Below are 227,560 nucleotides of genomic sequence, written 5' to 3' on the forward strand. Positions count from 1 at the left end.
CTGCCCACGCGCCCTGGAAGGCTGCGGCTGGCTTGGCGGGATCCGCCTGTTCTCTGGCCCAAGTGAACCAGCTTGTTCTTTCCAGGCCTGGAACCAGCCCAGGCCCCGGAAGCAGGCCGAGCCTGCCTCCCTTGGCTGAGGGGACCAATGGCCTTTCTCCCCTGGTTCCAGAGAACCCTCATGTCTGGAGGGGGTGCAGGGGCAGCCAGGGGGACAGCCGAGCAGATGGGAGTGGCCGGGAACCCTGAGGCCCAGCAGGAGAACTTCGTGTGTCTGAGTGAAGCCAGACCCCTGGGTGGGTGCCAGGGACAGCTGAGACCCTGAGGGCGGCATTGCCTGCCCTGAGTGGCCCAGACGGACTTCGGGTCTCTGGGGGCCTGGGGCTCTGCCTCTCCAGGGTGCAGGACAGGATGGGCAGGGTCAGGGGTCCCCCGCCCGCCTGCCTGGGCACCAGGCCTCCTGGAGGCAGGACAGCTGCCGAGGTCACTCCCACCCTGGCCCTGGCCGGTGGGAAAGGAGTGGCCGGCCTGACTCTGAGCAGGCCCATCTGGTCCTCCCTGGCTGTGAGTCCAAAGGAGCCCGTGCCTGCCCCAACCCGGAAGCTTCCAGGATGCTCTGCCAGCCAAGCCGGGCCTTGGCCAGGGCCAGGCAAGGCCCCACCCTCCCGCCCAGGCCGGGGTGGGAGCTGAGCCCAGGACCTGGACTCGCACAGGCCTGGCTGTGGCTGCGGCTGCGGCTGCCAGGAGCTCTGGGCCTCCTGCTCTGCGGCTGAGCCTTTCCTCACCTGCGGACGGGCTCACGGGACCCCAGCCCGGCAGGCCCACCCCCTCCCCAGGTACCGTGCTCAGGGCTCCAGGCTCCCCCACCAGAACTCGGGGCCGCTGGTTACAGGCCTGGCCTGGGGCATGGAGTAGAAATGGGGCCTCGGCCCACCCGACCTGGGCAGGGCTGAAGGGAGGGGTCTGGCCCCGCGCAGCCCAGCACAGAGCCTCACTGTCCCCTGCTGGGCGCCAGATTCCCGAAGGGGCACAAAGGCCGTCCGCCTCCCCTGGGGGATGGCAAGGCCGGTTTTGCAGAGTCTGGTGGGTGCCGGTGGCTGGGCAGTGGCTGGGCAGTGGCTGGGCAGTGGCTGGGAGGGCCTGCAGGGGCCTGTGGACACCGTGCCGCACAGCCCGGGACGCAGCACCTGGCCAGACCTGCCCTGCCCTGCCCTGCTCCACCTGCGGCACTGCTCCTGCGCTCAGCCTGTGTCCCCCATGCCCCCCGAGAACTTCTCTGCACTCACATGCACCCGCCAGGCAGGGCTGCTGCCCACTGAGGCCCCTGTGGGTTCTCCCAGTGGCCTTTACAGAATCCACACGAGGTTGGGACCACTGTGCCCACTGTCCGGTCGGGGGCCTGGGGCCACTCTGCCGACTAGGGCAGTGGGCACAGTCCCCGCAGGCAGGGAGGAGGGGCCAGGCAGGTGGCAGCAACACTTGGTTTCCCCACAGGAGCCGTCGGCCTTGGGGTGGGCCCCGTCCCCACACCAGCCGGTCCTGGAGGGGGATGGCAGTCTCCGCCCTGTGCCCCGCGTGGCTGCGTGGCCGCGGGCAGCCCCTGGCCTCCCCCGGCCAGCCCGCCCTTTTGCACTCGGGACACTGGAGCCAGAGGGGGCAGCCCTGGGGGACCCCTGGTGCTGGACAGAAAGACCTCTCCCCCTCAGGCCCCCCGAGTCCACGTCAACCCCTGAGCTGGGGGCTCCCCTGAGGCAGAGACAGGTAACAACTGGATAGGGGTGCCTGGAGCCTAGCCCCAGGTTGCAGGCAGTGTAGACGTGCAGATGGTGGTGGTGTGGACAGTGCCCAGCACTCAGCCATCTGCCCAGTGAAGGAACAATCCGGAAGAGAGCGGGGCTGACTGCCGGGCCATGGGCAGAGCAGGAGGGAGTGGGGACTGCAGGCTGTGCCTCCAGGGCTTGGGCCCCACTCGAGGTCTGTATCTGGTGTCAGGAGGGCGCGGGGCTGGGTGCTCATGGAACGTCCCACCATCACCGCCATCCTGGGCTGGGAGACGCCGCGGCCCCTCCCGCAGGCCCCGGCCGCCCTTGCTGCAGTGCCCCAGATTCTGCTTCCGGAAATACCCTCCCAATTAAGTCGGAAAGCCCAAAGAGCTGCTGGAGAGGAAAGGTGAGCGGTTACGCAACATCTCATTACCCGGTTCTGCGGCCTGGGACACTCTCCTCCCGCCCAGGCCCGCAGGTCCCGCTGCGCAGGTCGGGCGGGAGGCAGGAGGGCAGCGAGTTGCTGCCTGTGCCGGGAGCAGCCCGCACGCCCGGGGGCCTCGCCCGGGGGGAACAGCCCCTCGCAGGGCTGCCGGGGACTGAGCCCCACACGCGGGGGGCGGGTGCCCTGAGGAAGCCGCCTGTTGGGGGCTCAGTGCTCACTGGCTCCAGCTGCCAGTGCTGCCAGGCGTGAGGGTGGCTCCCAGGTGGGGAAGGGGTGGCAGCCCCCGGGAGGTGCCTGGGCCTTGGATGGCATCGAGGATGCGCAGGACACGGTGCGAGCCTTGGGGGTGGGAGCCCCCGCTGGGGCGACGCTGAGAACTGGCTGGGCACAGTGCGCCTGTCACACCTCCGGGCTGTGCAGACTCTGAGCCCCCTGTGCCCTGCACCCCGCAGTGTGTGTGAGACGGGAGGAGGGACAGAGGGAAGGGAGCATCTCTGTCCCGGCCTGGGGGCTCTCTGGGCCGCCCCTCATTCTACCCCTGCCCCCGCCTGGCACCACCCCTGCCTCCTGGGCAGCGCAGGGCGTGTGGTGTGGGGGGCCATCCCGGAAAGCCCTGGCAGAGGCTGGCCCCTTGCCCTGGGTCGGGCACTTCCGGGAAGGAGCCGTTAATGGCCCCTGGCTGGAGGGGTCAGGCTGGCCCGTCCTCTCCACCCAGTGGTCAGCGGGTCCCCTTGCCCGGCTGCCCTTGCCTTTGCTAAGCATTTGCTGAGAGGAAAACTCAGGGGGCTCACTGGTGTTTGTTTTCCCTTAGGATAACGTTCCCTGACATATTTAATGATAAAACTGATGCATTGATATTGTAGAAGATTTGTAAAATAGAAGGAAACCACAAAGTCACCCCAAATCCAGGAGTGGAGGGAACTGTGTCGAGCGTGTCAACCCATGCTAGCATCGCTGGGCACACTGACGTGCTCAGATGCCTGCGCCGGGTCCCGGGAACACGCAGTGAGGGCTACACGGGGCCTCTGTCACCCCCACGGAGCTGGTGCGCTGCCTGGGAAACAGGTCGGGTCTGTCACTGGCACTGCCCAACACGGATGGGACGGCCTGAGGGCCGGGGCAGGCGTCCAGCCTCGTGCTGGTACAGGGGGCCTGGCCCGGAGGGCGACTCCAGTAAGATCTGAGTATACAGAGGCGGCGGCAGGGGAAGATCTGAGACTGTCCCAGGCAGAGGGCAAAGCAAGTGCCAAGGCCCTGCGGCAGGGAGGGCTGGGGAGCGGGGAGCAGAGGCCACTGCGGCTGGGCTCACATGGGGTGGCCAAGCCAGACGGGGAGTCTGGGGCAGGTGGGGACTGGAGCGGGTCAGCAGGGGCCTGGCAAGGTGACCTCACTGTCACCAGCCCAGAGCCCAGCCCAGAGCAGGTGGGGGCACATGCAGCTGGGTGCAAACTTGGCTTTCTGTGTTCTGACTTCGAGCGGCGCCCGGCGCTCTGGTGGGCTGCCAAGTTCCAGCGAGTTTGTCTCCAGGGGAAACTGCCTGTTTGTTTAGGAAAATATGCTAATGGGCCTTTTGGTTCTGGAAGGAAAGTCCCAGGCCGCAGTCTGGAGCAGGAGCCGGAGCAGAGTCCGAGGGCCGGTGTGAGCCGAGGGGTCCCCGGGCAGGGCTGGCGGAGAGTGAATTTGATACCTGATAAGTTGGACCTAGTTTAATTCCTCTGGTGACTGGAGACGTCATTTCTATTTTAGACACTTGGTTTATTTTATTTAAATCATTTTACCCTGGTCTTTCCATTTTTCATTGGGATATTTGCCTTTTTATTAGCTTTGGAGCTCTTCCTCTGTTGCAAATATTTTTTTCCTGTTTGTCACTTGGCTTTTAATTTATTTCAGGTATTTTTGTAAATAAAAATGTTAAAATTATACACACCCAAATTTATCCATATTTTGTTTTGATGACGAGTGTTTGAATTTATGCTTAGAAAGTTTTCACCAAATTCAGAATCGGGACGATTCTCACATACATGTGCATTTTCATTTATAGCGTGATTTTCTTTTTATTTATTCTCAAATCCATCTGGATTCGATTTATATCACTACTTGGCTAGGGATAAAACTATTTTTTCTCCAAATAATTAACCAATTATCCCAGCGACACTGCGGCATATTCGGAGTTCTCACGCCATGTCACCATGAGCAGAGCTGAAAGGCGGGGGTTGGACCTTAATGTAGCTGTAATCAAATAAGGATGCATTCAAGAAACTTCAACTAGATGTACTTAAAAATGCCCATTATTTTGCAAAAAATCTAACTACTATGCACTTAATAATTTCAAAAAATGAAAACTATTTGTTAATTTTAAAGTTAACTAGCTTTTAATGACTTTGTTATGTCTGCTTTTTGTTGGAAAGGATTTGAATATCTGGTTGTAGCATGGAGGTCCGCAGTTTCAGTAGATCCTCTAGATGGGTGTCAGTCATCTGTGACCTTAAGGGTGTCTTGTTTTGGGTTAGGTAGGAGAATGTAGATTCACGGCAATAAGTGGTTGAAAAGCAAGAAAGCATTTTTCAGGCATGTTGCCAAAGGCGTGGGTGTTCTGCATTTTTCCTTATTTCAGTTGGATCTTTCTTATCATCAGACAATGACCTTAACATGTCATCTACTGAGAGCTCAATCAGTTCCATCTCTAGTTCTTTAGTACCTTGGTGATATCAACGAGGCGAGGCTGAAATGCTAATTTGAGTGTGATGTCATGATGCTCAAAGTCAGTGAACCTTTCATTGTATTCTCCAACTAATAGGTCTATAATAGCTGCATATTCTTCAGATGATTCACGTACGTCATTCTGCTCATCAGTGACGTTGGCTAACTGGGGAAAATGTTCACTGGACATTTCCTTTTGAAGAAAAAGTGTTTTGAAAAAAGACAGCTTTTTTCAAAATGCTTGGATTTTTTGCTGCGTATCATATATAGTTTTACCTTGCAAAGAAATGTTCAAGTTGTTTTGATTTGACAAGATATCACACAGAAATGCTACATTCGTATAGAAATCTTCTTTCAATAATTCACATAGCTGATTTTGTTCTTCATAAAATTTAACTGTCTATTCCCATAGAGATAAAATTTTGGCCAACACCTATCCCTGTGATAGCCAACATACTTTAGAATGACATGACAAATCCACACTGAGTACCTCATCCTTCAGCTTTAGCATGTTAGGAAACTGATGATACTGTGTTGCATTTGCACAAATATAGTTAACAATACTTACAACTTGTTGCAAAGTGTCACTTAAAATAGTAGCTTTAGCACAGAGATTTTGCTGATGCAAGATACAGTGAAAAGAAATGAGAGTACCTGGATCTGTTAATACTTTTTTCTGTGCAGTAAACCCTTGATGTTTTCCTGTCATGGAAGGTGCACCGTCTGTACGTACACTCACTAAATTTACCAATTCAGTCCAACTTCATGACATTTATTTTGAAAGTTGTTGAGGATATCTATTCTCTGTGTTCTATTCACAAGAGTGCCCAAAGCAAGTAACTCTTTGTAGCAAAGAAAATCTTCTGTTATGACCCAATGAAGTATAAACCCTATGCTGAGTCAGCAGTATCAGTTGATTCATCCAAAGCGATTGAATGATATCTTTTCCTTTTGAAGTGTTGCATTAGGTTGTTCTGTTAAGTTGAAGGCTAATTCATGCTGCTGATCAGTTATGGTTCTCCTTGAAAGAGGCAGTTGTTTGTATTTTGAAATGTTATCGGGATCTAAGCATCCTACAACTTCAACAATGCATTCTTTCACAATTTCTACATCACTGAATGGCTTCCCTGTTTCCCGGAGTATATGAGCTACTTTATAAGTTGCTTCAGTGGCATTATTTCCAGGTCTCATTGCTGCTTGAAAGAATTGTCTTTGCTTTTGCTTTTCATTTGTTAATTTCTGCTATACCACCTTTCGAGCCTCTCTCCCTAATTTAAAATATTTGTGGTCCTTATGAGTGTCATAAGGCTGATGAGCATTGAATTTCTTTAATGTTGATATTGCAGCATCACAAAGCAGGCAAGTCATCTTCTCTTTAGCAGAAACAAGATAATATTGCAATTTCCAATCCTCCTTAGGAAATCTATTTTCTTCCTTCAGCGTTCTCTTGGTCTTCTTTGACATGATGGGCTGTTCAGCAGACAGAATTTAAAAATACTATCAAGTATTCCAAATTCCACTTCAAACAGAAACACAGAGCACCACTGTCAAAAGCTGATACAAGACTGGCGTACTCAACCCCCAAAACTCTCGCCACCCAGCCTGGTGTGGTAGTGGCACCAGTCAGGTGGGGGAAGTTAGAACCAAATCAAGAGCGTAGCAGCCGTCAGATTAGCCCTCATGTTTTACTAATGTTCTAATTGTGCCCATCAATCTGGGAGGATTATTTCATTGAAACTTATTTTATTCTTTGGTATTTTAAATACATTCATTTTAAAAGTAAAAAAAAATGAAAAAATGTATTAATAAAAATAAAAGGATTTGTAAAATTTGGATTCAGTCAAAAGGCTGCACTTAAGGACCTAGAAGTCCACATGTGACCTTAAGGCTGCAGGTCCCCCACCCCTGGCTTAAAGGTGTGGGCAGAGCCCAAAGGACACCAGGACGACTGAGCCAGGAAGACCATGGCTGGTATGGACCCAGGGCCATCCTAGGCCTGAGGGAGTCAGGAGGTTCCCGGGATACAGGAAGCCCCAGGGTGATCTGTTTTTGTGGAGACCCCCACGTGGGCTGCAGCCCCGGGTTAAGAGGTGGGTTCCACCCGGAGCAGCCTGACCTCACTCTCCTCCCAGCCCCCACCTCTGCCACGTCCTCCTCTGCAAACCTCATGCAAAGGCAGGGAGCACGGGAGCCCACCGGCAAGGTGGGACCCCAGGACTTACCCGGCACACGATATGATGATGTTAAACTCTTTCACAGTAACAACTAAAACCAGAAACTGTGGGACAGTGTCTCCAAAATTCCAGGGCAGAACAATTTCAAACCAGAGCTTTTGACCCGGTTGGAGGATCAGCAGGCCAGCGTGTCCCGTAGGATAGACGCGTGTGCGACTTCTCTCCGGACGCCACGGAGCAGAGGAGGACGTGCGGCGGGGGACTGAGCACACCTGCCATTCAGAGGACGAGTTAGTGGGAGGACCCAGGACACCAGCTGATGCAGAGTCCTCCTTCCACGCTGGCCACTGCCCCTGCGACCACAACCAGAAAAGTCCAGATAAAGTGCAAAAATCGTGTCTTTAAAGGCTCCAGAGAGCTGTGGAAGCAACGAAGACAAAGCCAAGGAAGCCCGGAGAGGAACGGCACCGCTGAGCCGAGCCGGCGTCCCGGCGTTTCCCGGGGAGTCCCCGTGGGGCCACTGGCGGAGCACGGCTCTGGTCCGCACGAGGGGCCACCCCCGGGGAAGGAGAAGCCACGGAACTTTCGTGCCTGCGCAGAGCAAAGGCCAGACGGGACTCTCGAGGGGTCAGACGCACCCCTGGTTCTCCTGAGGGGCGTTTGCTGAGTCTGTGGCCTCAGGGGAGGCTGGGGCCAGGCTGAGGTTCTACGGCAGAGTGAAATCTGGGTGGCCCGGTCCCTCGGGGAGCCACGCCCGGTGTGGGTAGACGAGAGGGAGACTGAGTCTTGCCAAAACCCCAAGCTCCCCGCCCAGCTCCACTTGGCCGGGATGACGTGGTAGCCCCTCACCCTCTCCCCCTGGAAGAAAGGGACCCTCTCTGGGGGAGGACAAGGCCATCTGGATCTCTTCACTCACAATGTCGAGCGTACAATAAACAATTTTAGACATAGAGGCAAGAAAATACGACCCGTAATTAAGAGAAAAAATAGACACTAGAAGTGGACCCAACAGTGATCCAGATATTAGAGTTGGCAGACAAGGACTTTAAAATAACTATGATGGATGTATTATAGAAAATTGAGAAAAAGATGGAATGAGTTAATTAATAAGATGGAAAATTTCAGCAGATAACTGAAATCTTAAAAAAATAATTTGAATTAAGAGATCAAATGGATATTCTATAACTATAACAATCAATATCTGAAATTAACAATTCAATCGATGGCTTTAATAGCTGTTGGACACAGCAGATTGGTGAGTGAAAAGAGGTAAATAGAAAATACCCAAACTGAAGCACAGACAGTAAGGACGGAGAAAGACCAGACACACGGGTAAGAGACGTGTGGAATGAGCTCCAGAGTTCTAATGCACTTGTAATCGGAGTTCAGAAGGAGAGGAGAGAGCACATGGGGCAGAAGCAGGGTACCAAGAGATAACACCAGCACTCTGGGAGGCCAAGGTGGGAGGATCGCTCGAGGTCAGGAGTTCGAGACCAGCCTGAGCAAAAGCCGGACCCTGTCTCTACCAAAAATAGAAAAAATTGACCAGGCATGTTGGTGGCGCCTGTGGTCCCAGCTACTCGGGAGGCCAAGGCAGGAGGATCCTGAGCCCAGGAGTGTGAGGCTGCAGTGAGCTGTGATCACACCACTGCACTCCAACCTGGGCGACAGAGTGAGACTCTGTTTTTTTTTTAAAAAAAAAAAAAAAGTAATCCAAATCTTTTCCTTTCAGAAAAGAATTTTTTGAATGTAAATATTTATTCTGCGCCTTTGTGTTGGCTTTCCTCTTTGGGGACTCCTGCTAGCCAATATTAGATCTTCTTTTCCTGTCTTCAATGTTTGTCAGTTTCTCCCTAATACTTTAATCCCTTTCTTCATTTCCTTTTTATTTTATTTTTCCCTCCTTTTCTTGTTCTATTGTTCTTAAGGTGTTATCTGTGTGTTAATTCACTCTTATGCTCTGTCTAGTTCAATCTTCACAAAACACAGTCACACACGCATGCACACACGCATGCACACGCGCTGAGCCAGGCTGCACAGCTGAGGTGTTACTGCCCGGACCTCCCGCATGCCAGGCGCGGCTCACGTCTGCGCAGGCTTGCTGGATTTGCAGGGCAGCGGGACTGTGATGGCAGTTTGACCCCGCAGGAGGAGGCGCTAATGGACCCGCTCCTGGGGTCTGGGGCCAGAAACGCCTCATCCGCCCCGGGTTGGGGGAGGGGGAGAGCGATGCCCAGGTGGCCTCGTTACCCTTCGAGCCTCCCCTCGGATGTCAGTTCTCCTGACCCCCAGGCCAGGTCAAGTTGTCCTACTGGGTGTTCTCCTGGTGTCGCCTCCGCCATCTGGGCGCTTGTCACTGCTGTGATGCCACAGTCATGGCGGTGCCTTTGCCACTCTGGGCCCGGAGCCGCAGGGGAGCCGGTGTGTCTGTCGGGCTCTTGTCCTGCTCCCGGTCCCAGGGCAGCCCCCGGTTGCGGTTTCCGGAGTCTGAGCGGGGGCAGGGAGCAAAGCCCCAGAAATCGCCCTGACTCAAACCTGCAAACACCGAAGCCGGGGGAGAGTCTCGCGGCACGGTGGCCGCGGGCACGAGCTCTGTCTCAGGACCAAAGGCGTCCTCAGGCCGCTGTGAGCCCAGCAGGTAAACGCGCAGGTGGACGGGCCCGAAGGAGGCTCGGAAACCTGTGGGCAAGTCCGAGCGCGTGTCTGCTGGAACACGCCGGGCAGCCACCACGGCCCGGGCAGCGGGGCTCTTCCGTCCCGGCGGGGAGGCCTCGGCACGGGCGGATTCGCCAGACGGGCACCCCCGGGAATTGGGTCGTAGCTTCTGTGGCTCCTGAAAGCCTATTTTAAACCCTTCGTTATAGACATTTTGAAAAACATTTCACAGAAAGGAACCAGGATGTTGAGACGGGTTTTAGACATAAAATGGAAGCCTCCAGCTGGGGCCAAGGGTTGCGTTTCATCCAAATGATATTCTCCGTTTTGAGCCAGGCGAGGGGGCAGCTGGGCCTGAACTTTGCCGCAGCCTCGGGGAGCAGCTCGCGGCCCTGAGCGGCCGAGCCAGAGCCCCGGGCCAGGGACCCGGCAGAGGCGTGAGCTGCACCGCGTGGAGGGGAGCACAGGGCCACCAGCCAGTGTGACGCGGACACAGACGGCAGGGGCGCTGCCGCCCAGGCCTGTCTCCTGTGGAGACGCAGCAGGAGGGGCCCTGCCTGGGGGACACACCCTGTGGGGGGGGCACACCCCGTCTGGGGACACACCCTGTCTGGGGGGACACGCCCTGTGGGGGGGACACGCCCTGTGGGGGGGACACGCCCTGTGGGGGGGGACACACCCCGTCTGGGGACACGCCCTGTCTGGGGGGACACGCCCTGTGGGGGGGGACACGCCCTGTGGGGGGGACACGCCCTGTCTGGGGGGACACGCCCTGTCTGGGGGGACACGCCCTGTCTGGGGGGACACGCCCTGTGGGGGGGGACACGCCCTGTCTGGGGGGACACGCCCTGTGGGGGGACACGCCCTGTGGGGAGACACGCCCTGTGGGGGGACACGCCCTGTGGGGAGACACGCCCTGTGGGGGGGACACGCCCTGTGGGGGGACAGCCCTGTCTGGGGGGACACGCCCTGTGGGGGGGACACGCCCTGTCTGGGGGGACACGCCCTGTGGGGGGACACGCCCTGTGGGGGGGACACGCCCTGTGGGGGGACAGCCCTGTGGGGGGGACACGCCCTGTGGGGGGGGGCACACCCCGTCTGGGGACACACCCTGTCTGGGGGGACACGCCCTGTGGGGGGGACACGCCCTGTGGGGAGACACGCCCTGTGGGGGGGACACGCCCTGTGGGGGGGACACGCCCTGTGGGGGGACACGCCCTGTGGGGGGGACACGCCCTGTGGGGGGACACGCCCTGTGGGGGGACACGCCCTGTGGGGGGGACACGCCCTGTGGGGGGACAGCCCTGTCTGGGGGGACACGCCCTGTGGGGGGGACACGCCCTGTGGGGGGGACACGCCCTGTGGGGGGGACACGCCCTGTCTGGGGGGACACGCCCTGTGGGGGGGACACGCCCTGTGGGGGGACACGCCCTGTGGGGGGACACGCCCTGTGGGGGGGACACACCCTGTCTGGGGGGACACGCCCTGTCTGGGGGGACACGCCCTGTGGGGGGGACACGCCCTGTCTGGGGGGACACGCCCTGTGGGGGGACACGCCCTGTGGGGGGACACGCCCTGTGGGGGGACACGCCCTGTGGGGGGGACACGCCCTGTGGGGGGACACGCCCTGTGGGGGGACACGCCCTGTCTGGGGGGACACGCCCTGTGGGGGGGACACGCCCTGTGGGGGGACAGCCCTGTCTGGGGGGACACGCCCTGTGGGGGGACACGCCCTGTCTGGGGGGACACGCCCTGTGGGGGGGACACGCCCTGTGGGGGGACAGCCCTGTCTGGGGGGACACGCCCTGTGGGGGGACAGCCCTGTCTGGGGGGACACGCCCTGTGGGGGGACACGCCCTGTCTGGGGGGACACGCCCTGTGGGGGGACACGCCCTGTCTGGGGGGACACGCCCTGTGGGGGGGGACACGCCCTGTGGGGGGGACACGCCCTGTCTGGGGGGACACGCCCTGTCGGGGGGGGACACGCCCTGTCGGGGGGGGACACGCCCTGTCTGGGGGGACACGCCCTGTCTGGGGGGACACGCCCTGTGGGGGGGACATGCCCTGTCTGGGCGGTGACACGCCCTGTGGGGGGACACGCCCTGTGGGGGGACAGCCCTGTCTGGGGGGGACACGCCCTGTCTGGGGGGACACGCCCTGTCTGGGGGGACACACCCTGTGGGGGGGACACGCCCTGTCTGGGGGGACACGCCCTGTGGGGGGACACGCCCTGTCTGGGGGGACACGCCCTGTCTGGGAGGAGACACGCCCTGCCTGGGGGGACAGCCCTGCCTGGGGGGACAGCCCTGTCTGGGGGAGAAGCCCTGTCTGGGGGGACAGCCCTGTCTGGGGGGACACGCCCTGTCTGGGGGGACACGCCCTGTGGGGGGACACGCCCTGTCTGGGGGGACACGCCCTGTCTGGGAGGAGACACGCCCTGTCTGGGGGGACAGCCCTGCCTGGGGGGACAGCCCTGTCTGGGGGAGAAGCCCTGTCTGGGGGGACAGCCCTGTCTGGGGGGACAGCCCTGTCTGGGGGGACACGCCCTGTCTGGGGGGACACGCCCTGTCTGGGGGGACACGCCCTGTCTGGGGGGACACGCCCTGCCTGGGAGGTGACACGCCCTGCAGTGAACTTCCTGTTAGGCTGGTTGGTTTTCAGAGGACTTAGGGGCATGTAGAAACCGCAGCCCTGGGACACTGAGTGCCTGGAGGCAGGCTGGCTGTCACGCAGCTGCAGCGGCCACCCCCATGTGTGACCTCCGGCCTCTAGGACAGGGGACCTGCAGGCCAGGGCTCAGGGGGTCACTCACACTGACACTGTCACTTATACACAAACACACACACCCACACTCACACTCACACACAGCAGGCCCGGGTGGGGCCCCAGGAGGTCACGAGAGCTCCTTCGGTGACTGGCTTACGTCACTGAGCATGTTGTCTTCAAGGTTCACGCGTGTCGTGGCATGTGCCAGGTTCCCTTCCTTTGTGAAGCTGCGTCGTGTCCCAGGGTGAAGAGACCACGTTTCTGATCCCGTCATCTGCTGTGGACACTCGGGTTGCCCCCACCCCCGCTGTCGTGGGTGTGAGAGCGTGTGTGCTTGTGTGGGGACAGGCTGGGCACGTGGTCACGCTGGCTGTGGCCTGTGTCTCGCTCCCGGCTGCGGCAGGGCACACTCAGGCCGGCGAGCAGTCTCCCGGTGCCCGGTGTGGGCTTGTGCCATCGTAGCGTCCCCGGTCCCCAGTGTCTTCCAAAGGCCTGAAAACTGTGCGGGGGTTTGACCCTCAGCAGCCTAGCTGTAGCTCAGAAACTGCCAGGTACCCACACCCAAGTTCTAGAACATTCCCTGGGCATCTCCTGTGAGTGACGGGAGGCTGGCCAGGGGACAGCACCTGCAGCCTGGACACCATGGGGGCCCTGAGTGTGGGGGGCGTCACTTCCCTTGGGGCCTGCCCTCCCCCGCGCAGAGCCCTGGTCGGGGGCCAGGGTCCCGCAGGAAGCAGGGGCCACCCTGAGACCGTGGTGTGGGCAGAGCCCGGGCAGGGCCCAGTGTGCCCACAGGGGAAGAGTGGCCACGGGGCCGGGACAGTGACAGGTGCGGCACCGTCCTTGGGCTCCTGCGGCACAAACGGGAGGTGCCTGGCCCAGGGAGGTCGGTCGGCTTCGTCCCGAGTTTAAATTCTCTCGAGCGTTTCCCTGCGCGCCTGGGCTGTGGCGAGGACGCCCCGCTCACCCTCCAGCCACCCATCTCCAGCCCAGACGTGCCGCTCCCCGGGCACCACCCCGCTGGTCTCAGGACAGGGGTGAGAAGGCTCCTCCGGAACAATCTGAGACAGGAGGGACACGATACTGTTACTGCTGACACCTGTCACCAGTCATCATACGGCTCCTAGATGTCAGGGGTCCAAACCGGGAGCAGCTACTGTGACCCAGTTTCCTCTTCCACAAGCTGCCTGGGCTGCTCCTGGGTCAATCCTGGGCCTGGGTCCATTACGGGCTGGTCCCGGGTTCCTTGCAAACTGGGCCCGGGTCCCCCTGGTCACCATCATTGGAGAAATGGGAATCAAAGCTGCCGTGAGATCCCGCCCCACACCCGTCAGGATGGCCACTGTAAAACACAAAAGCAGAAAATCACAGTGTTGCTGGGGACGGGGGCGCTGTCGGTGAGAACGTAAAACAGCGCGGACGCCGTGGAAACCGTCTGAGCAGCAGCCCGCGGCACTGAGCCCGCAGGCGTCGCAGGCAGAAGTTCGGGCACGAGCCGTGTTCTCGGCAGCACGTGTCACACAGCCACGTGTCCGCCAGCACGCGAAGGGATTAAAGAGTGGTGTCTCTTCACCCTGGGACGTGACGCAGCCTCACAAAGGAAGGGAAACTGGCACATGCCACGACACGCGTGAACCCTGAAGACATCATGCTCAGTGAGGTAGGCCGGTCACGGGAGGACAGACACTGGGTGGCCCCACTCAGTGAGGTGCGCAGAGCAGTTGGCTCAGGGGGACAGAGGGCCGGGAGGGGCGGCTGGCGTTTCTCGGGGGCCGACGTCCCGGTTTGAGGACGGAAAGGGCCGTGCAGGGGGACGAGGAGACAGTTTCACAGCCCCGTGAGCGCCCGCCACACCCAGGACTGCGCACGTAAAAGCCACTAAGATGGTAAATTCCATGCTATGTGTATTTTACCACAATAACAAAAATTCTGAAAATGCAAATGTAGTTTATCAAAATGAGAAACACAAAACCCTGCTTCTTTCCCAGGGTTAAAGCTGAGCTTATACACAATGATACTCTGTTTTCCCTCATGATGTTCTATTTTAAACTTAACAAACTTCAGTACCTTTTGGGGGGGACCTTTGGTCATTATTTTGTTCCATCTGTAAACTTACCTAAATAAGTAATATTTTTGAAATATTTCTTGAAATATTTTAAACTGAAATGATAAAATTTTAAAACCCCATTTCTTTTTAAAGTGCTCTGTTTGTTTGACTGTCAAACCCTCCCAAGTACTTAAAATGCTAATTAAACTTACACATGTGCCGGTCTTTACAATCTCCTAAGTGCCTCAAACGACATACTACCTTGGAAAAATATCCACTGGTCTCTCCAGTCAAAATCAATTACCTAATGACCTTGTTTCAATTAGAATCCAGGTGGCTTGTTACTTGAGTTTAATTCTTAGAAGATTTGCAAAGTGATAAAATACCAAATACACATGAAATCTTTAACAAAACAGTAACACTTTATACTTTGTGTTTGTCTCTCTTAAAACATTTTTCTACTTAGTGATACATCTTCCCAAGGTGAGAACATTGACTCTGCCCCCTGGGACAGCAACGGGCTTCCGGAAGCTTCCAGGATGCTGCCTGAATTCTCATCTTGAGGCTGCACCAGTTGGGCTTGCCCAGGCCACCAAGCTCTGGTGACAGACACGTGGCCCGTCCGGGCGGGGGCTGCACTTGGTGCCTCTTGGCTTTGAAGGTACGGAAGCGTCTCCCACCGACCCCGCAGACGGCATTCTCAGGGTCCTTCCTGAGTCTGTGCGGACCCAGCTCAGAGCTGTTGGGGTGTCCCGTTGTGGTGCTGATCTCTCGGGGCTTTGCGGATCCTTTGCCCACAGCTTCGAGCTCACGCTCCTGCAGCGGGAGCCGGGCTCAGGGACAACGGCTGCTCGTGGGAGCGGAGGGCGCCGGCTTGGACAGGGTGGCAGCCGGGGAGGAGGCCCCGCAGTAAGGCCGTGCTTGGCAAGGCCCACGCTGCCCGGCGCTCAGAGGGACGGCGGGGACGCGGCCTGCCCCTGCAGATACGACAGGCCTCGCAGTGACAGAACCGGGCCTGAGGGCCAGCGTGCAGGGTGAGGGAGGAGGCCCTTCCTTGGGGCAGGCGGCCTCGGGGCCTCCCCAGGGCCTGGGAACCCGGTGCCTCCTGGGGTTGTGGACTGCGAGAGGGAAGCAGGAGTCTTGATCGTTTCTTTGTTTAAACCTCCCTCCCGGGACTCAAAGATTCGATGAGCGTAAGTTGCCGGGTGTAGGGGCGGCCGCGTTCTGACGGGATGGCAGCGTCGGCGCCCACGTCCAGCCCGAGTCGCTGGAGCCATCTAGGAAACGTCCAGGCCGGGGAACCGCAGGGAGGCAGAAAGGTCAGCGGTCACTCGGCTGGGGGTGGAGGTGACAGCCCTGAAAATGCTGCGCCCAGCTGAGACCTGGGACCTCAGGTGGGGGCCATGGGCGCCGTGTCCCGGCACGGCTGTGCCAGGGGACAGACAGCGTCCCAGCGACAGACTGTCCTCAGAGGTGTTCCCAGGGCGGGCCTGGACAGGACTGGACCCCACAGCTGAGCCGTCCCGGGGCCGGTGCGACGGGCGGTCTGCACGAGGCTCACGGTGCCCCCGCCAGCGCCCGCCCGCCCACGAGGAGCCTGGGGAGGGCTCACGGGCGGCGCCTGCCGCGGCCGCCCCCACCGAGCCGCGTCCCAGTTTCCTCCCCGGGAGCAGCTCTGCGGGCACGCAGCGTGTCGGGTGAGCAGTCATGGAAATTTCCCACGATATTTAGGCCAAGATGAGTCAATGGCAAAGGAAACCTTTTTTTAGACTCATCTCTTGCGATGATGCCTCGGAAAGGCTCGTTGCTAAGCCCTGCGCAGATGTGTCACAGCCTCCCCGAGCTTCCTTCCCGGTGCCCCCGGCGTGGCCCGGAGCGGCCGTTGGGTCCGTAAGTGTCGCGGCAAAGCAAAGGGCAGCGGCCGTGACCCGAGGCTTCTAGTTCTGCTGCCCAGAGGGCGCCGCGCCCCGGTCTCCCCAGTCTCGGGAGGAGCTTCCGGAAAGCAGCCTCTGTGACAGTGGACGTTCCCCTGGCTGTGCTGGGGCGGCTCCCGCAGCACCCTCGCCAGCCGTGAGGGGCCTTTCCTCGGTGTGGGGACGGCCACCCTCAGCCTCCGCCTCCTTTCGGGCCCAGCCCAGGGCAGGCCCAGGGGACAGATGTGCAGCCCCTGCCACACCCACGTGTCCCTCTGAGCTGAGCACGGGGAGTTGCTCGGGCCAAAGATGTCCGTGGTGCCCGAGGGACGTTCTGGAACAGCTGTGGGAGGCCTGGGGGTGGCTGTCCCCACCTGGGGGAGCTTCTGGGGAGGCGCTGCCCAGAGCCGGGGGCTGGCCCTGTCCAGGGTCTGGTCACTGCAGGACACGGGCTTGGGTCTGGCCGAGACGCGCGCCCCCCTGCCGGCCACTGCAGCCCTGCTCCTGGTGGGGCCTGCTGCAGGGCCCCCAGACCGGCACCCCCAGGCCTCGCCGGGAGCTGTCCTGCGGCACCCAGGTGTCAGGGCCCTTCATGCCGCCTCCCGGGCCCCCCAGACACGGGGCTATTCCAGCCCCTACTGAGCAGGTGGAGGGAGTCCTTCTGGAATATTCTTAGCCTTCCTTCTATGAACTCATTCTTCACAGAGATTCTCAGAATCTCAGATAACAAGATAAACGGTCTGATTTCCCGAGACTCAGCCTCCCACACGCCAGGGTTACCCGCGGCACCAGGCTGGTGGACTCGGCGGCGGAGCGGAGGCCCGAGGGGTCAGCAGGTGCACCCCGAGGGCTCCCAGGGATGCTCCTGCCCAACCTGCCCCTGTATCCTGCTGAAACCCCCTGGGGCCACTGAGGGCCCGTGGGCTCCTGGGAAGTGTGCATTGTCAGGGAGGGGTCCCAGGCTGGGAACGAGGACAGAGGACGGAGGCTGGGACAGCAGCGGGCGGCAGCCCCAGCTGTGCTCAGCGGCTGCTGGCCAGACCTGAGCTGGGAGGCCGGCCCCTCCCAACCCCCCGTGAGCTCACAGCTGGCAGATCAGGACAGGGCAGGGAGGGCCGGGTGCCCAGCTGTGACAGAGCCCACCTGCACCACCCCTGCACCCTTGCAGCTGGTTCCGGGGCTTTTCAGGGTCTTTCCTGAGACAGCCTGGCCTACGCTGCCCGTCACCCAGGCCCCAGGTGCAGGAAGGGCCTCTTTCCTAGGGCCCCTGTGCTGACCGGCAGGTCCCCAGGACGGCTGCGAAGTCAGCCTATGACTTTGTCCCCTTGGTTCCCCATGCGGAGCTCACAGCGAGATGGGAACGGCACTGAGGTGTTAGCCTGCACCGTGACCTTGAGCCCCTGCACCTGGCAGCGCTCGGGTCAACGCTTTGCTCTGCTTGTGGGGGGCACCAGAGGGGCTGGTCCCTTCCTGACTGCCGCTGGGGGCAGGTTTCAAGTTCGAGCATCTCTTCGAGTTCAGGGGCCCGTGAGTGGCGGAGGAACAGTCCTCGTGGACCGAGGAGCCGTCCAAGGGCAGCGTGTTCCGGTTGCCGTAATTAGCTGGCTCACATTCCCGTTTGGCACGGATATTAAAAGGCGGTCCCGGAGGAGGCCGCGGGAGGGCTGGGCAGAGGCGTGAAGGCTCCCTCGGAAACCCTGAGAAAGAGGGCGTTTAGCCGAACGCTGCAGCCAGGCTCGTGGCCCCTGGCTTTGGGCTGCTTTGGCTTCGGCTCCTTCTTGTCGGGGCAGGTGGCTCTGGGAGGTGCAGAGGCCTTTCTCTGTGTACCCAGGGAGGCCACTGGAGGTCACCTTGGCCACCGCAGGCCTGAAATGGCAACAAGAGGGGCCAGAAGCTTGTGACCCAAAGCCAAGGCCCAGCCTCGAGGGCTCCCTCTTCACTGAGGACGGAGCAAGCCTCGTCCCCTGGGGCCACACCCGCCCCACCAGCCTGCCTGGGGCACAGTCCCCTTCCCCGACACACCTGCCGGGGAAGCGCTCACCTCCCAGAGGCAGCCCAGGGTCCACATCCTGGACGGCGGCAGCCGCTGCCTCCTGGCTGACGCCCGGCCCCCTGGGACCCCGCAGGCTCAGCCCTGCTCGCTAGCCAGCCCTCCCGGCCCCCCGGACCGAGGGTGCTGGGGCCGCCCCAGTGCAGCACCTTGGCTGGAGCTTCGCACTTTGGTCCAGCTGAGATTGAAGTAAGGGAGGAAGCTGAGGGGCCCCGGGGGTCACAGCGCGGTGTGGGTGAGAGCCTGGAGCCAGGGACAGGCACTCAGGGGCAGCTCCTGCTGTGAACCTGAGTCCCCAGGCTCTGGCCCTGCTTTGGGGGCCCCGACCTGGCAGGGAGGAACGCAGGTGCAGGCGGAGGGGTGAGCACCGGCGTTCTGAGGGCAACAGAACAGGTGCTGGGACAGAGCGGGAGCCTTGCGGGGTCGACCAGAGAAGGCTTCCCTGGGCGCCAAGTGACAAGACGCCCGCCAGGTGCGGTCTGGGCAGCAGCGCCACAGGCAGAGGGAGCTGCAGGTGCAAAGGCCAGAGGCTGAATCAAGCTGGCTGTTCTCGGCACCCAAGGGAGCCTGGGCGTCGCGGCCGAGGGGCGAGGGGAGGCCGAGGGGAGGCCGAGGGGCCGGCAGGCGCAGACAGACGGCCCCGTCGGCCAGGCCAGAGGCGTCCACGTGAGCCAGCACAGGGGGTGGTGCCTGGGTCGGGTGAGCCAGGTCGGGTGAGCCAGGAACTCGGCCAACAGCCAGGGACAAGGCCATGGGGGTGGAGCAGGGTGGGCGCCCGCCACCCCCAGACTGAAGCCCGGGGCGCAGGAGTGGAGAGCACTGCACCGGAAGGAGACGGCACCGGTTCTAACGTCAGCGTGGCCTCCAGCGAGCTCAGTGGACAGGCTCTGTGAGAAGGGGAACCTGGGGGAGGGCTTGGCCTGGGGGACAGTGCACCCCTCACTGTGTCACTGCTGGGTGGGGCACGGAGCGTTTCCTGCTGCCCGGAGTCTGGCCGGGGTGGAACCTCAGCCGGGGGTCCCTAGGCAAGAACGGTCCACGGTGGCCACAGGACCCCCTCCTGCTGGGCGCAGCCTCCAGTCCACCCTCTGCCACGCGAGGCCGGCTCCTGCTCTCAGGGGAGGCCCCGGCCAGCGCCCAGGTGACCTGGCACCTGCGCTGGACCTTGAGCCCTTGCCCCTGCGGCCACACCCCAGCTTGGGGCCCTGAGTCTGGGTGAGGCCCTGTCCTCTGCCCTGTCCCTGCCCTGTCCCTGCCCCCACACAGCACCCGCCCTCTGTCCTGCACACCTGTGTCCGCCCTCAGGTCCTCCTGCCACCCAGGTAGGGCCCCAGCCTCGGGCCAGGCTGACACTCTGGACGTGGCTGACCCTGCCCTGCCCTGGGCCTGGCTCTCAGGGACAGTCTGCAGCTGCTAGGTGCCATCAGTGACGGATAGACCCGGGACGTCCTCGCTGCGGCCTGGAGCCAGCCCTATGATGTCCGGAATGTGCAGCCCCCACAGCCCCGGGGGTGTGGAGCCCAAGGGTCCCAGGCCCCTCCCTGGGCTCCAGAGGGTCCCGTGGAAAGGCGTCACCTTGCTGCCCCCACAGGCGCTGCTGGGTCCCCAAGGCCCGTGGCAGTGGGGGCTGGGGACAGAGGCTGCTCTCTCTATCCTGCAGGAGGCACTGACCGTGAGCCCGGGTGGGCTCCAGGGCTGCTGGGGGCTGTGGCCAGCGACGGAGAGCTCACCTGCCCCTCGGCCCACAGCCTGCTCTGCAGGGCTCCCCCACCCTCGGGGAGAAGCAGGCGTCTCGGCAGGACCCAGGTCTTCAGCGGAAACCGAGGGACGGACACGGAGCCCAGGCCAGGCTACTCCCTCCTCCTCAGACCCCCCCCCATAGTCTTCCCACCGCCCAAGTCCCAAATCCAAGTTCCCAGTCCCTGGTCGGGCACTCATCATGTAGGTATGCACCCATCCCTTCCCCCCACCCCCCACGTCTGTCCGACACCCAATTGGTGTTATTCCCAAATGTGCACTTAGGTGATGATCAGGGAACCAATTTGCTGGTGAGCACATGTGGTGCTTATTTTTCCATTCTTGGGATACTTCACTTAGTAGAATGGGTTCCAACTCTCTCCAGGAGAACACAAGAGATTCTATATCACCGTTATTTCTTATAGCTGAGTAGAACTCCATGGTATACATGTCCACATTTTATTAATCCACTCATGTATTGATGGGCACTTGGGTTGTTTCCACATCTTTGCAATTGTGAGTTGTGCTGCTATAAACATTCGGGTGCAGGTGTCTTTGTCATAGAATGACTTTTGTTCTTCTGGGTAGATGCCCAATAATGGGACTGCTGGATCAAATGGTAGGTCTACTTGAATCTGTTTAAGGCATCTCCATATTGCTTTCCACAGGGGTTGCACTAGTTTGCAGTCCCGCCAGCAGTGTATGAGTGTTCCTGTCTCTCTGCATCCATGCCAACATGCATTGTTTTGGGACTTTCTGATAAAGGCCATTCTCACTGGAGTTAAGTGACATCTCATTGTGGTTTTGATTTGCATTTCCCTGATGATTAGAGATGTTGAGCATTTTTTCATACGTTTCTTGGCCATTCTTCTGTCTTCTTTTGAAAAATTTCTATTTATGTCGTTTGCCCACTTTTTGATAGGGTTGTTTGATTTTTTCTTTCTGATTTTCCTGAGTTCTAAATAGATTCTAGTTCTCAGTCCTTTATCGGATGTGTAGCATGGGAAAATTTTTTTCCATTCTGTAGGTTGTCTGTTTGCTCTCCAGAGATTTATTTTTCTAATCTACCCAGCAGCGTGATATTTCCTTTCTCGTATTTCATAAACGTAGGACTATTTATGAGCTCTGTGGTGGGGGTGGGGTCAGGGGTGCGGGGTGTGGCGTGTGTGAGCGTGTGGGGTTGTGTGCACGTGTGTGCAGGGCCACAGCTCCGTGTGTGCTGAGGGCAGGACGTGTGGGGTCCACATGGGGCTGGTTTGTCCCCTCCCAGGACGGCAGCTGGGTGGAGCCCAGGGAGCCCGTCCCCGGGTGCCCAGGTCCGTGTCCAGCAGGGCTCCTCTGTCCTCCCGCCACCTCTGTCCCTGCCCCTGGACTCGAAAAGCCACAGTGCCCCGTGCTGCAGCTCCTGGGGGCGCCTCCTGGCCGAGCTCCACGTGGCACCACGGTGGAGGGGTCCCCGGCCACCCCACCCGCCGGTATTCTGAAGGGTGGGGCCCCAAGGTGCACGCGGGGGAAACAGCAGCTGCCCCAGAGCAGCCCAGACGGGCGTCTGACGGGCACAGACCCAGGCTCCTGGACAGGAGGCCGGGTGGGGTGGCCCAGGCCGCCCGCCTCCCTGGGCTGCAGCCTCCTCCCTGCGCTCGGCACGGCGGAGGCCCCGGCGCATTTCCCACCGGTTTCCGCCAGCCTCGCGGCGAGCTGGAGGTCCTGCCAGACTCCCACGGGAGACCGGGAGCCGGTTCCCACGCGCCGGGAGTCTGTGCTCCTCCCTGCCCGCCAGGGCACCTCGCGGGAAGTTGGGAGAGGACGTCTGTGACGGGGCCGCCAGCCAGGTATTTCACACGGAAACCTTTCTCTAAGTGGTTTTGGAGTTAACGAAAAACAGCATAATGCTTTCATTCTAGAAAATGGCTTTTTATAAACCGTTTTATTTTCCTTTGCTTCATTAGAGCCAGACTTAGGAGTCAAAAAAAAATGTAGGATCAACAAGCTATAATTTACCGTTATTACCCATCTTTAGGGAGCAATTTTCTTCTCTAAATATGAAAGCACCCTAACACGTACAGCAGAGAAGACAAACAAGGAAGCTCCCGGGGCTGACACCAGCAAAGCTCCTGTCCCCAATGACCTGGTCCTGGGCAAGAGACGGCAACACAGACCCACAGCCGACGGCACCGGGACGCCACGTGGGACGGTCGGCACGCTGCGGCGGCTGGCAGGCGGGCAGAGGAGCTGGGGAGGCCGGCCGAGCCCACTGCCTGCGTCTGCTGCTGGTGTTTGCAGACAGGGCGGCCCCCAGAGCCCTTGGAGCCGGGGAAGTGGGGAGCAGGGCTTGGAAGAACTGGCGAGCAGCAGGGGTCTCACCAAGCCCACTGTGCCCAGCTCCGCTAGTGGTCAGCCCGGGCTCCCCACCGTGAAGCCTCCCGGACTCTGGAGAGGCCGGTGCCCCTGTGGAGACAGGATCCCGCTCTGGCAGAGCCCCGCCCTCTGCCCTGGGGCTGGCCCTGGTGACAGAGTATCTCCCTCCTCCACCTGGGAAGTGGGGGCCTTCCGAGCCGGCTGCAGCCCCTGTGCAGACCACAGCTGGCGGTGGGGGCTCATCGCTCCCTGTTCCTGCTTGGCCAGAACGTGCTGGAGAAGCAGCAGTTTGCTCCCAGGGGACGGAAGCTCCCGCATATGCACCTGTGTGTACACACGCACAGTTTGTGTACACAATGCAAGCACGTGTGCCGTGCACACGTAAACATGCACATACAATACCTGTGCATGTGCTCATAACATGTTCACACGCATGCATGTACACAGGTGCACACAGAACACACGTGAGCTCACACACGCACACAGCTCTGTCCTGATCCTGCCACCTTCCCCTGTCTCGAAGGCGAGCTCAGGGTCTCCGCACTGCCCACGTGGTCCAGGGTGCGTGGCTGGGCAGGGGCCCTCCCCTCGCCCGGGCACCAGCTGCCCTGCTCCAGAAACCCCTCCAGTAACACCCCCTCTGGCCAGTTGCACCCACAAACTGGGCTGTGGGGCGAGACCAGCCGGGGACACGCCGGGTGGCACCTCTGGGGACTCAGTAGTAGGGCAAGACTGCGGGAGCCAGTCAGCCTGGCCACAGAGGGGGCCAGGAAGGGGGAGGGCCAGGTGGCCCCAAGCAGGCTGGGGGGGTGGCCCCCAGGGTGCCCAGGACGCCTAGGGGAGGACAAAGCCAGCCCCCCTCAGGCCTCAGCAAGGCGGCTCCCTGGGGTGAAGGTCGGGCCACATTCCTAGCCGAGGCAGGAATTCTGACATCAGATTTTCCATGCTAGCGTTTGGGGGAGGAGCCGGCCCAGAGCCCGGGGGAGTGGGGGAGCCACGGCGGGTGGGGCAGAGCGGCCAGGGCTGCTGGGCTCCGGGCTCCGCAAGCTCAGGGCTCCAGGCCGGGTGGCCAGGGCTCTGTGGCCCCACCTGGGCCCGGCGCCCTTGGCCGCCTGCAGCTGCCCCGGCAGGGGAGGCTTCTCGTCCCAGCACTGGCCCGGCTGAGTCACACGGGGGTGGGCTGGGGGTGGGCTGGGGGCTCTAAAAATAGCCGGTGCGCTGGGCTGGTGCTGGAGTTATTACTGGGCGGGGGAGGGGCTGGGGCGAGGCTGCCGGGCTGCCTACCCGCCCTGGGCCCTGCGGCGACCTGGCGACCTGGTGACCTCTGCTGTCCACCCAGGGCCCCTCCTCCTGCGCTTCCCGCGGAGCCCTGGAGCTGCCGCTGCCGTTCCTGGCTTCTGTTCCGGGAGGACCTGCCGTCCCAGCGGGAGGCGAGACCTTCCCTCCCCTCCCTGCCCCAGGGCAGTCATCTACATCTGCCTGTCCCTTCATGGACCTGAGACAGGACTCTGTGCCCACTGTGTCGCCCGGGGAACCCAGGGCAAAATGAACACGTGGCCACTCAAGAATGGCTGAGAATTCATGGCAAGTGTGGGGCGTGGTGAGCACCCTGCTCTGTGCCCAGCCACCCCCACGAAGCTGGCCCTGCGTCCTGTCCCCAGTGGTCATTTTGGCCACCTGGGAAGAGAACCACCCGCAGGAGTGTGAGGTATGTCAGGGGGCAGCCAGCCCCAGACAAGCCTAGAATCTGTCTCCAGGGGCAAAATCGCCACCGGCCGGTGCTGGGGGGTCTCTGCCATTCGCACTAACAGCAGGGGCCTGGGAAGGAGCAGCCCCCGCGCGGCACTCAGCCCACTTGCCAATGAACTTCTACGCACTCGGACAGGACCCTGACCCCGAGACGTGCCGGCCGCTACTCCGCCAGGAGGATCGCCCAGCACGGGCCATGTCGTCCCCCCCCCGCCCCCCGCCCACACCTGTCACCAAGAGGGAGACAGTCAAGCCCCGTCAGCTGCCCTGAGCCCAGCGCCAGCGTCCTCTGAAGGCGGAGACCCTGCCCCCAGCACAGAGGCACCGTTTGGGTGGTTTGTCCCAAAATAGCTTCCTGTTTTGCCTGATTAGAAAGTGACACATATTCCTTGCAAAAAATAGAACCATAGCAAAAAGTGACAGTAAGAGAGAGTTGCGACCCCCAAGCCCTCCCGTACAGTTCCCGAGGCCTCCGTCCACACCCGCTGTGCGATCACCACCCCGCGCTGCGTCTGTGTGCGGCTCCGTCTGGACAAACCTCGGCCGCACCAACGGCCACGCGTGCCAGTCGTGGCACGACCCCCCTGACCCAGACCTGTTGGTGGATGTGGCGCTGCCTCTGCTCCCTGCCGGGCTGCCAGGTGCCCGGGAATGACACGTCTTTGTCCACTTTGTAACTGTTCTTTTCTACACAACCCCCCGAGGAAGGCCTGGGATCAGAGAGCGTGTGCATTTGACATTTTGAAGCCCGCTGGGCTCTGGGTATAGGTGGCGTCTTGCTCTTAGGGGGCTCGTTGCCCGCCGTGGTGAAGCCAGAGGAAGTGGCTAAGCAGACCCGGCGGCTCAGCGCCCAGCTGCACCCTCCAACCCCTCGCTAGCCCCCTTCGGGCCCCCCTCCTTCCTGGTACAAGGGAGTCTTACGTGGGACTCCCCAGGCGCTAAGAGGACCCCGTGCGGTGCTGGGCGGTCAGGGTGGGCGCCCCGGGGCTGGCGCCGCTGTCGTCAGGGCGCGGTGCTGTCTCCCCACGGGGGAGCCGCCGTGGCCTCTCTGGACAGCCAACTTGACCCCTGGCCTCCAGCAGTCTCTGTCCCAGCCTGCCTGGCCTGGGGAGGGGCCCCAGGAGGTGCGACAGTGTTATCATGTTTGTCACACACTGTTCAGCACAGCCTGATGGTCCCTGCCCCGCGTGTCCGGAGCGAGGCTCCCACAGAGAAGCCACCGTCAACCCCTCGAGTCAGCTCCCGGGGACAGAGGTCAGGCCCGGTGGCCGGAGACCGCCTGGGGCCTCCATCCCTTGTCCCCAGACACCCTCTCCGGGCCCGGAGGGCCAGACTCGGGACCACCCAGCACAGCGGGGTCATCTCTGGTGTTGAAGATGTGACCACTCAGAGTACGGGGACACGCTGGTGTCCAGACAGGATGTGAGCTGGGACGTCCTGGGACGTTCTGGAAAGACAAGAGTGAGGTTCCAGGCAGCCTGTGTCCAGCCCCCACCCTCAGCCTTGGGGCTCAGCTTCCTCAGGAAGCCCCGAGGGAAACAGCAACGCCCTCCTGTCCCCGGCGGGCGGGCACGACAGTGATCCCTGTGACTTACTCAGTGCTAACACGGATATCCCCTGGGGTTGGGCTGTCAGAAAACTGCCATGAGTGGTAAACACGTCCTAAACACGCCGAGACTCCAGCTTCTGGGGGACGGGGCGGGGCGGGCGCGAGGCAGCGTTGTCTGTGAGCTCTCACCACGTGCGGTCCCAGAGCCCGGGAGCCACCGCCTGACGCGGGCGACTGTGGCAGTGGCCGAGGTGGGGCCTGTCGTCCTCCCAGTGCGGAGGGGGAGCGGCCGGCCGGCCTGCACCCCGCCGGGCCCTCCTTACGGCCCTCCCTCCATTCTCTTAGGTTTGAAAAGAAGAAATCACTTCCACACCTGTCTGTGTCCCACCTGCCTGCCTCGGGGGACTCCGCCAATGTCACGGAGGTCTGCACGCCCCATGGGCGCAGCACCCACATCCCGGAGCCGCGCACTCGTCTGTTACACAGTCAGCCCCTCCCCAGTAGGAGGCCCCTCTGCCGCGGGGACAGCTCTGCAGGGAGAGCGCCTGCCATCAAGACACGTCACTGAAAACTGCATTTCCAAGGGGCCGAGGGGAGGGATGAGAAGGTGACAGGACCACAAAGCCACTGAGCACTGACCAACGAGGCCCCGGCACCCCCAGGCCCAAGGATGCTCTGGGCGGGGCAGAGGGGCCTGAGGCGGAGCCTGCTCACCTGCACCAGGTGGTGAGCGCGGAGTCACTGAAGACAGGCCGTGGCCAGACGGTACCTGGAGTGTGTGGCTGGCAGGGAAGGAGGCCATCAGGGACCCTGCCCCAGGGGTGACACCCACAGCAGGCGCTCAGGAGAGGCCCCCAGCAAGCACCAAGCTCCCCACGGGGTTCCCCTGTGGAGTCACAGCTGCACAGATGGGGACACCTCAGAACCACGCCTTCTCTCTGGACACGTGATGTGGCGGCAAAGGACCCTCTCAGGGCGAGACCCCTGATCCGAGCCCCACTGGGCTGGCGTCGCTGGCCCCAGGTGAGGGTCCCTGCAGACCGGGGTGGGGCAAACAGAGGAGGGGGAGGCTGAGGATGCCGAGCCCACGCCAGCCTCACCCCACACTAGGGAGGTGGGGGAGGCCACCCCCCGCCCCCCCTGTGGGCTGAGGGCTCAGAGCTGGCCCGGCGGGCTGCCATACTCTCCCCTCCCTGGGCCTGGCACGCTTCGGGCTGGAGCCCTGGGGTCGGGGCCCCGACAGCCGCTCTACCCAGGGCTGGCATTCAGTGGGTGCTTGGTGTTCACAAAAGGGGACGCACACTCCATTGTCACCGGAGCTCTGTCTTTGTCAGGCGGCCCTTCGGGTCCCCACCCAATCTCTGGGCGTGAACCTGGGGCAGGACTGGTGGCTTGGCTGCTCCTGTTGAGGAGGGGCCGCCTCAGGGCATCCCCAGGGTCGGCCCCTTGGATCTGGCCAGAGGCCCCTGGGCAGGCTCCTCGGTGTGGCGCGCAGGGAGGCCAGAAGGGCACCCCGAGTCTCCTGGGGCCCTGACAAGGACTCTGGCCGAGGCTAGAGGTCGTGATGGGCGGCCGGCAGGAGGAAGGGCCGCACCAGCCTGATGTGGACTGGCTCTGAGCGGGACAGGGCAGGGCCCATCTTAAACACATGGCGGGGCCCAGGGCATGTGCCAGGCTCCGCCCCCTGATGAATTACTGACATTCGGCTCTCACACGGCCAGGACTGGTGCAAAAGGCAGGGGTCTCGCCGTGCCGGTCAGGCTGGTGGGGGCTGGGCCCCCCCCATCCCCCTGTCTAAGCAGCTGATTCCGGCTGCTTGGGGCCCGCTGGCAAGGCCCTCTGTTCCATCGCTCCAGGAAATGGAAATGTTCCTAAAACTTTCATTTTACAGCTGCTTTTACTTTATAACTTGTGCTTAAAATAGCTCCGAGGGGGCCTCTGGCTCACCTCTTCCGCGGTTAGAAGCAGTTGGCTCTCGGCAGCGTCAGAAGACAGCGGAAAACGCGGTCGGGAAGAAAAGCGCGGCTGAAAGCGTTCCTTCTTCTTACATAATTCTGGGATGCTTGGACTTTGAAAGCTAAGTAAATACTGGGTTTGCTCCACAAACCAGTTTTCTTTCACTTGGACTAAGAGGGCCGTGTCCCCGTTGTGTGACTGCGTCTCACAACCCTCTCTGCTGCTGCCTGAATTCAGGCCGGGGGTCGCACTCCCCCAATTCCCACACGTGCCGCCGGCAGGAACCGCCCTTTGTGAAATTAACGAAAGGCCGCAGGTGGGCCTGTGGCAGGGCCCGAGGTCTGCGCAGCTGTAGGCACAGTCGTTACAAAGCACACACACCCACGCTGGCCCCTGGCTGGCTCCGCTATGCTTGCTCGCTACTCAGGAGTCGCAGAGCGGATGGTCACGATCCTCTTAGCTGTCTTCACTGCTGCACAGACCACAGCACCCGTGAAACCCAGGCTGGTTTCTGAGACAGCTTCCCGGCCCTGCGTCCTGGTGGAACAGCCGACCCACCCAGACCAGCGGCCCACGCCCAGGAACTGACTCAACTGGTCTTGCGACCCGCAGCCAGGAGCCCACTCGGCAGAGAAGACGATTCTACGCCCCTACGGTCCAGCCCCAAACCCAGGCAGCAGACCCAACTGCCCCGCAGTTTGTCTACCAAACTATCTTCACAAACCCTCTCTCCCAGATTCCTGGGGAGATGGATTTGAGAACTTCGTCTCCTCACGTGGCGCCCGTGAGATTAACTCTTTCTCTGCTGCGATCCTGCTGTCTCCGCGTGTGGGCTTCCTCTTGAGCAGCGGACCATGAACCTGGCACAGCTGTGACAATATCTTCTCACGATGTGAACCCAAATAAAATCTTAAGCCTCCAGCTGACTGAGTCGACGCCCTGTTGGCCAAGGGGACCCCAGAAGGACCCTAAAGCTGAGCGTCTGGCCACGAGGGAGGTCAGACACGCCTCGTCATGACCCTCCCTCCTTGGAGACTCATCACCAGGCGAAGGCCGTGCACGGCAGAGCTGGACCCACACCTGCGGGTCATCGCGTCTCTTAGGAGATGGCGTGGGTCTGGGTGTGTGTCTGGTGACTTGTCTCTGATTAGCAGATCTCCTTATCTTGAACATTCCCAGCCTTTAGACAAAGCTTCGTTTCTTTAACAAATCACAAATCAAAGAATCCTTAAACCCATCTGTAACCTGTAAACCCCCACTTTGAGATGTTCCACCTTTTCCAGCCAAACCAATGTGCCCCTTCCATGTGTCGATGTGTGGCTTTATGTGGAATTCTTGCCTCCCTGAAATGTAGGAAACCAAACTGTAACCCCAAAACAGCGAGACCACTTGCTCAAGCCTTCTTGGGTGTGGCTCTCCAGGCCATGGTCCCATATATTCGGTTCAGAATAAATTTCTTTAAATCATTTTACAGAGGCCGGGTGAGGTGGCTCACACCTGCAATCCCAGCACTCTGGGAGGCCGAGGTGGGAGGATAGCTTGAGCTCAGGAGTTTGAGACCAACCTGAGCAAGAGTGAGACCCCCCATCTCTAAAAAAAAAAACCCTCAAAAAAACAACAACAAAAAATTATTTTATAGAGTTTGGGTTCTTTTCTGTTGACAATTAGAACACGTTATCTTAGTGGGATCATTTATTGACATGTTTAGTTGTTTATTCCTATTTTATTCGCTGCCGAGTGAGGCGTGAGCCTCCGTTCGTGCGGGTGCAACGCTCAGGGCTCCTGGCACACCGACAGGTGAGACCGGCACAGTCCGCCCTCCAGAGCTCAGAGGGCAACTGAGGGCTCAGGTGCCTATGGGGTTTTTACTTTTAAAATAATGGGAGCATGGTTTTGAAGTCTGCTGAAGATTTGAACAATGGACAAAGGGGATGAGTCTTTATAAAGCTGATTTATTAAATACAAAGTTGCAAGATAGAAATGATGCAGAGCTGTGAATCCTTGAAGCGCGATGTCCAGCGCTAGCCATGCTGCTTATCAGAGCAAGAGTTGGCACTTGTTTAGAACTTGGTCATCAAAAGAAAATAGTAGTTTTCTTGCTTTACCCTGACAATTAACTGAAACAATACTGGATGCTTTGACAACTTTAGAAAGCATTGCCAGCTCAGAGACAGATTTTCTTTGCCTACTTTTCCTGTCTTTGTTTTAGCTATTGCTTGGGCCGTTCGGTGACCTGGGAGCCCGTTTGTCCTTCTGGACGTGCCCCTCAGCAGGGTCACGCTACCCCGGCAGGTCTGCGGCAAGGAGCCGCGTCGACATGGCGAGTCCGTGCTTGTCCCACTCAGCGTGTGCCAACGCTTTCTGCCCACACCATTCTGTGTAAATAATTCAGTCCTGGCAACAGTCGGCTTCTGCCAAAGGAGAGGGATTAACGGCTTCACCAAACGAGCAGGGCTCCTGTGTTCCCACCTGAGGCTTTGGCCGAGAGGAATCGAAAATCACTATTTATTTCCTTCAAAGTCAAGTGGGATGACAAAACTGACTCCCTCCCGGGGGCATAGGAAGATGTCAAGGTCACGCAGGGCTCTGAGTGTGTGCCGTGGAGGAGGTCCAGGGTGCGGGGCAGAGCCTGGACCGGGCGCGCCTCCAACCTGCCGCAAACAGCCAGCGGCACCCCGGGCCTTATGGGGCCGGCCCTGTCCACAGCCCTGGGGGAGCAGAAAGGGACCCCGCTGTCACTGGCAGCCCTCCAAGAGCTACACCTCCTCCCTGTCAAGGGCTTTCGAAGGGTGTCAGTGTGCACCGTGACACAGAGCCCAGTCCCCCGCTTAGTGGGTCACTTCCGCAGAGGATTTTGTCTCATTTGGCAGATGCGAGCTGCTGCCAGCCTCTTAAGAATCCTAGGAACTGAAACAACTTCAGCTCAGAGATGGTCATCACAGCGTTCTTCTCACCGTGCAATACTGGAAACAACCTAAACGTATGACATCAGGGTGTCAGGCGCCTATTACACAGGCACTAAAAACATTTAGAAATAGTTTTTGAGTTTATCTGAAAGCACTTACATTGGGTTTCACAAAAACCAGTGACAACTGTGCGTACGACATGATCAGCGTGCGCACTGTGGCGCTGAGTACAAACGAGGCTTGGTGGGAGACAAGGCCATCAAAATGGTGACAGTGCTGGGTTTATCGGGAGGGAAATCGCGAGTGTGCACGCGGCCCCGTCCTGCGCTGACACTGCGCTACAGTCCTCAAACGCTCCGCGCGGGGCACGCGACTTTTACAAGGGAACATGCAGTAGGCTGGCACGATGTCACGTGACCCAAAAGACCCTACACGGCTTCTTGCCTCTCCCAACTGCTGGGATTTCAGCTTCTTGAGGTCAGGGTCTTCTGTCCTTTTCCATGTTTTCCCTGCTGTCTAGAACCGTGCACAGCACAGACAATGCCCTGAATAAATGTTTGTAGCGTGTGCTACAAACGAGTGCGTGTGCGTGGAGGTTAAGACTCCAGGGGCTGCTGGCACCGGCTGGCTTGGGGGCCCGGCTGGGCTCTGCTCCCGCCTGCGTGAGGCTGGTGAGCGTCTCGGTCCTGCAGCCTCAGGACGCTCACACATACCGCAGAGAGGCGGACCTCGTAAGAAATGAGAAACGTGAGTCCCTCACACACAACTGGTACCTGAAAAATAACTATTTCTAAGCAGATTAGGGAAGTAAGTATACAAATAATTCAGAAGGAAGGCCGGGCGAGGTGGCTCACGCCTGTCATCCTGGCACTCTGGGCGGCTGAGGCGGGAGGATCGCTCGAGGTCAGGAGTTCGAGACCAGCCTGAGCAAGAGTGAGACCCCCGTCTCTACTAAAAATAGAAAGAAATTATCTGGCCAACTAAAATATATATATATATAAAAAAAAATTTAGCCGGGCATGGTGGCGCATGCCTGTAGTCCCAGCTACTCGGGAGGCTGAGGCAGAAGGATCACTTGAGCCCAGGAGTTTGAGGTTGCTGTGAGCTGGGCTGATGCCACAGCACTCACTGTAGCCTGGGCAACAGAGCGAGACTCTGTCTCAAAAAAAAAGAAGGAAAAACCTCCCTTTTCCAGATGAGTTTGAGGTAAAGTCATCAGCTCCCCACTAACTTACTAACAGCCAAATACCTCTGGCTCACGTGAACAAGTCTGGCCCCACCCAGAGGACCCTGGGTTCCTGTCACCTGGCCAGGCTCTGTCTGCAGAAACCACCTTGAGTGAGTCCCTTCACTTCAGTGTTTCTATACACGACTGAATGAAGTTGACCCCCAGGCAAGAGTGCTGAGGACTGGTGACTGAACGATTGAAACGCTCTCTGCAGCTCCGCAGTGCCGTAGACGTGGACGCTGACGGACGACTTTTCAACGCTGGTGGACAGGTGTGGGGGGTCCTGCTTGGGACCCTCTGGGCCGTCCGATAACTCTCAGTTCATAAGGAAACTGGTTGCTGTCTTAAACTACTGATGTGATATTTAGTGACTAATGTGCTGTGCTTTTAACAAAGCTTACATCATATTGTTGTTTAACAAAAGAGTTGGGCTGAATTTCCCTCCTGGGAGCCCCAGAGCACTGGGCTGAGGACGGTTGGTTTCCGCCGAGGACAAGGCCCAGCTGCCTCCCGTCCCTCTCCTGCCCCTGCGGACTGGGTGGGCCCGGCCCCTCCCGAACCCGGGAAGCAGGGCTTCACGAAACTTACTGTGGTTTTGCAAAGGCAACGCAAAGACATGGGGCAACATTCAAAAGGGAAAAAAGGCACAAGGAAAAAGTGGTGTCCCCCACCCTGGACCTTATGAATGGACCCTTAACACAGAGCAGCAGACGGTCCACGTCTTTCTGGGGACCCGGCAGCCCCGGCTCCAGGGCTGTGGTGGCTGTAGGTGTCATCGATTCGCTTTATCGAGCATTTTTGCTTGGCCGCCTGCGTGAGGCCCAAGAGTCCCGCTCTCAGACGGCTGACTGTGTGGCGGGCCAGGAGGGGCGGGGACAGAGGGGCCTGGTTCCCAAGTGAGAAGGGAGGGGAGACAGCCCACAGTGCGATGGGGGTGCCCGTCCAGCCAGCAGGGAGCACAGCTGCCAAGGCCTGAGCTGGCCACACCTGGCGTGTTATTAAGCAGGTGTTTCGGAGTTTGCGCCGTGGGAGAAAGGGGGCCGCTGGGAACTTGTTTCCAGGCTGGGTGTGAGATGGCCCTTCTGGGTGCAGCGGTTGGTGTGCTCACAGGACATGAGGTGCAGGCCCATTGAGTTTGGCCAGGACAAAGTGGACAGAGGAGGGGCAGACCCAGGACCAAGTCCCAGGACGCCAGAGCTTCGGGCGGAGAGAAAGAGGAGCCAGCACAGGGCTCCAGGAGGGGTGGGGGCAGGGCAGAAACACCGTGGACGCCAGAGCAACCTCAACCACACTGGAAAGTCAGGTGAGGCCAGAACTCAGAGGCCAGTGAGGGCCCTGTGAGGACGGCACAGTCGGGCGTGGGCACGAGCAGCGAGATGTGAGCGCCTGGAGGACAGTGCCCCTGGCTCGCAGGGCCAAGGCTCTGGGCAACTTTCAGGAGAAGCTGTGTAGCGAGGGGAGCAGGGCGACGGGGCTTCCTAAGAGCAGAGGCAGCGGGCGTGCTGGTGAGCTGGCGGCATAGCTCCCAGGGGGTGGCCGAAGGCGGGAGGGGCACCTCGTTCCAAGTAGCAGGGAAGAGGAGGTGCAGGTGCTGGTGGGCCTGCGACTTGGTGTGGGAAGGCTGTCAGAGTCCCATGGAGTCACTTGTGTTAAAAACAGGGACACATGCGGCCAGGGAGGGCCATGAAGGGGGCTGCTCAGGCAGGAATGCGTGATAACAACATTATTACAAAGACTCTGCAAAAACTCTGACCTTACACAAAGGCCACCAAAACCTTGTACAAAAAAATACTTCTGCGAGAACATCTGCCAAGCAACTGCCTGTCCAGCCTCAGACTGCTGCCACCCTTTTTACTGATCCTTGTAGCCAAGGAGAATTGATTCAAAACAATTATGTAACCCTCTCGTTTTTCCTTGGAAAACCTTTGCCTTCCTTTGTCTCCCTTCATGTGCACACAATTTGCTACGGCACGTGCGTTCCCACTGTGATGTCTATTCCTGAGCTTCTCTGTTATGTAGGTTGACGGGGAAGATCCCAGCCTGTACATCCTTCCTCAGGATTTTAGTGTCCTCCGGGCTGTGTGGTTGCTGGTTCAGAGGGAGATAGAAGGGGTGAAACGACATCTCTGGGTGAAGAGGGCACACATGCAAGAGGCCAGGGGCCTGGTGCTCGGCGTGGGTGCCCCTGAGATCTGAGAGATGCTAGGGGTGCAGGAATGGGGTGTTTTCTAGTTTTCTGGTTTTTTCTAATTTAGGAGCAGCTCCGAGGATGCGAAGGGCTCAGCCCCGGGGCCAGCTAGTGGGTGCAGGGGCCAGGGAGAGGTGGGGGAGAGGGTGCACAGAGTGATTCTACCTTTGGGGAGAAGCAGAGGTGTGTGCACGCATGCCTGTGTGTGTGCAGGTGTGCGTGCGATGTGCATGTGACGGCAGATGAATGAACGGGAGTGGCAGGGCGTTGTCCTGCAGAAGTGAAATGGAGAGGAAGTCGTGGGAAGGTGAGGTGCCTGCATTAGGACACGGTGTGGCTGCTGGTGACAAGAAGCTTGACGCTATGGCCAGGGCCACGCACGTGGGTGCTGGAGGCTTCAGACTGGGCACAGGACTCGGGGGACAGGCCTGTGAGGGGTGTCTGGGAAACAGGAGGTGGCAGCCTCCCAGAAGGGCAGTGTCCAGGGGCAGGGCATCGCAGGTGAAGCGAGGAGGAGGAGAGGGCGCTGGGGAAGGACAGGGAGGCGGGGATGCCGCCTGCTTGGCCTGGGCGTGCTGGTTGTGAGGGCAGATGCCCGGTCCCAGGCCCTAGCCAGGCCCTGCCCTTGGTTTCCAACAAGGGCATCCGTGGCATGAAGAAGAGACTATGTGGCCGGCTGGGGCCACCCCAACGAACCGCAGACTGGCGCGTGAACGGCAGACGTTGTTCCTGCAGCTTGAGGCCAGGCGCCCGTCAGGTCCGGTCCCTGGCGAGGGCTCCCCCGAGCTCACCCAACCCCTTTCTCGTGCGCACGTGTCCGGGTGGGGGGGCTCCAGCTCCCCGGGGTCTGCCAGGGAGGGCGCATCCTGGCGGTCGGGACCCGCCGCAGCGCGATTCCCGCCAGCAGCCCCCGCCGGCCAGAGCACACGTGGGCTCTGAGCGAACCGGTTTCCGGGGAGCCCGGTTGAGCGCGGCTGGGAGCCGGCCGGCGAGTCTGTCCCGGCAGAACCGAACCAGCACTGGGCCGCGAGCGCGGCGCCCACCGGCTCGGGTGAGCGCGCGTGCGTGACACTCGCACCTGCGGGTTCAACGATCGTCACTGAATCAACCCCGTTCCTGCCCCTGTCCCCAGCGCAGCCCTAGACTCTGACGCGACCCGTCAGCGCGGGGCGTCGCAGGGGCCTGTCCGCGAGCGAGCGCGTCCGGAGCTGCAGAGCCCCGCGGCTGTCCGCAGGGAGCCGGGCCTGGCCGCCCCAGAGCCCGGGATCCCATCGGAACCACGGCGCAAAGAAGGACACGGCCCCTTTAAGAGGCGATGACAGCGCGGGCCGTGACGAAATAGGAGTGCGGAGGGCGGAGTCTGTGCGCAGCCGCGGCGCGGGGGGCGGGGCGGCCCGCCTGCCTGACTGACGGGAGCTCAGCCGAGGAGCAGCCCGGACCAGGCCGCCCCCGCAGGCCCGCCCCGTCCGCAGACCCCGCCCGGACCTCAGGCCCCGCCTCCTAGCGAGACTCTCCTCCGAGCAGGCCCCGCCCAGGCCCCTGGCTTCGCGCAAGCCCCGCTCCGCCCCCAGTCAGGCCTCTCCTCAGTTCTGGCCCCGCCTCCTCTCAGACCCCGCCCCGCACAAGCCACGCCCTTTCCTCAAGCCCCGCCCCCAGTCAGAACTTCTGTTCAGGCCGCATCCCGCTCAGGCCCGCGCCCCCGCCCCTGAGCAGACCCCGCCCCGCTTAGGCCCCGCCTCGGCCCACGGGCCCCGCCCTGCCCAGTCCCCGCCCCGCCCAAATCCCGCCCTGTCCCAGCTACGCGCAGGCCCCGCCCATCCTCAGACCCCGCCCTTCGCTCAGGCCCCCTGCCTCCTCGCGCAGGCCCCGCCCCGCGCTCCGGCCTCGCCCTGGCCCAGGCTCCGCGCAGGCCCCGCCCCGCCCCCGCAGGCCCCGCCCCTCGCGCAGGCCCCGCCCGGCCCGGCTCCGCGGGGCGGGACTCGCCCTCAGCCGGAGTCGGCGGCGGCTGCGGGAACTTTCCCGGCGGGGCTAATGGCTGCGCGCGGACGGCTCTGAGGCCCGGCGGCTGCGGCGGCGGCGGCGGCGGCGGCGAGCGAGCGCGGGGCCGCGGAGCCGCGAGCGAGCGAGCGCGAGGCCGGAGCCCCGGCCAGGCCCGGCACGACCGGCCGGCCCGCGATGCGCTCCGGGGCCGCCCCCCGGCGCAGCTGACGCCGCGGCCCCGCGAGACCCCGCTGGCCCCGGAGGAAGCGCCGCGCCGCCTGCCCAGCGCCCGCGCCGCCCGGCACGATGGCGGGGAAGGCGGCCGCCCAGGGCACCGCGGTCCTGCTGGTCACGGCCAACGTGGGCTCGCTCTTCGACGATGTAAGTGCGGCCGCTGCAGGTCGGCCTCACCCGGCCCGGCCGGCCCCAGCCCCGGCCCTCACCCGACCCCGGCCCGACCCCACAGTCCTCACACCCCAACCCGCGGACCCGGGCCGTGAACCCTGCCTGAGCCCGGGCCCTGGACCCCTGGGCCCCAGGTCCCCTGAGGGGTCCCCAACCTGTGGACCCGGGCCCTGAACCCTGCCTGAGCCTGGGCCTTGAACCCCTGGGCCCTGGATCCCCAGACCCTGATCCTTAACCCTGAGCCCGAAACCCCAGACTCTGAGCCCTGGATCCTGGACCATGAACCCCAAGACTCTAAATCCCCGGACCCTGACCTTCGAGCCTAGAACCCCAGATCCCTGCCCTGATCTCAAGCCTGGAACTTGAAGACTGGGCCCCTGAACCCCAGCCTCCAAATTCTGTCTGCTGAACCCTAACCCCAGAACCTTGCCTCTGAACCCTGTCTTCAAATCCTGACGGGAAAACTGCAGTCCTGAGTCCCAGTGCTGACCGTGTTCACAGTCTCTGGAACTCAGACCCCAGAAACCCAGTCTGTGGGCATCAAATCCCAAACCCAGTCCCACCTCTGATTCCCGAACCCTGATCCCCAGACCCCTGGCTCTGGCCCTGTCTTCAACCCTGGGCCTAAACCCTGGAACCCTTGTCTCGGAGCCTTGGCCTCAAACCTCTGTCTTGAGTCCCTGAACCCTGAATTCTAACTTCAGAACCCTGGCCTTCAAACTTGGTCCCTTGCCCCCTAAACCCAATCTAGCTCAACTCTAAACCCTGAATCTCAACTCAAACCCCAACTCCTAGCCCTGAACCCCTGTCCTGGGGCCCTGAACCTGGACCCTACCCCAAACTCCCCCAGCGCCCCCCTCCCAAACTCCTATCCCCAAATTCCAAACCTTAGTCCCTAAACCTGGGCCTTCAGCCCCGGGCCCCTGAATGCTGGTCCCCACACCCCAACTCTGGCTCCTGCCTTCTGATCCTGGGCCCTCCACTCTGGGCCCCAGGCCTTGGCCCCACATGCCTGGGTGCCTTGAGCCCCGGGCCCCTGAATGCTGGTCCCCACACCCCAACTCTGGCTCCTGACTTCCGATCCTGGGCCCTCCACTCTGGGCCCCAGGCCTTGGCCCCACATGCCTGGGTGCCTTGAGCCCCGGGCCCCTGAATGCTGGTCCCCACACCCCAACTCTGGCTCCTGACTTCCGATCCTGGGCCCTCCACTCTGGGCCCCAGGCCTTGGCCCCACATGCCTGGGTGCTTGCCTCTCTCTGCCGGTGGCTGACTGAGCAGGGCTCCTGGTGTAGGGTACCCTCGTCTTACCCTGTAACTTAGTATCTGTTTAGTTCCTAAATAAGGGGAGTCTGTTGAAAGCCCAGAGAACTTTATGTTTCTTGTATATTAAAGAAAAAGATGCAGAGAAGCTCTTCAAGGCCAGAAAAGGGATGTTAACTGCCTGAGGGCTCCACCTTCTAGGGCTGCCCCTCCCCAGTCCGCAGTCCCACCTGAACCGAGGTGGTGTCTCTGGGGAGACAGGGAGCCCAGGCCCAGGATGCACCGGGAGCTCCCAGAGGCAGGCCGAGGCTGCCCTAGTTCAGCGCCTCAGCCACGGTGCCACCCCGCTGTTGGTGCTCACACTGCCAACCCAAATAAAGCAGAATGCAGCTCCAAGTGGCACAGATGGAGCTGTGGAGCCACGTCCCTCCCTCCCGCCCTCCCCGAGGTGGACGGCTTGGTGCAGTGCCAGTGTTGTGATGGATGTGTGCCGCTGATACAAGCACGCTCTAGATCTCGGAGAAGGATCTGGGCCTCTGCCGGCGGCAGGCATGGGCGCAGTGTATCATTAAGCTAAGTTCAGGCACAGGCTGGGGTTGGTTTTTGTTCATAAAAGTAGGCGCTATTTTTGTGTTCTCTTTTTTTAACTTGTGAGCGCCGTGTATCACACTCACCTGCTGGAGATGAGCTCCTTTCCCACGGACTTTGTTACGGCAACTTTATCTAGTTTCCTATTTGATAATTTTCTGCAGAAGTGCCTGCATGGGCGTGTGCCTGTGTGTGGCGTTCTATTCTAGACTCTCCAGTGACATGTCGCTATAGCAGGGTTGGTTCAGATGATTCAGACCCACTGGCTGTGGCTTCAAAGCCTCAGAAATGTCAGGAAAATTAAGCCTGGTGGGGCATTTTAGTCTCAAAGGGAAAAGAATTTTGCTGTGCAAACATTCTTCCAGTAATCTTGGATTCTGAGTTCTAGCATTTTTGCTGGGTTTCTGCTGTATACACGTATTTCTCTGTTGATGTTAAAATGGTAACTCAATTCACTTGTATTGAGCCGCATGTTCTGCATTTTCACTCTTCCTACGGCTGTGTGGAATTCTGCGTTACGTTTACGCCTAGAAGGAACATCTGTTTTGGTAAACAGTACGTGGGTTAATCCCGCAAGATGTGTCGTGAGTGAGGGTAAGTGGAGAAGCACCTGTCAGGTTTATTACTGTGTGGGGCGCGGCCCCCGTGGCGGGAGCTGTCCCCTCTGCTGGCCTGGGTGACGCTGGAGCACCAGGTGGAAATAGTCAGTCATTTCCGGCCGGGGCCTCCTTCCTGGGTTCGGGTTTGGGATGTGGTGCTTGTGGGACAGACACTTGACCTGTGAAAGCGAGTTGTTGGGTGAAGGACCTTTTAATTCCTTGGTTTGTACTAATACTAGATCCCAGAAGCTCTGCTTTGCGACTCTGCTTGCCCTTGTGTGACACGTGCCCCTGTTGCCGAGCGTGCCCTGCAGAGGGCCCAGGCCCGTGAAGGAATTCTCTCTCGTTTGCTCTCGTCTCAGAAACCAGCTGACTGCCCGCTCCAACAGCCACCAGTGCGCCAGCTGCGTCCTCGGGGCCCGCGGTTCCCGGGAGGAAGCTGAACCTGAGACGGACGTGCTGGCCGTGATGGCCACCGTTCTCCTTTGATGCACGAGGGACAGGTGGTTCGCTCACGAGCGTCTCCCTCACAAGCCCCCTCGTCCTCCCCGCCGGGACGTCACCCCTGGACTCTGCCTGTGTGCACCTGAGCCGTTTGTCCTTAGCACCCTGGGATCCACACGATGTTTTGTTCAGCAGCCTCTGCTTCCTCGTCACCGCTGCTGGCCTCGTCGTGTCCCCAGCACGCCACGCTGCAGTCTGCTTAGCTGTCCCACTGAGGAACCTTCTGGTTCCTTCTAACGCCTTGATGTCAGAGACGGCCTTGCGGTAAATGCCTTATGACACATCGGTCTTCAGACTTCTGTCCCCCGTGTTCTGAGACTTACGGAGGACCCGAGAGTCCTGGTTCATGTCGGCTTTCACTCCTAGCGTTTGCCGTGTTGGAGGGCGAAGCTGACCCGTCAGAGCACAGGAACACATGGTGCAGGTGGCAGAGCGGTGACGCCTCCGCACACCACGTGCCCTCTGCAAAGCGCCCCGCCCGCTGGGGAGAGAAGAACGGGAAGGGAATCGCTTCATAGTACCGTGAGAATAGTTTGACCCGGTCGCCCTGCGGAAAGGTCTCCTCAGCCCACACGCTGGGACCTCTGTCCAGACTGGTGACCCTTCCCACCTTCGTGCACATCTCCCTGGGCCTAGAAGTGGCTGGGGGTGCCCGTACCCCTCCCCGGTTTGTCGCAGCATCTGGGGAGCCGCCCTCAGTGAGCCGTGTGGCTGCTCTTTCGTTCCCAAGTCGGACTCCTGCTGTCTGCCCACTCGCCTGCCAAGGGCTGGCCGGGGCTCCACACCTACCTCTTTCGCCTGCTGTGGCGGGTTTGACAAGTGAGGCCTCTGGCCTTTGCTGCCCTGCGTTTTTATGAGGGGAGAACCGAGAAGGTGAACTCTAGCCAGCTGTGGCGTCAGAGCTCCTACCCCCACAAAGCCAGGCAGTTTCCTGGGGAGGAGACTCAGGCCAGCGGTGGGGTCCCGGGAGCACAGCCGGCTCCGGGGTGTCAGCTCCGTCAGCTCCACACAGCCCTGCCCTCCGCTTGGCCCAGCCATCAGCTCCCGGGCAGCCCTGCCCTCCGCCTGGCCCGGCCGTTGGCTCCGTGCAGCCCTGCCCTCCGCCTGGCCCGGCGGCCGCACGCCCGTGGAGTGGGCTCGGCGGGGGTGTCAACAGGGACCCGAGGGCCTTCCAACCCGCAGGTGCTCCTGAGCCCTGGGAGTGTATGGCGGCCTCGGGGTGGGTATCCCTCTCTCTTGGGACTTCATTGTTGCCCTTGTTTCTAGATGGTTCTGCTACAGTTTCTTCCACCTTGAAAATGCTGAAGCCCCATCTCCTCCAGCCCTACTGAGTGTCCTAGCCCTGCTCCTAGCAGTCCCCTGGCCTCAGCCCGTCACAGGGGCCCCATGCGGGCAGTGCCCAGCAGCATCCTCTGTCCTCGCTCCGTGGACTCCTGTTCCAGGACTTTCTGTCTGGTAACGGCTTTGCGGAGGCAGAGTCCACGTGCCGTATCTCCCGCTTGAAGGGTGCGGCTCGTCGGTTCATGGTATAGTCACAGGGTGGGCAACTGTCGCCATAGTCAATTTAGAACGTTTTTATCACCTCAGAGGAGACCCTGTACGTGTAACCCCCGCCAACACCCTGGCCTGGCAGCCACCAGTCCACGCCCCGTCCCCGTGAATTTGCCTGTCTGAGGGTGACACGTGAGAGGGATCCCGAGAGCCCTTTGCATCTGGCGTCTTCCACTGGGCGCGGCGTTCGCCAGGTGTAGCCTGCACCAGCCTCCCTGCCCCTCTACGGCTGAGTGACACTTGTGGTGTGATGTGACGCGTTTTGCCTTTTGTTCCCGCGTGGATGGGTTTGGCTGTCCCCACTTTCCGGTTGTTGTGACGATGTTGCTGTGAACGTCTGTGTGGGGGCTGCGACGTGTTTGCAGTTCTGGTGGGTGTGCCGGTCCCGGGATGCGGCCGTGGTAGCTCCACGTTTAACCCCGCGAGGACCTGGCCGTCACCTCCCACCAGCGGTGTCCGAGGCCTCTGACCCTCCTCGTCCTCCCCAGCACTTGTTATTACTCGTCTTTTCTCAAAGACCTTTTCCTTGGCTTCCCGGACGCCCTGCCTTCGTTTCTCCTTGCCAGGCCTCTCGGTGTCAGGGCCCTGGGCCATCCGCCTCTGGCCACACTCACTTCCGGGGACGTCACCCAGATGGCTCCAAGTGCCCTCTCCGCACAGTGCTGCAGTCGGGGAGAAGAGCTGGGCCGGGACGCAGCGTGCAGGGCCCGCTGGGGAAGCCAGTGTGGAGCCGTGCTCTTGCGCAGGAGATCGGGGGCTTCCTCGTTTCGTAAGCGGCCTCTCTCCTGCTGCCGGGCGCGGGGTGGGCTTCCTGAGGCCCCACCGGGGCCCTCCCAGACCCCTGGTCCCCTTGCGATGGCCCAAGGCTGGATGCGGCTCAGCATTTTCTTTCTTTTTTTGCCATTACCGCCTCTGACCTGAGATCCCAGTACACTTTCTCTGTGAGGACTGTGGTCTGTTTGCCCGAGTTTGTGTTAATCAGGTGGGGTCCTCTCGTCCCCCAGGGTGGTGGGATCAACTGGGTCGAGGTTCCAGCTGATTGCAGGTCACGGCGAGGTCCGGACACCTCCCCGCCCGCGGACAGTGCTGCGGGCCTGCCCCTGGCGGTGTCTGGCGTGTTGACGTGAGCCCGGCGATGACCTGTTTCTCCGGCCGTGCTGCTGGGGTGGCCGTGCACTCAGCCTCTGTTCTCTGCTCACAAACTCCTGTCCTCCGTGTGTTCCTGTTTCTGTCACCTCTAGAGTTGCTGAGGGAGAGTTTAGATTTCTGGGGGCTGGAGTGGGGCTTCTTTGATTTGAAATATTAAATGTTTCTCCTGTTTTGATCTGTTGGACAGCCCTGTGAGAACATTCACACTTAGGGTCTGTGTCCACCGCCTCTCGGCCCAGACTGCTCCGGGAAGTCCCCCCTGGCCGGAGTAGCTGGAAGTGCCTTCCACGCGGAGGGCGGGGCCCAGGTGGAGGGTGGGGCCTACACAGAGGGCGGGGCCCAGGTGGCCTCCTCTCACAGCGGGCGGGGCGTGGGGGCGGGGCCGGCACTGCTCCCCAGGTCTCTGCTTGGTGATGGTTTCAGGGAAGAAGCTGTGCTGGGGTGTTTCCATGGACTTGCTGGGTCCGATTTGGAGGTTACAGTACCCAGACCCAGACCAAGTGCCCTTCAGAGCCCTCCATGCAGGGGCCAGTGTGCGGCTGGGAGGCTGGGGGTGCAGGTGGAAGGCTCGGAGGCTGGGGGTGTGGGTGGGAGGCTGGGGGTGCGGGTGGGAGGCTGGGGGTGCAGGTGGAAGGCTGGGAGACTGGGGGTGTGGCTGGGAGGCTGGGGGTGCGGGTGGAAGGCTTTGTCAGGCGGGAGCTGAAGGGAACAGTGGGGCGGCTGCGCTGGGGGAGGCGCGTGTCCCTGAGCGGCAGGGCTCCCTCAGTGGCAGCCTCAGGTGGCTCCTGGTGGGAGGTGGGCTCCATCCAGCAGTGGGGCTGGGCAGGTGGCCGCTTGGCACCCGTCGTGGGCCCTGTAGCCCGTGTGCCTCTCAGCCCTGTGCTCAACGCTGCGCTTCCCTGCTGTTCCTGGGTGTGCCTTTCTGGTGCGCTCACGGGAATAGCTGCGGGGCCTCAGGGAGGAGAGGCGGCTGGGAGAAGGCACGCTGTCCCCAAAGCAAGCATGAATGTGACTTGAGTTCCACCTTCTGCTCACTTGAGCTCTCTGGGACACTTGGGACTCTCCAGGGACGTGGGGAGAGGAGCTGTACCCAGAGGCCCCGAGGCCCGACTGCCCGCCCTGGCCAGGCCCCTGGACGCCCCTCCCGCTGTGGCTGGAGCCTGCCCGCACCCCTCTGCTGGTGAGGGTGGACCCACAGAGCGCAGGGAGTGGACTCTGAGCCGCCGGCCCCTCCAGGCTCTCCTTTGGGAGACCAGGTCAGATTTGAGGGTGCATTTAAATCTGAGAAGTGGGGTGACTCTTCACTGGACTCTTCAGAAAGGGCGGTGCTGAGCTGGCCTGCCCCCGATTGTTGGGGCTCCCTGGAGGGTTTGGGATAATCCTACAAACTCGCAGACGCAGACGAGAAAGCCGTCCGGGCTTCCGGTCTCTACAGTGAGCACAGACAGCTCAAGTGCAAAAGCAGTGTGAGGGTGCCGGGCTGTCTTCCGCTGTCAGGCTTTAATCCAGGCAAGGGAATCGTCGAAAATTTGCGTGAATTGGAGCCAGAGGATTTAGGGGTCACCTGTGTGTGCCGAGCCTGTGGGGGTCCCTGCCTTCTCGTGGTTCTGTGGCTTTGTAAACTCACATGTTTCCGACCATCACGGGGCCTCTTGTTCTGTGAGCATCTGGGGACCGTGTGACTTGTTCAGTCAGGTTTCTGCCCCGAGTGGCCGTCGGTGCTGAGAGCAGAGGTGGTGCCTGTACTGCTCACACGCTTGAACTTCACACGTACGAGTCTTGTTTGGAGAGACGGCGGTGGCGCTGGGGGAGTGTCTGCTGGCCCCGCTGCGCTGGGCTCTTCAGCAGGTCGTGGGCGGGGCGTGTGGCTGCGCTGTCTGCGGAGGCCGAGCTCAGCCCTGCGGCTGGGCCACCAGGACGATGCGGGGCTGGCCAGGGCCCCTGACGGGCTGGGCTGGTGCCGGTTCCGGGCCAGGTCGGGGTGGCGGCGCACCCAGTCCCAGGGCCAATCTTGGTGCTGCACAGAAGAGGTTTCGCAACCGGCGATGTGCCCTGAGTGTCGGGAAGGCAGGCCGGTGTCACTGCAGGTGCCGCAGACACTCCTCTGGCTTTGTTTTCCCTTCGGGGAGTGAGAATAAATTCACCCCACCCCCAGGAGCATGGGCCTGGGTCAGCCGTTACTTGAAGCGAATTGTGATCCACTGGTCAGTCACCAGACCTCGGCCAGTTGTCTTCTTGGGCACAAGAACCCTCTTCGGGGTGGGTGGGGACAGCGGCTGGGAGCTCTCGCTCTGCTCTGCCCCTGGGGGGTTAGCAGGGCTGCGCTGGGCTGCGGACGGCCCTCCCAGGCTCCCGCCCTTACTGCAGCCACTCTGACTGCCCGGGCCATCGCTGCCCGGGTGCTCATGGCACTGCAGAGCCCGCTCAGCCAACACTGGGCCTACCCCACTTCCATCTACACCGGCTCCGGCCTCCGTACTGGACCTGCCTCCCCTTCGTCTATACCCTGTCCCCACCCTGGACCTGGGTCAGGTGTCACCCAGTGTGTGGACTTGAGTCTGGTCCCTGTTTGCTGTGCAGCAGAGTCCAGAATGGGTCCTGGCCTCAGGGGCGTCCTTTACTGGTCCCCTCCTCACGTGCTCTCTGCGTGGCTGGTCCCCATTCTGGGAGCCAAGGAGATTTAAGAACAGAAGACGTGGCTTTGGCTTGGGTCTCCATAGCAGGGAATTCCGCCCTTGGTGCCCAGCCAGAGGCCGCACGCCGGGTCGGGGTGAGGGGGGCGGCAGGGGAAGGGGGCCTCAGCTCTCACCGACGTGCGGCCCTGGTGGTGTTTCACCGCGGCGGCCTGTTTGGGCGTCAGTGAGCAGGAATCGCACCTCAGGGAGGGCCAGTGCTTTGAGGCCCCAGGCCGGGGGCAGGGGTGAGGTGCTGGTGCAGGCAGACAGTGTTCCTCGGAGGGTCTCCCCACGTCCTCCTCCCAGCATGGCCACTTGGTGGTGGGCCGCAGCGGGCATTCGTGTTTGTCCTCGGGGCCTGGTCCGGGGCCAAGCGGTGCTCGGGTGGTTGATGAACCTACGGCGAGCCTGGGCTTACCTGCCTGTGGCTGGCGGTAAGCGGAGGGGAGCTGCCCGGTAAGCGGAGGGGAGCTGCCCCTGCAGCGTGGCTGCTACACCCCTTCCCACCTGCTCCCCGCCTGCTTGGTGCTGGGGCTCCTGGAAGCTTCACAGCAGTCCTGGGTTTACCTCCGGCCCTCCCGGCCCCACCCGAGTGCTGCCGCCTGGGCAGGACGTGGGTTTTCACGTCTTCCTGCCCTGCTTGATCGGTCCTTTCTCCAAGGGTTCCTCCTGGCTGCCTTGTCTAGGCAGGCGGAATCTTCCGCATCCTTCAGTCACAGCCCCCGTGTCCCCGTCCCTCCCTGAGTCCGTCAGCCTCTTGTCTCTGTCCTGTCATGCATGCTGTCAACATGGCAGTGCCACATCACAGCATGCTCAGGTGTGCCAGCAGCCGTGCCAGGGGGCCACGGTGGCCTTATTTGGGGTTCTGGGTGGGTGTGGGTGCAGGGTGGGCAAGGATGGAGCTGTAAGGGGGCCTGGTGGTCCCTGAGCCTCGGTGGCTCTCAGGGCCACAGTTGCCTGTCAGAATGTCAGGGGGGCCTGGGGTGGGGCCGTTTTGGTCAGCTGGACTCGCAAGGCTGGGCCGGGCCTTGTGCTGCCCTGCACAGGTGTCGCTGGCGTTGGCAGTGTGTGGCCCTCTCGGGCTCCCTGGGGACAAGTGCGGTCAGAGCTGTTCTTTATGGCCGGTGGAAAGCTCTGTGGGTTCCTGGGCTCTCGTTTGCCTTTTCCTTTCACTCTTAGCAGTTTTATTGAGGTGGGATTTGAATGTCGTGCAGTGTCCGGTGATCGGCACGCCTCAGTGGTGGACACTCCCTCCCCACGGAGCCTGCCTTCCTCGGTGCTGCTCCACCCTCCGCGCTCTGTCTCTGGAGTTTTGCCTTAACCAGGGATTCCGTGTGGCAGAACCGTGCAGTGCGTGGTCTGTGTGTGTCTGGCGCGGTCCGTGTGATGTGTCTTCAGGGCTCGCAGCGGCTCGGCATGCGTTTTGGCTGGCGGGGTCTCCCGCCTGCAGGGCAGTTTGTTTCCTCTTCGCTGGCGGACGGCGTCGGGGGCTGCTGTGTGCGATGGTGCGCGTCCACGTGGACAAGGCCCTCCGTTGCCCGGGGCGGCCGTGTGGTCAGTGTGCGAGACGTTGTTATTCCACGGCCACCTCGCCGGGGCAGCGCCTGCTGGGGGGAGAAGCGGCCTCCTCAGCCCGAGAGTCCCCACGAACTGGCAGCTGCGTTTCTTGAGGTCGGACTGAAAGTACCTGGCCGTGAGCCAGGGGGTTCAGACTTCTCAGTGGGCAGGTGGGCAGGTGGGCAGGTGGGCTGTCCTGGCCCGGGCTCACTGGCCGCAGGACACGCACTGTGCATGGAGGACACAGCTGGGGCCGTCCAGCCATTTGTGTTAGAGCAGGAGGCGCCAGCTGCTCCTGTTTCTCCACTGAGGGGAAACGTTTGACCTGGTGTAAGACCGTGGAGGTGACGGGCCGCCAGGCACTAAGGGGCCGTGTTTGCCGGCCTTGTTTCACCTTCTGTGGCCTGGTCCCTCAGACCCTCGGCATTGCAGGGGCTGTTTTTTATGTAGTTAGTTATTTTTTCGACATAGGGTCTCGCTCTGTTGCTCAGGCTGGAGTGCAGTGGCGCCATCACAGCTCATTCAGCCTCGAATTTCTGTGCTCAAGCATCCTCCCACCTCCTCTGAGTTCCAAGTGCTGGGACCACAGGCGTGAGCCACCACATGGGCTCGCAGGGGCTGTTTTGCCAGACGCAGTGGTTGTCTCTTGGCCCACCCGCCGGCACCTGCAGCAGTTGGCCTTTGCGGTGGTCCTTGGGTGTGCAGCCCTCCAGGCTTGGGCCTGGCCATGCTTGGGGACTCTGCAGCCACCAGGAGGGGCCTGGAAGGCTTCCCTGAGGTCCTCAGAGCAGACAAGGGTGGACGAGGTCCCCAGCATGAGCCCAGTGGGCAGCGGCCCCGACTCCAGCCCCGAGCACCCTCCCTGGCCTGCCTTTCGGGCTTTTGGGTTGGCACCTGCTGGCCCTGTGAAATGTTGGAATGGACACTGTCCCCTGGCCGCGGTGCTCTGACTGTGGTGAGCCTGTGCGTGTAGCTGACCCTGGCCCTGCTGGCTGCTGCCTCAGCCACCGTCCTCCAAGTCTCCTGGAGCCTCGGGAGCTGTTGTGCTGGAGGGACGCCGAGGGGTCAGCGGACAGACCTACCCACCCACCCAGAGAGTCCCTCCGGGTGGTCCCGGGGCCCCAGGCCCTCGGGGTGTGTCGTGGGCACTCGCTTCCAGCCTGAGTGTGGCGCACTCTGCTGCTGTGTGTGGGTCGGGGTGGCGGGGGGCTCTCGGGGGGCTCGTTCCGTCAAGAGCGATGTCTGTCCAGGCGACAGACAGACTCGTGAGGACACGCGCTTTGCCTTGTTTTCTCTTCATCACTGACGGTTGTCAGATCTGCTGCAACTTCCTGTTTGCTGCAATGACCTCGCCGCCCCTGCGGCTGCAGCCGGGCGGGGCACGCTGCGAGCTGCGTCCAGGTGGAAGGCCGGGGCCGGGCGGGGGCTGGAGGGACGTGGAGTGACCAGCAGGGACACAAAAGCAGCTCCCCAGGGGACAGATTCGGACGAGACCATCACCAGGGCCAGGTCTCACTACGTGCTCTGCCCAGGAGGAGCACCTGGGGGGCTTTGGGGAGCTCCTGCAGCAGGCGCTCTGCGCTGCACGGGGCCGGTCTGTGGTCACCCCTCAGGGGTTCCAGGGCCCGTGTGGCAGCCGCACTGAGTCCGCAGGTGCGGGGGAGGCCAGGACGAGGGGAGCCTGCGTTTGAGGGCTGCGTCTCCCGCGCCTGAGTGTTTAGTGGAATATTTACTGGTGTAGGAAGTACTCTGTGAGGGCCTCCGCCCGCCTGGGCACCCGCACCTGCCCTGCCAGATCTCTGAAGACCTTCTCTGCCTCGGCTGGGCACCGTGCGGGGTGGGGTGGGGGCCACTCCCAGGGGCTGCATGCCCAGCCTGCCCCCTCGGGGTTGGCTTGTCCTGGCTGGGGGTGTCTGCAGCTGCAAGCCTTGGCAGGGCTCAGGGCTTGGGCCACGTGGGGGGAGGGAGGGTGAAGGCTGGGGGAAGGGGCAGGCGAGGTTGCAGGGTGCAAGCCAGGGCATCCTCTGGCTGCAGCCTGGAGAGCTGAGGGGGAGGAGGGGAGCATGTGGGGTGGGGGTGTGGGGAGAGGGGCCCGAGGTGGCCCTGGGAGCCCACAGGCCTGAGCCCTGGTCCGTCTGGACTTGTTGAAGGTGCTTTGCGGGGCGTCCCTCCTTTGCCCCACAGCTGGAGGTGCCCTGTCTGGGGGGGTGCCCACCCTCACAGGCAGAGCACCGTGTGCACCGGCAGCTGGCTTCCTGCTCTGGTCCCTGAGCGGCCCCGGGCTCCGGGCTCAGAGGAGATGCGGGATCCACTCGGTGACTCAGGCGGCGTGGGGCACCCAGAGAAGCTCTGGCGTGGAGACCACAGATGGCCTCCTGGGTGCGGAAGGCTCAGAGGCCCAGAGCCGATCGGAGAAGTGAGGATGGGGTGGCCCCTGGGGCCGCTGCCAGGTGGAGAACAGGAGCCGAGCCTGCCTGGGACACCGCGTGGCCAGGGTGGCTGGCGTGGCCGATTGTGCCCAGGCCCTGGTCTGTCCTGGCATAGGGGAGGCAGCTAGGGACCCAGGTCTCACATGTCACTGACCCCGGGAGGCTCAGACAAATCCCAGGCAGAGAGCAGAGCAGCTGCCAGGAGCCAGCGCTGCAGGGAGGGCTGCTGGGAGGAGGTGCCCTCCTGGGCCAGAGCCAGGGGAGGCAGGGGGAGGCGGTGCCACGCACCTGCCAGGCAGAGGGGCTGCAGGCGGGCGAGGAGGAGGTCAGAGAGGGCCGTTGGGCCCTGCAGGGTGTAGGGACAGCTCTTTGGGCTTATCAGTGGTTGCGGGCAGTGGGAGGAGGCTGGTAGGGCCTGGCAGGTGTGGAGTGGACGGTGGGGCCCATGTGGGTGGCCGGGTGGCTGCAGGGCTGGCTGCCCTCTGCATCCCTGCGGTGGGGAAGGGGCTTCTCAAAGGCAGTCTCATTGGCCTGTCTGGAGCCACGTGGGCCCCGTGCCCACAGCAAAGCACTGTCCCTGCGCCAGGGGGAGGGACACACGGTGGTGGGGTCCCTGCCCCGAGGCCTGTGCTCCAGTTGCCCTGCAGGGAGGCCTGGTCCTTCCAGGACACCGTGCCGAGAGGAGGGGTGTGGGTGCACGTGACCCCTCAACCTTTTCATGCCTGGCGGTCTATTTTGATCACATGACTTACTTTCTTTTTGATGTGTGTGCATGTCTTCTATCTAAAACGTTTGCCGGACGCCCGTCCTGGAGTAGAAGAGTGGACTGGTGACGATGGCAGTGGCCTGAATGTGGGGGTCGGCAAGACCCAGAGAAGACTGGTGTTTGCTGAGTCCGGGGCGGTGAAGCTGGCCCTGGAGTGGCCACGCCTGTCCCCTGCCCTGTCTGTGCAGGTGACACTGTTCCTCTCAGGTGCCACTGTCAGATTCTCAGCACACCCTGCAAAAGCAGGGGGCAAGCACACAGAAATCCCCAAACCACCCAAGCAAAAACCCGCCTTCTCCTTGGGCAACTTGTAAAATCCTTTTTATTTAGAAAAGATTTTAGACTTGGTTCCTGTGTTCCCCTAGTGGGAACATCTTAGGTAACCGTCGTATGTTTGTCAGAACTGGGACGTCACCATTGGCTCACTGCTTCGACCACGCTTTATTTGGGTTTTGCCAGTTTTTTTTTAAAGCCGACTAACACGGTGTGATAAGGGCTGTGCCAGCTTTTCCACAGACGCGCCTGTTCTGCCCCAGGACCCGTCCAGGGCGCCGCGCTGCATTCGGTCACCCTGTCTCCTTGGTCTCCTCGCGTCCGTGACACGAGCAGGGTTTGGCTCTGCTACTGGGCCAGAGTGCAGTCACGTCGTCACCCGGGTTCCTCGAGCCATCCTCCTGCCTCTGCCTCCCAAGGTGCCCGAGCCACCGCGCCACCCTGGCCAGATGTCCTCTCCAGGGCCCCTTGGTTTGGGTTTGCCTGGTGTCTTCCATGGCCAGACTGGGGCCGTGGGTTTTGGGAAGAAGGTGCGGAGGTGAGGTGCCCCTCTCGTCCCGTCCCCTCAGGGCAGCAGAGTCCCCATGGCTCAGCACCGGTGATGCCGCCCCCTTCGCTTGGGTGGGAGGTGTCTGCAGCCCCCCCACTGTCCAGGCCGTCTCCCCGTCCCTACCCTGGTCACTGGGGCAGGTCCCCGGATCTGTCTCCACTCCCCGGGTGGGAGGTGGGGGGCTTAGGCTCCACCTGGCGGCGCGTGTTCTTCCGCAAGGCAGGTTTGTCTGTCCCCCCCCTTCTTTACCTGCTCAGTCACTCGTGTCCAGCCGTGTGCACTCGTGGGGACTGACTCTGCTCCTTGGGCTATGACCTGAGGCCGGGGTCATCTCGTTGCTCACGTTGCTCCAGCTGAGGCCACGGGAGTCTTCCAGGCGGGCGCCCAGGTCAGGCGCATCCTGTCGCTCTTCGAGCCCTTCTCTGGCGCTACGAGACTCAGGCTCATCCGGCCTTTCCCTGCCCCCGCCCTGCCATCGCCAGTTCTCCAAGGAGCCTGGTTCTTAGTGTAGGAGACGGATGTGTGGAGACCAGGGTCTGGGCACGGTGGCCTGTGCAGGCTTCCTACGGGGCTCTTGCCACGAGGCGACAGTCCCTGCGCCTTGTCCAGTGCTGAGCTGCTGCTCGCCCCTCGGTCACGCACCTGCAGGGGCTCAGGTGACCCCCGGCTCACCTCCTGGGCTGGGCGCGTCTGTATCTGCACGCGTCTGGGCTCTTTCCCCTGGGGTACCAGCGGTGCCCTTTCGGATCTCCACGGGACTGTTTTGGGATTCGACATGCTGATTTTAAAGTTTTCATGGGCAAACGAACTTCAAGCAGCAGCCAGGAAAATTCTGAGAGGGCAGCCTAGCAGGAGGGAGGCGTGAGCAGGCAGTAAACGCCTCGTAAAGCCCTGGCAGGTAGCGAGGCTCCCAGCGGGCCCGCGGGGCAGGTCAGTGGGCCTGGCAGAACCTGCACGCAGGCGGCAGCTCTGGGAAGACGGTTTGCTCCCTGAGCGGTTTCTGTAGCAGTGGTGGGGGCCTTGGTCAAAACATGAAGCTGAATCCCCTTCTCAGTCCTTGCGGCAAATAAATTCTGAGTGGGTCACAGACGCACTGAATTCTGTCGTCTGAGAGACTGTCAGTTGTACGACACACCGTTATTTTCTATGTTTCTCAGAAAGGAAAAAGTAAACCACTGGCAAAATATAATTAAGAGACTGTCTTTGGTAAGGTGTATCTTGATTTCAGAAACGTGGAAAATTTGCATCTGAAAATAGATAAAATATAGTAAATACAAAAAGGAGAAAAAGAAACAGAAAAAGTCCCAAAAGAATTGAAAGAAATATCTTGGCATAGAGAAAGCCCTTCTTAGCACACACAACATATGCGCACACACAGGCACACGCACACTCATGTACATGCACTCGTGTACACGCACACTTGCGCACACACACACACACACACACGCAACATCCAGAGTCATAATAGAGAAGTTCAGTGAGTTCATCCCACAATATCTGCACGTCTGTTATCCCGGGCACCGTCCTGGGCGCGGGGGAGAGGCTGGGGAACAGGACAGAGCTGGGCCTCGCCCTCGAGCGGCTCGTAAGGAAGCCGGATCTCGGAAGACGTTCCCTCCCGCCTGTCTGCAGCGTCTGTGGACACGCAGGCCTGGCCTGACTTCCGAAGCTGCTTTTGCAGCCCTGGCCTGAAGTCCCGCTGATTCCAGCTTCTTATTTCAATACTTAGTTACTTAAAACACATGGTTTAGTTCTCTCTAAATACAGAGTTAATTCAGGAAGGATTTAGTGTGAGTTATAAGCTGCCCTTTTTCGAATTGATCACTTCGTGCTCAAGTACCGCATCTGGCAAAACCTTTAAAAGATTTTGGCTGAAACATCAGACATTCTTCCCAGTGTCCACCTGGTACCATCTGTGCAAGATCCAGGTGAGGCTTCGTGTGCGTACTTCTCTGGGAGCCCTTTTCACGAGCCCTGGTAGTGAAGTTCCTTGTAATATTTCAGACGTGCTTAGCGGAGATCAACAGAATTATTAATCTGTGTTTAATTAAAGCCTCAAGTTTTCCATTTGAAGTAGATTATTAACAGTTTTTGTGAGACAGTCAAAGCCCAGTTAATAAGGACTGAAATTTTATTGCCAAAAGCATGTAAGTTTACTACCTGAATTTGCCAAGGTGAGAGTAGATACAGATTGCAATGCCTTGTTCTTTTCTTGAAATTGTTCTGAATATTCATGTGAATTCATTTGAGCATGTCTGGTTAATTCCAGCCGTACAGTACATGGTGCTGGATTTCTGTACTGTGTATGTTTTTCTTTTAGATTGTTGATTCTCTGGTTAAAAATGATGAAAATTTTTATTTCACATGGTTTATTCTGTGAAGATAACGTGATCGTCTTGTAAATGTTTCCTCATTGGTGCCTGCACGTTCGCACTGTCTGAGCCGTGAGCGTTCACGCGACCATTCGGACTCACCTGGTAGCCCGGCCCCTCTGAAGACCCACCTGTGGGCACCTTGGTGTCGTCCCCTGCAGCAGGGGCCGAGCCGAGGGGCTGCAGTGTGGGTGGAGTCGGTTTCCTTTGCATGTGCTGTGGCACCGCGATCCTGCTCGGGGAAGGGGAGAGGTGGGCAGGGGAGGAAGACCCTCTGGCCGTCCCTGGGTCTCTGAGGCTGTTCCCTGCAGTCCCGGGGAGCCCTGTGCCTTGGTGCTGACATTTGTGCTGAGTCACCTGCGAACTCATGGGGAGAGTGCGGCAGTTTGGTCACTGTCTCTTCGTTTTGGTTGTTGGCTTCTAATAAATTCTTGTATTTTTCTAAGTACCAACGTACTTGCATATTTTTCCAAAAATTCCAGTGCTCCAACAAAAAAACCAAGGGACCAGCCGAGCCATTTGGAGGCGGCAGTGACTGCGTTTGGGGGTACGGAGAGGCGCTGGGGGTAGGGCGGCTGGAGTTGTCCTACCCCGAGGCGGGGCCGTGCGGGTGCGTGTGGAGGCTGCTTTTCTGCGTGCTGCCACCGTGGCGGTGCCGTGCTGCTGAGGTAGCAGCCGGCACGGTGGTCCTGGCCGGCGGGGGCTGGGGAATGAAAACGAGACGCCATCCTGCCCCACCGCCCATCCAGGCAGGGGCTGGGGGCAGCCTTTCTCCAGACACCTCCTGGCTGCCGGTCAGGTCCAGCTGGGCGGCGCGCGCCCGTCTGCCTGGCTCTCGGTGCCACCAGCTCAGCCTCTGCCTGGCCCTGCCTGCAGCCCCCAGGACGCAGCACGTGCCGGCTGGGGAAGGACCAGAGAGATGGGGAGGCTGACGCCCCCGCTGCGCGGAGGAGAGGGCCGTTGGTGCGGGACGGCTTCCAGTCCTCACGCCTGCCGGGCCTGCCGCCCTCTCGGCCGCGCTGGGCTATCCCGTGTGGGCCTGCCGGGCCCTGTCCTCGCCCCGCTGGGGGAGGGGTCCTCTCAGTCCCCATGTCGGAGCTGAGGTCAACCCCTGGGACAGGCCCCAGTGCCCCTGCCGCATAACCACTGCCACCCAGTGTGGTGCTGGGTCTCTCGGGACCCTCGATGACAAAACCACCAACTTTGGCCTAAACGAATGATCAAGGAGCGTGGCTGAATTACTAAAGAACGTAACTAATGTTCATCGTGTCCTTCACATGCCAGGTGCTAATGTGAGGACTGTGTGTGTACGACGGCACTTCGTCTTCCCCACGGCCCTGGGACGTGTGTGCTGGGTCGTCCCCTGTACAGATGGGGACACCGGGCCCAGCGTGAGGCCTCAGGGCCAGTCGAGGAGGAGCCAGGTCGTCGCCCGGCTGGCTCCCGTGTCCCTGCCTGCCATGGCCGGCGGTGGCTGGAGACAGGCGGGGTGCACCCACTCTCTCTGCTGCCGTCCCCGACAGCTGGGCAGGGCCTGAGCCCCTTGCCGGGTGCACGGGGTCTCTCGATGCCTGTGCCCGTGTGTCCTGATGGGGAGACACCGTAGCCCGGCAGGCAGCAACTCGGGGGAGGTCTGCAGAGGGCTCCTCGGACCTGCCCACGGGCACTGCGACCGTCACGCCTGGCACCAAAATACAGTCGAGGAAAGATGAGACTTGGCCAGGGAGCCAGGCTGGGGACCCGCAGGGACCTCCATCTGGGTGTGCCCAGAGGCCAGCCACGTCCTCACGGCACCCGGGGCCTGTTCTAAGGCTGAAGGGAAGACGCCTTTGGCCATGGAGTCCTCTGGGGGCCCCAGTGAGTCTCTTCCTCAGCTGCGAGCCCCCTTGGTGTCGGGCGGGTGGCGGCTCAGGAGCCGCTAGCGGTGGTCTGGCCCGAGAGTCTTCTGTGCAGAGAGGCAGTCCTAGCGGTCACACGCCTTCCCACGGAGGCATGGCAGTTTCTGCGGGGGCCTCGTAGGGGGTGCTGGTACTGCAGTGTCGCCCCGCCCTGGCTGGAAGGTGGGGTTTGAGGGCACGCACGGGCTGCTTTGCACGCGGAGCCACAGGTGCCACCGTTCTCGGTGGGCTTGCGTCTGGCCTGCTCTTTCCGACGTGTCTGGCTCTCACTGGGGGTGTGACACGGCTCGTTGGCTCTCTCGTCATGTCCGGGGCTCATGTGCCTGTCCTGGCTTTTCTCTGTAGCTTTTAAAACCTCAGGCAACATTCAGGGAAAGCTCTTGCTGGGGAGCCGGCTCCGTGTCCCCTGGGCCTGTCTGCGGGAGCCAGGGTGTCTCCCTTGCTCCGCGGGTGGCTGACCTGTGAAGACTTCTCTAGAATCGGAACAAAGGCGCTTTTTTAAGGAAACACAGGGAGAGTTTATTTCACGGGCAGCTCCTTTTTGCAGATGCCGAGGCTCTGCCGAGTCGTCGTGGCACACGTATTGCCGTGCGCTCTGCCAGGCGGGCTCGGCTCTGTTCGCTGACGTCTCCTGCAGCCTCGCACGGGGGGATGAACGAGGGTCTTAGGGAGAGTGTTCTTCCCTCTGAAGGGTCTGGAGCGGTGGCTTCTGTGAAGTTCCCGAGGCTCTGGGGGGCGTCCCCCTAAGCCGTGGGGCGAGAGGCAGCTGGGAGGCTGTGACTAGTGGTCAGGAGCCTCCAAGGCTGGGCGGTGACCTCTGGGGAACAGTGAACGTGCCTGGCGGTGTTTTCTGGGGTCCTTCCCTAGTGGCTTAGGTATTCAGGGTGTCTCTGGAAAAGCAATGGTACTAGATCTACGGTGCAAGGGATGAAGGGTCTCTGGAGCACGTGCCTGGTGATGTTTCTGTTCCTGGAGTCCTCAAAGCACGTTGGGTGGCCGGGCGCGAGGGCTCACGCCTGGGATCCCAGCACTCTGGGATTCTGGATCCTCGGTGAGATGGGAGGATGCTCGAGCCCAGGGGTTCAGGACCAGCCTGAGCAAGAGCAAGACCCCGTCTCTACTAAAAATAGAAACAAGTAGCTGAGCGTGGTGGCCGACACCTGTAGTCCCAGCTACTCGGGAGGCTAAGGCAAGGGGATCGTTTGAGCCCAAGGGTTGGAGGTTGCTGTGAGCTACGACGATACCACTACTACACTCTACCTGGGGTGACAGAGCGAGATTCTGTCTCAAAATAAAAAAGCACATTAGGAAATTTTAAATGTTAACTTTAGGGCCAAAAAGTTGATGATTAAAACCCTAGCAGAGCTGGGGTTCCAGGCTCCTCGCCCAGCCGTTGGGGTGTCTTGTGCTTTATGGAAATGCCTGCATGTTCCGCCGCTGGCCTGGCGTGTGTACGTCTCTGAAGGGCCCCTGCACGCCTGCCTGTGGCGTTTGGATGGCACCTGGTTTGGGCCTGAGGGAGGATGTGGGTCCTTTTGCCTGACAGGTGCTCCCTGGAAAGGCCGCAGGTCACGGCGCGGACCTGGCGGTGCCTCGGCCACCCTCGTGCTCGCGGGTCGGGGCGCTGGCAGAGGGGTGCGGCCCAGGCACCGGCGGAGCCCACACGCCACCGTCCGTCTGGTCAAAAATCACAAAATAGTAACCAAACCACCCTGACCGCGTTCACAGTCATCTGGAAACCAGCGGAAAGGGGAAAGAGCCAGCGCCGCCCCCGCTCCCTCACCAAACCACGGCGTCGGAGCGCGTTTGCTTCCCGGCTTTTCCCGTGGATACGTTTATTTGAAATTCTGTGAGCGGTGTTTACACTGGCGAGGAGGAATCAAGTCTGAACTTAAACAGTTGCGCACTGATGCCCCGTCGGCGCTCAGAGCAGCCTTCCCAGCGGCTTTGCCCACTCCCGGCTCCCGGAGCTCCTGCGTGGTGCGCGTGGCTGGGGCCGGGTGGTCATGGCGCGCGTGGCGGCCCTGGTGATGCCGTCTGCTCCGTGGCTTTCTGTTCCTTGTGCGGTTGCTGCTTGTGCTTGCCCGGAGGGCCTGTCTGACCCGTTAGTGTGCGGCTCCTGTGAGCTGTGGAGCCCCTGGCTCCTCACCCTCCTGCCCCACACCCTGCGCCGCGGGGCCACCCAACCCGCAGGGGCCCTTCGTGGCCCGACTCTGCCCTTCTGCCTGGCATATGCTCAGCCTCTGAAGACCGTCTGTGGTACAGGTCGGGCTACGAGATGAGCCGGGCAAGGGCGCCGTGCCTAGGACGGTGGTCTGGGGTCATAGGTCTCTCCAGAGGCCAGAGCCGTCCCCCTCCCTCGCCCCCAGGGCCACGCTCCTGTCTGCTTTCGAGGGTCACAGCACAGCTCCTGTCTGCAGGGAGAGGGAGGCTCAGCATGAGGCCTGGACTTGGCGCCGGCAGCACCTGTGAGCGGTGTCCTTTCAGGTGTGGGGCTGCAGGGGCCCTGGCCCTGGATGGAAGGAGGGAGAGGAAGCCACCTAGGTCCCCAGCCTCGCGGCAGGGACGGGGTCCAGGCTGGGAGGTCGTCCTCTGTACCCACATTCCCCCCTAAAACTCCCATCCGCCTCCCGCCCTGCAGCCGCCCTCTCTGGGGGCCTGAACTGCCCACGGATGATGTCATTATTTACCTTTTCATGAAAGCAGCTAACGGGATGTTTATGAGAATATTCTAAATTATCTTGGAACACATACTTGTGCTCATTACTTTAAGCATTAAGTGTTTTTCTTTTTGAGTAAATAGTTCTCGCCTCCTTTGACCATCAAAATTGAGCAGCTGCTGTCCTGCCTGTGCTGACGGGACCCCAGGCTCGGGGAGCCGGGTTCTGTGCCGAGGCTCGGCTGGGAAGGGAGCCGAGGCCCGGCGTGTCCTCCCGCCCATGCAACCCTGGGACCCTCGTGTCGGAGTAGGACCTCCCAGGCAGCCGGGATGCGCTGGGCTGGGTCTGCTCTATTCTCCCGGAGTGCTGGTCATGTCGCTAAACAGCATGAGCCCAGCGTGGTCTGTGAGCTGCAGGCTGATGCTGGGACCCTCAGGGTGAGGACACTGCGCTGGGCTCTGGAGAACTTGGCGGGCCTTCACAGGTGGCAGGTGTGGGCAAGGGGTTTGGCCCTGGGAGTAGCCAAGGGGCGGGGAAGGAGGTGCAGGGCCGGCCCGGGCAGGGCTGCTGCTCCTGGGCAGAGCTCTAGGGCCAAGCCAGGGCCCAGGCCACACGGCGCCCGCATGCTGGCGGGCGGTCTTGGTCCTTCAGGCTTGTGTCCCACGGTCCCACACCCTGTGGTTGCTTCTGCTCCTCAGCAGCTCAGAGAAGGACTTGGGTCGTCCCACAGCCTAGTCCTGGGCGCGTTATTCTGTTTGCATCTAAGTCGAAATCCGTGAGCGCCTGCTCCCCACCACGGGCCTCCCCGTTGGGTCTTTGCTTCTTGCATGTTAGTCTGCGACTGTGCACGTCTGGCGCCGAGCCGGGGGATGGGCCGTGGCTGCAAGAGCACCCGAGTCCCTCGCTCTGGAGCCCACGGCTAGTGGCCGCCGGGCTGCCCCGGGGCAGGTGGCAAGCGGTGTCTCTAGGAAGTGACATTTGAGCCGAGGCCCAGGGGAAGAGCAGGAGGGGCCTGAGGAGATGGGCTGGGTGGGCTGGCAGGGCTCAGCGGCCGGTGGGTCGATGTTGGCGGCAACGGCGCTTCTGGCTCAGGGAGGCGTTGGGTGTTGTGGACAGGGGTGGCTCGTGGCCGCCTGGACGCTGGCCTGGGCTCCGGGTGGCACCTCTGTGCTCCTCGGGCTCCTCTCTCTGGTGCACCCACGTGGCTCAGGCAGCATCAGACTCCGGCGGGAGAGCAGCGCGTGGGCCTCGTGTCCTTGAGAGACACGGCTGTGCCGTGGGGGCTCCCAGAAGCTGGCAGCTGAACAGCTCTGACGCTGGGATTTCTCGAGTTATTTTAGTTGTGGGTGTGTTTCTAAATGTCAGCAATTTGGCCTCACTTAAAATTTGTTTTGAGATTAGGCTCAATATTGAACTTGCATTGAAAGAAGAAAACCAGGATTCTAAAATTGAAATGTTGGAGAAAGTTGTTTAACCCACGGGAGGTTATCGTGCCCCACACGGAAAGCGTTGCGTCTGTAAGGAGCAGCCCTCACGTTTTCCCGTCTGTGTTTAATACCGTGCAGCCCACGCCTGGCATGAGCCTCGCCACCCCCTGCCGCGTGTGCCTGTGGGTCGGTCTGGGTGGCGAGGGGGCGGCCCCTGGCGTCGGGGACGCAGCAGCTGGGGGGTTGCGCTTGCCCCGACATGGGGAGCGCTTCCTGGGGGGTCCAGTGGAAAGCCGTTTCCCTCATTTGAGACGCTGGAGTGTGCAGGGAGAGCTGCGCGTGGGCCCTGGGGGTGCCCGGGCCACGCAGCAGAGAAGGGGGCTGACGTGCCCCTACCGTCGTCGCTCAGGGACGACGCTGGCCCGTGCAGGCTGGGCTGTCACCCCAGGAGCCCGGCTGGGAGCCACCGTGGGTGTCTGGGGCTCCTGTGGGTTCTTGCTGTGTTTTCGGGGATGGGAATATACGGTTTGCAACTTTTTTTGTTTTTAACCGACTTTGTAAGTGGCCCCACTGGCCACTCTGAGCAGGTGTGAGCTCACGCAGGGCATCCAGGAGCAAGGGCTGGGCGGTGCGCTCGGCAAGGCTTGGTGTGTTTCTGGCATTTCCGGCAGCCCTTGTGCGGGTACTTGGGGTGTTTTGAAGACATCTCCCCAGGGCCGTCAGAATCATCTTGCTCGTTTCCTTCTGGCCCTTGTCTGTTTTTGTGCAGACTTCAGAGATGAGCGCCTCACGGGTGACCCTGAGCCCATTGCTGTGACGTGGAGAGGACGGTGGGACATGTGGCCCACACAGAGTCAGGGATGGTGGTGAGGACGTGCCCTGGTGTGAGTGCAGCCGCCATGTGGTCGGCTCGGCCGGCAGAGGACCATCTGGCTGCAGGTGGACAGTCTGTCCTGTGGGGCCAGACGGGGGTCAGGGTGGGGCTCCGGTGAGCTCTACGCGGAGCCGGGGGGCAGCAGGCGGGTTCTAACGGTGCCCGTGAGGGCGTGCGCGGATCAGCTCGGCCACCGGAGCCGATGCCGCCAGCTGGGGTTGAACCACAGACGTTTCATTTTCGCAGCTCTGGAGACTGAGCCTGGGGTCACGGTGCCAGCAGGGGTTTCTCCGAAGGCACTTTTCCTGGCTTGCGGACGGCCACCTTCGCGTGGATGCTGCTGTGGCCCCTCACTGTGCGCGTGTGGAGAGAGCTCTAGGTTTCCTTCTCTTACGGGGACAGTGGCCCTTTTGGATCAGGACCCCACCCTTATGATGTCATTTAACCTCAAATACCCCTCGTGGCCACATCTCCAAATACAGGCACTCTGGGGGTGAAGCTTCGGCGTGGGTTTGGGAGGGACATGTTCCAGAGAGTGATCTAAGTGCCGGCCCGGCTGTGGGCACAGGTGCGGAAGGAGCCTCCGGCGGTGGGGAGGACGCGGCTTGGCACGTTTGGTTCCGAGTCTCTTGGACTTCTGGGGGAGCTGTCCATCAGCTCTGGGGGCACCAGGGTGGTGTCACAGTGGCAGGCAGTGGGGTCCGGGTGGCGCTCTGCACATGGGAGCGTGGGCGTCCCGTTCCCCTGGCGCCTGGCCTCTGCTGGCCTGCACGTGCAGCACGAGGTGTGGGTGACACGCGTGGTGTGGGTGACATGCGTGGTGTGGGTGACACGCGTGGTGTGGGTGACATGCTGTGTGGAGCCTCATGGGGCGCCGGGACCTGCCGATGCCGCCCGCCTCTGGCCGCCTGCTGGGTTCTGGTGGAGAAGGTCCAGCCAGCGCGAGAGGCCGGCAGGTGAGGATTTTACTTGGGAACGTGATCCCAGGAAGGAAGTGAGGCTGGGAGTGACAGGAGGGAGGGAAGGGGACATCGGTGCAGGAGGAAGCCCCACTGTGATTGCCGCACCACGGGTATGCCGTCTGGGCACCTGGCCAGGGGCCACACCGGCTCACGGACCAGCCTCGAGGGCACTGCAGGTGGTGCCCGGTGCTGGGCTGGAGGCTCGGGGGCTGGGCGGCCGTGGGTCAGTGGTGGGTGAGAGCTCGTCGGGCAGAAGGGGCTCCCAGGGTGTCTGCCCCGCGCGCTGGCCCTGGCTGTGGAGCCGCCTGCTCGACGTGGAGAAGGGCCGGGCAGGGCCGATGGCCCCGATTCTGCAGAGGGTGGACGCCCGCCCTGGTCACGGGGGCAGGTGCAGCTGGGTGGGCCCCTCTGGGCCTGGGGGTGTGGGCAGGGTGGGGTCCCTGGGCTGTTCTCATCACATGTTCAATGCGTTGCTAGAAACGTCCAGACCCATTTAAGATAGTGTATGTTTTCTAAACATTAGCACTTTGTGTTTTAATTTTGGGGCATTTGTTAGATTCCAGACTCTTAAAAAATGTGTCATAACCTCAGCCTGACAGTGGCTGTCGATGAGAACTCAGACACACGTCCCCCTGGGAGGACCCGCCACCCCACAACAGGCACCTGCACCTGTGGGGGCAGCACAGCCCCCCACTTGGAGCCGCTGGTCTCACGGCCTCTGCCTCGGGCCCCTCACGTCACATTCTTGAGGAGGAGGGTAAATGTCGGGTGTGGGTGACCCCAAGCTTGTGTCCACGTGGTCTGGGGAGTCAGGGCCCCGGTCGGCGCTTGGTCACCCCAGGCTGTGGTCCCGACGTCCTCAGAGGGTGCCCTGCTACCTGGGAAACATGGCCGTCTGCGCAGTTCTCAGGACAGGACGGAAAACCACATGTCCTCGAGTCCAAGCAGGATGTATCTGGCTCTGCATGTGAAGGATGTTCCAAAACATTTATGAGCCTCCTGGGAAGCAAACCTGGGTGAAGCGTTATCCGAGTGCGTTTGACGGCTCCTGCCCGCCTGCCGTCCCCGCAGAGACCACCAGCAGAGTGCGCCCGGAGAGTTGTTTCCGGAGCCGTGTGCACGCCGCCGTTGTAGGACTTTGCGTGGCGGCTTTGTCTGTGGGGTGAAGGTGATGGGTAAGATCCTGCCACGCTGCCTACCTGTGGATGCGTGTGCAGGCTCGCACACACGCACATGTGAGCAGTTACACGCATGCCCAGGCGTGCACACACACTCACTCGCAGAGGACGGCAGGGACGGTGCTAGGAGGGGCTGGCGGGGAGTGCCGGGTGCTCCGCTCTGTTCGCAGCTGGCGTCGTGCTGCGGAGCGTGCGCTGGGCGCTCTCGGGGGCAGCTCCGGCCGGCTGCGGCCAGAAAGGGCTGGTCTTCCCGTGGGGCGCTGGCGATGGCCTCAGCCCACGGAGGCCCGTTGCGCTGTGGTCTGCACGAAGGCCGGAGTCGGACGCCCTCCCTGCCGGGTGGGTGCCTGTGTGCCCACGTCCTGCCCCGGGCCACATGCGACCGGAAACGCGTGCTCACGCACTCTCCTGTCCCACCTGGTTCTTGTCCTTGCAGGTGCTTAGACAACACTGGAACCGCTTGGCACGTTGTGTATTTTAATAGTTGTTAATATCCGTTGTTCTTCATTTGCTTCTCACCGTCAGCCCATGGAGCATCATTTCTCCTCACAGGTGCCCCTGAGTCCTGCCTGGGCCCGGAGCGTGGCGGGGCCCCGAGCCGTGCTCTCTGCTCTCGGGCTGACGCGCAGCGTGTGTGTCCCTCTGTCGGGCGGGGCGTGCGGTCAGGAAGTGCCGGTCTGCCCGTCTCGGCCTGCCGAGCCCCTCAGCCTGCCCGTGCTGCGGTGCAGCGTTGTCTTCAGCCTGACGGCTTTCTCGCCCACCTGTGTGCTGGGCTTGATTCCACGCCCTGTAAGTGGGTCAGTTCTCCGCGGAGGGGTCAAAGGCTTAGGCTTTCTGAGCCTGGTGACCAGCGCTCAGCACGTCTGCACGGCAGCTTGCAGGGGAGAAGGCCTCTTGGCAAACAGCGTCTTCCTTCCTCTTTTAGCCCCGGTCAGCATGGGCTTCTCCCTAGCAGGGCTCTGCTGAAGGCCTCAAGCGGCGGCTCATGCCTGCCTCTGTCCTGTCTCCCCGCGCTGGGCCTGGGCAGGCAGGTGGTCTGTGACCCCAAGCCTTCTGCATCCCGCCGGCCAGTCCCAGCCTGGGCTCCGCTGCCCTCCTTCCCACCTCTGTATTTCAGGGATTTTGCGGCAACGACCTACCCTGGGTACCGCATTCTAGACCAGGAAGGCAGCTTTGGGTGGGGCAGCAGAGCCCCTGACGCGGAGGCTCAAGTTGTAATGGGATTTGCTGGCTCAGTAACTGTCTTAGCCCTGCTCGGCTAGACTCGGGTTAACCGTCCCCTCGGCTGCATCGTGGCTGCAGCCTTAGAGACTTTGTGCACTCTCACCATGTCTCCCGGGTGGGGGAGGAGAGAGAGACGGAGACCGTGGCCCCAGTGTCTCAGTGAAGGTGCCACAGGCCACGCTGGTTGGATGGCTTAGAGGTGGTCCCAGGGTGGGTGGCCCACCCCAGCCAGGTGGGGAGGGGTGTCTCAGCCCTGACTTTGGGGAGAAAGGGAGGGGGGCCGGTGCCCTCGCCCGCGTGCCTCACACTTGCGTGGGCCTCTCCTGTCTCAGCGCAGTGGAGGGACACCCCTTCCTTCCTGAGTTGTCGTTTTCTCTGTTTTGGGGCCAGGACTGTGGCTCAGGTGTTCTGTGTCCCGGGTCCTGCGGCGGGCTGGCAGGAGCCCAGGCGGGGGTGGGCTGTTTCCTGGGGCCGTGGCCCTGGTGGGCAGAGCTCTGTTCCCAGGCGGTGGCTCCCACTACACCTGCTCATTCCTCCCCTCTGCCCCAGGGGCCAGCTGTCCCGGCTCCTCATGCTTTCTGCACGTGGTGTCGGCTCCCGTCAGGCTGGGGCTGTGAGCCAGGCCCCGGAGTGGCCCCTGGGCTCTGAGCCTGCCTCCGGTGCTCACCGGCCGTGTGGTGGGTGGGCTGCGGAGCCCTCTGTGCATTGTACTGTGGGTGGGTGGTCCTCAGCTCTGCCAGACGACACCGTGCAGGCAGACGCCAGGGAAGCTCTGGGTTGTGGAAGGGCACACGGAGGCTGGGGGTCACGTGCAGTTGCTTCCTGCATGTTCTGTGCCTGCTCGTCATAGGCCACAAGAAAAAGACGGGGGGAAGAGGAGACAGGGCCTGTGGGCATTTAGTGGTCGCCCCGCCCCGGCCCTGGCGCTCCTCAGGGCGCTGCTGGGCCTCCCCGGCCCCCCTGCTCCCTCTCACCTGCTGGCACACGCGTGCAGTAGCTCCGTGCACAGTCATGACAGCCGCTCCCCCGAGCTGTCAGGGGACTGCTGGACCCCTGGACGCCGTGGGGTAGGAGGTTCGGGGTCCCTGACTCCATCGTTGGGTGGGTGGGTGCCAGGGGGCAGGGCATTTGGGAGAGGAGACTGGCTCCCTGGAGGGACGAGGGCAGGTGGAGGGGGGCGTGCAGGCCGCCTCTGTTCTCCTGCCAGCCGGCCCACAGGGCACCTGCCATGGCCGCAGCGCGAGCTCCTGGGAAGGTGAGGCGGGAGCGGGCTGGTGCTCTCGGGAGGCCTGGGAGGCTGGGAGGTTGAGCTCCATCCTCCCGGGAGAGGCTGTCCGAGTCTGCAGGTGCTCCTGGGTCTGGCTCGGGCCTTGCCCCTGCTGTGGGGCCGGCGTCCCCACGCGTCCTGCCCTGTCCTTCTCCCGCAGGTGGGGACGCCGCCAGGCTTGGAGGTGGCGGTGTGACGCTCTGGCGCTGCCCGGGCCTGGCTTCCGTGGTGATTAGCAGTGTGAGGGAGAGGAGAGCCAGGAGGATGGAGCAAGTATTTATTTCACAGGGCCTCTCGTTTTAGACTTTTTTCAGATTTGAATTTTAAGATTTCTAACCATCGTCTGCGACTGACAGTGAGCATGTCTGAATGTGATCACTTATCAGCCCTGCCTGTCACTCTGTGGCTCCTGGTTCTTGGAACTCCCACGTGGGCAGGAAGCTGCCCAGGGTGACCACGGGCACCTCTGCTCCTCAGCGTGGGCTGTGGCGTGGACGCCTGCCGGAGTCCCTGGGGCTGTCCCCACGCTGTGGACTGGCTGGCAGCTCCTGGAGTTGTGTGTTCCCTGGACTGTCTGCTGGGAAGACCCCGGGGCTGAGTCCGGTGGGTTTGAGAGCAGGATTCTGTGGGACTCGCGGTGGATTCTGTTTAAGAAGGAGAAAAACGAAACTCACGTGTCCCAGAACTGGCCCCCAGGGGGAAAGTCATAGAAAGGGCCTTCGAGACCATCAAGGTCAACCTTTTATTTTTTATTCTTAGTCTCCAAGATTTGATTGAACATGTCATTGTGTAGTAGGGTTGAAAGAATTTTATAGTTAACGCTTGTATACCCGACACCGAGATTCTTCCTTCACATTCACTAGGCTTGTTTTGCTCGTGTTTACCCATCTGTTCATCCCTGACCCTTCCCATTTCTGATGTGTGTCAAAGTAAACTGCTGACATCAGTACCCTCCCCCCAGCGCTTCAGTATAAGTATCGTTAGCTGGAGTTTAGTATTTTTTAGTTTTTCCTTTTGATATAAAATTTACATACAGTGAAATGTACAGATCTTAAGTGTATGTTTGCTGAGTTTTGACAAACGTGTACACCTGTTTAGCCCAAACCACCATCAAAACATAGAACTCGCATGTCACCCCGGGAGGCCCCGAGAGGCTGTGTGGCTTTGCCTGAGGACGTCGCGGCCGCGGCTCTCTCTGAAAGGCTCAGTCTCGGCAGCTGTTTCTGCGTTGGGCCCGTGTTGTCCCCACGAGAAGTTTGTTCCTTTTACGGCTGAGTGATGCTCCTGCGTGTGAGTGGAGCAGGGCGCGTTTGCCGTCCTGCTGTGGGGAGATGCCGGCTGCTTGCATGCCTTCGCTGCTGTGAGCAAAGACGCTGTGGACGTTCTTGTGCGCGGTGTTTTGTGGACACGTTTCATTTCTCTCTGACAGTTCCACCCAGGAGGGGCCTTGCCGTGTCATGGGCACGTGTACATTTAGTTTTATCGGAGACTCTAGAACTTTTCCACAGTGATTATGCTGTTTTCTGTCCCACTGACGACGTATGACATTTGGTTGTTCCTTGTCCTTACCCGTGTTTGGTGTTTTTGGCTTTTCCAATTTTAGCCATTCCTGTGGCTGTGCAGGACGGCTCGTCGTGGTTCCAGCTGGCGTCTCTCTGATGATCTACGGCGCCAGCCTCTTTCCAGGTGCTCGTTGGCGGCGTGTGTGTTTGCGTTTTGCAGAGTATCTGTTCATATCTTTTGCCCGTGTTTTACCAAGTTGTTTTTATTATTGAGTTACCCGTGTTCTTTGTGTATTTGGGATTCCAGCCCTCTGCGGGATGTGTGTTTTGTGAGTGTTTTCCCCCAGTCCTCGGTCTGCCGTTCCTCTTCTTAGTGGCTGTTTCCGTGGTTGGTTTTCGGTGACGATCCTTGTGGTTCTTGCTTTCTGTGACCTGAGCGGTCTGTGCTCGTTGCCGGGCCATGAAGACCTTCTTCCCCTCGGTCTCCTTTAGAAGCTTCGTGATTTTACCGTCTACATTTACGGATTTGTGTCACAAATTATTCTCGTGTATGATGTGAGAGGGTTGGGTGTTTCCCGTGTGGCCATCAGCTGTCTCACAGCACGTGTTGGCGTGCTGATTTGGTCTCCGCATTGGACTGCTTCCGCTCTTGTGTTGAACATGGGAGTAAAGATGTGTGTCTACTCCTGAGCTCTCTATTCCGCCTCCTGCAGTCACTGGCAGAGTTTTGTTGCAGGGCCACCTGTGCTGATCACCGTACCTGCACGCTGAGTCCTGGAGTCAGTGGAGGTCCTGCAGCTTTGCGCTTTAGAGGCTGCTTTGGATGGTCTGGGCTTGTTGATCTCTCGTGTTCCAGCGCCGTCCCCTCCGTGCTCGCGGGGAGCCGTGTTCCAGCGCCGTCCCCTCCGTGCTCGCGGGGAGCCGTGTTCCAGCGCCGTCCCCTCCGTGCTCGCCGGGAGCCGTGTTCCAGCGCCGTCCCCTCCGTGCTCGCGGGGAGCCGTGTTCCAGCGCCGCCCCCTCCGTGCTCGCGGGGAGCCGTGTTCCAGCGCCGTCCCCTCCGTGCTCGCGGGGAGCCGTGTTCCAGCGCCGTCCCCTCCGTGCTCGCGGGGAGCCGTGTTCCAGCGCCGTCCCCTCCGTGCTCGCGGGGAGCCGTGTTCCAGCGCCGTCCCCTCCGTGCTCGCGGGGAGCGGTGTGTGAGCTTCCTCAGTGTCCAGTGGCATCCGCCAGGTGAAACCATCTGTGCCCTTTCTTGTGGGAAGGTTTTTGATACTAATCCAACTTCCTTAGTAGATAAAAGTTTTCTGTTTTATTTTGTGCCATTTTATTTTTAAAGGAAAAAATAGATTTTAAAATTTATTTTCTGAGAAAAAATAAACTTTTATAAATCATTTTTAAGGAATGATTGGTCCATTTTCACCTAAATGGTCACATTATTGGTTTTTCTGCAGCAATAGCCCCTTTCCGATTCCCGATGCTGGTAATTTGTGTCCTTTGTTTGGACCACACTGGATTGCAGGTTGTCAGTTTTACTGATTTTTTTAAGAAGCAGCTTTGGGTGTTATTAGTTTTTTAAAGTTGTTTGTCTCTTTTCTATCTTTTTTCTTTTCTTTTCTTTTTTTTTTTTTTTTTGGTGACACGGAACAGTGATTTCCAAGGAACTTGCTCAATCAGAGCTTCAGCGGGCTCTAGAAACCTGCATTTTTTTTTTTTTTTTTTTGAGACAGAGTCTTGCTCTGTTGCCCAGGCTAGAGTGAGTGCCGTGGCATCATCCTAGCTCACAGCAACCTCAAACTCCTGGACTCAAGCAATCCTCCTGCATAGCTGGGACTACAGGCATGCACCACCATGCCCGGCTAATTTTTTCTATATATATTTTTATCTGTGCATATAATTTCTTTCTATTTTTAGTAGAGACGGGGTCTCGCTCTTGCTCAGGCTGGTCTTGAACTCCTGAGCTCAAACAATCTGCCCGCCTCGGCCTCCCAGAATGCTAGGATTACAGGCGTGAGCCACTGCGCCCGGCCTGAAACCTGCATTTTTAACAAGACTGCAGATAATTCTAAATTTTGATTAAAAGTGTGGGGAAGCAATTTAACCTTCACTGTGTATCAGATTGCATATACCATAAAGTTAAAAGTTATGTAATTGAACAGTTTCTTTATACAAAGTATCAGTAGGTGCCGAAAGACAATGTGGTTGTACAAACGAAGCTGCACGTATGTGGTGGCATTCGTCAAGCTAGGCGTGGTGGTCCCCTCACATGTGGCTTCAGGGACCTGCAGTCAGCCGCGGTCTGGAAATAGGTAAGTGTAGCACGGCAAGAGAGAAAGGCAGACCCCACATTCACGTAGCTTCGTCACAGTGTGTGGTTCTGGCTGCTCTAGTTTGTTGTGAGTTGTTGTTAATCTCTCGCTGTGCTTCATTTACAGATTAGACGTTACCATCGGTATGGATGTACCTGTAGTATAAGGCTGGTACTGTCTGCGGTTTCAGGCATCCACTGGGGGTCCTGGAACGTACCCGCTCTGGAAAGGGAGGGCGCGTGGCCGCTGAGAGCCGCACAGCAGCGAGCAATGGCGGCCGGGCAGAGCCAAGCGCGGCTCCTCTGAACTCTGGGCTTCACTGGGTGCCGGAATCCCCGTCTTTTGGTCTCTTCTCGTACGTTGTTCTCTGTTCGCCTTCTCTGTCGGGTTTGTCCCTGGATTTCATCTCAGTCCGTGTGACACTCTCCAGGCAGGGAGCACCGGCTGCGGCTGCGAGGTTGACGCCCTGCTGGGTGTCCCTGTCAGCCCCTGGGCAGCGTGGAGCATTTCCACCTCCTGATGGTGACGGGTCACACGTGGAGCAGGCGCAGCCTCTGCGATGCAGCTTCTCCAGCCCGAGGGGCCTTGCTGGGTCTGGACCACAGAACCAGCCGCCAGGCCTCCCTTCGGTGCTATGGAGCAGGCTCACCTGCCCTGGCCCTGACCCGGCCGGCGCTCCTGGGTGGCCTCGTGAGGAACGGGCTGGGCTGGGGAGACGTGGGCAGAGGTGGCCTTGCTGTGGCCAGAGCCTGAGCGCGCCCTGTGTCCCTGGGCGCATTCCCTTGCTGGGCCTGCAGAAGAGGCGGGATTTCTGGCTCCTGCCTTCTTTCTGGCCTGCCCGGTCTCTGGTTCTGTCACCACGGCTGGGTGTCCTCCAGGAGGGGGACTAGGTGCTTATTTGGCTTCTCGTAAAGAGAGCAGGTGGCCCTCAGGGTCACTGGCACTGTCACCCAGGGGTGGGGGGTGTGGCAGTGAGGCCCTATGGTGGGCTTGTCACCATTTCTCACACGGCACCCTCGAGCCGGCAGCGGGGGTCAGCCACGCCCCGTTCCCAGAAACCCACTTCCTCGAGAAGCTGTAGTGTGCCCAGGGGCATCGCTGTCGTGTGGGGACTGGAGGCTGCCTGCCTGGCCGGCACCTCGGACAGCCTGCCGGAGGGGTGCTCGGCAGGCGATAGGTCACTGGAGGTCATTAAATGGCGGTGAGGGGGCTTCCTAACATGGAGCCAGACAGGCGCGTTACGAAGATGCTCCCAGAACCGCAGGGGAGGGCGTTGCCGGTAATTCTGATTTTCTTCTTGTGCTTCCCTCCAGCTTACTTTCCCTAAATTTCCGAAATGAGTATGATTCGCTTTTTTAAAGCAGTCTCGTTTTCAGCTGGACGCAGGAATGTGTGTGTACACGGGAAGGTAGTCGCGCAGCGGCCAGCACTGACGCTCACGCAGTTCCTTCTGGTGCTCACCCCGCGCTCTAAATACCGAGCCTGCATCTCGGATTTCGAGTTACATGTTCTGGTAGAATATTGTGATTTAATCGTCTTCCGTCCCCTCCGTATGCGCTTTCCCTGCTGCCAAGGTACCAAGGCTGCCTCGCTGGACTGTGTCACTCACAGGAAATGAGGAGCCCGTGCGGAGACAACAGCAAATGAGCGACGCTGGCAGAACTGGGGAGAGGGACAGGAGCTGGGCCAGGGCAGTCAGGGTCGGTGTCTGGCAGCAGCGGCGAGGGGCCCGCGTCCCTCGGGGAAGGAGGGGCCGGCAGTTGTGCGGCGGGTCTGTGTGAGGACACCCTCCCTGGCGGCCACTGTGGCCGTCTAATGCGCTGCGTGGCACTGGCAGGGGACCCTGGCACGGCTGGTGTGACTTGCAGTCAGAGGTCGTGAGGGAGAAGGGCCGGGGCCGTGGCAGAGGCCTCCGTGTGCAGAGGGTGTCTGGACCCGTGCAGACACGGCCGGCCCGGCGGAGTCTCCACGCTGATGTGTCAGACTGCCTCAGATCCCAGCCTTTTGTCCTGTACTTTGTGCATCTGTTGTTTAGGATCTGGCCAGAGGAAATGACGCACAGCTGGCCTTCCCACTGCCCGGAAGGTGCACCCTTTCATTTTACATACGCCGTTATTTCACAGTTAAACTTGCTTCATTTCTTAGAATTTGACCCTCTCTAATGATAAGCTGTCATTTTAGATATATTCTAGGGCACACGTTTTAGGGGAAAATACGTATTTTATTATAAATTCACCCAGCCTTTCTTCCCAGTGAATTGTTTCTTAGGATATGTGTCTTTTGGAGAATTTTGCCATAATTTGTAGAGACTTAAGCTGATTTGATTTCTTTATTTAATCAAAGAAGAGGCCATTTCTGAATTATCCTTCGTGGGAAGGTATCTGTGCCTCTTTTTATTTCCGTTTTTCCCTGACTCTCTTGCTCTGTCGGGTGTAGCTGAAGGAGCGACGTTGCAGGGGACAGTGGCAACCAGCGCTGGGTGCCGCACCCGGGCCTTTCTCGTCGCCGGGCACTCAGCGTCTGTGGGAGGCCAACCGGTACTTCCTTTTACGAAACTATTTTTAGCCTCAGCGTGTTTCTGACTGCACAGACAAGACGGCTTTTGTCCGGAAAGGAAACGGTTTTCCGCAGGGATAAGCGAGCGCGCGGGGCAGGATTTCCTGAGAAACGGGCGCCCAGCCCTGCGTTCCTGCCACCCACTGCGGCGCGCACGGCGCTCGTTGGTTCTAAACGACTCGTACTGGAAAGTTTTAAGGAAGTATTTGAGAAAAAAATGAGTTTATGTTCTAGCATACAGTGTCATCAGTGGTTAGCGTTTCCTCGGTACGGGCTGCGGTCCTGCCGCGGCCGACCACTTCGGCTTTTTGGGCGCTGGGGCGCCGGCCCAGGGCTCACAGGCTTCGTGGATCTGAATCCGAGTCTGCACCGAGTCCGGGCTTCCTGCCGGGTCTCCGAGCCGACTGGCCTTCCTGGGTGATGGACAGTGGTGCCTCCCTGCATCCCGCACACGCCGCTGCTGGCCATGGCTGCAGGTCCCTGAGGCACAGAGATGGTGGGGGTTGCGGCAGGTACCGCATGGTGGGGTGTCAGAGTGTGGGGCTCTGGTGGGGACGGCCCCCAGCTGGGGAGCTTCCCTCCGGTCCCCCTCAGCCCTCAGTGAGGAGGGGAGGGCACTCCCCTCTACCGCAGCCCCCTGATTCCAACGTTTTTGCAGCATTGAGTGGAATCCCGCCACCCTGGGGCCCACAGGAGACCTCCCCCCCCCCGTGGAGAGGTTTCTTGCAGTTGTCAGCTGCACATTTTGCCAGGGGGTGTGTCCGAGGGCCCGGGCAGGTGAAGGTGAGCGAGAGGGGTGGCCTCTCTGTCCTGTCGTCCCAAACCGTGTTGTCCCATGGCGTTGAGAGAGCGGAGTGGGGCGGCCTCGGATGCCGGGGGTGCACGCTGGCCCCACTCTCGCCCTGTGCGGACTGGATGTGTGGATGTTGTTGGGGGTCGGGGCGACACACCCCCATCTGGCATCCGGCAGCCCTGCAGCCTCCACCGGGGGCCGGTGCCTGGAGCCGGCACACGGGCTGTCGCAGAGGAGGCCGAGCAGGTGCTGGTGGCCGATGTGGAACGCCAGTGCCAGTCCTGATGGGTGCTGCTCGCAGACACCCTGCCCCGTGGGTGCCAGCGCGACGGGTTTGCGCACCGTCAGTGTCTCTGAAGAAGGAAGGGGTCTTAGACACTCGAGGGGCGACAGTAATGGCATATCGGGTGCAGAGAGCTGTGACCAGGGCACATTTGTCAAGGCGTGCTGTGGGTGAGGGACCCCTGGGGCGGGCTTCCTTCTCCAGTGGTCTGGCGCCATCCCCGGGGAGAGGGCAAGTGTCACCTCCATCCCAGACGAGGACCCAGGTCCTGGGGGTAGCGCCTTCCTAGCACCCTGCTGGGGGAAGTGTGACTGCGTCAGCCCCCTTGGCTGGCGGGGCCTGTGGCTCCCACTCTGCTTGTGGCCTTCGTCCTTATCTGCACACGGGGCCTGGCGCCGACGGCTTCCGGGTGCCGCGAATGTCTGCACGAGCTGGGTCTCGTGGTGTCGGGGCATAGGCTCAGCCACTGGGGCTCCGGCGTCCTGTGGGGCGGATGGTGCTGCCTGAGTTCTGGCTGCCCTGGGGGGCACCCCTGCAGGACCCCGGGGGGTCAGGGGCAGCGATGCCTGCAGCCTGGAGAGGGCAGTGGGTGGCGAGTCCCCCGTGAAGGCGGGGAGTCCCCCATGAAGGCGGGGAGCATAGCTGCTGGCAGGGGGAGGCTGCGTCCTGCCAGGGCCTTGGCTGGTGAGGGTGCCAGCCTGAGGAAAGTGTCGCCCACCTAGGCCCACCTCCCGGGGTGCAGAGAGTGTGGAGGGCACCCTGCTTGGGGGTGCGTTGTAAAGATGCTAGTGGGACCGCCGAACGGCTGTTCCCTGTCTGGCCACCGTGCACTGCCCTCTCTGCAGCAGTGACGTCACACGTACCGCCCAGACCGCGCCGTTGCCTGACAGGGTCACAGCTGTGTTTGGAGGTCACAACTGCTCAGGCGTTCGGTCTGGACGCCCCCCCGCGATCTTGCTGACGTCGGCAGCTTGAGTCTGGACCCTTCGTCTTGTGGGGTGGCCCAGTGTCTTCAGGATTAGTCTCCAGGGAGAGGTTTGGGGAGGAGCATGGCCAGGCGGTCTTGGGTGCCTTCACGCCGGCTCTGGTGGCCAGGCGGGTCACCGGGGAAGCCGCGTCTCCCCCTCTCAGCTTGGCAGAATCAGCACCTTTCCACGCATGGAGCGCAGCTCACAGATCTCCTGTGACTCTCTGTGCGGGCCTTTGGCCCATTTTCTATCAGGTTTTTGTATTTTTCCCTTGACTTTTAAGAGTTCTTCAAATATTAGGAAGATTAACTGTTTTTCTGTGACATATATTGCAAATATATTCAACCAGTTTATCTTTTGATTTTGCCATGACTTTTTTTTTTACCATACAAAAGGTTTTTTTTTTTTATTGTAGTTGAACTTATTCTTTTTAAAAATTGTGTTTGAACTTTGAGTCACAGTTTGTTTTTCCATATGAACTTTAGAATCACCTGGTCTAGCTTGGGCTGGGTCGCGTGGGCAGCGTGCGGTTGGCGGTTGGTGCTGTCCGTGTGCTGGTTTGGAGCGCGCGGCCAGCTTCGTGGGTCTGAGTCATCCCTTCTGATACAGGGGGGTTTTTCCCTTGACTCAGAGCTATTTTCTGTCTCCTTCAGGAATGTCTAAAAGTTATTCTCTTACTAAATTCTCACGTTTTTATAAGTTCATTTCTAACTTTATCTTTTTCTCTGTTGCCATTGTAAATGGGGTTTTCTTTTCAAACGGCTCTTGTGACTGATTACTGTTTGTGTCCATGGTGGCTGTTGATTTTTGTATGTTAATTTTATAACCTGCTGTCTTTCCTAAACTCTTTTATTGTTTGTTTTAGTTTTATCATTGATTGTTTGGGTTTTGCAGACACACTATCTTGGCATCTGCAGGAACAGGCAGTTTAACTCTTCCCGTACAGCGGCTGTGCCTACACTGGTTCTCTCTTTTTGATCTCGTCCTCTGCTCTCTCGGACGCACGGTAGCTAGTCCTGGAAACAAGGAACGTTTTGCCTCACTCCCGACGCCACTGGGAACGGCACGTGCAGCCGTGACAAAGGGGACCCGCTTCAGGAAGAGGCAGCAGAGTGCGTGGTGTGTGATATTTCTAATAGACTGTTTATATGGTGTTCAGAGTTGTTGCTGTTAAACAAGAAGGAATCAAAATAAGCAAGACAGGGCATTTCACTCAGCAAGCTAGAATGCAGAACTGTGCCATAGACCAAAGGAACGCAGCAAGGATCAATGTAAATCTAAAAATGACTGAATAAAAAACCAAAAAAGCAGTAAATTAAGGAACTGTCAAAGAGTTGTCTGTTTGAAAACATAAATGAAGGAACTATTGAGAGAGGGAGGGGCAGGCAGGCTGGCTACACTGTAGCTCCGGGAACAAGGTGACGCAGCCAGTTTACAGCCTGTTGTGAGATAGTTCATCAGCTGCTGGCTGATGCTTTCACTTAGGTCCTCACCTAGATGTTACACCACACAAAATCTGAATGGGGCAACGATGTTTAAAATGATACTATATGACACATTAATGCACATACGTTGATAATATTAAGGATATGTATCACTTTCTAGGCTGAGTAACAAACTGCCACCACCCTAGTGGCCAGAGCAGCACCGGTTCATTGTGCATGTTCTGCAGGGAGGAGTCGGGGCACGGCCCAGCTGGGCCCATGCAGGACTGGCAGCTGCACTCCGGTTGCCGGTGGGGGTGGGGCCGCGGTCTCATCCGGAGGCCCGACCAGGGCAGGAGCTGCTTTCAGTCTGCCCCAGTTGGTTGGCAGGTGCTGTCTCCTGGCAGCCGTGGGATTCATGGCAGCCTGCTGCATCAGGGCCAGTGGGTGGGAGGAGCGTCCTCTGCTTCCAGTCTGTCATCTTTAGACTCTCTTGAATCGGCTCCTTTGCTAAGGTCAGACTTAGCCAGGATAATCTCCCTCTTGATTAGTGTAAGATCAGCAGATGACGGGGTTTAATTCCACCTGCACGACCCCTGCACCTTTGCCGTATGGCCAGTCCCGTCCAGGGATGCATCTTCTCCCATGCATAGGCTGTGCCCACGCGTGGGATGGGGATTGCCCTGCGTGTGAACCTGGGGGCCAGCACACCCTGCAGGCTGTTAGACTCCTGCCTGCTGCAGGAAGCACCTGACAATTCCTGGTTCTTTGCAGTGTTACCACAAAGGGTTGTTGACTTTTTTTTTTTTTTAACTTTTTTTTTTTTTTTTGAGACAGTGTTTCGCTCTGTTGCCCGGGCTAGAGTGCTGTGGCATCAGCCTAGCTCACAGCAACCTCAAACTCCTGGACTCAAGCAATCCTTCTGCCTCAGCCTCCTGAGTAGCTGGGAATACAGGCGCCATCATGCCTGGCTAATTTTTTCTATTTTTAGTTGTCCAGCTAATTTCTTTCTATTTTTACTAGAGACAGGGTCTCACTCTTGCTCAGGCTGGTCTCCAACTCCTGACCTCAAGTGATCCTCCCTCCTCGGCCTCCCAGAGTTCTGGGATTACAGGTATGAGCCACTGAGCCCGGCCTTTTTTAAGTTTTTTAAAATTAACCTTCATTTATTTCTTTTCCACCGCTCTTCCTTTTCTTATGTAAACCCAGAATTTTGACTTGTATCGTTTTTCTTCTCCCTGAAGAACTTTTTAAACATTATTTGCAGGGCAGGTCTGCTTATTTACCTGAGGAAGTCTTTATTTTTCTTTCACTTTTGAAGGATACTTTGCTGCGCACACAATTCCAGATCGGTGGGGTTTTTCTTCTTTCACCATTGGAAATGTTTCACTCCACTGTCTCACTTGCGTTGTTTCTGTTGAGAAGTTCAGTGTAATCTCTGTCCTCGTCCCTCTATACCGAAGGGGTATTTTTTTCTTCTTAAAAGATTTTCTCTTTGCGATTTTCTGCAGTTGGAAAACGATAGGTCTAGGGGCAGATTTTTTTTTTGGTATTTATCCTGCTTAGTGTTCTCTGAGCTTTGTGGATCTGTGGGTTGGTATCTGTCATTAATTTTGGAAAATTCCAAAGTTCTTTATATGTTATATCTGTAACTAGAAGTCTTCAGTTAACTTTTCAGTGAACTATAAAGATAATCATTTGATTTTAAAAAATGTGTTAGTATGGTCAGTTGTATTAGTGGCTTTTCTAATACTGAGTCATCCAGGTACTTATGCGATAGTCCACTTGGTATGACGTGTGGCTTTAACTGCTGCTGGCGATTTGGGGATTTGGGGATTGGCACTGACAGTTGTCAGCGAGCTTGGTTTGAAGTTTCTCTTTTTTGTGTGCTGTCCTTGTCGTGTCTGCATGTCAAATTTGTTTCATAATGAGAATTTAGGGTTTTCCTTCTTTTCCTGTAATCTAGAGCTGTGCTGTCTGATACTGTGGCCACTAATTACATGTGACTATTTAAACTTGTATTAATTAAAATCACATAAAATAAATTCAGCTATTTAGTCACACTGGCCGTACTTCATGTGCAAATCTGGCTGGTGCACTTCTAGAACATTTCCATCACTGCAGTTCTGCTGGGCAGCGCCGGCCTAGAGCCAGAGAGGCTGGGCCGGTGGAAACGCTGGGCCGTGTGCACAGCCCAGTCCAGCAGCCACAGCCACACGTGTGCCCACCTGTGTGTGTATGGAGCGTGCACCTTTGCATGTGTGGTGTGTGTGTGTGGGGTGCACCTTTGCATGTGTGGTGTGTGTGTGTGGGGTGCACCTTTGCATGTGTGGTGTGTGTGTGGGGGGTGTGCACCTTTGCATGTGTGGTATGTGTGTGTGGGGTGCACCTTTGCATGTGTGTGGTGTGTGTGTGGGGTGCACCTTTGCATGTGTGGTGTGTGTGTGGGGGGTGTGCACCTTTGCATGTGTGGTGTGTGTGTGTGGGGTGCACCTTTGCATGTGTGGTGTGTGTGTGTGGGGTGCACCTTTGCATGTGTGGTGTGTGTGCGGGGGGGTGCACTTTTGCATGTGTGTGGTGTGTGTGTGGGGTGCACCTTTGCATGTGTGGTGTGTGTGTGTGGGGTGCACCTTTGCATGTGTGGTGTGTGTGTGTGGGGTGCCCCTTTGCATGTGTGGTGTGTATGTGTGGGGGAGCATGTACCTTTGCATGTGTGGTGTGTGTGTGTGGGGTGTGCACCTTTGCATGTGTGGTGTGTGTGTGGGGGGTGCACCTTTGCATGTGTGGTATGTGTGTGTGGGATGTGCACCTTTGCATGTGTGGTGTGTGTGTGGGGGGGTGCACCTTTGCATGTGTGGTGTGTGTGTGGGGGGTGCACCTTTGCATGTGTGGTATGTGTGTGTGGGGTGTGCACCTTTGCATGTGTGGTATGTGTGTGGGGGGGTGCACCTTTGCATGTGTGGTGTGTGTGTGTGGGGGGCATCTTTGCATGTGTGGTATGTGTGTGTGTGGGGGAGCGTGCACCTTTGCATGTGTGGTGTATGTGTGTGTGGGGGTGTGTGCACCTTTGCATGTGTGGGGTGTGTGTGGGAGGTGTGCACCTTTGCATGTGTGGGGTGTGTGTGGGAGGTGTGCACCTTTGCATGTGTGTGTGTGTGTGTGGATGCACCTTTGCATGTGTGGTGGGGTCTGTGTGTGTGGGTGTGTGTGCACCTTTTCATGTGGGGTGTGTGTGTGTGTGTGCACTTCTTGCCTGCACGTGAGTGGTGTGTGTGTTTGGGCTGTTGGTCTTTTCCACCATACTCAAAGCAGCGTCCCCGACACAGGGAAGGCGGCCGGCAGCTTCCGCGCCAGCTGCGTGTCTCCCCGCGCTGTTTGCCTTTCTGTGTTGTTCACGGTGATGAGCAGTTATTTGTGTCGCTGGCCAAAGCGTTCCGACTGCTTTCCTTGTTTTCCTCTTCCTCAAGCCTTCAAAATTCAGAGTTAAGACGTATGTAGGTAATGCCTATAATAATAGGCAGAGTAAAAATAAAGAAAACAGAAGGGAAATAAACGCCGTTGCCTCCAGTACGGCCACTCCACAGTTTTGGTGTTTTCCCTCAGTCTCTTCTCCTTTCCTGTTGAGAACCTGTGGAGCTGGCCCGGCGCGGCTCACCGAGGGAGCTCCCGGGCGCGGGCTGTCCCCGGCACCAGCCGGCCCTCGAGCAGGGTCTCCACGGACTGCGGTGTCAGCCCTGCGCCGACGCCCGGTGGCGGGAAGGCGGCGGCAAGCGGTCCCGGTCCGCTCTGCTGTGCGGGCGCTTGCGTGGGGCGAGATTTATTTTGTGTCCGTCCATTTCTTTCCAGGTATAAACTGTTCCGTGTTCGTGTGTGCTCACCATGAGTCTTTCTTACCGCGGTGCCGTGCCAGGTGTTTACCGTGTTAGCGTCTGCAGGTGTGTGTGCCACCGACACCCGGCTGCATCCAGAGCTTCCGCCCATAAAGCCCTTCCCGGTGCCTCTCTCGTCTCTCTGTCCGCCAGTGACGTCCTGTCTCGCAGTCTCTGTTGATGAGCCTTCTGTAATACTCTTCTGGAATGTTCTAATTCTCTTACAAATTGTATGAACTTCTTAGTGTACAGCACATTTTTTTTATTTAGAATTACTTTTTTTAAGGCTTGACTCCCAGAAATAGAATTCCACATTTGAAAGGAATGAGTATTTTCAGCGTTTTCCCAGCTACACTTTCATAGTTTTTGTATTATTCTGTAAGATTATGAGAAGAATTTCAGGGCACTTAAGAGAAAAGGCAAGTGTATGATTTCCACAGTGTGGCGGCCGAGCACAGCAGGGCTGGGGCCGGCCTTGGGCTGCCATGACAGTATTTCTTTAAGACCTAGTTTGTGTGTTTATCTTTTATTCTTGCTTTAGTGGCTTTAAAAATAACTGCATTAACCAAACATGGGCTGTGCCTCGGAGGAGGCCTTGGCGGAGCCGCTCCTGGGAAAGACCGTCTCCCTTGCCTCGCACCCGCCAGGACAGACGTGGCCTTGGTGTGGTGGCCCCACAAGACCGGTTTGGGCAGGGTCAGTGGCCCTCAACTGAAGGGTGTCGTGGTAGGAAGGGTCTAATTTTACAAAAGCCTCTGGCATATGTACATTTGGAAAACTTACTTGTCTTTGATCTTGGCAGAAGAGTGCCCCTAAGTGTGTGCATGCACACATACATGTGCACATGAGCATGCGTGTGCATGTGTGTGTGTGTGTGTGTGCACTTCCTTGTGCTTGGATGTTTGAGGGTTTATTTTCTAGACATTTGAGACCGTAAGTGTGAGAAGCTTTTCTGTGCTTCTCTCGTCCTACGGTTGCCTTCCCCGTTTCCCCAGCACGTCCCGGGAGACACGTGGGGTGCGTGTGGACGTGGTCTGTGGGCTCGTCCACGGCAGGGATCAGGGCCATCTGCCCCTCCCTCCAGGAGGAGGACGTGCTATACCCAGATTTGCCTCGTCGAGGATGTTGTAGGCTGCTGTTAAAGTCCTTGTGTGCAGCAGGACAAAATTTGAGGCAAATGTTGGCATATCAGATTGTGGGTTGAGTTGTGAATGTCAAGAAATGGCGTGTTGCCCGCACGTCTTCAGGGATGCACGAGGAAGCTACACAACAGGATTATGTATTGGGTGGGGACATTTTCACATGCAGAGTATTTTTAAAAAGTGCATTAACATTTCTAATTATGCATTGCTGAACATCTCATTCCTGTGTTATTTTCAGTGTGTTGTCCTCTTGGTGTGTGCTGTAGGGTTGTGGGATGTGCAGGGGCCCTGGGCTTTGTTAGGCAGGCCTGGGATTCTCTGTCAAGCGGGTTGAGCTCATGGGACCTCCCCTTCTTACTGTTGGGCACAAAACTTTCAGTTTAGCTTCATTTTCTGTAAAATGAGTAAAATGCAGTAATTTGTCTAAAACAGTTCCACAGACCTGCTGAGCCACAGCTCACGGTGCTGTTGCCCGAGCGGCGCCGCCAGGGGAGATCACTCCCCTTTAGAATGTGGTAAAATACACACAACGTGAGACTCACCATCCCAACCATGTTTAAGTGTCCAGGTAAGTGCAAAGGCCCTGAGGCTGGAGGATGGAAGGTCTGCGGCCCAGAGCAGAGCAGGCGGGCGGAGAGGGCAGAGACAGAGGCCTCTGTCTTCTACTGGGGAGAGCTGGGAGGGCCCTGGAGGGGGCACCGTGTGATTTCTGGGGCACGCCTGGTGTTGCCCTTAACCTGGGAGCCCCATCGTCGGCCCCTGGCACTGCCCCCGGGCGGGCTCTCACGGTGGAGGACCTGGAGGTCGCCCAGGATTGGGAACCCGTGAAAGGGCGGAGCCGCAGCAGTGGTCTCACAAATCAGTCCACTTCCCATCGCTGCAGGGCGTGTGGAGCGAAGATTCGATTCAGAGGCCCCCCGGTTGGGGCTGGGAAAGTGGAAACACGCGCGTCCCTGACAACCTGAGTTTGGCGGCTCTTTCGAAAGGTGGTGGGAGCTGCCCTCCCCGCAGTGGTGGCTATGGCTGAACTTGCCCTGCTTTGTGTCCAGGGCCGGGCACCAAGCTCTCGGACTGGGAGGTCACTGCACACCATGCTGCCCCTCGCCCCCACAGACACGCGGGGCCGGGCTCAGAGGGCGCACGGGCACATCCCTGCCCATGCGGCTCCTGACCGCTGGGTGTCTGCGACCCTCGCACTGGGGTTGAGGTCGGCCTTCCTGGATGTCTGCGTGCTCGGGTCAGACTGCAGGTCCCTGCGGTCCCTGCTCCATTCCCTGTCACTGCAGGGGCAGGGACACAGGGTTCCTGTGGCCGGAGCCCGGGCCACCTGCGCCCAAAAGAGCAGCGAGGTCCCAGGGCTGCATGACTGTGCCACGCCGTGTTTATCTGCTCGTCAGTCTATGGCCGCTGTGAACACTCGGGTACCGGTTTCTGTGTGGACGTGTGTCTTCTCTTGGGTGCACACCTGGCTGGGGACCTGCCAGGTCAAAGGCAACTCCAGGCTCAGCATTTGAAGAGACTGCTGACTGTTTGCACTGCAGCCGGCGCCTGGTTAGCTCCCGCAGCAGTGGCAGCTCGCGTTTCCCTGCCCTGCCCTCACCGTCAGCCTGCTGTGAGTTGTGGCTTTGCGGCTCCGTGACGGCTAATGACACCGAGCCTCTGTTCCTGGGTGTGCTGGCCTTTCTGCCCAAACCCGTTGCCAGCTCTGAGCTCGTCTCTGTGGGGCTCTCTGCCGCCGCTGCCCTGCGGGGTGCGGAGGGGCAGGTGTGCGCCCTCCTGAGCGTGCGCAGTGGGCTGCACCCTCTCGGCCAGGCGGCGGCTGGATTCGGGTGTGGTGCTCTCCTTCCAGGTCTGTACAGCTCTTGTTCCTCAGCCAGGTTTTTTCCTGGGGTGTGAGCAGGCTTGGGTGCTGTTGTGCCTCAGGTGTGGGGCGAGTGGGGCCCCGCTGTGTGTGATCTGCCGGGGCCCCTGTGCTCGGAGCCCACAGAGAGCCTGGCTCGATGGGGGCCGAGAGCAGGGCAGAGCCTTTCGCCTCATTGGTGGGGAGGACATTGTGTATTATTTTTCTTAATTGTGTTCGAAAACCATCCTAACCATTTTTAAGTGTGCCATTTAGTAGTGCTAAGTATGTTCACATTGTTGTTCAGTGAATCTCTAGAACTTTGACATCTTGCAAAATGGAAACTGTACCCGTGAGACACTGACCCCGTGCCCCGTGGTGGCCTCGTTTCAACCTGGGCACTTCTGAGTGTGCGCTGGTGTGCACACCGGGCGAGTGTTTGCTCTCAGTGCCTGTCTTGGGTGCGGCCGTCTCTCCGTTCCCGGGATTGATTGGGCCGCGCCACCCTGTGCTGCAGCTGGCACAGGGCTGAGGGGCCAGCCGGGCGGCCTGGGGCTCACGGAGCCGTCCAGGTGGGCGGGACCCAGTTGGCCTTTCCTCAAGCGGAAGATTTCCAAGGCCTGGACTTGGCTCCTCGGGTCCAGCCCAGGAGCTTCCTGGGGCTCGGGGTTTCCTTGCTTGTGCATGTGTGTGGGTGTGAGCATGTGTGTGAGCGTGTGTGGGGGCATGTGTGTGAGCATGCATGTGTACATATGAGCATATGTGTGAGTATGTGTGTGGCATGCACATGTGCATGTGAGCATATGTGTGAGCATGCATGTGTGGGGGGATTGAATGTAAGCATGTGTGTGTGCATGTGAGCACGTGTGAGCATGCATATATGGGGGCATGTGTGAGAGCATGTATGTGTATGTGTGTATTTGTGTGGCATGCATATGTGCACGTGAGCATATGTGTGAGCATGCATGTGTGGGAGCATTGTGTGAGTGAGCATATGTGTGTGGGCATGCGTGTGGGCATGTGTGTGTGAACATGTGTGAGCATGCATATACGGGGCCATGTATGAGAGCATTGTGAGGAGCATGTGTGTGAGTGTGTGTGGACATGCGTGTAGCCTGGGGGTTTCTTCTGTTGATGGCTCTACCAAATGCTTCTTGAAGATTCTGGCCATTGAGACTGACCCTGTGAAAGGCCCTCCCTGCCATTCTCCTTCCTGCCCCAAACAGAAATGCCCCTGTTGTGTGGCTGTGAACATTTTAAGTACCATGAAGCACCCTGGGTCCGGTTTCCTGTGAAGTGGCTTTGGCCCGGGCAGGTGTGTGTGAAAACGTGGTGTCGCTTGCTTGTGGGAGCTGGGTACGTTCTGTGCCGTCTCTTTGCGGGAGCGTCCGGAGGCTTGGAGCAGACAAGTGCTGCCCCTCGTCACGCCCCCCACGGGGCAGGGCGGCTGTAGTCGGGCGTGCAGGGCATGTGTGCCTGCCTTTGCCAGGCGAGGTTTGCCCCGAGCTTCATGCCCTGGGACAGTCTGTGGAACACGGTCCCCGCTTCGTGGAGCTGGGTCCCCCCTGTGGGTCGGGGTTTGCTCACGTGGATTGGGGGCCCCGACATAGAGCAGGGTCCCCGTGCAGCCCCCTCTGTGAGGCCAGCCCATAGGTTTCTTCTCAGAGGCTTCTGCTTGTAGCTGTCTGGGGCTGTGTCCGTGGTTTGACTGTGTTTTCTTTTCTTAATTACAGCCTGAAAACCTACAGAAGAATTGGCTTCGGGAATTTTACCAGGTAAGAGCTACTCAGAGCATGCTCTCTTAGATTAATCGCTCCTGTGACAAGTATTTCCTTTTATGTGGGGGATTCTGTGCGAGGGTGGCGTGTGTCTGTGGGAAGCAGGCGTGTGCTGTTGCCAGGCGCGTCCCCTCTGCGCGTATCTGTTTTGCGCTCAGGCCGCCACTCACGTGGCCGGGGCGGGGGGCGGGGGGCGGGGGCAGGTCCTCCTTGGAGGTCCCTTCGTGCCCCGCCCCCTCCTGGCCCGGGTCCCCTGCTCCTGTCTCCGTGTCGTCCCGGGTGGCGAGGTTGGAAGTGACTTTCAGGAGGGTCCTGTGGGGTGGAGTGGGGACCGCCCAGGGCCCAGCCGGGTGGTCACACGAGGGCCCGGTGGGCCTGGGTGGAAGGTGGTGCTGGGGCTGGGGAGGAGGGGACCACTTGGGAAGCTTTTAGGCTGGAGCTGTCGGGTCAAGGGCAGGCCCCTCGGTCTAGCGCTGAGCAGGTGCTCGTCCAGTGTGGCACTGTGGCGTGTTCTGTCTCAGATGCTGGGATGCCCCTGCCCTCCCATGGCGAGCGTTCCCGACAGGCAGGGAGCCCCTGGTCCTGTGACTGGGCCTGGTGGGGCCCGGGTGGGGTGTGACAGGACACTCTGATGGGGGACGCTGGGGGAGACCTGGCGGGTGAGAAGCGCAGTGTGGCAACATCCAGCGTGGCTGGGGGCCGGTGAGGGGGCCGGCGAGGGGGCGGGCGTGGGGTGGGGTGCCTTGTGGATGGACGTAGGTGCCCGTGTGTTTGCCCTCGGGCAGGGCTGAGCTGGGGACTGAGGGCTGCTTATGGTTTGCAGTTTCCTTGGCTGGGGGGTGGAGGGGGGCTGGGCGAGGCGCAGTGGAGGCCCAGGGCCCTGCGGGGCTGGGAGGCTGCCCCGCTCTGGGGCTTCCCAGCAGTTGCGTGTCTCCCCTGGCGGGTTTGCTGGTGGAGATGCAGTCAGACGCCGGTGGCGGGGGGAGGTGCGGGCCCAGGGCAGGGCTGGGGGTGCAGGGGCCTCTGCCCTGTCTCGGGGTCTGTGCCCCGCCTGCCAGCGTCCGAGCCACTCCATAGGGAGGGTGCATGAGTGTGAGCCTGGGGAGTGTGTGTGCTCCACATGCGGTAACAGACCTGCTTTTGTTCTAAAGGGACCGATGGCCCTCTTGGTAGTCTTTGGCCAGATGTGCAGATGAGAGAAACTTCTCCCTTTTTAAGGCATGAAGTATTTATAAATCAAAGGGGTAGATGTAATGCATTCATTAAAGGGCCAATTATAATATACTGACCATCATCTGCTCAGCGCCTGGTTGGAGAGGAGGCCCCTGGGAATTGAAGCTGCCCCTGCCACCCCCCGACCACCCCCACCCAGGGTACTGGCTGCATGTGGCGGGCCCCTGCCGGCCACCCGCATCTCAGGGGCGCGTTGGTGGGCGTGCCTTGCGGGCAGGGTCTTGCCGTGTGTGCCCATCGGGGAGCCCCCTGTCCGGGCAGAACACCCCTTCCTGTCCAGTTTAGCTCCCGCTCCAGGGCTGGTTTTCACTTGTGCTCTTGTGTGTGGCGGACCAGGAGCACGACCTGACCACGTTCAGAGCTGAAATTAGACTCTGACGTCGTATTTGCATATTTTCCCTTTGGTTTTTGTGAAAACTGCTGCTTTTCCTGGTTCATTTTATCCCTGTCATATTTTACGTGATCCTGGTAAAACTGGGCGCTGACCCAGGGGAGCACTTACCTAGGAGACATCGCGGTGCCCTGGGCCTGCCCCGCGATTCCTGACGGTGCCCCACGATTCCTGACGGTGCCCGCGATTCCTGACGGTGCCCCGCAGCCGCGGACAGACGCCGGGTCTCGGCAGCGGCCCCTGCAGGCGGGTGGCCTTTCTGCCCCGGGCGGAGCCCGAGCTCTTGCCGTGGCTCCAGGGGCCTCCTCTCCCCTCCGAGAGGGCAGGCTGGCCCCTCGGTGCGTGCAGGAGCGGCTCAGAGTTCCCTTGTCCTCTGCCCCTGCTCGGGCAGCTCTGTGTGTGACAGAACGGGAGCTGGTGGCAGGTGTGGGGGTGGCCTCAGGCCTCCCTTCCTTGGGGCCTCAGGGCCAGGGACCCAAGACCTGAGGGACAGGGCGGCAGTGTGGTGGGTCCACGTCTGACGTCTGTGTCCTGGATGGCCCGTGCCACTCGCTGGCTCTGGGCCCGTGTGGCCTGAGCACAGACAGGCGAACGTGGACCCAGAGGCCCACCCGGTGCGCCCGTGCCCCTGGCCGCTTACTGGAGGGTGCAGCTGGGCCGTGGAGACCGGGTGCTGCTCTGGGGCTGCAGGCCGTGCGGGCATCATGGGGATGGCCACGTGTTCTGGCTGCAGGGCTGAGCTGTGCGTGTCCCACCTGACACAGAGGCCCCGTGGGCCCCTCCTGCTCTGTCTTCAGCCAGGGGTGTCTGCCTGGGGCTTTGTAGGTGGAGTCCCTCACTCGCTGACTTACCTGGATGGACTCCTGTTACTGAGGTTGTGCTTTGTTCTGGGATGGGAACAGAAGGCGGGTCCCTACAGGAGACGTTGGGGTCCAATCAGGAGAGGATCTGGAGGGAGGGTCCTGGGGGTAGGGATGGGGAGCGGCTGACAGGAGGGTCTCAGACAGTGAGTGGGCAGAGGGGAGGCCCCGTCAGAGGAGGGTCTGGGTGGTGGGCAGGGCTGGGCCTTTATCCCTTGGGTGGTTTGAGCTCTTTCCCTCCCATTTTCTGTCCTGCCCAGGTAGAATCTGGGTTTCGAGGGCTTTAGGGATGACCTGTAGCCCGCTGGGCCCGCCAGATGCAGCGCCCAGGCCCACTGCAGTGGAGGCTGCTCTCTGGGCTGGGCGTGGGCCCCCCTCCGGGGCTGGGCCGTCCCTGGACAGTGGCTCGGGCCCAGCCGTCTCTGCCTGCCTACGCTGAGAGTGGCCCTGGCGTGGACACACTGGGCTGTGCTAGGAGCCCAGATCCAGCTCTCTGGGCCTCCTGGGCTTTGTCACGAGTATTTTGGCGTGAACAGCTGCAGGGTGAAGCTACAGCGGAGGCCCTGATGGGTAGGCAGGCGGGGTGGCCTTTGGGGTATCTCGCGGGCATCCGTGAGGTCCCGGTGGGTGCCCCACGGAGCGTGGGGGATTCCTGCACATTCCCGGGCTGGGTCCTGTTCCTGTGCCGGGGGCTGTCTTCAGGCAGAGGCCCTGGGGGCGGCAGTCACTCAGAGTGGGAGGTGAGACCCCAGGGGGGCTCGCTCCGAAGGTGCAGGGCCAGCTCAGCGTACATACACTTCCAAACTTTCTTTTTTCCTGTTACTTGTGACTTTGATAGCAGGATTAGCCAGCGGTCTGGAAATGCCTTCTGGGCGAAGCGGTTCTCCTCCCATGCAGTACGGCCCCCCCTCCCCCGCAGAACCCCGGCCCGTGGCGGCCCTGCCTTCCCGGGCCCCTCCCCTCCGCACAGGCCGCGCTGGGTCTGCAGAGCCCCACGGAAGGACAGGCATGGTCTGGTGTCTTTTCTGGAACACTGAGCCTTCACAAAAGACCATAGCATAATTTTCAGTGAAAAATAGTGATTGATGATTTGCTGTGTGTAGTTTTTCCTGGTTTAAAACCAATTTTTCTTGGTTTTTCCGGCAGAAGCCTCTTCAGAAGGAAGAAATTTCAGTGACACTTAGAGATGACTGTTCTCAAAAGTGAGATTTCAGCACATATCTCCCCTTTTCAGCCTGACTCGGTCGCCTGGGGGCTGGCCAAGTGGCCAGGGGCCTGGTGGGCTTCTGGCAGTGAGGGGCCCGGCTGGTCAAGGGCTGACACGCAGCAGCCACGGTGCCCGGCAGCCCAGGCCTGGGGGTCAGAGGAATCGCACAGACGCTGAGTCTCTGAGCTGTTTGTTTGTTTTTTTATCCTAGAGTTTCCATTATGCAATTATTTTATTTTTAAAGTAGCCTTGAACAAGTTCCTTTTATAAACAGAGGAGCTGAACGTGACCTTGGTGGTTTTTGAAACCCTTTCTGTAAAGCGTGACCACTGTAGAAAGTGCAGGAGGCAGGAGAAAATAAGGCTTGTGTTTCCACGGTCAGTTCTGAGGTGGCTTTGAGGCCTGTGGGGTCTGGGTCTTCCAAGTGTTTGGTCCTGAACTTGGGCCTGGCCCCAGAGCGCCTGGCGTCACCCCTGGCTGGCCTCCCGTCCACGCTGTGCCTGCCGTCCCCAACGTCAGGCCCGTGGACGCGTGGCCGGGGAGCTGGGTCTTCCCCGTGTCGGGAGGTGCTCGGCCCCGAGTGCAGGAGCCAGACCTGGCTCTGTGGTTCGAACGCTGCTGTCCTCCCAGTTCCTGTGGTGAAGTCCTCCCCGCCGAGGTGACGGTGGAGGAGGTGGGGCTTTTGGGAGGCAATTAGGTCCTGAGGGCTCCACCCCGTGAGGGGATCAGTGCCTTTAGAAAGGGGCCTGGAGTGCTGCCTGGCCCCTGTCACCCCGGGAGGGCGCAGGGAGGAGGCGCCATCTGTGAGGAGCAGGCCCTCACTAGACGCGGCATCGGCAGGGCCGTGGTCGTGGCCTCCCAGCCTCTGGAGCTGTGAGGGCACACGCGTGCCGTGTGAGTCCCCCGTCTTGGTCTCTGTGGCGGCAGCCGTGCGGAGACAGCATGTTCCGCAGCGTGCGCAGTGCCGGGGCGGCACGTGGCGTGGCGGAGGCCGAGGAGGAGCTTGCTGGGTGCGTGGTGGGCTGCGCGCAGACGGAGGAGGCTGCTTGGGTGGTGGCGCCCCGAGTCCGGACCAGCAGCAGCCCCAGCCTGGCCGTGGGGTGGTGGAGGCACCACCCTGTCCCCGCGGAGCCCGGACCCCCTCTCGAGAGCTCCCTTCTTCCCTTTTGCACCTGAAATATATCACACTTGCTCCGGATTCTCGGGGCTGGACACTGGCTTATTAGGGCCGGTGCAGGGGAGACAGGCTGTCCTATGTGGGTCCCTTTCTGTGAGGAGCTGTGGGCCACGTTTAGGGCTCTCTTGTTTCAGAAGCTTCACGTGTCCTTGCTGCCTGGCCTCTCTGCGCTGAGTCTAGAAGCAGCCTTGGACGTGGCTGCCTTTTGTGGTCTTTTCTGATGTGGAACCCACAGGCAGACTTTGCCGTGTGGGAGGATTTTGAGGCTTTTACAGGTAGCTTTTCTGGTTCACTGAGTTTCCTTTCAAACCCGTGGGACTCTGGGAGGGAGGCTCGTGGCAGCCGATGGCTGAGGTCCGGGGAGGCCGGCTGGGGGTGAGGTGCGGCTGCTGGGTGCCGGAGCCTGGGGTCCCTTTGCTCTTGGGGCACAGGGACGGCGCCCGCGTCATGGGACCACTCACACCTTCGCTCCTGCCCCTGGGGAAGCAGCTGGGTGGCCCCTTCTCTCCAGGGCCCCGTCCTTGCGGGACGGACGGGCCCAGCAGGGGGGCGGGCAGGCTGGGACTGAGGGGAGGCCCCCTGCTTGAAGCCAGGAAGGTCCAGGAGTCTGGGAGGATGTTGGGGACAGCGCGGACGCTGAGTCAGGGCAAAGGGCTCTGGGACCGAGGGCCTAGGTGGCTCTCTGTTGCTTTGAGCAGGGCTGCCCGGGCCTCCAGCCCTGTGCACTGCAGCTTCTGGCTGGGCTGTGGCCTCAGCTGTGGGGACGTGGCCTGCTCAGTGTGGCTGGCCTGGCCTGAGGCCTGGGCCTGGGGCCTCCTGGTGGTGACGGTCCCCACCCTCCGTGGCTGCAGTGATGAACCAAGGGCCTGCGTGCTTTGTTCATGAACCCGTGAGGACACTGCTGCCGGTGGGCATTCCTCTCTCCGCTCTCTGCATCCCCGGAGGGACGGTTTCGTGGCCTTAGGCCAGACCAGGAGGCAGATGGGCCGGCTGGGCGGTGTCTGCAGCGGCAGGCCGCAGCGCTCTGCTGGGTGTGGCCCAACGTCGGGGGGCAGGCAGCAGTGCCGGGGGCATGGTGGTGACAGGGGTCGCAGGGACCTGGGATGAGGTGGTGTGTGGGATGTGGTGTGGGGACGTGGGTGACAGGCCCGTCTGTAGCTCTGGCCGCTGTCCGGTCCTCAGGGCTGTGTGGCTGGCAGCACCGTGCAGCTCCACGGTGCAGAGCTCGTGGAGGGTCTGCCCTGGGAAATGGAGCTGGTTTGGGGGCACAGTCCTGCTGTGCTGGCCTCCAGCAGTTTGGAGGGTGGGTGGGGAGATGCGCCTCCTCCTGCCGAGGACCTTCTGTGGCAGCCTGGGCTCGGGCCACTGCCCAGGGCGGGAGCCGGCCACTCCTGCCCCCTCGGGCTCCGTGTGCTGGCTCTTCCCCAGGCCCCTGCAGGTGCCCCCCATTGTCTTGTGGGTGCTCAGGTCGGGGCCCGACCTCAGAAAGGCCGTGAGCCTGCACAGACCCACATTGTGAGTCCCTGTCACCTGACTGTCTACCCTGGCTGTCTGCCCCCGAGTCAGGCCCTCGGTGCCGTTCCCAGGCAGGTCTCGCTGGCACTGGGCCGTGGCGTGACTCTGTGTTGCCCCTTCCCGCTGCTCTGCCTTGTGGCTGTGTCCTCCTCCCTCCTGGGCCGGGCGCACCGGCGTGGCCGGGCGGAGGAGGTGAACCGCCTGGGACTGGAGGGGACTGGAGGAGCCGTCCGTGGGTGGCCGAGGGGGCTCTGGAAGAGCCTGGTCCGAGACCCGAAGGGCGAGGAGGCACAGCCGCTGCCCATGCCGCCAGGTGCCGACCGCGGCTCTTCCGGTGTGCAGGGGAGGCAGCGAGGCCCCCTCGGGAAGACGGCGCCTGAGCTCGCGCTCCTGCCCTGCCCTTCCCCGTGTCCCCAGCGCCTGCCTGTGTCCGGCACGTGGCGTGTGCGTGGCAGTTGAGTGGCATTCGGACAAACCGAACAAAGCAGAAGAGTGTAAATGTCCTCTCTGCTCCAGTTCCATCTCCAGTGTGATGTACACGCCCCATCATACGTGTCTGTCCGTGTGGACATGGGGAAATGCACCTTCTGTGAGCCTCCACGAGGGCGTCACGGATGCAGGTGTTTTTACAGCTTACTCTCTCTCTCTCTTTTGTAAGCTGGGAAATCTTTCTAGGTGTGTATATACTAACTGTTTTAACAACTTCAGAGTATTTCAAGATATGGATAGACTTTAATTCTTTAAAGTTGTTTTTCTAGTGATGGACTCCTAGGTTGTTTAAAGTTTGCTTATGGTAATACTGGGGATAATTTTTTAAAACAGGATGTAATGTTCACTGTCATATAAATATAAGTTGAGCAGGTATTAACATTTTCTCATTGAAATAATAAATATTTCTTACTTATGTGAAGTAAAATAAAAATCTTAAGGCTCACCCCCTACCAGCTCACTGAATGGTCCCCCTCTTGGCCAAGGGGATACCCTAAAACTAAACTGCCTGCCGGGAGGAGGGAGGTCAGACAGGCCTCATCATGCCCCCTCCCTTCTTGGGGAATCCCTTGTAACCCACTAACAGGCCTGAGGATATGCAAGACAAACCTGCAGGTCTTCAATTTACACAACAAGTCTATGTCCGTGGCTTGTGTCTGATTGACAGCTCCTTATCTTAAAACATTCCAAGCCTTTAGACAAAGCTTCATGTCTTTAACCAATTACAAATCAAAGAATCTTTAAACCCACTGTAAGCTCCCGCCCCCTTCAAGATGGCCCACCTTTTCGGGCCAAACCAATGTATGCCTCCCACGTATTGATTTATGACTTTACCTGTAACCCCTGCCTCCCTGAAATGCATAAAACCAAACTGTAACCCAGCCACAGCGAGTCCACTTGCTCAAGACTTCTTGGGCGTGGTTCCGGGTCCTGGTCCTCAAATCTGGCTATGAGTAATCAGAAACTTAAAAATAACATTCATACAACAGCACTAAAATGAAACACTTGTGTATAAATCTAATACAATATGTCAATATGTGTATACTGAAAGCTATGGAAACACTGATGAACGAAATCAGAGACGATATTAGAAACTTGAGAGATATATCATCTTCATGGATTGGAAGACATAGTTATGTTAGTATGCTAATTCTGCATTAATGGATACTCTGATTTTATGCAGTTCCAACCAAAATCTCAGCACAACTTTTTGGTAGATGTCTACAAGATGATTCTAAAATTTATATGGGAAAGCAGAGGAACTAGAATAGCCACACAGATTAAAAAACAACAACTAAGTTTGGGGAGCCATGTTCGGATTTCAAGACTTACCGTAGAGCGACAGCCGCCGTGGCAGCGTCCTCTTGGGGGAAACAGGACACTTGAGTGCCGCAGAGGCGAGACGGCGAAGCAGGCCGCAGACGAGGCTGCGGCTGACAAGGTGTAGCGGCCGTTCTTGGAGAAAGGGCAGTGATTTCAACAGACGGTGCGGGGGCAGTTGGACATCCAGGTGCAGAAAAGCAGATGACGTCCATACTTCTTACCATATACAGAAATCAACTCAAAGTGGATCATAGACCCAAATGTAAAACTTAACACTATAAAAGTTCTGGAAGGAAACTTAGGGAGAAAATCTTTGTAACCTTAGATTAGGCAAAGATTTCTTAGATTCAACAGCAGAAGCAAAATTCGTAAAAGAAAACATTGACAAATTAGGACTCATCGTAATAGGAACTTCTGCTCTTTGTAAGACACTGTTAAAAGCGTGAAAAGACATCACAGATGGGAGGAAAATACTTGCAAATCACATGTCTGATGAAGGACTTATATCTAGAATATACAAAAAACTCTTAAAAATCAATAATAATAAAGCAAAGAATTCCATTTAGAAATGGGCAAAAGATATTCCAAAAATAATAATGAAAAAAGGCGAGGCGCGGTGGGTCACACCTGTAATCCTAGCGCCTGGGGAGGCCGAGGCGGGAGGATTGCTTGAGCCCAGGAGCTGGAGGTTGCTGTGCGCTGTGATGACGCCACTGCACCCAGGCTGGGAGACAGAGCGAGAGCCTGTGACTCATGCATTCACACACACACACACATCCATACATGTGATTTTAGTAGAAACTTCATCAAAGAAGATACACACACGGCAAGTGATGCATGAAAGGTGCTCAGCATTGTTCGTCTTTCAGAACGTGTGTACGAAGCTAACAGTAATCAGTGTGTAATTAGTGGATACCCATTAGATTGGCTGAAATTAAAAAACCTAATACAAAACCCCTACAATACCCAGTGCTGATGAAGATGTGGTGCCGTGGAAGTGTCACACCCTGCCGGTGGCCACGCAGAATGGCCTGGCCACTTGGGAAAAGTTTGTCATTTTCTTACAAAGTTCACCCACCACGCGGCTGCCACGTGACCCAAGAATCCCACTCCTGTCTGTTTACCCAACTCACGTCAAATGTGTGTTTACAGAAACATGAAGCAAAGGCAGCCGCTTGCTCTGTCGCCCGGGCTAGAGTGAGTGCCGTGGCATCAGCCCAGCTCACAGCAACCTCAGACTCCTGGGCTCAAGCGATCCTCCTGCCTCAGCCTCCTGGGTAGCTGGGACTACAGGCATGTGCCACCATGCCTGGCTAATTTGTTCTATTTTTTTACTTGTTTGGCTAGTTTCTTTCTATTTATAGTGTAGAAGGAGTCTCGCTCTTGCTCAGGCTGGTCTCAAACTCCTGAGCTCAAATGATCCACCCACCTCGGCCTCCCAGAGTGCTAGGATGACAGGCCTGAGCCACCGTGCCCGGCCTCAAAATGAGTTTTGTTGGTGTGCACAAAGCCCTCTATAAACGTCCGCCAAGCTGATTCTGGTGTTTATTTGAGCGGCATTTAGATGCTCGATAGACAGATGGCCGAAGCTCGCTGTGGGGTGCCAACATGAGTAGTCTCTGCCGCGCGGCACGGACAGCCTGTCCTCACAGCAGTCGAGGATTCCGCGTCGGCTCGGCAGTGCCCTCCTTGGCAAAGCTCTGGCTCCGAATCCTCGAAGTTCGTGCCCAGCTGCCGTGAAGGGTGCCCCTCGCACGGGGGGCTGCAGGGTGGCTGCTGCGTGCTTGGGGCATGCGGTGCCAGGGACTGAGGTGTGTCCCCCTAAGTTCCTGTGTTGAAGCCCTAACCCCAAGGTGCTGGTATTAGCAGGTGGCCCTTTGGGCGTGATGAGGTCAGATGAGGTCACGAGGTGGGTCCCCATGATGGGCTCACGCCTCCGTGAGAAGACTCCAGGGAAGGGTTTCTCCGCCACGCGTGGACACAGTGCACGTCTGCACGGCAGGAAGAGCCCTCGCTGGCCCCCGATCGGCTGCATCTTGGTCCTGGACTGCTGTCCCCACAAACTGCGAGAAACAAGTGCTGGTGGAGCTGCCCCTTCTGGGGTGCGCTGCTGTGGTGGCCGAGTGACCGCGACGTGGCTGAGGGCAGGCAGCTGTCGTCACCCTGAGCGCTCGCTCTCTGTCACCCCTGCTGCGGTGCCAGTGGATGTGGGGTCAGGGCGTGGGGGGGCCAGTGGCTCCCCTGGAGGTGCCCCCAGTACCCCCAGGAGCAGTGCCGGGTCTGTCCTGGCTCACCCTGCGTCCCCAGCTGCCAGCGGGGGCCTGGCCGGGTGCAGCGGGTGATTGTGGGGTGGACGAGGGAAGCGTCTTCAGCCATAATGACAGTGAGAGCAGTGAGCGGGCGCGGTCTTGGGGCGGGTGTCAGCTGGCATTGCCAGCGTGGGGACCCTGCGGGGCCACCTGCTCCCTGTGAGGGGCGTCAGCCTTTGTCCTCATCTGGGGCAGACACCCACGGTCAGATGTGTGAAGACCCTCGGTTGGAGCAGGGGCACCGTGACGCAGGGGCGTGGGGAGAAGTTGGAGGCTGTGTCCGTTCGGACCTGTTGCCGTTGACGAGCGAGTCTCTGGCCGCTGCTCCAGTTGGTGATCTCGGGCTGCCCGGGGTGAAGGGAAATGAGCTTGGCTCACGTGCGGGCGAATCCTCTGCTGGAAATTGGGCTCAAACAGAAGGTTCCGAGCGCAGATGTCCCACCAAGCGTGTCTCATCCTTGCGAAGGACAGCGTGATCCCTGATCGCTGGTGACACATCATTTCTCTTCGAAACGAAGTCTGTCGACAGGGACTGAAGCCCAGAACCCCTTCCCAGGCCAGTGTGAGGTGCCAGGCTGAGCGCCCCGCGGGGCCCCTGGCGAGGGTTCAGGTCCTCGTGCCGCCCCCTAGCCTCGTGACCCCGTGTGACCTGGGCAGGCGCGTGGCTTCTTGACAAGGGGGTGCCGGCACTGAACACTGTGGTGGGATGACGCCTGCAGTAGGGCGCCTGGGACCCGCCGGGCGGGCGGTGCCGTCGCGGGAGCGTGGGCTGCGGGGGGACGCCAGGCCCGTGGGGCACCGCGAGCTGCCGCCCTGCAGCGCCCGCCCTCCACCCCGCAGGGCGCACGCGGGCCTGGGGGGCCGTGGCGGTGGCTTATTTCCTCTCTGGGCGCCGGCGGCTTTTCCAAGCTTCAAGTACTTGACGATCCCAGCGAAGGACTGATGGATTCGACTGAATAAAACTGGCAGGTTTTTTTAAAGCCTTTTGCAGTTTAAATGTTATTAAAAGGCAGACATCGCAGTGTAAAGTGATGCCAACAGGGTAGTTTTAAAATTTTTTATAAAGAGCTCTTAGACTTGAACAAGAATATGTCAGATTCCCATGGAAACGTGGTCGGGGGCCTCTCTTCTGGCTCCGGCGTGGCGCGGTTCGGTGGAAATGTGTGAGGTACACCTGGAATCCTGAAGTTTCTAAAGTTTCTAGGAGCACGTTTAAGAAAGCAAAAAAAAAAAAAAAAAGAAATAGGTGAAATTAATTTTAAAATATACATTTAACTTAACCCAGTGTATCCGCAACGTGACTCCAACACGGCCAGCGCACGATTCCTAGCGGGATGCCACGTCCGCCCTCGCGGTCTGCGTAGCCGCCGGGCGCAAGAGAAGGGAGGCGGCCGGCCAGAGCCAGGCTCAGACTCGCCCCCCAGGCGGAGGCCAGTCCCCTCCGTGCCTGTCACCTGGGGACAGGTGGGGCCGTTGGCCGCCGGTGCCACCAGCTGCCGGATGGCGGCTCCCTTCTGGGTCGTGTGTGGCAGAATCCAACAGGGACCCCAGCGCTGGACCCCACAGTGGGGCTCTAGGGACGCAGACCCTCGTCACACACGTGGGGCTCTGCCGCCTGGTCTCCTGCAGGTGACGAGAGGTCTCATCACGTGCAGCGTGACGGTCCTTCAGCCGTGAAGGACGCATCGTCAGCACCTGGAGTTGCTGTGTGACGTTCGCAGGCACAGCAGGGCTGGCGTGAGTGACAGGTGGTTGGCATGTCACAGTCCCTGTCCCCTCTTTCCGGAAGGCTCGGCATGTTTCCCAGGGCCGGTGGCGGCCGCCGTGTGGTGAGACTGTGCAGCCCGCGGTGCCGCCCTGCACACCCAGCCCCCGAGGAGAGGGTCGAGGCCAGAGAGGGCGCGGGGGCCGCGCTCCACGGCTGTTCTGGGCTGGCGGTCGCACTGGGAGCTGGGGGGACAGGTGGCTCCCGCCAGGCCATCACTGTGAGGGCTGAGCGGCTGCGGGGGACAGAGGCCAGAAGTGGGGTGAGGGGGAGGCAGGAGGGGGCTGGGCTGCCCTGGGGGGAGGACTCGATTGATTGATCCATTGCGTCTTCGACTGACTCATAGTTAGGGCTCCGCGAAGGGCAGGGAGGGAAGCCGAGTGGGGGCTGGGTGGGTGCCTTTCAACTCCGCACCCACGCTGGCTGGGGGCCACGTGGCCGTGTTCCCCTAGGAGTGCGAGAGCCCGTCCTGAAAGTCTGCTTGGCAGGCCGGCTTTGTGAGAGAAGGTTCCAGAACGGGTTCCCAGGCACCTTTTGTGTTGTGGCCAAGAGGCTGTGGCTGCCGTGGGCTCCGTGGTCAGCGTGGGCTCCAGGCGAGAGTGGGGGCACATGGGAGGCCTCGAAGCAGATCCAGGCCTGCGGTTGAACCTGGCTCTGCCTCAGTCGGGGGAAAGTGCTGCTTAAATTAAAATCGATTCGTCTGTGCGGAGCTTTGAAGTCCCCAAGCAAAAGGTCCTGTCACAGTCGAACCTGGCTCCTATTTCTGGCTTTTCCCTGCCCTCTTTGGAAGCAGCGGTGTTTTTTGCTCAGCTCTCCGGGCTGGTGGGAGACTGCGCCTGTGTTTGGGGGAACGGCCGCTGCGTGCAGTCGACAGGCGAGCGTGGGTGGGTGGGGAGCCAGGGGTCTCACCGTGAGAGCTCCAGACCTCCCTGTGGTGCGGACGGCCGGGCCCGTGGACGGCCCCACCACGGCCGGGCCCCACAGCGCGGGGGAGACAGCTCTCGGGTCGGGCGGGCCGCCACGCTGCCTGCCAGTGGGGTCACGGAAACTCGCAGCGTCCCGTGTGCAGGGCGGTGAGCAGAACATGCCTGCTGCCCACACGCTGGCTCCATGCGCCTGGTCGGGCCCGTCGGCTGTGCCAGGGCCTGGGCTTCTAGAGGAGGCCGATTGGTGGCACGCGGGGCGCTGGAGAGGGTCGGTCACACGCGGGCGCCCTCCCAGGCGGCAGCCCCCCACCCAGCACAGCCCCCTGCCCGGCGGCAGCCCCCCACCCAGCACAGTCCCCCGCCCTGTGGCAGCCCCCTACCCAGCACAGTCCCCCCGCCCAGCACAGCCCCCCGCCCAGCACAGTCCCCCGCCCTGCGGCAGCCCCCCGCCCAGCGCAGCCCTGGGAGCTCCTCTGCCCCGGCCCCCCCGTCTGGTTGCAGGGTGCAATTCCTTTTTAGGTCACTCAGCTACTCCGCCTGGAGGAAGCCTAACAAGGCCCGGCTGTTGCTATTTTTAACACCGACTCTGGGCCCTGCGGAGGGACGCGGCGGGCAGGGCTGTGCCGCCCGTTTCCTGGGAGCCGGGTGTGGCCTCCTGCACAGCCCGGACACGGGCGCTGCCTGCGGTTGGTGACAGGCTGCCGGCGCCTCTGCTGTTTGTTCCCCGTGCTCTTTCTTGCCAACATTTCTAATTCACTGTTTTCCAAAATTTTTTTCTCGACCCTTCCTATGAAGCATAGATTTCAAGGAGACTCTGGTAGAAGAATCCGTGTATTTTTGTCAGTTTTGTCATCAGTTGCCTTTTCTTCCTCGAGGTCAGAAGCACCTCCTTTTCCTGTAGAGGAATTTTTCTCAAGAACACGTACAGCTTTGGGCAGTGGCTTCCCTGTTGTCCCAGGGCGTACGTGTGCCAATGCCATCGTCCCCAGGGTGTGACGCGCTGAGCGACAGCTCAGACTCGGGCGAGACTCACGCCTTCCAGGAGGCCTGTGTCTGTTCGTGGCCCTGCCTGGTAACTTGGGGTCACTCTGTCCCTGGGTCTATGTGCCTGCTTCACAGAGGTGTGTCTCCAGCCGGTGTGACGTGTTCTCTCTGACACCCGGCAGTGGCTTTTCCTGCCCGTCCTCGAGACGCCCCAGCTGCCCGGCAGGTTGTCTTGTGGAAGGGTCTCCAGGGTCATTCCGGTGGCAGAGCCCCTTCCTGTGGCGGGGACAGCTGCTCGGAGAGCTCGCGGTGGGCCCGTCCTCCTGGGTTCTGGGGTGCCGAGTCCTGGTGACCCTGTGTGTCCACCATGGCTGTGTCTCCCAGCCACCTGCCGCAGCCTTTGCCGTGAGCGGTGACGTCAAACAGGTGTGGCCTGTGCTGGCCTTGACATGCCATCGCGTTGCCCCTCACGGCGACTGCCCGGGGCGGGCGCGCCGGCAGGTGGGTGCTCAGAGCGGGGGGGATCCCCCAGGACTCGGCAAGGCGAGGACCCCAGCCCGGGTGCCTGCTGGGAAGCCCACCCTTCTCCCCCCAGCGACCCACCCCTGCTCGGTGGCAGCTGCGCCAGCCCCACCTTCCGGGGGGCTGACGGTGAGATGTGCAGGGAGCCGGGAGCCAGTTGTGAGATGCAGCCGTTATTGAAATAAAATGATGCAGCCCTGTAATAAAGTAAATTATTTACCAAAGGTGGCAAGTGCCCCAGACGCTTCACTTCCTAGTTATTTTACTGCATTTTACCATCTGCGATCGCGATTGTTTCCACGCACCTCAGCGAGGGACACGCCACAGAGCGGGGCTGCTGACCTCCCCCGGCCCCTCGTCAGGGCTGCCCCACCGGGAGCCCAGGTCTGGCCGTGGTGGCGGGAGCGGGGCCGCCACACCCGGGGCTTTCCCCAGAGAGCGGCGATTAAACACGCACCAGCACGGACTGTCCCACATGCCCAGGCAGTGACCCCTGGGTGCTCCAGACAGGAGTCTGGATTGCCAGCTCTCTTTGCCCAGTAAGGACGTGTGACAGGTGTCACCTGTTCCTGGCTGCTCCGCTACCGGAGCTGCTCAGCCCGAGTCTCAGGCGTGCTGTCGGGAGCGTGTGTCTGCACTCGAGGCAGTCCGTGAGCACACACGCGAGTCTGCCCTTGTCCCCTGCTCCCAGCCTGCCGACTGCAGTGTTCAGGACAGCACCGCCTGGCGGGACTTGGTGACGATAGGGACGTCCTGTTCTGTGCTGCCCACTGTGGGAGCCACACGGGGCCCTGGACCACTTGAGACGTGACTAGTGCCGTTCGGGACCTGAATTGTCAAACATGTATGTAATTTTCCTGTAAATAAACACAAGTGACTTGTAGCTGACGTATTGCACAGAGCTGGTCTAGACCGTTGTTGTTTAGTGTTGCTGTTGATACGGTTGAATTTGGGTCTGCCGTTTCGCTGTTTTCCTGTGTGTACACTCTGGTTTTTCCCGTTGTTCCTCAATTTCTGCCGTCTGATTGCTGCTGTCTTTTGGGTTATTTGATTTTTTTTGGCCTTCCATTTTAGTTTGTCTATTGACTGTTTGTCTTTTTCAAGATATTTTTAAATGCTTGCTCTAGACTTGCGGTGTACGGGCCTAATGTTTCCCCGGCCACTTGGAGTTGGTGCTGTGCCAGCGTGTGCCGTGGGGAGACCTCTCACCCGCGCGGGTCTCTGTGTGGCCCCCCGTGGTCTACAGACGTTGCGAACCAGTGGGAAGTGTTCTAGGCGTCGCTTTACACCAGGGGTTGGCAGACCCCCGCCCGGCCACGTCCAGCCTGCCGCCTGTTTTGGGAACGCGGTTTCCTGGGCACACGGCTGCGCCGACTCGTTTCTGCGCCCTCCGTGGCTGCCTTGGTGCCTGCCGGCCTTGCCGCGTTGTTGGATGAAGGCTGTGTGGCCGCAGGTGTTAGATATTTATCTGGTTATTTATGGAAGAACCTGCCCTGCTGTAGCAGGTTCCTCAGAAAGGGCTGATGGGGACAGAATTTGCTAAATTTTTGTACATCGAAAACTATTTTTCTGTAGCTTTGGTACTTGGACGCTTGGCTGGATATATCATCCTAGGTTTGTACTTTATTTTATTGAGATTTTTTTAAAAGGCTATTCTGTTGTTGCCTGAATTTGTCTGTTCACTGCGGACAGTCTGGTGCCAGGCTAAGCTTTTGATCTTACCGTATGATGGATCTTTTTGCCTGGAGGCCTTGAGGATTTTATCCCATTTTATCTTTATCCTTGGAATCCGGTAGCTTTACTGGGCCACGTCTTGGGATGGTTTCTCGGGTACTCTAAGCCTGTCAGCGTGTAAGTTCAGATCTTTTTCTGTTTCTGAAAATTTTCTTGGCTTACAGTTTTAAGTATTGATCTTGTTCCATGGTTTAACTTTTCTTCTCGGGGACTCGGTGATCTTTGCTGCCTCCCGCCTGCAGCTCTGGTCCCTTCGTGTCCCCTGCGCTCTCCCTGCCGCCCCGCGCCGAGTTCTGCTTCGAGCGACGCCGCCGTGCAGTCCGCGGCGCGTCCTTCTCCGTGAGTGTTGCGTGTGCCTTGCGGCTCCGCCCGGAGCCGGTCAGCACTCTCCCTTTGTCTGTCTCTCTCTCTCTGGCCTGTTCCATTTTAGTTTTGTGTTTCTGGTTCCAAGTGGTTTTTCATATCCTCAAGTGCTTGAGTGTATCTAATTTTTTTTTGCGACGTGGACTGAAATTTTATTCTGCATTCTGGTGGTTTTTCTGCGGCAGGGACCTTTTCCTCTGTGTACATGTGTAAAGTTGTTTCATTTTTTTTTTTTACGGTGGTCTGTGGGGACTTGACCTGCCATTTGTTCATTTTTCATGGCGTCGGGTGTCTCACGGGATTCCTGGTTTGCTCGCGCCCTCTGCTGTCCACCCGGCGAAGTGCGCGCGTGAGAGCTGCTGTGCGTGTCTTGCCGGTGACTGGGGGCGTCTCGGTTCTCAGGTTTCGCAGCTCCCTGTGTGCCTGCCGGTCCGTGGGCCCCCTTTTCTTCCTTTCTCTGCTGCCCGGGGCTGCTTCTCCCTTTCCCGCCTTCCCCTCCGCTGAGCAGGGTCCACAGAGCCACGCCGGCCGCCGTGAATCGTGTGGGCCTTGAAGTCTCCTCCTGGGGTCCGTGCCCGTCCCCTGATGCCGGGACGCTGTCCCAGCACTGCCAGGCTGCAGGCTCCACTCTCTGGCGGTGTCTTACGATCAGCCGCCCCTTCCCTGGCACCTCTGTCCCCTCCCCACAGAGCTGCCAGGTCGGGGCGGGAGCCTGAGCCTCCCCCCGGCTGGTTCCCTCCCTCCCTGGCCCCTGCGTTGTGGCTCCCAGTTTCTCCCAAGCTGTGCTGAGGCTGGGGTCCGGGCTGTCCTCCCTCTGTGGATAAGGTAACTATTAATGTATGCATGCATATCATATCTATTTAAATATATACATAAATGTGTATATATAAAATTTGGGGAGGCTGGGCGCGGTGGCTCACGCCTGTAATCCCAGCACTCTGGGAGGCCGAGGTGGGAGAATTGCTTGAGGTCAGGAGTTCGAGACCAGCCTGGGACCCTGTCTCTACAAAAAAATTTAAAAAAAATTGTTTTTAAAGTAAAAAAAATTGGGGAGCAAATTTTTGGGAGTAAGGTGTCTTCATCTGCCCTGGAGGCTCATATTACATATTTTTAAAACCCTAAGGAGAAAAAAATAACCTTTTATATTTAACCAGATACTTGCCCTTTTTGCTGCTTTTCCTGCATTCTTGAAGATCCGGGTTGCCTGGTCACGTTCCCCTGCAGCCTGGGGGACGTTAGACCCCGCAGGGCTGGGGCTGAAGCATCCCCTTTGTTTTCTCTCATGCGAGAATACTGTTACTTGGCCTTCATTCCTGAGGGGTATTTTCGCTAGACATTGACTTCTGGGTTGACCTTTCCCCCTTCTCTCAGCACTTTAAAACACTGTTCCACTGTCTCTCGGCCACCTGCCACGTGGGTGGTGGGGGCTGCATAGGGCCGGAGCCTTTGCCGGCCGTGTGGCCCTGTGGTCCCGGTGTGTGCGACTCGCGTGGGGGTCCCCTTCCTGGCTCTCTCCCCTCCACGGCTGCCTGTGCAGTGCAGCCTGCCGGGCGCCTCTCTGTCCCCCTGGCCAGAGGGACGGTGGCTTTCTTCTGCAGTTAGTGCATCCACAGTGCTGCCCCGTGGGACCGCACCTGGGGCAGAGCCGTCAGAGGGGAGAGCACAGGAGATTCACCTGCGTGGGTCACTGCTCCAGGGTCCGACCCCTCCACGGGCTCAGAGCCCTCGGCTGCTGTGTTTTGCCTGCAGCTTGCAGTTGTCCCCAGCGGGGAGGGTGGGGTGTGGTCCCCAAGTCCGTACGCGCTGTGGGCAGGTTTTGCGTGTCCCTCGTGGCTGACACGTCCCCTGTGTACCTTCCTTTCTCTTGGCCTCTTCCCGCCTTCTCACTTTCTCTTACTGTTTCACAGTCTCGTCCCTGGCCCGCCTTGGGCTGAACGTGTTGTCTGTCCCTTGCGTCAGAGTTGGGGCAGCTCTGTCCCGGCACGCCCCGAGGGGTTACAGACTCCCGCTGGGAGGCGTGTTCCCTCCGCAGCCTGTCGGTGTCCTGTTTGTGGTGTCCGTGATCAGCGGGCGATTTCATGTCTGGTCGCCCGTGTCGGGAGGGCTGCAGGACGCTGTCTTCCCGTCCTCCCATTCCGCTCCGTGCACCAGGGGTCGTTCCCGCAGAGAGCTCGCCGTCCAGGGTGCTTCCAGAGATCCGGACGGTCCAGAGAGGCAGGGGCAGTTCTTGCTTCATTCTCCGCATTTACCAGTTTTCCAAAGGTTGTCCTGGTTCAAAATACCGTCCTGGTTCCGGACGGCCAACCTGTGGATGTGTTTGGTGTCGCTCTGTTTGGGTGGGTGTGAGCTGTTTTGTTTCAGTCTGTTCTAGATGCGGTAGCGTGTCCTAGGTGCAGTCTGTGGTCGGGTCAAGGCACCGTGTCCGTGCACGGTGGTGGCTCCGGCTGCCCGGCAGGTACGCCCGGCATTCCTCCCTCGCCCTCCTGCATTCCTGGGATTGCTCACTACCCTTTGCCCCGGGAGGCACCTGCGGGCAGGGAGGGAGTTTTCTGGAGTTGGTTATAGATCTACCTCCAGCCTGTTTAAGGAACGCTTTGTGTGGCGTTTTGTTGTAACTGAAACATGTGCTTGGAGCGGTTTGATTTGTGGATGTCGAGACAGGATAGCATCGGTTCCTGCCGGTCAGTGCTGTGGGCATTTCCGTAATCATTCAGTACGTTTCTTTTGAAATTTTTTATGGTAAAGATCTTGTCATTTTGGTAACTTAGTTTTCAAAGCAAGTGTGACACTTACCTGTTTAGGTTACATTTTTGCATAACCTTCCTCAAATGTAGGGAAACGTTTTGCATTTTCTTGTGCATCATTAGTGCTTTTGATGCATCCTCTCACTTCACCTTTGTGTGTGAGGTGGCACCTACGGGCATCGCCCAGTGTGCGGTCGGGCACTTCCAGGGCGTGCCGAGCACCCCAGGACACCCCAGCGTGCAGAGGAGGCCCGGCAGCTTTCCCGGTGACAGCCTGCAGCCGTCTGCAGGGAGGGACCAGGCGCCGGTCGGATGAGGCCGGGCAAGTGTGCGGCACCGTGCGTGGTGCCAGTCGGGCGGCCGGGGACGGCCTCTCTGGAGCGCTGTGTTCTCCAGCTTGCCCCTGCGGCCGCGGCCTGTCCTCATTCACGTCAGGCTGCTTCTCACTGTGCTTTTGGTTCTCTGTGGGCCATGACGTGCTGGCTGCTTCCGTACCGTGTGTGTCTGTGAATTAGCTGTCGTCCTGGGCAGTGACGCCCTCGGATGTCAGCAAAACCTCATTATCGACACAGCTCTCAGACCCAGGGCACGTCCTTCCCCGAGTGACGTGTGCTCCAGGGCTGTGCGGTGGGGGCAGAGGGTCCCTCCATTGGCACACGTCCTGCTGGGAGCGTGTCCATTTGACGTGTGCTTGCCATTGAGAGAAACCAGGCTGTTGGGTTGAAATTAACAGGACCCTTTGTCAAAGCTACATGAGTGCACTGAAGACCCCGGACACGGAGGTCCTGCGTGCGGGCGCCTGCTGCTGAGAGGAGGCCTGGCCGGTGACGTTCAGTGTGGTTTTGCCACGTTCCAGCTGTTCGCAGGCTCACTGTTCATAGGCTCGTCCCTGGAACCTTCAGTCCGCTAGAGAGAGAGGTGGTTTTGTAGGGTGAACGGTATGGAGAGACGGGTTGTTTCCTTAGGGTGTTCATTTAAGCTTGTGATCACTTACAATGTAGCTTCAAGTACTGTTAATTTAATTTAGAGAATCACCAATGAATCTACATGGAATATAGGTTTTCTCCCCCGAGAAAGTGCGGGTTAGTCAGGGTGAAGTTCTCGCCAGCGTACAGAAGGAGCTCGGCTGTTGGGGGCCGAGGGGGGCCGTGGGTGACGCCCATCCAAGCCATTGCCGCATGTTGTGCTCCTTGGGCTCCGTCCGTCCGGGTGCCGAGGGGCAGAGAGTCCGGCAAGAACAGTCACCGTCCTGGGAAAGTGTAAGAAGCATCATCCGGAAGAGGCGACTTGGTGTTTGGGTTCCGAGACCCAGAATCGCCAGCAGCGAGGACGGGGTCAGAGGAAGTCGCGGTGTGAGGCTGTCCGCGTGGCAGATTTGGGCTGTGCCGAGTTGCGGGACCTGCTGTGATCCAGGCGTGAAGCACTGGCGTACCGTAAACGCCGGTGTCCTGCACACGTGAGGCTGCGCTGAGCCTCTGGGATGCGCGGGCGGGCGTTCATGTTTGTGTTTAGTGCGAAATCTTCAGCGAATTTCCAGGAACCCTGTTGTGGGAGCAGAGGAAAGAGCCGCCGGAAAGGCCCCGGCTGCTCCGCTCGTGGTGTCCACGTTGACACTCTGCCCGGGGGCCTTGCCTGGTTTTTCTGTGAGAATTCTCTGCCTTTTAAAAAGCACAGCCTCTGTCACAGGTTGTGTGTTCGCTGCCTGAACACACGCCAGGAGCCCACGCCCTGCGCCCAGTGCTGGGCCGCACAGCGCGGCTCTCGGTCCGACACCTGCGTCCAGCAGGGCAGCGGCCTCGGCACTTCTTGCCGCACTGCGGGGTCATGTGTGATGCTCATGGGAGTCGCCGGCACCGAACCCCATCCGGGCACCGGCCTGTGCAGAAGCCACGCGTGCAGGGCCTGGCCGCTCCCCGCTGCTTTCTCCTGGGCTGCCCGGGGCTCAGCCCAGCTGATTTCCAGATGCAGCCCTGGTTTCTAGAACGGTCCGTCTCAGGTGTGAGACGACGGCCAAGGCTGGGTTGGAGGTGCTCACCATCGGGTTGGGGGCACATGGGGTTCGGGTCGCCTTGTGCAGGGCGGCTCTGCCTGTGGGGTGGGGTGTCTGGGCAGGGGTGGTGCGTGGGTTTCGGGTCCTGCTCAGAGCCCGCCTGTGCTGTTCTGGCGGTGGGGAGGGAACGCCCGGCGTGCACGAGCCTTCTGGAGTCCAGCAGGCGGCCTGGGCAGAGGCAGGCTGTGCTTACCGCGGTGCCGGTGTGCAGGGACATGGCCAGGGTGCTGGGCCACCACCTTGTGGTGGCAGTGACCCCACGTACTGGCTCCTCCTACACTCCTGCCTGTCCTCCCCAGGAAGCCCTTCTCGCTGGGCCAGGCCCCTCTGGCTGTGGGGCACGGCTGCCCCGTCCCCCGACAGTGAGTGCCGTGGGGGACTCACCCAATGAGGTGCTGCCTGCCCCAGGGTGCAGGGACGTGTGGGCCCCCCCAGCCGACTGTGTGCCTGGCCGAGAGGAATCCTCCTGCCACACACACAGGCGATCACACTTGTGTCTGCACGTGGACACGTGCTCATGCACACACGCTGACACGCACACGCACACACGCACACTTTTGCCAACACAGGCGATCACACTTGTGTCTGCACGTGGACACGTGCTCATGGGCACACACTCTGACATGCACACACACACGCACACTTGCCGCACACAGGCGATCACACTTGTGTCTGCACGTGGACACGTGCTCATGGGCACACACTCTGACATGCACACACACATGCACACTTGCCGCACACAGGCGATCACACTTGTGTCTGCACGTGGACACGTGCTCATGCACACACGCTGACACGCACACACACACACGCACACTTGCCAACACAGGCGATCACACATGTGTCTGCACGTCACACATGTGTCTGCACGTGGACACATGCTCATGTGCACACACGCTGACATGCACACACACACACGCACACTTGCCAACACAGGCGATCACACATGTGTCTGCACTTCACACATGTGTCTGCACGTGGACACATGCTCATGTGCACACACGCTGACATGCACACACACACGCACACTTGCCGCACACAGGCGATCACACTTGTGTCTGCACGTGGACACGTGCTCATGCACACACGCTGACACGCACACACACACACGCACACTTGCCAACACAGGCGATCACACATGTGTCTGCACGTCACACATGTGTCTGCACGTGGACACATGCTCATGTGCACACACGCTGACACGCACACACACATGCATACTTGCCGACACAGGCGATCACACATGTGTCTGCACTTCACACATGTGTCTGCACATGGACACGTGCTCATGCACACACTCTGACATGCACACGCACACGCATACTTGCCGACACAGGCGATCACACATGTGTCTGCACATGGACACATACGCATGCACACACGCTGACATGCACACGCACACCCGCGCTTGAGCCCTTGTGGAGGGACGTGCCCGAGTGTCAGTGGTGGCTCCTCACTCGTGGGGCTACGACTGACCGACTTGGTGTTCGGAGGCTTCCAGATGCTTGGCAGCCAGTGTGCGTTATCTTTTCACACTGGGAAGAATCACGCCTAGGTTATGGAGGAAAGTTCTAAGAAATTCTGAGTGTTTCCTACAGAGCTTACAGACATGGGAAAACGGAAGACACTGGAAATACAGTAACTGGAAGCATCAAGGTGACACGATTCCTAGAGTCTGTTGGAAAGCGCCTGTGGTCACAGGTGTGGGGCCTTCCTCGCCGCCAGCCCCCGTGGGCGCCTGGGCCGTGGGACATGTGGGCGAGGTGGCGCCTCGCGCAGCCCGCGATGCTGACCGTGTCCTCCTCTCCTGCAGGTCGTGCACACGCACAAGCCGCACTTCATGGCCTTGCACTGTCAGGAGTTCGGAGGGAAGAACTACGAGGCCTCCATGTCCCACGTGGACAAGTTTGTCAAGTAAGTCCTGGTTCTGCTTCCGGAGGGGAGTGGGGTGCCGGCGAGAGTCCCCTTGTCACCGTTCCAGACCCACCTTCTCCCTTCCAAAGAGAGAAGGCGTGGCCCAGCCGTGTGGCAGCATGTGGCCGTGTGCCTGGAGTCCCGGGTGAGATGTGAAGCTGTGGAGTGACAGCTGTCACCGCCAGAGGGGCGAGGGTCTGCGCTGTCCGGCCAGGGAACAGCTCAGGTGTGGGGGGGGCGGTCCCCATCAGCGTGTGCCTGAGGCCACAGGTGCGGTCTGGGGCCCGGCCTGCTGCGGGGGATGACAGGCAGGACTGGCCTACCTTGGCAGCGTCTGGTGGGGAGGTTGGCTTGGACCTCAAGTGTCTGTGGGGTGACGTCTCTGTCACTTACGAGGAAGGGGCCACGCACACTGTCGCAATGTGCACACCCGGCAGCCGGGTCCTGCCTGGAGGAGGGGGCGCCAAGGCCTCGGCAGCCTGTGGCGTGTTCACCGGGAACAGCAGGCCGGCCCTTCCCCCGAGGTTCCCAGCGGCTGTGCAGAGCTGCAGTTCTGCCTTCAGCTCAGGCCCCAGGAGCCCCCGTCTGCCCCAGGCACTGCTGTCCCTGCCTCCTTCCCTGGGCCTTACTTCCGGAAGCTTCCTGGTTGTGCCACGCTTAGCCACCAGGCAGTAAAGAGGAGGAGAAACGTTTCTAGCAGTTTGCAGAACTCCAGACGTGGCTGCCTTTCCCGGGAACGTGGACTGAGGTTCTGCAGGGGAGAAGCGCGTCGGGACCGCGGCTGGTTCCGTTGTGCTTCCCGGGACTCCGTGTGGAAGGAGGCGGTGTGCACGGTCTCAGCTCCGACATGTCGACATGTCTCGTTTCCCAGAAATTCTCGGGAGAGACGCTGATGCTGACGTGCCTGGAGCTGCTGCCACCTGGCGGCCAGTCCTGGAGGGGCAGCTTGGGGGCCTGGCGCTGCCTGGGTGGGCTCTCAGCTCCGCTCTGCACCTGCGTGAGTTCGAGGAGCACGCGGGAGGCGCTGCCCCTGCTGCTGGGAGCTCCTGCTCTGAGGGACACGGGCCACTCTTCGCTGCCAGGTTCTCCCAGGACAGTGCGTGACATCCTGTGGGAAGACGTGGGAAGAACATTCCTGCCTGGCGGGTGGCACTTCCGTCCAGGACGCGAGACGATCGCAGGCACCTCCGGCTGCGCCCGCCTCTCTGGACTCTGCCCGCCCGCCCTGTGCTGGCCACGTCTGGGCTTGCGGTCCTCCTGCCCTGGACCCAGCAAGGGCGCTGGCCGTGGGGCTGGAGCCGAGTGGTGGCCTCCACCCTGCCAAGCCTGGTCTCCTCGTTGGTGCCTCTGGCTGAGGCCTCCCCGGAGGTCAGGTGGCCTTCGAGTCTGCGGCTGACGCAGCGTGCCCCCAGCCCCACGCCTGCACCAGACCCAGGCCCGACCAAGACCCAGGTGTGACCACGCACTTCAGACTCTGACCGTGCAGGGGGCTGACTGTGGGCGCGGCCTGGGCGTCCTGGCCCACACTGCCCCCTGCGGAGGCTGTACTCGCCGTGGCTGGGGCTCTTAGGAAGAGGCAGAAGGGGACAGGTGTCCAGGCAGGAGACAAACGCAGAGCTCCAACCCCCGTTGGGCCAGGACTCTGCCCTGGCCCTCCCAGGACCCCCCCCCCCAGTCAGACCTGAGGCTGGCAGCCACAGGCGTGCCCCCAGGGGTCCGGAAACACCCTCTGCACAGAGCAGAGGGGGCTTGCGCGTAGCCCCTGGTGGTGGTGGCAGGCGGCCTGGCCCGGGGGGATGTGCTCCAGAGGGGGTCACCCTGGCCTGGGCCGTGCCCAGCCACCGGGAGGGTGCTCGGGGCTGCCCAGCTCTCTGCTACGGTGCGCTCGCCTGGAAGAGCAGGAACGAGCTGCCGTCTTAACTGCAAGTTCAGAAGACACGTTTCTTCAGACGAGAGCCCCAGCTGTGTGACCCTGGTGGGTGTGTTGCGTGTGTCACGAGTGGCCGAGCTGGGACCTCCTCCTGGCACTGCTGCTTCCTGGTCCCAGGTTAGAATAAACAGCAGGCGGCCGGGGCCTGGTTTCGTGTGGCTGCACCACGTGTGCGCCCTCCCCCGTGTGTTCGGAGTGAATCGAAGCTCACGTTTCGGGTAGAGGTAACGTGGGGAGAACCTCTGTAGGGGTGGGGACTCCTGCCCTGAGTCTTCAAAGCCTCCCCAGTGGTGAGGACAGAACCCCAGGCCTGCGAGGGGTAAAGTTCACGGGAAATGCATATTCTGAAAAACTACCCATGGATTTCGAAATTCTTTGCACCAAAATAAACTGGTCCTAACTGGACATCACGTGTGTGAACAGGACCTGGTGTGAGGCGCTGAGAAGGACGAGGCGTCACTTTGAAACGGGCCCCATCAGAGCCACACGAGTGCTGCTAAACTAGAAGCAAGAACGGGCGTCGCGTTAGTACAGAGAAGCTGGGGTGGAAGAATGGGGACGTCATCGACGCTTCACGGGAAGTTCACGGGGACAGTGCTCCGGAGGAGTCAGCAGTTTGCAAATGGGTCACTGGTTGTAAGAAGGGGCCAGACGGTGCTGGAGACGAAGCCCACAGCGCAGACCACCCACATCCACTGCAAGGAAATAAACTCGTCTTGTTCTTTTCCAAGTGAAGGGTACCGACGTCGACATCCAAAGCCCCGGCATCTCGGCTGGTTCAGCCTTCGCGGTTCCGACGGAAGAACCAAAGCTGAGCAGACTTTCTCCCGATGGCGTCGGAGCCGCTGTGCCCAGGGCAGCCCAGACGGGCGCGGAGCGTTCAGTGGAGATTTTAAACACGTGGGAGCAAGGTCCCGAAGCGTCTCTCAAAGAACCGTCACAGGAGACGGAGCGAGGCGCCCCCAGAGTGACCCTGAGGGCACAGCACAGTCACAGCAGTGGCCGCCGCACGGTGGACGTGCCCGTCAGAGCAGAAGCCACCTGTGGAGAGCGGAGGTCCCGGCGGCAGGGACGCTCAGGGCACCTGCTCGCTGACTTGCTGGAGCCAACAGACCTGCCGTGAGAGTGGAGAGAGTCGGCCACGGCCGCAGCGGGGACACCCGGAAGCTTCCGCAGGGGCCGTCTCCACCGCGGCCGCCTCCTCTCGCTCCTCTCGGCTCACGGCCGTCCACCCTCTGTCCTGACCTGGCTCCTCCCGACTCCTTTTGTTTCCCGATCGTCAACAGTCTTCCGAGGGCGCCCTTTTCTCCGGTGGATGATGAAAGTGCCGCAGGGACCCGGCCACCCGCCCAGGGCCCTCGGCTCCCAGGACGGCCAAACCGTCCGTGTCGTCACCTGCAAAGTCCCGTGCTCCATGGGGCTTATGTTGAGAGATAAAGTTTACATTTTTTAGTTTTATCCTTTAATGTCATTTTACACACAGTTTTTGAAGTATCATAAATACAGTAAAAGATGTTATTATTTTATTATCATTCTGTAAACATAGAGTACAAACGAAAACGAAATGCTATATAAGACTTTTTTGGAAAAAGCCACAGAGCGCTGTTGCAGACCTCCGTGGAGGACGGTATTTCCCAGGCCCAGGGCGGTAGAGCCCGTCCTCTGTGTCTCCCGCAGTGTGGCCGGGGCCCTGCCTGTGTGGGTGTCTCGTCCCCTTCCCCGGATGCTGGCACCTGTGGCTGTCACCCAGCGGAGGGTGGTAGAAGCGATGGCTGTGACCTGTGAGGCCGGCCCTGGAGGGTCTTGTGCTTCGAGAAGCCTCAACACGCGTGGCGGCCACGGCTGGGTGTCTGCACCCGTCGGTGCTGGCGCTGAGCCCTCCTGGCCCTCCGAGGAGCCCAGCTGCTGTGTCCTCGCTGTCTGCTGGCGCTGTGGCCAGCACGGCCGTCACGCTGATTTCCAATAACTGAGCCCTGAGCACAGCAGCGGGCGGTTTTCAGCTGCCTAAAAACTGCCAGATTTTCCCCCAGATAATCCAGAATTTTAACCAAAACCTTCATGGTGTTTTTCCTAACACTCAACAAGCTAAGACTGAAATTGTGGAAAAGAAAGGGTGAGGAACAGCTGAAATCACTCTGCAGAGATGGTGGGCGTTGTTACCCGGCTGTCCCCAGACTCCCATGCAGGGCGGACTCTCAGGCCCGGGGGCAGGCAGGGCGGCCACACCCCCTGCACGGCGGCGCGGCACGTGTGACGCGGTCGGGGGAGCGGACCGTGGGCTTCCTGTGCTGGGAAAGCGACACGGGACCCTCCCTCCGTCCTACGCAGCCGCTTCTCACCTGCCCTGCAGGAAACGGATTTCAGTCGTATGAGTCAAAGGTAAAAGGCAAAGTTAAAAATTTGAGAGTAAAATATAGGAAAATTTCTTTATAGCTTTGGGACCGGGAGAGATTTCTTTAGAAAGGTGCAAAAAGTATAGCTTACAAAAGATAAGACTGGTAAATTTGAACACGCCAGGGCTAAGACCTCGGACATAGAAAGGCCCCCTAAACAAAGCACAAACTAAGCCACGCTGCGGAGAGACCGCTGCTGCGCACTTTACGGACGGAAGTTCGTGTGGGTTTAGGAAGGGCTCCGGCAGGGCAGCGGGAGAGAGCAGCGCCGGCAGGGAAGCCGGCGTCCCGCACGGCGGCCGAGAGGGACCCGCAGACACTCCTGCCCACGCGGCTCCTGCTCAGGCTGCGCCCTGGGCCGCCTGCGTCCCGCCCGTCCCCGTGCTGTCACCGCCTGGTCCCCCCCACCTGCGCGCACCGTTGCCGTGGTGCCTTCGCCGTCTTTTGAAAAGACTTTCACTGGTTCATGCACCATTTTCAGCACTTTCACTCTTTTGTGTAGATTCTGGCTTTTACTTGGCATCATTTCCCTTCAGCCTGAACAACCTTTTTTAACATTTATTTTAGCACAAGTCAGCTGCGGATGAATTTTCCCAGCTTTTGTTTGTCTAAAAAAGCTCTTTGTATTCATTCTGAAAGATATTTTTGTTGGGAATAGAATTCTAGCTTGTCAATTTTTTTCCCTCACTACTTTAAGGCTCTCACCCCATTGTCCTCTGCGCGGCGTGGTTCCTGGTGAGAATCTGGCCATTGTTCTCGGCTTCATCTTCTGGTGTATAATGTGCCTTTTTCCCCGACCGCGCGACGTGCTCATCGCTGGTTCCAGCGCCCTGTGCGCCCTGCGGTTTGCGTTTCCTCACGTTCCTCCGCGCGGCCCTTCCCGCCTTTCCCTCCGTGGGCCGTAGTTGCCGCCAAACTTTGCAAACCAGTCCATTATCTCTCTGCGTACCGCACTGCTTTCCCTCTCCTTCTCTTTGCTCTCAGACCCCGATCGCCTGACGTTGAACTGCTGGAAACTGCCCGTCAGCCCCTCAGGCCCTCTGCCTCCGGGGGGACGGTTTCTGCTGCTGCTTTTAAGTCACTGGTTCCGCCCCCCCTGCCCCACCGCCCCCCGCCGGTTTTAATCAGCTCTTAAGTCCATCCAGTGAATTTATGTTATTTCTGAGACTATTTTCCAGCTCTCGAAGTCTCACCTGTGGGTTCGTGTCTTGTGTCTGGAGCAGACTCACGTCCACCTTTAAATCCTGATCCCATTTGCAGCAGCTGCTTGATGGTTGTGCAGCTAATTCCGCCGTCCTTGTCCTCCGCATGCTGTCCTGCACGACTGTGGTCACGTCACGGACGTTACCTTGTTTCATGTTGAACCTTTTTCCTCCTTTGAGCGTTTGGGGCGTGTCTGCCCCCCGCTCCGATACGTGGGGACCAGGCTTGTCCTCTCGCCCGTCCTGATTCACTTCTGTTTCTCAGATCTGGAACTTTCTTCCCAACACGTGCCCTGGCCTGGGCACCGGGTGCTGTGACCTTTCTGTCTCGCAGCTGAGCAAGCTGGGGGTGGCGGTGGTCTGGGCAGAGGGCCAGGCACACAAGCGGGGCCTCCAGGGGTGCGGCGGCTCCCTGTCCCCGCGCCCTGTGGAGATGGCAGAAGCTCGTCTCCCAAGCTTGGCCGACTGTGAGATGCCACCAGTAGGATGGACAGCGAGGGGTGGGACCCACTTGGTGACAGACCTTTAGAGGTCCTGAAGCGTGGGCACCTTGGCCACAGGCTCACCCTTGCCAGGCGGGGACCAGGCAGGGACGGAACTGCCAGGGCTCCCGGGTGCCACTGTGGTTGCCCCCCGCCCCGTGCTGATGGCCACTCGGATGATTTCTGTTTGGACGAAACGCGCGGCCAGGAGAGCCCGGAGTGTGGGGCTGCTCCCATCTCAGGTCTCCACTCCCGGGAGGCGTCAGGGTCCGGCGTCGCCTGGGGCTGCCTGGACACCAGAGCCTGAAGGGCAGCACGCGCCCCGTGTGCCGAGAACACGCGGTGGCTGCCGCTCCGCCTCCTCCCTGGGTTCTGTGTTGGTGGGTGTCGTTCTAGGGTGATACAGACAGTGGTGTCCGGTCAGCACACCTGGGGAATGGCAGCGTCCGTGTGCTTTTGCTCAAGGAACTTGCTCTTTTCCTTTCAGAGAACTACTGTCGAGTGACGCGATGAAAGAGTATAACAGGGCTCGAGTCTACCTGGACGAGAACTACAAGTCCCAGGAGCACTTTACGGTGAGTCTCCGTCCCGCGGTGCGGCTGTCAGACTGGTGCCGGGCCGTGGACGCCGGCCCTCGCCCTCCGGTGAGACAGCGGTGGAGCCCTCTGCCAGCGTGCGGTGCTGTCGAGCCTGCGTTAGGATGTTGCCACGTTCTTGCGGCCGGCCTGGGCTCCCCACGCCGGCCCGGCAGGGCTGCTGTCTCGGGCTGCCCGCGGGCGCTGCGCCTCCTCGCCTGGCACCGCCCCGGTCCGGGCGGAGTCGGAAGTGGACGGCCGGGGAGGGAGGCGCGAGGCGTGAGGAGAGGAGAGAGATGAGAGCTGACCGGTCTGTCCTGAGAGCCGCCTGCCGCCGCCCGCTCGCGTGCTGGGCCTGCCTCGTGGCCCCGCACAGGCCGGGCCGGCCTGCTTCCGCCAGGGGCTGCCCTGGTGGTGTGGGGTGCGGTGTGGAGCCCTCCGCAGAGCCGAGCAGACCTGTCACTCCTCCGCGGGGCTGTGGCTAGCTGGACACGAGAGGTAGCCCCGTCCTCGTGGGGGTGTCCTCAGTGCTCTCCAGCCTCCTGGGGAAGCACAGATGTGGCTGTTGGGGAGCGAAGGTGGAGCACGGGGGACGTGCAGACACAGGTGAGGGGGGCGGGAGGGTCTGTGTCGAGGTCGGAGCCGACTTCAGGGCACCGAGTGCTGCCGAGGATGTGGGCGTCGTTTCCCAGTGACCGAGAGGTCAGTTCCGCAAGGGGGCATCACGGTCATACACGTGTGACTCGGAAGCTGACAGGGCCACGTGGAGAAGTAGGTCTGCCCTGCGGGAGGTTCTCTGTGCACCAGCCCGAGCTCGCTGGCGCCCGTGGGACCGGCAGCGCGTGCGGCCCAGATGAGGGCACGCCAGGCCGAGGGAGGGCCGGCCTTGCGTCAGGGCCTGGCTGGAGGGACGCAGACCAGCTGCGGAAAGGCCCGGAGGGGAGGAGTGGCCGTCAGCTTTGCCCGTCTCTGCAGAGCCACCTCCCGGCTTCCAGGTGAAAGAGCTTCAGCGAAGTCTGTTTCCGCAGTCGAGGGCTGTGGCCGCCTTCCCAGGCTGACTCAGGAGTGTTTTCCCGGCGGGTCCGGGGCAGCCTGGTGTCCGGCCTGCCTTTCCCAGGCCTCTGCCGGCGTGCGCGTTCTGGGGGCTGCGCCGGCTGCCAGGCACAGCCGCGGCTGCCCAGACGAGCCCTGGCATCGCTCCCCTCCTGTTTCTGGGGTCTTCCCTGGCCGTGGGCAGTCTCCGGAACATTCACCGTGACGCATTGGAATCTGGGCAGTGAGGCAAACCTCAGCATCTGTAAGAGACTGAAATCACACAAAGTATGTTCTGTTACCTACAGGAATTAAATTAGAAGTACATAAAAAAGATACATGGAAAAGTCCCAAATATTTGGAAATAAACCAACTTGTAAATAACCCATGAGTCAAAGAGTATGGCAGAAAGGATATTAGAAAATATTTTACATTATTTAATACATAAAAAACAAAAACTTTCAAAATTTGAGAGATGTCGGAATCCCCTGTCGTTGCTGCAGCCTCCAGGGCAGGGCGCCTGGTGGGGGGCGAGCCTCACTCAGCTCGCGGAGCAAGTGCAGAGGCCCCGGAGCTCGCTGACCACTGGTGCCTTAAAGTCCTCGATGACAGCGGCGCGTTGCTCTGTTCTTCACACACAGCGAAAAGTCTCTGGAACCTCCGAGACCGGGGCGCGGGGCGCAGGCAGCGGGTGAACTGCCTGGAGGTGGCCACGCCAGGCCGAGGCCCGGAGGCTGTTTCTCTGGCTGCCCACACACTGGGTGATCGCCAGAGGATGGCACAGGACACAGCCCGGGGACGGGAGGTGTCCTAGACCTGCTCACAGGGGACCGGGGCGTGGCGGGAGCTCCTGGCCGCTCCCGCAGGGGTGGTCCTTCAGGGCCACCTGGGTGACCCGGGGCAGGCGTGTGTGGCCGGGAAGGGGACAGGAGGCTCCAGGTCTGCCCGGAGCTCACTCAGAGCCGGCGCGGAGGGTGGGCCGCCCCGTCACGTGCCGAGGCTGGACCAGCCACCTGTCCCTCGCCCGCCGCTGGCCACGCAGCGTCATGGTCTCTGCTGGGGCCCCGGGGTCCTGGGCAGCCGGGCAGCCCCTCCTGCCTCCGCCTGGTGCCCTCTGGCTGTCAGGGGAGGCAGATTCAATTTTTACAAGATTGATAGTGTCACGGTGGTATTTTTAGCTGAGTCTGGTTCAAATAATAGGCCATTAATTGAGAAAGGAAATTGAAATGAATTTATCTTGTACATAAATGCTGTCACGGGCATTAATAGGGATCAGAAATAGTGGCCTGTTCCCAGAAAGCAGCTGGACCCGAAGCCGCGCCTGGCGCAAGGCGTGTGGCGGGGATTCCCGGCTCCTGTTGGTGGGGACGCGGCCTGGAGGAGGCTCGGTGACTTGCAGGTGTCCATCGTCACCAGGAGGTGGCGCCGTCGCCCGCCGCACGGCCGGAGCGTTTCCGCGGAGGCGACGGCCCATGCGAAGCTCCGCTGTGAGAGTAGCAGTCCCTGTGCAGAGCGGGAGGGGCGCACGGTCTCCCGCTGGCTGCCCTCCGGGCGTCCCCTCCCCAGGCCCTCAGTGCCTGGCTGGGCCTTACCTGTCCCTGTGTCCTGGGCTCCGGGCTCTGTCCCTGCAGAGGCCCTGCCAGGCCCTCGTGCTCGGGCTTCAGGCTGGGGCCGGGTCCCAGCGCTGTCACGGGAACGTGTGTGAAGTGTCGGTCGCCGCGTGGGCTGAGGACACTGGCTCAGGCTGCTGGTGCAGTCCAGCGTGGGCGGGACAGGACGGTGGGAGCGAGTACGCGTGTTCCAGGGCCCCAGACGTGCCCAGACCCCCGCAGTGACCGCCTGTGATGCGCCTGGTGTTTGTTTTGCTTCTCGTCTTCCTCCTGAAGTCGCCTCTCTGAGCGCAGTGGCTGCGCCGACCCCACGCGCTGCCCGGAGCCTGGACGCACCACGTCCCGGGCACTCGTGGCATATTTGGATCTGTGGATCAGTGGGGTCTCGGAGGTGGGTCAGCGCTGGGGGTGGAAGGGGCCCAGGCTTGGCCTGTGGCTGGAAGGTGGGGGCTCCGCGGCCCTCCCGGCGGAGCGGAGAGGCGGGCGGGGGGTTTGGGCCTGAGGCAGAACTGGGGCCGCGCACCGAGAGGGAGTTAAGGCTGGGATTGGGTGGCGCTGCCGGGCCCAGCGATCGGCCATGGGAAGACCAGGCCGGGCCGTCCAGGGCGCAGTCGGGAGGAGCGGGGCGCGGGGAGGACAGACGCCCAGGAGGCCCTGCAGGCCCAGACCCCTGCTGGGCTGACCGGGAGGCCCCAGCCTCATGCGTACCCCAGGGGCTGGGAGAAGAGCTGGGTGTGGCGCCCGGTGGAGGAGGGACTCGGGGTCTGTGCTGTGCAGGGCACTGATGTCACCTGGTCACTTTCGCAGCAGGGACCCGCGGTGCCCTTTCCCCGAGAGTCCACACTTAGACGTCCGACGCCTTGGGCATCCCGGCGGGCGGTTACGGTCTAACACCCCTGTCACGCTCTTCTGTTGGCCCAAAAGGACCGAGATGTTCCTGTTTCTTGTTGTGAGCAAGTTTTGGGACAGATTCTGCTCCCACCACATTGTAAATAAAATTCGAGCAGCTCCCTCGGGAGGAGGGAGAGTGTCGAGTGCCATTGTCCCCCCGGCAGGAGCCGCCGGGAAGGAGACCCAGGGCGTGGGGAGCAACGCTCCTCGGAGTGGGGCCAAGGCCTGCACCCCGCCCGACCCCTGGCACCCGGGAGGTCCCCTTGGCCTGCTCCCTGCTTTCCTCCCGCCGTCCCTTCCGGACACCACATGCCGGGGCATCGGGTGACATGGAGCTCACGCTCTGGGGACCAGACCGGTGGTGTTGGGGCTGTGGACTCCCAGGCGGAGAGCCGGCAGCGGCCACTCTGCCCCTGCCGACGGCCCAGCACCGTGTTCCTGCCCCGGAACAGCTGGAAACACAGAAGAGCAACTGGACGCAGCAGCATCGCTGCCCTTGAGCCGTCCTTCTGTGGGCTGGCACTGTGGCCCCTCCGCCCTCCTGTCCCCACGTCCCCTTCCCGCATCTGTGCCGCCTCCTGCCCCGCTGCCTGGTGCTCCACCCTCCCTCCCGGGACAGCCCTGGTGCTCCCCTGCGCTCGCTTTCTCTACGTGACACCTCGCTCCGCAGCACGCGTGTGCTCCCCTGCACATGTGTGTGCTCCCGTGGACGCGGGCACTGTGGCGTTCCTCCCCCTGCTGGCTCCGTGCGCCCTGAGGGGGCAGGACTCTGTCTCGGTCCAGCAGCCTCTGGGACGGTGTCAGGTGGGAGCAGCCCTCTGTATATCATTTCCGTCAGCGACGTGTTCCACACGCAGGCTCCACACGTCAGTGACTTGGCGTGTGACAGAAGCTGTGACTGTGTCAGAAGAACCTTTCCTACAAAGACGGGGAGGGGGAGCCTTCTCAGGCCCGAGGATGGGCTCGGCGAGTGGGGCTGGGGCTTGGGAAGCTCCCCCGGCGGCGCCCGGCCCGCGGCACAGAGCGGTCGGGTGTCTGGCGGCCGGCAGCCCTGGGACGGAGGTGCACACGCTCAGGGAGGGGGCCTAGCGGGGACCCAGGCTCTGCGCCTGCGTGGAAGATGGAAAAGTGACCGAGAACCCGTCCACGTGACACGCGAGCGTCAGGCAGTCCAGAGGAGCCACCGCCCGCCTCGTCCCCGAAGTGCCGTCACCAGAAGCCCCGCTCCCCCGTCCGCCCATCCCCCCAGCCCTGGGCGCGAGCTTCCTGGCTGCAGCCTCAGAGAGGGGTCCCGCGCCGCGTTGTCACCCAGCAATGTTCCACGGCGACCCCAGTGACCTCCTCGCGGGCCTCGACGCTGAGGAAGTGCCTGGGCGGTTTCCAAGGCCACCCGATGTCTGTCCGTCAGACACGCCAACGGCACGGAACCCACGCGTCTCCCGAAACCAGCCACGCGGAGGGGCGCAGCACACTCGTCACTTGCTGCCTGCAAAGTGCAAGCGTCGGCTGGAGCCGTCAAGGTCGCAGCTGTCCTGTGCTGGCTTCCGAACCGCCGAGTGAGGACGAAGTTGCAGGTTTACCTCCCTACGGTCTCACCCTGCTGCTGTTGTGCTCAGGGGTGAAGCGTCACCGACTGTGGGAGGTGGCTGTCACTGCGCTGTGCTGGTCATTTGTTCCACCAAGAAGCCCAGAGGAAGAAGAGGGACTCTCACTAAACTGAAAAAGCCCTCTTTTTTGGTTTTTGCCATTTAGGGGCTTTCTGAGAAAGGCTGAATGGAGGGTAAATTTTTTGAGAGCTTTCTTACCTACCAGTGGAAGTCACTGCCTGTCTGTTTGTGTTGAGCAGCGCAGCACTGAGGGCTGACGGACGGCTCTGTGTGCTGGGGGGTGTGGTGACCGTCACTGCTGCATGTGGGAAGGCTGGGGTCCCCCTGTCCTCCCGGCTCAGCCTGGCGCCCAGGTGTCGGGGCACTGGTGGGGCCGAGTGGGCTACAGGCCCCTGAGTGAGGAGTCTGAAGCCCAGGTCGGGGCCTGGTCCCTGCTGGGGCCATACGGCGGCTCTGAGCGGGCCCACCCAGGCTGGTGGGGCCGGGGGCCTGTGCGTGTGGCCTGCAGGGGTCTTGGAAGACCGACTCCAGCCCCTCAAATCTTTGGCTGGTTCTGTATATGCTTCCAGAGCTGCCCTGGACCGGGAGGCGTGTGCAGTGTTCCGGGGGGCCCACTCGAGTCGGCCTCCCCGGGGTCTGGATCCAGGAGCAGCGGGCCAGGGCTGCGCCTGGACAGGGGGGCTGGGCCTGGGGCCCCCGGTGGCCCAGATGGTTTCTGAGTCGGGGGCGAGGTGGGCGAGTCCGCTCTCCTCCGGGAGGAGCCCTCGGCTCTGGTGCCCGCCAGGCCCAGCAGCGGAGCCCACGGTGTCCTCTTGGGCCCAGGGGTGGCTGTGGCCACGTCTGCTCCCTTGGGGCTCTGGAGCTGGGAGCAGGACTTGGGGCCCGAAAGGTGTGCTGTGCAGGGCCGCCAGCTCCTGGCACTGCCCACCACCTGGCAGGGCCTCTGTCCTGCGCCTGCCACGCTGCCTTCTGTGTGCTGGGGTCGCGTCCTCCTGCCTGGGCCTCCTGGCTCCCGGGAGGGGCCGGGGTCCCCTTTCTGCAGAGCAGCATCTGCTGTCCGTGGAAGTGGGGTGTCAGGTGCCCCCTTTCTGGTGGGCGCTGGCCCCGCTCCTGGGGTCCACTCAGAGGCACGTGGCTGCTCCCCCCGCCCCCCAGCAGCAGCCCTGGTGCTCGTGGGTGGGTTCCCTGCACCAGAAGCGTCCCAGAGTGGGGGGCTCGGCCTCCCGCTTTTCCTCTCCCCTCCCCCTCACTGTTCTCCCAGATAAGATTTTAGGGGAAATTTATGGGAAGTTAATGGAGTTTGCTGATGCTCTGTGATGGAGCAGGGAGGAAAGGCAGGTGCACGCGGCAGGCGCTCTCCCGCCAGGTGCTCTCCCTCCTCCCCTGCCCAGGATGCTCTTCTCCCTCCCGCCAGGTGCTCTCCCTCCTCCCCTGCCCAGGACGCTCTTCTCCCTCCCGCCAGGTGCTCTCCCTCCTCCCCTGCCCAGGACGCTCTTCTCCCTCCTGCCCGGCCGCTCGCCCTCCTCGCCTGCCCAGGACGCTCTTCTCCCTCCCGCCAGGTGCTCTCCCTCCTCCCCTGCCCAGGATGCTCTTCTCCCTCCCGCCTGGCCGCTTGCCCTCCTCCCCTGCCCAGGACGCTCTTCTCCCTCCCACCAGGTGCTCTCCCTCCTCCCCTGCCCAGGATGCTCTTCTCCCTCCCGCCAGGTGCTCTCCCTCCTCCCCTGCCCAGGATGCTCTTCTCCCTCCCGCCAGGTGCTCTCCCTCCTCCCCTGCCCAGGACGCTCTTCTCCCTCCCGCCAGGTGCTCTCCCTCCTCTCCTGCCCAGGATGCTCTTCTCCCTCCCGCCTGGCCGCTTGCCCTCCTCCCCTGCCCAGGACGCTCTTCTCCCTCCCGCCAGGTGCTCTCCCTCCTCCCCTGCCCAGGACGCTCTTCTCCCTCCCGCCTGGCCGCTCGCCCTCCTCGCCTGCCCAGACAGCCTGATGGAGTGGGAAGGGCCGAGATTGGTTTTCTGAGGGCGCCCGGCCCCTCGCGCCCCGCTAAATCACGGCTGTCGGCCTGGCTGGCGGGTAATGACCTGCCCTGCCTCCACGCCGCGGCCCCGCGGGACGGATGGTGTGTGCCGCGCAGCGCCGGGGCTGTGGTGAAGGTGAAGCTGTCGTATTGATCTTTTTAGCACTAAAATATGAGCCACTTTGCTCCGCTCCCCACTGCTGTGATGTGAAAAATAATAACTTGGATCCAAATTAAAAATATTGATCTTTGGAAGGTGTTGAAAGTAAATAAACACCTTCCGAAGTTTTCGGGTCAGCCGAGAAATGGTATTCAGCAATAAATGTGTCGGCATGTCAGAGTCCAGGGTTCTTGATCTGTTTTTTCTTTGAATTGATTTTTCATTATTTACTTCCTAAAAGTGTTGGAATTTGGTCCTCCACTGTTAAATCCCAGTGTTTGGGCAAATTATTTCTTTGGGGCTTATGAGGTGTTCCTAATCCACTCCCTCATTGATTGATTGATTTTTGACTCAATAAGCTTGCAGTCCCCTGCTTTATTTAGGACTTCCATCATAATTTTTTGTACATTTAGGCTTGACTTTTTTATTTCCCTCTAACAGATGAGCTGACACTGGGCTGTCAAACGGGTGGGAAAACAATTGGCGCGAGGTTAATTTCATCGCGGGCTCCGTGCATTCTAAGGGGCTGTGGGTGTTTCCTGGCGGTGGGCCCGGCCTTGGGGTGCAGCCTTCGGACCCGTGTGCTCTGTTCTCCCACACGGCTGAGTGTGGTGGCCCCCGGGTGGTGCCCACAGCGTCTGCCGTGCCCTGGCGTGTGCAGGCTGCCCACCGCCGGGCAGGCTCCGTGAACACCAGCAGAGGCTGAGCTGTGTGTGTGGAGAAGTTTTCCTGTCGGAAGGCATCCGAGACCCACAGCTGCACCACGTGGCTCCACGTGGCTGGGCAGGAGGGAGGAAGGTGCAGGTGTCAGGAACAGGTGGGGAGGGGCAGAGGACGGCGGCGGCCCAGCTTCTGTGTGGCTTCTCGGTGGTGTCTGGGCCCTTTGACTGGTGTGCGTGGGGGAAGCTGCCGGCGTGAAGCCCCCGCACCGGGCGTGGGTGGAAGATCCCAGCGGGCTGTCGGGTCCATGTGGGGCTCGTCTGTCAACGCTGGTCCCCAGGCGTGGGGACGCACTGTCTGCTGGGGAGAGGATGTCTGCGTGCAGGTGCCGGGCCAGGGCCGCGTGAGGAGGACGGTCCCACCAGCCTCTCACCTGGCGCTGACCGGGGTCCCTCTGCAGCCAGCGCTGTTGGGCATCGGCCCTCGCAGCCCCCGCGGCCGCCCGTCCCTGGGGAAGTGGCGTGACTCGCTCACGGCCGGGGCGGGCGCAGCAGGCTCCTGCACTGTCCCTGGGCTCCCGGTCCCGACTGCGTGCGATGTGCAACACGGGACATGTTACGTGCAACACGTGGCACACGACACGCTCTGCACGACCCAGCTGTGCCCTGTGGAGCCCGTGGAGTTGAGGGAGCAACGTGCGTATGTGCAGTCAGGAAGTGTGAGCGGAGCCCAAAGGAAGTGGGCAGAGAGCGCCGAGGGCCAGCGGACACGAGGAGCTGGAGCCGGCCAGGCCGAGCACGGGACGGGGGTCGGAACCCGAGGCCGAGCACGGGACGGGGGGTCGGAACCCGAGGCCGAGCACGGGACGGGGGGTCGGAACCCGAGGCCGAGCACGGGACGGGGGGTCGGAACCCGAGGCCGAGCACGGGACGGGGGGTCGGAACCCGAGGCCGAGCACGGGACGGGGGGTCGGAACCCGAGGTCGAGCACGGGACGGGGGTCGGAACCCGAGGCCGAGCACGGGACGGGGGTCGGAACCCGAGGCCGAGCACGGGACGGGGGGTCGGAACCCGAGGCCGAGCACGGGACGGGGGTCGGAACCCGAGGCCGAGCACGGGACGGGGGGTCGGAACCCGAGGCCGAGCACGGGACGGGGGGTCGGAACCCGAGGCCGAGCACGGGACGGGGGGTCGGAACCCGAGGCCGAGCACGGGACGGGGGGTCGGAACCCGAGGCCGAGCACGGGACGGGGGGTCGGAACCCGAGGTCGAGCACGGGACGGGGGTCGGAACCCGAGGCCGAGCACGGGACGGGGGTCGGAACCCGAGGCCGAGCACGGGACGGGGGGTCGGAACCCGAGGCCGAGCACGGGACGGGGGTCGGAACCCGAGGCCGAGCACGGGACGGGGGGTCGGAACCCGAGGCCGAGCACGGGACGGGGGGTCGGAACCCGAGGCCGAGCACGGGACGGGGGTCGGAACCCGAGGTCGAGCACGGGACGGGGGTCGGAACCCGAGGCCGAGCACGGGACGGGGGGTCGGAACCCGAGGTCGAGCACGGGACGGGGGTCGGAACCCGAGGCCGAGCACGGGACGGGGGGTCGGAACCCGAGGCCGAGCACGGGACGGGGGGTCGGAACCCGAGGTCGAGCACGGGACGGGGGTCGGAACCCGAGGCCGAGCACGGGACGGGGGGTCGGAACCCGAGGCCGAGCACGGGACGGGGGGTCGGAACCCGAGGCCGAGCACGGGACGGGGGGTCGGAACCCGAGGCCGAGCACGGGACGGGGGGTCGGAACCCGAGGCCGAGCACGGGACGGGGGGTCGGAACCCGAGGCCGAGCACGAGTGAGCTGTGGGAGGAGCATTCCTGCCCCGGCCGTGGCGTGTGCGCGGAGGCCCACGGTGGGCACAGGAGTGTGTCTCTGGACCCCTCAAAGAAGGGCCTGCTGCCCAGCGGGGGGCAGCCGCTTCCCCAGAGGGACCCCTCCCCGGCGGCCCTCCCCGCGGCTGAGCGAGGTGGGGGCATGGAGGCCCCGCGTGGCGGCTCTGAAGAAAGGGGAAGGAGCCCAGGGAGCGGGGCCCCGGCGCACACGCTGTCCAGTGCTCCCCGGAGGGAGACGATGGCGCAGCAACTTCTCCGGGTGGCAGGTGACAAGCTAGTTCGAGAGTCCGCTTGGAAGCGCGAAGGACCTGGACGTCCACACTGTGCAGACGAGCGGCGGAGGCCGCACTGCCAGTCAAGACGGGTTATGAATCGCGGTAATCGAGACTGTGGTGTTGGTGAGACCAGAACGTCATGGCAGGGCCAGGGGACAGGCCCCTGTTGAGTTGTGACACAGGTGTCCGGGCAACTCGGGGAGGGGCGATCTTTTCAGCAGGTGGTGCCGTCACAATTCCGTGACCGTACGGGAAGGTTAGCTCCAGCCTTACGTACAGCCGTGTGAAAACCCAACTTGCAGCGGCTCACGGACCTGGCGTAAGAGCTAAAGCTGTAAAATTCTCGCAGAAAATTTCAGTGACCTTTGGGTTTGTCAAAGATTCCTCAAATAGGACACAAAAAACACGAACCCTTATAAAAGTAAATTCATCAATTGGAGTTCATCAAAATGAGAAAAATTTGCTCTTCAAAAGATACTGTTACAAAAATAAAGAGACAGTTCACAGCCCGAGAGAAAACACTTGTACAACGTACCCAACAAAGAACTTTTATTTGGAGTGCTGTATGTAAAGAGCCCTCACAACTCAATAATAGCAGGACAGACAACCCGTTTTTAAAATGGGGAAAAGATCAGAACAGACACTTCGCCAAATGAGATGCAGACGTGGCAGATGAGCACAGGAAGAGTCTCAGCGTTAGTCACTGGGCTAATGCAAATTCAGACCACGGCACTGATGGGAGGCCACTAACTTTCAGCTAACAGCTAACGTTATAAAGACCGCGTCAAGTGCCACAAGGGTGGGAAGAACCAGGGCTCCCTCCTGCTTGTGGAAATGCAAACTCACACACCCACCTGGGAAGACACTTCTCAAAACAACTTGAGGACACACCCGTCACGTGACCCAGCCATTGCCCTCCTAGGTGCTCCTGAGAGAAGCTGAAGCACATTTCATGCGAAGGTGAGCACACGCGTGTTCACAGCAGCGTTGTTCAGAAAAGCCACAGCCATCGACAGCGGACGCCACCCCAGGTGAGGGGTCACAGGCCGCGTGCGGCTCGGCAGGACAGAGGAGTCGCTGCGGGTGGGTCAGCAGCGCGCGGGTGTCCGGGCGGCTGTGCCGAGCGAGGGGCAGCAGAAGAGAAGACTGCGCTGCGTGATCTCACGTGTGCCGTGTTCTCCACGTGCAGAGCCGTCTGGAATGACAGAAAGCAGAGCGCGGTTTCCTGGGGACAGGCGGGGTGGGCGCTGCAGGGACTACACTGGGGCCTTGGCGGGTGGCCGCGGCTGTCGTCTGGCTGTGGTGCGTTCATGGGTGTACAGACATGTCAGAACTCAGCTGATACACGCTTCACGTCTGTGCAGTTCCGTGAATGTCATACTTCATGACACTAAAAACTCTAGTCCTGTGCTTATGGCTTGTGAGTGACCAAACTTTAACTGATTTAATGGAAAAGGGAATATTTCCGTGACAAACCGTACAAATTCCTCCATATGTCTCATGACTAAGGAGCTCAGCATTCCCCAGGGAACAACAGAGCAGGAGTGATTTCTGCCTGATGCGCACACAGACGTTACCACCACGACGTTGAGAAGACGTGCTTTGGGGGAGGCTTTGCTGGCTTCCAGTGTGGCCAGAGTGGCTTTGGCCTGCGTGGCCTGCGTGGCCTGCGTGGCCTGCGTGTCCGCACTGCGGGCGGCAGGCGCCGTGTCCCGGCTGTGCGTGTGCAGGTGTGCCTCGCGTGCTGTGCGTGTGCTGGGGCTGTTTCCGTGACGACGAGTCGTGTTTTCCTGCCTTGAGGGTCCACATCACAGATTCCCGACAGTCTCCAAACTTCTTCCTTTGTCCCGTCCGCACCACTGGAGGTGTCGTAACTCCTGTGTGTCTCCTTCTGCTGCGAGCGCTGAGCTCGTCTGTCCTGCCTGTGCCCTCCGGGCGTCCAATCTGCAGCCAGGACCTGCCTTCTGGGCGGGGTGTGGGGTCCTGGCCGGCGGCTGCTGGTGGCCTTGCCCGGCCCCACGGGTCTGGCAGCCCAGCCTTTCAGACCGACAGCCGTCCCCGTGCGTGTGGCCGGCACCTGCACCGCCCGGAGCCAGCTCAGCCTGCGTGAGCCTGTCCCGTGCGGGGAACCTGACCACAGGTGGGCTGACGTGGGGCCCGGCGGCCACAAGAACAGCTCCCGTGTCTGGAATCAGGGCCCAAGGCTGGAGGTGGACCTGCTCTGTCACAAGGGGAGTCCTGTGTCACCTCGTCGGGTCATGACCAGTCTCAGCCTCACTGCCGAGACTGCGTGTGCCCTTCACATCCCCACCCCGGTGCGAGGGTCTGCCTGTGGGGAGGGGCGTGCGGAGGGGCAGGGAGAAGCCCCATCTCCGAGCTGTGGAGGCCATAGGCCCTGTTGGCCCTGGCAGACGTGGCTCTGGGCACCACCGCGACTCACCGCTGTGCCCGTCCCCGGCTGTGCCCACTCAGGACGCGCACCGTGTCCACGCGTGATCCGGGCGAGGGAGGACAGGTTGTTCTTCGCTTTGCCACAGCCCTGACCGTGGGTCATATGTCCCAGCCGTCCCCCCCACCCCCCCGGCCCTCGCGCGGGCAGCCCTGGCGCAGGGGTGAGCGTGGGGCTCTGCGGCCCGGCCGGGCCCCCTCCCGAGTCGGGAATCCGTGACGGGCTCTCTGGCAAAGGCCGAGTCCAGGCGCCACGTGGCCACTGATCCATCAGGTGCCGACAGGCGTGATCGAGTGCCGTGTCACACGCAGCCCAGGAAACAAATACGCCGCACAAAACGTATTGGTGAACAAACTGAAAAATTGTAAAGCTCTTAAGGACTTTCATGCTTGTTAGCATTTTTTGACAGAAAATCACTGAAGCAGCGAACATAAACAAACAGTCAGGGCTGATTCACAGTTTAGCTTGTTGCTCTGCTCGTTGGGCCTCAGGTGGCCGGGAGTCCCCAGGTCTCTCTCCCTGCGGCTCATGCCGGGAGCCCCTGTCGGGAGCCCCTGCCAGCCCTCCGTGCTGCCTTCGCCGGGGCAGGGTCCCCGGGGAGGGTTTGCTTTTCTGGAGGAGGCCAGAAGGAGCTTAGTGAGCAAGTACTTTCTGCAAAGCCGGTTTGCTTCAGAGGGAGGAGTGGTGTGGACCTGGCTGGTCACATTTCCAGGCTTAATTCACAGCGTGGACTCACGCCTATTGGAAGTGGGTCACAAGGACACTGGGAAGGGCCGGCTGAGGAGGAAGGGACTTGGCTGACCTGCTCAGGGCCGGCCTGTGCCTGGGCCATCCTGACACTGCTCTGGGGGCGTCATTGTCTCTCTGCAGGGACGGCTGTCCCTGCACATCTTCCCTGCTGACGCCCTGCCCTGGCTGTGCTGGGTCGGGGTGGCCTCGAGGCCCGCGGGGGCAGGGTCGCTGGGCTGCTGGGGGGTGGCCCCTGCCCGTCAGGCCTCTGCCCCTCCCCGCAGCCACAGCCCCGGAGGCAGCACTGGAGTTTGATGATTTGCATGAGAAAGCCTTGTCGTTTGTCTTGACACCAGTGACTGCTGTGTCCTCCCGGTCAGGACAGTGTGTGGGGTGCCCCGACTGCCCTGCAGAGCGGCCTCCTGCTGTGTGAACACAGGTGTCACTGACACTGGAGCCCATACAGGGGTGGCCAGTGGTCGTTTTGCTGACCAGGGGTCTGGTTGCCCTTTTAGTCATGCTCCGGCGCCCACATGTGTGGCAAGGTGTCCTCTGCTGTGACTGGCCCCACGCTGGGCTCCCTGGCGAGGTGGTGGGTTTCCGCTCAGTGAGTCGCTCAGCCTCCCCCGCCGCCCAGTGTCCAGGTGCCGTGTGGGGACCAGCAGTCTCTGTGCCCAGTCGGCTCTCGTCCGGGCTCTGCTGGGCCCTGTCTGGCAGTTCTAAACAGGCGTGTTTGAGTGGGAGGATGCAGACCCCCGACTCAGAAGGGGTGGCCTGGCCGTGGCCCTGGGTGGCCGTGGCCCTGTTCTCCAGCCAGTGCTGGCTGAGGGTCCCCATCAGCAGGGGGTTTGTCAGCCGGGGTCTCTGAGCTCCCCCTTTGCGGTGGAGGAGCGGGGCGGTCAGAGGCTCTCTGCTCGGAGCTCTCCCGGCATCCTGGCCGGGTGGCACCCGGCGTGCGTAAGGCCCACCCGGACTGCGGACGCTGGCGCCCGGGAGGCCTTGCCCGCCTCTGTGGATGCCCCAGGCCGGCAGTTCAGCGCACGTCACTGTCATCCCGAAAGCGTCTCCCCAGACTGCTCACGTGGTGAGGCTGCCGCCTCTGACCTGCGTGGCCTTCAGAACACAGGCAAACCACCTCTCAGACTCGCAAAAATGCCTTTCCTGGAAGTGAACTGATTCTGTGTTTTTTCACTTGATTTTGTGTCTGTTGCCTTTTGGGAGAAGACTTGATTGTTAAGTATTACGAGGAAGAGTAGAGTTGATGTTTGGGGTTTCCCTCATTGTGTAGCTTTCCTCGGTTCACAGGGAACCGAGCCGTCTCTCCCGCGCCGTCTCTGCCGCGGCGCACGGCCGTGCCTGGCTTCCCTCCTGCTGTCCCTGCACCACGACTGTGCTCTGTGTCGCTCTGTCCTCGCCAGTTTCTAATCTGTGAGCTCGGGAAAATAATGTATACTCAGGGATATTTATATTTAGCCTGGCGGAAAGAGGGGCCATTTGAACACATGATTCCACCTTTTTGCTGGTGTCGGGTCCGGTTTCTGTGGGGGTGGGGCGAGAGGAGCTGTGAGGAGAGAGCGGCGAGGTCCTCCCGGCGAGGTCCTCCCGGCCAGGCGGTGCTTGGTGAGGACGCCACCTCTGACCCTCCCTCCTCGTGGGGGGTTGGGTTTAGACAACTCGCATGCAACTCGCGTGCAGCTTGCTGGGTTTGAGAGCAGCCAGGAAGACGTCAGGTCACCCGAAACCAATCTGTCGGCGGAGCCTGAGGCAAAGCCTCCTTTTCCGCCGGCCACCTCTGGAGTAGAGCAGTGTCCAGAATTGTCCGAGGAAACCGAGAGATCGTCCGGCCCCTGCTCAGACATCTTTCAAACAGAGAGTGTTACTCTTTGCTCTTCATCTTGAAATTAATGTGTGGCTGTCAATTTTTATTGCCGATCTAACAGATGAAGCCTGGCGATTGCAGCTGTCCCTGCACACTGTCCCCAGCCCGTGCCCTGCAGACCTTCCCCGCCCCCCGGCCCGGCTGTGAGTGACGGGGACGTCTGTGCGCAGAGAGCTCTCGGGGGGCCATTGCACTTGCTCTGTGCACTCAGTGTCCGGGGAGTCATGGGGGGTAAAGCTGATTTTTCCCTTTAATTTTCTTTTCATTAATTCCCTGCCCCACCCCCTCTGCTGCCCAGAGAATGAATGGCTGGACGCTGCTTCGGGCCGGGCAGAGCAGCTGTGCCGGACAAGCCTGGGGTTGCAGCCGAGGCTGCCGGGCTTGCGTGTCTGTCTGTGGGATCCGGTAATGCAATGACGCGTGTGCTTGTCTAATAAATGCCGCCGTGCGAGCACAGGATAGCAGTTTCCATTGCGACCCGGATCGTCCGAGCGCGGCCCCTTTGGGTTAGAGCGAGGCTATTTAATAAATGTTGGCTGCTCTTCCAACCATCATAATTATTTAAAGGGTTTTCAAAACGGAGAGGACAAATCAAATCAAGCCATTACTGTTGAATCTCATTCTGGAGTTAAGTATAGTTTTAAAAATGTGGCTCTTGTTTAGAGGCACCTCCCAGTTTTCATCTATTATCACAATAATTGAGTTTGTAGCTGGAATTAAATTTATCAAATTGCATTATCCTCTTTAGAAATTGGATCGGCATCCCGGCAGGGCGAGGCAGAAGTTAATCTGCTTTGCCGAAGCCTCCAGTGGCACCGCGGCCCGGCTGCGGGAGCTCAGACGTCTTCCTGTCACCCCAGACACGATGTAATTTCTCCTCAATCCCTTGTGCAAATAATGACATTTGAATCGAGCATTAACAGGCTTAATTACTTTAAAATTGTCATTTTAATTTACACTGATATAGTATTGATCATACAAGCAGAGATTAAGCTGTTCAGTGGAGCGGATGATGGGGAATTAAACATTAAAGGGTCCTCGAGGGGCCGCGTGTGCTGCCCAGCGCCGGCCGGAAGAGGGATGATGTTTCTCGGTAATGAACTGGCGGCATGCGGGGACATGAATCTTGGGCTCCTGGAAAGGGGGAAATAATGGGGTTTGGGCGGCATTAGCAGGTTATTCATTCGCCGCCATGCACCAATCCTCTAGTGGCTCGCCTGCCTCACCAACATTTATTTATCCAGCAAATTCTGGAGCTTCGACCTTTTTGCTAAGTACATTGAACATAAGTTGAAGTGGAGATTTTTCAGGTGTAACTTTTACAAGTATTTGTTATTTTTTCTGATTCCTGGGCAACATCAAACCAAGTTATTCAGTTATTCGAATGCACGTGTGTCCGAAGGCCCTTGGGGTCAGGGTGGGCAGGGCGGTGGCTCTCGACTCCGTCAGGCCCCCTCGCGTGGAGCCTACGGTCCCCGCCCACCAACCTCACTCCTTGTTTTTGGAAATTCCAAAGGTAAATCCCAGTTTGAGGGTCATTGGTCTCGTTTTAGACAAAACAACGTGAGAGTCTGACATCTTTGCTGTGGGACACTGGCCCTTCGCCTCTCTGGGCGGTTGGTGTCTGGGCCGTCTGGGGCCGTCACCCAGACCATGCCCGTGGCTGCAGGTGCGTGACGCGAGCGAGGCTGAGGCCGGCATCCTCCCTCCAGGCAGCCACGCCACACGGGCTTCTGGCCGCGGTCAGAGCACATCGGATCTTTCAACCTCAGACTGTTTCACTCACTTTTCGGAGGTTACGTAGTAAAACTTAAGTGATTGATTTTATAGCTCAGTGGGGAGTGATGAAATTCTTGATCACTGTCCATAATGGCTTTATTTTAAACAGTGGGCTGCAGATTTGATTAAAGCGTGATCAGGGAGATGAAAAAGTGCTGCCGTTTCTGCTCAAGTTAAACATGGATTTGCACGGGAAGGATTACAAGGGCTTATCACTTCTCCTGACATTTTTATTCTCTTCAGTGGGATTTAAAAGCTTGTTCCCCATTTTACTCATTCTTTGAATAGTTTGGGGGTTTTGTAGGTAGCGCCAGGGTTTGGTTGGTTTCTGTGGCCACCTTTGAAACCATTGATCCTGACTCGTGGCAGCTCCGCACTGTCCTTCCCGGACACATGCGCTTGCCGGGCAGATGCCTAAAACCCGCTTGTCTTTCCTCCGTGTTCCAGCCGGGGCGGCTGAGGCACAGGGAGGTTCAGGACAGCTGTTAGTGACGCACAGCTGGTGGGCAGTGCCGTGAGCAGTGCCGTGAGCGGCAGGCGCAGCCGGGGCCGCAGCCCCTGCCCCGTGGTTTGCGGTGGGGCAGCTGCACCTGCACGTCCATCCCACTTGTGGCCTTGGGTTGTCACACTTGCTCTGGGGACAAAGAGGAGCTGCAGGGGCCCGTTTTATAAACAGAAGCAGCCGCACTCAAGGAGGCCCCAGGGCTGGCGGTGACACTTGGGTGCCACTCGGCCTTGTCCTTGAAGGCAGTGGCCGCTTCCTCATGTGCTCACACAGCCGCGTGAACAAGCCGTTACCATGGGGGTGAGTCAGTGAAACTCGAAGGTGTGGGGCCAGGCCACGTGGCTCTCATCCAATCGCCTGCCTTGCACGTGCCATGTGGGCCCGAGTGTCTCCATGGGCGTGGCTGTCACCATCTCATGTGGGTGTGTCTCCGTGGGCACGGTTGTCACCATCTCACATGGGCGCGAGTGCAGTTTCGTGCACTTCAGCCCCAGCGTGGCAGGAGGTCTGTCCAGCAGTTGCATGTTCCACGCCAGCTCAGTGGCTGAGGTCTGTCCGGCAGTTGCATGTTCCACGCCAGCTCAGTGGCTGAGGTCTGTCCGGCAGTTGCATGTTCCACACCAGCTCAGTGGCTGAGGTCTGTCCGGCAGTTGCATGTTCCACGCCAGCTCAGTGGCTGAGGTCTGTCCGGCAGTTGCATGTTCCACGCCAGCTCAGTGGCTGAGGTCTGTCCGGCAGTTGCATGCTCCACGCCAGCTCAGTGGCTGAGGTCTGTCCGGCAGTTGCATGCTCCACGCCAGCTCAGTGGCTGAGGTCTGTCCGGCAGTTGCATGCTCCACGCCAGCTCAGTGGCTGAGGTCTGTCCGGCAGTTGCATGCTCCACGCCAGCTCAGTGGCTGAGGTCTGTCCGGCAGTTGCATGCTCCACGCCAGCTCAGTGGCTGAGGTCTGTCCGGCAGTTGCATGCTCCACGCCAGCTCAGTGGCTGAGGTCTGTCCGGCAGTTGCATGCTCCACGCCAGCTCAGTGGCTGAGGTCTGTCCGGCAGTTGCATGCTCCACGCCAGCTCAGTGGCTGAGGTCTGTCCGGCAGTTGCATGCTCCACGCCAGCTCAGTGGCTGAGGTCTGTCCGGCAGTTGCATGCTCCACGCCAGCTCAGTGGCTGAGGTCTGTCCGGCAGTTGCATGCTCCACGCCAGCTCAGTGGCTGAGGTCTGTCCGGCAGTTGCATGCTCCACGCCAGCTCAGTGGCTGAGGTCTGTCCGGCAGTTGCATGCTCCACGCCAGCTCAGTGGCTGAGGTCTGTCCGGCAGTTGCATGCTCCACGCCAGCTCAGTGGCTGAGGTCTGTCCGGCAGTTGCATGCTCCACGCCAGCTCAGTGGCTGAGGTCTGTCCGGCAGTTGCATGCTCCACGCCAGCTCAGTGGCTGAGGTCTGTCCGGCAGTTGCATGCTCCACGCCAGCTCAGTGGCTGAGGTCTGTCCGGCAGTTGCATGCTCCACGCCAGCTCAGTGGCTGAGGTCTGTCCGGCAGTTGCATGCTCCACGCCAGCTCAGTGGCTGAGGTCTGTCCGGCAGTTGCATGTTCCACGCCAGCTCAGTGGCTGAGGTCTGTCCGGCAGTTGCATGTTCCACGCCAGCTCAGTGGCTGAGGTCTGTCCGGCAGTTGCATGTTCCACGCCAGCTCAGTGGCTGAGGTCTGTCCGGCAGTTGCATGTTCCACGCCAGCTCAGTGGCTGAGGTCTGTCCGGCAGTTGCATGTTCCACGCCAGCTCAGTGGCTGAGGTCTGTCGGCAGTTGCATGTTCCACGCCAGCTCAGTGGCTGAGGTCTGTCCGGCAGTTGCATGCTCCACGCCAGCTCAGTGGCTGAGGTCTGTCGGCAGTTGCATGCTCCACGCCAGCTCAGTGGCTGAGGTCTGTCCGGCAGTTGCATGCTCCACGCCAGCTCAGTGGCTGAGGTCTGTCGGCAGTTGCATGCTCCACGCCAGCTCAGTGGCTGAGGTCTGTCCGGCAGTTGCATGCTCCACGCCAGCTCAGTGGCTGAGGTCTGTCGGCAGTTGCATGCTCCACGCCAGCTCAGTGGCTGAGGTCTGTCCGGCAGTTGCATGCTCCACGCCAGCTCAGTGGCTGAGGTCTGTCGGCAGTTGCATGCTCCACGCCAGCTCAGTGGCTGAGGTCTGTCCGGCAGTTGCATGCTCCACGCCAGCTCAGTGGCTGAGGTCTGTCCGGCAGTTGCATGTTCCACGCCAGCTCAGTGGCTGAGGTCTGTCCGGCAGTTGCATGTTCCACGCCAGCTCAGTGGCTGAGGTCTGTCCGGCAGTTGCATGTTCCACGCCAGCTCAGTGGCTGAGGTCTATCCGGCAGTTGCATGCTCCACGCCAGCTCAGTGGCTGCAGTTGTGTCCTCTGCACATCTGTGAGCTCCCTGCCCCCCAGCACTTGTGCTGTCTTGTCCTCTGTCCCTGCCCTGCTGGTCACCCTCGGGAGCCCAGGACTTGCGGGTGACCCATCATCCCTCTGGCCCGACCGCTAGTGTGGCCCCTTCTAGGACCCCTCTGCCCTTTCTCCTCCTGCCGACCCCGCTGTCCTCGCTGGGCCCGAGTGCACTCGGCCGTCCCCAGCATCACAACCTTCTCCCAGAGATGCCCTCACTGAAGCCTGGTGCTCCCTTGGGGCCCCCCAGTGTCTGCTGCCTCAGCGTGGAGCCCCGGTGCCCCCACGTCCCCAGACTCTTCCCCTGATTCCCTGCAGCCGCCAGGCCCAGCCCTTGCCAGCGTGACCCTGGGCGCCCGGGAGCATCCGCCAGTCCCGTCGCTGCAGGGGGTGGCGTGGAGGGCGCTCCTGTCTCCTGCGCCCGCACCTGCCCGAGGCACAGCTGGCCCTCCGCTCGCCTGATGCACGTGCCCTCCACCTTCCAGGAGGTTCCATCAGGGAGTCTTCTCGGGTTTTCTTCCGTGCCAGGTCGCCCTGTTAGCAAGCAGGCTAGCGGTTTCCTCTTCCCACAGGGAGAACCTCCCCGGCCCTCGTCCTGCGGCATCTGATGTCCTGGTGGTTCCTGCCAAGGCGAGAGAGGGCGGAGGTGCGGCTGGGCGGCGCAGAGTGCAGGTGTGCAGACGGCAGCGGTGGCCTGATGGCTGTCACTTCCCGGGGTCTTTGTCAGTGAGGCTGATTTATGGCGAGGCCATTAGCGGGAGGCAGCTGTCTCTGGTACCCTTTCCCGTAAGGGCTGTTCATGACTTGGCCGCAGAAAAGGGGAAAGGAAGCAAAGCTCCTTCTCCCAGAGTATCGGGAGCACCAAGTGGCCAGCCTGTGCGGCGTGCGGCGTGTTGGTGCCTCCTGCTCTGCCGGGGGAGCCCTCCGTCCCCTTTCCGGTTGGGGCAGCGGGTCGCGCTGTGGCGAGTGTCCGGCTGGGGCTCCCGGTGCAGTGGCCTCTCCCAGGCCCGAGGGAGCACGTCAGACCCGTGGGTGGGGAGTTGGAACGTGGCCTCTGCCTCTCTGCTTTGGAAGGACAAAGCCAGCCCTGGGTCGCGTAGCTGTCCCTGCCGCGGCTTCTAACTCTGGTGTCAGCCAGGGACACATTGGGGGCCACACCCTGTTGTTCCTCTGGTGTGGAAGGTGCCGGCAGGAAGAGGCGCAGTTAGAGGAGTCGTGTTAGCGTGCAGGCGTGACGGCACTGCCCTGCGTGTCTGCGTGTGGCGCCACTCCAGGCTCAGAACCGCCCTAGGAAGTGGGTTCCACCATACTACAGATGGGGAAACTGAGGCCCAAACAGGTTCAGTCACTTGACTGAGGTCTCACAACCTGGAAAAACAGATGCGGGATTTTGAAATCCGTGCTCTAGCTCCCGAGCCTGTGTTCCGAGCCGCCCTGCTCTGCCCACGCTGAGCAGAGGGACGCGTGGAGAGTCGGCTCCAGCCCGGGTGGTGGCGGCAGAGGTGACGTCTGTGGCTGGCAGTGTTGACGCGGAGGCAACTGTTGGTGTTTAGGTAAATTTCCCTGGAGATTTAAACCCAGCAGTGCCCTGACGAGGCGAGCACGTAGGAGGGCCGCGTGTCCCTGCGTGTCCCTGCGTGGCTCTCACTGGACAGACGCTGTGCTCTGTGTGCACGGCGTCTCATTTGCTCCTCACGCAGGTGGGGGCAGGTGACCGTGGCCCCGTCACCATGTTTCAAAGGTGGAGCAGAGGCTTTGCCGATGTTAGCTTTTTGCCAAAACCACACAGCTGGAAACGGCAGAGGGAACAGAGGCACGGACTGCAGACAGACGGGACACGAGACTACAGTGAAGTGTGGAAAGACAGAGGGTGGCACGGAAAGGTCAGCGGGAGACACGGAGGAGACGCCGTCCATGACACAGGTGACCCGACCCTGAGGAAGAAAGCAGAGAGGTGATCGGAAGTCATTTTTGAAGACGGAAATCACAATTTTCCAAAGTTAGGAAAGACTTCAACGCACAAAGTTAGGAATCCCAGTGGATCTCTAGCATGATTAAAGCAAACAAAAATCCCAGACAGGTCACAATAAAATGCAGAAAAGCACAAGCGAAGGGGAAACCTAAAAGCTGCTGTGGGGGCTTGAAAAGGAGCAGCGGTCACAGCGACAGCCGAGACTCCAGCAGAAACAGCTGAGTGTCTTCAGGGACCTGGAGGAAACCGTCAGCGTAGAATTCTGTACCCAGCACAAGTATCTTCTCAGAATGCAGGTGAAGTAGACGTCTTATTCAAATGAAAAGCAATAAATACTGCAGGGTGTTCCTCCAGCAGGTAGAGACTGTGCTCAGGTGAGCCAGGGACGCAGGAAGGAAGGAGCCGCGATGAACACGCAAACAGGTGCGTCCGCGGGCAGGCGTCCGTGTGAGCAGGGAAACGTCTGCAGTTTGAAATGCGGAGAATGAACATTCACGCGGGGAGGGGCGTGAACGAGCCGGTGTCCGGGCCGTGCCGTGCTGGGGCGTCGCGGGCACCGGGGGACCGTGACCGGGCAGGGCTGCAGGACGCTGCGGCACCCGCGTTTCCGTGGAGGGGGCTGAGCCGCCGTGTCTGAAACAGACGCGGACGGCAGTTTCCCAATACAATTGAAATTTTAAAATCAATTAAAGCTTTTTATTGGCGTTTTATGTGCCCTGAGCTGTCCTAATGGCAGAGGCATTTTGTAAACAGCGTGTGTCAGCGCTGGCTGTCTCTTAAAGAGCATTTTACTCTAATTGTCCTTTCTCCATAATGCACATAACCTATTTCTTCAGGACATTTGTAAGAATGAAATTGTAATTGAAAAGCTAATGATTTTTAGAAGAGAAAAGTCAGAGCTGTTTTAATTATGATGCACACTCTTTACATAATTTAATTGGCATAAAAGTTTATTGATTTACTTTTGTAATCATTTAGACATGGGAAAATGTAACTTAATAAATTTCATAATTAAAACTAGATGTCATTGTGAGACTGATATTTTTCTTGGCTCGTTATCAGAACTTTCTATTTGTAAAATATTTGTTCTACAAAAACAGCGTTTTGAGAGGAGCATGCCTACGTGGTGCACGTCAGAAAGTGAGTGGGATGCCTGTGCGCCGGCCTCGGCGCCTCGCACGGCGTTGTGTTCTGACAGCGGCGGGAGCACTCGGGTCTGGATCCTGGCACGTGGGCTTTTCTCCCTCCCTCGGGAGCTCACTCGCTTTCCCTGCTCTCCGCCGGCGTCGGCGCTTGAGACGCAGCAGACGGGGCCGCGTGCACCGCGATCCCCTGCAAGGCCCGGCCCGCGCCGACGTGTGGCGGCAGATGGGGCAGGGCCATGGGGACTGTCTGGTCCTCACCTCGCTCGTCCGCAGAAGGTGGCTCTGCAGCATCCTCAGCTCGGCCAGCGCTGTCACCTCCCCGTGGGGACGGACACCGCACCCAGGCAGCAGCAGGTTTCAGTCCCTCCTGCTCTCATCTTTACCTCGTCCTTCCGTGCTGCGTGGCCAGCCGTTCTCTGTGCCTTTTACACCGTCACGCACGTGCCATTCTCCAGGGCTCAGGGGAGACGCTGCCCTGTCTCTCCAGCTAACCATGAAAATAGATGTGAATCTCACGTGTCAGTTTCTGTGGAATTGACAGGACGCGGCTACTCGTGTCACCGCTGCCCTGCACACTGTGAGGTCGGGGCCAGCTCTGGGCGCCTGGGGTCCTCCCTCCTCCCAAGTCACTGTCAGGAAGCCCCCTGCCCCGGGTTCCGGCCGCATCCTGACCGCCCCGGCCCTCTCCCTCCTCCCGGCCTCTCCTGACGGCAGCCCAGGCCCGTCCTGGGCCCTGCCCTTCTCCCTGGCTCTAGTTCCTCCTGGCCAGCTCAGTGTCCCATGGCTTCGAGGACCGGCCACATGCTGGCCCCTGCCTGGGTCACCCAGGCCTCTGTCCTGCACTCCCGACCCTCGGGTTTGGCCACCTTCGATGTTTGTCAAGTGTCTGAAGCGGTTTGAACCTCAGCTGGTCTAAAGCTGGCGCCATCTCTCCAGAGCCCTCCGGCGCAGGTGTGGCTGTGCCCACTTGGCAGCTGCCGGGCGGAGGTGCGGGCGCCGCCCTCGAGAGCCTTCTCACGTTCACACCGGCCGTGGCCCTGTGGACGCTGCCCTGCGTGGTGCCGAGCTCCCCCAGGGCCCTCTGACAGGCTCCTTGGCCACGGGCTGCACATGTCTCGGTCGCCTGAGGCCACGCGTGCTCAGAGAGCGTGCCCGGAGCGTGTTTGTGGAATGAGAGAGCGAGTGAGCGAATGGATTGTTTCAGAAAGGGCCCGTGTGTCTTCGGCTGGTGGGTGACTTCCCACCCAGGCGAGGCGCGAACGCAGTGTCTGTGTCGCAGGTTGAGAATTGCCACCGTCACCCGCAGGCCCTGTAGGGACAGCCTGTCTTCAAGGCCACTTTAAGTCTGTCTCGTTACACTTTAGCTGCTCCTCTTTATGGTGATGTCAAGTGTTAACAGCGTACTCATCTGGCGGGATTTACTGTCGCCGGCGCGAGCTGTCGAGTGGCTGTCGTGTGGAGTGTTTACCTCGCTGTCAGAATGACTGGTGCCCGCGCTGGCAGGCAGAGCCCTGGCCCTTCCTGCGCTGCCTAATTGGGGACGCTACAGCCAGGAGCTGTGACAGGGTTCAGCACCCCGAGCGCAGCATGCCGGCCTCCACGGCGCTTGCTTTATAAAATGCTCTTTAATTCAGGAGCAGAATATCATTAGCTTTGTAAGTGGATGAATACAATGGACAACCAATTTAATTAACTTGTAGTGTGGCTATTGGACAGGAGACAGAATGAAATTACGTGTGCGTCTCTGGCGCAGGCAGCCGGCCCAGAGGGGGCTCGGCGGTGAGGGTCAGATGGGGGCACACCTCTGTGCCGTCATCTCGTGTTAGCCCCGGGAGCTGGAATTGGAAAGTCAGTACTTTGTAAATAAGTCAGCTCTCATTTCCAGACGGTTGCCGAGCTCCTTTGAGAGAGGACGACCTTGTGACAGTGACATGCTAAGTGCAGCCGTGCCAGGTGCCGCCCGCGGCCGACGCGGCAGGAAGCGGGCGGTGACGCGCCCCGTCCAAGGAGCTCGACCGCTCCCGAGTTCATTACGCAGGGACGATCAATGAAGCTCCACATTGATTTAAACAAAAGCTTTGTTTCATTTATTATTGTTTATAATCTAATGAATGTTATTGTAACTTTGATTTATTACTCAATCTCTTAAATTGTTTTAAAACCAGAAGTCTTGGGACTTACTCCGGAAATATGGTCAAAAATGTGCAGTTTGTGCGATCCTGCCCAGCGTCTCCGCAGCTCTGCGAGGCTGCGCCAGGGCGAACGTGAAACCTGGGCCAGGGTCTGCACGCGGGTCGCGGGCGCGTGGCCGTCAGCCCTGCGTGCCGGTGCCTCCTTCCTTGCACTGGGCGTCGTCGACGTCCTGCCGAGACTCAGGGGTGCCCCGATCTGGCCGCCATCAGGCCGCCGCCCTCCCCTTAGAGAATCCAGGGGAGGAGACCGCAGTCAGCACGGAGGGCTGCATGGAGGAGGCGTGTTTCTGCGGAGTTTGGAAGCGGCTGGTGGTCTTGGGGGGAGGCGGACGAGGGGAGGCTCAGCACACAACTGCCCTGGTGGCAGACAGCGGAGCGGCTGAGCCGGAGCTCTGTGATCGGGGTGTAACGTCACTGCAAAGCCACACAGGGCAAGGTCAGGCGTCTGTTTTTAACACACTGCCACACTAGAAAAAAATTTTTTTCCTTGGGGCCACAGTGTTTTATTGCGAAAATGAGTTAAAAACTTCCAAAACAAAATGGTCCTAATTTAATGAAATTTTTAATGAAAAACTTGTTATTTTTAATTTTCTGTGTGTGAGTTATAGGCATCTTGAAAAATAGTTCTCGCGGCTCCCAAGGTGAAGAGGCGTGTGAGTTGCGTGTGCTTCACGAGGCCTCGGGCTCCAGACTGGCGTGAGTTCCACACAGCTCACGTGGCAGTTGCTGTGTTAAAGGCCACCTGGGGGCAGGGTGGAGAGGAGGCCCGACGGGGCTTGAGGACGAGGGACAGCGGGTGTCCTGTGTCGCTGCGCAGCCCAGTGCCACGAAGAGTGACCCGAATGCCACTGGAGACTCGGCCCCGGGTGGTTTCACGGGGCCGTGGGAACAGGGACGAGGCTGGAGACAGCGCAGGAATCCTGAACACAGAATCAGCGGGTGGAGTCCAGCAGGCGTGAGCACAGGCGTCGCGGTCTAGTTAGGTGCACGCCAGGAGCGCACGGCTGGCCTGACACTCGCAGACCTCGGGTAGTTCCTTACGTTAGCTCACTGACACCCAGGGGCGCCCCTGCACCGTCCTCGCGGCACTGGCTGCCCCGCGCCGTGTCTGTGATGGATGCCGCCCTGCCCTCGAAGCGCACCGTGCCCCGGGGGCCTCAGACCCGGACTGCTGCCCCCTCGGCCTCCCACGGTGCCGGGAACAGGCGCCACAGACACTCAGAACGTCCGTTCTCACCTAGACACGCCCCACACTCAAGACTCAGAAACCCGAGTACCTGTGTGGCGTCCCCTCCTGGATGGCCGGAGGCATCTCGGCACAGCGGGTCTCGCCAGGCTCGTTTCCCCCCAGCCCGCCCCGCAGTCTGTCCTGCTCAGGAAGCAGCAGGCCCTGCCCCGGTGCCTCTGGCCCGAGCCTCAGAGCCCTCCCCTCGCCTGCGTTCCCCACTGGAGTTTGTCCGCGGGTCCCACGTCCCCCGTCCACCCTACGAGCCTCCACTGCTGCCGCGCTGGGCCCGGCCGCGTCAGCCCTCCGGGACGGCCGCGGGCTCCTCCCTGGCGCCACTCGCAGCCCTGCCCCCCTGTGCTCAGTGCCGAGCGACTGGTGCTCGCCGTGGGGCCGGGCGCTTTGGCAGCGCAGCGCGGCAGGACGGCGTGAGGGGAAGAGGGTGAGAGCTGTGAAGGAGACACAAACCAACAAGGCGGTCCTCACCCACGAGCCCGGAGATCTGCAGTTGCCGGAACTGACGGGACCCCGAGCAGGGCTGCTGAGTACAAGGTCAGCGTCCCGAAGTCAATAGCAACAGTTATCGTATTGCTTTTTAAAATTATATTTTCTAATGGCAGCAGAAACTGAAAGATACCAGAGAAGAAAGCTAACAAAAGATTTTTAAGAATTTTATGGAGAAAATTATACAACTTTATTGAAAGAGACATAAAAAGACCTCAGGATATGTTCCTGGGAAAGAAGACTCGATGTCACGAGGCATCAGCCCACCCAGGCTGGTCGGCAGCCTCTCTGTGCACAGCCCGCGCCCCACAGGCAGGTGTTTCCGTGTAATTCAGCAGCTGATTCTGAATTTTCATATGAAAATAAAATAAGGACCAAAAATAACCAAAGTTATGAAGGCACACTAGATGGGGCATGTTCCCTTACTAGATGTGAAGACTTACAAAGCTAAAATAGGAAAAATATTATCAGAAGTGACCGACGGGACAGAACTGAGAGCCCAGAAGCAGACCCCCAAGTGGACAGAAAGGTGGTCACACGAGGCTTGGCGGGGCAGCGGCACGGGCCTGTCCGTGCAGGGAAGCAGGGCTCGAGCTCACCTGGAGCTGCACAGAGATTCCCTAGGGATAGCGACAATGGGCTGGAATAGAAAGCCCAGAAATAAGCGGTGGCACGTGGGGTTGGACGGTGTGTGACGGGTGCCAGGGCCGTTTGGGGGTGGGGACAGTCTCCCAGCACGCAGGGCGGGACAGCTGACGTCCCCGTGCAGCAGGAGGACGCTGGGCCCTGACCTTGCACCGTGTACAGGTGTCGACTCAGAGTGAATCACAGACCTTAATGTGAGACCTGATTTAAGACCTAAAACTCCAAAACTTTCAGAAGGAGACATGAGCCAGAACCTTCCCCACACAGGGTTTGGGAGGGATCCCTCGCATGGACACCAAGGCGCAGGCAACAAAAGAGAAACTAGACGCATTGGGCTTCGTGAAAATTGAGAAGTTTGTGTGTCAAAAGACAGTATCAACAGAATAAAAGAACGGGAGAAAATACTTACAAATCATGCATCTGATAAGGACAGAGACGTAAAACGACGATAAAAGAACAAACAAGCTGACTCAGAAAGGGGGGAGAGCTGAGCAGACGCTGCTCCACAGGAGTCCCGTGGGCGCCGGGGAGCCCACGGAGCTGCCCTGCGTCTCCAGTCACGGGGACGCAAGTCCGGCTGCACTGAGCCACAGTTTTAATTTGTCAATTAAGTAAATTTAGAAAAGCTGCAATGAGCTAACGCCCAGTGCCTGTTACAGTGGCTGCGACCCCAGAGCCCAGAGGACAGCAGGTATCGGTGAGGATGTGGACACGGTGGGAACTCTGTTCCCTGCGGTGGAAATGCGAGCGGTGTAGTCGCCGTGGAAGACAGTGTGGCGATTCCTCCAAAAGTGAACGATGACATTGCCGCATGAGCCGGCGGTTCCACTCCTGGGTCTGTGCCCGACAAGTGAAGGCGGGTCTCAGAGAGAGGTCTGCACCCGTGTCCACGGCGGCATCATTCACGTTTGGCTTCCACGGCCAAGACACGCACAAGCCCACGTGTCCATCCGTGGGTGAGCGGACAGGCAAAACGCGCGTCCATGGCACGGAGCGCCGCTCCCCAGGGAAGGGCTGCTCCTGCCCCCGCGCGGCCACGGAACCCGAGGCCGTCACTCTGAGTGAGACGCGCCTGCCACCAAGGCCAGCGCTGTGCGATTTCACCCGCACGCGGGCCTGGGAATAGCCGGAATCGGAGACGGAGAGTGGGAGGGGTCTGCAGGGCTGGGGGCAGTCGGTGTGTGTTGGGGACAGAGTTTCCGCTGGGAAGACGGAGAGTTCTGGAGACGGAGGTGGTGACGGTGGCACGACTTCGAGAAGGTGCCACTGAACTGTGCACTTAAAATGGTTGAGACGGTGAATTTTATGTTGCGTGTATTTTACCACAGTCAAAAAATTTGGTCATGAAAAAGAGGTGCCCAACTACGCTAGTACCGTGGAAATGCAAACTAAGACAATGAGGTATAATTTCACACACATCCAACTGGCAAAACTGACGTCTGCTGGCACCAGGTCGCGGCAGGACGGTGGGACAGGCCCCGCCCTGTGACCTGGGGGAGCCGCGTGACCCCGCAGTTCCCTGTGTGTGGCACACATGTGCACATACGTGTATTTCCTCTCACACGCTTGCCTGGGATGCGACGTTTACTGCAGCCCCCATGGTGACGGGCAAGTGATCAGAATCTGTCTTCATTTCCGGCAGAGGAATGGAAAAATCACAGTATTTTATATACTGAGTGCAGCATTAAAAATAAGCTATTAATGTAACCGTGAGTGGGAAAAGCAGCTTGGCGAGGCGGTCGGGCAGCCCCCGCCCCCTCCGGTCGCTTCCTCCAGCACCGTGCCCGCGGCCGCCGCCCCCGCCTGGCCCTGGCGGGCACCGGGCCTCGCGTGCTTCTTGCGTGTCTGTCCCGGGGGTGCCGGGCACGGCGCCTGTCACCACACCATCCTCCTCTTCCCAGGCGCAGCCTCCTGGCGTTTTCGTTCTTCCTTCACCCTTCTGTTATGTTTTAACATAATTCCGAGAACGCCTTTGAAGCCTCCTTGCAACCTAAGATCTTTCTAGAACGATAGGTTCCATCTTCCTGTGTGCACCTGCCCTGCCCGCTTACCTTCGACCCCCCGGTAAGCGCCGTTGTGAATTCTGCCTTCAGCCTTCTGTCGTTTTGACGCGGTGTTAACATGGCGTCTTGCCGTCACGTGTAGGAAGTTGCAGGAACGTTCCCCCTCCCAGCGTCCTTTGTGGAGTCCGGCTGTGGTTTCGGGTGCGGCTCTCATGGGTTTGTTGTCCTTGCTGGGGAATGTTCCGTTTTAGGGATATTGCAGGTGTGATTTGCCCATTTCCACCTTGAGCATTAGGTCATTTTTGTTGGTGTTTCCAGAGGTGCTGTGTTGGGTCCTCGGGCCTGTGTCCTGCGCACTGCCGCTTCTCTGAGAGCGAGATCTGGGTGTGCAGTACCTGTGTGTGCACGCACATACGTGTGCATGAATGTGTGTGTGTGTATGAGTGCGTGTGTGTGTACATGTGGGTGTGCTCTGTAAATGTGGTGTGCAAATGTACGTGTGTACACGCATGTGCGTGTGTGCAGCAGTTTCTCTTGGGCATGAACCAGCCGAGAGGCGGTGGGGCTGTGAGTTCATGGGACGGCCGTGTCCCCGAGGCTGCAGTCGTCAGTTGCTGTGAACCCGAATGTGTCACCGTTTCCCCGACCACAAGGAGGAGCGGCCGTGTCACGAGCAGGCGCCACACCAGCACGCCGGTCCCCGCAGGCACGGGGTCCCCATGACGCGGAGTGTCCCTGTGTGGCCGCGTCCTTCGCGCCGGGGCTGCGTGTCCTCCCGGGAGGGCGGGATCCAGCGCACTGGCCACGTTAGGGCTTTTACCGGCCACGACCCGTTCTGTTGTCTGTTGGTTCCAGTTTAAAACGACTGACGTTCTCCGTTTTGTTGCAGACTTGAAGATTAGCTATCAGCAGTATCTTAGGATGTTTTTCCCTGCTCATGGATTGATTTGCTTTCTTTTTAAAAAGTAACTGGAGTGGAGACACTTTATCCACGGAAACGGCATAATGCTGTGCTGTCCAGTGTTCGACGAGCCACCAAACTGTCACTTTCTCTGTCACTTCTGATAGGTGCAGTTGGCCTCACGAGGGCCTCCCTGGGTCACTTGCCATGACCTCTGCCCTTCCCAGCAGTGGGGCTCAGCCGCAGGTCGCCAGGGGCGCACCAGGAGCTCGCACCTGCGGTCACGCCAGCAGCACTGTGGGAAACCAGCCGGCATTTCCGCGGGGACGCCGCTGCATGGGGAAATGGCCTGTTGTCACCAGGGGGTCACACGTGAGAAGCGCTTACGTGGTCTCCTCCGCCTTGTGTCTGGAGAAGAAAGCAGTGTCCTTTGTGTCCCTTGCTGCTAAGTCGGTTTGACTTAAGCTTTAGGAATTTGCTCCGTTTCAGGGAAAAGGGAGCCGGATGCAGAAGGCTTCGGGTTAACGATGTGTACTTTGGCGGCTGATGTAATTGGGGAAATGACAAATTACCAGCCGTCTGATTGGTGTGCAAATAAGCAGTGATGGAGGTGTTTCTGACGAGCAGCTTCGTGCTCCTTCCTCGTCAGCCTCTGCCCTGGCCTGCGTCCTCCCCGCGCCTCTGTGCAGGCCCCCAGGGCAGGTCACCGCGCTCAGCAGACGAGTCCTCTGTGGCTGTGGTGTCTCGGTGACGCGGCCCTGTCTGTCTGGGCATGTGAGAAGCGGTCGCCCCTGCTGTTCCGAGTGGCCATGTTTGCAGAGCGGGCCTGCCTCTGTCAGAATCCGATGCCCAAAGTCAAGCCCGGCGACGCGGTGTGGCCGGTCCTCAGGTCACCAGCCGGCAGCCGAGGCGGAGTTTGCTTTCGTAGCAGGTGCGGACGCCTCACCCCCCGTCGAGCCGCCGAGCTTCCCCCGCGTGACCAGGAGCTGCAGTCGCCCCTGGGGCCGGAGCCTGTCTCCAGAGACCGGATCACCCGGCGCAGCCCTGCCGGGGTCCAGGAGAGCAGGGTCTGGGTCTCCCCAGTGGCCACACCCACCGCTCCTCAGGGCCGTCCGGTGAACTCTGCATCGTGGCAGCTGCCCCACGACCGCCGTCACGGCCGCCGGCTGCGTGTCACTAACTCGGAACTAGTAAGCGTCCCGACAGTCTGGTCTGTAAACGTGTAGAAAGTATTTTAATAGCTTTCAGCAAGAGAGACAAGGAGTCGGCAGTCAGACGTGACAAACACAGCGCAGACCTGTCCTGTGGTCGGCGGCTGGGCGAGCCGGGCGCTTCCGTGAGCAGTGGGCACCTGCACCCTGTCGACGGGGCCGGAAAGCGCTGGAAACGTTGGGTTGAACTTGGGCTTTGGTTATCCATTAGAGCTAGTTATGGACTTTCTGACTCCGTGAATTTCAGTCCCTGCGCCTGCACTGGGCTTATTCTGCATTTATTTGTCACCAGCTTCGCGGTATTGTGTGAGCTTTATCGCCCTCCGTGAGGGGCGGCCTGACTGTTCGCGGTGACCTGACTGTTCGCAGTGACATTGTTGACGCGTGCTGTTTTCGGAGGCTTTCTTTATCTGAAACGTGAAAAGAGGCTTTGTAAGGGCTCGTGTCCGATCGGCAGGTCCAGGCCTGCAGCTTTCTCCCCAGCTCCATGCGTGTGTCCACCGCCCTCTCTGTGGTGAAGGCGCTCGGGGAGCCCCTGGGAACCCCTCGGATTTGGCCACTGGTTGCCGTGGGGTGGGCCGGGCCCCTGGGCAGGAGGTGGGCATCCGGGTAGTGGGGGCCGTAGGTAGTCTAACGGGCAGACCGGAGAGGTGACGGGGGCCTCGGGGGCTGCGGACAGGGACGGGCCTGGAGTGTGCTCCCCTCGTGCACGCACACCGGCGGCCCTGGGCGTCTGAGGGACCCTGGCCCGGCTCTTTCTCCTGCAGCCCCTCCCCCGGACCCCACCCCGCACGGCGTCAGCGTGTGAGCGGCTCACGCCCTCCGAACTCAGGCCTCACGCTGGGGTGTAAGCGACGGTGGGTGATGGGGAAACCTGATTTGGCTGTGCCAGTAGGTGGCGTCTCGGCCTCCTGTTCATTTCCTCAGTGAGGTGACTGTCCTGTGGTGCGCAGGAGAGCATCCCCCTCAGGACATCCCTGCCGGAGCGCTCAGGAGACGGCATCGTGGTCGTGGTTCTGCCCAAAACAGAGTGCACGTGTGCGGGGACACGCAGACACAGCAGGGGGTGCGCCGTGTCCTGTCCGTGGCTCTCAGCTTTCTGAGGACGTGGCACTTCCAGGATGAGAAGTCGGGATCGGCCCTCCCGGCGGCTCCAAGCCTTTGCCCTGTGGTGCAGCCCTGTGTGGTCTGGCCACGTCGGTCCCTCTCGGCCGCCTGCCCAGCCCCAACCCTCCCGCCTGCCGTGTGGCCTGCTGGCGTCCCCCCGCTCCACGGTCAGCTCCGTGAGGGTGCGATTCCTGGGTGAAATTCGCCGTTTGGGGAACGGGTCACTGCGCTTTGACAGGGGCGCGGTTTCATGAGCACCAGCTGCCATCCAGTCGTGGGGTATGTTCATCACCCAGAGTTTCCCAGACCCTCTGTTGGGGTTGCCAGATTTAGCAAAAGAAAACGAGGTGTGCGTCCGTGTGCACGCGCAGATGCAATCAGACGTGACCACACTGCGCCCGTAAACACCACGGCACACCCGGATTCCAGGTCAGGTGACTTCCCGGCCGACGCCGCGTGCCGAGCCTGGTGGTGTTGGGTGTGGGCGGGTCACCGCGCCTGGGTGACCGTGGTCAGGTTACAACCAGTTAGACTCTTGCTCAGAACTTGCTGTAGAAATATTCCCAGTGCCTCTCATACGCTCTCTCTTTTTTGCTCTGCAGGCGCTAGGAAGCTTTTATTTTCTTCATGAATCCTTGAAAAACATCTACCAGTTTGACTTTAAAGGTAAGACCCCTTGCCGTCCGCTGGGATTTCCCGTCTCGGCAGACGCCCCTCCCGGGGGTCCGGCCCCTTTGCCCCTGCCCTGTGGGTGGGCTGCGGGTCTGGGTTGCGTGAGTCGCTGGCCGGCAGTCATGGACCGGGGACCCCCGAGAGAGCCTGGCTTTCTGGCTTCTGTGGGGTGGAGACGCCCAGGCAGCCATGGGCCCCTCCGCCACGCCGGCCACACCAGCCACGCCGGCCACGCCGCTGCCCCCGAGAGGCTCAGGGGGGGACTGGCTTTCGTGGAGTTGACAGGAGACGTCTCTGTGTTCCTGTCAGATGTGAGAAAATGAAAAACAGAATGAGGGATTGTGTATTTCAGACAAACAGGGACAGGGGCACGTTTGTGGCAGGGAACAGTGTTGTCCTCGTTTGATGGGCCGACACCACGTGTCGTGAGGCAGAGCTTTGCCCCAGACGCTCCTGCCAGCGTGAGCCTGTCCCCTCTCATTCGTTTCTGTGTCGTGGGGGCAGGTGAGTGTTGCCCCAGGTGTGCGAATTTCCGCCCGAGCCACGCGTGTGCCTCCACCTCCGTCGGGCGTGTCTTCTGCGTGGAGATCCGTGTGGACCCCACGTGGGCTCTGGAGCCAGAGCACCTCAGCTTGAAACGGCGTTAGAGCTGTGTGGCTGTGGAGAGCGACTGGCCGTGTCAGCTGTGCAGGCTCGTGGTGTTTGCGCGCTCGGAGACAGGGCGCCTCTCACGACACTGGGCACCGGGGCTGTTTCCAGGTCGCCCGAGGGGTGGATTCTGCCGCGTGGAGAGCAGGACTCCAGCCAGCAGAATGGTGTTTCGCCTGCCCTGTCCCCTGAGGTTTCTTCGGATACTTATAATACGGCGTTGTCATGGGAGAGGCAGCGGCTGCCCGCGTGCCGTGCCAGTGCGTGTGAGGGGCGGGTCCGAGGCTCATGCGTCACACACCAGGGTGGCTGGGCCGTGCCAGTGCGTGTGAGGGGCGGGTCCGAGGCTCATGCGTCACACACCATGGTGGCTGGGCCGTGCCAGTGCGTGTGAGGGGCGGGTCCGAGGCTCATGCGTCACACGCCACGGTGGCTGGGCTGCCAGTGCGTGTGAGGGGCAGGTCCGAGGCTCATGGGTCACACGCCTCGGTGGCTGGGCTGCCTGTGCATGGAAAGGAGGCCCCAGGTGGGTGTGAACAGCAGCAAGACCCCCCGTCTGCAGGAGATCAGCCGGCGGCTGGGGGAGGCCCTGTGGCCGGCCCCAGTGTGTCCTCTGGGGAATCCAGGGAGATGCCAGGGTGGCAGCTGGCAGAGCCAGTCCCTCCAGCTCCACAGGACGCCTCCCCAGGACGTGAGTGCCGCTGGCGGGATTCGAGGGGGATCGATGTTGTTAAATACATCCCTGCGCAGGTCTGAGTGGATGTTGAGTCCATGGCCTCCTAAGCAGATTCCCGGTTCTAAAGACGATGCCCACCAGCCCCTGCGAGTCTGTGGGCCGGAGCTGTCGGGGATGATGGGCTGGCCTGTCGGAGCCCGGGTCGGGGCGCAGTCACGAGCTCGGGCCTGGGGGCGGCTGCCTGCCGTATCCTCATGTCCTCCCTGGCCCCATGGGGCTGCACGTGGGCCCCGGAGCAGCGCCTGGCTGGTTGGACTGGGCACAGAGATGAAGTGTTCACCACGTCCTCTACTCTTTTCCAGCCAAGAAGTACAAAAAAGTGACCGGCAAAGAGATCTACTCGGACACGCTGGAGAGCACGCCCATGCTGGAGAAAGAGAAGTTCCCGCAGGACTACTTCCCCGAGGTCAGTGGGCCGCCCCGACACCTCTGTGCACTTCCCGCGTCACGGGTCGGAGCTGGCTGGTGCCGGCCACCGGCGCTCTGCCCTTCCGGGAGGTTCTAGGCCCTCGTGGGTTGACCCCGCAGTTACCGGCAAGGGAGCGGAACCTTGTGTGTTACGCACCACGTCAGCCGGTAAATTGTCCATCGTCCTGTGCCAGCCACGGAACCCGCTCCCGAGACGCAGGAGGACGGCGGTCCGCTCACCTGCAGTGCACCTGGGGCCTCCCGGCACACGGGCGCGGGAGGGTCGCCCTGGGCAGGGAGAGCCAGGACGGTGGCCGGCTCCCTGCCAAGGTGTTGGAGGGACCGTGCCACACAGCACAGGGGCGCGAGGGCGAGGTCCCGTGCGCGGTAAACCTCAGGCGGTCGTGCCAGCCAGCGAGCAGCGCGGCCACACGTGGGGAGCTCAGACCTCGGCCCAGCAGTCCTGCGGCTGCTCACGAGAGTTTAGAAATTGGAAAGTCAGGGACCATTTATGGTCTCGCTATGCAGACAAACGTAATCATAAAATGCTGGTGCAGTTTCTTCGGTTTTAGGGCATTTTGTTTAGTTTCTGTGTGTGTTTATGTAGCTGTTACACCATCTGGGTAACTTTGGATTGTGTTACTTTTTAGCAAATCTTACAACCAGCATTTTTGGAGCCTCCCAAGCCGGTGCAGTTACCATGGCGACCCAGAGTTTATCGCCTTGCCCTTTTGTGATCTGTTAGATCACTGCGGGGTGGGGACAGCGTGACGGGAAGCATTTTGCGTGCTGAAAACGCAGAGGTGGTGGCTGTCCGGTCGGGGCACACCCTGGGCTCGCTGTGCAGACGGGCGTGCGTGGAGCTCGGCTGCCCAGCCCCAAGGATTGCGCCGCGGTTCCCGTCTGCTCGCGTCTTCTGCAGGGAGGGCGGCCGAGCCCGCACGCAGAGCTGATTCTAGCAAGGCCACGACTTTATTAACTTGCTTTATGACGCGAGCCTTGAGTGCAGGGTGCTCTTGTCACCGTGGGGCTCAGCTTCCTCATCCATTTGTCCTTAGGCCAAGGACACGGCGTCTGCCAGCCACCTCCTGTCCTCGGCCCGCTCCTGGGCCCACTCCCTGGCCACCCAGCCTGAGCGTCCTGCCCTTGCCCGCTCCTGGGCCCATTCCCTGTCTGCCCAGCCCGAGCGTCCTGCCCTTGCCGGCTCCTGGGCCCATTCCTTGGCTGCCCAGCCCGAGCGTCCTGCCCTTGCCGGCTCCTGGGCCCATTCCTTGGCTGCCCAGCCCGAGCGTCCTGCCCTTGCCCGCTCCTGGGCCCATTCCCTGGCCGCCCAGCCCGAGCGTCCTGCCCTTGCCCGCTCCTGGGCCCATTCCCTGTCTGCCCAGCCCGAGCGTCCTGCCCTTGCCCGCTCCTGGGCCCATTCCCTGGCCGCCCAGCCCGAGCGTCCTGCCCTTGTAGGAGGAGGCACAGGAAAGCCCAGGGCCTCTGTGTGTGGAGCCGCGTCCCCGTGTTGTGACGGTTCCCGGATGCTGCTACACGGTGGCGTGCACCTCACGAGGGCTTTGGGGGCCGTGGTTCCCTGGAGAAGCTGTGAGCCGAGCTCTGGGCCTCCATCCAACCCAGACCCAGCCCACGTCTCCGAGTGCCCGAGACAGGCTCAGGGACCCCGTGGAAAGCATGGGCTGGGGTCGCCTCGGCCCAGGCGCTGGCCCTGGACTGGTCCCAGGGAGGGGCTGCAGCCTGGCGTCTTGCCTCGGTGGGCCTCAGTCTGCTCAGCCCACTTCCCTGAGCCATCTCGCCACCCTGAGGCTGCGTGGCCTCTGAGGACACGGGGCACTGGCCGTGGAGCCAGGCTGATGACATGGCCCCACCAGGGAGAGGTCCCCACCCCGTGCCCTGGCCTCCAGCCTCTGTTTCGGCAACAGCCCTGCTGGCCCAGCGGTGACAGGGGAGCAGAAGCCCAGGCCCCCCTCGGCCTCGCTGCCCACCCTGCTGTCCAGCCGTTCCCTGCGTCTCGTCTGTCCCAGATGGGTGGGGAGAGCCCAGGCGGGGCCCCAACCTACCGGGGATGGGCCGATGTGTGTCCTGAGGGACCAGAGGCAGCAGGGATCGGCCAGGGAGGGCGGCTGGGATGGACAGGGCTTCTTGGCAGGGAGCAGGACACGAGGGGCAGCTTGGGGGCGGGGGACCAGGGCAGGGGCGGGGGCAGGGGGGACCAGGGCAGGGGTAGGGGCGGGGGGGGGCTCTGCTGTGACTCGGCTGCCCCTTGGATGGGGGGGTGCCCCCAGCATGGGTCTGGGTCGTGGCCCCAGCCCTGGTCCTGTGAGCCGTGTTCTGTCCCCTCCAGGGTGCCGGCATGGTCTGGGGGACAGAGCGTTGAGGGGCCGTCTCCCTCCCGCAGGGAAAGCAGCCCCAGCCTAGGTTCAGGCCTGTCTTGCACCCAGCGGCCCCAGCTCCGGGTGACCACGTTGTCACGTCCACGGGCAGAGGAGGAAAGGCATTCTGGGACGTAGACTCGCAGGAAGGAGCGGGCTGTGGGCGTCTCTGGGTGGTCCCCAGCCTCCCGACCTGGAGAGCGTGTTGCAGCCCACAGCCCGGCGGTCGGTCAGCCAGCAGGTCCTCGTGGCTGCTGGTGGCTGGACAGAAGGGCCATCCCTGCCCAGGGCCTGGGCTTTCTGGGGGTCAGCGTGGGCATTGCCGCCCCGCCACACAGGAGACCCCTGGGACCCGTGTGCCTGACCTGGCGTGGTGCAAACCAGTCCAGGCATGTTTCCTTCCATGCTGGAAAATCAACAGAAGGGAAATCTTATTTTAAAAATCATGAACGTGTAGCGTTTTGTCAGCAGTGTGGCATTTCCTAACCGTCCAGAGCTTCGTGAAGCGCGGCAGCTTCCACTGTCTGTAGCGGAGGGTCCCAGCGAGGCCTCTGCCTCCTGCCGGGCCGGCCACACCGCGCCCCTGCCCGGCCACCCCTCCGTCCGGCCCTCGTGCCAAACCTCGCTGTGCTTGGACACGCTGTAGGGAGGGGTGGCTCAGACGGATTTCTGTTTCTGCTATTTACCATCACTTAGGCTAATCTGAGTGTAATTGCGGTGATGGAGGCGTAATGCAATTCCAAATAGTCACAGCCCACTGCGTAGAAAACTAAGGAAACTTCCTGTGTGATTTATGGCGCTTTCGGCGCAGCATGAATTCCGGATGGGGCCTCTGGGAGCAGCACTGCAGATAGCGTGGGGCCATTTTTAAAAGGCAGATTTGTGTAGTCGATCACAGCAAGTCATTTTTCCCCTTTTGCCCGTGGTGAGAAATTGGTTGTTACCATAGATCACAAGCTGCCGCAAGCCCTTGCGAAAGATGGATTAATTCCACTAATGCTCACGCGGTCTCTGCAGCGCAGGCCGTGCGGCGATAACCTCCCCGCAGCCGCTCTCTTCTCCGAGGCGATTTATGCCGTCCTTTAGATGACGCCCGTGTCCGCCGTCCGGCTGCGGCTGCGGGCGGGCGTCCTACCAGCCGGGCCGGGCAGAGACTTCCCATGTGCCGTGAGGGGTGCGCCCCCACCCGTGACATAGGTCCCGTCGGTGAAAGCCCCTCTGGGAGCAGAGGAGCCACCAGCGTCCCACCTGGCATCTCCCAGGGTGCCCGGCGCGGGCCTCAGAGGGCGGTCGGGGCCCAGCGAGTGTCAGAGCCAGACGGGGTGAAGCGCTCGGCCAGACGTCGGCCCCCCACACTCTGCGTCCACCTGTGACAGCCCAGGCAACGCACACCTGCACCTGGCTGCTGCGGGGCAGCGAGGGGGTCTGTGGCGGAGCCCCAGGACTGCTGTGTGTGCCCCCCAGACGCAGCCCGTCCCCGGCCTGCAGGGAGGACGGCTGCGGGCGTTTCGGGGAGGGGCGTTCGGCTGAGCCGAGGAGCAGCCTCTGAGAAAGTCACCTGCACCTTCTGCTGGCCTCGGGGTGGGTTCCTTTGTCCCCACCAGGACTGGCCCCAGGTGCTCAGGACTTGGCCAGGAGGGGGAGCAAGTGGCCAAAACGAGGGTGCCGGGAGGGCGGCTTTTTAAGCCCTGATCTGTTTGTATTAAATGAAGAAGTGAGGTGACAGCCACTGAGTGCCTGGGACCGTGTCCCTGGACCCTGCTTTCATGCAGGGAGCACACCTCGCACTCCACTCTGGGCCCCCAGGCCGTCCCCCCACCGTCCCTCCGCTGCCGTCCCCTGGGCCTGGCAGCCCTGCCCTGGGGGGGCTCTCGGGGGCAGGCCATTCCCTGCAAAGTCCCGGAGGCCGTGCCCACCTCCTCCCGCGGCCTGCCCGGGGGGTTTCAGGGGTGCTCGGCAGGCGCCCCCTTCCCAGAGCTGCTGAGGCTGTGCAGCTGCCTGTTCTGTGTGGCTGTTTAAGTCAAAATCCGGGTAAAGCAGAGTTTAGAATTCAGTCATTTGGTCGCAGGCTTTGTGCTCGGTGTCGGGCAGCGCCGGCCGCAGCCCCTGCGCTCTGCACCTGGCCTCCCTCGCAGCAGGAGCAGCAGTGGAGAGAGGGCGCAGCCACCTCGGTCCCCGCAGCCTGTAGCCGTGGACAGGGCCCCGCGCCTCCTCCTGCCTCCGGCCCTTCTGAAGCCGTTTCTTCCTCCTCCAGGAGCTGGCCGGGGGCAGCGTGGCACGGGGGCCCTTCTCGCAGACCCTGGAGGAAGCGCCTGGAGGGGACACCGGCCTTCTCGAGTCTGAGTCCTTTTCTGTTCACAGGCCGACCCCTGGTGCTGCTGTGACAAAGCACTTTAGGCTGCGCAATTTATAAACAATAGAAACTTACTTCTCACGGTTGGGGGTGGGGGGGGGAGTCCAGGTTCAAGGTGCCGGAGCTTCGTCTGCCGAGGGCCTGGCTCTGCCCTTCTCAGGTGGCGCCTGTGGCTGCGTCCCCAGGGAAGGACCGTGCGTCCTCGCGTGTGGGGGGCGGGAGGGCGAGAGGGCCGAGCACTGGGCAGGCCCCTGGTGTGAGGCCTTAATCCCTCGTGGCCCGGCCACGTCACCCTGTAAAGGCCCCGCCTGTCACTACTGACGCCCGGTTAAGTCTCTGCCTCCGGCCTGGGGCAGGTTCAGACCGTGATTCGGCTCCGCGTTGGGCGGGTCTGTTGCCAAGGCCCCGGCTCGCCAGCGGGGGACTCCTCACCACTGTGGGCGCAAACCAGCCGCCGGGGGGCCTTGCTGGGAGCTTCTCCGGGTCGGCCGCGGGGTCCGCGCTCCCCTGGGCGCTGGCCGAGCCCCTGCAGGCACCGGGCCTTCCCCGAGGGGCTCCACGGAGAGCGGGCCGCCATTTTTCTTGGCAGCGTGAGCAGAAGTGTAAGCATTCTGTGTGTCACACGTGAGCGTGTCAGCGCTCTTCGGCAGAGAACCTTAAATGCTGGAAGATTAAGCCTGGTTTTCCTATTTCTAAAGCACCTCATTTGCCTCCTTGGGTGGCAGGAGCCACGTGCGTCCCTCTGCTCATCGGTGCACCTGTCTGTCTTTCAGTGCAAATGGTCCAGGAAGGGCTTCATCCGGACGAGGTGGTGCATCGCTGACTGGTACGTTGTCCCCTGTCTGTCTCCGCTCTGGGAACCTCAGTGGTCTTCGTCCCGTGTACTCGCACAAGTGGCGCACGGCGCGCGTCTGCTCGGAGGCCCTGCTGACTCGGCACGGGGACCCGGCTGCCCCTGCCCCCCTCGCTCTGGCCTTTCCTGTTCACGGTGGGGCCGACGCCGCGGTGCCGTCCCCGGCCGTCAGGCGTCAGGCACTCAGCCCGGATGCGCAGCCACGGTCCCAGGCCACGTCCCACACCCAAGCGTGAGAGTTGCGCTCGCCAGAGCCCCATGTAGCAAGCGCCGCACAGTGAGACACGTAGCACGGCCCGGTGGCCTGTGCCGTCACAGTCTGAGCACAGACAGCGGCCGTGCCTGGCCAGGCTGTCCCCGGCTGGGCTTCCTGCTCTGCACCTGCCTGTCCTGCGTGGTCAGGTGGGTCAGACACGTGTGACCCGGCTTCCCAGCGTGGTTTCCGGGGCTCCTGGCCTGCGCCTCGGGTGTCTGAATCTCGCCTGTGCACCGTTTCTGTTCTCCACGGCTGTGCTGCGCGAGGTGTCTGCTGCCGTGGGACAGATCACCCCAGACCGAGCAGCTCTTAAGAAACAGGCACCGAGCAGGTCACAGTTTCCGCAGCTCAGGATCGGGGGTGGCTCGGCGGTGGCTCGGCAGGCTCTGGCCCCCCTGGAGCCCGGGGACCCACTTCCAAACTCACCCTCGGGCTGTGGGGGAGGACTCGTCACTCAGACGGGGCATCCCCAGGGATCGAGGACCCCAGAGAGTGAGGGGGACATGGTGCCCGAGACGGAGCCGTCACCCTGCGACCCACACCCTGCCACCCTGGCCCTTGGTCACAGCGACCAGCCCTGGCTCTGTGGGGCCATGCAGGGCGTGGACGGCCAGGCGGGGTCAGCGGGTTACCCTGGGGGCTGGAGGGGATGGCCGGCCTGCACTCTGTGCCTCCTGCTGATGGCAGAGGGGCGAGGGGACGCCGGCATCTCCAGCAGAGGCAGTGCGGGGGCGGAGGGGCCCTGCAGGCCTGGGGCCTCCGGCCTCGCGGGAGGACAGGTGGGTGGCAGGTGCCTGGGCTCAGGCAGCTCCACACTGAGGAGGCTGGCGCCGGCCCCGCCCTCCTGGAACCCCCTGGTGACAAGTCCTTCTCTCCTGCTGCAGTGCCTTCGATCTGGTGAACATCCACCTCTTCCACGATGCTTCCAACTTGGTCGCCTGGGAAACCAGCCCTTCGGTGTACTCCGGCATCCGGCACAAGGCCCTGGGCTACGTGCTGGACAGGTAGGTGCCAGAGCTGTCGCCCTCCTGCCAGCCCCGACTGGAAAGGGCCGTGGCGCGTCCTTTGAAGCCCCTTTCTGGGCTGTGTCTCCAACTTGCCAGCGGCGCTCACACATGCTGCCCCGTTGGGCCGTGGAGTCCCCGGGTCCGTGCGCAGGTGGCGGCGCCCTCACCCGACAGACCTGGACGAGGACGGCTTCGCTTGTCCCCTGACCTTCCGTGGGAGAGATAAAAAAATTGTGCTGCGGGGAGCTGGGACAGGGTCTGACGGATTCTGGTGGTTTCCTCCTGCCGTGGGCTCAAACGTGGACTCCCCCGAGCTCTCCACGGGCTGTGGCGGTGCCGTCCCAGGGCGGCTGGGCTGGGGACTCGCCACCTTTGCACGACCCCTGCCTGAGTGGGGTCGGCCCCAAGGCGCCTGCTGCCCGTCACAGCTCTGTCCCCTCCCAGCGCCGTCCCCTCGACGTCAGGCCAGGCCAGGCCTTGCCTCCTGACCCGGGGCTGTGGGCCACCGCAGGGACTGCCAGAGCTTGGGCTCCCGCCTCCTCCTGGCTCCTCCTCCCACCCAGGGCTCCAGGCCACGCTGTCCCTCTGTCTGTGGCATCTGGGACGTCTCCTGTGACCTCTGCCTTCTGGGAGGGACACCTGTTATGGGCCGTGCCCAGCCTGGGCACTCGGAGTCTGGGCTCGCCCTCTGCCTGTCCCAGCAGCGTCCCCACAGCCGGAAGGACGGCGAACAGTCAAGGGGCTGCAGCAGCCTCTGCCGCAGGTGTAGGACAGACGGTTCTGGCCCAGGGTGGGCTCTGACTCCCGCCCACCCCCCACCCCCCCCCGCCCCTGTGTGCAGGGACCTGGTGCAGCTCCGCCCTCCAGGACCCCCTGTGACGTCCTGGCCAGACCCCGACCTCTGCTTCGCAGGCGCCACCCTCCCTCCGGGCTGGGTGGGCACCTGCCGCTCAGGGGACGGGAGGAAGCTCGGTCCCCATGGAGAGCAGCCGTCAGCAGGCCCCTGAGTTGTACGGGCCGCCTGTGTCCGGCACCATCACATGCTCGCAGGCGGGGGGTGGGGAGAGTCCTGTGAGAGGTGACTCCTGGCCACTGTGTGGGGCACGTTCCCGCCCAGCAAGGCCAGGGACCCCGTGTTCTGACGGTCCCTGAGTCAGGTCCCTGAGTGGGCCTGTCTCCGAGAACGGTGCGTGTGCATGGCGTCTGAGCACGTGTGAGCGTGTGCATGTGTGCGTGTGTGTGCGCGTGTGTGTGCGCGAGTGTGTGTGCGTGCATGTGCTGAGGAGCAGGGGGAAGGCTGAGCTCTCCTGCCTGTTGGTGCCACCGCAGGACAGAGCTGGAGCCGGCGGGGCCTTTGCTCTCCGGAGCGCCGCTCCCTCCACCCGTGTCTGTGGGGGCACAGCCTGGCCGTGGCCCGCGTGGGCTCCCCGCCTGCTCCCCGTGCTCGTCCTGGCGTCCTCACAGGGAGCTGAGAGGGGGTTCCCATCCCTGCGCTGCCGTCAGCCAGGCCTGAGGCTGCTGGTTCACCTTGGTGGCCAAGCGACCCCCATCCCAGGAGGAGCAGGCTGAGCCCGAGGGCCCTGAGCTCTGGGCCTGTCCCCGTCTGCCGTGAGGAGCTCCTGGTGCTGGCCGCCCCGCCAGGGCCTTGCAGGGGAGACAGGAGTAGGGGACCTGCCCGCGGGGCCCGGCCCTCACCCTGCACGGCTGCACCCCCCTCGGGGGCCTCCCCAGGGCCTGTCCCTGACAGTGCCTGACGACTGCCTGTGACCATGGGACCCGCCCTGGGTGCCCTCCCAGGACAGGGAATTGGCTGGCCAGGGAGCCAGGGCCTTGCCATCCGCCTGTCCAGAGTGGCTCCTCCTGCCCGTGTGTCCCCTCCTTTGAGGCACCAAGTTCCTCAGGGACCCCCGTGGAGAGGAGGGGTTGAGGGTGGGCTGCCGTACTGTGCCGTCTTGGCGACGTGGTTAGGTTGTGTGTGTGGTGTGGCATTAACATGTGTCACTGCGTCAAACTGCCAAGCCTCCGTGGCCTCCAAGAAAGCGGCCTTTGGGCTGGGGGCCGCTTTCCTGCGTCTCTGCGTTCCCATGAATGGCTTGTGTGGCGCGCTCAGCCAGCCGCAGATCCGGACCTCCGCGGTGCGGGCCGGCGCCGGCACAAAGGGGAGGTCTGCAGGAGTGGGGAGTGACGGCCCTTTCATCGGCTGCTAACCTTTGGCAGCCACCAGCAGACTGCATTCTGCCGCGCCGATGGGGGAGGACAATGCCGCGCTGGCCCTTTGAATGGACGCTGCCACCAACAGTGCTGCTATTCACAGCGTGGGGCTGCCGCGAGCCCGGACACGGTGCCTCGGACACAGGGGGACAGCAGGAAGGCTGCCGGGGGGACCTGCCTCTTCCCGTGCAGTCTCCCCGTGACGTTCCCTCAGAGCTGCCGGAGCCTGTGGCGTCACAGCCGGGAGTCGGGGGCAGGCGGCCTTGGAGCCCTGTCCCCAGGAGGGAGCACCCTGTGCTGGAACCACGGCGCCCGGAACTGTCTTTGCAGTTCTTTAAAGTGAAAGTGCTCCAGAATAAACTGGTTAGTAAGAGAGCTCAGAGACTACTCTCTGTGAGTTTCCCTCTGCAGAAGCTTGTGAGCGCCCACCAGCCGCAGCGGGAGCCGCGGAGCAGCCACCGCACGGCTCCTCTGGGCTCACCCTCAGCACCGTCTTCGTGTTCTCTGTGCAACTATGAGTTTTGTGCTACGAATCTCTTGTTACAAAAAGTTAAAAAAGACGACTCCCTGATTGATGCAGAGTGCCAGGCCCAGGGGAGTCTTGGAGCCAGGCTGGTTTGGGAGGGTCTGGGCGAGGTGTCCGAGCACCTGTGTCAGGGCCGGGGTCCCGGGACGGCCCTGGCCTCAGGCAGACCCTGCCACGCTGGGCAAGGCCGGCACTCACACCACTGCCCGCCGCCCTCCGTGTGGCCCTGGAGGCACTTAGCACTTGGCACACGTTGCGGGCAGACTGGGTCCCTCTCCCAGACACGCAGGTCAGCCCCTGGGGGCATCCGGAGGGATTAAGCCAGGATCTGCACCGGCCTTCCTGGGCGCCAACCCTGAAACGTCTGAAATCTTCCCGAGCTTTCGGCCCGTGAAATGAGATTTTTTTCCCTAAGTGACAGGGCTCTTCTGTCTCCCTTTGAAATGCGGCCTGGCCTAGTTCAGCGGAAACATTTTTACATCACAACTGTGAAATCTTGGCATAAAGCGCCCCTTTGTCCCCCATTATTTTCTCACAAATACAGTCCATTGTCACAGTGCTGAAGTTAATTTGATCAACATTGGGACATTTAACTTTTATGTCCAGTCAAAAGAGTTGTTTCATGCTCATTTTGGGCATTCAAAGGAAATGATTGCCAGAAAAATAATGTTCCCCTGAACAATCGGGAGCAATTAGTTTCCCAGGGAGAGGCGCTGTGACGCCGACGCCCCCAGCCCCGCTTTGTGGCTTTGTGGACGGTCATCCGTCAGCTGTCAGGCCGCTCAAAGACCCTCCGATCTAAACGTTTCTCTTTAGGCCGTTCCCAGAACTCGCCTCCCTGTTCAGCAGCAAAAGAAAAACCTCTGCGTCTCCAGGCAGAGGCAAACTTGGTGCTAAAGATCTAGGTCATTCCGGAACACTCTGGCCGCAGGGCTGTGTCTGGCGCTTGCTTTGTGGCTCTGTGTTCGGAGGGCAGGTTGCAGGCGCCTTTGCTGCCGTGCACACGTCCCAGTCGGGCGTCCTCGCCACCTGGACGCCTCGGAGTGGTCGTGTGCGCGTCTGGAGCCCACCCTGGTCCCTCGTGGAGCCCCCTGAAGCGCACCTGACACTCAGGGTGGCACAGGCCAGCGCCCTCTGCCGCTCCACAGCAGAAGCCTCCGGGCCCGCGCCAGCGTTGCCACGGCGTTGGTCGGCCGCACTCCGGTTCGGGCGAGTCACGTCCGGTGTCAGTCCCGGCAGGTGTTCGCTGTGCCGTACGTCTCAGTGATCGATGGAATTCGCATTAATAATATTTATCTTATTGAAAACTGTTTGGAGCATCCAGACCGGTATGGAAGGCCGTGGTGATGACGTCACCACCTACACTCGTTCTGCCATGTTTGCCCTTTGATAAGAACTAAGCCGTGGCGGCACGGTGCCCCTGCGTCCTCCGCCCTCAACCCTTCCTTGCCCCCCTTGCTGTCCCCGGTTGAGGGCCTGTCATTCCTTTGCACCTTTCTGTCCCCTTGTTCCACGAGCATGTTCATTTCTATGCTTTTACTATGTGTTATTACGCTTGTGTGTGTAATTTATCTTTTTACATACGCAAGCGTCCATTAGCAACCTGCTTCAGCTTTATGTGGGCGGCGCCCAGCTGAGCACCCCCGTCTCCAGCCCCCGTCTCTGCTGCTGCTGCGTGGTGCCGCTCGCTGGCCCCCCTTCCCCGCAGCCCTCCCCTGCGGCCCCGGCCTCCCTGTGCCCCCGCTGCCTTGACACGCCTTGGCTGGTTCTCAGTTTCTCACTGACAGGCAGGACGGCGTCTCCAGCCCCCGAGCCTCACCCACACCCGGCCACACCCGGCCGGTCTGGGGGGCGGGGGGCAGTTTGTGCTTTGCCAACACCAGTGAGGGTGGGCATCGGTTCATGTGTCCACCCGTGTCTGGAGTGTCAGGGGCGGCTGAGCCCCTGAGTTCCGCTGTTGTTTTTTCTGCCAGGTCCCTGAGGAATGAAGCGGCCACCAGAGGCCGAGGTGCTTCTGTGCTGCACATGGTTTCTGTGGTTTACGGTGGTGCCCAAGTGGAGTTTGAGAGGTGGTTCCCAGTATGTGGAAAAAACATACTTAAATTGTGGTGTTATGTTCAGAATACATGGGAGTAGTAACTGCTAGAGGAAGGCCCGAGGGTGCCCCGCAGCGGAGTGTCCCCAGTGGGTGCTCCGTACCTGCTCCCTCTGCCAACATTTCCGAGGGGGTGGCCGGTGCTGGGAAGGGGAGGCTGCTGGCCGGCTGCTGAGGCCAGGCGAGCTCAGGCTTGGTCAGCTCAGGCTGCCCCGACAAGGTGCCGTGGCTGGGGACACAACAGCAGAGGCTTGTTTCTCGCGGTTCTGGAGGGTTGAGTCCGCGGTCATGGTGCCGGCCTGGCCGGGTCTGGTGAGTGCTCCTTCTCGGGCTGCCCACGATGGCCCTGCCCTCTCGCTGGGTGGAGGGAGGGAAAGTGTGCTCTGCGGCTCTTTTCCTGCTTTACGAGGACACCAGTCTCCTGGGTGAGGGCCCCACCCTCGTGCCCACCGGCACTTGAGGGCAGCTTGCTGGGAGGACAGGTGGAGAACTCGAGGAAGTCTCAGGGCAGTAGCCCGGGGTCAGCAGGCCGGTCAAGGAGACCCTTGAGTGTGGAAGTTGCTGGGACTTGGCGTCCAGCTGAGCTGCTACAGGGTGTGCCAGGTGTCTGTGCCAACCCAAAGCTAACCCTGGTGCCTTCAGCACATTCTGCCTTTTTGCCTTTGCAGGTGACCGTCTTTCCTTGGTGGCTGCCTCACTGTGCCTTAGACAAGCCGTCTCACCACGGGGTCTGTGGGGTCAGGGGCTCCGCCCTGCAGCTCAGGCTTCAGGAGGGCAGCACACAGGGTGGGATGAAAAGTGAAGTCATGAAAAATAGTCTGTCGGTTTCTAGGAAGGTGAAAATCAACTGGTTGGTGTATTTATTTGGGGGAGGCAAGTTTATTTAAAATGGCTTAAATACATCTACAATGAAGCATTCAGTTAGATATTATATTTTAAGAGAAACTTTTAAGTGATTAAATAACTCTAAAATATGTTGGGTAGTTTTAGTAATTTATATTGTTGATATTATTGCTATTTAAAATTGTTTGACCAAAGCACATAATCTCTACCATTGCTGAGAACCTGACTTTAGTCAATTCCCAATCATGCACAAACTATGCCTTTAAAAGAACAGTGCTTCAACATACACACATCAATAAACATGACTCACCACATAAACAGAAGCAAAAACAAAGACCATAGGATCACCTCAATAAATGCAGAAAAAGCATTCAACAAAATCCAGCACCTTTCATGATAAAAACCCCTTAACAAACTAGGCATAAAGGGAACATACCTCAAAATAATAAAAGCCATATATCACAGACCCACAGCCAACATCATACTGAATGGGGAAAAGTTGAAAGCATTCATCCTAAGAACTGGACCAAGACAAGGATGCCCATTGTCACCACTTCTATTCAACATAGAGCTGGATGTCCTAGCTAGAGCAATCAGACAAGAGAAAGAAATAAAGGGCATCCAAATTGGGAAAGAGGAGGTCAAATTATCACTTTTCACTGACAATATGATCTTGTATCTAGAAAATTCCAAAGATTCCACCAAAAGACTCCTGAATTGATAAATAAACTCAGCAAAGTCTCAGGTTACAAAATCAATGTACGCAAATCAGTAGTATTTTTATACACTAATAGCAATCAAGCTGAGAGTCAAATCAAAGACTCAATACCACTCATAATAGCTACAAAGAAAGTAAAATACCTAGGAATATACTTAGCCAAGGACGTGAAAGATCTCTACAAAGAGAACTATGAAACACTGAGGAAAGAAATCACAGGATGACACAAACAAGTGGAAAAACATATCATGCTCATGGGTTGGTCGAATAAACATTGTGAAAATGTTCATACTGCCCAAAGTGATTTACAGATTCAATGCAATCCCTGTCAAAATACCAATGTCATGTTTCACAGACCTAGAAAAAATAATTCTACACTTCATTTGGAACCAAGCAATCCTAAGCAGAAAGAACCAATCGGGAAGCATCACATTACCAGACTTCAAAGTACACTGCAAGGCTATAGTAACCAAACAGCATGCTACTGGCATAAAAGGAGACACATAGACCAATGGAACAGAATAGAGAACCTGAAATAAAACCATCTACCTACAATCAGCTGGTCTTCGGCAAAGCACACAGCAGCACTCTGCGGAAAGGAAGCCCTATTCCATAATGGTGCTGGGAAAGCGGGACGGCCACATGCAGAAGAATGGAACGGGACCCTGCCTCTCGCCCTATACAAAATTAATTCAAGATTAATTACGAGCTTAAATGTAAGTCATGAAACCATAAAAATTCTAGAAGAAAACATAGGAAAACTCTTCTAGACATCGGCCTGGGCAAAGAATTTATGACTAAGATCCCAAAGGCAGATATAACAGCAACAGAACTAAATAAATGGGACTTGATTAAATTAAAAGGCTTTCTGTACAGCAAAGGAAACAATCAACAGAGCAAGGAGACAACCTACAGAATGGGAGAAAATATTTGCAAGCTATGCGTCCAGTAAAGGGCTAGTAACTGGAACCTACAGAGAACTCAAACAGATCAGCAAAAACCCCCAGAAAATCCCATTAAAAAGTGGGCAAAAGACATGAACAGCAGTTTTTCAAAAGAAAATAGACATGCAGCCAACAAACATATGAAAATATGCTCAACATCACTCATCTTTGTGGAAATGCAAATTAAAACCACAATGAGATATCACCTGTCAGAATGGCCATTATCAAAAAGTCAAAAAACAGTAGGTGCTGGCGTGGATGCAGAGAGAAAATAACACTTATATGCTGTTGGTGGGATTGCAAATTAGTACAGGCTCTATGGAAAACAGCATGGAGAGTCCTCAAAGAAATAAATGTAGACATAGCATTCGATCCAGCAATCCCACTACTGGGTATCTACCCAAAGGAAAAGAAGTTATCTTATAAAAAAAAAAATCTGTACTCAGATGTTTATTGCAGCACAATTCACAATCACAAAGATGTGGAATCAACCTAAGTGCCCGTCAGTTCATGAGTGGGTGAAGAAAATGTGATGTGTGTACACCACAGAGTACTACTCAGCCATGAAAAGGAAAGAAATAATGTCTTTGCAGCAACTTGGGTAGAACTGGAGACCATTAGCCTAAGTGAAGTGTCTCAGGAATGGGAAACAAACACCACGTGTTCTCACTAATAATTGGGAGCTGCAGGATGGGCACACGTGGGCACAAAGAGACGTAAAGGACATTGGAATCCAAGAAGGAGGGGGTGGGAGGGGGCGAGGGGCAAACACCTGCCTGTGTGTGCAGTGAACACGGTCCTGGTGATGGGCACACTAAGCCCCCACTTACGCGTTGTAAAAGGCATCTATGTGACAAAAGCTTTTGTACCCCCTTAATATTTTGAAATCAACAAATAGGCCGGGCGCGGTGGCTCACGCCTGTAATCCTAGCACTCTGGGAGGCCGAGGCGGGTGGATTGCTCAAGGTCAGGAGTTCGAGACCAGCCTGAGCGAGACCTCGTCTCTACTAAAAATAGAAAGACATTATATGGACAACTAAAAATCTATATAGAAAAAATTAGCCGGGCATGGTGGTGCATGCCTGTAGTCCCAGCTACTTGGGAGGCTGAGGCAGGAGGATCGCTTAAGCCGAGGAGTCTGAGGTTGCTGTGAGCTAAGCTGACGCCACGGCACTCACTCTAGCCTGGGCAACAGAGTGAGACTCTGTCTCAACAAAAAAAAAAAAAAAAAAGAAATCAACAAATAATTGAAAGTACAGGGCTGAAGATTGTAGCATAGCTTTCAATGGCTAAAAAATAAAAAAGGAGAGAGAGAAAACCCATCTTTTCCACGTGTCAGAATCGCTGGCCGTCTGTGGCTGAATCTCCCGGCCTGTTCACAGGCCAGACCACGTCAGCTCCTCACGCGCAGCACAGACGTGGTCCCGGCCACGTCTGCCGCCCCTGCGGCCCAGCGGGCTGCCCAGTTGCCCCCCGGCTCCTGCCCTGTCTGCCGAGACCCTCCCAGGGCTCCGAGGCACAGGCAGCCCCGCTCTGCGTTCCCGCTGCCACGGCAGGGAAGCGCCGCCATTGGGATTGTCATTTCTGCATCTGTGGCCCTGTCCCCAAGTCTCCATTCCAACCCGCGGGGTCCCGGGCACCCTGGCCGTGCCCGTGTGAGGGAGGAGGCCCCGCGCCCGGCTCTGTCACGTGAGGACGCTGCCTGTCAAAGCACAGACACCATTTTCAAGGCCTAAAAAATTGATTTTATGGCTCTTCTTGTAATTCTCTTTCTGAATTAGGCACATGATATTGATGTGGGCCTACGTTTTAATCATAATAGCCACTGACAAGGTAATTAATTTTAAAACAACTCCTTTTTCCCCGGCTCCAAATGGCACTATATTGAAATTAAAAGTGAGCTCCGTGAGGGCAGCAAGCCGGGCACTCAGGTGATTGCTTGGGCCCGTGACAGCCCCTTCATCTTGCCTCGCGACCTTTCGCGGCGGCTCGTGTTATTAATTGGCTCAGGCTCTTACTCAGGAAGAGCAGGGCAGGGAAAGCATGATAACGTTTAGGTTTTCAATGATGGTCTGGCGGGATGCTGGACACACCGGCGAAAGCGCGTCACCAGTTCATCACAGCCCCCCTGGCGTGTCACCCGGTGGCTTTCTCTGGAGGAGCGCTGGCGGGGCCTGGGCAGCGGCCGTCCCTGCGAGGGGTAGCAGCCCAGACCCCCGTAGAGCGAGGAAAGGCCCAGGAGTAGCCTTCTCTCCCTGTCCCTCTCTCTCTAAACTCTGAAACTTTTTAAAGTTTGTTCAGTCAGATGTTAAAACGGAAATGCAGGGCTGGGCACAGCGGCTCACACCTCTCATCCCAGCACTGTGGGCGGCCGAGGCGGGAGGACGCTTGAGCCCAGGAGTCCGAGGCTGCGGTGAGCTACAGTGACGCCACCGCACTCCAGCCTGGGTGACAGAGCAAGACCCTGTTTCTAGAAAACAAAACAAAAAGCTGAAATCTGTTAGTTTTTAAGAAAGGAATGGAATTTGCGTTTAATTGGCCAAATGGTCACTTGCTTCAGTGATTCTCCCTTAACGTGTCACCGTGTGCATCTCCTTGCCATTCGTGTCCGTCCCTGGGGAGTCACAACAGCCGAGCTTGCTGTCCCCCAGGATCCGCCCGTCACGTGTGATCACGCAGAGTCGCTGGCACGTGGGAACCTGCCGTGCCGTCCCGCAAGCGCCTTGCCAGGTGTCGCACTCGGATCCACGTGCTTTGGGCTCCTGTGGGCCGGGAACGAGGCAGCGACTCGCAGTGGCTCCACACGGCCTCGGACCCTCCGACGGCAGAAACGTGACGCGCGTCCCTTTGTCCGGCCCGGAGCTTGGGCCTGGAGTCGCGTGTCCTGCTGCAATGGGTGAATTCTTCAAAACGGAGCTTTAACCTAAATGTGTTTGGCTCAAGGAACAGTTAAGACTTGCTGAGCCGTGTTCACGCCCTCCCTGCCTACAGCGGACCCTCGCTGGTCGGCCCCGGCCCGCGTGCCCACCCAGAGGGAATTCCGGGTGATGGTTGGCTTTATGTGTGTGATATGTGCACACGCCCCACGTATGTGACGCACGGCTTTTGACACGTGTCTGCGGTCGCTTGTGGCATGGTTAGGTTCACCTTCGCGCTCACTGGTGTCACGTGAAGCCTGAGTGACGCTGAGAGGACAGCGGTGGGCTTCGTCTGCTAGTCCAGACGTTCTCAGCACTTTCTACGCTGAACTTTTGTGGGCGTAGGGGCCCCCTGTTCCTGACACGCGGACGTCGACAGGTCGGGAAAGCCTGGAGCCTGCAGCTGTCTTGGCGGGTCAAGGTCCCCGCCCGGGAGTTGGCGGCTCTCCTGCCCGCTCAGCGCGAGGTCAGGCTGGGGTTCGCTGTGGTTTGGCTTTTCTGTAAAAAGTAAAAAGAAAGAAAAGAAAACAGAGCAGAGTTAGGCCGAGTGCTCTGGCCAGGAAGAGGCGTGTGATGCCAACTGACCTCTCCGACCCGCACCTCGCCCACGACCCCAGACTGGCGGTGTCCCCGTCCCCGCGTTCCTCTGGGTCTGGCCTGGCTGTTGCAGGACAGTCGTGTGAGCAGAGCAACGCCCCCGCCCGCCCCGCCCCGCACGGTCTCCGTGGAGCTGCCCTGGGGCTGCGCAGGGGAGGTGAGGAGGGAGCTCACAGAGGGTCCCGGGGCCTGGCCTGAGCCCCCGCTGCCCCCGGCGTGCGGACGCACGTGGCCCTTGGCCCCTCAGCCACCCACAGGTGTCTCGCTGCCGAGGCTCCAGAGGCAAAGCCCCGGGATCGGGGCCGCAGCTGGGCTGAGTGGACAGGTCCGTGCGCTGCGTGGGGAGCCCAGGGCGAGGGGAGGGTGAAGGCCACAGCCAGCGAGATGCTGCGCCCAGGCGGGAGGGCAGCCGGTGAGCGCCGCGGGGGACAGAGCCGCTGCCATCGGGGCTCAACAGGCAGGGCGCGTTTCCACGGGGGTCCCGTCTGTCTCTGTGGGGCACCAAGCCCCCTCGGGACACCCGTGCGGTGTCCTCGGCGGCAGTGGCTGGCTGTGCCCTCTGCAGGGTGGGGCTCTCCCACAAGCGGACGTCACTTCCCTGCCAGAAATCAGGCAGGATACTGAGCCGTGAATGGTACCCGTCGTGGTTTTCTAAAAAGAGCAATGGGACACAGTGACCCCGTTCCCCGGTGCCTGTGGTCCTGGGGTGGCTCAGGCAGCACCTCTGGAGTTGGGGACACTGAAGGGCGTCACCCTCAGCTGGTGGAGCCGGAGCACCTCGTAAAAGCAAAGCGCATCACCGTCTTCCCTTCCCCACTGGGGCTGTGGTGCGCGTGGCCCGGACCCCAATCTCCATGAGATGGACCACAAAGGACCGAGACCCCCAATCCTCGTCAGATAGAAGCCCGCTAGGACTGACCCCCCTATCCTCGTCAGATAGAAGCCCGCTAGGACCGAGACCCCCAATCCTCGTCAGGTAGAAGCCCCCTAGGACCGAGACCCCCAATCCTCGTCAGATAGAAGCCCCCTAGGACCGAGACCCCCAATCCTCGTCAGATAGAAGCCCCTTAGGACTGAGACTCCCAATCCTCGTCAGGTAGAAGCCCACTAGGACTGACCCCCCTGATCCTCGTCAGGTAGAAGCCCCCTAGGACCGAGACCCCTGATCCTCGTCAGATAGAAGCCCCCTAGGACTGACCCCCCCCAATCCTCGTCAGATAGAAGCCCCCTAGGACCGAGACCCCCGATCCTCGTCAGATAGAAGCCCCCTCAGACCGAGACCCCCGATCCTCGTCAGATAGAAGCCCCCTCGGACCGAGACCCCCGATCCTCATCAGATAGAAGCCCCCTCGGACCGAGACCCCCGATCCTCGTCAGATAGAAGCCCCCTCGGACCGAGACCCCCGATCCTCATCAGATAGAAGCCCCCTCGGACCGAGACCCCTGATCCTCGTCAGATAGAAGCCCCCTCGGACCGAGACCCCCGATCCTCATCAGATAGAAGCCCCCTCGGACCGAGACCCCTGATCCTCGTCAGATAGAAGCCCCCTCGGACCGAGACCCCCGATCCTCATCAGATAGAAGCCCCCTAGGACTGACCCCCCCGATCCTCGTCAGATAGAAGCCCCCTAGGACCGAGACCCCAGTGTGCGTCAGATAGAAGATCTCAAAGCCCCTGAAGCAAGTGTCTTGTCGGGACTTGTACGATCTTTCAAGGAGCCAACACGTGTTTTCTGCAGGTTTTGTTTTTCTTCTAAAGACGTCTAACAGTAGATAATAAATATTTTCTAAAGGTAGTTTTGATGCGTTCTGCTGAAAGGCCGTGAGCTGCCTGGGGGCAGGGCCCTGTCCCCCCACCGCGAGGCCCTGAGTGAGGGGGTGAGAAATTAGGAGGAGGCCGGGGGGGTCCCGAACAGGCAAGGACCCCACCCCGGCCACCCTTCCTCTGCAGAAAGGCTTAGTTTTAACACAAGTTAGTGAGGTTACTGGCCATCTGCATTAGTAGTAACAGTTTTTTCAAACATGTCTCTTCTCTTCAAATTAATGTTGAAGTTAAATTAATGTTAAAATTGAAATTTCCTTCAATTAAAAAAGAAAAAGATTTTTTGTGGGATTTGGCAAGAAGATATGGTAATTAATTTGCAAAGGGAATTTGAAAATAGCCGAAACTATGTTTAAAAGAATTGTCAACAAGAAGGGCTTCCCTATGAAAAGTCACATTCATCGAAACAAAGGCCTGCAGAAAGGACAGACGGTCTCGACGAGACCTGCCGTTGGGACTCTGGTGTCATGTCACCAACTTGGTGGGAGGAGGGTTGAACATTTAATACATGGTGCGGATCAATCGACCGTCCACCTGGGAAATCAATAAAACGTAGATCCCTGCTCCACACTGTAATTCCAGACGGATTAACGGATAACCCTAAAAACTCCCCCGTGCGGGTAAGGGAGGAGGGGGCTGTGGGCGCCGGGCGGGTGTGACGGGAGGACGGACCGTCTGACAGCAGCCCTGAGGGGTTTCCTTCCAGAACGTGCAGGGACGCGGCTGGAGAGCCCCCCGGAAGAGGCCGTGAGCCAGTGAGCGCGCGGGAAGTGCGGATTCAGCCCCGCGTAGGAGCCTCGGCCTCACCGCAGCTGCGGGGACACAAGGCAGAAATGAGCCCACTCTGTCGCAACGGTGTGGACTGCCAGCTGCTCCAGCCTCCCTTCCCCCAGCCCAGAAGCTTCCGGAAGGTGCAGAGTGGGACAGTGGCTGTGGCAGCTTCGTTCCTCAGGGCGCTGTGCCTTAGAAGCCGCCGTAGGGGACGCTCGGAACAGGCTGCAGAAACCTGCTCGTCCGTCAGCCCCTGATCTCGAGCCAGGGAGTCGGGTTGGAAGAGGCCGCGCCGTGAGCGCGGGCTGCACCTGGCACCCTGTCCCCAGCTATGGGCAGTTGCGGTGCCCAAGCACAGTGCCCGCCCCAGGGCTGGTGCTCACCAGCTCTCGGACAGCAGCGCGTAGGTGTCCGGAGCCGGAATCGCAAGGCTGAGCAGCTGGCGCATTGGGGCTCCTTGATTGCTCAGTAGAAGTTTGGGAGTTCATCTAATTGAGAGATTTCCTGGCTTTTGCCTGGGCAATAGCATTAAAAACAGAACCAAGAAGCACAGTCCATCCTAAATCAGTGCTGGGGAAGGCGCCCTGGGAGCTGCCTGCCCCGAGAGCCACCCAGGCCGCGTCACGGCAGACGGCGCCAGGGAGGCGGGGCTGGCGGGGGACGGGCTCTGGCAGCAGGAACTTCCCACAGGTCACGTTTCCGGCCCCCGATGGCCTCGTGAGCAGGTTCCGTGTTGCCGATGGTTGCGTCCTGCCTGCAGGTTTGAAGTACCTGGCACCTCACTCTGCCTGGAAGCCGGGCGCTCGTCAGCCGTGTTGCCGCGGGCTGGGGCCAGCGGGGTTTGGGGGAGCGAGGGAGGCCTGCCGGTCTCCACGACGGCCGTGTCTGCCAGGGAAACCGCTGCACGGGGTCCCTCGTGGACAGTCGCCGTGTGGGTGTTTGGGGGGAAAATCTTTATGGAATGGGTTGTGATTGAGTTAAATACGTAGAAAATGTTTTTGAGGAATACTTTCAGCAGTTCATAGCTAGAACATGCACACACACACACATGCACATATGTGTGCAGCCGCCACTACTTTGCGACTTTGCAACGTCCAGGTGGGTGCCAGGACAAGGCAGAGCCTGTGGACACATGGTGCGGCCCGGGCAGCGCTGGCCTTGGCATGTGCGGTGCCTCCTGCCTCACTGGACACGCCCGTCGGCTGCTCCGCGTTTGCTCACGGGCGCCCCGCCCGGCCCTCTGTCCTCCGCAGGGCCACGGCTCCCACCGTGGGTCCCTGCCGTGGCCCAGGGTGAGGACACGGGAGACTGGGCCACGCCTCGCCCTCCGCGCCTCGGGCAGCACACGTGTGTCCATGTTGGAGAGAGCTGAGCGCTGTGTGGTGGCCGTGCGTCGGTGATGGTCTCTGTGCTAAGTTCTGGGGCCACAAAGCAGCAATCTCGTGGTTTCCTGCGGTGGGAGATGGCGGGTGTGTGGCGGGTGCGTGGCGGGTGCGTGGCGGACACGCTGTGGCCGTGTGGGCGGAGAGCATCTGCACACCATGACCTCGGTCTCCCTCTCTCCCCAGAATCATCGATCAGCGGTTCGAGAAAGCGTCCTACTTCGTGTTCGGCGACTTCAACTTCCGGCTGGACGCCAAGTCTGTGGTGGAGGTAGGTGCGGTTCCCGCTCGGCCGGCCGTGCGCCGCAGCCCGCGCGGAGAAGGGTGGGAGGAGGGACGTCCCGCACAGGCGGCTCCGCTGTCCTCAGCCTCCCTGGTCATGTTTCTTAGGGCAAAAACTCAGATAAATAAACATCTTTTACTGTCAGCAGAGGGGTCTTGGCTGGAGTCCCAGGTGAGCTGGAGCCGCTGCGTCAGGCCGCGCGGTGGTGCCCGCAGGCTCCGACGCCCCAGCCGGCCCCTCGCGCCCGCGGGGCTGACGGCCTGCCGAGCTGCTGTCGTCCGGCTGCGTTTCAGTGTTTCCCCATCGAACGCGCGAGGCCTGTGAACGCTCGTTTGTGACCCCGTGCAGACCGGTGCCTCTGTTGGACGTGTTGAGTCGCGGTCGTCTGGTGACCTTTGGGAGCTCAGAGCTCGTGTGTGGCGCCGGGGTGTGCGCACGGGCCTCGGGTGACGGTGCAGCCGCAGACCACAGCCGGGGCCGGCAGCTTGGCCCCAGGGCCAGATTCGTGTGACGGGGTCACAGAGTGGGGAGCAGGGCCTGTGGCAGGGACACGAGGGCTGGCTCTCCTCTGTGGGGAGGCCCCGGCACGGGGGCGCTGGAACCTCGAGGCCGAGGGCGCTCGCACCTGCAGGCTGTCCCCGCCTGGCTCTCGTGTGACCCGGGCAAGGGTAGAGGCCGAAACGTGAACGTGTGACCCTGTACCGGGAGGGCGCAGCTGTGGTGGAGCACGGGGAGGTGGCAGTCAGTGGCCGCGTCGACTTCCCCACAGCAGCGTCAGCCACAAGCACCGTCTCAAGCTGACCTTCGTCCTGCGTGGCCGAGTGTTCCATGTGGACAGAGCTGAGCAGGCTGTTGCTGGTTCTGGCGTCCCTTTGGCCGAGCGTGCAGTGAAATCTCCTGTGTTTAATGGTGACAGCACCTCGCGGAGCGAGGCTGCACCCGTGCGTGTAAACATTTGGCTGTGCAGGTGGTTTTCCTGAATGTTCCATGACTCCTAGCAGAGACCTCGATTCACCGCCCGTGGTGAGGCCACAGGCACCTCTGCGCAGGGGAGGCCACAGGGCACGTGTGGTTTCACAGACAGACCAATTCCACTGGGGACCCTAAAACCCTTTATTCACTCTGCGGGTTCCTTTCTGCCCTGAGGGCTGCGGAGCTACCAGTGTGACAACGGGTCCCGCAGACGCTGGCCCCTCGAGAGCTGGAGACCATGTCTGTCCTCACTGAATCTCTGTCCCCACATCTGAGGTGGCTCAGGACACGAGCGAGGCCCAGGGCTGCAGAGACGGGCCCTCGCCGAGGTCTCCTGTGCTCATCCTGAGCCCCTGGGGTGCACGAGCCACGCTGTCACCAGATCTGAACCTCCCAGGCCTGGAATTCTGCACACGGTCACTTCTGACTCGTCGCTTGGGGACCAGTGGCCCCGCCGTGCACAGAATGGCTCCTCCCACCTGGAGCCCCCGGCCTGACGGCGCAGCCGGCGGAGGAAGCGAAGAGCCCTGGAGGGACAGCGCGAGCGCCAGCGACCAGGAAAGGTCAGGGGCTTCCAGAGTGGCCTTTCCTCCCCACAGAACAAATGTCATGAGAAAGGCCGCCGCATCCTCACTCGGGTCAGAGCTGCCGCCAGGGAGCGTCTGGGCTGCCCGCGGGCGAGAGTCTCGGAGCCGCCGAGCCGTGAGGTGCCCGCGTGGGTGGGGAAGACACAGCTGGAGCAGGGGGGCTTCGCTTTCTCCCCAAGGGGAAACGCGGGCGCCCTGCCCTGAGTCTGGACGTGGTGCGACGACAGGCCCAGGCTGTGCGGCACTTTCCCTCTGGCTGAGCAGCTCCCGCTGCTTCCCCAGGCGGCTGCCACAGCAGCTGGGACGCAGGACGTCTCTGAAGGCCCCGAGGCGGGTTGCTCCTCAGGACCACGCGGGCAGGTGGCAGCCTGGGGTCCTGCCTTGGGCCCAGCACAGGAAGCGTCTTCCCCTCCGCCCCAGCTCGGGGGCTTGAGACTGTCCTCGTCGCACCACCGCTGCTTGCATGCCTGGCTGACAAGAACCCCGACCAGCGAGGAGCCAGATTGTAAATGTCATCTCCACTCCAACTGCACACGCCACGTGGCCAGTGCCAGCCTGCTGGGCAGAGCAGTCTAGAAAAGGTTTAGTGCAAGCGCAGGTGTCGGGAGGCATCCCACCCAGCCCGCTCCGCGCCGCGCCCCGTCCGTCTCGGAGCCACAGCCCCAAGGCGGGCCAGGCGTGGGGTCTCCGGCAGCCCCCCTCCTAAGGCACGGGCGGCGCGGCGTGGTCTGCCCTGCAGATTCCCGTGGAAGAGAGGGCCCGGGCTTCCTGGGTGGGAGGAGAGAACACAGGTCAGAAGACGCTCACGAGAGTCACTGGTGTGTGACCCCCGGTCTCAGATGCAGTTGTTTCTGAGCAAAAGGTCGTGCTCCTGTGGCCCCATGGGCAGCGTGAGGTGTGACGGAGCGGAAGAGGCCACACGGGCTGCACGTCCTGGAGGCTCCGGCTGCGGCAGCCGGGCACTGGGGCGCCGCCGGTCCGCGCTCAGCTCCGGGAGGGAGAGTGCATCGCAGGCGGAGGGGCTTTCCTCATTTGCAGAACACACTGCGGTCACGTGACTAGCGGCAGCAGGAAATCCGGGTGCGCTGTGATGGTTCCCCAGGGCTGTGGTGAAAAATCCACGTCTAGTCTGCAAAATGTCTCTGGGAGCTGTCTGGAAGTAGACAGGTGTTGGTGCGAAGGTCTGGGAGTTGTCTGGAATCGGACAAGAGTTGGCGCGAAGGTCTCTGGGAGTTGTCTGGAATCGGACAAGAGTTGGCGCGAAGGTCTCTGGGAGTTGTCTGGAACCGGACAAGAGTTGGCGCAAAGGTCTCTGGGAGTTGTCTGGAAGTGGACAAGAGTTGGCGCGAAGGTCCCTGGGAGTTGTCTGGAATCGGACAAGAGTTGGCACGAAGGTCTCTGGGAGTTGTCTGGAAGTGGACAAGAGTTGGTGCGAAGGTCTCTGGGAGTTGTCTGGAAGTGGACAAGAGTTGGCGCGAAGGTCTCTGGGAGTTGTCTGGAAGTGGACAAGAGTTGGTGCGAAGGTCTCTGGGAGTTGTCTGGAATTGGACAAGAGTTGACGCGAAGGTCTCTGGGAGTTGTCTGGAATCGGACAAGAGTTGGCGCGAAGGTCTCTGGGAGTTGTCTGGAATCGGACAAGAGTTGGCGCGACGGTCTCTGGGAGTTGTCTGGAAGTGGACAAGAGTTGGCGCAAAGGTCCCTGGGAGTTGTCTGGAATCGGACAAGAGTTGGCGCGAAGGTCCCTGGGAGTTGTCTGGAATCGGACAAGAGTTGGCGCGAAGGTCCCTGGGAGTTGTCTGGAATCGGACAAGAGTTGGCGCGAAGGTCTCTGGGAGTTGTCTGGAAGTGGACAGGTGTTGGCGCCACCCGGGTGAGGCCCAGCCCCCAGTGGCGGTGCAGGTTTCCAGGAGCAGAGGCAGCCACGGAGCAGGCGTGGCCACGTGGACACCTGGCCACCCTGGACGCCTCCTGACATGGGCTGTTCCCGCAGCGGCTGGGTCCTGGTGTCTGGTGCCCTCGTGCTCGAGAAACCCGAGGCTGTTCTGTCCAGTGTTGCTCTGGCCCCTGCGAAGGAGCCTGAGGAAGAGCAATACTTTTCAACTTGATTTTTTGCTCAATGAATAAGCAGACGTGTCTAACATCGACGCATTAATTTTTGGAGGATTTTTATGCCCACGTGGCTCTTTAGAACCTGTGGATAGACGGTGTTCCTTTGACAAACACACTTGTAATTACATTTGCACTCAGTTTACCGTGCAAGCAAAGCAAACCTCGTGGGAAATAGAAACGTGGTTTTTAGTGCAGTTTCCTTGGGGCTGCTCAGTCCAGCGGGGGCTGTGCCTCTGCAGGTGAAGACCACGCTCCCTCGGGCCCTCAGCGCACGGTCCTCGGCTGCTCACGGCAGCCCCGTGGCATGCGAGTCAGGGCTGCCACAGGGACTTCCTTGGGGAAGGAAGGCGGGTTTGCCGGGGGTGGCGGGTTTGCCCGGGGTGGCGGGTTTGCCGGGGGTGGCGGGTTTGCCCGGCGTCACCCTGCAGGCCCCGCCAGCCTGAAGAGGGACTGCTGAGTCCTGGGCCTCCCCTGCTCCCCCTGGCTGGACTTCCTGTTCTGTCCCAGGCCCCTGAGGAACCACTTTGTTGTGAGTATCTGACGTATTTGGATGCCCTTCTTGGGAGCCTTTGCGTTTTAAAGGAGAGGGATTATTTGGAGGCAGAGGCAGCCATTCCCCTGCGATTTTGGTGTTGGCGGAAGGCCTGCAGGGGTGGGAGACATGTCCTGTAGGGTTCTCAGACAGTGCTAGGGGCTGGGCGGGGAGGGGGACAGGCTCCCCCTTTGCTCTTGGCAGGACTTTATGTGGGGACGAGAGAAAGGCTGTGGGCCTGGGAGGTGCAGCCTGGGCAGGCTCCTCGGAGGAGGCTGTGCAGATGTGGGCAGGGCCTCCTTGGTCCCAGAGGGCTCGGAAGTGTCTTTGCTCCTCAGCCGTGCGGAGAAGGTGCAGCCTCACACACCTGCCTTCTGCCCCTGAGCCTCCTTTCAGGAGCAGCGAGGGTCAGAGTGGGAGCCGCGCCCGACCGCAGGCGTCCCCGCGCTGGCCTGGGCCTGGCTCTGGCTCCGGTCTCGGGCCCTTCCCTTCCCTCCGCTCTCTCCGTCTCGGGACGCCAGGACAGGCGCCCTGTAGGCCGGCTCCTCGGAGACCACCCCCAGCCTCAGCCCTGTGTTCCTGGGGACGTCTGTGCCCTCGGCTGGGGTGGGTCACCCCACAGGTCGTTTTCCGATTGCCTGAGGTCAGGGTGGAGATGGGAAGAAGGTGTGCTTGTCACAGGTAGAGCATCTTGCCAGACGGTATGTTCTGGAAATGCAGGCCTGGCGGCTGGCTGGCAGGCCAGTGCTCTGGGGCAGGGTAGGTACTGTCCTCTCCAGGTGACTGTCCTCTCGAGAATAAAGGTAGAGGCTGATTTTTACTATTTGTGTGAAGCCACAACTTGCTGTGGTTTCATCGTTGATTCCCCCAGGGCAGCCCCCAAACCCTCCCTTGGTCCTGGGCGGGTGGAGGGTCCCCACGGCGTCCGGGGAGCAGCCCAGGTTGCTCCGGGCTCTCGGCAGCCCACTCCATGTCCCCGCTGTCACCGCTGGGAAGACTCGTCAGGGGTCAGTGAAATGCACGGGATGCAGAGAGGTGAGGGAGCCACGGTGGGTTCAGCGTGGCGTTGCGGCCCTGCTGCGGGGCTGCGTGCCCCTGGGAATGGCCAGGCCGCACTCCCTGCCGGCGGGACCTGCTGGAACTCTTGTGGAGGGAGGTTGCAGGGGCCGGTGGGCGGAGCCCGGCCCAGCGCCAGCCTGTGAAAGGGGCTCTGTGTGTGGGGACTGGAGGGGCCCTGTCCCCAAGCAGGCAGCGTCCCATGTTTCAGATGCAAATTAATGCAGCGCTGGCAGAGCGGAGCTGGGAGGAAGGCGCTGTGCTCAGGCTCCGCGCTGCGTAAGCCGTGATTAAAACGCGCACAAATTAAACACAGTTACCGTCACTGCCCAACAGGGCCCTGCGTCCTCTCACTAATTAATAACGTCGCCTCCGGCCCGTCCCTGCCGCTGGGACTGCTGAGCGAGTGTGTTTTATGCCTCGTGTGGTGGCAACTGGCAGCTGGGGCACTCAGCTGGCCGTGGTGACAAGGAGTGACAGCAGCGCCAGGCGCGCCCGTCTCCGCGTGGCCCGGCTTCACGCACACCTGCCGTCCGTCACTCCGCGACAGTGACAGTGATGGATGCGTGCTTGGAGGCCGGCGGCTGCTTTTAGAAACCAGTTGCCGACTCCTGACAGGTACACGCTCAGGTGCCAGACGGGCCTGCCGGGCAGCGGGCCCCGTGAGGGCCGCTGGCGTCCCAGGAGCCGTCCTCGGAGAGAGACTGGGGAGAGGAGACACCCCGAGGGGGCAGAGGATGGCAGCGTACGCCCCGCACGTCACGCACACGGTCCCGGGAGCACCGTGCCAGCACGGGTGGCCGAGTTCAAGCTGCCCGCCGTGTGGGCCCCTGCCCAGACTGCACACGGCCCTGGCGTCCAGCCCCTTCCCTCTGGGGAGGACGGTGACATCATACCTGGTCATCGCCCTGGACAGCCCCAGCCCTTCAGCTTCAGGGGAAGCGGGACTTGGGTTGGGTGCCAGACACCTTGCTGAGCCGACACCTCCCTGCCCGTCTGCACACGGGCCGCTCAGGCCACTCTCTCGGGGGGACGCAGGAGGGGCAGGCAGGGCACAGCAGGTGCCAGCCCCAGGCGTGTGTGTGGGTCTGTGGATTCCGGAAGCTGAACGCCCTGGTGGCCGGACTCCCTGGTCTCCCCTGTGCCCACTGTGGCCTCAGCCTGGCCCGGCCTCAGGAGCCTGCGTGACATGGGTTCTGCCCGTGCCACCGCCGTGAGCAGTGGGTGTCAGGAGCCTAGGGCCTGGCCTGGCGCTGGGAGCGCAGCCGTGTGCCGGAGCCGGACGGGAGGGGTGGCCCACGCCGACTCCCGCAGAGTGGGGCCTCCGCGGAAGCCTTAGCGTGACCTCCCGATGTCACGGGCGCAGGTGCGTGTGCGGCCTGTCCCCTTGGCCCACTGTTGGCAAACGTTGGTCCTCAAGTTTTTCATCTCACACTGGGGCCCAGGGTGGAGAGGGGCCCTGCACAGCCAGCGGCACGGCTCCCGCCACGACCCAGCAGCGCCGGGGGCCTCGGGGTCAGCGGGGGCCACCTCCTCCCACGCTCCAGCTCCCCCGGCCACGCACGGGTGCACGCACGGCTGTCACCGCCCGAGGACGGGTCTCAGGCTGCCGGGGCTGCGTGCGGCACTGCTCAACTCCCTGCTGCTCTAGCGTCTGGGTTTAAAATGACAGTGGCAGCAACAATGATTAATCTAAATCATAAAACTCATTTTTAAATTACTGCCTTTACAAAAAGGCTTCTGTTTGAGTTCTTTCCACGTGGGCCCTGTTCTCTCCACCAGAAGAGCAGACGCTGTACTGAATGGTAGTGACGGCTTTGATGATTTGGGGCTCAGAATTTAGGGCATTTTCTTCCAGGGTGTTCACAAAGTGAATGTGAGCCAGTATTTCCAACTAGTGGGCTGATGTCAGAAATAATTATTCCCACTTGATAGGAAAGAAGGCAAAATAGTGTGTGTCCCTGGCGCTCTGTTAGAGGAGCCCGGTGTTTGGATTCGCTAGTGATCAATTCGTACTAGTTCTGTTCCCCTCATCTGTAATGTGTTTTTCTGTATCTTTTTTTTTACAAGCTCATCTTTTATTTTAAAATTGCTTTCTGCCTGTCCTTAGGGTCAACACAACCCATGGGGAAGTCAGGGCACAGGACAGGTCTTCCATGCCAGGCCTGGTGGGCTGCCGGACCCCCACCTGCCACGCAGGGAGCCCCACCCAGCCCCGGTGTGTGTCCCCACTGCCACCTCACACAGCTGCGAGGAGCGAGCTGGGGGCCCTGGGGGGGGGCAGGGTCTGTGCTCTGCCTCTGTCCCCTTCCCCGCCCCGCAGAAGCAGCCCCAGGGTGCAGGGGGGCAGAGGGGGCCGGGACACCGCGGGGGGCAGAGGGGGCCGGGACACCGCGGGGGGCAGAGGGGGCCGGGACACCGCGGGGGGCAGAGGGGGCCGGGACACCGCGGGGGCCGAGGGTGCCGGGACACCGCGGGGGGCAGCGGGTGCCGGGACACCGCGGGGGGCAGAGGGTGCCGGGACACCGCGGGGGGCAGAGGGTGCCGGGACACCGCGGGGGGCAGAGGGTGCCGGGACACCGCGGGGGGCAGCGGGTGCCGGGACACCGCGGGGGACAGAGGGTGCCGGACACCGTGGGGGCAGAGGGGGCCGGACACCGCGGGGGCAGAGGGGGCCGGGACACCGCGGGGGCAGAGGGGGCCGGGACACCGCGGGGGGCAGAGGGTGCCAGGACACCGCTGCGCAGGCCTGAGAAGGGCCCCAGCCGCTTCCTGCTGGAGAAGCGAGTCGCGCCCTCCCCGGTGTGAGCGCAAGTGGCCGCCGCGCCCTCTCCCCTGCCAGGGAGCAGCCTGGGAGAGGACGTGAAAGGGTCTTTATGACATGTTGTTGTTCTGGGCGAACAGTTGACAATGACAACAAAGGCAGGAAGGGCTGCCCGGTGCTGACACAGGCGCTCCCGTGACAGCGCCTTTCATTGACTGCGCCCCCACCGTGAGCTCCACTCGGCCCGCGGCTCGCGGTGAGGTCAGCGCTCGGGGCTGCGGTCGCTAGCAGGGCTCCTCCCCCAGGGCCTGGGGTTCTCCAGAAGGGCCTCCTGCGGGGAAGTCACGTGGGTGTAATTGGGTGGACTGTTCGGCAGATCCTGGCGGACGCGGGCAAGTGGCCTTCTGGGGTGAGGACGGGAGTGCCTGTGGCCCTTCCCGCGACTCCCAGAACGGTCAGCCCCACGCCCAGCTCCCAGGCCCCCAGACCCCGTCCAGGACGCCGCTGTGCGTCAGGCGGACCACCCTGGCCCTAAAACCAAGGAAATTATCATAGGTGCACTTCTTGCAAAATGCCATCCCTGGCTTGCTGTGGGCTGAGTGTGTGCAGCTGCCCTGTCCTGGGGGAGGGACGGTCGGCCCCGCTGCCCTCGTGTCTCCCGCGCTGGCCGGCTGGGTGCAGGGGGGTGTCGCACCCTCGGGTCTGAGTGGGGGTCCTGGCCGTCTGGGCACGTGGAGGCGGCTGCTTGCGAGCTCTCCAGGCGTTCAACGCAGAAACGTCACGGTGGTTCAGCGGTGCGCCGTGCGGCGGAACACAAACTTGTGTTAATGTCCAACACCGCGGCCGGCGTTATTCGTAGCATAAAAAGCGTTTATCCCTGGAGTCAGTTCTGTTTCTGTATCATTCAGAAAATTTAAACTGGAAAGGCAACGATTTCCCATGACCCTGTTTTAAGGAACCTGTGGCAGGTACTCAGGCCTCTTAGCCGTCTTCTAGCAGCCGTTTGTTTTCGTTTCCTTCATCACTGCTGCTTGGGAGCTGCTGTAGGAACTTGTGCGTGTGACCCTTCTCATCTCCAGACACTTCTGCAGCTAGGATTGAGCCGCAGCTACCAGGGCAGGGAGAAGAAAGGGGAGCCAGTGATGGGTTCCTGGCTGCTTTGCCTTTGGTCGGCCTGCCGGCCAGGCGCCGTCCGCACGGTCGACCACGTTCCCTTCCCGGCACTCGCCGCTGCAGGGTCAGGTCCCTGACGTCACGGTGGCTGCCTGGGGCAGAGAGAGAAGCGGAGCCCACAGGTTCAGTTTTGAGGACGAGGAGGGAGGCCACCCTGGGCTCGGCAGCGTGGGACGGGCCGGCCTCATCTGCCGCCCAGGCGGGGGCAGCTCTGTCTGCAGGACCCGCCAGGTGAACTTGCTGGTCACAGCACACGGTGACACCACGGAAGCTTCTCAGCCCCCTGAGCCGAGAAAGTCAGAGTCTCCTCACCTGTGGGACCCCAGCGCCCACCACGCTGCAGTGGGCGCCCCAGCGTGGAGGTGGAGCCGGTCTCGGCAGCAACGTGGCCACCCCCGGCCTCAGCCGCCTCCCACGGCTTCCTTCTGAGCCACGGCGTCCTGCGGAGAGGGCGCCTCGCTGACCAGAACTCGCGTGCAGCTGCGCGGGGGCGGAGGACAGACGGACACCTGGTGGGACGAGGCCTCCCGGATGCATCTTCCAGAAACGCAGGTTTCGATGGAGAAGCCCCTGCTCCCAGGGGGCGACCGGCACCGTGGCCAGGCTGTGCCTCAGCCCGGAGCAGCGCCGTGTGGTGTGGTAGAGCCCACGGGCCGCGCTGCTTTCGGACAGGGTGGAGGCAGCCAAGGAGGGCTCGTCTCTGGGACCTGGGCAAAGCCCGTGCGATGGGCGGAGCTCAGAGGGCCCCCAAGGAGGCGCCCCCCACATCTCTGCCTCGAGCCAGCACCTGGGCCCGCAGGAGGAGGCCGCACAGACTGTCCTGGGGGGGCCTTCGTTTGCCTGCAGGGTGTGCCCGTCGTCCTGGAGACCAGCCCAGGCCTTCAGGCGGCCCCCATCCTCGCACCCACCGTGCCACTGCTGGCCTGACGCGCTGCCTGGGGGGGCCAGAGCACGGCCGGGTCCGGCCCAGCGCTGGTCGGCTGGCGTCACTCGGAGCTCCGGCCCTTGCTGCAGCCCCTGCTGCCTTCAGGGAGGCCCTGGGATCGCGCTCAGGCGTCGGCAGAGCGGCGAGGGTGGGCACCCGGCCCAGACGTCGCATCCCGCGTGCTGGGACCCTGGGTGACCGGGGAGCCCGGCAGCAAAAGGAGCTGCGTGCGGAAGGTCACGGCACGGTTCGGCTCTCCCAGCCGAGGCCGCCGCCCGGGCCCTGGGTCTGTGCTGCCGAAGACGCTGCTTTAAGGCCGTTTCTCGTACAAGCGTTTCCTTCAGATGTTCCCGCGAACATCTGTCTGTGGCTGAAATTCGGCCGCCTGCCCGCGCCTCGGACCCTTTGTCCCCGGCCTTTGTCCCTGATTTCACACCGTCAGAGGGCCTGCGTGTTTTCTGCATGAAGTTGTCAGAGGGATAAAAGCTCAGGAGCAGGGTCACGTTTAGAGGGATGGGCATGAAAAGTTGCTCCAATGTGTCTTGAGGCCGCCCCCGGCGCGGGAGCACACCCGCGGGAGGGACGAGCGTGTGGCCAGAGCGCCTGGCGCGGTGTGGGCTCCCGTCCGAGTGCTCCGGTGTTGGTGAGGCCAGACCGGCGGTGCGCCTGGGACCAGCACTTCCTCCTCCTCGGTGCGGGAAGGGACGTCTACGGGGCTGACATCGGCGGTCCGGCTCACACCACCAGCCACTCGGGAAGCGGTGGCACCATTGTGCCTCTCTTGTGCTGGCATGACCATCGGGAAAGCCTCACGCGTGTGCCGAGGTCGCCCTCCACAGCTGGCCGAGGGCTCACACGACGGCGCCTCGCAGCCTGGGGACCGTCGGGCCGGGCGGCGTCTGAGCCGCCTGGTGCTGTGCGTTCGCTCGCGGTGCCGGCCGTGTGGGCGGTCGGTCCCCAGTTCCGGCCTCGGCACCCGTCTGCCGTGTGGGCAGCAGGAGTCCCTGTCGCTGGAGGCCGGGCTGGGCGGGGCTCCTGCAGCTGGGCGGTGGCCAGGCTGCCCACACGGGTGTCGTTGCCCCAGGGAACGGGCTGTGTTTTGTTGTTTTCGACTTCAAAGTTTTTCCCTTTCACGTTGATGAGAAGAGTCAGTGGGGCCCCCAGGGAGTTGCTTCCTGGCCAGGTGTGCTCTGGGCAGGGGACGCAGGAGACACAGGGGACACAGGTGAGCGCTGACGGGGCCGCCTCAGGCACCCACAGGAGCGCCCTCCGCCCGCGGCCCTGGCATGGCCCAGGCCTCCCGGCGTCCTGGCAGTGGACACAGCTCCGTGCCGCTTGCCCGGCCTCTGGGATCCTCGCGGGGCTGCCGGGCAGGCGTGGGGCCACCACAGCGCTTCCCCAGGAGGTCGGTTTGGAAACAATGTCTCATTCTCTTGCCGACGGTTCGATTCCTTGAGAATGCTCTGGAATATTCCCTCAGTGGCTGCCTGTGCTGGGTCCAGATTTTGGGGCAAGGTTGACTTTATGTTTGTTTTGATTTTATTCAGCTGTTCACACCCTTTTGCCCCCAGGTTGAGGGAAGAGGGAGGAGGCGGCCCTCGGAGGCAAAGAAGTCCTTGCGGCTTCCGGACCTCGCGAGGCCGGACGCTCCCCTGCATTAAACAGGCTGCAGACATCTGGCCCCGACCGTCTCCGTCTCCGACTCAAGTCAGGATTAGACCTTGCCCCCACCGCTTTGTGCGGCCGCTGGTGACTGACAGGCCACCCGGACAATGGCACTGCCGTCCCTCCTGAAAGCACCGTTCTGGCCAGACAATGCAGCGTCTGGCGGCCTCCGCGGCGGGCTGCGTGTCAGGGGCCCCGCCAGGCCGCCCGCTGCTCCCTCAGCGCGGATTCTGGGAGAGGCTGTGCCAGAGCCGGTGGCCGGGTCAGAGGCCAAAGGGACGAACCTGCCTGTGCGTCGCTCCAGGTGCGGGGGCGGCTCTGGGTGAGCCCGTGGACGCCGGGCAGCGTGGCCGTGGCGGGACAGCAGCATGGCCGGCCTGGGACCTGGGGGCAGGTGGCTCTGCCTGCCTGTCACAGAGGACAGGCCGCCCCTCTCGGAGCTCCTGGGGTCCTGCTGAGGGCCTCCGAGAAGGTGCCGGACTCCATGGCTCTCGGGGAGACCCAGGCTGTCACAGCTGGTGGCCTCTGGTCCTGGGATTGGGCTTTGTGGCTCCACCAGCTACCAGATTGCCTTGCCTGCCTCGGCAAAACGCACACAGAATGTGCCAGTCGCCAGGGAATAATCAAGGAGTCAGGCTGTGTCGTGGTGGCAGAGGGAATGTTTCCCAGCCAGCTGTTTCTAATAACTTTCCTCTCGTAACGCTGAGCCGTGTCCCCGGGGCCCAGCTCCCTCCCTGCACCGAGGTGGCCTCTTCCTGGGCCCGGGCTGAGTCCCTTCACACAGCACAAGGACTGCGTGTGGCAGACCCGACCGGGAGTGTGGTGTAGGCCAGCCACACACGTGCGCTCCGGGCTCGGCCGCGTGTGGCATGAGCTGCCTGCTGGGGCACCCCTGGCGCAGCCCTCGACAGCCCCGGGGACCTTCCCTGGGGACCCCACTGGGTGGGAGAGCTCGGCCAGTGTCCGTTCACACCGCACTTCCCGAGCCCACGCGGGCAGAGGAGGGAAGGAAACATGGAAACACATGCTGGTTTCTCTGCCTCTAAGCAACAGAGGAGCCCTCTGGGTCCGGGGCAGGGGCGGGAGGTGCCCTGCAGAGGGTCCGTGGGCTGCACTGAGCCCACCCGGGTCTCCCCCACACCCTTGTCCTCCCTCCCAGCAGGCTCCGATCCAGCTTCCCTGAGCCCGGCCCTCCCACTGCCAGCCCCTCTCCCACCCTGGGGCCCCCTTCTCTCCCGGTGGCCCACCTGCCCCTGCCCGCCTCCGCCTGCCCGTCCGCCCTGCCTCTGCCCAGCTGGGATCTCCGCCCGCTCTGCTCTGACCCTCCTGTCCTTTCTCCAAGAACCATGCTGGTTACCAGTCCAAGCGCCCTGCCAGCTGCCGGGCTCGGGGACGTGTCCACCTGGCTCTCCACGAGGCCTGGCCCGGAGCTTGGCTTGGAGCACACGGGTGATCGCTGGACTCTGGTGCGGCCAGGACCACGCCAGCCCTGGCACATTTGACCAGTAGCGTGACAGATGACTGTCTCACTTGACCTGGGTCCCCGTCCGCCTGGCTTGGGCCATGCAGGGGCCCCCCGCCAGCAGGCGCCAGGTGTGGGGGGCTCGCCCACTCCACTCCCTGTGCCCGGGCAGAGCTCACCCGGGGCGCCTGCTCTGCAGGCAGAATCGCAGGGCGCCGAGCTTTGCCGGCCGTGGGCAGGTGCAGGTTCAGACAGGTGTCTGCTGACTGTGGAAGTGGCTGCACGGAGCTTCATGCTTCCACGTCACTGAGAGAGGTAGCAGTGACAGTGAGGGGACGTCGCGGTCTGTGTCTTCATGTTGAAAGCTGGTGCCTGGTTTCCACTGATAGGAATTGATAGGAATTTTAAAAATCCAGTTTTGTATATTTTTGCTTGATATACCTCTCGCCACCATGGATACACCAAAAGTCAACCCACGGAACTTGCAAACACGCTTCCCAGAGCAGCGTCCCGTCCCCAGCCCTGAACCCTGCACACCCCCCTCCCCCACCCCCACGTCAGCCTCCGCTCAGCAAGGCCGGGCCGCGCCGACACGGGTCCCACCAGAAGGCTCCTGGCCGACACCCAGCCTGCTCCCCCCTCCCACCCCGGGAGCCCTCGCCCGGCTGCCTCCCACGCAGCTGTGACGCGAGGCTGTCCCGGGGGGCTGGGTGAGCCCGGCTCTTGTCCGGAAGTTGGAGGTGACTCTTTGGCCCGCTCTTGCTCTCGTGCCCGTGTGTCCCTGTGACCTGCACGCAGGTGTTGGCGTCAGCACAGAACAACTTGTGTTTTTCTAAGCTGGCTCTCTAAGGGGGCACGTAGAAGACGGGGCCTTTGCTCCTCAGCAGAGGGTTGAACTTTGCGGCAGGGCCTGTGTGACAGCGGCTGGGGCGAGGGGGGCTCCGTGAGCCACGCGTGTGCATGTCGGGCTCTCTGACCGCCAGACCACACGGCTGTGAAGACGGTGTAACTCCGTCACACGGAACACAGCTGACTGTGCCCTGCGCCGGGCCACCCTGTCCAGCCCGCACGCCTCGGCCGTTGCCCAGATAGGAGGAAAGCCAGGGTCTCTCCCCGCACACAGAGGGGCTCCCTTGGCACACAGCAGCCCCTTAAACTCCAAGAGGAAACGCAGGAGGCATTCCGAGCGCCCCGAGACTGTGTGCTAGGGCTGCCCTCTCTGGCGTCCCTGAAGCTGCTAATGATGAAACCAAATCCTAGATGACTTTTTAAAAATAGCATTTGGGGTACTTTTTTCTCCTTTCAAAAGAGAAAAATCCCTTCTGTAAGTAGGCAAGCCGGAAAAGCCCAGCCTGGCAGCTTTCTGCATGAGTGGCCAGGACTCGGGGGCTGAAAGGAGCGGGGACAGGCCAGCTCTGCGAAGCCTGGGAATGGGGACGGGGCGGCTCCGGGGCAGATGTGGGGCCTCTCGGGCAGCCCCAGGGTCCATGGATGTGTCCTGTGGGAGCTGCCTGGAGTGCTGAGATAAAGCAGCTCTTAAAGAGTTTCCAGCAGATGCCTTTGGGAGACAGAACAGGGAATTCCTGCGTCCTGGGCTGGCCACAATGGCGTCTGGGAAAGCTGCTTAAGCCACTAAGCGCATTAGCATGTGGATGGCCAGACCTCCTGGCCGCGCAGGGCCGCGCCGTTGTTTGGGTGCTTGTTCTAATCCGCGCGCTGTGTGAAGGCCCCGGACTGATTTCTGACACATGAGTCCAAAAGCCACTTTGGGGGGCTTGACCCGACCAGCGACCTGCGTTCTGAATGTCAATGACCTGCCCTGGAGTGTGCTTTGGGTGGTGGCAGCCACCCGGCCTCCCCCGGCCCTTCCCTGAGCCCCAGGCCACTCCGGGAAGGCCCCGAGGGCTCCTGGGACGGAGGGGAGGAAAGTCACCCGCCCCTGCCCTGAGCACGGCCTGTCCCCTGCTGTGGGCTTCGCCCCCTCGGCACTGGCACCTCCCTGGTGACTACTCCAGAGTTTTCACAGCTTGTGCGGAGCTGACGGGCATGGCCAGGCCCCAGCTCTGCCGTCCCCCGCAGCACTGAGGCTCACACAAGGCTCCTCTCTGCTCTGCTGTCCAGGCTGCCGCCCTGCCCGCGCCCAGCCTGGCCCTGCCCCCGCTGCGTCCCCACCCGAGCTCGTCCCTCCTTTGCCGTGGCATCCTGGCCCTGCCAGTCTGAGCACCCACAGGGACTGGCTTGGGGGTTACTACCGGGGAGCAGGAGTGTGTCCCCACCCTGCTCTCCCACCTCCGCGTAGCCAATACAAGCCTGCCCAGACCCCTCCCGAGGGAGCCCCCACGGCGGGGCCTGGCTCTGCCCCGCACGGCTCTGGGCTTCTGGCTGCTTTCGGGCGGAAGCAGGTTTGGGGTCCAGGACCTCTGCAGCGGCACCTAGCGAGCCCCGGGTCTGGCCTGGGGAGCAGGCGCAGGGAGTGGCAGGGGTGCCGTGGGGGCAGCTCCCTGGCCCAGGGGTGCACCAGCCGCTGTCTGGAAACGGGTGTCTGCCAGCGGGAGGGTCAGGAGACCACCGACGCCACCTGGGGGGCCGGCAGAGCCTCCCGGCCTGAGTCCCCCCGTGTTTTCCCACAGACGCTCTGCACCAAGGCCACCATGCAGACCGTCCGGGCCGCCGACACCAACGAAGTCGTGAAGCTGATATTTCGCGAGTCGGACAACGACCGGAAGGTAGGTGGGGCCTGCACCGCCTGTGGGCCACGCGGGGCCTCTGCAGACCCCCCGCCACCTGCCCCGCGGGTGCTGCAGTCTGGGGGTGGGGACGCGCGGCCTGGACGGCACTGAGAGCTCTGACTTGCAGGTGATGCTGCAGCTGGAGAAGAAGCTCTTCAGCTACTTCAACCAGGAGGTTTTCCGAGACAACAACGGCACCGCGGTGAGTTTGCTGGCGGCTGTGGCCCGTGGCTCCAGGGCCCCCGTCCTGACGCCGCCACCTCCCGGGTCAGCTGTTGAGTCTGGGGGCCACGCTGCCTCTGCCGGGACAGCTCATGGGGTGCCTCCCGGCTGGCTGGGGCTGCGGCTCCCACGTCAGTGTCCCGTCCGTGGGTGACATGACCCTGAGCAGGTCCGTCGGCCCTGGAGACCCTTATATGTCTAAGGTGGACCCCCGGGGGGTCTGGGGGGCTCCCTGGGTGCGGGGCTTCGCTCTGAATAGGCAGAAGCCACGTGTGCACAATGAGAGGTTGCTGGACTTGCTGTGTGCATGGCCTGTGCAAACACTTGTGCACACGGATGCTTGTGAGTACATGTGCGTGTGTGTACATGGGTGGATGTGGTTACGTGTATGTGCATGCGTGTAGTGAGTGCGTGTGGAAGCCGAGGTGGGAACACGCAGCTCAGATCAGTGGAGAGCCGGCTCCATGTCAGGCCAGCGCTGGCTGCAGGATCTGCCCTCCGCTTGGAGCTGCCCGTCCCCCCCACGGGCCACACGTGGACAAGCGTGGAACGGGGGGTGGCCACGGCAGGGCGCTGTGAGGCCCCCGCAGAGCTGGCCCCTCAGAGCCCGGGTCTCCCAGGACCGTGCGGGGCGGGAAGACAGCAGGAGCCCTCGGAGGAGGACGCCAGGGTGTCCCAGGGGACAGTACATTCCAGAAGGAGCCGGGAGCAGGCTGAGGAGGAGGCTGCAGTGGCCACGGGGAAGCACAGGGCTGCGCCAGGTGTTGCCGGGGGAGGGAGGTCGGAGGTCGCAGCGTGCTGTGAAGACACCCTGGCAGTGGCGTCTTCAGTGGGGTCCAAAGTCCTTGCTTTCTTCTCTGGGCGTTTAGACGGGGACCGGCTGCCTGTGCAAGCCACGCTGCTGCATTCGCCTGCGAGGCCGTCTCGGGTGTTCAAGGCAGAAGAGGCTTAGTCAGAATGTTCCGGAGAACTTTTGGCTTTGATTCTCGGACAGAAAATGCAGTCGGGTGCAGTAGAGCACAGGCGTGAGTGCAGGGACTCGGGGCCACGTGCCCGCCTGTCGTGCCGCACCGGGAACCTCGGCCGAGGAGCTGTTTGCCGGGGGCCTGGGGCCCAGGGACGCAGTGCCCGCCTGGGCCACTCATGTGGTGTCTCCAAGGAGCCTGACGGCGCCGCTGCCCTCGGGCCCTCGCGACGACGGTGCCGCACATGCGCTTGTGCCCACACACGGGCACTTGTGCCCACGCTCCTGCCCCAGGGTCAGCTGCCGGGTCCGCTGTGCCCGGAGACAGGGCGGTGTCCCCGTCAAGGGAGGGGCGGGGTGGGGGGCCCCATGGGCCATCGGAGATGATCTCACCCTCTCGGCCTGGTAAACGCACAGCACGGCCGCGACCGAGCTCCCGTGCACGGGGTGGGCGCCTGCACCGGGCTCGGCCCCCAAACCCGTCTCGTCCTTCATCAGCGCCGGTCTTGTACCCGCCTGACAGGAATTTAATTCGAGCTGGCTCCTGAAAATAATTATTGTATTTTAAGAGTAGTAATCATTGGCCGGGACATGATTGAATGTGTCCATGCCTATTGACTTTTTCTATGATTTATAGCTTTGTTTAGTCGATATTCCCATCGAAATTGTATAATTAATTATAAGTGTGGCTGTCAGGGCCGCAGGATGGAGTGGCCTGGCGAGGGTTTGGAGAGATTAAATTTTCCGTGGCTGTCCCAGGGCAGGGCCTGGGACTCTCCGCAGCGCCCGGCGCGGACAGAGATGTTTTCTGTGTGCTTAGCAGCCGCGCCGGCCCCGGCGCATCGATTTTTCTGGGCTCTTCCCTTTATCAGCGCGGTGTCGCCGCGGCGCGGTGGACTCTGCCGCGGGGACAGCTCCTGACAGATGCACATGACCGGCGCCCTTTGTCATCGTCCGCACCGGCCCTGCCTGTTTGCGCTCCGCAGCCACAGGGAGTGTGCGCGGCGCATGGGAAGTCGGCCCTGCAGGGGGCAGGCTCGGGGAGACAGAGGATCGACGCAGCGGAAATGCCGAGGGGCCCCCGGTCAGGAGCCTTCGCGGCAGCAGCAGTGGCTTCAACCCACGTCATCCGTGCGGACGTGGCAGGTGGGCGGCGGCACAGGGCCCCAGAGCTCTGTCTCCACAGCTGCCGCGTGGCGTGAGGGTCCCACCGACCCGTCAGAGCCTGCGTGGCCCCGGCACAGCTTCACGCCTGTCCCCACCAGGCCTCCAGGTTGCGGTTCTGTCCGTGTCCAAGGCTGGCGTGCAGCACGGCCCCAGCACACGGAGACGCTGGATGAGCGTTAAGTGACAGCGCATTCGCACGCCCAGCTCAGGCCACTCCGCACATGTCCTGGCGAGCGAGGGACTGCGGGGGGTCAGGGCGGTGGCACCCAGAGGGCCTCCCGGGGAGGGGCTGGGCTGGTGCGTGTGGTGCGGCTGAGCGCGTGGGCCTGGGGGCGCCAGAAAGGACCGGGGGCGGGTGGTCTGCTGGGCAGTCTCACGGTGCCACCAGCCGGGGAGATGCGGACAGGTCAGTCAGGACGGGAGGTGACAAGAATCTTCAGCTCTGTCATGATCTTATGGGACCACCATCATGTCTGTGGTCCAGTGTTGACCCAAATGTGACGGGACACCTGGCTGCAGACACACGTGTGCAACTCCACACATGCACACGCGTGCACACAGTGTGTTTTGCTGTCACATTACTGTCTGGGCCAAAGTCATGAGCCAGACTGTGTGTGAATCCCCTTCAGTTCCGCGCTGAGCTCCCACCACCCAGCGGTGCGGCTGTCGTCAGTCTGGGGGTCCCCACGACCAGCTCTGGGGACACCTCCCAGGGGACCCGCACCTGTGTGCTGTGTGCATACGTGTGTGCACATGTGTGAGATCTGCCAGGCCCCCGAGCAGCCACCGTCTGCCTGAACATCTGATCCCGAAGCAGAACCTGTGAATGTCCTCACGCGTGCTCGCCCACACGCTCCAGCAGGCGCAGCGCTCCGGCAAGGCTGCCCCGGCGCTCGGCGCGGTGGGCTCAGGCCTCCCATCACGACCGGCTGCGACCTGTCACCGTCCCCCCGGCTGGTGGCACGTGTGGACGTGGCACATGTGGACGTGCCGGCCTCGTGACCCAGGCCCCAGCAGGTTGAGCCGCCCCTCTGAGCCACCAGGGAGCAGTGTCGGCCTCGGGCTTTGAGTGAGGGCACAGGAGTCCCTAGACCCCTTGGGGCCAGCTCGACGCCCACAGGAGACCAGGAGGGCGAGACCCTGGCTCCTCAGGGTCCTGGTGGCGTGGGCAAGGGGCTCCGCCAGGTCAGTGTGCAGAGAAGGGTCGGGGTCTCGTGCCCTGAGGCACTGAGCCTGCAAGACTACGGTTTGCAGCAGGGAACTTCCGCGGGAGCAGGTGGGGCTGGGGATTCTGGGCTCGGGCAGCTCCGTCGGCAGCTCTGTGGCTCCCGCGGGCCACAGACAGTCCACGGAGGCTCCCGGGGCCACAGACAGTCCACGAGGCTCCCGCGGGCCACAGACAGTCCACGGAGGCTCCCGCGGGCCACAGACAGTCCACGGAGGCTCCCGCGGGCCACAGACAGTCCACGGAGGCTCCCGCGGGCCACAGACAGTCCACGGAGGCTCCCGCGGGCCACAGACAGTCCACGGAGGCTCCCGGGGCCACAGACAGTCCACGGAGGCTCCCGCGGGCCACAGACAGTCCACGGAGGCTCCCGCGGGCCACAGACAGTCCACGGAGGCTCCCGGAGCCACAGACAGTCCACGAGGCTCCCGGAGCCACAGACAGTCCACGGAGGCTCCCGGGGCCACAGACAGTCCACGGAGGCTCCCGGGGCCACAGACACTCCACGGAGGCTCCCGGGGCCCAACTCGGGTGTGCTCCTTGGCCGCCCACGTTCCTGCTGATGTTGGCGCTGGTGACAGGGACCCATCAGGAGTGTCCCTTGCACATGCACAGGCTCTTCCTCCCCTCCCTGCGGGGGTCTTTGGTGTCAGTGTCCCCTTGGCCCCAGCACCCCACCACGCCAGCTCACCACGGTGGCGGCTTCACCCACACCCCAGCCCTGCCCGGAGCCCTTTCTCACATGCCGTCCTGTGTCTGCTACGCACCGTGTGCTCACTGGCCTGGGCACTCACCTCTCAGTGGCAGCTTGGGGACAAGTGCTTCAGCTGCTCCGAGCCCACAGACCACCCTGGTCCCTGGCGGCCGCAGGTGGGATGTGCCCTGAGCAACAGCCGCAGCCGGGAGGAAAGCGGTACTTTGTTCCCCGAAGCCGAATAAATCAGATACTGGCCGTGCGTTCCCCTCTGCACGAGCCCTGTCCGCGCCTCCCAGCCGCTGCTTCCAGAAGCCACCCCGAGCAGGGGAAGGTGGAAGTGGGGTGCCCAGGACGCCTCCTCTGCCCTCTGCAGCCCAGGTGGGCGCCAGGCCGGCAGGCGCCGGGCACTCAAGGCCGCCCAGGCTGGGACCGGGTGCCGCAACAGCGTCCCCAAGGCAGCCGCCCTTCCTGGCCAAAGTCCCCACAGCGCCACAGAAAGTCCCGCGCCGGGGAGCAGAGCCCTGGCAGGAGGAGCCCAGAAGCTGCGTCCCCACAGCTGTGGACCTGCTGGGGCCACCGCAGAAGGTTTGGCAGTGGCTGTTGATGTCACCCGGCAATCGGGACAGGTTCACTGAGGACGTGGCGTGGGAGGGCCCTGAACAAGAGCCCCCCACACAGCAGGGCTTGGTCTCGAGCGTTTGCAGAGGTGACCTCCTTCCCTCCTGCCCCGTCTCTGAGGGGGTGTCCGAGGGGCAGTGTCTTCCCAGAGCACTCACGGTTTCCTGTCTTCGCGGCCTGTTGTTCCGCACTGTCCTTTGTCTGTGTTGTCTTTTTTTTTTTTTTTTCTTTTTTTTTTGAGACAGGGTCTCGCTCTGCTGCGCAGCTGCACTGGGTGGCGTCAAGCTGCGGGGCCCAGGCGACCCCCACCTCAGCCTCCCACAGCGCCGGGACTGCGTGTGCGCCTGGCGCCCGTGTCTTCCCGAGGGGAGTTTGAGCAGAAGCCGTGGGTCTGGCCCCCGGCCTGCGGGCAGCAAGGACTCGCTTAGGGAGGAGGGTCTCTCGGGACGCCACGGGAAGCGTTTTCCTCATCAGTGTGGAGAGAACTGAGAAGGAATCTGGCAACGGAGCTGTCATTTCTCATTTGCAGAGGAGATTCTAGAAATGGTTTTTGCATTTGTGTAAAATAAAGTGCTGGCACAATAGGCAAAATCAAAGCAAAGCCCTCTGGGTTCTTGGGCTGAAAACGTGCCGGAGACCGTCACGCCCCATGCTCCCTCGGGCTGGACCCCCGTGCCCGGCTGTGCCCTGCAGAGGTCCCCGGCGTCCCGGGCAGGGCCCTGGGAGGCCAGTCAGCATCTCAGGGTTCTGAACTTTCACTGGAGTTTCGTCAAGGCCGTGACTTGATGTGAGAAAGAAAGAACGTTCTAGATTCTCTGGAAGCCACACGGCGGGACCAGTGGATGCCACACTGAATGGCCGCGTCCCATGTTTGCTCAGCAGCGACTCCCTGGCTGCCCTGCTCCGGGTGAACGGAACGGACAGACGCCCCCACCGTGGAGCCCCCCGGCCGCCAGGCAGACGAGCAGGTGGGTGGGCAGCAGGGTGGGGCAGAGGAGAGACCCCTGGATAGTGTCCCCGAGGGAGCTCTGAGCACGGCCGGGGACGGGGTAAGAGGCAGCGGGGACGCAGCTGAAGAAGAGGCTGATGGACTGGACGACAGGCCTGAGGGAGGCCCGAGTGCAGCACACGCGTGTGCGGGAAGTGAGCGGAGGGTCCGTCGCGGGGGACTGGAGCTCAGCGACCAAGTAGGAGTTCCTGGGAGTCGTGTTTGGAGAGTCAGTGACTGCGTGTTTCCCAGAACTGTCGCCAATTCTCAGGACACTCAGTGAGTCCTGAGCAGGAGGAATGAAAATAAATTCACTACAGACACGGAGCAGTGGCAGAGCCTCAGACACAGGGATGGTTCAAAAGCAGCACGAGGAGGATGTCAGATTGCGCGATGGAGGGACACGGCCGCCGGCTTCCAGAGCAGTCGCTGGACCAGCGCGATCAAAGAGCTGATAGAAAACGCGCTGACTTGGAATTCCGTCCCGGAACACCAGCCAGAACGCAGACGTCAGCACAGAGACAGAGAGGTCCCTGCGGACAGCAGGGCTGGCTGGGCTTCCAGAGCAGGGCGCCACGAAGGAGGAAGGGGGACATCACATCAGGTCTCAGCACGTGTCACGTGTGACGAGCTGGCCTTGTGGACTTGTGGGTAGGTGCCTGCGCAGCGAAGGTGGAGGAACGTCCTCAGGGATCTTCACAAGCTGAGTCAGATGCGGGGTTCAAGGAAGGCCCGGCAGCAGGGTGACCCCCACACCCACCTGCCTGTGCGCCTGAGATCGGGACCCTCGTCCTCGAGGTCCGAGGGAGTTGCCGTCGCACTTTGGAAACACGCTGGTCGGCCGCGGCTCCTTCCCCGCCTCGGTAGCTCCTTCCCCGCCTCGGCAGCTCCCTGCAGATTCTCCAGCTCGGGCCTTCCGGAAGGGCCTGGCGCCCGAGCTCGTGCCGCCAGCAGCCGCGGAGCCCAGCACCCCCTGCTGGTCACGGTGGTCAGAGCCGGGTCAGCCCCCAACAAGCCACCTGCCTGGTGCACGGCCCCCACCTGTGGGCACGAGGGCCTGGCGCTGCCTACGGCGCTGCCTGGGCGTCCCAGTGCCTGAGAGGCCAGCAGGGCCCACGCTGGCATTCGGGGGGCTCTGTCGCTGACGTGGGTGACCCAGATGCAATGCGTGTTTGTAGGCCTGTGCGTGAGTGTAAGTGTTCCTGCGGGTACACGGATACAGACACACGTGCAAGGGCAGGATTGGTCCAGAGCCCACGCACACGCTTTGCCCTCGAGGGAAGGCTTCCCTGTCCGGGCGTCCACTCCATCCCCACCCGCGGGGAGCTGCCCGAGGCCATTCCGGAAGCTCTTGGCCCTGGAGCAGGTCACTCCTCGAGGTGGCACTGGGGCCTCCCCTGGTGCAGGGGCAGCAGGGCCACCTGGTGTCACGGAGAGTGGCCTGCGGGCCTGGCAGGAGTGTGTTCACACAGCACCGTGGGGGCCCGGCTCTCTGTGGCTCGGCCGGAATCTGGGCTTTGCCGGTGTGCGGTGACACCAGGCAGCTGTGTCCGAAGTGACCCCATCCCTCCTCTCCTATCACGCGGTCGCCATGTCGGTGCGGTAAACGCAACAACTTCTGTCAGAGATTCCGGCTGTTTCCGGTGACCTGAGCCCTGGCCCGGCCCCAGACCACAGGTGCCAGCCGGGGGTGGGGCGCGATGGCGGAGAGTGGGCGGGGGCCGCGGTGCAGGTGGCTCAGGCAGCAGCCCGGCGCGCGGTAATTACTGTGTACACGAGGCTGATAATTGCACGTCTCGGGAATGATGGATGAGGAGGCGGGAACGCGCCAGGGCACAGTGTGGTTTGGAGGCGGCGCCGTGCACAGCTGCGGGTGGGCCGTGACGGATGGGTGCGTCCGGGAGGGGCACGGTGGCCTCTCACGGTGGGGGCCACACCCTCATCTCTGGAGAGCCCCGAAGGGCCTCCTCCCCCCGTGGGAACGAGCGTTTCATGCCCGCACTGCCGGCGGAATCGCACCTGCGTGCCCAGGTGGGGTGGTTCCCTGAGCTCCTGGCACAAGGCTGACGCTCACGCTGCCAGCCGGGTCCCTCCTGCTGTGGCGTCAAGCCCAGCTCCAGGGAGGAGCCGCCGAAGGTGCCGCAGAGGGACGGCGTCAGCCCTCCCCGTGTCTGCCGTGGGCCCGCGGCCGCCAGTGCTGCTCTGGGCGCCCGGCAGGGAGGCCCCGCGGGGAGGCTCCGGGGGAGGAGCTGGTCGGTGACGGCAGTGCGGGGCCCGCTGCCCACAGCACAGGTGCGGACACGGCCTCCGGTGGCCCCCACAGCTTTCTGGTGGCACGTGGCGGCGGCTGTGGGTGGCAGACGCCGCTCTGAGCACCTGAGCCGGGCGTGTCTCCCGGCAGTTACAGGCATCGCCGCTGCACACAGACCACTGCGTCCTGCTGAGGAATCACAGTGACTTTATTTTCTTTCTCTTTCCTTTAGCTCTTGGAATTTGACAAAGAGTTGTCTGTCTTTAAGGACAGACTGTACGAACTGGACATCTCGTTCCCTCCCAGGTAAGGACACTCTGCCTGCCAGGTGAGCCAGGTGACGTCTCGCCTTCCTCCCTCTGGTGTGTCTGTGCACGTGTGTGCACCTGTGTGTGCACGTGTGCCTGTGGTGTCTGTGTGTGTGCAGAGGCGTGTGCACATGTGCGTGCCTGTGTTCATGGTGTGTCTCTGCGTGTGCGTGTGTGTGCACCCCCTGTGCTTGTGTGCAGACGGCACCTCCTCCTACCCTCTCCAGGACCTGAGGAAACCACCGGCTGGGAGTACGAAGTAATTCTGTTATCTTCTTTTTAAAATAGATTTTTTCCAGTATGCAAAATAAGGCCATGTCAGATTTGCATCCTGGGGGCCCCAGGGGCAGCTCTTGTCTTGGATCTTTCTGGAATGTTGGGACCTGCCATTAAGGCCGTATCTTGAGGGTTTGGTTCCGTTGTCTTCCTCGGCCACGTCGTAAGCCGTGTTCATGCTGATGTTTCTGGAATCTTGAAACCTGCAACAGTAACGCCGGGTTCCCCCCTCCCAGCCAGCCAGGGCCTCCGAGGAGCGGCGTAGAGAGAGAGAAAGGATTTCACAGCCAGTGGCCGCAAAGGCGCAGCCAGGCCTGAGCCTGCAGGACTCAGCCCGCCGCGCGGTGCCGGGCGTCGGAGGAGGTGCCCTTGCCCGCCGGGCCTCTCAGACTTGCCGTCTGTCTGGAAGCAGCGTGTGGGGCTGCCTATTGCCCACGTGTCCTGCGTCACGCCCAGCAGTGAGCACGCCACAGCCCCCGCTAGGAAAGCGGAGTTGTGCACTGCAGTGTGCCTGAGAAGCGGGCGGCCCTCCAGCTTCTCCGTGGGGTCGTCGAGATGCCTGAACCACGCTCCCGTGGTCAGGTGTGTGCGGCTGGGAGAGGCCCTTCTCTGGACACAGGCTTTCTGCAGCTCAGCGGTGGTGCTGGGCCGCAGGCCTGCACCCCCTGGCGTCAGGGTGCGGGGCTCTGGCTGGGGGTCCCGGTGCTCAGGGAACAGTGTCAGAGCCCGGGCCAGCGGCACCAGTCTCAGGGCCCACGCAGCCCTGGGGCACCTGGTTGAGTGAGGTGATCAAGGACAGTGTCCCTAAAAGGGGGTGGATTCCGTGCCACCCACGTGGGCGCAGCCGGGCGGTTTTCTCTGGCGGGAGGCAGAGAGCGGGGATGGGAGGGAAGCGGCGTTCAAAGCGTGGGGCGCATCACGCCAGGCCTCGGGCCACGTCTGCCTCCCTCCAGGATGGGCCTGGGAGCGGCTCCCCAGGCCCCCTCAGGGCAGGAGCGATGCCCTGATGCGAGGCCCTGAGCTGAGGAACAGCCGCACCCGCCGTGTGGTTTCTAGGCGCAAGGTCTGTGGTGCCACGTCAGGGCGGCAGCGGTCGCCCCGGCTCACAGCCCAGCAGTGCTGCCGCGAGGCGCAGTGCCCCTGTCATCAAACCGTGGGGCTCCCGCCAGCAGGCTACGTCAGCCGTCGTTGGCGGTCACCGTCTTCTGGGCAGCACTGTGGCGTGCGGCCCCTCGCTCCACCGGGCCTGCGGGGTCCGTGTGGCAGCACCGGCAGGTTCCGTGCTCGGTGCCGGGACCCCCGAGCTCCCCCTCAGAGCCGGCTCTGGAGCCACCGCGCCCCCTGCCTGGCCACGGCCTTCACCATGAAGGACAGTCCGGCCTCCAGTGACCCAGAGATCCACTGTGCCCGGGCAGCCCAGGGCATCACTGTGGGCAGCTCACGTCCCCGCCAGCCGCTGGCTTCGCCGTCACCCTGTGGGCGAGAGCGCCCGCGCCACCCCCAGCCCGGCGGTGTCCACACAAGACGCGCATTGCCGCTGAGCACACGGGGTCTCCGGGCACTTCCTGTCCCGTCGGTTCCGTCACAGGCATTTCCCTCTAGTTTGGAAACGGCGCTGGAGCTCTCCCAGGTGGAGGTGCAACGTCACAGACTCAGGAAGCGCTGGCTTCCAAGGCTTGGGGCCCAGCGCGCCGCGGAGACCATCGCGCTTGCCAGCCCAGCACGCGGGCTCCTGCGGCCTGAGCCCCGCCCACCCCCACCCCCGGCATGCACCAACGCCCCTGCTCCCCTTGGTTCTACCGTATTTTAAAAACCATGTTTGTGACCAGCAAATAGCGTTTCCCAGCCCCCGATGGGCTGCCGTGCAGGGTTTGGAAACCGTTGCAAAGCGTGGGAGTGGCGTGAACAAGAGCGTGACTAGGAAGGAGCAGGGCGGGGGTCGGAAGTGGTGGCTCTGTGGCTTGGTACCTGCCCAGGTGTGTTCTCTGACTGCCATAAAGCAGGTGATCCCGCATGCCCACCTGAGTGTGCGTGCAGGTTGTGTGCGTGCATGGGCATGCGTGTGCGTGGGTGTGTGCATGGGTCTGAGTGTGTCAGTGTGTGTGTGCAGTACATAGGTTTACATGTGTGTATGCAGTGTGTCCACACATCCATGGATGTGTCAGGCCATGTGCGTGTGTGCACGTGAGTGTGAGTATGCATGTATGCATGTGTGGTTGTGTCGCATGTGCACGTGAGTGTGAGTATGCATGTATGCGTGTGTGGTTGTGTCCCTTGTGCACGTGAGTGTGAGTATGCATGTATGCGTGCGTGGTTGTGTCCCTTGTGCACGTGAGTGTGAGTATGCATGTATGCGTGTGTGGTTGTGTCCCTTGTGCACGTGAGTGTGAGTATGCATGTATGCATGCGCGGTTGTGTCGCATGTGCACGTGTGAGTATGCATGTATGTGTGTGTGGTTGTGTCACATGTGCACGAGTGAGTATGCATGTATGCGTGTGTGGTTGTGTCCCTTGTGCACGTGAGTGTGAGTATGCATGTATGCGTGTGTGGTTGTGTCGCATGTGCACGTGAGTGTGAGTATGCATGTATCCGTGTGTGGTTGTGTCCCTTGTGCACGTGAGTGTGAGTATGCATGTATGCGTGCGTGGTTGTGTCCCTTGTGCACGTGAGTGTGAGTATGCATGTATGCGTGCGTGGTTGTGTCGCATGTGCACGTGAGTGTGAGTATGCATGTATGCGTGCGTGGTTGTGTCCCTTGTGCACGTGAGTGTGAGTATGCATGTATGCGTGCGTGGTTGTGTCCCTTGTGCGCGTGAGTGTGAGTATGCATGTATGCGTGCGTGGTTGTGTCCCTTGTGCACGTGAGTGTGAGTATGCATGTATGCGTGCGTGGTTGTGTCCCTTGTGCACGTGAGTGTGAGTATGCATGTATGCGTGCGTGGTTGTGTCCCTTGTGCACGTGAGTGTGAGTATGCATGTATGCGTGCGTGGTTGTGTCGCATGTGCACGTGAGTGTGAGTATGCATGTATCCGTGTGTGGTTGTGTCCCTTGTGCACGTGAGTGTGAGTATGCATGTATGCGTGCGTGGTTGTGTCCCTTGTGCACGTGAGTGTGAGTATGCATGTACGCGTGTGTGGTTGTGTCCCTTGTGCACGTGAGTGTGAGTATGCATGTATCCGTGTGTGGTTGTGTCCCTTGTGCACGTGAGTGTGAGTATGCATGTATGCGTGCGTGGTTGTGTCCCTTGTGCACGTGAGTGTGAGTATGCATGTATGCGTGCGTGGTTGTGTCGCATGTGCACGTGAGTGTGAGTATGCATGTATGCGTGCGTGGTTGTGTCCCTTGTGCACGTGAGTGTGAGTATGCATGTATGCGTGCGTGGTTGTGTCCCTTGTGCACGTGAGTGTGAGTATGCATGTACGCGTGCGTGGTTGTGTCGCATGTGCACGTGAGTGTGAGTATGCATGTACGCGTGAGTGGTTGTGTCCCTTGTGCACGTGAGTGTGAGTATGCATGTATGCGTGCGTGGTTGTGTCCCTTGTGCACGTGAGTGTGAGTATGCATGTATGCGTGCGTGGTTGTGTCCCTTGTGCACGTGAGTGTGAGTATGCATGTATGCGTGCGTGGTTGTGTCGCATGTGCACGTGAGTGTGAATATGCATGTATGCATGTGTGGTTGTGTCCCTTGTGCACGTGAGTGTGAGTATGCATGTACGCATGAGTGGTTGTGTCGCATGTGCACGTGAGTGTAAATATGCATGTATGCGTGTGTGGTTGTGTCCCTTGTGCGCGTGAGTGTGAGTATGCATGTATGCATGAGTGGTTGTGTCGCATGTGCGCGTGAGAGTATGCATGTATGCATGTGTGGTTGTGTTGCATGTGTGCACACATGTACATGTGCACTACTGCATGGGGTGTGTATTTGTGGGACAGTGTGCGTGGGGCGTGTGTGAGTGTGAGCGCTGCATGGATGTGTTTGTGAGTATGCAGGGTGCACCACACAGGTGTGTGGATGCATATGTGCACAAGGTGGGTGTGTGCACGTGTGTTCATGAGAGCACTGTGAATTGCGTGGGTGCATGCATGGGTGCCTGTGCAGGGTTTGTGCATGTAGTATGTGCATTCTGTGCGTGTGCACACATATGAACAGGTGTGTGCAGAGGTGTGCGTGTGAGCACATGTGTATGGAGGTGTGTTTGTGTGCACTCTTTGCACAGGTGCCGGCACAGAGCAGCCGGGCACTGTTGGAAGCAGCTGCAGACTTCAGCCTGCAGAGCCAGTCTGCCCTCCCGCGGCGCAGGGCTGGGAGCCCAAGAGGACACTGCCTGAGGGAGCTTGGGGGCACAGGCTTTGCTGCAGCCCGTGGCGGTGCCGTGGGCTGAGCCTTGAAATAACAGAGCACTTTGGTGTCCAGAGAAGGTTTTCAGATGAGTCCGGGGTAGGCGAGCCTTCCGGAAGGTGGTGGTGGCTGGGGTGTCCTGCTCTGTGCGGCCGCTGGCGTCTCCGAGACAGGTCTGCTGGCGTCGTCCTGTGGGAAGGCAGGTGCCGCTCCGTCGCCCCTTGGGCCTGAGGTTTGACTGCTGGACACGCAGGCCCCCAGAGGCACCTGGCGGACCTGTTGTCCCAGCGCCATGACACCCGGGGCGGTGTGAGTCTGCGGGGCTGCGAGCCGCGTGCCGTGCTGGCCCTGGGGCCGCCGCCCGGCTTCAGGGCGTGGCGGAGTCCAGCTCCCTTCAGCAGATGTGCGTCAGAGCGTGGCCCAAGAACTCTGGGGTCGCCATGCTCGTTCCTGAGGTCACAGAGCCCCTGCCTCGGTTCTGTTCCTGCAGGCGACGCCCACAGGCCATGCCTGGGGCCTCCTGGCCCCCAGCGGAGTGGACGGGGCCGCCCGGGGCACGGCTGTTTGCTGGCACCAGTGCAGACGAGTCAGTGAGAGACACGGGCCGCCTCGGGGACATGGCCCTGCGCTGGGCGGGGCGGATGGCGCACGCGGGCTGCTCTGTGGGAGCAGTCCTGCCCCAGGTGGCCCCTCAGCGTGCGTGGAGGACCCATCACTGACCACAGAGTGTCCCCGGCTGGCGCCCTCAGCCCACACACTTGCTCTTTGTGTGAGGAAAGTGACCTGTGCCTTGAGCTGTCTGCATCCTGGGCGGCCGCTCCGTGCTTCAGGGTTGCCCGTTTTCCACTGAAGTTCTCATTACGCGATGTAGCTCCTGGTGTCTGTGCTCCCCACACTCTGGGCCCTCCTGGTACTTTCCGGAAGGCCGTGAGGACTCCAAGACTGTCAGAGCGTCCTTGCCGCAGCCGGGTGCGGAGGGCCTGTGTCTGTCTTGGCGGCAGTGTCCCGGGCAGGCCGGGCCCGAGCTCTCTTCTCCGGCTGCAGATCCCGGTTTGTGGCCCGGTCTGTGCTTCCGCTCCCGTCAGTGAAGTCAGCACACGGGCCGGCGTGTCAGCACACGGCCGGCGTGTCAGCACACGGCCGGCGTGTCAGCACACGGGCCGGCGTGTCAGCACACGGGCCGGCGTGTCAGCACACGGGCCGGCGTGTCAGCACACGGCCGGCGTGTCAGCACACGGGCCGGCGTGTCAGCACACGGCCGGCGTGTCAGCACACGGCCGGCGTGTCAGCACACAGGCCGGCGTGTCAGCACACGGGCCGGCGTGTCAGCACACGGCCGGTGTGTCCTGCAGCTGCTGCCCAGTCCCTGCCCTGACGTCTCGGCGCAGGGCGCTCCCCCGCAGAGCGGCCCCGGGAGCCTGGGAGCAGCCCTGCGCACGCGTTAGCTCTGACGTGAGGAGATCGCAGCGCAGAGACGGCCGTGCAGCTGCCTTGTCCACCGAAGTGATAGGGCAGCGTCTTCCAGGGCATGAAGCGTTCACTGAACCCCGCGCGGCCAGGGGTCAGTGGGGGCGGTACCTGCTCCGGCCGCCGCGCCTCACGCCCGGCCCCTCCCCGGGACGGCCCCTCCGAAGCCAGAGAACTCCTGCAAGTCACGCACAGCGGAGACCTGGACCTGCCCGCCCGGCACCGGCGACGGAGTCTGTGACCCACCCGCGCGCTCTCTGTTTGCGTGAACTCTTCGTATGTAAAAGATGGCAGCTGTCACGTGTGTTGCGTGTGGTCTTACGTTCAGTAAGAGCAGAGTGCTGTGGACATCCTTAAGTCAGGAAGTGGCTGAACCGTTCTGCTGTGAGGGGAGAAGCCACGTCCCCCACCAGGACTGTCAGTGTCGCTCTGGGGGCGAGTCCGTGGGAGCCGCGGCCCCGTGGGCAGGACCACTTTTCACTCCTCCTGGCTCGAGGACCCCAGGCCTGTTGGTCCTGTGGGTTGTATCTGTTGATCATTGCCATAGATTTTAAAATAGTAATTCATTTTAAAATAGCAATAACAAACTCACTATGTTTTAACATAAATAACATTTTTATGAAAAAATAACTATTTTCCAAACAAAAAATAATGAGCGAGGAGAGCGGCAGTGGCCCCCACTTTCTGTAAGTCGTGTCAGAGTCGGCCTGGCGGGGACGGCCGGGCTCAGCCCCGCGCTGCGGGTGTGGCCCGCCCGGGCGCCTTTGGGAATCGGACTCCCAGACCCACTTGCGGTGTGGGGTCTGAGACCATGGCCGCCAGCCCTTTGCTCGAGGGGCCGGCGTGTGGCCGACGTGCACACCGTGGTGGCAGCGTGCGTGGGTCGCGGGCCGTGCGGGTGTCCCTGCGTCAGCCCCGCCTGGCAGAGGCACGCGGCCAGGCTTGTGCCTCCCGCCCTGCTCAGCTTCGGGGCCAGGGCAGCGCCACCCGCCCAGCCAGACCCCGTGGATCTCAGAGCTGAGCCCGCCAGCGGGGCGGGCGGCCTGGCCACGCGAGCCGTCAGCTGCGCTGCCGACATCCTTCGAGAAAGGGACGCGGTGGCCACACAGGAGGGCGATTGTTCGCGTTATCGCTGCTGCCTTTAATTGTGGCGACGGCACCCAGGCTGGACAGGGCAGACATAGGGCCCCTTGTGCGAGTCCGCACCCTGGCGGGTTTGCTTTCAGATAAGGCTGTGTGCGTGGCGCTCCCGTGTGAATCACCGGCCCGGGCCCTGCTGCCGGTGGGGGGAGGGGAGCAGCCACGGCTCCACACTGGCCTCGCAGGCCTGGTTCTCTCGGGGTGTCGGGCCTCCAGTGGGGAGGCGGGGCCTGCCGTCCTCCCTGGCCCATTCGCCCCTGGGGCCGGGTTTCTCCCGTGTCACCTGTGAACACTCCCCGCCTCCCTCCTGGGTGCAGGGGCGGTTTGAGGAGGTTGCCACACTGGGCGTCCCGACCTTCTCTCTGCTGCTCACCAGAGCCCGGCTGGCCGCCAGACCCTGTCCCTGTGGACAGGGTGGTCACAGCTCCTGCCGTGCTCCACCGAGCGTGGGGAGTGAGAACCTGTTTGCGCACAGACTTGCTCAGCTCACCTTTGTGTGCTGTGCACACGCAGAGCTCAGCACCCCTCAGCCCCGGCGCACCCCCGTAGGGACCCTGTGGGGGTCACGGGGCAGCCTCAGGTGTGGCCCGCAGGCCTGTGGTGGTCACAGCCACGTGGGGTAATTGGGCCTGAAATGGCCGTTTCCAAAAGCAGGTGGATCCAGGCCTGTCCTTCCAAACTGGCATCTCTGCTGCCGCGGACGCCGGTCGCGTGCGCTGGCAGCGTCTCGCTGGGCAGCGTGCCAGCCCTCGAGGGGAGGCAGCGTGGGGCCGGGACTGACTCCAAGCACCTTCCTCTAAGCGGGAACCACGTGGATTTTGTTTGTAACCACGTCTGAGTCTTTAATCTAGTCAAGTAGCATTTGAGGCGGGCCCGGTGTCCGTGGAGGGTCAGTCCCTCTGCAGACGCGCTGGGCGACGGCACGTTCTCCCACCCAGTCCTGTGTGGCCGGTCAGGGCGCAGGGACAGGGTGGGGCCTCGGGGGCTTCCGGGCAGGGCCAGGCCTGGGGAGGGGCCGGCCCCGCAGAGGACAGGAGGCCCCAGAATCCACACCCACAGGAACCAATGACAGGATCTGCCTGAAAAATCAATAACATTCTTTTCCAGCTAAAGCCAACAGGAAAATTTAACAGAGACTAAGATATCATTCACAACAAATGCTATGTGATACTTCAGAATTGATCTAAAGGTACACATTAGACTTCTGCAAGGAAACTCTTTGGACTGTGTTGAAGGCCGTAAGAGGCAGCAGGTCCAGTCTGGGCAAGATCGCAAGACTCTGTCGCTCCAAAAGAAAAAAAGGCAGCTGAGCGTGGCGGCTGCGCCCGTGGCCCAGCCGCTGAGCAGCCGGGCGGGAGGACCACGGGAGCCCGGGAGTCGGGGCTGCAGTAAGCTGTGATTGCGCCACTGCTCTCTCCCCGGGTGACGGAGCGAGACCCTGTCTCTGTGAGTGAACGGATGGAGGGATGAGCAGATACGCCCACTCAGGGGCGCCAGGCTGGACGCAGCTAAGGGCTCTCAGTTAGTTTAAAGTTGAATTCATTTATCATCGTTTCAGTTTAATCCCAAAATGCCCCTTAGGGTTTGCAGCCTTAAACAGGACACTGGGCAGGCCAGGCCCCCGGGAGCAGAGCCCGAGTGTCCCAGACACAGCCAGGTGCTGTGGTCCCCTGCCGCAAGGGACACGGCAAGGCCAGAGGGAGCGGGCCGGGCAGCGTCCCCAGCACGGGTGTGAGTTGCTCAGCTAGGTCGGTCAGCAGGCCTGACCTTCAGGCTGGCGGCACCCGCGTGCCCCTCCCTCCCGGGGCGGGGGGAGCTGGGGCGGCGAGTCCGGACGGTCAGCAGCAGACCCCGGGCTGCAGCCCGAGCACTGGACGCTCCTCTGGAGACAAGAGACCCCGGGCTGCGGCCCAGGCACTGGACGCTCCTCCGGAGACAAGAGCAAGGCGGCGGGGCAGGTGGAGGCGGGGACCCTGCAGGAGGCCGGCCGGTTTGGGGAGGTGTCGGGTGCCGCTGCACACCAAGGTCCCCTGCGTGTGGAGGCACTTCAGCGGGGGCCGGGGTGCAGGGGGACCCGGCGGGGCCAGCACGTCACCAGGACGAGGCAGGGGACGTCGGAGGCTGGCTTTTCCCGCTGTGGGTTCTCATCGTACTTTAGACCACATTGTAAAATAAAAGCTGCAAGAAGCAAACAAACAGCTTACTAGACAATTTCATTCAGTAGCGGCGTGGTTTATTGGAAGATACTGGGCTAGAAGTAAAATTTAGTAAAAATAAGTTTGATATGAAACCTTAAATTGGGACTTTGGCTTTGTATTGTAGAAACTTGTGCCTGAACGTTCTCTCCGAGGGCAGCTCTGGCCGTTCCAAGGCTCCCTGGGGGACGGTCCCCAGGGCCCCCGTGGAGCTCTCGGGCGGCGGTAGCCGCCGGGCCTCTGACCCTCTGCCCCTGTGTCCCCAGCTACCCGTACAGCGAGGACGCCAGCCGGGCCGCGCAGTACATGAACACCCGGTGCCCTGCCTGGTGCGACCGCATCCTCATGTCCCCATCTGCCAAGGAGCTGGTGCTGAGGGTGAGTGTGCGCCAGGGCAGCCACGGGGAGGGGTGGGGTCAGGCCGCCCACCTGGGGGCCCCAGGGCCAGCCCTGGCCTTGTCCTGGCACGAGCTGACCCAAGCACCCCCCGTCCTGGGGCTGCAGCCTGGACGGGCCCCCCAGCCAGCGTCCCAGCCAAGCAGACGGGGCCTCGCGCCTCCGGGGCCTCATCCATCATGACACGCCCTGTCGGCCTCCGTTCTGCCTCCCCAGCCCCAAACACCAGAGGTGGCTCGGGCTGCGGGCGGCTGGCTGCCCGGGCGCCTCGGTGACGAATGTTCAGCAAGGTGTGTGACGCTCTGCCGGCACCCGCGGTAATTTGTTTATCTGTCCAAAGATTATGCAGTTGAAAATTCACAATTTTATGCTGCCTTTGTAAATCACCGCGCTGCGTTTGATGAATGTTTCCCCACGTCCGCGGGGGCGGCGTCGGGCCCCTGAGAGACGGGAGGTGCTCGTGCGTGCAGCGCAGCCTGCGTTTCCTGCTTCCTGGCAGGCAGCCGTGCTGGAAAGCAAATCTGACCTCAAGCTTCCCACCGCTTTAAAGATAATTCAGTTTTAACTTCATGGTCTCAAATGCGCCCACTGTGATAGAGAATCCCAGCCCGTCTGAACTGACTGGTCTCCAGCAGCAAACCCCGCGTGCTGCCCCGGTGCGGGCAGCTGCCAGCAGGGCTGATTAACATGCAGAGCTGCTGGACGTGGCCCGTGGAGCTCTGGGTCCTCTGGACAGAGCTCTGGGCTCGCAGGAGGACCCGTGTCAGTAGGAAGGTGGGAAGTAGGTGGGCTGCTTCCTCAGGGCGGCTGGGAAGGAAGGTAGAGTCGGGCCGACTGCAGAGCACGCAGGGAGGCCCCAGCCTCCCCCTCCCCGGGCCAGGAGCGCCAGAGCCAGGGAGGGGAGAGCCTGCGAGCGGGGCCCCCGTGCCTCCCACCCTGGCCTAGAAGCAGGACCCGTCTCGGCTGGAGTAGCCAGGACCACCAGAACCCTCCGTCCACAGGCTGGCCAGCAGAGCCCCAAGGGGCAGGGGCCGGGCAGGCCATGGGGTTGGTGCCAGGGACTGCCCCCTCCCCGCCTTTCTGGTCCCCAGGAAGCCCCAGGTTCCTGCCGCCACCTCCCGGACGGGACCCCGGTGCCCCCAGCAGCCCACACCACCTCTCTGTTTCCTCTTCCCAGTCGGAGAGCGAGGAGAAGGTTGTCACCTACGACCACATCGGGCCCAACGTCTGCATGGGAGACCACAAGGTGACGTAAGCCTCGCCGCGGCCCAGGGCGGACCAGAGGGCCTCTGCGTCTGACCCTCCGCAGTGGCCACGTTGGTCTGTTTGTATTTAATCTTAATAACATACCAAAGGACAGGTAGGTAGGTAGGTAGAAAAAAGGCAGAAAAGACTATTCACAATAGGATAAAATACATCATTTTACTATTTGAAAAAACAATAGTTTATCTGCAGCTGATTATTTCTGAAGGCGGTTTTTTGCGGGTGCACCTGAGGGATTTGAAGGCCGTCAGCCACGCCGACCGTCCGCGGTGCAGGGGGCGGGGGGAGCGCAGAGTCGCAGACGAGGGCTGGGCCCTGGGGCAGATTGGAGGGGGGCAGTTCCGAAACAGCAGCCCCTGGCCTCACTGAGGGGCTGTGCCAGGTGACAGGTCGCGTCCCGTTTTCAGCCAAATTAAATGAATTCACTTCCTCCACCTTCGAGGCCTCTGAACGCCACCCCCGAGCACATCCACACCCCGGGTGAGGACGTCCCCACTGCAGGGAGGGGGACGGGGCTCTTCCCTGCCCACTGCGCTTGGGGTTGTTTAGCCAGTTCAGGTCAGTCTCACAGTGGCGTCTGGCCGTGACGCGTCCTCACAAACGCAAGGGCTGTCTCTGGCTCGTCACACGGACGTCCCGCCGTCCTGCCCGGCCTCTGCCGCCCGTGAGCACCTCTGGCCGCGGGTCGAGGCCGCCCTCGTGAGACGCGGGGTGCGGGGTCACGGGTGCGGGGCGCGGGGTCCCCGTGCTGACCTCCCCTCTCTCCCCCACGCAGCCCGTGTTCCTGGCCTTCCGCATCGCGCCCGGGGCAGGTAAACCTCATGCACATGTGCGCAAGTGTTGTGTCGTGCAGTGACGTGGTAAATATGACTCCTTCCCTCCACTCCTTGCCGCAGCTTTTCCTGGTGTTTTGTACCTTTGACAAATGACCGGTTTCGTGACAGGGAAGAGGTGCCAGTACCACGAGAGGATCCTCCGCGAGACCTCCCTGTAGCAGCGAACGGAATCGCGGACTCAACAGCTGCATCGGAACCGCCCGAGCGCCGCCTGCTAGAAGGCCGGCCCCACACTTCGCTTCAGCCTCCGGACCGTTCCGGAAAAGCCTCACATACCTCACTGTCTTGTCTGTTCATGTGACATAAGTAGAAACATTGGGTTTTTAAAATTAGTCACAGTCCTGTTGCCAAAACTCTAATAGACAGCAAGAGAATCTGCATCTTAGACTTCACAGTCGTCAGCTTGTGTGATTGTCGGCCGGGGGCTTCTCCGCAGGGAGACCCCGCGAGGCCGGCGCCCCTGCCCGGCGGGTGTGCCCGGGGCTGGGGGCGGGGACGGCGCTCCCTCCGGAAGGCGGAGCGGCCGGGCAGAGTGGGCAGGGGCGCCCGTCCCCCCGACGCCTCCCCTGGCATCTTCTCTGCCACGTCACATGGTTCGGAATCACACTGCAGCTGCTTTCCATTTTTATAAATATAAATATATATAAATATATACTTTTTAAAAATAATTTATAAATCTTACCAAAACTTATGCTAAATATACTTTCCAGTATGAATGCACAAGCGTGTCATATCAGCAGGTAGAAGTGGCGTCTAGGAGTTTGGCTGTGTCTGTCCACACAGACCTCGAGCGTGCCTGGCAGCGCCACCCTGGGGAAAAGCCAACCCTAAAGCACGTCTACACTAGCAGTTTGTTACTCCTATGCCTTTTTCTGTGTAACATTAAGAACTAAATGTGAAGTTTATAGCTAGCCTGGGTGTACCTTTTAAGAATTTTGTAAACCGTTTGTCTTTTGTTACCGTTTCATGGTGCCAAGTATTCTACATTTAAACAGTAATATCATGGGAGAAATAGAAATAGCCTAGTCTGCTTCCGATACAAACTGCTTTTAACATGGGCTGTATATAAAAATATTAAAGAGAAACAAAACTGTACATTTCCTTGGTTGCTCTGCTACAAACAACCTGAGTAATAACCTTGTTGCAAATATTTCTCTCCTAGCACTAAGTACAGCATTAAAAGGTGATTAGAGAGTCTGCTGAGAAACACAAACGTATGTTTATTGATTTTACTTTAGAACACTACAGAGTTTCTGGACTGGGTGAAGGCGTCAGATCGATGTTTGTTTTATAGAAATCACTACCATTGCGGGTGATGTGTCCGCTGGCGGCCGGGCCTACGGCCAGTCGGGCTGTGCGGGGCCGCGGCCCCAGCAGGGCGGGTGGGCTGGTGGCGGCTGGTCATTCTGAGGGCCTTGGAAGTGACCGCTCGGGTTCCTAAGCAATAAAACTGACCGTGGTGAAAACACGCTGTCTCTGCTCTCCTTCCTTCCCCCTCCCTTCTGTCCCCACCGCCGGAAATGCTGAGTCACGGAGGGTCCTCCCTGACCTGCCCTTTGACCTGCCATCAGCCTCCTGCTGGCACAAAACCGCTGCCCTGGGAGGGAGCAAAGGAGGAATCTTTTGGGTTTTTCACAGCAGGGAGGTTAACGCCCAGCAGTTCCCAGTGGGAGTGTGCCGATGGCTGCTGTCCTCGCCGCTGTCCTGGCTGGCAGACGGGTCCCTCTGCTCCTACCTTGAGCTGACGGAGGCTTCACTCACAGAAGTGACACTCCTCCCCTTTTAAATATTACTTCTTTTTAAAGAAAACTGGTCAGCAATTCAAGAGTTTCTCCTTAATGAATGCTACAGCCACGTGACCAAACAAGCAAACAAACAAATTTAAGCCTTTTACATTTCCCTTTAACATTTTCAAAAGTGTATTCCAAGAGAAATCTTAAAATTGCAGTATTGTAATTATTTATATTTAGTTTTTGAAACTAAAATTCAACAGTTACGCCCATTAGGATGCAGCTACCGGGCTTCCCCTCTGCAGAGTGGGGGGTTCTTGGTGACCAGACCGCTCTTGGGCGCAGGGACTCACCTGGCGGGGCGGCCGCGGGGCTGCGGGGACGCTGCGTCCTTGGGCCGCGGGAGCCTGCGGGGACCGGTGCTCAATCCGGGTGACCGTGAGTGCGATGACCGATGACCGAGGTGCCTGCCCGGCCTTGGGCGTCCTCCGGGAAGCCGCGCTGCCCCCCGCGGCGAACGCTGGGGCTCTCGGGGGGCGCTGCCCGTGGAGACCTGCGCGCAGTCCCTCTGGGCAGAACGATTTTAGATTTCTCCCCGCAGTCCCGGTTTGAACTAAATAGTGCTTTCCGCCAGTGAAAACCGTATGGAAACGGTAGCTTCCCCGTGCATAAGCGTTTCAAACCCGATTTCACCCGAAGTGGTTTACTCCGTACCCTGGACACAGCCACCAAGGCACGATAATCCCGTGGAAGCGCCTGGGCCGAGCGGGCGCCAGGCTCGGGCAGAGCGCAGAAAAGGGACGGTCCGCGGGGCGGGGGCGACACGCCGTTTACCCGCCCTTCTGGGACCCCCGTGTGTGTCTGAACCGGCCCAGCTTCGGCGAGTGGCCCGCGCCCGCGGCTCCGCGCCCGCTGCCCTGACGCGGCCGCCGCTCCGGGGATCGCGGGACCCGGGGTCGAGATGCCACCGCGCGCCGCCGCCCGGCCCGACCTGCGCTAGACCCGGGCGCCCCTCGGCCGGAGACCGGACCGGGACCGGGCAGGACCCCCTGCCGCCCTCTCGCGGGGCCGCGCCGCCGGCGTGCCTGGCTCCCGGCTCCATACGCAAGAAACACGCGGCGCAGCCTCGGGAGCCACCGCTCCGACGGGGGCGTGTTAAATAATTTATTGATTATACAAAGTGATTCCGCCAGGGACGCGCGGCCGGAACCCTGCGCCCTGCGCCCGCCGAGGGACGCCGCCGGGGTCCAAGCGCGCCGAGCCCAAGCCGGCCGCGTATAACTTATTCTGCAAAAATATATATACACACCGCAGCCGGCTCTCCCCGCGCGCCGCCCGCCCGTGCCCTGGGTGCTGTCCGGGCCGCGCCTCACAAGGCGTCCCCCGCGCCGCCGCCGCAAGGGCTGACCAGCGCCAAGTTCGAGGGTTTGTGCTTCTTGAGCAGCCGCGTGATCTTCTCGTCGTCCGAGTTGGGGTCCAGGGGCCGGTTGTACTCGTCGTCGTCCTCCGCGTCTGAGCCGCCCACCTTCAGCTTCTCGGCGTCCGAGTCCTGCTTCTTCTTGGCCGACGCCATCTCCGCCGCGTGCCGCTTGCGCCACTTGGTCCGGCGGTTCTGGAACCACACCTGGGGGCGGAGGGGACTGTCAGGCGGCGCCCCGGGGCTCCCGGCCCTTCGGCACCCCCAGGCTCCCCTGCGGTCCGCGCGGGGCCCCGGCTGCGGAGAGAGCGCGGCGCCGGGAGGCGGCCGTTCGCAGGACGCGGGCGCCCGGGCTCTGCTTCCCGCAGCGGAACCCGCGCGAGGACGCCGCGCCCGGCAGCTCTCACCTTGACCTGGCTCTCGGTCATCCCCAGGGAGTAGGCGAGGCGCGCGCGCTCGGGGCCCGCCAGGTACTTGGTCTGCTCGAAAGTCTTCTCCAGCGCGAAGATCTGCTGGCCCGAGAAGGTCGGCCGCGAGTGCTTCTTCTTGCCGTCCTTGTCCAGCCCCGCGCCGGCTTGCGCTGCAAAGGAGGGCGGGTGAGTGCGGCCGCGACCCCGTGCCACCCCGCACCCGCGCGGGCCACTTACCCGGGCCGGCCAGGCGCGGGTCCCTCCAGGGCGAGCCCTGCACCACGCCGGGCCAGAAGATGGGCGGGCGCCCGGGCAGCTCGGCCAGCGGCTTGGGGTAGCCGCGCGCCACGGCGGCCGCGGGCCCGAAGTAGACGCCGGCGGACGAGGCGAGCCCGTTGAGGCGGGGCAGGCCGCCCAGGAGGCCGCCCCCCGCCGCGCCCACGGGCCGCCCCAGGATGTCGCTGATGCCGTGCGGGGTGCCGAGCGGCAGTTGCGCGCCCAGGCCGCCCAGCGCGGGCGCCTTGAAGCCGGCGGGGCCCTGCAGCGCGTAGGGGAACAGCGACGTCTTCATCTCGGCCATGTTGTGCAGTGCGGCCAGCGGCGCACTGCCCAGCACGAACGCGCCCGGGCGGTTAGCGTCCATGGGCGCCACCGCCGCCGGCCCGGGCGCCCATCCGGGCCCCGCCGCCTGCGCCCGCCGGCCGGGAAGTGCGCGCGCGGCCCGGCGTCGATGCAGGGGCGCGGGGCGCGGGGCGCGGGAGCCGACGGCCGGGCGGCGGCTGCGGCGCGCGCTGGGTGGCGGCCGGGAGGCGGCGGCGGCTCCGGGCGGTCGGAGCGGCGCGCGCGGGCCGGGCGCGCAGATAACCGGGGGGCCCCTGCGCGGCGCGCGCGCTGATTGGCTGCCGGCGCCGCGGCCCGGCCATTGGCCAGCGCCCCCGCCCGCGCGCGCCCCCGCCGCCGCGCACTCCATGAAGGGCCCATTAGCGCGGCAGGTGCCTCCCGGGCCGTAAATTTGCCCCCTGATTTATCTCCCCGGGGACGAAATAAATCCCCTGGATGGGAGTTTAGTTAGGCAAAGGTTTTAATGGGAAATCAGGAAAAAATACGGGAACATATTTTATCTCCAGAAAGAATGCAGATTTGAGAGTGCAGCCGGCGCGCTCAGTGCGCCCCGTTCCAGGACGAGCCCCGCGCGGGCGGAGCCAGCACTCGGCCGCGCCGTCGGGGACCACGGCCCGGCCCCGCCCCGCGACTCCTCGGCCTCCGCTCTGGGGCTGGTGTCGGACGCACGCACGTTTGCGGGACGCTCTCCTGGTGGGTCCCGGCCGCGGCCGGCGGAGGCAGCCCAGCTTTTGGAGTTCACGGGCATAAAGGCCAGGCCTGGCTCGCAGGAATCAGCTCACGGTTTCACCAACAAACGGCTATCTCGGTGGCAGAGCGAGGCTGCGGGGAGTGGGGCGGCGAGGCCTGTCCCGGGCACACGCGCGCGGCCTCAGTCTTGCGCGCGCTGCCGGCGGTTCCGTCCCCGCCTGGGCCTCCCCGTCGGGGGTTCCGTGGGGGTTCGGAGTCTCCAGTGAGGAGTTGCTCAAGGTAACCCGAGCCCGCGCTGCGACCCGGGCCCACGACTCGCCCACGGGCCGTCTCGAGAATCGCAGAACCGGGACCGTCTGTCTCAGAGCCCCGAAGCGTGGGGCGCCACGTTCAGGGGCTTGACTCGGGTGCGCGGCTGCAGCCCTTGGGCAGAAGCGAAGCCTTTAGCCCCGCGTGTGGGGCCCTGCTCCAGACAAAGAGCCCCATCCCCTGGACGTGCCGGGAGGGTTCAAAGGAGAGCGCAGTGGACTCTGAGCACTGGCGAAGGGCGGGCGCTGAGCCAGCGCTGGGCTTTGTCGCCTCGTCCTCGTGGGTGGTGTCGCTTATTGATTTAGTAGTAAGAATCGGCTGTTGCTATTATCCGCGGCCCGTTGGGAGCCGTACCCAAATACGTGCAAAGGGACAAACGTTTTGTTGCTGGGGCTGTGCGTGCAACGTCGCCTCTCTCGGGCCTGGTCAGACCCTTGGCAACGACTTTCCGGTTTTGCCCTGGCCGCCAGGGTTTTGGTGTTACGGAAGAAGACGACCCCCGCGGCTCGGCGCAGGGGTCTAGCGTCCACCCCCGCCTCCCCCTCCTGGGTCCATTTTCGTTTAGTGCAAATAGCCATGGGGCTTGGCGCCGCGGGGCCCTCGGCCAGGTCGCGGCTTGGAAAGCCACTTGCTGCCAGGGCTGGGATGGCGTTCTGTGGTCGCCCTGCCTCGCATGTGCGCGCACGGGGCTGCCCCGGCGGTGCGGCACGTGGATCCCCGCGAAAGGCGCGGGGGCCCGGCGTGCGTGGGGCTGTCATCCCGCTTCTCCGGACGGGTCCGCACCCGTGGGACGAATTGCGCGCGGCTGCTCGGCCGGCGACCAGCCGGAGCGGAGCCCGCCCCGGCACCGGCACCGGCACCGGCACCGGAGAGCCCTGAAGATCTCTGCGCTGCTGATCCCACCGGTGCGCCTGGCCGAGACCGGCGCCTGGCCTCGCCCGCGCCCCACTTCCTCGGAGGAGACACGAAGTGTGTGCGCTCCAAGGGCCCGGCCACGGGGAGGACCCTCCCTGGTAGGATTTGGGCCCTGTGGGCGCCCCAAGGCGACGGCGCCAGGGGCCGCAGCTTGGACTCCGAGGCGGGCGCGGGAGCCGCGGGCGCGGGGGCGGGGCCGAGTGCGGGGCGGGGCCATCTTCTCGCCTCCGGGCTCCCCACTGCGCGCGACCCTGCAGACCTTGGGCTGCGGCGGCCGGTCAGTCCTCTGGGGAGGGCGGTGAGGAGCGCGGGTCGCCCGAATACAGACAGGAGAGACGCACTCCGGCGGGACGGCACGTGCGCGCTATCCTCCCGCGCGGTCCCCACGACCGGATGCGCAGGCGGGAGGAGTGCCCGGCTCCGGGCGCAGCGCTTGGGCTCCTCTCGCGCCCCTGAGGGGGCTTCGTTAGCACTGATTTATGGCTGAGGAACAGAGACCCCGAGGCGCTGCCCTGCGCCCCAGAGACTGCGTCTGTCTACGCTGCCGGGCTGCGGGCAGAGCACGTGGGGTCCCGAGCGGGGCTGCCGCCTCACTGGCTTCAGAGTACGCAGCTCGCCAGGGGCCAGGGCGCGGTATGGCGAGCCAGGGTGAGTTGAAGGTGCCAGAGGTGCGCAGTAAGGGCGATCCCTTTTCCACAATCTCCTAGCCACGTGCGCTCTCCAGGTGCCCTGTCCTGCGGGTGCGCCGGGGTTCCCGAGCCTGCGCCCCAGAAGCTCTCCCATCCTCCTGGATGCCTCGGCATGTGGTCCCCCTCCCCACCGCTGCCAGCTGGGGTGTAACGGCTTAACTTCCTTCTCTTTGCTGTGCGCCAACTCTGGGCCTCCAGCGTCCCCTCCAGCCCCAACCCGTGGCGCCCCTGCTCCTGTCCCCAGGCGCCGCCCTCTCGGTAAGATCCAAGGAAACGCCCCTCGTCCGGGGAAGGCCGGGAGAGCCCCCGCGGAGATGGGAGCGCCCGGGGCGCTCGCTGCCGGCGGGGTTTCCGCAGTGGAGAGGTTCGCGAATGCCACCTCCTGGTCTGGAAGAAAATGCCCTGCAAAGGCCACGGGCACATTCAGCGCGCACTTAGCTCGTCGTTGGAAAACGCAGAGTGCGTTATTTGGCAGAGACTATTCAACATTTATTATATTCATTCAGCATTTATTTGCTGGGTACCAACTACGTGCCAGGCTGGCCTGCGGGAGCCACGTGAGCGCAGCAAGCTCCGGCCCCTGGGTACCCCCAGCTGGCCCAGCGGCGGGCGGGGCAGACCATAAACACTCGCTTACAGGCCAGCGTCTGCGGAAGGGACAGGATGACTGATGGGGCGTGGGGGTGGGGGTCAGGGCAGGCGGTCCCGGAAGGAGGGCCGCCCTGGACCAGCAGGTGTCCAAGCCCTCTGTGTGTGGCGGGGGAGGGGACAGGCCGGGTCACAGGGACTTGCACCCGGGGAGAGGAGCTTGGATGCCACCTTCAGCCGCACAGGAGACCACAGCAGTTCACAAAAACCATATCGATGCGAGTTGTCTTGGGGCGAGACCACGCCCAGTGCGGGCTGGGGTCTCTGGGGCAGCCCTCCACGAGGGGCCCTGGCTTTGTCCTCTACGCACGTGTGAGCGAGTTCCCAGCGCCCCCCAGCTGGCGAGGCCCCGGCACCAGGCGGTCCGGACTGCGGCGAGGGGGGCGGGGCGGGGGCGGGGCGGGGGCGGGGCTTCCCCAGGGCGGGCCGGGACCACCGGAAAGGACCCCTGGGGTAGCCCAGGCTACACCCGTGGCTGCCAGACATGGGGCTCAGGGATGGAAACAGAGAGCCCGGTGACTGGCCGGAGCTGGAGGGGCCCAGACCCGGGTGGGGGCGCCGTAGGCCGGGCTGGTTCTGGGCAGCGGAGGCTGGAGCGCACGGGACATCTCGGCAGGCCCGGGGCGCGGCCCCTTCTCAGCCTCTCGCCGCCACCTGCTTCACTGCCAGGGTCCACTCGCGTCCCCGTCGTGCCCCCCACCCACGCCAGGCCCTCCGTGGCCCCTGGCAGCCCCTGGCCCACTCTTCCTCGTCTTTGCTGCTCGCTTCCTGCTCCGTTGGAGGTCTCAGCTTGGGGTGGGGTCACCCGTCCAGCGCGTGGGTAACCGGACCAGGCACAGGTGCCTCTGGGCTGAGTGAATGCCGCGGGATGAATGAATGAATGAACGCGCCCCAGCCCTGCGCTGCAGAGAGTTCCAAGGCCCCTGTCCGGGTGGGGAGGGGGATGCTGCGTGCCCAGCCCCTCCAGGCACTGCGAGCCCCAGGGTGGGGTGCGGGTGGGACAGTGAGGAAGACGCGGGCACAGCTGCCATTGCTGTTTCCTCACACTGGGACCCCGTCCTGTCAGAGCCTGGGCAGTCGGGGGCCCCCATCTTGGTGAAGTGTCCGCTGCGCCCCCAGCCTGGGGCACGGAGGTGTCTTCACTCAGCCTCTCCCCCACCTGCCGACAGCTGGTCCTCCGGCGGCCGAGGACAAGGCCTTGGGTCGAGGGAGGCCTGGGGGCCCGGGTGCAACCGGGACGGGGAGGGAGGCTTCGTGGAGGCCGGGGGTGGCTGAGCACCCCCACTGCCCAGGACGAGTGCGGCTCCGCACACCCGCGTGTGGGAGAGGCCAAAGGTGGGCCGAGGATGGCGGCACAGGGCCAGGGGGAGTGGGCAGGGCCACCGGGGCAGCCTTTGCAGGAGGCGGGGAACCCAGGTGTCAGGGGAGGGACAGCCCCGAGCTCCCTGTGACCCCTCCAGGCCGGCCCTGCCCAGCCTCTGCAAACCCTCTGGCTTTGCTGGGCCTGAAGCTCTTCTCACGGCCGGGACTGGCCAGGTGCGTCCTACCGTGCAGGCCCCCGGCCCCTCTGGCTCCTTGGATTTCTTTACAAGTAGTTTGTTTAGGTCTAGAGAGTAACACAAGCTCTCACCTTCCGACACTTTGTTGTGCTGGCTCCACGTTCTCCTCAGGAGGGAGAGGCCGTGAGCCACCTGCAGGCCTGTGGCACCCATGGATGCCACGTGGTGACCTGCCCATGCTGACGGTGCCGTCCCTCACCCAGGGTCTCGGCCGCAGCGTCAGCACCGAGTCCCAGGGGGCGGGGGGCGGGAGGAGGAGCAGCTGCCCCCGCAGCAGGAGGGGAGACCCTGGGACTCGGTCCCCCTGGGCTCACCCCTGCGTCCTGGTGGGCACAACAGAAGCAGCCTCCACACCCCGCAGACGGGGCAGCTCCCCAGGGCGGGGTTCAGAGGTCCCTGAGTGCCACCGCGTGGAGTGGCCCTGCCCTGCCAGGAGTCAGATGGAGACCACGGTGACCTCAGGGGTTCACAGTGCCATGAAGAGACAAGGTGCCTCCCCCGGGAGGGCCACTGGAATCCTGGGGTGCTGGGTGGGGACCGACAGGGTCTGCCGGGCGGCCGAGGTTGGCGTCGGCGCAGCAGGACCCAGGGCGCTGTGGGAGGGTCCGCTGGTCCGCAGGCCCCAGAGGACAGCAGCACCCTGGCGGGCTGTGGCCCCGCCGGCAGCAGGCCTGGCGCACGCCCTCCGTGCCCGGGCACCACAGGGAAGAGCAGGTCCCTGCGCCGTCCTGTCCTGTGTGGGAGACCCCTTCGCAGACGGGCCGAGGCCGGGCCTGGGGGGGCCAAGGGAGCCGGAGGTCGCAGGCGGCCTCAGCAGGAGTTTGAGGCCCACACGGGAGCGTTGAAGGTGGGCCTGTCCTCAGTCTCAGCCCTATTCTGGTCTCCAAGAACCGCGGGGTATGCAGCGTCTACACTGTATGGGCTGCGTCCAGCGTCGGGGACACGTGTCCATGGGCTGCCACGAGGACCCCGAGAACTCCCGCCCCGCCAGTGCACGACCTGTTGTTGCCATCTGCTTCTCAGGTGAGGCTCCTAAAAGGGTGCGCCTCCCACCCCGCTCCGCGCGCCACGGTTGGGCCTTGGCCCCAAACGCTCATGGGGCTGTGCGCCTGCCGGGCGCGGCTCAGGCTTCTGCTACCTGACCTGCTGTTGGCGCCCACCTGCGGGTCCCCAGCCTCCAGGCACAGTGCGTCTGGTCTCCTCTCTCCCCACTCACTCTCCTTCCTGTCCTCCCAGGGCCCTTCCTCAGGACCACCCTGGGCCAGCCGCCCTTCCTGGTCAGGCCCCTGCACCCGCGCCATCACCCTGCGCCCTCTGCCCGGCCTTCTCCCTCCCCGCGCAGACGTCCCACCGCCACGGGCAGTTTTCCCTTCCAGTGTCCTCACGGTCCCCTGACTGGGACGGGCACCGGCCCCCTGGGCGCCAGGCTTCCGGGAGCTGGGCTGAGCCAACAGCGGATGACTGACCGTTCCCGGAGGCAGTTTGACGAGGACGGAGCAGCCTCCTGGCGGTTTGACGTGGGCCAGGTCCAGACTGAAGGCGGCCGCAGACATGAGCCCTGTCCACCTCCCAGGCCAGCTGCTCTCCCCGCCTCGGGCAGCCCTGCCCGGCGATGTGGCTCCGTCTGTCTCAGCTGGAGACCTATGGCCTCCCGGTCCCTGCAGCCCCTCCCGGTCCCTGCAGCCCCATCCACACAGGCTGGGCCGGGCGAGGGCACCTCTGCGACTCCCAGCAGCCAGCGCTACTCCATCTGGCCGAGCTGTGGGCGTCTGTCCTGCTGGACTCCCATGCCCTGTGCCAGGAGGGACAGGGCCACGGTTACCCAGACCCCCAGAGGGGACGCCCCAGGAGCAGGTGGGCCGGCGCGCCTCTGCAGAGGCAGGAGGCGGAGGGGCTGCCGGGGAAGCCAGGCGGCCCCTTGGAAGTGCTCTTCGTGGGGGTCCCAGGAATCTTGTCTCCTTCGGGAAGGACAAAGCCGCGGCTGTAAATCACCTCCGCGCTGATTCCCCAGGGCCTCCCGGGCACCAGATGTGCAGCTCGCTAATGAGCTCCCGCCCGGCCGCCCCAGGGTGTCTGACCACGCGCCACGTGCTAATTGAGTGCCGCAGCGAGAGATTTGTGTCACGGCTCCTGCTCCAGCCGCCTCCGCTGTGATCCGGGACGGATCAGACCTGCGCTGGCCCAGTGGGGGCTTCCGGAGGGCTCTCGGCTACACCCCAGGCCGGGCCACGGCCGCGGAGGGGCTTCCTGCGGGCGAGCTGGTCCAGATGGGCCTGCCGGGGCCCGTGGGTGCCCTCCGTGGCGGCGGCACACACGGCGGTCCCTGTGGGACGGCTGCAGCGGTGACTGCAGGACTGTGGCCGGAGCTCTCTGGCTTCCGACGTTGTTGTCCCCTCCCCGGGTCTTTGCTGAGTGCCTTCCGTGGCCGGAACGGGGTCGGGAGCAGATCACTGGTGCTTTCCTGAGGGGGACGGCACTCAGAGTGACGACCGAGTCTGACAGCTGCTCTTCCGCCCGGTGACGGACACCCCCTGCCAAGGGTCCTGCCCGAGCGTGGCTGGGGGGCCTGCTGCCGAGGGCAGCAGGTCGGGGAACGTTCCGGAAGACCGGAAGGGGGAGGAGTGAGCCGCCCAGGGGCAGGGGCAGTGGGGAGATGGGTGAGGCCAGTGACAGGCCCTGGATGAGGGGGCTTTGGGGCTGCGTCTCCCACCTGCGGAGCGGTCGGTGCGCAGGAGGGGGTCTGCGTCTGTGAGGGGTCTCTGTGCGGGGAGCCGGGAGCAGGGCCTGGGCCCCCGTGAGGAGATGGTTTGGGACAAGGGCTGCGCCCCCATCCCCCGCCACTGTCCCCAGGTGGCCCGGCTGGCAGGGACCTCCGTCGCAGGAAAGACTTGTCCCACGCGGGGCTCCCTGTCCTGGAGGGGTGACGAGTGGGGTGCGGCCGGCTGTGCAGTCAGCGCCTCTGACTTGTGGGGCCGAGTCTGCCAGGAGAGGCCGGGCGCACGGGGGAGCCCACGGGGGGGGGGGCTTCGGGGCGCTGGGCGTGGCAGGAGTGCCAGCCACCGTCCGAGCGTCACCTCCCAGCAGCTGCTCCCTGCCAGCCGCAATGGCCCGTGACACCCAGCCGAGGTGCAGCTCTGCTCCGTGACCGGGTCTTGCGTGGCCTGGCAACAGGGACGTGGGGCCTGGGGGTTTCAGGTGAGCCATCGTCGCTGGGGAGGGCTTGGGAGGGGGCGGTCTGGGCACGTGAGCCCAGCTCAGGGCGAGGACACCCCGCTGTGCGGTGGCCTGTGGCATTGGCCAGTGGCTTGGTCGGCAGAGCCTCCGTCTTCCTACGCAGGGCCCCTTCTGTCCACTGAAGCCTGGTGACGCCTGCGCCCAGTTAAATTAATCCAAGTGATTGGCCCCCTTCCCCGTGAGGCTGCCCCTGCCCAGCCACGTGACGTGCCTGCTTCTCCTGGGAGGACTGGACGTGTCCTCCACGGCACCCGGGTTGGCCACTGGACCGCAGTGGCCTGAGCCACCTGTCACCCCCCAGTCCCCCTGCCTCTCCTCTGCCCTGGGGACGGCACGGCCCTGCCGGCCCTGGCTGAGCTGGCTCGCGGAGCATGGCAGGGTGGCACGCGGCCTGGGGCCACCAGCAAATCGGGGGATGGAGAAACGCGTGGGGACCCGTGATTCACCTGGGTCTTCACCGTAGGTTTCCCCAACTTTCCCCTTAAGAATTTGCATTGCGGTGGCCACAGTGTGCACAGGCAAAACTTCTGACTATCTTTTTAGAATAAATTGCTATAAGATTTTGATCCAATCTAAAGCTTTCCCTGTCGTGTTCGCCAACCCTGTGGACACCTCGAGTCACAGCAGGTATCTGTGGCCAGCCACGATCTCGTTCTACGGGTTTTGCTTTCCTGCTCACCTGTGGTTTTCCTGTTCCCGTGTTTGTCATCTGCCCACTTCCTGTCTATCCTTTGGGGTGGGACCCAAGCTCCAGCAGGTCCCAGGCCGCCCGCCCTGGGGTAGCGGGTGAGGGAGGGGCAGGGCCACGCCCGCTGTACCACGTGAACACGGCAGCAGGCGGGACCCTGGGACCGACCGGCCCGACGTAGTCAGGGAAAAGTCGCAGCAGCTGAAATGGATCAAACTCGGGGATTAAAGGCAAAGTCATCGCACCGGACACAGCAGGGCCGGCTCTGCCGCCTCCGGAGAGTCGCTGGCACAGACCCGGACACAGGGACAGAGCGACGGGAGCACAGATGCTGCGGGGAGGGGCAGGCGTGGCCACGGCGCCGCCAGGTGGGCTCGGGAGACAGCGTGGCCGGCGCTCAGCGGAGCAGGACTCGGAAGGAAACAAAGACCTTCAGAAGTTCGGGGAGGGCCGTGAGGCGCTGCGCTGGAAGGTGCTGAGCGCAGACTCACGCTGCTGTCGGCCCTTGGTTTTCCTGATAAATCTCACCGACGGTCTATTTCATTCATCCTTTTCTGATCATTTCTATTTTTTCTCGGTTTCCCGTCGCCTTGTGTTGCTCCGTCCAGCCACACTCTCCCTTCTGTCTGTGCCGTTGCTCCTTACTAACTTTTAAAGTGTTGCTCGTTAACTTTTAGCTTTAATCTTTTTCTAATATAAGCATTTAAGGCTTCAGAGTTCTCCCAGAGTTAAACGTCTTCTTTTACCATGAGACGTGTAGCGGCCGGCATTTCTGGGAATCTCGCTTCTCCGCCACTTTCCTGACTCAGCTCTGGAGTTTCAAGCCTCCTGTCCCAACAGGCCACAGAGAAACCTCTTCCCTGTGGGGCTCACAGTCCAGGCACACGCGTGCACCGCGGGGGCATTCGAGGTCAGAGCGTCGGAAGGCAGGAGTGTGGTCCCGGCCACCGCAGGCCGGCCCGGCGCCACGTGGGGCTGCTGAGTGGCAGCCAGACGGGAGCTTTGCCGGCCGTGCGGACGGGCTGCACTTGACCCTGAGAACGCGTGAGAAGGGGGGAGGGGCTGCAGGTGAAATAGACAGAGCACGTGAGAGCAATTGGGAGGCACACGACCCAGATGACCCCTGACCCCCTGCCGAGATGCAGGGAAGGCAGAGGATGAATCCTGCGGTAGCCCAGACGTGTGTGTGCACAGAAAACCGGGGCCAGGGAGGAAACTCCGGAAGGTTCCACGCAGACAGTAATGGGGGGAGGACGGTCTGTCCTGAAGAGGAACGAGGCACCGAAGTGTCAGGCGTCAGAAAGGACAGAAACTCGGGGGCAGCAGCGTCACCGGCCTGCCACCCCCGGGGCCCCACCAGGGACGTGTGAGTCTCGGCACCCGGCTCCCTCCTAGCAGCAGACACCTGCGGGCGCCGAGCCGCACCTGCGCCTTCGCTCCTGGGCTGCGCCGCGGCTGCCCGAGAGCAGGTGTTGCCTGTCCTGATAAAACCCGGGAGCTGCGCGCCTGGCGTCTCCGCGTGGAGGACGAGGGGCTGCGCGGGAGTCGCCGGGAGCCTCCTTCGTTGAAGCTCAAAGACCGTTTCACTGTGGGTGAGTTCGGACGAGTCCCCCGTTGCCGTGGCTGCGGTCCCTTGTCCCAGTGGGGGCGGGGAGGCTCCAGGTCTGTCGGTAAAACCCAGGCGCGGAGGGCGGAGGACGGCCGCGGCGGGCCGGGCGGCGGGGCGGACGGCGGTGAGGCGTCGGGGAGAGGGACCCAGACTGCTGCTGCGAGTCACGCCTGTAATTGTCCCTCCTGTGAGCAGGTCGGCGTGTCCAAACGTGACGCCTGGGCTGGGGAGGTCACAGCCTTCTCCCGGCTGTGGCTTTCGGTGTTTCCTGGGTTTGCCGAGTTGACGTGGGCCACGGCTCTGCCCCGACGTCTGTGTCTTCTCCCCAGGACCCGTGTCTGTGGCGGCAGAGCCCACACTGGCTGTCCACTCTGTGTGGCATTTGTCACGGAGCAGAGGGGCCGTGGCCGCAGCACACAGGAGCTTTACTGGTGGCACTTAGACAGGCTGCACCCTGGGAAGGTCCCCCACGGCAGGGTCCCCCATGGCAGGGTCCCCCACGGCAGGGGACCTTCCAGAGGGAGCAGAGAGGGCCACCACCCAGGGGAGGGGACATCGAGGGCAGTGCCTCTGGGACACAGGGTGGGCCGTCTCTGGCCAGAGAGCTCCGCGGGGCAGCAGGGCCGGGGACTTGGAGCCCAGGTGTGTCTTGTCACGGGCAGCCTGGGTGCAGCTTTGTGGGGTGTGCGGTGCTTGCCGGAAACGTGCTTGTGTGGGCAACACTCAGAGCATGTGACATGCACAGATTTGGGTTTGGCGCCTGTGGCCTTTTGAACTGGTCTCCTGCTGGCTGTGAGGAAGTTGCTGCCCAGGGGCTGGGAGACGGGGGTGTCTCGGCCCGTCTGTGTCACCCGAGCCGGCCCCCCTCGACGCCCAGGCCCGGCCTCCCCACATCCCGTCGGGTTCAGTTCCTCGTGCAGTGGCCCGGTGGCACCTCCAGGCTGGCCCCGTGATGGCCTCGCCCACAGGGCAGCAGCGTCGGCCTGGGGTGTCTGCTCTCGGGGTCCCCTGGGAACCCAGCTGTGAGCTGTGCCAGGAGAGGCCCCAGGGCAGGACCCCAGCCCCAGCCAAAGGCCCCTGAGCTCCCGGCCCTCGGCCCGTGCTGCCTGCCAGCCGTGGAGTGAGCCGCCCGGACGTGGCTCCCCGGTGAGGTCCCACGAGCGGCCGATGCAGCCAGGCAGCGTCACGTGACCAAGCACTCCGGGGGGCCTGAGGCGGAGACGCCCTCGGGACAGCACAGCCTGCTGCAGGCGGTGCAGGGTGGCCCCACCCCCGCCCACCCCGCGGGGTGAGTTTCCCGTCAGAGCTGGTGGCTCCGCCTGACACACGCTCTGAGTCTGGAAAAAGGGTTTGTTTTCCATTTTACTTTCTAACTGGAGATCAAAACTGGTTCTAGAGCCAGCAGATCACCCTAGCGATTCTGTGGCTTTGTGGTAATGACCACAGGCGTCCGGGCACGTGGAACGCGCCGTCTGAGTGACGGTGACGCCACGGTATGCGCTCCTGCCCCAGCAGGGCTCCGACTGCGGGCCAACCCCGACATGCCCAGGCCGGGCCTCGGCGGTTCCGGTTGCAGACAAGTCTCTCCACGTTCTGCGCGGATGTGAGATGGGAGCTCAGGGCCGGCGTCCACGTCCGGCTCCCGGGGAATCCAGAACAAGGCTCCGTGGGCCTCGGAGGCACTTCCTGGGTGGAGGCGCCTCCTGGACGCACCTGGGGCCCCCTGGGGCTCTGGCCTGGTCCCGGTCCGGCTTCCAGAACACGCTGGAGCTTGTCCTCGCCCTGACGCTCACCGGGCCCTGTGGCCTGACCGGGTCCAAGCGGCAGCCGAGGGCCACTGGCCGCGAGGACCACCACCCGGTGGCCTCCCACGCTGTGACCCGGCACTTCACTTCCCGCGTCAGAGACAAACCAAGCAGCAGAATTCGGTCCCCAAATAGGAGCAGTCTGGGTCTCGTCCATCAGCCTGGACCCCAGAGCAAGTTTCCCTCTCGAGATTTGCGTCTGCAGAGGCCCCAGGGTGGGCCAGGCCTTCTCCGGCCCCTTCTGTCCTGACGTGTCCCCGGCTCAGTGCTGCGCTCACGGCTGGCTCCTGGGGTTCCCAAGGCAGCTCACCGGGGTCCTTCCTGGGAGCCCCCCAGGCGTGTGGCCTGGATGTGCCTGGCCCAGTCGGGGCCCCGCGCCCCCCGCCCGTGGTAGCCTTGACACGGCACCAGCTGGTGCTACTCTGAGCCCGGAGAGCCCGTGCAGAGAGAACACGGCCTGGGTGCAGGCAGGACTGTCCCGGCCCCGCCTGGCCCGCTTGGGCACCCTCCGTCCCTGCGTCCCTCCGGGCCCGCCCAGCCCAGGAGCCCTGGGAAACAGGCAGGCCCTGGGTGGGCGCCCCAGCCGTGTGTACCCCGTTACCTTAACCCGTCTCTCGCCTCTTGTCACAAAGAATTAAAATCCGTAATGAGAGCACCGGGGAGGCCCCTGCAATTTGGCCATCGGCACCACGCGGGCCATTAGCTGGCGGCGTGGGGGCATTAATCTAGTCATCTCTCTCTGGTCTCAATGAATTGTGATAAAAATGTCAAACAATTAGATTATATTGGCCGACAGCGCCGGTGTGATGGAGCGGCGAGGCCGGGCGCGTCCCTGGAATCACCCTGACAAAGGGAGCCGGCTCCACACCGCGGTAAATCCCCGCGGCGCTGGCACGGCTGTCAGGGGGTCGGCGTGGGCGGCCAGCGAGCCGGGTTGTCCCTGGAGCCCGGGGTGCGGGTGGGTAGCCCCTGGGCCGAGACCCTGGGACCAGGGCCCGGGCCCCTCCGAGGGTCTGCAGAGCTGGGGGCTGGACACAGAAGAGGCCGAGGTGCTGCGGGGGCCCAGGTCCCACCCCCTGGTCCACACCTGCGGCCACAGCGCGAGGCCAGCCCGGGTCCCGGCCCGGAGGCTGGGAGGGTCCGGCAGTGGGACGCTCTCCGGGCCTGCCCTTCCCGGGCACGAGCTGCTTTTTTTTTTTTTTTTTTTAAATAAGGGCGAAGACGTGTTGAAAATTGATTTCTCTGTTGGAAATGGGATAATTAAACTGGTTGTTTCTACCTTCATCATCGTCATAATAAAATGAGAGGACAGCAGGCTGTGCGAGGCGTGAGGCAATATCGTAAGCCGTAATGCAAGGAGCGTTAATTGAATACAAATGGCCTTCCCTGAAGTTGCTGAGTTATATTTCAGACATATGGGATAATGATGCCATTTAATCATTTTTACAAGATATAAAATTACTGGCTCCTCTAGGAAGATCATTAAGGAAAACAATTGTTCATAGCAATTGGAAATAGAGTTTTAATTATTTAATACAGAAATTAAACTATTAGAGACCAGTGTTAGATGAAGCAACTTAATAGAAATTTATATACAAGCGTCTGTGAACATTTTAGTTTGATTAACCCGCCTAATTCCTTAATCCAAACCCACCTGGAAGGTCCTCTTCAGCTGTGACTGAGTTCACAGCTCGGTGCCGGCGTTCCCGGGGCGGAAGGGGCGGCCGAGGCCTCCCGCGGGAGCCCCACCCGGGAATCCCAGGGGTGAGTCCAGCAGCCGCGACTGCAGGCAGGTGCGAGGCGCGGCCGTGGGCGCCCAGGCCCGGGAGTCTGGGGCCCGGCGCGGGGCGTGTGCCTGGTGATGCTGCTCTCAGGGTCCGAGGGCAGTGGTGCTCAGCGCCAGCTCAGTGCCCAGCCTCTTTCCTGCCCCCTCGGCCCTTTCCGGGGGCAGCTTTTGGAACAGTGGGTGCCGGACAGGTGGGGCCCTGTCCCCGGCCACCTGGCTCCTGGGCTCCTGCCCTGGGCCCAGGGTCCCTGGCCCAGTCTGCAGGGACGCCGGCCCGTCCTGCCGCCCCCACACCTGGGAGCAGCTGAAGGGCCAAGAGCCCGGACTTGGTCGCAGAGCCCACACTGGTGCCAGATACCGGCCGGGGGGCCTGCGCGAGGGCCAGGGAGGCCTGAACCAGGAATTACGGCTTAAAACTCTCACAGTGGAAAATCCTTCTCCGAGTTAAGTGCAAACACGGAGCTGCTGTGGACGCAGCGCAAGCCCGGCCCGGCGGGACCCGGGGAACCAGCGCCTTCGGTGCGGCCTGGGTGCGGCTGTGAGGGGCACGGTGTTTGCTCCTTTTGGTTACTTTGTTGCTATTTTCCAAATTTTCTATAATAAAACATATTATTTTAAGATGCTTATTTCAAAGATAAGGAAATTTTCAAGACGTAAATTAAGGAAATAAATGGACTCTTTAAACAAGGCGGCTGACAGGCACGAGCTGAGCACCTGGGATTGGGGACCAGGGCCGCGGAGACTCGCGGGGGGCGGCTGCCGGGGCTGGGGGGCCATAAGTAGCCCCCCACGCCCAGGCCGCCGGGTGGGCAGGGCCCCGGCCTCCAGGGGCCCCCGAGTGAGCCGTTCGTGGTCGTGGTCTGAAATCCCAGTGCTGGTCCCCCGCCGGGTTGCTGGGCGGTGACCGTCCCCAGCTGTGAGGGAAGCGTGGCTGCCCCTTCTCGCCCCGGCCCTGGCCGGGCGGCAGGGCGGACGCCCCCAGGAAGCCTCGTCCCCGGCCTGGCCTGCGGGTTCCCCTCACGCGGCCAGAGCTCCCAGCCTGCCCTGCCGCGGAGGGCGATCCAACATGCGAATCATCACCAATAAATTCCAAGTGATCTTTTTTCTTCTTATAGTTTTTAGGGTTACATAAATTTCACCTATGCAATTCTTTTATGCTTGAATATATTACAGAATGCCACTTCTGCTATGGGAGCTAATTGATAATGTGATTTGTTATGTTGCCGGGACATAATTCAGAAAGTTATTTTAAAGCCTTTGATGCATGGAACAGCACTCTCTGTTTAATATTTCTCACATGAGCAGACACAGTGTGAGGTAAAAAATGTGGTGCCGTGTGGATGAAATATCTCCAGAAGCTTTTATTCTTGTTGTTTGGGCGCGTGCCAACATCGTTCTAGAAGAAAGCCCATATTTCCAGTGCTGCTCTGATTTGAATTTATTTCCTGGACATTAGCCTTTTTTTTTTTTTTTTTTTTAACTGGAATAAGTATGTGTATATATTTGAAAAAGGAAAAATCAAACAAAAGGGAAGTTACACACAACCTTTTAATATTATGGAAAATGTGCATTTAAAATTTTTATGTCAAATTAATTATAGATTCACAGGAAGTTGCAAAACAGTGCAGAGGGTACCGTGTACCACCCACCCTCCCCGACGGTGACATGTGACACAGCTGAGGTCCCTGGCAAAGCCAGGGCTGACACTGGTGGCCACGTGTCCCAGGTGTGTGTGGGAGTGTCCGTGGGGGAGTGTGGTGGCCGTCACGTGCGCAGTCCGGACCCCCCACCACGTGTCCCTCGAGCCTCCCCGCCCGTCTCCCGGCAACGCTGATCTGAGTGTCCCTGGGGTCTTGCCCGTGGGCGCTCCCACAGCTGGCACTCGGCTCGGCCCTCGCGGCCCACCTGGTGGTGTCAAAGTCCCCACGTGGCGGCTGCCGAGTGGCGTTTCGCCCATGAACGTGGCACGTTTGCTGAGCCCACCCCAGGACACTTGCGAGGGTCCAGTATTCTGCTGTTGTGAACAAGGCTGCTGCGAACATTCCCGTGCACACGCGTGTGAGCGCGTCCCAGGGTGCAGGCGCTGGGCTGGGGTGGTTCAGGTCCAGACCGTTTTGCAGAGAGGCTGCGCCACTCCGCGCTCCCAGCAACACGCGAGAGGCCCAGTCTCCCCGCATTTGGTGTGACCTCTATCTCTGAAAGAAATTTAGCTGCTCTGCTAGGTATGTAGTGCGACGTCCTCACGGCATCAATGTTGTTGACTTTGGACCCTGTTTCGGCTCGTGTCCCGACTCCGGAGTCCTGGCCCCAGGATGCGACCCGCAGCAGGGCTGGCACCGCAGACCCCACACGCGGCTCTGGCCCACCCCACCCCGCCCCATCTGACACAGGGAGACCTGAGGTCGCGCTGCGCTGACAAGCAGCCCCGACAGCTTGTGGAGGCCGCCCGGTGGCGGGGCTGCCCCCTTGCCCTCAGGTTCGGGTCCTAGGCTGAGGGAACAGCCCGCCTTGGGCCCGCGCGGCGGGAAGGGACAGCAGCTGGGGGACGTGCATGGCTTGAAGCTTTGGCCCCTGGGGACCGTCCATCTTTGCATGCAGTGGCAGGGAGGGGACGTCTACAGGGAGGCTCCGTGGGCCCCTCGTGGACCAGCCACCGCCGACCACCCCCAGCCCATCTGGTCGGGTCGGGAGAAGTGTGTTCAGAAATTCCGAAAGATCATTCGGGAGACACGTCCACCCCGGGCGCAGCGGCCCCCAGAGAGCTGCAGCGCAGCCGTCTCCGCCAGAGGCCCACGCTGCTGGCTGGCGGACAGACCAGTGTCCGGAAGCCCCTTGTTCCGGACGCCCGGCTGGCCAGGACCCCACTCGCACGGCCACCTTGGGAAGTGCTGGCGTCTGTGGTCAGGGACTGCTGCCGCCAGGAGCCCCCGCCCAGCACCCCCGGTCCCAGAGACCACACCACGCAGACGTGTTTTTGTTGTTTACTTGAACACTCAACTCAAAAACAAACTTTTGGTCCTGACG

The 227,560-nt window shown here is 61.2% G+C and overlaps 2 protein-coding genes across 2 annotated transcripts; one reads left to right on the forward strand and one right to left on the reverse strand.

Moving 5' to 3' along the window:
* Positions 1-36,359: 36,359 nt before the first annotated feature.
* Positions 36,360-207,042, forward strand: INPP5A (inositol polyphosphate-5-phosphatase A). Its single transcript, XM_069460100.1, has 16 exons — positions 36,360-36,544; positions 82,745-82,786; positions 106,195-106,295; positions 112,790-112,877; positions 146,283-146,346; positions 148,039-148,142; positions 153,646-153,698; positions 154,866-154,985; positions 170,002-170,086; positions 185,974-186,069; positions 186,200-186,274; positions 194,437-194,510; positions 204,198-204,309; positions 205,505-205,573; positions 206,366-206,450; positions 206,535-207,042. The coding sequence occupies exons 1-15, from the start codon at positions 36,470-36,472 to the stop codon at positions 206,444-206,446; spliced, it is 1,239 nt and encodes a 412-aa protein (XP_069316201.1). The 5' UTR covers positions 36,360-36,469; the 3' UTR covers positions 206,447-206,450; positions 206,535-207,042.
* Positions 207,043-209,523: 2,481 nt separating this feature from the next.
* NKX6-2 (NK6 homeobox 2) lies at positions 209,524-210,819 on the reverse strand. The gene is made up of 3 exons (XM_069460830.1): positions 210,221-210,819; positions 209,981-210,153; positions 209,524-209,780 (listed from the first exon to the last, which is right to left on the reverse strand). The coding sequence occupies exons 1-3, from the start codon at positions 210,624-210,626 to the stop codon at positions 209,526-209,528; spliced, it is 834 nt and encodes a 277-aa protein (XP_069316931.1). The 5' UTR covers positions 210,627-210,819; the 3' UTR covers positions 209,524-209,525.
* Positions 210,820-227,560: the final 16,741 nt, after the last annotated feature.

Source organism: Eulemur rufifrons, chromosome 28 (assembly GCF_041146395.1).
Source record: "Eulemur rufifrons isolate Redbay chromosome 28, OSU_ERuf_1, whole genome shotgun sequence".
Lineage (NCBI taxonomy): Eukaryota > Metazoa > Chordata > Mammalia > Primates > Lemuridae > Eulemur > Eulemur rufifrons.

What these genes read in the sequence shown, in the direction of transcription:
- NKX6-2 (XM_069460830.1), bottom strand. Translation starts at nt 210,626, where the DNA reads ATGGACGCTAACCGCCCGGGCGCGTTCGTGCTGGGCAGTGCGCCGCTG. An exon ending in CCCGCGCCTGGCCGGCCCGG is followed by an intron (nt 210,154 to 210,220) that starts GTAAGTGGCCCG and finishes CCTCCTTTGCAG; the next exon opens with CGCAAGCCGGCGCGGGGCTG. An exon ending in TGACCGAGAGCCAGGTCAAG is followed by an intron (nt 209,781 to 209,980) that starts GTGAGAGCTGCC and finishes CTCCGCCCCCAG; the next exon opens with GTGTGGTTCCAGAACCGCCG.
- INPP5A (XM_069460100.1), top strand. Translation starts at nt 36,470, where the DNA reads ATGGCGGGGAAGGCGGCCGCCCAGGGCACCGCGGTCCTGCTGGTCACG. An exon ending in TGGGCTCGCTCTTCGACGAT is followed by an intron (nt 36,545 to 82,744) that starts GTAAGTGCGGCC and finishes TCTTAATTACAG; the next exon opens with CCTGAAAACCTACAGAAGAA. An exon ending in GGCTTCGGGAATTTTACCAG is followed by an intron (nt 82,787 to 106,194) that starts GTAAGAGCTACT and finishes CCTCTCCTGCAG; the next exon opens with GTCGTGCACACGCACAAGCC.